General features: G+C 43.4%; 3 protein-coding genes across 4 annotated transcripts in view; 2 read left to right on the forward strand and 1 right to left on the reverse strand.

Moving 5' to 3' along the window:
• Positions 1-18,467: 18,467 nt before the first annotated feature.
• FAM114A2 (family with sequence similarity 114 member A2) lies at positions 18,468-78,504 on the reverse strand. Of its 2 annotated transcripts, none has more exons than XM_089682815.1 (14): positions 78,347-78,504; positions 68,087-68,304; positions 66,223-66,316; positions 62,080-62,178; positions 61,011-61,117; positions 56,780-56,914; positions 53,036-53,194; positions 48,809-48,929; positions 46,100-46,179; positions 43,084-43,197; positions 41,687-41,823; positions 27,827-27,899; positions 25,736-25,789; positions 18,468-24,817 (listed from the first exon to the last, which is right to left on the reverse strand). In XM_089682815.1, exons 2-14 carry the CDS (start codon positions 68,291-68,293, stop codon positions 24,731-24,733), a joined length of 1,467 nt encoding a protein of 488 aa, XP_089538941.1. In that variant the 5' UTR covers positions 68,294-68,304; positions 78,347-78,504; the 3' UTR covers positions 18,468-24,730. The 2 variants fall into 2 exon arrangements, with proteins under 2 accessions (XP_089538941.1, XP_089538942.1); XM_089682816.1 differs by having other exon boundaries at positions 78,357-78,502.
• MFAP3 (microfibril associated protein 3) lies at positions 78,412-109,542 on the forward strand. The gene is made up of 3 exons (XM_089682818.1): positions 78,412-78,589; positions 86,149-86,559; positions 100,274-109,542. The coding sequence occupies exons 2-3, from the start codon at positions 86,277-86,279 to the stop codon at positions 101,029-101,031; spliced, it is 1,041 nt and encodes a 346-aa protein (XP_089538944.1). The 5' UTR covers positions 78,412-78,589; positions 86,149-86,276; the 3' UTR covers positions 101,032-109,542.
• A 150,747-nt stretch (positions 109,543-260,289) lies between these two features.
• Positions 260,290-288,358, forward strand: part of GALNT10 (polypeptide N-acetylgalactosaminyltransferase 10) — a 298,618-nt gene continuing 270,549 nt past the window's right edge. The window contains exon 1 of the mRNA XM_089682819.1: positions 260,290-260,509. Coding sequence (XP_089538945.1) covers positions 260,372-260,509 — 138 coding nt within the window. The 5' untranslated portion in view covers positions 260,290-260,371. The remainder of the gene's footprint in view (positions 260,510-288,358) is intronic.

A 288,358-nucleotide genomic window follows, 5' to 3' on the forward strand; every position in this document is an offset into this window, starting at 1 on the left:
GAGGGGTCCGAGGACAGAGCCTTGGGTGACTCCAACAGAGAGGGGGAGAGAGGGGGAGGTGGCAGTGTTATAGGTGACGCTGAAGGAGCGTTGGGATAGGTAGGAGGAGAACCAGGAGAGAGCAGCATCCCTGATGCCTAGGGAGTGCAGTTTTGTAAGGAGAAGAGGGTGGTCGACTGTGTCGAAGGCTGCGGAGAGGTTGAGGAGCAGGAGGACTGAGTAATGGCCATTAGCTTTGGAGGTTAGCAGGTCGTTAGTGATTTTAAGTAGGGCGGTTTCGGTGTAGTGTAGGGGACGGAAGCCTGACTGTATTGGATCAAGGAGGTTGTTATCAGTGAGGTGGGCGCTTAGGCAATTGTAGGACAAGCGCTCAAGGAGCTTGGAAGTGAATGGCAGCAGGGAGATGGGTCTAAGGTTGTTTGGGTCAGTGGGGTCAAGGGAGGGTTTTTTGAGTATGGGGGTGATGTGTGCGTGCTTTAGGGGGGAGGGGAATGTGCCAGTGGAGAGGGAGAGATTGAAGATGTGGGTGAGGGAGCGAATGATGGAGGAGGGGGGTGAATGGACGAGCTGCGAGGGGATAGGGTCCAGGGGGCAAGTGGTGAGGCGGGCTTCACCACTTGTAGACAAGTGTACACAAGTGTAGACAAGCATTGGCCTACAGTTTGTCTGCCATCTTGGGAGGCAGGCATCTCCTATTAGATGCTGAAATTCCATAATATTTGGACAACCATTTTGCGACAGAAGTGGAACTTTATGGTAAAAATTAAATATGGGTGAAAAGGAAGGAATTTGAATGCAGAAGAGACATGCTGTGTCTGCCTGTTTGCCTGTCTGCCCTTGTACAGTGAGCTGTGCATATGCAGCTCATTGTACAAATCTGACAATGCGGAGCTGACTAAAATCCCATGCCAATCAAAGAAGCTAGCAATCATCACCCAGAAGCCAGCTGCCTGAAGATGTCAGTGGCTGGCAGGGAGCTCACCCTGAGACGTTTCTGGGAAGCGTTCCATACACCATCTGTGTACGGAACGCTTCTGAGTTGCCATATTGCATATTTTACAGAAAATCACAGCACCGCTGATTGAAAAGGAAAGGTAATTTTTTTATAACATTCAATTAGAATATGACTTTTATATATATATATATATATATATATATATTAATATTTTTTATTTGCAATTTTTCCCACAAAAGTACAGTTTCCCTTTAAGTACTAATGTGTTATGACTTTTCCCTCTTTTTGGTAGGCTGGTTAAGCCCTGCCCACACACTCACCATACTGTGCATTCTTTTCTCATCTATACCCTCACACTGACCATCATGTGCATTCTTTTCTCAAATCTCTATCCACACTTATCATACCTTGCCTTCTCTTTTCATACCTCACCTCACACTTATCATCCTATGCCATCTCTATCCATGCTGACAATCCCGTGCCTTCTCTTCTCATATCTCTCCTCACACTGAACATTCTGTGCCAATAAGGTAAGGTAAATTTATTTTTGTCTCATGATAGTGAATGAGCCTGAATTACTGTGGGTTCAGTGTGAGGTCAGGCTGGATGATTAAGCAGGTTGGGACTCTATTGCCTCCACCTGGTTCTGGAGGTCCATGGAAGCTTCCAAAAGCTAGTAGGTGGAAGGGTGGAGACCTCAATCTGCATATTCATGGAGGTCTGACCAATCCCAGCCTAAGAAGCCCTGGTAGTGTGGTAAACTAGCCCATAAATATGAGAGAGCCATATTGGATGGGAGGATCTCTATTGCCTCAACATGTCCTGGGGAGGAAAACTTGTTAGCAGGGAAGCCAGCCCAGCGTAAAGCCTGAAAGCAGCCACCAACCCACCATGTTAGCAGGTGAGGACAGTGTGAGTACTCCTACACCCCCTGGGCCAGATAAGGGAAGAGGGCAGTCAAGTGCATTACCCAACTAGTCTTCATCTGGGACTGCTTAGCTGCAAGCTCTTGGAATCCCCTTGCTCAGGGATGCCCTCAGTACAGTTTGCGTGAGGAGGAGGATTCATCCAGGGTCTGAGGAGGTACACCACCAAGAAAAAGGGTCAGTGCTGTATTTTTTTGTTCCTGCTAGTTCACTTTTTTTGTACATAGTTGCTAAGAAGTTCGCTCTCAAGTTCTACAGTTCCTTTGGCATCCCATATACCCCTAGATTCTATCCAAGTTTAGCCCATTAATAAAAACAACTAAACACCAGCTCAAGGACTGTTTACTGACGACAAATGTGAAAGTGTGGTAAATGCGTGTTGCCTGGCTGTGCAAAGCATAGGGGGACCCAAAACAAATCCAGCAGCCCTTAGGAGGGTAGTGCTACACATCTTTTCTCATCTATCTATCCATTCAGTCATATCCAATCCTTGGCGATTGCATGGACCATCACTCGTAAGCGACTTTTTCCATGAATTCTCTTAGCAATTGTTTTTACAGGGTAGGTTGCCAGGTCTTTCCCCAACCCCTACCATGCAGGAGATCACACATGGCCAGGCATGAAACTAGGACAATTTAAACAGGAGCCAATTAACCTACCAGCATGTCTTTGGAGTGTGGGAGGAAACCCACACGAACACAGGAAGAACATGCAAACTCCATGCAGGAGGCACCATGGTTAGGAATTGAACCCATGACCCAATTACTGCAAAGCAGAAGTGCTAACCACTAAGCCACTGTGCCACCCATTCTTTTCTCATATCTCCGGTTAAAGTAGAAACTATCTGTTGTATAAAAAAAAGAAATGCCATTATGTGTATACACAGGAGACTTTACCACCGGATGGCTGTAAGTAAGTTTCTCGTTTATTCCTCAGCTACCATAAGTTCTTGCTAAGAGTAAGGGTTAGATCAGGTTTCAATTGGCTGAGGCAAAACACAACTTACACTCACTGGGCACTTTATAATGTACACCTTGCTAGTCCCAAGAAGATAACCCTGACTCTAACCAGGACACCACCACCACCAGCCTAAACCATGGATACAAGAGATGGTATTCCGCATACATTGGTTGTAATGAGTGGTTATTTGAGTTACTGTTGCCTTTCTATCATCTCTAACAAGTCTGCCCATTCTCCTATGACCCTCTGACATCAACAAGGCTTTTTCGTCCACACAACTGCAGCTCACTGGATATTTTCTCTTTTTCAGACCATTCTTTGTAAACCCTACAGATGGTTGTGCGTGAAAATTCCAGTAGATCAGCAGTTTTTGAAATACTCAGACCAACCCGTCTGGCACCAACAACCAAGCCATTTTCAGAGTTACTAAAATCCTCTTTCTTCCCCATTCTGATGCTCGGTTTCAACTTCAGCAAGTTGTCACCACATATATATGCCTAAATGCATTGAGTTGCTGCCTTGTGATTGGCTGATTAGCAATTTGTGTTACCAAGTAATTGGACAGGTGTACCTAATAAAGTGGCCAGTGAGTGTACATGCCTAGCAAGCAAGGTCAGTGTTCGCTGGTTGTGAATACTAAATGTTATCTCTACGTACTTGTGAGAATGTGATTGAAGCAAAGTCAAGTTGTGTATATAAAATACAAACTGGAGTATCTATTCTAAAGCATAATTCTGAGCATGTCCCACTTGCTCACTCACCTCACACTGACCACCCTGTTCTTTCTCTTCACATATCTCCCCCCATACTGACCCCCTAGCCTTACCTTGCTGTGTCAGGACCTGAATCACCTCCTGGTGGCACTGTGGTTCCCAAACCTGAAGTGTGCAGTTCCAGTGGTCACCAGCGGGTGTCTCCCAGGAGATCCCAATAATTAGGCTCCATCTGATGTGAGATGCTGGAAAGGTATTTAACCCCTCCCTTGATTTACATCAGTGCTTCAGTGTTTTGCCTGTTAGCCATATACCTGCTCACTGATTGTCCTGATCCCTGCCTTATCTTGTACCTTGCATCTAGTACCCTGTATCCTGTTACCCCATCTCTGCTCCCCATGTTCCCAGTCCTGGTCATGTCCTGTTTGTGTCTGCTTCTCCCCCATTTGTATGTAATGTATTATAGTTATGTTGTTGGGTTGGCTTTGCTCCAGTGGCATGTTTATTTTTCACTTTTGCTTTGCTTCTGGTCTGTTGGTGTTGAATTGGTTTTGTGTGCATTAATAAACTTTATTTTAATCTTAGTCTGATTACAGTTTTCTAAGTAAAGCTACAATGAACTGGTCATCCCTGCTGTCACTGGATATCTGCACTTAGTATCCCTTACATCCTGTGTTTTCTCTTCTCATACAGTATCTCACTGAAAGTCACCATCCCTTGTCTTTTCTTCTCATAACTTCTCTTGCTGACCATTCTGTGCCTTCTCTTCACATACCTCCCCTTACACTGACCATCCTGTGCCTTCTCTTCTTCTACTACCCTTCACACTGACCCTACTGTGCCTTCTCTTCTCCAACTACCCTTCACATGGACTGTCCTGTAACTTCTCTTCTCATACCACTCTTCACACGGACCATCCTGTGACTTCTCTTCTCATATCTTCCCTCACACTGACCATCCTGTGCCTTCTCTTCCCCTGCTACCCTTCACACTGATCATTTTGTGCCTTCTCTTCTCATACCTCCCCTCACAGTGACCATCCTGTGCCTTCTCTTCCCCTACTACCCTTCACACTGATCATTTTGTGCCTTCTCTTCTTATACCTCCCCTCACACTGACCATCCTGTGCCTTGCCTTCTCCTACTACTCTTCTCACTGACCATCCTGTGCTGTCTCTTCTCTTACTACCCTTCACACAGAGCATCCTGTGACTTCTCTTCTCATACCTTTCCTCACACTAACCATTTGTGCCTTCTCTTTTCATATCTTTCCTCAAACTGATCATTTTGTGCCTTCTATTCTTACATGTCCCCTGATACTGACCAGTTTGTGCCTTCTCTTTTCATATCTCCATACACACTGACTATCCTTTGTCTTTTCTTCTTATATCTCCCCTCATTCTGACCATCCTGTGCCTTCTCTTCTCATATCTCCATACACACTGACCATCCCATGCCTTCTATTCTTTCCCCCCTTACCATCCTCTGTTAGAAACTGGCTCACCTGCTGATATCATTGTGTTTCCTGGACCTAAAGGGAGTAGTCCCAGTGTCCATCAGCGGCTGTCACCTAGTAGCCAGGAGGCTCCAGCAACTAGTCTTCACCTAATGGTGGTTGCTTGGAGGGAATTTAACCCCTCCTGTAAAGGGGGGTATGGTGAGCCATGGTTTTACTACTTCCTGGAAATTTTACCATTATAGCCTGACAGGGCTGTACATATGCTGTGGCCAAGATGCTTTGTAGCCGTGGCATTTCTTAACTTGAGCTGCAAAGTTTGACAGTCCACTGCACCTATCAAACTTGCCCACTGAGATCAAAATGGCCAATAAAATTAAAAAAATAGGCGTCAGGAGGGGGCAATAGCAGGACCCCCTTGTAAGCCCATGGTGAGGTCTGAGCCATGACACCCTGAGCTTACAACACACAAGATATGATTGGGCCCATAAAACGTTTGTTGGAGATTGGACATGCATTTTTACCACATCCTCTTTATATTCGTTGTATTTATTTACAGTTTGCCCTTTATTCACATACAAATGGTTCCTCCCTATAGAACAAGTCAAACCTGTAGGTCAAGGATTTTCCCAGCAATATACTTTAAAATTTTAGCTGTCAATTTTCATATTCTAGCTTTTTTCATTCATAAGTGAACCATGCAATAAATTTTTTTGTAAAAATCTGCTTTTTTTGCTAGAAAATTACTTAGAATTGACAATCATACATTTTCTGAAAGCAAAGGCCCTGAAGAATAAAGTAATGGCTTTTGCAATTTTTTATGCCACAAATGCAAATTTGTAGGAAAAAATACACTTTAATTAATTTTAATGTACACAAACACAATATAATACCCAATTTTTGCTAAATATACAATATGTTATTCAGAGTAAATAGATACCTAACATATTAAAAATTGTGCATGCCCGTAGAATGGTGACAGATTATGGTACATTAAATTACCTATAGGTGACACTTTAAAATCCTTCACAGGTTACCAGTATAGAGATACACATGAGGCTTGGTCCCAAAATGTATGCCTTCACTTCTAACGTTCTCAAGTGTGGCGCATTCGCCATTTAACTAGTTGCCCACCGCAGATAGCCGAATGACGGCTGCACTGTGGCCGGCCAGTTCTGGGTGGACGTCATATGACGTCCTCCCAGAACGCGCTCTCCTGCACGCCCCAGGGGGCGCAAACCCGGCGATCTCCGTGATCGCTGTGTCCTATGGACACAGCTGATCACGTGATGTGGTAAAAGGCCAATCACAGCGGCCTTTTACCACGTGATCAGCCGTGTCCAATGACACGCAGATCACCGGGAAATTCAATTGCCGGTTCTCGGCTGCACTTTCCTCACGCTGTCAGATCGTGAGGAAAGTACTGCCGAGAACCGGCAGTTGTCAGAGCGGGGATCGGCACCGATCATCAGGGCACTGATGATCAGTGCCCTGATGATCGGTACCCAGCAGTGCCACCCACAAGTTGTGCCCAGCAGTGCGCCTACTAGCTCCGCCCACCTGTGCCCAGCAGATCACCCACCTGTGCATAGCAGTGCACCCACCTGTGCCACTCTGCAGTGTCACACACCTGTGCCCACCAGTGCCACCTACCTGTGCCCACCAGTGCCGCCCACCAGTGCCACCCACCTGTGCCCACCCACCAGTGCTGCCTACCAGTGCCACCCACCAGTGCTGCCAGTCAGTGCCCAGCGGTTGTGCCAGTCAGTGCCACCAGTCAGTGCCCAGGAGTGATGCCAGTCAGTGCCGTCTATCAGTACCCATCATCAGTGTCGCCTATCAGCGCCACCTATCAGTGCTGCATATTAGTGCCGCCTATCCGTGACACCTCATTAGTGCTGCCTATCAGTGCCGCCTATCCGTGCCACCTCATTAGTACTGCCTATCAGTGCCCTTTAGTGCTGCCTATCAGTGCCCATCAGTGCCGCCTATCAGTGCCCATCAGTGCTGCCTCATCAACGCACATCAGTGAAGGAGAAAAATTACCTGTTTGAAAAATTTTATAATAGAAACAAAGAAACTTTTTTTTTTTTTCAAATTTTTTGCAATTTTTTTGTTTATAGCGCAAAAAGTAAAGCGCCCAGTGGCGATTAAATACCACCAAAAGAAAGCTCTATTTGTGAGAAAAAAATGATCAAAATTTCATATGGGTACAATGTTGCATGACCGCGCAATTGTCAATCAAATTGCGGCAGCGCTGAAAGCTGAAAATTGGCCTGGTAAATAAGGGGGTATAAGTGCCTGGTAGGCAAGTGGTTAAATTTACATGTGGGACCTACACATGTGTTCACATCTGTGTATGTGAAATGGTGATGCTTAAAAAATGTTTTAATTACTATTATTTTTATTAAACTTTACTTTTTAATCATTGTCTCTTTATTTTTTTTTATAGATCAATTTTCTTATTGCTATCACTAGGGAAGAACAACATCCCTTGTGATAGAATAGGTAGTGACACATACACTTTACCGAAAGATCTGTTTGATCAGACACTTTACAAGCCGGTAACCGAAACTGGAAGTACCAAAACCATCATCGTTTCCAGTTTCATTCATCAAAGAGGAGGGGTGGTTACCAGTGTACCTCCTTCTCCTCTGTGTTCACCAGACCCAATGGGGTTAAGTGGTACTGGGCTCCCTGATTGCACTGGAGAGTCAGGAAATGGCGGGGGGGGGGCCTTCTGCGTCCTGTAGAAATGATCCGGTAGCTGTAGAGCCACTTGGATCACTTCTACAGGAAAGCCCATCTCCGGTTGAGAAAAATAATACCAGGATCATAGTTGCAGCTGCGGCCATGATACTGGTATCACTGCTTCTCGCTCTTTATATATAAAGCAGTTAAATAGATGCACACCATAACTGTATGGCAATTTATTTTGCTAACAACCACCTTGTTTTGTTTTTTTATTCATGAAATACATTTTTTACCTTTTTCCATCTTTTTGTGTCTTGGTGCTGCTGAAGATTTTCACTTTCCACATTTTTCACACTTTCCTTAGAAAAATAAAAAATGAGCGGCTATAATATGTATGTTTTTTAGGGGTGTGGCCATAAAGGGGGTATGGTATGGGTTTTTATGTGTGCAATTGCATTTTGGTGCTGGATCCATGAGAGTTCAGTATGACTAAATACAGCCTTTTAGGTGTCAATAGAATTTTAGGCTCCATGCACACTAGTATTTTAAGCTCCTAGAAACTATTATCAGCATTTTTTCTGCTCCTAGAAGCTATTATCAGTATTTTTTCTGCTCCTAGAAGCTAAATATGTTATTCTATGTGTCCATGCACACTACTTTCACTAATTAAAGCGAAGTTCCACTCAAAAGACAGAAGGTCTGCTTATTTGCTTCCTCTCCCCCTCCACTGCCATATTTGGCACCTTTTGGGGGGGAGCGGATACCTGGTTTTGACAGGTACCGGCTCCCACTTTCGGCTCAGTTCGGCACGGCAAAGTGAGACTGAAGTTTGGCCCCCTCCTCCCTTCTGCAGTCTCCTGGGAACTTTCACAGGTCCCAGGACACTGCTGGACCAATCAGGATGCACAGCGTGACTCGAGCATGCCCAGTGGGCACCAGGCTTTGAAGCCTCAAGCTGTCACAGCCTGGTGCCCAGAGTTGAGATGCCGGCGCTGTGGAGGGGAGAAGGGATGGCGAGGGTGAGAACATCGCTGGACTCTGGAACACGTAAGTGTGTGTTTATTAAAAGTCAGCAGCTACAGTTTTTGTAGCTGCTGACTTTTAATAAATACAAAAACGGCTGGAACTCCACTTTAAGGCTGTTAGAATTTTTTGAGCTTCAGCATCTAGGAGCAGAAAAAAATTGTTTTTGTAGAGTTTTTTGGAGCGTTTTTCCAGCAAATAAAAACACTACTAAAACGCTCCTAACAGCTTTTTTTATTTCCTCTACATGTACTGTAAAAACACTAATAAAATGCAAACGCTCATAAATGCTACTAAAAAATGCTATTACCAGCGTTTTTTATCCAGTGTTTTTCCAACGATTTTTGAGCTTACGAAAATCGCTAGTGTGCATGGAGCCTTAGGGAATTGGTTAAGTGTTACATTATGGTTAGGCCAAGTTTCTGTAGATACTTTTTTAAAGCAGAATACAGTGAAAAAATAAAACCTTGGTAACAGCAGGCTCTTTATTGTAATAGAGATATGCTATGTCTCTTCTGCAATAAAACAAGCTCACTGTTTGCAATCCTCTTTACAATGTACACTGAGCTGTGCAGACCTTGTGTGTACTCTCAGGATACCTCGGTGCTGGAATAAACAAACACTTGTACACATGAAAGGGAGATATGTCATCCTGCTCTGGACAAGCAAGAAGGCCAAAGACCTTGCACCCATGGAGAGGATGATAGCATCAGTAAAACAGCTTGCAGATGTCGCACATCGCTGGAGTGGAGAGTATTTGTGTACATTAGTTCCACTTTAAGGTCAGGGAGATGGATAGATGTTGGGTCAGTGGCTCTTTATGGTATTAATGTTAAAGGGTTTGTGATATGGAGGGCCCAAGATTACCAGCAAGCTAATTATAAAATTAAATATTCTTTACTGGTCTCTTCAAACAGGCAAACACTAATAGCTTTTCTTCAGTAAAATAAAGGCAAATAGCTAGTCTATAGTCCTGGTATAATGAAGACCACACAAAATGGTTCACTGCCATTATCTCAGTTGCACACTGGGGTTTAGGGTGTGGTTGGCCTCCACGGAGGCTTGGAGCTGCACCTGCATGGGCTCTTGCTGATATGCCTGAGCTTCCTCGTGGCAATGGTTAGCTTCCATGGAGGCCTGCTGTTAGGCTGCTATAGCCTGAAACAGAGCTTTCAAAACCTCTTCCATGCTGCCTTCAGAGGTCTGCAATGTTCAGCTGCCCTGCCCCAGGACATGTAAAGAATGTGTGCTGGCCCTTTAAATGTCAGTATTACTTTGGCCCCCACATGCTTGTATGCATGCTTGACAATGCCAGGGAAGGCTCCTAATGAGATGATGGATGGTGTCCTGGGTATTTTCTCCCAGATTTGGACCAGGGCATCACTGAGCTCCTGGACAGTCTGAGGTGCAACCTGGCGGCGTCGGATGGACCAAAACATGATATCCCAGAGATGTTCCATTGGATTTAGGTCAGGTGAGTGTCGGGGCCATTGGTATCAATTCCTTCATCCTCCAGGAACTGCCTGCATACTCTCGCCACATGAGGCCGGGCATTGTCATGCATCAGGAAGAACCCAGGACCCACTGCACCAGCGCAGGGTCTAACAATGGGTCCAAGGATTTCATCCCGATACCTAATGATAGTCAGGGTGCCATTATCTAGCCTGTAGAGGTCTGTGCATCCCTCCATGGATATGCCTCCCCAGACCTTCACTGACCAACCACCAAAACGGTCATGCTGAACGATGACACAGGCAGCATAATGTTCTCCACGGCTTTTCCAGACCCTTTCACATCTGTCACATGTGCTCAGGGTGAACCTGCTCTAATCTGTGGACCTGCCAATTCTGGGGTTCAATGGCAAATGCCAGTCGAGCTGTAATTTGCTGCCCATGATTAAATAGCAGACGTGGTAATGCATGTGGTCAGAATAGCACCAATTGCACAGCTCCTGATGTACACAGCACAATGTCTTTTGGCACACTAACTTATGAAGGTTGGTGCTCCTTGTGACTCTGCGTGCAGCCTTGTACTGCCATCTGTTGGTGTGTTACCTCTATACAAGGCTTTCAAGACCTTGCATGCCATGATTAGAGAGGAGAGATATACGATGTGGGATAACAACTGCTTTGGCTCCAAGGCTGTAATGTAGAAGAGCCTGCACACAGGATGTACAATATCTGCTCTGGCTCCAAGGCTGTAATGTAGAAGAGCCTGCACACAGGATGTACAATATCTGCTCTGGCTCCTGATATTGTACATCCTGTGTGCAAGCTCTTCTACATTACAGCCTTGGTAGACCTTTCTTCCAGCCTTAGAGTAGGGGAAGGCTAAAACCCTGCCGATATTTTTTATCTGTGTCCTTGTTACAGATTCACCCTTTCTGTCTGGTGAATCCATTGTCAGCAGGAAGAGAAGTGAGGATAAATCATTCTCAGGAGATGAAGTAAGGATGAATATCTCTCAGTAGAAGAAGCTAGGGTAAATCTCTTTTTACAGAGCCCCAGAGAGCAGAAAAAACCTGTCAGGAGTTTTAATCCTTCCCCACTCTATCCAAAACTGGAAAAAAGTTTTTGACTTGACACACTTTAATACATTTCTTTAGTAGCATAAAGCCAGGAGATCTCCACCCTGACTTAGCCAATCCCTATTTGACAAGTTCAGAGAGAATGGAAAATAAAGAATAGAATTCTCGGGTTGTGGCTGCCTGAGATAAACAACCATTCTACACTGCTGATCCCAGGGGATTAATGTTATTGTGGTTCTGTCATGAGAGACGTGAAGGTGCCACCACAAGCTTTCCTCAGAAAATGTTAAATGTCTGGTTGTGTTTGATTTGAGTAATTTTGTGTTATACACCCACAACAATCATGCATTGTGATCAACAACATTTATCCTGCCATCCTAAGTGAGTGGTTGGTGATAACATGACTGCAGAGATTGTGGAATGCCGCAGTCATACAATGGTTAGATGGATTTTCTAAACATTAGAGGTCATCGTGTTGATTCCACCTGTTAGTTCTTTAGTGCAAATTAAAGGATACGTTCACCTTTGTAAAAAGTAATAATACATGCACATATTTTTTCAAGAAAAAAATATGTTTTTATTATTTTTTGCAACAGTATCCCAGCTGCAATGTCAGGCTTCCTTCAGACTCTTCCTATAGCTCAGAGGTTGTACCTCTGTATCATTTTCAGAGCTGCAGAAAGTGTGAATGGACTAGGACTGCGCTCATCAGCACCCTCGCAATCCATTCAAAATTACAAGCTGTCTGCCACAGTGGCAAATGGGACCTGTAACTCTCTCAATTATAGATTCTTGTGAATGAAGGACACAGCTGTGCAGGTGGAGCTTTACACAGCCATGCTGATTTTGAAACGTGACAGCGGGTTTGGGGAAAAAAAATTTATACACTCACCAGCCACTTTATTAGGTACACCTTGCTAGTATTGGGTTGAACCCCCTTTTGCCTTCTACCTTAATTCTTTGGGGCATAGATTCAACAAGGTGTTGGAAACATTCCTCAGAGATTTTGGCCCATATTGACATGATAGCATCACACAGTTGCTGCAGATTTGTTGGCTGCACATCCATGATGTGAAACTCCCATGCCACCACATCTCAAAGGTGCTCTATTAGATTGAGATCTGGTGACTGTGGAGGCCATTGGAGTACAGGAAATTCATTGTCATGTTCAAGAAACCAGTTTGAGATGATTTGAGCTTTGTGACATGGTGCATTATCCTGCTGGAAGCAGCCATCAGAAGATGGGTATGCTGTAGTCATAAAGGGATGAACATGGTCAGCAACAATACTCAGGTAGGCAGTGGCATTTAAATGATGCTCAATTGGTACTAGGGGGCCCAAAGTGTGCCAAGAAAATATCCCCCACACCATTACACCACCACCAGCCTAAACCATTTAAACAAGGCAGGATGGATCCATGCTTTCATGTGGTTTACACCAAATTCTGACCCTACCATCTGCATGTTGCAGCTGAAATCAAGACTCTTCAGACCAGGAAACATTTTCACAATCTTCTATTGTCTAATTTTGGTGAGTTTTGCAAATTGTTGCCTCCATTTCCTGTTCTTAGCTGACAGGAGTGGCCATCTGCTTCCAGGTTTGGCATATTGTGCTATCAGAAATGGTATTCTGCATACCTTGGTTGTAATGAGTGGTTATTTGAGTTGCTGTTGCCACCCATGCTATCATCTCGAACCAGTCTGGCTATTCTCCTCCTCTGACCTCTGCCATCAACAAGACATTTTCGTCCACACAACTGCCGCTCACTGGATATTTTCTCCTTTTTGGACCATTCTCTGTAAACCTTAGAGATGATTGTGCATTAAAATCCCTGCAGATCAACAGTTTTTGAAATACTCAAACCAGCCTGTCTGGCACCAGCAACCATGCCACGTTCAAAGTCATTTATCCACTTGACGTCAAGCGTACACAAATTAGCAGCCTCACAAAACTGGGCTGTTTTCCGTGGGGCTGCTAATTCGCGCACCTTTGTGCAGTGTGCTCCCAACACAAAGACTGGGGTGTCGGTTAGAGCCCTGGATCCTGTTCTATTGATCGGGACCTGGAACTCTCGATTCCGGATCACATGATCGCTGTAATAGCCTCTGATTGTCTATTACAGTGATCAGTCACTATGAAGCCTGTCCCCCTTGTTTTCTCTCTCTGAATGGAGGACAGAGATGCATTTTATCTCTCTTTATTCTTTCAGGGAGAGAAACAAGTGTGTGTTAAAAAAAAATAAATAATAATATATATATATATATATATATATATATATATATATATATTTAAAATAAAAATACCTTGATCAAGGTTTGATCAAGGTCAGTGCCAGGATTAGTGTTTGGGTCAAGGTCGAGGTCAAGGATCATGGTCAGGATTTTTTTTTTTAATGTTTAAATTAGTATCAGTGGCAGGAAAAAAAAAAGCAAAATGCGCACTATTGTTTCTGGGCTGTACTACGGGTACAAACAACAAGTAACATACACATATGTGGTATCGCTGTGATCATCAGGAGCAGGAGAGATTATTTTGGGTTGCTCTTTGGTGGTTGGTTATGGTAGTAGCAAGAACTATACAGCTAAATTTGAAAAAAAAAATTACTATTTTGGGTTTTCCTTTGATAATAAGAAAAAAAATCTGGAGATATCCATTACCATTTACCACCAAATGAAAGCCCAATTTGTCCTAAAAAAAACAAGGTAAAATCCATCTGCATGCACAAAGTAGTTGTGATGATATGTAGTTTTGCTAACCCATGTCAAAGTTGCAAAATTGCACTTAGGCTTTAAGATTTGTTTTACCTTTAGACGTGGAGGGGTTAAATCCCCTTTCTTCCCTATTCTGATGCTCGGTTTGAAATTCAGCAAGTTGTCTTCACTATGTCTAGATGACTAAATGCACTGAGTTCCTGCCATCTGATTGGCTGATTAGCAATTTGTGTTACCAAGCAATTAAACAGGCGTACCTAATAAAGAGGCCAGAGAGTGTAGATCTATGTTTGACCCAAGCATGTTTGAATCCACTTTCAGTTGACTGACTCACTACCTCTATTGGACGTCTTTTCAAAGCATCAACTACCCTTTCGGTAAAATAATACTTGCCAAGGTTAGTTTTGGACATTCCACCTGTAAGTTTAAGGTCATGTCTCTGTGTTCATGATCTTAGCTTCATATTGAAAATACTGTCCTCCTAAACCTTATTCACCCCCTTGATGTATTTAAAGGTTGCAGTCATTTCTGCCATTTTCCTTCTTTCCTCCAGACTTTACATATTAGGTTCCTGAAGTCTCTCCTGATATATTTTCATCTTTCCGACCTTTCATCATTGTTGTTGCCATCTCTGGACTTGTTGTATCTAATCAATATCTTTTGTAAATGAGGTCTCTAGAACTGGACACAGAATTCTAAATGAGGTCTCACTAAGATCTATATAGAAGAATCAGGACCTCCTTCCTCCTGCTGTTGACCCTTCTAGTGATGCATCCTGGAAATCTAAAAGGACTATATTCCCCAAATAGGACATTTAAGGGACTATTACCACAACTTATAAAAACTTTTTAACATTTTTATTGTAGTACAAAATCAAGTATCTTAAAACCATTAATAAGTTTGAACATGTTTATCATACTGATCCTTTGTGATTCAAGCCCACTTCCGAACCCAGGTGTTTGAAATTTGGTCTGATGTTCAAACGTATTTAAGACACATAGGGGAGTAGCCAATGTGTTTACTTGCCGTTTACAACCTTCCTGAATTGGGATCCTTGCTATTCGTTATTCTAGGTAAGATACAAGAATGCTTCTGGCTTTTGGGGCTTGGATGATGTGATTTCTTAACCAGTAATTAGCTGTTTCATGCAGTATATTTGATGTGCCTCATTTGATGGCTTGGGCTGATTTTGATCTTTTAAATTTTAGAGCCTTACCAAATCAGTGAGATTATTATAATAATTACTATACCATATTTAGATGTATCTTTTTCAGTATCCATATATATATTTATCCTGCAGGTATTTTTATATATCTTCTGAAGTTTCTTTGAGTACATCAAAGTCCCACAAATATATGTTTGAAGTCTTTTTTGTACTTATGTATATATGCTATATGTATTTAGGATTTAGAAAAGCCCTAACGGATATATTCTATTTACTTCCTAGGATTGGCATCTGTGGGCCCCAGTGGTCGTTATATACATACAAACATACTAGTTTGCGCAGTGCTTTACAGTATAAAGGTAGACAGTACAGCTACAATACAATCAAAACAAGAGGATTAAGAGGGCCCTACTCATAAGAGCTTACAATCTAATAGGGTGGGGCAAGTGGAACAAAAGGTTATGACTGTGGGGGAAGAAGTGATGGACGTGATAAATGTCTATTCGGAGGCGTGATAGGCTTCCCTGAAGAGATGAATTTTCAGTGATCATCTCAAAGCAGCCAGAGTAGGGGATAGCAGGACAGATGAGGTAGAGAGTTCCAGAGGATGGGAGAGGCTCTGGCAAAGTCCTGGAGACAAACATGGGTGGAGGAGACAAGGGAGCTTGAGAGCAGGAGATCATAAGAGAAACGGAGAGGAGAGGATGGTTTGGGTGGTACTTGGACACAAGATTGGTGATATAGCTCGGGTCAGAGTTGTGGATGGCTTTGTATGTTGTTGTTAGTATTTTGAATTTAATCAGCTGAGCAACTGGAAGCCAGTTGAGGGATTGGCAGAGAAGGGTGGCAGAGTGGTTGGTAAGGTAGATGATCCTGGCAGCAGCAATCATTATAGACCGAAGAGGGGATAGCCTACAGAGAAGTAGGCCTATGAGAAGGAAGTTGCAATAGTCAAGGCAAGAGATAACAAGGGAGTGAACAAGTAGCCTGGTGATTTCATTGGAGATGTTACAGAAGTGAAGTCTACAAGCTTTTAACAACGATTGGATTTGGGTCAAAAGGATAGGTCAGAGTTCAGGATTACACCTAGTACCCTGGCTTGAAGGGAGGGACTGATAGTTGTATTATTGATCTTGATGGAAAAGCCATTTAGGAGTGCTCGAGCGGTAGGTAATATTATCAGCTTGGTGTTAGAGAGATTTAGTTTAAGAAAGTGATGAGACATCCATTCTGATATGTCAGTTTGTAAGTTAGTAATGCAAGAGACTAAAGATGTGATGTGAGGAGTAAAGAGATAGATTTGGGTGTCATCGGCATAGAGGTGGTATTTGAAGCCATGGGAGGTTATCAGGTGACCAAGAGAGGAGGTGTAGATAGAGAAGGAGTCCAACAGAGTCTTGGGGGACCCCTACAGAAAGAGGTTGTTTAGAGGAGGAGACAGAGATACACATAACACTGAAGGAGCGCTGTGATAGGTAGGAGAACCAGCATAGAGCTGAATCTCGCAGACCAAGGCAGTGGAGTTTATTGAGAAGGAGCGGGTGGTCAACAGTATCAAAGGCCGCAGAGAGGTCTAGTAGTAAGAGTATGAAGTAGTGGCCATTGGTTTTAGAAGTTAGTAAACCGTGAGTTTTAGTAGAGCACTTTCTGTGGAGTGCTGTGAGCGAAAGCCAGCCTGTAAAAGGTCAGAAAAATTGTTTTCAGTGAGGTAGGAGCTAAGATGGTTGTAGACTAAGCATTCTAGGAGTACAGAGGTGGATAGGAGCAAGGAGATGGGTCTTAAGTTGTTCAGGTTGGTGGGGTCATGTGAAGGCTTTTTATGTATCATCTATTGACAGTTTTTGTATTTTGTGACATGTAAGCCATATTAATGGTTTTACGATACTTGATTTTGTACTGCAATAAAAATCTTAAAACGTTTTTTACAAAAAGTCATGGGAATAGTTCCTTGAAAATGCTATTGAGGGAATATTTATTTATTTTTATTTCAGGTACTTATATAGCGCCATCAATTTACGCAGCGCTTTACATACATATATATATATCATGCATTCACATCAGTCCCTAACCCTCAAGGGGCGTACAATCTAAGGTCCCTATCTTACATTCCTACATTCACATACTAGGGCCAAAATAGACCGGATCCAATTAACCTACCAGCATGTGTTTGGAGTGTGTGAGGAAACCGGAGTGCCTGGAGGAAACCCACGCAGACACAGGGAGAACATGCAAACTCCAGGCAGGTGGTGCTGTTGTTGGGATTTGAACCAACGACCCTAGTACTGCCAGGCGGAAGTGCTAACCCTTTAGCCACTGTGCTGCACCATAGTCCTTTTAGTTATGTATTAGGGACATGACACTCATCAGAGTACCCCCACCATAAACGATTCATCCTAGAATTCTATTCACTTTTCCTACTGCCTGGCCACACTGTTTTTTCATTTTGCAATCATCTGAAATAAGTACTCTCAAATCTTTTTCCTATGTTGTGCTGTCCACTATTATACCCCCAATGTTTGTTCTATGTCAAGGGATTTTTTTTCCCTAGGTGCAATATTTTACATTTAGAAATATGGAACTGTAGTTTCCACTGCTTTGAACAATCTTCCAGTAATGGAACATATTACAAGTTATATCACAAGTGTAATAAAAGCGCCACACCCTTAATACTTTAAAGCAGCAATTCCACCTCAAAGAAACCAAATAAATTTCTTAGTGCTATAACTTAAATAAAGGAATGCGCTTTCCTTTATTTAAGATATTACAAGTTATGCCCTAAATATGGGTGTAACATATTCCAAAGGTGAACTTTGCCTTTAAAGAAAAAGTTAAGCCTGCCATACACATCTCAGATTTCGGCTGATTCCTGTTGAATAGGCCAAAATTCAAGCTGTGGATGGCCCTTTCATCACCTCCTGCTGAATACAAAGTTAGTAGCCAAATGGAAAATTGATGGTCGAACAGTGACTGCGTCCATTAGATGCAGGCACTGTGCGGGTATTCTGACAGTTATGGTGGCTGTCTGAATGCAATAGCTGGCATGGGAGATTTCTCCAACTGCATTCATACTTACAGGAAGGCATCATATGCCACTGCACAATAGTGCAAGAGCTGAAATGTGCATCACATTGCCCCCTACTGCCGACTGACTGCAGCTGAAATGCAGAGCTGCCCGCACACTAAACCGTGGCTGTTTAGTGTGTGGGCAGTGTGAACTGGCACTTATAATCTGGTTCGTTATGGAAATTAAAATTCTAACCCAGCTTTATTAAAGATTTCCATCTTGTGTTACCATTTTTTCAAGACACTAAAAAGTTGAAGAGTCTTATACACAAAGATGACACGATAAACAAGTTTATTACGATTTTCTTTTATCAATACAAGTAACAAATATACATACAAAAAATACAGATTTTACTCCTGAGCTATTAGTAGAATTAACTGAGGTTGGATCACTACTGTGAGACAAAGGGACCCTGTGACACTAGTGGACTCTATTTTACCCTGATACAAGTAGTATGGATTGTTTGGCTATAGTATGCTTGTGTCATGTAAATTGCAAGTCTGGAGTCCTGTCTGCACAGGTCCACACTGTCAGTCTGCGTTGAGGGTCTTGTCCTGTCAGTGACCTTCCAACAGTTTTTGAGAAGCTACCGGTATATTTTTTTTCTCCAAGAATAATCATAGTTTTCTAACAGTGGCATGGTGATAAAACTCCTGGCTCCACCAAAAATAAAACAAAAAAAGAAAAAAGATTCTCTACCTAAAATTAACAAATAAAATACTGCTGCTATTTAGTATAACCCAATTTCAAATGTACAATATATTATCAGTATCAGTGGGATGCAAAACGTACTAAAATAAACTACACATAAAAATTGTGTGTATATATATCTATATATCAAATGCATTGTGGGTAAAAACAATGAAGAACTCACAATAAAGTCCTTTTCTAATAAGTCAGACTTTCATATAGCATTTTACCTAGTGGCTTCATGCTTAGCTAAAATGCAACTTACCAATATGCAAGCCACTAGTAGGTCACAAGTTGCTTGTGTTAAATATCTTGCAAATGTGCTGACCATCTCCCCAATATCAGGTATGTAAGGTATGTAACACTTCAGCCATAAATATACATACATATAAACATACTTAGAAACAATGCTTCCAATTGTGAAATATTGCTTCGCATTTATTACATACATTATATTAAAAGAGCTCACAATTAATAGTACCCACAGCACTATGTGCACCTCACCGCACATTAGACAACCGGACTTGTTTCAATCTAACTGATCTAAACGGCAAATCGCATTAGCACAATGACATAATTAGGCTAGGGCAGTGGTCGGCAAGCCACGGCTCGCGAGCCACATGCGGCTCTTTACACGCTTTAATGCGGCTCTTGTGTGCCGGGCGCCCGCTCCCCTCCCTCCTCTCGGGCGGCAGGGACTCTGCAGCGTGATCCAAAAAAAAAACAGCCAGGGCAGCGCGCTCAAATGCAATGATTGGCCAGTCTCGCTGCCACTCACATCCTGATAGCCAGTGATGGGGGATGAATTACTATGGGGGATGAATTACTATATGGGGGATGAATTACTATATGGGGGATGAATTACTATGGGGGATGAATTACTATAAAAACTTATTGAAACTAAAAACAGTGTACCATCCTATGTATTTTCAGTTTTAAAAATGTGGCTCTCAAAATAAATTTCAATCGTGGTTTTGGCGAGATTTGGCTCAGTTGAAAAAAAAGGTTGCCCACCACTGGCCTAAGGCGATGCTTTTTGTTGTTAGACCAGTCCAAGTCACTCTGATGAGAACATGTGTTGGGCAATGGGCACTATTAAAATGGTAGTGCTTTTGATATGACTTTGGAAGTCACTTCTTTCACACCGGGCAGGATCCAGTTCTGAGCAGCAGGGAATCAACTCACAGATCCCCTGCTGATCAGAGCACAGAAGGCGGATGACACAGTGGACAAAGACAGAGCTCACTCTGCTTTATGAGAAGCCAGGAGTAAAGGCACTCCGCTGTCCATTTACACCAAATTATCCTTCAATCTGATCAACATAAACGGAAGAGGACACATCCCCTTTGTTTTTTTAGCAGACTAGATTGGATTCGGAGGTAGACGGGTGTAAAAGGACACAAATTTCTTTACACCAGCCTGTCCATAGGAATGCATGGAACTCCTAATCAGGTCCGCCTGAAAAACACCCATCTTTGCTTTCCAATTAAGGGTGGAGGCACAAGGTGATTTATTATATGAAAGTCTGGGTTCAACATGTGTAGAGTTTAACTTATTGGAAATTGAATTGTTTTCAGACTTTATATTTACAGTGGTTTTTCACAGTGCATTCATTATATATTGTATACAGTTATATATATTTTTGGTGTTATTTTGCAAGCGCTGTTCGCCACACTGATATTGATAGTGTATTGACATGAAAGCAGCTTTCTATTTTTAACCCATATAAAAAAACTGCAACTTATACAGGAACCAGTAACTCCCCTAAGGCAGGGGTCTCCAAACTTTCTAAACAAAGGGCCAACTTATTGTCCTGCAGTCTTTAGGGGGACCAGGCTGTGGCCAACAGGAATGGAATATTTCCTGGCATCAGTGAAAGTAAACATCGCCATGTTTGGTATTAGGGGGAAGAATAGTGCCCCTTTGTTGGTGCCAGTGGTAGAAATGGTGTCCCATTGTTGTCAGTTGGCAGAATATTCTCGTACCAGTGGGAGGAGAAGTGCCCCAAAGGCCAGATAAAGGCAAGCAAATGTCCACAGTTTGGAGACCACTGCCTTAAGGAATTTATACCCTATTCAGGCAGCCATTCTTTAGCCTAAACCTATATTCATAAGAGTTCCTCCCAGAGAAGAGCTAAATAAGCCACTGCAGAATTTACACACAGTGGAGGAAGATAGTTTGTTGCCTTATCTCATATTCACGAGGCTATGACTTACTGAGGAATTATACCACTGCAGCAAATACACAGTGGAAATGGGAATTAAATCAGTGCATAAAGCAATGGCAGAAATATCTGAATGTCTAATCCAATAGAAATAGACATTAATAAAAGTTCAGTCTACTCAAACATATTTCATCTTAAATGCACTTCTTCCAGATTAGGGCCCAGACAAACCACAGGTGCACTTTAAAGAGAAAGTCTCTTACTAGTCATTCCCTGGACCCACCTTCCTGATGATACACCGCCATTTCTTTCAGCATCGGAACTTGCACAAGTACCTGGTTCTTCCAGTTATTGGGGAGCATATGACTTCCTCCCAGGATGCAGTGCTTGTGCAGCAAATTGGCAGACCCACCTGAACAGAACATCAATTGTGTCTATCCTTCATCATCAAGCTTACACAAGTTTTTACTCCTGGAGACAGGGTGGCAGGGAAGCATGGTAAAGGTAAGTACAAGTAGGTTTTAAGGTGGGCTAGTATGAGGCTTTGTCACTTTGCCCTGAATGGGCACTCTTTCTAATTTAAAACCTCTGAGGACAGAAATATGGAAGCTACCACTGCTAAAAACTTGGAACAAACATGCAAAAGAGTTTAGGCTTCTCAGCCTTCAGAGATTATATGCTTGACTTGTCTATTAGACATTCCAGTGTGAAGATTTACTGGCTACACCTCCTGGCTATATTCCCCACCCCTATTCATGATATACAAAGTAACAAAAAATTTCAAGAACAGTGATGCTTTCCTGTATGGTACGTGGCAGCTGAACACAACAAGGAGGTCATGCAAATATGTCTCACCAAAATGTAAGAAACTGTTGTCTGGTTTCATTCTCCAGTACCACTAACGGAAAGATACTTTTTAGGTGGATTGACCCTTTAAGAGATAGCAACAAATACTAAAAAACAATAAACTGCACTTTAATACAGGAAACAGATGATAGAAACGCTGCACTCCAGACCCAGTAACTATATAGAGAGGTAAAGATACAACTTCAGCCTGAACTCCTCCTGGTTATGCTCCTCTGACATGTTTCACCCCTTCTGTGGAGCTTAATCATAGAGAACATTAATACACAATGAATGCATTCAGAAAACAATGCAAATAAATATTTTCACTGGTTCCAGGAGATCAAGGTGCATTGCTATACTATAATGTAAAATATTTGCCTTTACTGCCTTTGTGTGTCTCAGATGTCAATAGCAGATTTCACGAAGGTGTGCAAAGCATACAAAAGGCAGCTTCACAGTATTTAGGTGATGGTGGTCTGAATTTCCCTGGAACTTTATATATATATATATATATATATATATATATATATATCCCTCAAGAATTTAGGTAAAGGCATCTCTACATCTTAGTTCTCTGCTCCATCCACTTGCCAGGACCAATCCAAGAAGTCACTGAATTTAGTTCTAGTCAAATAAAGGAAAATCAAGAAAACTTAGTGCCAACAGGGGCCTAGCTGGAATGTCTAATAGAGTTTTTTTACCTCCATCCATACTGCCCGTCCCTTACCAAAACAAAAAAACATGATTCAATCCAAGGGTATCTATTCAAATTGGAGCATTAGGTAAACCGTCCCTTATTTCTAAATGACAATTGAATCCTGTTTATTTGAATCTGCAGAATAAATTATGTTAGAAAATCTGAAGAAATAATGTAATTAAATCGAAAGTATACCTGAAGAACAATGTAGACGTCAAAGACCAAATATCAGAATAAAGGGCGAACAACTGAATGACATAACACAAACAAATCAGTACACACAAAGCAGAACTGAGAATATCTGTTAAGCTAAATGTCCTATATTCCACAATATTGCTGTAAATACGCTGTAATGTTGTTAATAGTTTATTTCGCTGAAAGAAAACTGCAGGCCTTATTTATTATTATATAAAATTATCTTTTCTAAAGCACCTGATTAGGTTCCTCCTTTCATGTTCATACCTTAATTGGAAAATGATATCTGCAACCTGACTGGTTGCTTTGGCAGCACATTATAATTTTAAATATTTTCTATAAGATCCAGCATTTTTTGGAAACCACTGCTGTATTTATTTGTAGCTGAAGTAAGTAGGTTTTTTACACAGGTTACTTGTTGGTGTGTTTCAAAGCTCAATAAAGTTAGAGATTTTATATTAAGCCTTTCATATAAAAAAATGTCCTTAACAGGGTATATTGTCTAAGCCAGGAGTCTCCAAACTTTCCTAAAAAAGGACCAGTTTAGTACCCTTCGAACTTTAGAAGGGCCGTGAGAGTAGAAATTGTCCTAGCGTCGATGTTAACGCCCCATTATTGGTGTCAGTGGGAGGAATAATGCCCCATTGTTGGGGTCAGTTTAAGGAATAGTGCCCGATCACTGGTGTCAGTGGGAGGAATAGAGCCCCATCATTAGTGTCAGTGGGAGGAATAGTGCCCCATTATTGGCATCATGTGAGGAATAATGCCCCATTGTTGGGGTCAGTGGAAGGAATAGTGCCCCATCACTGGTGTCAGTGGGAGGAATAGTGCCCCATCATTGTCAGTGGGAGGAATAGTGCCCCATTATTGGCATCAGTGGGAGGAATAATGCCCCATTGTTGGGGTCAGTGGAAGGAATAGTGCCCCACCACAGGTGTCAGTGGGAGGAATAAACCTCAATCATTGGTGTCCGGGGGGTGAATAGAGCCCCACTGTTGGTATCAGTGGCAGGAATTATGCCCCATTATTAATGTCAGTGGAGGAATAAAGACCTGAGGGCCGGATAAAGGCAAGCATAGGGCCGTATCCGGCCCCTGGGCTGCAGTTTGGAGACCACTGGTCTAAGCCATAGAGTTAGATAATATGCTTCAACATCGGCTCACTTTAAACGGACTGCAATTTGCATCCATGACAGAACTCCAGTATGGTGGCTGGCAAACATTCTGAAACTTGGCACACAAATAATGGCATAAAACTACTGAGATGGCTCTACACACTTTTTATTGTGGCATTTATGGAATATTTGGCCAAAGCAAACAGCTGGCCTCATTTACTAGTGAATGCTAAGTGATTCACTATAACACTCATAGCCAAAAATCAGATTCTCCTAACAGGAAAATCTTCACCCTGCTTGGCAACTGCTGGTAACTTAGTTATTTAGAGCATGATGCAAAAAAGAGGCAGATTCAGTAACAGTGTCTGAAGGAATATGCATTCTCCTTGCACACAGCAGTCAATGAGAATCTTATTCCAATCTTTCAGGGCAGTCTAGGAATTAAAAAAAAAAGATTTGATTAGTGGCTATGGGCTTTATTTAGTACCCCCAAGATTGCAATTTAGAATGGTAAATGCCTAACAACTAAACATATGGGCAAGAATAAAATCATTTATAGAGATTTGAAATTAAATAATTTTCAAACCCTAAATAATGTCTTTGCTTTACCCAAAAACCTTTACATACCTTTTCATATATTCACACCGTAAAAAGGGACAAAATTCCTATACTCGTGGTGGCAAAAGACAATGAAAAATTTGTGATGTGCATTTTTTTCTGTTTGCCTTTTCCAGTTTAGCAAAACATGTTCACCAAGTAAAGAGTTTCATCCTGGCGATCTGAGTTAAAGCATGGCACCATAACCTACAACGATGTATTGTGTAACAAAGATTAAGTCCTGCACTGGATAAGGGAGATTTCAAGTACTGGAAGCAGTAGCTGGAAAGCATCTTGGATATAGGAAGCGCTGTTGGAGGCCTGAAAATTAAGACAAATAGAATAAGTCAGTCAGGTAAAGAAACTAAACCATTTCAAAACAGGAATTTAACTGCTACAATAAAAAAGCAGATTAGGAAAGGAAATAATCGAGTGTTGATTTCATCTTGTAGTGCTATCCAAAACTTCTATACCATTGTAAAAATAAAGCCGACAGTACATGAATGGCTTGGCCTCCTAGTTCCAGTGAAGAGAACTCTTAAGGCGTCAGCATACCAAGACATTTTGGACAATTACATTCTCCCAACTTTGTGAGAACAGTTTGGGGATGGTACCTTCCTGTTTCAACATGACTGCACACCAGTGCACAAAGCAAGGTCCATAAAGACATGGATCAGCGAGTTTGGGGTGGAGGAACTTGACTGGCCTGCACAGAGTCCTGACCTCAACCCAAAAGAAAACCTTTGGGGTGAATTAGAGCAGAAACTGCAAGCCAGGTCACCTCATCCAACATCAGTGCCTGACCTCACAAATGCATTTCCGGAATAATGGTCCAACATTCTCATAGACACACTCCCAAACCTTGTGGACAGCCTTCTCAGAAGAGTTTAAGCTGTTATAGCTGCAAGGGTGGGCCAACTCAATATGGAACCCTACGGACTAAGACTGGGATACCATTAAAATTCATGTGCGTGTAAAGGAAGGCGTCCCAATACTTTTGACAATATAGTGTATATATATTTTTCCTCATAACCCCCCATTCTACAAATGGAAGTATGTAATTATTTAAACTTGGTTACATCAATACAACTTGCAATAATTGGATACATAATATTTGGTTTCAAACCAGAAAAGAGTACAAAAAATATCATCTAGATATACCCTTATTGGCAATGATAAATAATATGAGAGTCTGTGTATGCTGGAAAAGAATAATTTCCCAATCACAAATGGACTCACCTCTAAAAACACTCCTGTAATTAATGGATTCAGGATGTCTGACTTCTCGGATGTCTGGCAAGAAAAAAAGACAAAGGCTTAGAAATAATCCAACATTCTCCCTTTATATTTGCGAGTTATTGAATAGACAGTTAGAACTTCCTGACCTACTATTCTCATGTGCTGTATACAACAGAAAAATATGTACTAGAGGGCGGTAATTGGGCAGTGAGATATCAGAATGTACTGGTGTAGAAACAGCCAATCACATTCTTCCCAACTGCCTAAATAGCTTTGTTCAGAGACATGCTATCAGTAAGCTGACACTCTTGAATGTACTGGTTGCTATGTGTAACCAAAGCCACCATCAGGTGGGGACAGCCCATACAGATGTAGTGGTCCCGGTCGTCTCAAGGGGACCGGGCCCCAAATTGGCACTTCCCCTTTGTTTTGCACTAACAACTAGTCCCGACTCCTGCTGGTGCTGCCTGCTCCACTGGCTCCTGAATCCCAGTCTCTTGCTGGCCGCCGCTATCAAAATTATTAGTTGCTAGGACTGCTTGGCATCGTAGCAACCAATCACGTGCATTCACAGGCCCCGGCAGAAGGGAAGGAGGTAACTTCTTCCTCTCTGCTCCACTGCATGCTAGTGCTCCACCTCCAGGCTTCCGCCTTGCTGCCCAGAATGGAACTGGGACTCTGATGAGGGGGACCCTCAGAGCACTGACCTAGTGCAGGAGATCGGGGGGCCTCAGAGGAGCGATGCTCAGTGGAGAGGACAGGCAGGCACTGCTGAAGGGGGAACAGCTGTGAAGGGCTTGGAGGTATGCTGTGACTGTCTTTTTGCTGGATTGGGCTGTCTCTTTGATGAACATAAGGGGATGTCTCTGCTGAACTGGGCTGTCCCTTTGCCATATAGGGATGTCTCCTTGCTGGATTAGGATGTCTCTTTGCTGAATATATGGGGTTGTCTCTTTGCTAAATATATGGGGATGTCACTTTGCTGGAATGGGCTGTCTCTTTTCTGAATATATGGGGATGTCTCTTTGCTGAATTGGGCAGTGAGGATTTGAATGTCTGTTTTGACAGCGAATTACAAAGCCGTTCAGTAGTTCGGGGCTGGTTCAGGACAGGATTTGAAGAGAGAAAACTGTGCTGAAATCATTTTCAAAGACTGATGACATGTGCGATTTAGAAGCGGTTCCCATAGCAGTCAATGAGCCTGAATTCGCACCTGAACCAGACCGCAATGCTCAGAAAATTGACAGGACTCTTTTTTAATTTGCGCTAAATCCGCACTCACGATACACTGTACATATGTGAACAGACACAAGAGAAAGCAATGTTATTTCACATGTCATGTGAATTGCATGCGATTCAAAACCCACTCAATTTGCATATACGTGAACCAATTCTAAGAGTGTTAAAATAAAAGGGGGTGCACTGAAGGACTCGGTGGGATGGCTAGTGGGTAGACCCTTGGGAATGTTGGTTGTCAGGCCTGGGGGGAACCCAGGCCTAAAACTGTGTAAGGGGCCCCAAAATCTCTGATGGCTGCTCTGTGTGTAACACCTTCAGTTTGCATATACTGTAGCAGAAGACTACCAATGGCACACTGAGTCTTGCTAATTGGGTAAAAAGAACACTGAGTCTTAACTGGTAGGGTTTAAGCAAGCCATAGATGATTCGATTTTCTTTCCTGCAATGAAAACTGCTGGATTCCCCCATCAACACGGTCAGAGTTGAGGGAGCTATTGTGCTGTGACAGTGGGGAGCCTTCCCGGCCAGCAGAATACAACAAATATTGCTAGCATCTACAGCTGCTGGCCCTAATTGATTGTAAAAAATCGGACAGGCTAGCTGTACCCAATTCAATGGATGGATCAATTTTCGGGTACAACCAGCCTGCCCATAGATGGATCGAATCACAGCCGGTCCCTGCTGAATCAGCCAAGATTCGATCCATTTATGGCCGGCTTTAGAGTTGAGGTATTTTGTTTGGACACTTGGTGAATTATCTCTCCCACTGTGCATTATCCATGCCAGTTTTAACATAGTATTTGTACTACTTATATAGCATGTGCTAGCATGTCAAATTAGGACAACACTTACCCCAGCTGTTGTCAGTAGAGTGGTCATTTTCTTTGAAAGCTGTGAGATCTCCTTGCACAGCATAATTGTCATCCTAAAGAATAAACAGACCATTATAGGTCAACAGATAATGCATCAAACTCCTGAAAGGATAACCAACAATTTATAAAACTAAAGCTTCTCGCAGCTCGTTTTCCAAGAATCTTTTCATATACCTATTTATATTCAGAGAGGATTGCTCCTGAGAAAGCTTTCAAATGCAACTTGCAAGAATCTTTATTAATTAACACAGACTTCGATGAAATTCTAAAAATTGGAGGTCTGAAAGTTTTCTACGAATTGCTCATTTTATAGAACAACTTACTACAGTTGTGCTCAAATGTTTGCACACCCTAAACTGATGATATACAGTATGTACCATTTTTAAAGAAAACATGAGTGAACAGGGAAAACACATTTCTTTTATTTCTTATTCAACTGTCATAGCAGAATGGTACAATCATAAAACAAAATATGGCAACAAGTAAACAAATTAAATGATCCCTGTTCAAAAGTCTGCATACCCTTAGTTCTTAGAACTGTGTATTTGTCAGGGAGGGAGGAGCCAGACACACAAGGAGGTGCAATTAAAGGTAGGTTTATTTACACAGAAACAAGGCAAGAGTCTATGCAAGTCCGACAGCAACAGCGGATGACTTGGTAGGACAGAAGTTCTCCTGCCGAGGTCATCTTCCAGGATAATCAAGTCGAGAACCAGCGGGAATCGTAGCCAAAGCAGGGGTCAGAAGCCAGGAAGAATGGTCGCAAGAGCTGGGGTCAGAAGAGTTAACTGAACAGGAGCTTGCTGCTGTGCAACAGACAGGACACAAATGCAATGGACAGCTGCAAACAGCAGACTTAAATGTGATCAGCCGCCACCTCCTGGGAGGAGCCGCAGAGGGCTAAAAGCATAAAGGATCCCACAATGCTTTGCAGACCTAAGATGGATGCCAGCACATGCAGCAGCACAAGCCCTGAGGAAAGGTAGGACCTTGTTAGTACCTCCTCCTCAAGGGCCCCTCCCCCTCCGCGGCTCAACATAAGGCTTCTGGGGAAAGCGGGCGTGAAAAGCGCGGAGGAGGGCAGGAGCATGAACATCCATGGAAGGAACCCAGGAACGCTCCTCGGGACCATAACCACGCCAATGGACCAGGAAATGCACCCAACCGCGGACCAACCGAGAGTCCAGGATGTGGATCACCTCATACTCCTCATGACTGTCAACCCGGATAGGACGGGGCCGAGGCAGTAAGGCAGTAAAGCGATTGCAGACCAGAGGCTTCAACAGGGATACGTGGAAGACATTGGAGATACGCATCCCAGGAGGAAGAGCAAGGGCATAGGCAACTGGGTTCACCCTGCGGCGGATGCGGAAAGGACCAACAAAACGGGGAGCCAGTTTTGGTGCGGGCACCCAAAGATTGAGGTTACGAGTGGATACCAACACCCGATCTCCGACCTGGTATGAAGGAGCAGGCAACCATCTACGATCAGCCTGGAGCTTCTGGCGCTGTGCTGAGTCCTTCAAGGACCTCTGGATCTGCCCCCATGAAGAACGCAGGGCAGCAAGATGGTTCTCCACAGCCGGAATGTCCTGTGGCGAGAACAACTCAGGCAATACAGCGGGTTGGAACCCATAGTTGGCCATAAAGGGAGACATCCCGGAGGAGGAGTTGACACCTGATTTCCTCGCAAACTCTGCCCATGGCAGGAGATCGACCCAATTGTCTTGATGGTCTGAAATATAGCAGCGAAGGAATTGTTCGAGGGCCTGGTTGGAACGCTCCGCAGCCCCATTGGACTGCGGGTGGTAGGCCGAAGAGAAGGAGAGCTTGATACCCAACTGGGAGCAGAAGGTGCGCCAGAACCTGGACACAAACTGGCTCCCACGGTCCGAGACAATCACCTTAGGCAACCCCTGCAAGCGAAAGATCTCCCTGGCGAAAACCGTAGCCAGTTCTTGCGCAGTCGGCAATTTCTTGAATGGAACACAATGGCACATCTTGGAGAAACGATCAATGACCATAAGAATGACCGTATGGCCTTGAGACGCAGGGAGGTCCACAATGAAATCCATGCCCAGGTGTGACCAGGGACGCTCCCCATTGGGATTGGGTTGCAGAAGGCCAAACGGAAGATGCCGGGGAGATTTATTCTGGGCACAGACAGAACATGCCGCTACATATGAGGCGATGTCGAAACGGAGAGATGGCCACCAGAATAGATGAGAAATGACCCAGGACAACTGGTTCCTCCCCGGATGACCGGCAGTCTTGGAATTATGGTAGGTACGCAGTAGGCGGGTGCGCAATCCCTCAGGTACGAAACATCTACCAGCCGGTCTCTCAGAGGGAGCATCAGTTTGAGCCGCCAAAATCTGCTCCCCAAGGGGAGAAGTCAGGCTGGTACGAATGGCAGCCAGGATCTAATCCAGAGGTATGACTGAGGTCGGCTCAAAGTCCTCCCTGGACAGCTCAGAGTATTGCCGCGACAAGGCATCAGCCCTGACATTCTTGGAGCCAGGCAAATAGGAGACCACATAATTAAAACACGATAAGAACAGAGCCCATCTGGCCTGAAGGGGCGTCAACCTCTTAGCCTCTGAGAGATATGTCAGGTTCTTGTGGTCAGGCTGGTACGAATGGCAGCCAGGATCTAATCCAGAGGTATGACCGAGGTCGGCTCAAAGTCCTCCCTGGACAGCTCAGAGTATTGCCGCGACAAGGCATCAGCCCTGACATTCTTGGAGCCAGGCAAATAGAAGACCACATAGTTAAAACACGACAAGAACAGAGCCCATCTGGCCTGAAGGGGCGTCAACCTCTTAGCCTCTGAGAGATACGTCAGGTTCTTGTGGTCAGTGAGAATGAGAACCGGAACCGCAGAACCCTCAAACAGGTGCCTCCATTCCTTGAGAGCCTGAATAATGGCGAACAACTCCCTGTCTCCAATTTGGTAGTTGCATTCTGCGGAGGAAAGCTTCCTGGAGTAGAACCCACAGGGAAGTAGGGGTCTATCGGGCGACCGACGCTGAGACAGGAGGGCGCCTACTCCCGTCTCAGATGCATCAACCTCGAGGACAAAGGGCAAACCAGGATTGGGATGAGACAGTATCGGAGCCGAAGCAAAGGCGGATTTCAGAGCTTCGAAAGCTAAAATGGCCTCGGATGACCACTCGTGGGGATTACTGCCCTTCTTGGTCAGATCTGAGAGAGGCTTGGCCAGCGTGGAGACGTTCCTGATAAACTTCCGATAATAGTTGGCGAATCCCAAAAAGCGCTGAATGGACCAAAGACCACTGGGACGAGGCCACTGCAGAACCGCCAAAATCTTCTGAGGGTCCATGGAGAATCCCACAGCGGAAATGATGTAGCCCAAAAAAGCAACCTAGGATCGGTGAAATTCACACTTCTCGAGCTTATAGAAAAGCTCGTTCTCACGTAACCGTTGCAGCACCCGCTTGACATCCTGGATATGAGACTCCATAGACACAGAGTAAACCAGGATGTAGTCCAAGTAAACCACCATGCACTGCTGCAACAAGTCACGAAAGACATCATTAATGAACGCCTGAAAGACCGCAGGCGCGTTACACAACCCGAAGGGCATAACCAGGGATTCATAGTGGCCGGTTCTGGTGTTGAACACGGTCTTCCACTCTTTGCCCTCCTTGATCCGTACGAGCTTGTACACAGCCCTAAGGTCGAGTTTAGTAAAGACCGTTGCTCCCTTGAGGCGGCCGAACAACTCGGTAATCAACGGAATTGGGTAAGCATTCTTAATCGTGATTCGATTGAGACCCCTATAATCAATGCAAGGCCTCAATTCACCGCCCTTCTTTTTCACGAAGAAAAACCCAGCTCCTGCTGGGGAAGTAGACTTGCGAATGTGCCCCCGGGAAAGCGCATCCGCAACGTACTCCTCCATGGCCTGATTCTCCGCAACCGAAAGAGGATACACCCTGCCACGAGGAGGAGTGGCACCGGGTTGCAAGCCTATGGCACAATCGTATGGACGATGAGGAGGCAGAGCACCGGCGCGCACCTTGTCAAACACATCCAGGTACTCCCCATAGTCAATGGGCAACACAGAGTCCGAGGAGGCACACAACACCTTAACATGGATGCAACCAGCCCCACACTGTGAAGACCACGAGAGAATCTCAGCCGACCGCCAATTAAAGGTCGGATTGTGCTTCTGAAGCCAGGGATATCCCAAAACCACGGAGTAGTGCGGAGAAGAAATTACCTGGAAACAGGCCAACTCCCTGTGAACAGCCCCAATAGCTACTTCAACTGGCAGGGTCTCGTGGGTAACCTGCGGCGGTTGCAGGGGCCTGCCATCTATCACCTCAAGAACCAATGGAGTAACTCGAGCCTGCAGAGGAATGGAGTACTGAGCAGCAAACGAACTGTCCATAAACAACCCACCAGCACCAGAGTCTACCAACGCCTGGGCCGTCACCGAGCCTTCCGCCCAAGAGAGGACAACGGTGATTAGCGGTTTATCTTTGCGGGACACCGGGGATGAGGAAACTCCACCCAAGATCTGCCCCCGACAGGATCTCAGGTGCGAGCGTTTCCCGGACGAAAATGCCCACCGAGACCACAGTACAGGCAGCGACCCTCCCGACGCCGAGAGGCCCGCTCCCCCTCGGAAAGGCGAGCAAACCCCAGCTGCATGGGCTCACCACCAGACAAGCCATCCCCAGGAGGAGTGGGAGGAGAGGGAGGAACGGGTGGGACAGAAAACGTAGGCGCCAATCGGTTAGGAGGCCTCCGCAGACGCTCCTTAAGTGAAAGCCTCTCCCTGTGCCTGGTGTCAATCAGGATTAGGAAGGTAAAGAGTGCTTCGAGCTCCACAGGCAGTTCTTTGGCTGCAATCTCGTCCTTCAACGCATCCGAGAGACCATGAGAGAAAGCAGCCACCAGAGCCTCATTGTTCCAACCCACCTCTGCCGCCAGGGTATGAAATTCTATGGCGTACTCGGCAACGGTCCGTGAACCCTGATGCATGGACATGAGCAGCTTGGCAGCAGAGGCGGAGCGAGCAGGCACATTGAATACCCTACGGAAGGAGGCAACAAAACCGGCAAACTTGTGAATCACAGGGTTATCGTTCTCCCATAAGGGATTTGCCCAGGCCAAGGCCTTGTCCGAGAGCAGCGAGATTAGGAAGCCCACCTTTGACCTCTCAGTAGGAAAAGCGTGGGGTATCAACTCAAAATATATGCCCACTTGGCTAAGGAAACCCTGACACTGACTCGGCTCACCCCCAAAGCGCTGTGGAAGGGGGGCTGAACCAGTCATACCTCTGGGCACCGCAGGTGCAGCAGCAGATGCAGAGGTAGGCGCAACAACCGGAGCAGCAGCGGGAGCGACCACAGGAGTGACAACCAGCCTAAATGCACCAGGAGCAAGGTGCGCTGTGCGTGCAAGCAGCGTCTGCAACGCCTGAGCGAACTGATCCAACAAGAGATCCTGCTGATCAAGTCTGGCAACCAACATAGGGAGCGCGGGCGTACCTGCACCGTCAGGATTCATGGCATTCGTGTAGTGTCAGGGAGCGAGGAGCCAGACACACAAGGAGGGGCAATTAAAAGTAGGTTTATTCACACAGAAACAAGGCAAGAGTCTATGCAAGTCCGACAGCAACAGCGGATGACTTGGTAGGACAGAAGTTCTCCTGCTGAGGTCGTCTTCCAGGATAATCAAGTCGAGAACCAGCGGGAATCGTAGCCAAAGCCGGGGTCAGAAGCCAGATGGAGTCTTAGCCAAAGCTAAGGAGCGCAAAGAGTTAACTGAACAGGAGCTTGCTGCTGTGCAACAGACAGGACACGAATGCAATGGACAGCTGCAAACAGCAGACTTAAATGTGATAAGCCGCCACCTCCTGGGAGGAGCCGCAGAGGGCTGAAAGCATAAAGGATCCCACAATGCTTTGCAGACCTAAGATGGATGCCAGCACATGGAGCAGCACAAACCCTGAGGAAAGGTAGGACCTTGATAGTATTGCCCCCTTTAGCATCAGTGACAGCATGCAGTCTTTTGTAATATTTGTCTATGAGGCCCAGAATTCTTGCAGGTGGTATAGCTGCCCATTCATCTTGGCAAAATGCCTCCAGGTCATGCAAAGTCTTTGGTCGTGTTGCATGAACCGCACATTTGAAATCTCCCCAGAGTGACTCAATGATGTTACGGTCAGGTGACTGTGATGGCCACTCCATAACCTTCATCCTTTTCTGCTGTAACCACTGGAGAGTCAACTTGGCCTTGTGCTTAGGGTCAGTGTTGTGCTGGAAAGTTGAAGAGTGTCCCATGTGCAGCTTTCCTGCAGAAGAATGCAAATCGTCTGCCAGTATTTTCTGATAACATGTTGCATTAATCTTACCATCAATTTTCACAAGATACCCCATGCCTTTAGAGCACCCCCCCCCCCAAAACATCAGTGAGCCACCACCATGCTCTTCACAGTGGGGATGGTATTCTTGTCGCTATAGGCCTTGTTGACCCCTCTCCAAACATTGCGCTTATGGTTGTGACCTAAAAGCTCTGTTTTGGTCTCATCTCTGCAGATTAGAGTGTGTCAGAACCTGTAAGGCACGTCAAGGTGTTGTCGGGCTTATTGTAACTGGGTTTTTTTGTGGCATTGGTGCAGTAAAGGCTTCTTTCTGGCAACTCAGCCATGCAGCTAATTTTTGTTCAAATATTGTCGAATTGTGCTCTTGAATCGCCCACACCATCTTTTCCAGAGTAGACTGTATTTCTCCTGAGGTTACCTGTGGGTTTTTCTTTGTATCCCAAACAATTCTTCTGGCAGTTGTGGCTGCAATCTTTCTTGGTCTACTTGGCTGTACTGACTGGCATATTCAAGGCTTTGGGTATCTTTTTATATTCTTTTCCATCTTTATGAAGTTCCATTACCTTGTTACAAAGGTCTTTTGACAGTTCTTTTCTGCTCCCCATGGCCCATGGCGGTAAACATCCCTTGTGAAAACAATAAGCAGTGAGAGGTCTTCTTTATGGAGAGATCTGGGGTCTATTCATCCCAGATCTCTCCTCTGCCCTTCAAAGCTTCTGATTAGACTAAGACTGGTGTTATCAAATGCTGTTTACAAGTCAAAAATTACTTGTGTACATACTGGGGAAACGGTTTCTAATAATATAGAGATGATTGGGGAAGATCCGATCCCAGATCACCTCTATGGTAAGCCAGCAGAACCACCGGCTTCAGTGCCGGGCTCCCCACCGGGACAGCAGAGCCCAGACAGGCCCCCCTTCGCTGCTTGTAAAACGTATCCAGTGGCTAATTAGCTGGTAGGATTGCTTTTACAAGAAAGCCCACAGAAAAAAACAATACTGGGATGATGCCTGTAACTGCAGGCTTCATCCAGGTATACCTCTTGAAACCTACAACGTAAAAAGTTAGAGTTTGAGGCCATGCTCAGAAGGGCTGATGTAATCTCAGTGAAAAATGTGAGTTGCATCCAATAAAACCCTATTTGCCAGAAAGAGTCAGATTTATCTTTTAAGTGGTTTATAGTTAGATTTTCCATATATCTGATGTCATTTACCCTAGCAAAGAAGAGGGCAAAGGTAAGTGGAGAGATTTATTTCCAGGTATATGAAATGCAGAATTTAGCTCCATCAAGATGAATCAGTAAGGATTTCATGCACCTGGATTATGAAATCGGAGTAAAATGTAGTAGACACACAGCAGTGATAAAGACAGAGTCAATATCTGTAAGCGTATTTTGGTATTTTTTATGACCAGGACTTGGAATAGTCCCAAAATACAGTATGGGTACAAGAGTTACCCTGGCTTCGCCATATCTCCAACACTAGTCTGCAATGTCTGGGAAGATAGGGGAAAGAACTGAGGGAGTCCTGTAACACGTCATGAGTTTCTTGGTATCTGATGCTAATAGAGGTTTGGTGCAAAAATGAATAATGACGTCAATCCCATGGTATAGAGTTCAGGTCCCTTTCCAAGTTCTAGAAGAATGATTTAGAGGGTAAATTATAAGCTGCCAAAAGTGGTCGGTAAGAAATAGAGAGTATCATGTAAGGGGTCAATTTAAGAGCAAATTTCTTCAAAAGGGGTGAAAGACTGCACAAAGGCCATCAATTTCAGTTGAAAATGGGCGGGCCAACTATGTCTCTAGTTGGTTCAGGTACCTGTCAGCTGATGGAAGAAGTAAAGTGGAATGCCCTAAAATGATTGCATTTTACCTACAGGGAAACTGTGGGTGACTGATGATGGAGGACATTGGAGAGAGAAATGGTGAAGTGTTCCATTTGTAAAAGATAGTAACAAACATACAGAACATGGCACCAATCATTGGATGATTCAGAACAGCCAGAGAAGATTCTCTGACCCAGGCTGCAACAGACAGGGAGAACAATGTCAAGGTTAAGTGTTAAGGGCTCATATAAATGTGACAACAATCATCTTTTATGCACATGAAAAGTAGGTAAAGAATTTTTGTTTGCATAACTGAATAGGTAATTTTCAGGTAAAATTATGTTAACTGTAATACATGTTATATTGTACATCTGATAACATATGAGGAATGCAACATTCAGTAGGTAGGTTACACTACCAGGAGATTAGGAAACAGGTTAAAAGACCATATGGCTAACATATTGAGTGGTAAAAGAATCACTCTGTCAAAACATTTTATTGACATACACAATTCAGAAGTAACCTCTTTAAAGATATAGGGCAAGGGTACTGAATTAAAATTCATGGGGTTGCGGTCATTAAAGCTCCATTCCGGTTGAGGTCCGAGTGTCATGTTGATGCTATGACTTAGATCCTTCACTTCACAGCCTCACTTTAGGGCCCAAACATCCTGGCCCTTATGATAAAATTCAGGATTCTACTCTGTGGGCACCTGTTAGTGTGAGGTCCAGGAACTGGTGTGTCAGTGCGCATTTATGTGCATCACACTGTGTCCTTTTTTTTTCTTTCAACTTTATTGAAATGTTAAAATTACATTACATTAATACATTTCATTCATTTTTATGCACTGCAGCTCAGTCGTGGTGCATAGAATCAGACTGTACATGGAGCCTTCAGGTGAGCTCCAATCCTTTGCAGAACAATGCACACAGTATCCATTTTGCACCACACTGCTCAGCACCCAGGGGCACTGTTGCAGTGTGAACAGGACACATAGATAACAATTGTTTTCTATTGCCCTTGCAGAGACCTGTGTGAACAAGCCCTTACATCAGTATCCTCAGTCCCCTTCACACAACAGAATCGCCTTTCACATCAGTGTACTCAGTCTCCTCCACCTCACAGACTCCCCTTTCTACATCTGTGTCCTCAGTCCCCCCTGTACATCACATTCCCCCCTCCTTTTACATCACAGACCGCCTCATTACACATCACAGGACCCCCCCCGTCACATACCCCCCCATCACAGACCATCCACCCCCATCACAGACACACACCCCCGTCCCACTCCATCACAGACTGTCCTATCACAGAACCCCCTACCTATCACAGACCACCTCATCACAGACCATCCTATCACAGACCCTCCACCCCCATCACAGACAGTCCCCATCAATGACGATCCCATCATGGACCCCACCCCGCCCCATCACAGACTGTTCTATATCAACAGAACCCCCTACCCACCACAGACCGCCCCATTACGGACCATCTCATCACAGATGGTCCCATCAGAAAAATCCCCATCACAGACCACCCCATAACAGATCCCCCATAACTGACTCCTCATCACAGACCGCCCTATTGCAGACCCCTCATCACAGAACACCCATTCACAGACCCTCCCATCATAGACCCCCCCCAATCACTAACTTCCCTCATCACAGACCACTCCATCACAGACCCCCTCATCACAGATTCTGTTCATCACAGACCCCCCCATCGCAGATACGCTCATCACAAATCCCCTCATCACAGACCCTCCCATCACAGACCCCCCAATCACTAACTTCTCTCATCAAACCCCCGCAGTTATAGATCCCCCAATCACAGACGCCCCCCCTCCCCCATTACAGACCCCCCAATCAAGGATTTGCCCATCACACATGACCCCATCACAGTTCTCCCTCCATATTATAGACTCCTGTCTATTTCACAACATCTCAGCACTCCTCCCTTCCTCTCCCTCCCCACACTGTCCTACCTTATTCACACAAGACGGGAAGCACGGCAGGTCTGGACAAAGGGTGTGACTTTTCATGTTAAAGGTGGGTAAACAATTGCTTGGACCGCAACGCTGCCTAGTAACCAATCACCCGCTTCTTAATTTAAACATCCTGCCCTTTGTACAGACCTGCTGTGTTTTCCATCTTGTGTGAATAAGGTAGGGCAGTGTGGGGAGGGAGAGGAAGGGGGGAATGCTGCAATGTTATGAAAGGAACAGACCTGCCACTCCTCCCATGTTCTGCCCTTCTCTGAAGGTGATAGCGGCAGCGGCAGGCAGGCGGGGACAGGACACACCGGCAACTATTTGGTGAGGCTGCAATCTGGATAGAACTGCTACTGGGTCTGGAAACTGACCACAGTCTGACATTTACTGATACCTGATATAGGGTATAGAGAAGATTGTAAGGGAAGAAGGAGGTGGAAACACATTTTCTAAGCTGTGCAAGACAGAGTTTTTGGATTTTTACATTAAACTCCAGGATTCCATCTGCTATGAACATTGAATGTGATGCTACTCACTACTATGGGGAGGATTACTTCCCTTTCACAGCTGGGAATTCAGTAGGTATTAAGAAAGAAAAAATAATTTATTTTGCTATACTAAATTGGTGCTTTTCAGGACTTCATGTGAGGTTTTATAGGTCCTTCTGTATAATTTTAGGGGAGTATATCTCGTATTCATTGTGATTAGTAGGGGAAAAAGTTTTGTTTAATAATAAAAGCAGGCTGTATTTTAGCAGTTCTGCCATTAGATGGCGTGCTAAACAAATTGCATTGGTTACTTTTATTTTCCTTTCTTATATTGATACATTTTATTTCTGCTTTTTTGTGATGTAGAACAATATACATTCCATTGTAAATGCTGTGACAAATATGTACATTGTAATAATGTTTATATACACACACATATATATATATATATATATATATATATATATATATATATATATATATATCATAATGGATTTCAGTTTATTTAAATGATAAAGGGATGAAGGAGGAGTTAATGATCATGTGGGATTATTAATGTTTTTATTTAATGATGTATGTGTTGTGACTTTTCATTCTCTGAGAAAGAGCTGTGTCTAGTGGGAAACATGTCACAATAGAATTTGATTATTATTTTGCATCTCGGTGTGGCATTCCTTTTGCTGATACAATTGATTGTTTTAGTGGAAATTAGATGAGCCAGCACCTGAGATGTGACTGTGGAGTGCGGAGTGTGAAGACTGATCTCCCCTGGAGCAACATGTAAAATATTTGACGTTGGTGCCAAGCTATGCTCGAGGAAAAAACTGAGTTTGTTGTCCCAGTCAGTGATTTGAGTTAACTGAGTGGCTGCATGATAGAAAAGTTGGTTGGGAAAACCAATGCCTCTTTTTGGGGAGGAGTAAAAATCTTTTTTTAATACTTGGAGGGGGCTCCAGACCAAATACATCTGCTAAAAGCCATGCAAAGCAATTTCAGGAAGATCTGATTAAAGTGACCTGGGAGGGTTTGTAAAACATACAGCAACCAGGGTATCACATTCATTTTCAAGACTTTGCATTTACCAAACCACCTGAGAGTGTATTAGGCTAAGATTTGAAGTCTAATGCAGGCCATAGATGGGTCGAAAATCGGCCGATTTTTCTTTTAAAAAAACGAAAAATCGGTCGTTCAAGTGGCCGACGTTACCACCAATGGTAAAAAAAATCGGCCGATTTTCATCCCGTCTACAGCGGGCAAAAAGTGTCCCTGCAGAGAGCTCTGCTATTTCTTTGACAGTTCCTTGACATTTACAGAGGTTGCAACAATGTATCTATTTGTATCCATTTAGGATACAGATGTTTTTATTCGGAAACAAATAGATACAATGTTGCAACCTCTGTAAATGTCAAGGAACTGTCAAAAAAATAGCAGAGCTCTCTGCAGGGACACTTTTTGCCGGACTGGAATTCCTCTTATTTTCATCCTTCTTCTTCTCCTCCATCATCATCCTCTTCTTCTTCTTTCTCTTCTTCATCATCACCATCCTCTTCTTCTTCTACTTCTTCTTCATCATCATCATCCTCTTCTTCTACTACTTCTTCATCATCATCCTCTTCTTCATCATCATCATCCTCTTCTTCTTCTTCTTCCTCTTCTTTTTCTTCATCATCATCATCCTCTTCTTCTACTTCTTCATCATCCTCTTCTTCTTCTTCTACTTCTGCTTCATCATCATCCTCTTCTTCTACTTCTTCATCGTCATCCTCTTCTTCTACTTCATCATCCTCCTCCTCCTCCTCTTCTTTTTCTTCATCATCATCATCCTCTTCTTCTACTTCTTCATCATCATCCTCTTCTTCTACTTCTTCATCATCATCATCCTCTTCTTCATCTTCTTCTACTACTTCTTCATCATCATCCTCTTCTTCTTCTTCTTCTTCATCATCCTCTTCTTCATCATCATCCTCTTCTTCTACTTCTTCCTCATCATCATCCTCTTCTTCATCTTCTTCTACTTCTTCATCATCATCCTCTTCTTCTTCTACTACTTCTTCATCATCATCTTCTTCTTTTTCATCATCATCCTCTTCTTCTTCTTGTTCATCATCATCCTCTTCTTCTTCTTCATCCTCTTCTTCTTCCTCTTCTTTTTGTCTTCCTCTTGCAGGTCATTGCTCATGCGCAGATTTTTTTATCGGTAAAAAATCGGCCGATTAGCCCATTATTGCCGCGAAAATCGGCCGATCGGCAAAATTGGCCGATTTTTTTTTCCAACTTTCCCGATTAAAAAAAACGGTCAAAATACCGAAAAACGGCCGAACAAATAGCCCACTAACGATCCAAAAATCGGCCGATTTTATTTTCGGCTGAAAAATTGGCCGATTTTCGACCCATCTATGGCCTGCATTAGAGTGCATAGGAAAGAAATGAACTTCAATTTTATGAAGCAAAACAGGTTGGGTGGAGTCAATGTACCCAGATATGAAATAGCAGAATGCACCCATTTGAAGGAGAAATGGGATTTTCATAGATCAACCTGATCTAATTAAAGAGGGTGTGAAAAGTTTGGAGTTTCTATAAGAATGTGGGGAGCAAAACAAGAGGTTGGGTGATATAAAATATGACGCAATTGAAATATGCTGCAACTTTCTGTCAGTGATTACCTAGGATCAGACCTCTGACATTGGGGTTGGATCTAAAAGTAAGATCAAAGTTCTAAAGGTGAGAATAAAAATATGTAGATAAATGCGGATATTGTAAAGCAGTGAAAAAAATGAAACCGTGTATGTGGACTCAATAGTCAACTTATACTTGGATGCTATTGATATATGTTTGCATAGCAATCCATCAGCAGCCAGCTCAGTGCTTCACTTTTCCCAAGCCCTCATGAAGGGGGCAGTGGTACAGCCCCTGATACACTGAGATGTGTATTTGTATGTGGGGCTTCAATTTTATATTACTCATCCCTACCACAACCCAAGGTAATTCTGGATGCCCTACAGTGTGTACAAGTCCAGAATTTAGTTTCTCTATTGTTATACTCTTACTGTCTGTGATATTGGATGCCAACAACAACATAAGATAAACACTGAAAGATTCTTCAGGGTTTCAGCGCCTTTTATCCACTGCCCCAAGCATGTTTCAATGATGTAACTAACATAACTGATCCAAAACACTTACTGTGAGAGAGCCTTGCCTCGGCACACTGCTGCCACATTGGCATCTCCATGCAGGATTAAGGTGGCTGTTTTGTGGAACACTTCCATAGAACAGGCTGTCAGCTCTGCCAAGCTACGAATTGCTGATTCGTGGATATCCTGACACAAAGACAAAAATTTCAGTTAAAGCAATATATGCATTTTAAGTCTAACCACATTGTAGCAAGTGACAGCCTCTGTTCATTTTGTTAAAGATCAGGGAGGGTTTCCAAGATGGAAGTTGAATGACGGACAGGATAAAACATAAACATCTACACAATTTATTTAAATTGGGAATATTAAATCCACCTACTCTACACCAGTGTTTCTCAACCTTTTTTCAGTCAAGGCACCCTTTAAAATTATGGACAGTCTCAAGGCACCCTTTAAAAGTATGGACAGTCATGAGGCACCCCATTTTAACATGGGGTGCCTCTAGATTGTCCATAATTTTAAAAGGGCACCCCATTCTAAAATGTGAAAAACCATTCTAATATTTTTATATAACACAGCAACATCCACACATGTAGGACACCCAACATTAGAGGTGACTTATTCTTCCAAAGCAAATACGCTTTTGCACACTGTTTTCTCACAATGTTTCTCCTCTTCCTCAGTTTTTCTCCATCACTGAGCTAATGTTAACCTTAGCACTGATGGAGAGGGGCAGGGGAGGGTCAAACTAGGATGCTGTGCAGACAGTTGACATCCTCCTTATCAACTAATGATGTCAATGGTTGTCAGGATGCCAGAGGCTAGAAGGTCCGAATGGTGCACAATGAAGACCTGTGGCTTTGTGTAACTAAAAGGCAGGCTTGTCACACCCGCTGGCTTGTATACAAGTTTTGGGCAATTTTTTAGACATTTTGCCAAGGCACCCCTGAAGAGACCTCAAGGCACCCCAGGGTGCCTGGACACCCTGGTTGAGAAAGACTACTCTACACCAGTGGGGGACAACTTGCTTTACATAGGCAACTTCAATGCAGCCCCTGACATCAAAGAGCCACACATATTTAGTGTTTGTAATTCTACAGAAAATGTTCAGAGACTTGGCAAACTGCAGACGTGCTACAGGTATAAAAACAACTTAGCACAGTTATCAGCTAACAGGCAAAAAACCCACAAAAAAACAAAAAACGAATTACACTGTTGAACCATTTGTGTTAAAAAGGTTTATAAAGAAAACTTTATAAATTGATTGGAATGGTTGTCATTTTGTATTACATGCTACAGGTGTGGTTGGAGACTGTCAGAGACTGTTACACACATAACAAGAGACTTCTAGAAATCACTGCCATTACAGAAATTATTAAAAGAAAGACACCTGCCACATTTGAAAAATAAATCAACTTATCAACAAAAAATACACTATTTGGATACCTCCACGGTGTATTTTTGAGCCTCCTCCTGGGGGTCAGTATTTTCCTCCTTTGCTGCAATCTTCTTCTCCTCTTCCTCCACTTTACTCATCCACCTGTACGCAGCTTTCCGTGCCTGAAACATCAAGAGATGACAGCTCATGAAACTGATTCAAGGAAGCAGAAATCAATCAAAAGGTTAACTGAGGAAACTAGGCTGGAAGCCCAGAGGGTCCTTTTGGAAAGAGATTAACTACATCCAGAGAGCACAAAGCTTCTGTGATGGTTTTAATTGAGTCAGCACAAAATGATAAATGAAGTGGGCTCTCAGCAGCTGAAACATACAAACTCCTCTTTGAAGGAGGATACTACCACCAAGTGGACTCATAAGATACAGGCCAGCTATCCCACGTGGAATTAACTGCCACTTTCAGGGCCCTCTCTCACATTTGCAGTAATATGTGTTTTGACGTAGGTTCCTGCTGCACAATCACAAACTGATTATCAGCAATATGGGCATTTATTTTCCATTGTTTACACTGTGTAACAAAGGACAAGCAATAGGCATATTCAGTGATGCAGGTGTTCCCAAAGACTTGCATAAAGTAGATCTAAATTCAAGAACAAAACTGTAATATATTGCAGTTTACCAGTCCTTAAATGTGGTCGCTCATTAGTTTTCTTTTTCTCAGGCTTTTTTTCCCTTTTCACCTGGTGGTCCTGCCAGTAAAACACTTCTTGTCCTAGGGCGACAATGACGCTCACTGACTTTACTGTATCTGTGAAGGAGCAGTGTTGTCACCCTAGGCTGCTCGCTCCTGAATTGGACTACAGATGCAGCACGCTCGATTTTTCTTTCAAATGTAGCAAGCTACAGACAATGGATGTGAACTAGCTATATAAAATGATTAGGTTTGTATTTGAAACATATTTTTATGCAGTAAAATGCACTTTTTCTGCAGGAAAATAAATAAGTGTAAATAGAGTATTATGCTCACTGTGGCAATAGAAGCACTAAATAAAATATATAAATAAAGGCTTTGTGAGACCAACTATCAAGAACTTAGAGGTAGTGGCACACATCTGTGTTTCAGCAGCAGAGCACCCAGGAGCCCCAAACCCCAGGGTGTTTGATATGCAAATAATATTGTTTTAGCTTAGACAATCTGAGCTCTTCCTCCCACCACTGCAAAGACATATTGGTTAGAGATGGCAGTGTATTGCACTGAAACATGCTGGCGCTGCTCTGATTTGGCACTCTTACACTTCGGGTCCGACTTGGCATGCGATTTGCATGCCATGTGACTTGCAAATCATATGCCAAGTCACACCCTATTGTCTGCTATTAGAACGGTCATATCGGTGCGTTTCCGACTTGGTCGGCGTTGTACCAATTTCTAAAGTAGTGTATGCACTACTTTTGTTGCGATTTGCAAAGACGTCTGTGTCAGATGTCTTGCAAATCGCAATGAAATCGGCAGGTCACACGATTTTGAAATTGTGCGACTTCACTGTAAGTCGTATGATTTCAAAATTGGCTTTCACGTGACCGGGGACTTAAACACAGGCACATAAAGCCACCTCTACTTCTCACTATCAATGTCTAAGGCAGCCTCCGTCAACCAGGGTTCTGTGGAACCCTAGGGGTTCCTTGAGCAATAAAAAATTTCTATCTCTTAGGTAAGTAACCACTGACAACCGTGATCTTTTTAGGTGTCTATAATTTATTCCCAATAACCACAAACGTAAGGAGCATTCTTCTTAGTGAGCATCACAGTAATGTATAGTGAGCTGTAGATATGGTAAATGATTAACAAGGGTTACCTGAGACTGAAATATTATTTTGAGCGTTCCTCCGTGTTAGAAAGGTTGAGAAGGGCTGGTTTAAGTGCTTATTTGTACCAGATGCCTTGAGGCTACACTGGCAGTTATTTCCAGCAAATCCTCAATGCAAGAGACAAGGCAAAATGCCTTGTTTCCTCTATTGTCAGTACACACCACAGCATTACTATGGTGTGTGTGCTGAAAAAAGTACTGCATGCAACCACTGCATTGCAACCCAGCAGTGAAGAGAACTGTATTAAAGTGCTACTAAACCCATGACCCTGTATTCACTATATCTGGTCTCCCACAGTACACTCTACATGGAAATTTAAACATTTTAGTAAATATAAACTGCTAAACGCCTTTTCTCATCAGCAGTATATAGCAGCTTTGCGACTTCTATCAGGGTCCAGCTGAGCACTGGTTAAAGCTTGTAGAAGGAGTTTTCATTCTGCTCTGACTGTCCTATGAGGCTGCATTACCCCTGGCCCTCTTTCTGAACGGTACTGATTGGCCCTGTGCTGATCACATGCATCCTCCCAAAGATAAAAAAAACAATCTAGTAATACACACTAAACTGAGCATGTGCAGAGCTCTGTACAATCAGCAGGTGGATTGGGGACTGTGGAAGAAGGGGGGGATCAGAGAAGACAGGATCAAACAGCCTTCTTACACAATGTGGAGGATTAACCCCTTACATTCCACAGTGAGTATAACAAGCTTGCTTTACTGCATATACAACATGCTTTACTGCATATACAGACTGATTTTACTGTAGTGGGTTTAGTAACACTTTAAAATGTCACTCATGAAATTTCCATAAAATTCTGTGAAAAAAAGTAAACAATATAACGCACTGGGATTACTGCATCTACACTGTGTTTTCCCAACGTACACCAGCAGCCATGCAATCTGTACGTCTCTCTAGCACAAACCATAATATGTGTTAAATTGCATATCAGCTCCGTTAAAAGCTCTTTCCTTTTTTACTGTGAAAATCATTTCCCTTCATGTCCCAAAATCCCCTGAATCCTGGCCATGTCCTATGAGACCACACTTCTTTATTACAAAATAGCAGCAAATACATGTGTAACATCAAAATTCATAAATAAGATCAAATTCCGATCTAATTTGGGAAAACAATGCAACAATAAATAGTTTATGGCCAGTATTACACTTCACATATATACTGTATATCCAGGAAATGCATTTACATTTGTAAGTTTCTCTGGCCTCATGGAGATGTGCAAGCCTTGAAACAAAACTGCTAACTCTTGAATGAAATCGTCATCACCTGCGAGGAGAGAAAAGGTATACATGAAACCAAGTGTCAAGGTGCATGTGCATAATGGATCAAATAGTAAACAAAGAGAAATATAGTGGCAAGAAAAAAAATGTGAACCCCGGTACTAATGTGCCATAAAATGTGATCTGATCCTTATCTAAAATCTGAACACATGGGCCAAATATCGGCCAGTATCACAGCCTGTGTGTGCACCAGTCTGGCCGGCTTCTGTCAAACTGTCTGGAAAATCAGCATCCGAGTGCTGAACGGTGTGTCCTGGCGGGGGGGTGGTCCCCCTGTCAGGACATAATAGCTCAGCGAGGAGATCGCTGTACTTACATCAGATAGTTAGTACAACAAGCTCCTCTCAAGCCCTTAAGCTTTTCTTTTTGTTCAGCCCGCTGCAAAAAAAAACCTGATGTGTGTACCAGGCAATAATCACAACAATAGACAAACACAATGTGTTTAAGCTGATAACAGACAAACAATTCTAAGTTTTCGTGTTTTTATTGAACACAACCATTAAACATTCACAGTGCAGGAGGAAAACTTAATTGAACCCTTGGCATTATTAGCTGGTCGAATCTCCTTTGGCAGCAGTGACCTAAAGCAAATGCTTTTGGTAGCTCTGGATCAGACCTGCACAACGTTCATCAGGAATTTTTGGCCATTCTTCTTTACAAAATTGCTGCAGCTCACACACATTTGTAGGATGTCTGGTATAATCGGCTCTTTAGGTCGTTCCACAGCATTTCTATGGGGTTAAGGTCAGGGCTCTGACTGGGACACTCCAAGAGAAACATTTTCTTTTTCTGAAGCCAGTCTGTGGTTGAGTTACTTCGATATTTAGGGTCATTGTCCTGCTGAATCACCCAACTTCTACTAAGCTTCAGTTGGCAGACAACCAACCTGACATTATCCTGTAGCCTATTTTGGTAAACTTGAAAATTCATTTTACCCTTGATGATGGCAAATGGTCCAGGCCTTGAGGCAGTGAAGAAGCCCAAACCACGCTTTTACCTCCACCATTCTTCACCATTTGTTTTCATGTTGCTAAGCTGTGTCTTTTTTGTGCCATACATAGTGCTGACTATTATTCCCGAAGAATTCAACTTTTGGTTCATCGGTCCACAAAACATTTTCCCAGTAGCATTGTGGTTTGCCAAGGTGCTCTTTGGCAAACGTCACATATGCAGTGATGAGTTTGTTTTTAGAGCAGAGGCTTCCTCTCTGCCATGGTCATCCTGCCTATTCAAAGACTTATGTATGATAGACTCATAAACAGGGATGTTTGCCAGTTCCAGTAGTCTTCAAGCCTTTAGCTGTTACTCATGGGTTCTTCTTTAGCTTATTGAGAGTTCTGTGTTTTGCCGTGAGAGGCCTCTTGGCTGAGTGCCCACTTCTAGGGGGAGTAGCAACAGTACTAAACTATCTCCATTTATAGACAATTTGTCTAATTGTCCCGTATGTGTTCAGTGAGCACCTTTTTGGTTCAAATCAGTTGATGCTTTTTATGAACAGCAATCTTAAAATGTTTGAGTGTCTTTTATCACTCAAAATAGCTCTAAACCACACCTCCAGACCCACTGAATTAATTGGACTCCAGGTGTGCAAACTACTGATTCTAATTAGTTTTTGTTGAAGTAATTAGTCTGTGGGTTCACCTACTTTTTTACTCCAATACTGTGAATATTTAATAGATGAGTTCAATAAAGACACAAGAAGTCTGAATTGTTTTTGTGTTAGCTTAAGCACATTGTGTTTGTCTATTGTTGTGACTTTGATGAGGAAAAGATCACATTTTATGGAAAATTATTGCAGAAAACCAGTTAATTCCAAGTGGTCCACATACTTTTTCTTGCCACTGCACAGGCTATGTTCATACTTGGGGTGCAAGTTCTTGTGTCAGTTGTCAAGTCTATCCCCATGGAGACTTAGATTCTTGGCCCAGGCTATACATAAAGTTGCAGCTTCTTCCCGAGTCACGGATAAGGACACTGCAATATGGTAAACAGCCCATTCAAACATAATAGGCTGAATTAAATCATGTAATGCAAGGGACAGGCTGCATTCCATTGCATTGCATATGCATTTTGGAGGTGCACTGGGTGCTATTCACAATGAATGGCACCACAGAATGCCCACGCATGTAACATGCTCTGTGGTAACATGCACGTTGTTGCAACACAATGATGTGAATTGGCCTTAAGTCTCATTATTTTCTTGAACTAAACACAGTTTTTTATGCGAATGTCAAATGTCAGAACCTCTACCACTTACTGAAGTTCTTGAATATGACAACTGTATGACAGAAGCTGGAACTTTAGGAAGGGGTTCAATTTAATCTCGACTTGGGAAAATGTCAAATCTCCATGTAAAGTGTAGGTCTAGGATCCAAGTAAGCTCCATGGGGACTTATTTGAACTAACAAAGAAACTTGCAGGCGCCACAAGGTTGCTGCACATCAGAGCTGTTGTTTCTTACAAACATTTTAGAACAGATCAGGTTTATTTCAACACCTCAACTCTGGCTCCGCTTATGTAAATATACAATAACACCAGCATGTATCCACTGATCTGCTGTACACCACGTATATGTAATATGAGGGAACAAGAGACACGCAGTTCAGAAACATTACCCTTCTCCAGGTCATCTTCATCATCAAATTCTTCCAATGAGAAAACTTCCTTTAAGGATTCTAACTCCAGTTTAAGTTTTGCAAGCTCTTCCCCTGACAGAGAGCCAAGGATGGACTTTACCTGGGAATAATAAAGACTGAATATAAATGCTATTTAACTAATACAGAAAAGAAAAGAAACACATAGCAACTTCAGGCAACCAGTAAAATCCATAAAACTGCTAAGGCCAACAAGGATGGGATGTAATTGTTGAAAATCAGCAAGTCTACAAAGTTTAACTTTAACTTGACTCCTACATAATGCACTTCAAAACTGTATGTTGCACATTTACAGGTTCAAAAACTGATTGCACCAACTGTTGTCGACTTCTCACCAAGCTGCTTGGCGATAGTTTGGTAGCCCAGTCCAGCCTTGTGTAGGTCTACAATCTTGTCCCTGACATCCTTGGACAGCTCTTTGCCATGGTGGAGAGTTTGGAATCTGATTGTTTGATTGCTCCTGTGGACAGGTGTCTTTTATACAGGTAACAAAATGAGATTAGCAGCACTCCCTTTAAGAGACTGCTTCTAATCTCAGCTTGTTACCTGTATGAAAGACACCTGGTAGCCAGAAATCCTGCTGAATAATAGAAGATCAAATACTTATTTCCCTCATGAACATGCAAATCAGTGCATAATTTGTTAGACATGAATCTCTTTTGAATTTTTGTTGCTATTCTGTCTCTCAGTGTTACAATACACCTACCATTCGATTTTTAGACTGATCATTTCTTTGTGAGTGGGCAAACGTTCAAAATCAGCAGGGGATCAAATACTTATTTCCTTCACGGCATGCATGTTTCTCTATGCTGTTTCTTGTTAAAACACTGCAAGTATAGAAAAATACCATTTGATCCTGACAATACAGTCTCTGCTGCACTGAATTTGCACGCACTGTTTTCAGCCCTGTCTCAATTCTCCCATTCCGAGAATTATACAGCCCGTATATTGGTCATTTTTTCATTCAACCAGTGGGTTGAACAACAAAAATGCTTGATTTCCCCATCCACATATTTGAGGTGGATGGGGGAACCTTCCCTGCTGAGCTTTTGTACTCTGGCAGTGGGGATTCTTTTGCGCTGTTAGAACATACTAATCAGCGCTGCTCGCTATACCTGGCAGTCCTGATCAAGCAGCAAAAACCTGACAGGGCGGTTGAACAATTGGTAGATCGACTTCTGTACAACCACCCTGCCCATACATGGATCGAAATCCAGCCGTTCCATGCTGAACTGGCTGAATTTTGATCCATGTATAGCTGTCATTACTGAGAATGTAAATAACATGGGCTTAGAAAGATGAGGATAGTGAGGTAATGATGTCATTGCATGATTCTGTAGTCCAGCACAGAAAAACTGCTTGGGATTTCTGTGCAGCAGAGGCAGAGCTGTCAGGATCTAGTGGTATTTTTCTATGCTTGTGTTGTCAACTCAAACAGGAAGTTGGAAGCTCACTAAATTTATGGCAGGTTTGCCAGGTATTTTTTATGCACAGTGCCTTGAAACTGTATTCATACCCCTTTGAAATTTTCCACATTTTGTCATGTTACAATCAAAATCGTAAATGTATTTTATTGGGATTTTATGTGATAGACCAACACAAAGTGGCACAAATTGTGAAGTGGAAGGAAAATGATAAACAGTTTTAAAATTTTTTACAAATAAATATGTGAAAAGTGTGGTGTGCATTTGTATTCAGCCCCCCGGAATCAATACTTTGTAGAACCACCTTTTGCTGCAATTCCAGCTGCAAGTCTTTTTGGGTATGTCTCTACCAGCTTTGCACATCTAGAGAGTGAAATTTTTGCCCATTCTTCTTTGCAAAATAGCTCAAGCTCTGTCAGATTGGATGGAGAGCATCTGTGAACAGTTATTTTGAAGTCTTGCCACAGATTCTCAATTGGATTTAGGTTTGGACTTTGACTGGGCCATTCTAACACATGAATATGCTTTGATCTAGACAGTTCCATTGTAGCTCTGGCTGTATGTTGTTTAGGGTTGTTGTCCTGCTGGAAGGTGAACCTCCGCCCCGGTCTCAAGTCTTTTGCAGACTCTTAACAGGTTTTCTTCTACGATTGCCCAGTATTTGGCTCCATCCATCTTCCCATCAACTCTGACCAGCTTCCCTGTCCCTGCTGCATGATGCTGCCACCACATTTCACAATGGGGATGGTGTGTTCAGGGTGATGTGCAATGTTAGTTTTCCGCCTAGCGTTTTGCTTTTAGACCAAAAAGTTCAATTTTGGTCTCATCTGACCAAAGCGCCATCTTCCAAATTTGCTGTGTTCCCCACATGGCTTCTTGCAAACTGCAAACAGGACTTCTTATGGATTTCTTTCAACATTGGCTTGTTGCCACTCTTCCATAAAGGCCAGATTTGTGGAGTGCACGACTTATAGTTGTCCTGTCTACAGATTCTCCCACCTGAGCTGTGGATCTCTGCAGCTCCTCCAGAGTTACCATGGGCCTCTTGGCTGCTTCTCTGATTGATGCTCTCCTTGCCCAGCCTGTCAGTTTAGGTGGACGGCCATGTCCTGATAGGTTTGCAGTTGTGCCATACTCTTTCCATTTTCGGATGATGGATTGACCAGTGCTCCGTGATATGTTCAAAGCTTGGGATCATTTTTTTTTATAACCTAACCCTGCTTGAAACTTCTCCGCAACTTTATCCCTGACCTGTCTGGTGTGTTCCTTGGCCTTCATGATGCTGTTTGTTCACTAATGTTCTCTAACAACCCTCTGAGTGCTTCACAGAACAGCTGTATTTATACTGAGATTAAATTACACACATGTGGACTCTATTTACTAATTAGGTGACTTCTGAAGGCATTTGGTTCCACTAGATTTTAGTTAGGGGTATCAGAGTAAAGGGGACTGAATACAAATGCATGCCACACTTTTCAGATATTTATTTGTAAAAAAATTTGAAAACCATTTATCATTTTCCTTACACTTCACAATTATGTGCCACTTTGTGTTGGTCTATCACATAAAATCTCATTAAAATACATTTATATTTTTCATTGTAACATGACCAAGTGTGGAAAATTTCAACAGATATGAATACTTTTTCAAGGCACTGTATATAGCTAACACAATGCCAAAAACAGGACAGAAGAAGAGAAGTGTAACCTGAAAGTTCCTGATATTGAGCTTAGAATTCTTATCCGGTCACTCTGTGTTGGTCTACCACATAAAATCCCAATAAAATAGATATGTTTTTGTTGTAACATGACAAAATGTGGAAAATTTCAAGGGGTATGAATACTTTTTCAAGGCAATGTAATTGCAGCTTTTAAAAAAGACAAAATATGGACAAATGTGCACGTATTGCAAAGATGTTTCTAATATGGTTTTTGTCCAGATATACACTTTAAAACTACCTACCCTGTCCTAAGCGTATAAACGTATAAGGAGATACAAATATAAAAAGATATAGTGAATGTGTGAACAGATATCTATTCCACAAGCTAAATATTTAAAAGGAGAATATTTGTTTTATGATAAACTATACTGAATTATATGTGAACAAGCCACGATAAAATATTACTTTACACCTGGGACACCTTTTGTATCAATTATTTACCCTCCAAATTGTGAAGCTAAAGCAAAGCTGGGCAAAGATATTGTGTTGCAGGTCATGTATGCACAACCTGAACAACACAGCTGTCATCTTGCAATGTGTGCATAAAATGAACACGGTTTCTTCATAGTAGATAAAGATGATTTTAGTGCAATTGCCAAAATCCGACAAGATGAGTGTTAAGTGGGAGAATCTGATTTTACTGCCGTTAATCACACGATCAGTTCCAGAGGTGTGGTAAGAAAAATTACACCCCCAGTATCTGTTAGCGTTCTATAACTGTGCACAAGTATCTCACCAAATATACAATTTATAACAATCTCTATACACACTTCTAGGGGGAATGAACCAAGTAGAGGGGTCCTAGGATAAGAATCCTCTACAAACTCTGTTACTGTTGCAATAAAAATACATTTGAATATATTGGGCAGCTTTGGAGAAATATGGCTGGCTGCAGATAAAGTCATTTTCAATAACATATTACAAAAAGTCAGATTTAGAAAATATAAAAAGCATGCACATTTAAAAAAAATAGCTTCAAGAAATGTTTTTAAATAATTTCACGTACTGACTGGAGAGCCTGAAATAGCAACTTAGGGTATGTACCTTCCCCTCACTTTCCTTGGACAAAAGCTCCAAAGCCTCCAGGTGGGACAGGCCCTGGTATTCATCAAACAACAGGCCGTAGTGTGCTCGTCGCTCTGTCTCTGTCGTAACTTCACTGCTGACACGCTGCTCCTCTCTCTCCTTTGCTTCCCTTAAAACCTAAAAGGACATTCAAACAGATAAGGTAGTGTCACAATTCCTGCCCAGGCCATTTTTCAGATTTCAGAGCTGTCACACTTTGAATGATAATTACAGTCATGCAACACTGTATCCAAATGAATTTTATATTTTTTTTTTTACACAGAGCTTTCTGTTGGTGGTATTTAAAGCGGAGTCCCACCCAAACGTTTGCCACATTGAACTGAGCCAGAAGTTTTGGGCCCCCTGCAGCCCTCTGGAACATTTCACAGGTCCCAGAGGACTGCGACTCATTCACAAAGCGCAGCAAGCTGTGTGCATGTGCAGTAGAAAACCAGCTGTGAAGCAGCAAGGTTTCCCTTAGTCAAGATGGCAGTGCCAGCAACTGACAGCTGACTGAAGAATCAGCCTGGGGTGAGGACACCGCTGGATCCCTGGACAGGTAAGTGCCCTAATAACAAAAGTCAGCAGCTACAGTATTTGTAGCTGCTGACTTTGAAGTTTCTCGGCAGGGGGGCCAGGGGCCGTAACACAGCTTTAATAACCATTGGTTTTTTTGTTTTTAACTATTATTTTTTGCTATTTAAAGGAAAAAAGAGCAAAAATGTTGAAAAATAACAATTTTCCTTAGTTTTTGTCATAAAATTTTGCAAATAATCTTTTTTCATAAATTTAAACCAAAATTTATTCTGCTACATTTCTTTGGTAAAAATAACCCACATCAGTGTATATTATTTAGTCTGTGTGAAAGTTATAGAGTCTACAAACCTTGGTGTGTGTATGTATATATATATATATATATACATATCAATCCTGATGTACTGACTGCCTATCTAATATATTTATTTGGTAAGAGGCATGATGAATTTAAATTAAATCTTTTTTGTCGTTTAACAAGTTATTTCTCACACACAGCACAGACATACTTAGGCTGATGCTCCAAAACACATTCTGCTACTCCTCGGCGATACTAAGTGTGTGAGACTTTTTAATAGCCTAGCCACACAGATGGGCCCAAAATCCAAGGTACCTTAAGGCTTTCTAGGGGCATAAATTATGCATCTAATTTCCTGTCTACGTATCACATTTTTGGAGGCCTTGGAGCGCCAGGACAGTAGAAAAACCCATAAAATGACCACATTTTGGGGAGTAAACACTCCAATGTATTTTTAAGAGCCAGTGAGTCTTATCTCATTGTTTGCCACACATTTTGGAAAATGCAGGAAAAAAGGAAATTAATGTTTTACATAAAGTTGTCAGTTTTAAAGGCTATTTTGCACACACAGCATAGGCATATTTAGAATTTTACCCAATCTGCTATTCCACCCAAGTATGGGGATACCACACATGTGAGACGTTTTCAATGTCTGGGCTGGTTATGTATCAGGCTTTGCACGTTGTGTATCACAAAAATCAACCAACACTGCATAGAAAACAATTCACTGTACTGGTGTGGTCAGGGAATGTAGCTTAGCGTAGCTTCACATATAGCAGCCCTGTTCCTATCAGCCAAGCAAACCTTGTAGTACGTGGCTGCCCCCAAGAATGCCATGTTCATTTGAACTACAGGAGGCTGAAAAAAGGAAGAAGAAGAGAGTTCCTGTTGTTTCAAGAGTGCAGCTGTCCACAGGGGATGGTTTGGGACTGGTATCTCTCAGGAATGTAGTCAACAGGATGTGAAGATGCGTCAATAAAGGTGGCAAGCACAGACATGACCAGTAAACAGACAAATGATCAGTCCACATAGCAGGTAGAAATGTGGTCACTAGACAGGCCAACTGCTGGCTGCACTGGTCACTGTGACTAGTGTGATGATGATCAGGAACACTGTGACTGGCTGGTCACACTGTCTGTGCTTGGGGCACCCGTATGGATGTCAAATTGGGGGCAGCAGCTGTGTCCTGTAGCTATTGTGTCCCAATAGACTTTGATGGGACTGCCTGCCCGGGGATGCACAGAACAGCTGTGCATCCTTGTGTGGGTAAACACAGCCCTCACACACTGTACTCATTGATACACCCCAGTTAAACAAGGCCTTTTGGGGACACTGGGACTGGTGTGGCAGTGACTCGGGACACTGTGGCTGGCTGTACTATTAGGCCTTGTTCACATGTCTGCGTTCTGGCTTTGCACCCGCATGGATGTCAGACTGAGAACAGTGGCTGTCTTTGTGCAGCCAAAATACATGAAAGGAACTGCCTGCATGGGAATGCACAGACCACCTGTGCATCCCTGTGCAGGTAAACATGGCCAACGCATGGGGTATGCATTGATATGCTCCGTGTGAATGACACCTTGTGGTGAAGGGGGGGCTGGTCACTTTAAAACCCAGCGTCTGAGCTGCGTTTTTACCACTCCTCAACTGCTCAACTTTAGCTAAGAAGGTAGTGGCTGGGGATGTACACGTGCCACGGCAGGAATTAACACTCCCTGTGGTGCTCAGAGGGTACTGCCGTTCCCCGAGCGCAACCCATTCAAATAAATAGGGCTGTGCTGTAACTAGCCCGCAACTGTGGTAGTCCAGTATTTGGGGGGTTAAAACAGGCGTAGAGGAGGCAATACAGCACCTCCTCACTAGCTGTTAAATGCTTTCTAAATAGTGATCTGAACACGAATCACTCTTCAGAGAGCACAGCAATGAATTTATTTTAATTTTTTTACAATAAAAAAATCTATCACTTTCAATAGAGAAGTGCAGTGTCACTATGATGATCTGGCCAATGATCAGAGACACCTGTATGCTGCAATGGCATACCATGTCCCTAATCCCTAACCACAGCAGTACAATGTCACCATAGTGAATCTGCACTGCTCTAGTGTTTTTTTTCCTTTAACATTTTTCAGTGTATAGTATGACTGTATCACACATTCTCTCTCCATCTCACAGCTAATCATTATGACAGGAGAGACTTCACAGGCTGCAGCGTTTCAGCCTGTGTTTAGGTGTGATCTCTGTGACAGGCCAGGGCCCTGTACCCTGATCACAGATCCTGCCACTGTAAAGAGCGGCCAGAACAGGAGGATGCACCCATACGAAACAAGGAAGCTCCCGTCCGGCCACTATATATAAACATGCATAAACATATAAACTGGATTATTTAATTAATATTAACTCTGTTTATTTATATATTTTAATTGTAATTAAGGCAGTGAGCACATTATACAATGTTTAGTAACTCACAGCAACCTCATTTAAATTTGCTTTAGTAAGATTTTGAATCATGTGATTAGCTGAAATTAGATTAATTGTACTGCCCTTATGAATTGGCATGTACGTCTTGTCTCACCCGCTGTTAAGAAAAAAACACTATAACCAGCCCCTTTAGAACCCCCTCTAGTGACTATTCTCCAGCGCTCTATATTTAATAGAACAAAAAAAAAAAAAAGAAATAGCAAGCATGTAAAACATGTAAGCCTGTGTGCAGGCAGCTCCATTCATGTCTATTGGGACGCAGTGACTGCACACACACAGTCGCTGTTACCAATTTGACATCCGTGTGGAATGCGGGTGCATGTCCCCACTGCTACCAATAGACATTTGTTGAGACTGTCTGCATTTGGATGCACACCTGTGCATTCTTTGCGAGCAAACACATAAACACTTACATGTGACAGGGTAGTGTTCCTGCGCATAAGCCCTTTGGTCTTCTTAAATCCTGGATCTCCTTCTGCGATCACATCCATTGTCTTTTTCCCAATAAACTCCAAGGCATCCAATCCTCCTGTGATGACAGTCTTCCCCTAAACAAAAGCATAAAGATTACAAGGTTAAAGGTTAACTTCACTTTCAAATAAAAAAATAATATAGCATATACAATTGCTACACAAGCCATATTGTAATATTAAGGTGTTTTTTTTTTAAAATTACCATTCTATTTCAATAAGCAGCGCTGTAATTTTCTGAAACAAAATTCAATGCAATATGGCAACCTGGATGCGTTCTGTACACATTTGGCCTCCAAAATGTAATTTCCTGCTTGGCTGAAGAACTCTGCACTAAGATACAAGTCAGGTTTCTAGCATCCACTGCAACAAAAATATCACTTCGGCAAGATGCTCCCTAAGGTTTAATCACTTCTATAGGGATGCAAACACTGTACTTTCTAATCAGAATACTGATAGTGCATCAGCTGCTTGTAATAAATTAGTCGCTCTCTTTCAGAACCGCTCTGCACAAGAAATGATCCAAGAAAGAACTATTTCTTCAGGGCAGAAACAGGTAGGAATCTGTAACAAATTTGTTAAAATCTCTGCAATGTACATTGATCATCCACAGGGGATGTTTTTTCTCTCAACAAATGTGGATCAGCCTAGGCAACTGCTTAAAGTGTTACTAAACCCACAACAGTAAAATCAGTCTGTACATGCAGTAAAGCATGCTTTTTATACTCACTGTGGAACCTAAGGGGTTAATCCTCTGCATTGTGTAAAAAAGGCTGTTTGATTCTGTCTTCTCTGATCCTCTCCTTCTTCCAATGTCCCCCTCTTATCTCCTGATAAGACATATCATGTGGAGAAACTCTGCATATGCTCAGTTTGGTGTGTATTGCTAAAGAGGTTTTTTTTCCTGGGAGAGTGCATGTAATCAGCACAGGGCCAATCAGCACTGTTCAGACAGAGGTCAGGGGTCCTGCATCCTCCTAGAGCAGAAAGAAACCCCCCTCCCTACCAGCTTTAACCAGTGCTCGGCTGGACACTGATAGAAGTCACAATACTGTCCTAACTGCTGATGAGAAAAGGTATTTAGCAGTTTATATTTACTCAAATAATTGCATTTCCATGTTCTGTGTACTGTGGGAGACCAGATATAGTGAATGCAGGGTCCTGGGTTTAGTAACACTTTAATGTCTCAGTGTTGATAATAACATAAGCTGAGCCAGCTGCTACTATAAAAAAAAATCACCAGTAGATGTGACCTAAAAAAGTTGTATACTTACCAGCCAGGTCGAAACACATGTACCCTACTTTGTATTTAAAGTGGAACTAAACCCATCAATTTAACAATTTCAAAAAGCAGTTACATTCCCAGCACATGCCGGGATGTTACTGTCAAATATGCTTGTGCTGTCAACCAAACTGTCAAACCATCAGATGTCTGGTATCAAACCTGATCACATTTGCAGCATTATGGCAGCTGAAGAGCAAACAAAGGCTAAGATAGCAGCTTTCTTGGCTGAACGCGTTAGGAGGGTTTAGTTCCGCTTTAAGTCTAGTTACTGCTAAACTAACTGAAAAGCATAACTGTCAAATGTATCATATGCCAAAACATTTGTTCTTTAATTTGTGATTTACACAACTCTGCCACACTGCATTACCAGTCAGGGGACACAACTATCTGTAATTAACTCTAAAGATATGCTGGTAGGTTAATTGGCTCCTGTCTAGTATGTGTCCCTAGTATGTGTATGTATGAATGTGAGTTAGGGACCTTAGATTGTACGCCCCTTGAGGGTTAGGGACTGATGTGAATGTACAATACAGTATATATGTAAAGCACTGCGTAAATTGACAGCGCTATATAAGTACCTGAAAAAAATAAATAAAATAAAATAATAATTTTGCAGCTTCTTGTGTCACCTGTTTAATTGATAATTATAATCACATCCCTATTTCACTGCTCAATGACAGGAAGATGGCAAATCAAGCTGTGTGTTTGGAACAGGGGTGTGTGAATTGCAGGAAATACTGAATAGAATTACAAACAACTTGTATTTCAAAAGGTGTATGTTGCTGTTTCCTTGGAATTCCTGTTTAAAGTGTAGCTATAGTATATCGAAAACCAAAACTTTTTTTGGCTTTGACTTTAGAGTTCATTCACTGTGGTGGATTGCTTTTCAGAGGCACTTGACAGGCCTTGAGGAAGCAAAATGTTGCCTCTTTGCTGCTTGTTTTAACTCTGTAATTCTTTTTTCTTAATGTGAGGAAATATTTTTTTAATTGTCTGCAAATCTCCTCTTTGACAGTTGTCACAGGAATCAGTGTAATCATTGAAAGAATTCCGCTCTAATCCTCTTTAATTTAATTTTTGCATTATCCCCACTTTTATTATCATTGACATTGGTGATCAGTAATTAGAGAGAGTGAATCTCCCTGTCGGGGACATAGACAGCAATAAAAGCCTATGTCTGACTATTGAAACACTTTACTGCCCCAACCAGGTGGCGATCTCTGCACAATAAAGAATTGTACATTTTGGGATCTAAGGGCCTGTGCTCTGGTCTTGCCACATCTGAGCTGTATTCATAGTAAGAGTGTTTACATTTCATGGTCATCGGAAAAGCAGACTGATTGAAGTCATTCTCCGGGGGCCTTAAGCTTAGATAGTGTAGATAATGTAAATTCTGTTTGTGCACTAAAACTAACCTGTGTATATCTTTAAAGGATAAGCTCACCTTTGGAAACATGTCACATGTTCCACCTGTTTTTAGGGTGGAACATGTAACATGTTCCCAGTGCTGCAGCTGCTGCCCGCTATATCCTATACAGGCAAGCAGATATACTGACAGATCAGCAGTAGACCTGCATGGCACCAGCGATCTACTGCAACCAAAAATGATAAATGCACATTATTTTACCTGCAAAAAAAATTTAGATTCTTGGTCAAAAGGTGAACTTATCCTTTAAAGAGTGTCTTTCTTGCCTTAATCATTCTAAATCCATGTTTATTGAGTACCCACAAATATATGCTTTGTGTGCAACATCTGCTAGGATCAGGCGATCTTACAAAAGGGTATCATGAAGATGCTAGGCCTAAGGCCTATCAGGAAGAGCTATGTGTAAGTACCTCATCTAGGAAGATTGGAGCATGATCAGACAGGTAGATAGCACCTACAGAAGCATCCTGTACACCATTTTGCCTGACCAAAAAGAGTTGATAAAGGTCAGGAGTAGTTAGGGTGGGAAAAAGGTATAATGTTTGCACATAGGATACAAGAGATGCCAGATATCCACTAACTGAAAGCAGCATAGGCATTTCTTGATCCTCCTAAGGCACAGGTGTCAAACACAAGACCCGCATGCCAAATCTGGCCCTCCAGGCAATTTCTTGTGGCACTTGCACCTCTCCTGCAAGTACCCCTTTGTCTATGCCCCCACCTTGTCTCAGCAGTCGGCAGCAGAGAGGAGAATAGAACTCCTCTGACAAATGCTGCACCTCTCAGTGCAGCTTCAGCACCCCCTCATCTCGGCCTTCCCTGGTCTCAGCATTCAGCAGACTCTGGTAACTGACTCCACTCTTCCTCTGGTCCTCCTCTAGACCCTGCACTTTCTGCTTTCCAGCATTGTCTCATAAGGGGGTACATGGTGATGTTAGGGATGGTGTGGGATTCTTGACATCTATCTGATGAAATGAAGGGTGAGGTGCTCTGGACATCTAGTCTTACAGATACAACCGGCCCTTTGAGGGCAACCATAATGCTGATACAGCCCGCGATAAAATGGAGTTTGACACCCCTGTCCTAAAAGATGTGCAGGACAGGGGAGATGATGATTTGGAAGCGTCCAGTGCAGGGTCTACTACACGGTTGAAATCCTAATGCCAACATTATCAAATGCCTAATACAAATCCTAATGCAAACAACGTATGCAGTTGTTCAAGTCTGGTCTCCAAGAAGAAGAATTAAAAGTATGTAAATAAAAGACTAAATTTCCCCTTTACAAATAAGGCACTGCCTTCTGGGTGATGTCAGGTGTCTAGGAGCTATATTGAGAGGGCTTTTTGTTGTTTCCTGCTTATTCCGAAATGAAAATAAAAAAATCTTTGGCTATCAATACACCTTAAATGTAATTTGAATCTGCATTAGACCCATCCTGCAGTAGGAAATGTAAGGAAACTTACTGTACTTTGCACGGCAGTGGAGATGCTGGAGAGAAAGCCAAGAGCCCCTGAAATTGGTGATGAGGTCTCACCCTCTTTGGATTCAGAACCCTCTCCGGTATTGGCATCTATAAAAGGGAAATAGTGTGAACATATACTGGATTTAAACATCTATATGTTCTTCACATTTTGCCTTGGTCTTCTCTGCACTCTCCTATTTCCTTCAACAACCAAAAATATACTGGTAGAGTAATCGGTTTCCATTAAAACTTATGGCAGAGTGTGTATGTGTACATCGGTACAAATGACATTGGAATAACTGCCCTTTTTTAAGGCGTAAGGATGTGGATGGTCTTCTGTAGTACAACGGGACTTTCAGAACTATAGAAGTAAATAAAATAAATGTGAATATATGAGTCTATTCAGGCTTCAATACTTCACATAGCACACTAGTGCTAAATACATACATTATAATCAGAACCATCAAAAACTCAGGAGCAAAAATTAAAAATTTCAGGTCCCTATAGCCAAAGTATTCCTACTGTGTTTTGCATTCCAAAAGAAGAAACTCCAACAAGAGTCTACCATGGTATAAATCTCACCATGACCCAATCCCTATCATATATAGCTCAGCCAATCTCAACCCGAGGGTCCCTCCAGAGGTTGCTAGGGGTTACTTTAGCCTTGTCTGATTGACACCTCCCCCCCCCGAATGGTGCCTGTATTGTTCCAGGTCTAACACCATTTGGCAGAGGCAGCAGTATAACACCAATTAATTTTTTCCCTGTCTGGAACAGTGTAATTCTGCCCACCACAGTTAGGTGGGGGCACAATCTTTCCACTGACCACCAATGAAAGGGGCATTTTTCTCACGGACTAACAATGCATTGGTTTTAGAAAGGGGTTCTCCGAAAACTGAAAATTATTTCAAGGGTTCTTCTGGGGTAAAAAGGTTGAGAAAGGGCAATATAAATATTTTACAGTAGGGATCATTAAAACATGCAGTTTCCTCAGTTAATTCTGCATGGAAAAAGTAAAATACTATCCCGTCATTAATCCAATGCTGATTAAAACATGAGTGTCCACTTGCCTTCTGCTGCCTCAGCTCGGTCTCTAAATGACAGCTCTACAGGACTGGGAACTCCCAGAGTGCTCTCTGCCTTCTCAATTGCCGTACTGATACCATGACCTGTAGAAGGGAATGTGTTATTTTAAGAATCAAAAAAGCATCAAATAAAAAAATGTTTACTACACACTTCATTGAGTTTACATAACTGGTAAAAGGTTTTAGATCTGTTTACAAACCACTTACTTCGGGGAAGTTATTCAGTTTCATTATCTCTGAAGTTTATTAAAGTCAAATTCCAAGAAAACAGTACAGTACAGTTGAAATACACAAATAAATACCATGTTCTCTACCAAAGGATTTCTGTGTTCAGACAATCTTGGGATCGAAGTGTCTCTGCCATACAGCAAAGCCAAGCCAGTGATCTCACACTTCTCTGCTGCACTTGAGTAATACATCTTGACCACCTCCCTAATCCCAGACTGTGACTGGATAATCTAATCCCAGACTGCGACTGGATGATGGAGGAAGAAAGATACACACAGGGCAGGCCATTACTCCACACACTCATCCTGTAGACTGAAAGGGCTCAGCAAAGCCACACAGCTTTCACTGACTCTGAGTGTGCTCCCTCTTTTAGTCTGCGTTTTGCCGTGTAGTACATTACAGGAGGCTGATTATCAAGACAGATTTAGGAAATTAAGGTAGTTCTGTACAGTAACAACTGGATTTAAATGTGTGTGTTTTTATTTTTTAACATGCACCTTAAGCCCTAGTTCACACTGATGCTGGGCAGAATTTGCAATGATTCTGTGCGATTTCCGCACAACATCATAATTGTATCCTGTTCATGCGAACCGTTTCAGGTATGTAATTTAAGTTAACACCCCGAAATTGGTGCGCAAAACACAGTGCGATGTGCAAAATCGGATCGCATGGGTGTGAAAACCCATGCGATCCGATTTTGGTGCAGACAAAAAAAGGGTCCTGCACTATTTTGGCGTGGATGGGGTGCAATTTGAGCCATACAAAAAGTATGGCTCAAATTGCATTGCACAGAAATCGCATGTAATTTGCACAGGAATGCAATGCGGTTCTTGTGCGAATCACATGCGATGTGCTGCACCGCATCAGTGTGAACCAGTGGTGCAATTGCACTTATTTGTAGTACTGCCTTCTCTCCCAGTCTTATACTCACCTGTAGCCAGTCCAGCAAGATATCAGCTGTGCAACCTCAATAGTACTGCACAGCCGCTTGCCAAAATCTTCCTGGCCAGGCCCAAGTATGCCCTCTGCACTCTCATTCAGTCCTATAGAGAGCTCTTTCTCCAGACTAACTTTCTGTATTCGAGGTGATTATAGCCATATTAATGCACTTGCAACAGAAACTGCTTGGACCTTGAAGAAGAGAGCACTCCCCGAAAGCTTGTCCTGAAAAATTGGATGTTAGTGCAAATTAAAAAATTATCATGGGTAGTACTCAATTGTCTCTGAACTCCAAAGCTCTCCAAAGGATTTAATGAGAGTGAAGAGGCCATGCGAGACAGAAAAACAAGCAGCTGTAGGGTGCTAAAGATGGTAGACAGTCAATATCATGCTGGATCAGGAAAAAGTGAATTTAAGGCAGGGAAGGGGAAAAAAATGAGTGTAATTGTGTAAGCTTATATATATTACCTGTAGACAGCCATGAGGAGGTTAGTAACGTACACCAAGACGTACAATACACCAGAGTACCCTGTTGTTCTAGATTAGTTAAACTGGCCATACTCTTTCATTTCCAAATGATCACATCTTCGTTTGACCAATGGTTTACCCCAAATGCTCATCCACTATTCAGGGTATGTAGGGCAATCTCCCATAACAATGTAGGGTAGCATCAGAATGTCAACAAAGAACTTGGCCTTCTCAAACTTTCTCTAAACTCATGGAGCTCAGCTTTAAAGAGACCATCTCACCTACTGAAAAAATGCAAGTATTTTATATGCTTGTGTGACATAAAATGTACAGATTTGAGTAAATAAGATGTGATCAGTAGCAATATGTAATCATAAACGTAGTTGCATTATTAAAGAAATATTCAGTCATATATTCAGTCATAGGTACTCAGACAGATGGTCATCAATTAGCTCATCAATTAGCATCTGAAAAGCCTAGCTGCCTCTGGAAGTGACACCTTGGGGCTAATAAGGTTTTGTCACCTTCTGGGGAAACCAGTTTTAAGGAAATGGCTGGAGACATTTAGGCTTCATGACAGCAGGGGGTCTGCGATCTGGGGAGCTAAAAATATATCCATACATCAAAGGGTATCTTTCATCTCTCATAAAAGCTAAAATATTAGTTGCAGAGAGATGGAAATACTCCCTTCTGTTTGTGCACGCTGTGTGCCACACCGACGTATGAAAACCATATTCGTGGATCAGGTAGAAGGCCAGGCAAATGCAGGAAATGGTTAGGTGGTGCTGGAGTGCGACAGTTGAACAGTGTTTGGTACTGTTGCGATCGGACTGATGCGCTGGATTCGGAAATCCAATCCCTGACTTGGTGTTTCAAGCCAGTCTTGGTCCTATTGAACTTGACAGGTCAGCACCCAGAACATCCTGTGGGCAGGTACAGGGACACCCCCCCATGGTCAATTGGCCGAAGACTAATGTCCCGCCTACGTCCATATCCCCATAAATGGACTACCCAGGCACTGGGACATTGTAATTCGTATGGAGCTGGTTCAATCGACCAACAGACTGCTATTTCTCCCTGACTTGCTCCAGTCGCAGGATAGATCTTGGTAAAAGTTTTATCTCTGTTTTTTATTCCCTTTTATTTTATAGTGAATAGTCATTTGTGTGTCTTCTTGTCTTTTTTGTATTTCTGTAGCTTTTTATATTTTGTACATATTTTATGCACTGCCCACTTTCGGGAACTTAAAATCTCAAATTAATTAGTGACTTCTGTGTATTTAACCACGGGCTCATATCTTCAGAGAGATTAGATTGGAGAGATTAGATTGTATTGTATTTTAGTGCCTTTAAATGCTCGGTCAAGCTCATTGCCAATCTGTATGCAATTGCACTGCGTGTGGGCAGATTGCATGCGGATTGTAAAGGTAACAGATCTGCCAGACGGAGATCTGTGTGTGTGGGGTGTCCCAACAGACCGTTCTGCGGATAAACTGCTAGGTGGTGGCAGGCTACCTTTTGTGGTGTGTCTGGTGTGGGGGTGTGTGGACAGTGGAAGAGTGATTAACACCAGGGTTCAAGCTGTGGGATAGCTGGAGGGACCTTAGAAGGGTGTGTAATTACTAAGCTGTTCCTCAACTCTAATCTGTGCACCAAATTGTATATAAGATTTGTATCTGCCAGTGTGTGTGGTCGACCAGCTGGATTGGAGTGGAGTCTCCATTTGGTGGTGGCCAAAAGGTAGTGCGGGCTGTGGAAGTATATCACAGCTGATCTTATATACGGTTTTATATATTCAAAGTTAAGTCCCCTTTATTCCCTCTTACCCTAAGTCACGGCTGCACGTGAGAGCCTCGGTTAGTCGCTGTGGGCGTGGTGTGTGAGGGGAAACTGTGACAGCTTGCTTTAAGTGTTTTTCTTTTCCATAAATGATCCTATAAACACTTGCAATGTACCTTTAACACTTGCAAGAACAGCCAATTCCCTAGCACCACCCCTCTTTACGCTTGGACACCATAGCCCCTTCCTCTTCTGCAAGTGTCTAATTAGTGTCTGTGCTGAGCTAGTTTCTGCGCCCCTCCCTTCTCACCTACCAACATAACCTTTTTTGCAGCTGCCAGCGAGGTAGCAAAGGAGAATGTGATAAGGTGTATATGAGTCGCATCCAAAATGGCAGCTCTTAGGGCTTTGGGAAGATTACATAAGAAATGCTTTTAAAGGTAAATAACATGCATAAAATATGTTAAATGCACATATAATGTTAGGGAGGATAGTTGGTGAAATGAATGGTCTGGTGACAGGGTCTCTTAAAGTGTAATGTAAGTGCCCTATTCGCCATTGTGCTTCCAGCTTCAAAGAGTGTTGGGGGGTCAACATGCCCTGCTAGGGAAAGGGGTGTTATAGGGAACCTGTTGCTTTGCCCTGCATAAGCATAGGTACACACTGTGGGCTGAGGATCATGTGACTGGTTTCAGAGTTGGACAAAAATACTCACCTACAGTCGCCACAGTAGCTGAAGCAGTAGATATTAATGACTTTCCCCAGCTACCCCAGTATCCCCAGGATGAAGGGGATTTGGCAGCAGAATCCTGCAGGTGAAACAGATACAAGGATATAAAAATAACACTTGTAGATGATAATTAAAAGAAGTTCTATGGTCATAGGATACACTTTCATTTTATAACATCAGAATTGTAATAGCAATACAAACAATAGTTATATTTGACAATATAGAATCCCCTTTCATGTTGTGATTGCTGCCAGTCTGAGAACCATCTTTTTCCACAACTTCCTGGATTTTCTGTAGGCTTTGCAGTGTCTGCTCTGATGTTTACATTATATTTTCTAAGGACTACATATCCCATGGTACCTTGCTGTCTCCATTGATTCCTGTACTGACTCCCCCTCCTGAAACTCTTCTCAGCTTCTCTGTAGTCCAGAAAGCAGGCTCTGTGAAATGTGTGACATATGTGTCACAGAATTCAAGGAACTAAATGTATGGAATGCATCACAAAGTAAGTTTACAAACGTCAAGCTGGTTATAACCAAAAGGGTTTAGATTGATAGTCGTGGCCAAGAAATAACTGAAATAGAATGTGGGAATGCATAATAGGAGCAACCTAGATATACCTGAGATAAAGTGTTGGTCTCTTTTAAATTTTCATCATTGACACCCTTTAAACTAAAACTGGCCATACATTCAGATCAACAAATAATTTTCCACCTGGCTCTGTCAATTTTTAATTCAACTTTTGTCGAGGCGGGTGGTGCTTGCAGAGTGAATTTCAACCTTTGGGTCCCATTCACACTTGCAAATTGGGCATTTGTGATTAGATGCCGGAAGCCCAGCTGAAGTTCCCTGTAATTAGCTGCGGGGTGGAAGCCCCTCTGACAGCTATTCGCAGTCACTCACATGTAAATCGCTCCAGCATCAGTTACCTGATAAGCCCTGAATGCAGACAGTCTGTGTCCAGGGCCAATCATTCGCAGGTAATTGTTCCATGAGCAATTATATTTGAGCCACCATAAATAGCTGCAGGAGCTGTTAGCCTCCAAATGGAGCTACCCACTCATCTAATCGCAGGGAACCCCTCACTGGGTCTCCCATATCTGTTCAAAACAGCACCATTTGCAAGTGTGAATGAGGCTTAACTGATCAGCAAGATGTCACATGGGTTGAACTGGATGAATCTCTGTGAAAGAAATTTTAAACTGTTTATGTATTTCATTTTCCTTTGTCTACTACAATTAGCGTCCTTGGCATCATACTAACTCTTCTGCCACGTACTCACATTTCTAAGATCCTGATAAGACATTAGCCCATCTATGTATTGCATACAATTGTAATACTAATGTGATACTTATGTAAACATGGTTTTAAAAAATCCTCAAATGCACTCCTCATGTTCCCTACTGCAGTAGTCATTATTAATTTGTGCTTATCTATAACATATCTAAGACACTTATGTCCTAATTCAACTTTAATTCAATTATACACTATGTAACTATATATGTCTTTTAAATTGGTGATAATTAATAGTAACTAAATGTCTGGTACTGCTTACAACACACCAATGCTAGTAAACAAAAGTTTATCAGTATGGACATGGTCCTTTTGACCTTTCATCTCCATGCAGTCTATAATATCTTATCATAATAACTTTCGTGTAGCTAATTAAAATGCAATGCCATTAAGAGTAAGACTTTCTGTAAAAAAAAAGACCCACAAAATAAAAGGTCAAAATAAAATATTAAAGTGAACTGTAACCACAGAATATGAATATCTTTTGTCTTTTAATAATATACTATATATTTATTTGTGAACACTACAATAGCAGCGTCTGAGTTTTCTAGAATACCTGCTCAGTCTTGTCAGGAGTTTGACTCTCCTCCTCCTCAATGGACAGGCTGCTGGACTTAGACTCTGGGCGTTTCCGAGTTATGGCAACAGGTTCAGAGACTGTATGTTTATCCTCTCCAGAACTATCGTCTTTAGGGTCTGCATTGAGTTCCTCATGGGAGTGGCTGGGCTCCCCAGTGTTTTCAGTGCTGTCCTTTTCAGACATTTTTAAAACATCTGGGGTAAAAAAGACATGTGAACAAAGGAGATAATCTTCAATAAAGCCACGAATGAGAAGTAGACTTTAAAGTTACCTCTTGCATGGCAAAACAACAGCTTCACATTGTCTACCTGCTGCTTATGCTCAACTTTCATTTACTCCCAGAGCCAGTGGGAAACCTGATATTTCAGGGTATGGGATACCATCTGACTTTCTCTTCTCTTCCTCCCATGATGTAATGTTGTGTGGTTCACCAGCCAATCACCGGGTCACTCCCATGTCACTTTGGTGAAAGAGTCCTTAACTTTGTGTAAGCTCTGACCAGATCAGTTTGGAGATTACAAAGGGATTTTTCTTTTTTCCTGATGAATAGGGCAGTGTTGGAGCCAAGAGAGGTGAATATAAGCGGAGTGGAAAGCGGGATGGACAAGAAATAGTGAACCTGTTGGTTTTCCCTGCATGTGCCTCCCAGTCTGTAAACATACATCTTAATGCAGCTACAGCAGCCAGGAATGTGTGTTTACTTGTCAAACCAACTTTCAGCTTTCTGGTGGAAGTTATTCTGGTGGCTGTAATGCTGCCTGCTTACTTCCCCATCAAACAGAATGTACACTTCCACAGCCTCCAAAGTGACCCCCACGTTACTTTTCCCACCATGTATCCAGGGCTCTGCTCTCCCACCTTCGGGCCTTCTATGGGCATGGGAGGTCTCACTGGGTAGAACGTCGCCTATGGCCAATTTTGGGTACTAAAGTTCTTTGCTGTTTCACTAACGTGCACAATTTTAAGGCTTGTCATGTTGAGTATCTATTTACTTGGCACAAGCTCAACTTTTATATTTTACAAATTAAACTGGATAACATATTGTGTGCACGCCAAAATGAACTTTAGCGTATTGTTTCTGAAAATGTATGTTTGAAAAGCAGTTGCATTAATATTGTGTGACAAAGAGTTGCAACTACCATTTTGTCAGATTGGATGGAGAATGTCTGTGAACAGCAATTTTCAAGTCTTTCCACAGATTCTCAATTGGATTTTGGTCTGGACTTTGACTGGGCCATTCTAACACATGAATATGCTTTGATCTAAACCATTCCATTGTAGCTTTGGCTGTATGTTTAGGGTCGTTGTCCTTCTGGAAGGTGAACTTCTGCCCCAGTCTTAAGTCTTTTGCAGACTAACAGCTTTTCTTCTAAGATTGCCCTGTATTTGGCTCCATCCATCTTCCCATCAACTCTGACCAGCTTCCCTGTCCCTGCTGAAGAAAAGCATCCCCTCAACATGATGCTGCCCCTACCATGTTTCACAGTGGGGATGGTGTGTTCAGGGTGATGTGCAGAGTTAAGTTTTCCGCCACACATAGCGTTTTGCTTTTAGGCCAAAAAGTTAAATTTTGGTCTCACCTGACTAAAGCACCTTCTTCCACGTTTGCTGTGTGCAAACGTGACTTCTTATGGCTTTCTCTCAACAATGGCTTTCTTCTTGCCACTCTTCCATAAAGGCCAGGTTTCTGGAGTGCACAACTAATAGTTTTCCTGTGGAAAGATTCTCCCACCTGAGGTGTGGATCTCTGCAGCTCCTCCAGAGTTACCATGGGCCTCTTGGCTGCTTCTCTGATTAATGCTTTCTTTGCTCGGCCTGTCAGTTTAGGTGAATGGCCATGTTATGATAGGTCTGCAGTTGTGCCATACTCTTTCCATTTTTGGATAATGGATTGAACAGTGCTCTGTGAGATGTTCAAAGCTTGGGATATTTTTTATAACCTAACCCTGCTTTAAACCTATCCACAACTTTATCTTTGACCTGTCTGGTGTGTTCCTTGGCCTTCATGATGCTGTTTGTTCACTAATGTTCTCTAACCAACCTCTGAGGGCTTCAAAGAACAGCTGTATTTATACTGAGATTAAATTACACACAGCTGGACTCTATTTACTAATTAGGTGACTTCTGAAGGCAATTGGTTCCACTAGATTTTAGTTAGGGGTATCAGAGTAAAGGGGGCTGATTACAAATGCACGCCACACTTTTCAGATATTTATTTGTAAAACATTTTGAAAACCATTTATAATTTTCCTTCCACTTCACAATTATATTCCCCTTTGTGTTGGTCTATGAAATAAAATCCCCATAAAATAAATTTATATTTTTGGTTATAACATGACAAAATGTGGAAACTTTCACTGGGTAGGAATACTTTTTCAAGGCGCTGTAATTCTTTGTGGACATGATGATGTTAGCATAATATGTGTTGGACAAACATTTTTCAATTGCTGGTGCCATGTCTTATCTCTTGTTTTGCAGTAATGTGCAATATCAGTTTCTGTAGACTAAATCTATAGTAGTATCTGTGGCACACCTCATTCCCTCTTTGGATGTTCAATGCTATGTAAAATGTAAATGCCATGTCTTCAACAAAACATTTTGTCTTGATTAAAAAAAATAACATATGAAAAATGGAAAAATTGGTCAGGCAGCAAAAAGGTTAAAGTACACCTGTTATGAAAGCTATACAGTATATGACCTGCCATTGCGGGATCTGTACTTCTGGAACTCCTAGTTCTCTATTATTCTGATTCTGTGGCTTTGATATTTTTGGAATCACTGACCCAGAACATGTGACTGCCACAATTAAAAAAAAGATCACCAGGCCGATTACAAACAGCTTCTGCCTGCAAACTTTTCATATGTTATGGATCACAGAAAAAGAATAGAGACATTTTTTCATTTTTCCCACACATATTAAAATCTGGATTTTTGGCTATAAAATTACTTAACACTTAGAATATTATATATTTTCTGAAAGCAGCCTTGTAGAATAAAAATATAGAAGTTGCAATTCTTTATGTTTAATGACATTCGCACAACTATTCATCAAATCTATATTTTAAGGAAAAAAATACACTAATCTCAATTGTACAAAATATAAGATTAATGTACAGTAAAGAGACAGTAAAGATTAATATACAGTAAATGTGTCAAGCCTCAAAACTGCATGCACCCATTAAATGGCAAAAAAATACGGTACCCAAACTTATCAATAGGTTTTGCTTTATATGCTTTCACAGCTCATCATTTTAGAGCAGGGGATCTCCAAATGTGAGGCCCTTGGGCCACATCCAGCCCGCTAGCACATTTTTTCCAGCCCGCAGCTTGACTCCTCATACTCACTGCAGGGTCTGATCTCTTCAACTTTTGTCAGGTACAGGGATCATCACTGCATATTTCCTCCTCCCCCCCCCCCCCGCACTGTACAGAGCACGTCCTGCAATCTGACAAAGCCCTCCCCTCCCAGAGCCGTACTGTTGTATTGGTTGCTAGGACCGTCAAGAAGTACTTAATTGGAGTTCTGCTGTTAACACGTCTTTTACACAGGGTGCCTATGTACAGGACTGAAGCTGGGAGGTGCAGCAGATTTGCACCAAAAATTGGGGGCTCTGAGGGGGACATAAATGTATGTGAGGGGAGCTGTGATGGAAACATAAATGTGTGTGATGGAGACATAAATGTGCACGGGGGACATAAATGTGTGTGTGGCTGTAATGTGAACACAAATGTGTGTGAGGGGGTCTATGAAAGGGACACAAATAAGTGACCTCTTATGGTGACAACAGATGTGCAGGAAAACTCTGATGGGGACACCAATTTGCGGGAAGACTCTGATGGAGACACAGATGTATGGGTATACTCTGAAGGGAACAAAGATGTAAGACCCCAGGGCATGAGGGTTCAGCATTTAGGTGCAGGCAGAGGACACAGGAGCACCATCTAGCACCGCTGCCAGCTGCCTGTCAAAATATTTTCTATTCTACTTCTGCGGATTCATTTATAAGTAACTGATTTTTTTCAGTCCACGGATTTGTGTAAAATATACAATGTGGCCCTTGAAGTACAAATTTTGTAGACCTCTGGTTTAGAGTAAACCATAAACCACCACATCTGGCCCTTTGGCTGTCCCTCGATGCCTCCTCCATAAGGAAGCTGATAGACTTAGAGCAGCACGCTGACAGATGTCCATGTGGAGAGCTGAAAGAACTGTAAGGAAAGAGGCCGAGGAGTTAAAGGGTACAGGGGGGAGGCTTGGCTCTGAAGGGACAGAGTTACCTAGGAAGCATCCCGATGATCTCCTGTCACTCTGCTACCCGACCAACTTCTTCCTGTGTTATTTTATTTATTTATTACAGGTACTTATATAGTGCCGTCAATTTACACAGCGCTTTACATATATATTGTACATTCACATCAGTCCCTAACCCTCAAGGGGTGTACAATCTAAGGTCCCTAACTCACATTCATACATACATATACTAGGGCCAATTTAGACAGGAGCCAACTCACCTATCAGCATGTCTTTGGAGTGTGGGAAGAAACCGGAGTGGAGGAAACCCACACAGGCACAGGAAGAACATGCAAACTCCTGGCAGGTGGTGCCGTGGTTGGGATTCGAACCAATGACCCTAGTACTGCCAGGCGGAAGTGCTAACCACTTAGCCACTGTGCTGCCCAGTGTGTATTAGTGCCTGCACACTGCAGGAGCCATGTGCGTGTTCTCCACTCCAGGTCAGAATATCCAGAAATCCCTGCTGTACCGACCTCAGACTTTCTCCATCTTGCCACAGTGCTTTTCAGGAGGCAATGAGGAGATGTTATGTCGCCTCACCACCTGATTTAACCCTATAATGCCACACTACTGCTCCACAATCCAATACATTACATGCGGTTGTGGCGCAGCCTTACTGAACTGAGCCATTTGTCACACTCTGCACCTTGAGCTAAAAATGCCACATAAACAGCCCCGTCCGGCTGTTATTTTACAGCTCAGGTGAGCTGCCATCTGAAAGAGTCCTAATACACGAGCAGTTTTACCTATTATTACTAGCACCAGGTGTTTGTTTTCTATGTGTTTATGTACCTACGAACCTTCCCAGGTCCAAAATTAATATTAAGAAGAATTAAGTTCAATACTGCACACAGGGGTGGACTGACAACTCATGGGGCCCCCGGGGAATAGGGGATCATGGGGCCCCTGTGTCCTTGCCCAAACTCAAAAAAAACCTATGAAAAAGGTATCGGGGCATCTCATGGGACCCCCTACTGACCCCGGGCCCTCGGGCAGTGCCCGTGTTTCCAAATGCTCAGTCCGCCCCTGACTGCACAACATTCCCAGTTTCTCATGTGGCTCCTTGAGAAAATAAATTGCCCACCCCTGGCATAAATGATGGCAGTCACTCGCCAGTTATATAAAGTGCGGCTGATTTGAAAAAAAAAAAAAAAACGAAAAATCGTTCATTCGATCAGCCGACATTACCACCGTTAAAAAAAAAAAAAAAAAAAAAAAAATCGGCCAATTTTCGACCTGTCTATGGCTGGCATTAACCCCATAACTTCTGTCCCTTGCAGAGACTGGGGAGCACACCATACAATGTGACAGCAATAGAAATACATTATTTGGATTACAATGTTTTTATTTTGATACAGATGTATTTATTTGGATACATTTGTTGCAACTGCAAGACTTTTTCATATAAAATATAATAGCGGACTGGACTTCTTCTTATTCTACGTATTCTTCTTATTTTTAGTATTCTTCTTATTCTTCTTCTTCTTCGTATTCTTCTTATTCTTCTTTTTATTATTATTATTCGTATTGTTCTTTTTCTTTTTCTTGCAGGTCACGGCTCATGTGCATATTTTTTATCGGTACAACGATCGGCCAATTTGCCCATCATTGCCAGGAAAATTATCCGACTGTCAAAATCGGCCGCGAATTTTCCAACATGCCTGATAAAAAAAAAATGTGCAAAAAACCCCGAAAAACATCTGACCAATTAACCCACTAATGGTGCGAAAATCAGACGATTTTTTTTTGTCCGATTTTCGACCTGTCTATAGCCGGTATAAGCCTCATCTCTTTGGTGCTAGAAATTCTAGATATACCAGTCTGCAGAGGGTCCTTCAGAATTTCTAGAGTTAATGTGGTTACACCCCTTTAGCACCTGATGGATAAATGCATGCACTAGCTGTTGGGATTTGAGCACAGGGATCTCTTGTTTGTTGTATTGTTGGGTCAGTAGCCAGACCTGAACCTTGTAGCTCTCCCCATTGTGTCTTTTCCCCTATGTTAGCATTGTGTCCACAGTAGCACTTGCGTAGGCAGAGCAGAGTAGGACTGGCCATAGAGGGATTACTTTGACGCAGTTGGCCAGCTTAAGCATGTATTGCAATATGTGTGAACTAAATATCCCTATTTATTGCATAGTTTGCTTGAAAGGGTATATACCAGTGTGCAGAGGGTCCTTCAGAATTTCTACCTCTGTTTGTGTCCCGCACAGACAAAAATCAGATTAATCCTGTAAATGCAAGAGAGTTACTTGGAACTGCCTAAACCATGTTATAGGCTGAAAATAACAAAAAAAGAAATGGCCAGAACACTTGCATGCTGTGCTATGAGTAACACTGCCACTAACTGCTTCAGGTACTTTGACATGTGTTTTTCATTGGATATTCACTTATTCACTTATAATTACACTTTTTTTACAGTTTGAAGTAAAATTTGTCACACCTTAAAATAATATTTTCATGTTTTGATGAATTAACACAAATAAAAGTAGAGCTTGGAGCAAACAGATAAATACACAGGTTAAATATTTATAGAGAGAATTCATAAAGAGTGTTGTAGACTCCCCATAGATTTCTGTCAGGTAACAGATTTGTGTACCTGTCAGAAAAAGGTACATGAATCTTTTGGAGGATGGCAATGAGGTCAAAATGTCCTTCCTCAGTATGCTCTTTTTATGGCCACTGCACACAGATAGACTTAGTACTGGGGAGTTTGTAATAGAGTGGATGGAGCCTAATGGGGGACTAAGAGACTGCCTTGCCTTGCTTTTGATTGACAGCCTTAGCTATGGGATTTGTGCACTGCTGACATTAAAAAGGAATGTGGACCCAATGGGAAACTAGTCTTATAGTCCCCCAATGAGACTAACCCCACCCACCTAACAGGTGCTGCAGCCATGGACACTTCCCATCAGGTGTGCCTTTCCTGTGACTCATCACTTCCCATATATGGGCATGGTCATATTTGGGGGGGGTTCCATTTGTTTACATTCAGCCTCGGTCTGGGTTATCTCCTGTCTGATTACTGAATGGGGCAGCGGGTAGAGACCTGTGCACAATGTCGTTATATACATGATAGGTTCCCAGCACAAACATGGCCGACTCCAAGTATTGAAGTATCTCTATATGCCAGATCAGAGCTGGTCTTAATTACCATCAGTTACATAATCTGCAAACTGTCAGTAGTTCTTTAACCCCTTCACGCCAACCGTACGCATGTATGCGGCCTCACAGCTTTTTTTCTGTTGCGCTGCATATATGTGTATCTGTCTGTGTGCTGGGAGCATGCTGCACAGCGCGCTTCTAGCACAAAGATCGGGCTGTCACCGGGAGCCCCAGGTCCCGTACTAACAGTTGAGACCTGGAACCAGGGGCGGACTGACCATTTGGAAACTCGGGCAATGCCCGAGGGCCCAGGGTCAGTAGGGGGCCCCATGAGATGCCCCTGGTACCTTTTTCATAGGCTTTTTTGAGTTTGAGCAAGGACACAGGGGCCCCATGATCCCCTATTGCCCGGGGGCCCCATGAGTTGTCAGTCCGCCCCTGCCTGGAACTCCCCGTTCCACGTCACCTGATTGCTGTGATTGTCTATCACAGCGATCAGTCTCTGTGCAGCCTGCACCTGTGTTTTTTTTTTCCCCTCTGAATGCGAGAGAGATACATTGCATCTTTCTCCCAAGAAAGATAGACAGAAAGACCTAGATTAAGGTTAGATCTAGGTCAGTGCCAGAGTTAGGCTACGTTCACACTAGCCTTGCTAGCAAGCAGCAGAAAGGCATTTGGGAAGCGTTTTTACCGCTTCCCAAACGCCTCGGACAATTCTGCCCATTGCAGTACATGGTGCTGTTCTAACGGTAGAAGTAGCGTCGCGGCAAAATGGACACCTCTGGTCGAGTCAGGAGGCGTTGAAGCCTCCTATTCTAGTCTATGGTGCCGCCCTGCAAATGCCAGGCCGGCGTTCGCGACGCAGTTGCGGAGCGGTAACAACATTCAAACTTCATTATAGGCATTTGTGGGGCGTTTTTAACGCTCGGCAAACGCCTACAAACCACCGCTGAACCGCACATGCGGCATTTGCCGAGCGTTAAAAAATGCTCCGCAAACGCCGGACCAACGCTTGCCAAACGCTATAGGGGCGTTTGGCAAGAGTTGGTAAAACAATCAAGTGTGAACGAGCCCTTAGTGTTAGGGTCAAGTAAGGGTCAAAGGTCGATTTGGGGCAGGATTTTTTTTTATTTAAGCATTTTTAAAATTATTATCAGTGTCAATGTGTTTTAGGTCGGATAGAAAAAACAAAGTATGCACCATTGTTTCTGGGTCTTACTAGGGGTACAAACAACAACTACCATACAAATCTGTGGTAATGCTGTGATCATCAGGAGAATTTATTTTGGGTTGTCCTTTGGTGATACGTTATGGTGGCAGCAAGAAATATACAGCTAAATTAAAAACACATTTTTTTTTAAGATTTTGGTCCAGTTTCCCTTTTAATAATAGAAAGAAAAAAAAACACAGAAGTTATCTGTTACAATTCACCACCAAATAAAAGCCCAATTTGTCTTGAAAAAAAACAAGGTATGATCCAATCCCTTCCATGACCACAGGTGTATAAAATCAAGCACCTAGGCATGCAGACTGCTTCTACAAACATTTGTGAAAGAATGGGTCGTTCTCAGGAGCTCAGTGCATTCAAGTGTGGTACTGTGATAGGCTGCCACCTGTGCAATAAGTCTGTCTGTGACATTTCCTGGCTACTAAATATTCCACGGTCAACTGTTAGTGGTATTATAACAAAGTGGAAGCAACTGGGAACAACAGCAACTCAGCCACAAAGTGGTAGGCCACGTAAAATGACAGAGCGGGGTCAGCGCATGCTGAAGCACACAGTGCACAGAAGTCACCAACTGTCTGCAGAGTCAATAGCTAAAGACCTCCAAACTGCATGTGGCCTTCAGATTAGCACAACAACAGTGCATAGAGAGCTTCATGGAATGGGATTCCATGGCCGAGCAGCTGCATCCAAGCCTTACATCGCCAAGTGCAATGCAAAGTGTCGGATGCAGTGGTGTAAAGCACGCCACCACTGGACTCTAGAGCAGTGGAGACTTGTTCTCTGGAGTGACAAATCATGCTTCTCTCTCTGGCAATCCGATGGACGTGTCTGGGTTTGGCAGTTGCCAGGAGAACGGTACTTGCTTGACTGCATTGTGCCAAGTGTAAAGTTTGGTGGAGGGGGGATTAAGGTGTGGGGTTGTGTATCAGGGGTTGGGCTTGGCCCCCTAGTTCCAGTGAAGGGAACACTTAAAGCGTCAGCATACCAAGACATTTTGGACAATTTCATGCTCCCATGTTTGTGGGAACAGTTTGGGGATGGCTCCTTCCTGTTCCAACATGACTGCGCACCAGTGCACAAAGCAAGGTCCATAAAGCCATGGATGGGCCAGTTTGGGGTGGAGGAACTTGACTGGCCTGAACAGAGTCCTGACCTCAACCCAATAGAACACCTTTGGGATGAATTAGAGCGCAGACTGCACGCCAGGCCTCCTCCCCCGACATCAGTGCCTGACCTCACAAATGCGCTTCAGGAAGAATGGTCAAACCTTCCCATAGACACACTCCTAAACCTTGTGGACAGCCTTCCCAGAAGAGTTGAAGCTGTTATAGCTGCAAAGGGCGGGCCAACTCAATATTGAACCCTACAGACTAAGACTGGGATGTATTCTAGTTGCTGTCCGTGTACAGGCAGCCGCCCAATACTTTTGTCAATATAGTGTGTTATATAATACACGACCAACAACAGTGACACGATCTTCTCCATGCACAGCCAGCATACGTTACACATGACACATTCAGAGGGGAGAGAAGACAATGGAAGCAGGTCAGTGCGTGGCACAGGATGTTTGGACATGCTGGGACTCGTAGTTCTCTAGCAGGTGGACGTACCTGACGTTACCTGTGTGAGGCGCACCAGCTGTCCGGAGTTCTCCTCCGCGCTTACGTCACCTGATGGGGGAGCACACGTCGCCACGTCACTGACAGCTCCAGTCACCCAACACCACTGAGGTCAGCGAAGCGGCCAGCCTGCCCCGGAAGTGGTATGTCGGGCAAAGCTCCGCTTCCGGGAGGTGTCTCAGCTGGGCGGAGGAGGTGTATGGATGCGGCTGTGGGGACTTGTGTGCTCAGCAGGTGAGTCCCGGGGAGGTCTCTCCAGTATAGCGTACCAGTGTGGAGCAGTGCTGCCCCCCTACTATCCTGGCAGATAGAGTGTAGTCCAATACTGGAGCGGAGTGACGTAAGGAGAAGGAACGCCATGACTTTTGCCTTCGATTGCACTGTGACAAGATGAGGGTTGTGGCCCCTGTGATTACCACATAGGACGCCGGGCTGTGGCCCCTGTGATTACCACATAGGACGCCGGGCTGTAGCCCCTGTGATTACCACATAGGACGCCGGGCTGTGGCCCCTGTGATTACCACATAGGAGGACGCCAGGCTGTGGCCCCTGTGATTACCACATAGGAGGACGCCAGGCTGTGGCCCCTGTGATTACCACATAGGAGGACGCCAGGCTGTGGCCCCTGTGATTACCACATAGAAGGACGCCAGGCTGTGGCCCCTGTGATTACCACATAGAAGGACGCCAGGCTGTGGCCCCTGTGATTACCACATAGGACGCCGGGCTGTGGCCCCTGTGATTACCACATAGGACGCCGGGCTGTGGCCCCTGTGATTACCACATAGGACGCCGGGCTGTGGCCCCTGTGATTACCACATAGGACGCCGGGCTGTGGCCCCTGTGATTACCACATAGGACGCCGGGCTGTGGCCCCTGTGATTACCACATAGGACGCCGGGCTGTGGCCCCTGTGATTACCACATAGGACGCCGGGCTGTGGCCCCTGTGATTACCACATAGGACGCCGGGCTGTGGCCCCTGTGATTACCACATAGGACGCCGGGCTGTGGCCCCTGTGATTACCACATAGGACGCCGGGCTGTGGCCCCTGTGATTACCACATAGGACGCCGGGCTGTGGCCCCTGTGATTACCACATAGGACGCCGGGCTGTGGCCCCTGTGATTACCACATAGGACGCCGGGCTGTGGCCCCTGTGATTACCACATAGGATGCCGGGCTGTGGCCCCTGTGATTACCACATAGGACGCCGGGCTGTGATTACCACATAGGACGCCGGGCTGTGGGTGCAGAAGGCCTGTCATCACTGGCCTATAGTTACATAGTGCATCCATCCTCTGCATACCTTGTGTTACTATGGCTGAGGCCCTTAGGAAGAGTTTGGGGTTGGTTTTGTTTCTTTTACTTAGGTTATGTTAATAGGATAAAAAAACAGCTATCACCAAAAAATTCTAACTAAGTTCCCCCTGCTCCTGACGATCGTGGCAATACCACCTATGTGTGCGTTATTTGCACCCGTAGTACCGCCCAGAAGCAATGGTGCGCATTTTGCTTTTTTATCCTACCTAAAACACACTGATATTACCCACTTGACCCCCAGGCCAATGCTGACATTCCTCTCCTACATGTGAAAATCCATTTTTTTTTTCTAGAAAATTATTTAGAACCCCCAAACTTTATATTTTTAAGCAGAAATGCTAGAGAATAAAATGGCGGGTGTTACAATTTGTTTTCTCTTGCACACTATTTGCGTAGTGATTTTTTCCAACACAATTTTAATGCACAAAAATACAATATAATTAATGGTGCACCAAAATGAAAATTCTGAAACTGATCCCGAAAATTCATGTGGCTGAAAACCGAAACAAAATGTCTGCGTATGTGGGGGTTGGGAGGCTTCAATTTTTTATTTTTTTTTAATTTCTACCTTCATGTATATATATATTTTTTTTTTTTAACTTATGATTTTATTGCTATCACATAGGGGACCGATAGTCCCCTATGTGATAGCATATGAGTGACAGGTCCTCTTTGTAGGGGGGAGGGGGTGGGGGCAGGAGAGGAGCAGTGTATACAGTGAGGGAGCAGTATATACAGAGAGGCTCCCTCACTGGCTGTCACTATATGTCAGTGCCGATTTGGCTTTTTTTTCTTCACTAAAGCTCACAGAATTAGCTGTCACTTCCCCAGAGCTAAAGGAAACTTTAATCTGAGGAAAGAAACTAAAAGGAAACATTGTTTTTTAGCTGGGGGGAAAGTGACAGCTAATTCTCTGAGCTATAGTGAAGTGAAGAAAAAAAAAGCCGGTAACTACATTTAAATACCGGCACTGACATACAGTGACAGCCAGTCACTGTATACACTGCTCCTCTCCTGCCTTTCTACACCGCCCCCCCCCCAACATCTGCAGTACACACAGTCCCCTGTATTGGCTAAATTTTTCCTTTCAGCAAAATGCTATTTTGGTGGCTGAAATTTCAGTGCATCCCTGAATAGAATACCCAAATGTTTGGTAATATATAAAAGATTATGTTTCGCCAAGTAAATATATGCCTAACATTTCACATTTTAAAGTTGCTCATGGAATGGCGACAAAGTACGGCACTCATAAATATCCAGAGGTGACGCGTTAAAGCCTTTACTGGTTACATTTGAGGTCTGGTACTAGAATTATTGCTCTCCCTCTGACATTTGCGACAATACCTCACATGTGTGGTGTGAGAACTGTTTATGTGTGCGTGACCTACGTATGCCTTTGTGCGGAGAATGGGGGCACTTCTAAATTTTTTTTTTTAAACCTGTTTATTAAAGATATACGGCATTTTGTACATAAAGAACAAAAAACAACGAACAGTGGTTCACATATACCATACCTTCGCAGTGGCGGAGCAATGCAGGAATAAACATCAAGCAAATGACAGAGGGGAGGGTTACATGGATGGCCAATTAAAGAAGCCAAGGTGGCCATGACCACGACCTGAAGACTACACAGATCAGTAAGGAGTATCAAGACAGTACATAAAATTAGAGAGTCTGGGATGCCCTAAAGACCAAAAGAAACGCAGAGACACCCTAGAGATGAGAACTACTCAATTTGCAGCCATATCTGAAGCAGTAAAAGGCTTGGCCAGCCATTTGGACCACTCTGTCATATTTTTTGGGACAGCCATTATTTATGTAGGTTTCTTTATAGAGCTGTAAGTGATTGACTAACCATTTCCAGAATGTGAGAGATGGGGGCAGGCTTTTTCCAGTTCAATGCTACGGTCTTCGTTGCATAGAATAAAAGTAGTCTAACCAAGGTGAGTTCAGCTACCATAGGTAGAAAGTTGACAATCAAGCCCGATATACGGAGCGATATGGAGGGTTGTAGGGGAACCGAGATCAGTTTATTGCACAGAGACATCACCGCTTTCTAGAAGTCGACTATCTTCGGACAGTGCCAGAACACATGAGCGAAATCTCCCAGGACACTTCCACATCACCAGAGAGTGCAAGGGATCCATCCTATGAAGTCTAATACACCCGGTGGACAAATTTAAAATGGATTAAATGGTCTCTTCAAGTAACTAAGGTTTGGAAGGGGAAGTCCCAGTCATCCCAATCGTTGTTATCTAGCGCTGGCACGTCCCGCGACCATCGGTCCCTCAAGCTGTCTAGAGCAGGTAGGAAGGAGATGGGAAGCGGGTTTCTCAGCGCAATGAGATCTGAGGACTTCCTCCAGGGCTGATTGGATGATCAACGGGGTAGATTGAGAGAACTGAGCGCGGAAGGTATAGTAGAGTTGTAGGTATTGAGATACACTATATTTCCAAACGTATTGGGACGCCTTCCTTTACACGCACATGAACTTTAATGGCATCCCAGTTTTAGTCCATAGGGTTCAATATTGAGTTGGCCCCGCCCTTTGCAGCTATAACAGCTTCAAGTCTTCTGGGAAGGCTGTCCACAAGGGTTAGGAGTGTGTCTATGGGAATGTTTGACCATTCTTCCAGAAGTGCATTTGTGAGGTCAGGCACTGATGTTGGACGAGAAGGCCTGGTTCACAGTCTCCACTCTAATTCATCTCAAAGGTGTTCTATCAGGTTGAGGTCAGGACTCTGCGCAGGCCAGTCTAGTTCCTCCACCCCAAACTCGCTCATCCATGTCTTTATGGACCTTGCTTTGTGCACTGGTGCGCAGTCATGTTGGAACAGGAAGGGGCCATCCCCAAACTGTTCCCACAAAGTTGGGAGCATGAAATTGTCCACAATGTCTTGGTATGCTGACACCTTAAGAGTTCCCTTCACTGGAACTAGGGGGCCAAGCCGAACCCCTGAAAGACAACTCCACACCATAATCCCCCCTCCACCAAACTTTACACTTGGCTCAATGCAGTCAGGCAAGTACTGTTTTCCTGGCAACCACCAAACCCAGACATGTCCATTGGATTGCCAGACAGAAAAGCATGATTTGTTACTCCAGAGAACACGTCTCCACTGCTCTAGAGTCCAGTGGCGGCGTACTTTACACCAATGCATGTGACACTTTGCATTGCACTTGGTGATGTAAGGCTTGGATGCAGCTGCTCGGCCATGGAAACCCATTCCATGAAGTTCTCTATGCACTGTTGTTGTGCTAATCTGAAGGCCACATGAAGTTTGGAGGTCTTTAGCTATTGACTCTGCAGACAGTTGGCAACTTCTGCGTACTGTGTGCTTCAGCATGCACTGACCCCGCTCTTTCATTTTACATGGCCTACCACTTCATGGCTGATTTGCTGTTGTTCCCAGTTGCTTCCACTTTGTTATAATACTACTAACAGTTGACCGTGGAATATTTAGTAGCAAGGAAATGTCACAGATGGACTTATTGCAGAGGTGCAACCTATCACGGTACCACACTTGAATTCACTGAGCCCTGAGAACGACCCATTCTTTCACAAATGTTTGTAGAAGCAGTCTGCATGCCTAGGTGTTTGATTTTATACACCTGTGGCCATGGAAGAGATTGGATCATACCTTGTTTTTTTCAAGACAAATTGGGCTTTTATTTGGTGGTGAATTGTAACAGATAACTTCTGTGGTTTTTTTTCTTTCTATTATGTTTGTAGAAGCAGTCTGCGTGCCTATATGATTGATTATATACACCTGTGGCCGTGGAGGTGATTGGAACACCTGAATCCAATGATTTGTAAGGGTTTCCCAATACTTTTGGCAGTATTGTGTATATTCAGCCCCTTGGATAAAAATCCACTTCCACAAGGCTGCATAAATGTGCACAGTTAGTGGGAAGGGGTTAAAGTCTGTACATTTATGGTAGTAATATTCTATGTGCTCAAGTCTCTGTCTTTAAATAGTTTTTGATGTACATTTTCTTTGTAACTGTGTGCCATGATCATCTAGGTAACCCACACTTAGACACACCCCTAGTAGAATGCCTGTTGGTATTAGTATTCCTATGTTATATGTGAAATAAACTCAGACACTATATTACTAGGAGTAGGTGCTCTTCAAGAAACTCATTTAAGCATTTACTGTCCAGGGCAATTTTCTAATTTTTCACACTTGTTAAAGTCAACATTTTTTGCTAGAAAATGTCTTAGAACCCGAAATTATTATATATTTTCTGAAAAAAAGGCCCTGAATAAATTTTAGTGCACACAAACACATAATACCCAGTTGTTTGGTAAAATATAAAAGATGTGGTGGCATCAAGTAAATAGGTACCAAATGTGTCAAGATTTAAAATTGTGCATGCTCGTGGAATAGTGACAGACTGTGGTACCTAAACTTTTTCTAAGATGATGCTTTTACAGGTTATCAGTGTAGTGTTAATCATGAAAGATCGATCGAGAATTATTGTTCTCACTCTGTTGTCCACAACAATATCTGTGGTGTAATTGCTATTTACATATGCATGCAGGACCTGTATGCAAGTTTGCATATGCTGTTATGTGCAGGGGGATGGAGGTGCTTTTTACATATATATATATATATTTTTTTTATACTTTTATTTACTTGCTTTGTTTTTTTACACATTTTTAATTTTTTTTCCTTATAAGTTTATTGCAATCACAAGAGGCAGGTGATAGGTATGTTTTAACAAGACATCAGGGCTCTACTGGACCCTCAGGGCCTCTTTTGATGTCCAAAGCAGCTAAACAATCACAGGGACTAAAAGTAATGCAGGCCATAGATGGGTCGAAAATCGGCCGATTTTTCAGCCGAAAATAAATCGTCCGATTTTCGGATCGTTAGTGAATAGGTCGGCCATTTTTCGGTATTTTGGCAAATTTTTTTTATCGGTAAAGTTGTAAAAAGATCGTCCGAATCTGCCGATTGGCCGATTTTCGCGGCAATTATGGGCAAATCGGGCGATCTTTTTACCGATAAAAAATCTGCTCATGAGCAGTGACCTGCAAGAGGAGGATGAAGAAGAAGAGGAGGATGAAGAAGAGGAGGAGGATGAAGAAGAGGAATTCCAGTCCGGCAAAAAGTGTCCCTGCAGAGAGCTCTGCTATTTCTTTGACAGTGCTTTGACATTTATAGCGGTTGCAACAATGTATCTATTTGTTTCCGAATAAAAACATCTGTATCCGAAATGGATACAAATAGATACATTGTTGCAGCCGCTATAAATGTCAAAGCACTGTCAAAGAAATAGTGGAGCTCTCTGCAGGGACACTTTTTGCCGGCTGTAGACCGGATGAAAATCGGTGGGTTTTTTTTTTTTTTTTTTTACCATTCCTGGTAACGTCGGCCGCTTGAACGACCGATTTTTCGTTTTTTTAAAGAAAAATCGGCCGGTTTTCTCCCCATCTATGGCCTGCATAAGGGAGAAAAGCAAATTTAGAAACGCTGCTAGAACAGGAATAAGGAGGAAATCTTCCAATGGGACATATTATCCAGTGACAACTGACTTAGAGGGTACTTCCTGTTTCTACAGAACAGGAGGTGAAGGTAAATCTCCCCAGTGAGACACAGATGAAAACCCTGTGACTGGAGTTTGCTACTCCCTCTTCCATCCAAAATGGGGAAAAAAACATTTTACCTTTACTTATGTCCCTTTTTGTCCTGTGCAAGTTAGGTGTGATACCTTGGGGAAAAAAAACCCTTTTTGCCCCTGGTTCACACTAGCCCGCACGGTGCAGGCTGGTTGCAGGTGTGGAAATCTCTGTGATACCCGCAGCCGCATTTCATTTGTCTTGCGTATGGCATCCCTATGCATCTCATCCCGCAACACAATCATGGGTGCCTGAACCATGGGGAAATGATATCGTCAAAATGACCATGTGGTTTCCTTGCAGATGCATTTCGGAAAAGGTGCATGCAGCTTCTAGCATGAAACGCGGGCAGTGCCCGTGCAAATGCACACTAGTGTCAGCTGGGCTTAAAAACATTCATTTTTCTGCAGATTTTTCAGACATGCTTGATTTGTGTTTTTTTTGTTTGTTTTTTTTTTAATTAATATTCTGTCCATGAGTTTTCTGGACAGTGACAAGTGTGTTTATTAAATCTGGTTGTTTTAGCTTTCCAGCTGCAAAAATCAAGTGCAAGTGATTCATAACGAACAACCAGTAAAACTATGCTTCTCTTGAATGACACCAAAGCACCTGCATACATTTTCATATTTCAAGAGCTATTTCAGCCATTTGCAGACGGTCACTTGATGATCACAATAAAACTGCTGACGTGATCAAGTCTGGTCTCATCTGGTCTAACTAGCTTTTGTGTGACTTGTTTTTTCACTGCACCCATTTCCTGGTGCAAGTATGTGGTTTGACCAAGAATACTTTGTTGTAATGTAATTTACATGGTCTTTAAAACCCTTTTATTTTTTCTTTAACAGGGATGGAGCTGTACAAATATGTTGGAGAAACCCACAAGTCAACTGCTTAGCGTCGTATGAGAGATCTGCCAATGGATATTTGCCTTTGAAACATCTGCCCCTGGAATCGATGTCTTTAGTTTGACCAGATGGGAAGGTCTCTTTCCTGCCTTTGTTCAAGGACCCTTTTCTTCCTGCTGTGCACTGTCCTTTGCATTGCACAGAGCAGGGAAAATTTCACACAGGTCCTTAGTCTTCACAATGCCTCCTTGCACGCTCAGTTTCAGATCTCTGCAAGTTCTCCAGCCCATCGAGACCAGATAGCCAAAGAAGGAAGCAGCACAGTCATAGAGTGTAACCTTAATGCCAGCCAGAATGGGGACGTCATGTGGTTTAACTCTAAAGGACACCCGCTTGGAGAGGTGGAAGGAGGTAAGGTGAAATAAAACTCTGCTCTTCATCCTCATGATACATTTTCTGCTTTTGTTTTGTTTTCTTTTAAATTTAGATAAGATATTTGTCTCTTTGAAACACAACTCAAAATAGATTCCTTCACTATGGGTGTAGTCAGATACTAGTTTGAGCTGTACACTGCTGGAATATGGTACTCATGCTCATTGTCAGATTAAAGTTAGCCATACATGTTTAGATTTCTTTCATTCACCCGCACAGATTGAAGGAGACAAATCAATTGATTCCACCATCAGAGCTAAATCGCATGCATGGAGACATTTCCCCTGCTGACTATTGTATTTGGACAAATTGGACCTTTTTTGGTGCTAAATGATAATGGCTATCCCCTGTTTTTTTGTTTTTTTGTAGTCCAGTGATATTTCCTCTAGCCTAGTAACTGAAGGTCTGGACCTCAGTATGGACCTGAAGCTGGGAGAGTAGTCTGCAGGAACCTGAGCATTGCATCTGCAATCCACCGTTAATTAATGTGGTACTTTACTCATAACAACTTGATAACAAAATAATATTCTTTACCAAGGAGCATACATTCCACATTTATTATGCTACTAAAATTAGCGTGTGCTGTAAATTGCCTCCAGCATTGTTCCTGCTTCTTGCGTCAAGTTGTTTTTTCACTGCAGCCCAGGGCCCCTGAGCAGCAGTGAATCTTTAGGCTTAATTAGATTGGCCTCTACGTTTTCAGCACAGTGCCTAAAACTAGAGAGCAACTGAGCATGTGCAGAGCAGGGTCAGACCATGTATTACTGGAGTTTACATAGTATAGGCACTTATTTACAATGTTTTACATAGCTATACCTGCAAAAGGGGCCATCTTGAAGTATTCTAGCTAATTGACTGACTAAAGACCTACTTTAATAAATATGGGTCCATTTATTAATTTTTGTAAAAGGTAGAAAATGCCTTTAACAAGGCAGTGTTTAGTGAAGCAATTCTTAGATCTTTTCCAGTTTGGTAATCCCTGAGTAACCTCAGATGCATGCGCCACTCAATAATAGATATCCTGATGAATATGACTTTTAAGTGAACTTTTGTGCACGGAGGAAATAGTTACAGAACTATAGGCATCAAAGCTTTTGACCCACTACTAAGTCTTCAGAGCTTTTTTTTTTTTTTTTTTTTTGTGGAAGTACTTACTGAGAGAGTTCTCTGTATAGCCCTTTAGAGAATTCACTAGAGTATGGGGTATTGAATTAAAATTTCCCTTGCATATCACAACTTGCATATCACAATCCCCCCTTCATATCACAGTTTCCATTCCACAGTAGTGTTCTGAACCACCCTTCACAATGGTGTGCACTGACCCATTCGCAGCACCTCCCCATGGTGGTGGCCCCTTCACACCACAGCCCCCTGCACCTCTGGCCTCCCTTCATATTACACAACCCCCTGCAGCTTTGGCTCCCTTTACATCATAGCTCTCTGCAGCTCTGGCATCCCTTTACATCACAGTCCCCGGCAACTTTGGCCTCCACATCACAGCCCCCTGCAGCTTTGGCCCCCTTTACATCACAGCCCCCTGCAGCTTTGGCCCTTTTTACATCATGGCCCTCTGCAGCTTTGGCCATCTTCACATCACAGCCCCCTGGAGCTTTGGCCTTTTTTACATCATGGCCCTCTGCAGCTTCGGCCATCTTCACATCACAGCCCCCTGGAGCTTTGGCCCCCTTCACAAAACTGCCCGCTGCATCTTTGGCCCCCTTTACAATACAGCCTCCTGCAGCTTTGGCACAGCTTTACATCACAGCCCCCTGCAGCTTTGGCACAGCTTTACATCACAGCCCCCTGCAGCTTTGGCACAGCTTTACATCAGAGCCCCTGCAGCTTTGGCGCAGCTTTATATCACAGCCCCCTGCAGCTTTGGCACAGCTTTATATCACAGCCCCCTGCAGCTTTGGCACAGCTTTATATCACAGCCCCCTGCAGATTTGGCCTCCTTCACATCACAGCCCCCTGCAGCTTTGGCCTCCTTCACATCACAGCCCCCTGCAGTTTTGGCCCCCTTCACATCACAGCCCCCTGTAGCTTTGGCCCCCTTCACATCACAGCCCCCTGTAGCTTTGGCCCCGTTCACATCACAGCTCCGTACAGCTTTGTCCCCCTTTACATCACAGCCCCGTGCAGCTTCGGCCCCCTTTACATCACAGCCCCCGTGCAGCTTCGGCCCCCTTTACATCACAGCCCCCTTGCAACTTCGGCCCCCTTTACATCACAGCCCCCCTGCAACTTCGGCCCCCTTTACATCACAGCCCCCCTGCAGCTTTGGTCCCCTTCACATCCCAGCCCTTTGCAGCTCTGGCCCCCCTCACATCACAGCACCCTGCAGCTCTGGCCCCCTTCACATCACCTGTACTGCCTCTCACTCTCCGCTCTGCTGTGATAGCGACAGCAGCTGAGGCAGGGAAAAAGTACCGGCTCCTAAATGGCAGGACCACAGTCTTTTGGATGGGACAGTGACTTGGTCTGAATCCGGACCACGGTTCCCCATTAAGTGGTGACTGCACTAGAGGGCAGGTGACCGACCATTCTGGTTCCAACACTCTTTAGTGGATTCTCTATATTATAATGGAGAGCTTGTTTAGGCTGTTAAAGCAGACAATCCTACTAAAACCTTACGGTGACTAAGCACATATCTTTTCATTGTGACACTGTGGTGCTCACCAAGTGCAAACTGCAAAGTTCAGACTTCTTAAAGGATAAGTTCACCTTTTGGACAAAAATAATAAATGCACATTTTTTTGCAGGTAAAAAAAATGTGCATTTATTATTTTTGTCCAAAGTAGCCTGGAAAGCATTGCACCAGCGATCAGTAGATCACTTATGCCATGCAGGTCTTCTGCAGACCTGTCAGAATATCTGCTTGCCTTACAGGTCGTACGGCCAAACAGATATTCTGACAGGAAGCTTCAATGAACTACCACGGCGCTCCACAGCGCCCCACAGTGCCATTGTAGTTCATTGAAAACTACAAGTCCAGAGCCACTTAGGCTGTTGGAACTTGCAGTTCATTCATTCACAGTAGTCCATGAATGAATGACGCAGCCGTGTGAGCGGAGCCCTGTACGACCGCGCTGTTTTCAATTCTGACAGTACGGGGAGAAGTTTCCCCATACTATCTGTCAGAGGGAGGGGGGCATTGGGCGTGGCCGCAGCTATGGGCTAAAAACGGGTGGAACATGCAACATGTTCCAAAGGTGAACTTATCCTTTAAAAGAGTACTGCAAGAATAAACAAAAAAACATTTATACTCACCTACATGGCTGCATCATCAATGGCTTAGTAACACACATACCGAATCCTTTCTTACATATCATCTGGGATTGCTCTGCATTACAATCCTTCTGGCAACCAGTTCTGGAAATTATCCAGCAATTTACAGGTTTTCCCTTGTTTGATAAACCAGCAGTTATATTTTTTAACATTATTCTTATTAAAATACAGTATTTATATAGCGCCAAAAAGTTTGCTCAGCGCTGTACATTATAGTGGGGGACAGTACATGAGACAATACAGTGACAATACATGAGGGGTTCGAGGGCCCTGCTCTTTGGAGCTTACAATCTAGGAGGGAGGGGGTAGTGGTACAGGAGGAAGTGGCTGTGGGGGATGGAGTGGTAGGAGGAGTGGAGGAGATCGGCTGTTAGGTAAGGGTGGGGTAGGCTTCCCTGAAGAGATGGGTTTTCAGGGTGCTCCTGAAGGTGAGAAGGGTAGGTGACAGTCTGATGGATTGGGGTAGTGAGTTCCAGAAGATGGGGGAAGTCCTGGAGAAGTCCTGCATTCGGGCGTGGGAGGAGGAGACCAGGGAACTAGAGGGTAGGACGTCTTGTGAGGAGCGAAGAGTACGTGTTGGGTGGTATTTGGATATCAGGTCGGTGAGGTAGTTTGGGGCAGTATTATGAATAGCTTTGTACGTCAGTGTTAGTAGTTTGAAATTTATGCGTTGGGCAATCGGAAGCCAGTGGAGGGAATGACAGAGGGGGGTGGCAGATACGGAGAGGTTGGTAAGATGGATGAGTCTGGCCGCTGAGTTCAGGATAGACTGAAGTGGCGATAGTCTGTGATGAGGTAGGCCGGTGAGAAGGGAGTTGCAGTAGTCCAGGCGTGAGATAATAAGGGAGTGAATGAGTTGTTTAGTAGTGTCCGGGGTTAGGAACGAACGTGTTTTGGAGATGTTGCGGAGGTGGAGCCTGCATGAATTTGCCAGTGATTAGACATGGGGTTGGAAGGACAGATTGGAGTCTAGAGTGGCACCTAGGACTTTGGCTTGCGGGGTGGGACTGATGGTGGCGTTATTGATCGTGATGAAGAGGGTGGGGTGGAAAAGTAGGAGCTCAGTTTTGGAAAGGTTTAATTTGAGGAAGTGGAGTGACATCCAGTCTGATATGTCGTTCAGTAGGCAAGTGATTCGGGCGGAGACTGAAGGGGTGAGGCGAGGGGTAGAGAGGTAGATTTGCTTGTCATCGGCATAGAGGTGGTAGTTGAAGCCATGGGAGTGTATCAATTGGCCAAGGGAGGAGGTGTAGATGGAGAAGAGAAGGGGCCCGAGGACAGAGCCTTGGGGGACCCCAACAGAGAGGGGGAGGTGGCAGCGTTATAGGTAACACTGAAGGAGCGCTGGGATAGATAGGAGAGCCAGGAGAGAGCGGAGTCTCTGATGCAAAGGGAGTATAGTTTTTTAAGGAGAAGGGGGTAGTCAACTGTGTCTAAGGCAGAGAGGAGGAGAGGTCGAGGAGTAGGAGGACTGAGTAGTGGCCATTAGCTTTGGCGGTTAGCAGGTCGTTGGTGATTTTGAGTAGGGTGGATTCGGTGGAGTGTAGGGGACAGAAGCCAGACTGTAGGGGATCAAGGAGGTTGTTGTCGTTGAGGTGGGAGCTTAGGTGATATCCTGAAGGAGTTCCAAGAAATCCATGTTGATTCACCTACTAAATGTTGCCCGGGCTTGTTTGTACCCCTGGTTCCTGGAAAAGCCCAATCCCATCAACAGTAAGACCATGGTTTGCCAGCATAAATGACATCCAAGAGATGCAAACCATTCAGCAGCCTTCAGAGACCAGATTTCTGACCAAAACTAACAATGGTACTATTGGGAAGAATTTAAAAGCTCCTCCAAGTACAAGCAAATGCTATAAGAGTCTAGCCTTTTTTTTTTTTAGGCCAATCCTGATGTCTTATACTCTATGTAAGAGATACCTACAACAGGAGGCATTTGAATGTTTGAGTACATGATGAATCTGGGATAGTGGTATGGGGGTTTTTTTATTTCCTCTACCCCACTTTGCTAATTATCCCTACTCCTCAAATTCCCTTGGTCCCCCTTCAGGCGGGAACCAGTATTTCTTCTTTCTATTAGGTGGTCTTACCTATTTGCTGTTTGATCCGGGTATTCACCCCAGATATTTTTTAATTCCAAAAAACTTTATAAAAGTATGTGGGTCACACCGAACATTGTGTGTACCTTCAAATGTTCCTGTATTCTTCATCAAGACATGATTTGTTCTATATTATCTGAGCATTTGGCCCCTATTAGTATTTAATACAATTGCTGTACATTTTATGTTTGATACAGTAAAACGCTCACCTAAAAGAAGTTTTTGGGGTTTTTTTCCCCGAAATTATAATTACCTAGGTGGGTGCACCATCGGTCCGATGCTGCTTCTGTTCCCCACCAGCTCTAAGTGTGAGAACTCGGGGATCACATGACCACTGAATTCTCACCGCCACTGCTTCCCCCCCATTCCTCCGCACTCACTGGGGCGCTGGGCTGTAGAGTGGGAGAGGTGCTGGCTGAGGCTCTCAGCGGCATTCTGGAAGGCTGAGCCAGGTACTGCTCCAGACTCTGGGATGGACCCACACTTTAAAGTTGGGATCTTTCCCCAGCCTGGACCGGCTGAGTGACATCAGCCCACAGTGGGCTTCAGCCTGCTGTCAGCTGAACACTGGTAACAGGAGTGCAGAACGAACTGCCACTCCTGTGAGCCACAGGAGAAGTACATCCAAAAGAGCTTTGGCTGTACTTCTCCTTTTAAAGAATGTTAAAAAAAAACAAAAAAAAAAAACCACAAGATATTTGACAGCATTTAGCTGCATTTTAAGTCTAACCCATAATTACAGACAGTAATAAACTGTTCTTGAAAACAGACCTGTCTTGCTCTGTGTTCCTTTACTGTCTGCTGTGTGGACTGATTATGTCTGGAGAATCTAACAGTACAGAGATGCAGTTTTAGGTTGCTGCTTCATTGTTCTGTCATTATTTAGGCCTTTATCTGTACTTTGAGTTAAAACGCTTGTTAAAAACACTTGAGTTGTGTGTTAGGTGATCCTCTAATGGAAATCTGATGGAGGCTAGCGTTACACGGGTGATTTTTAGTAGCTTATCATACTGCTAAAATTGCTATCGATGAATCACTAAAAGTAAGAGCTAAACAGATGGAACAAATGGCTCCCAATGGCTTAAGCTACACAAGTAGCATATTGGAGTGATTAATCTTACATGCTGCTGTGTAGCTTGGGGAGCTGTATGTTTAATTTGTTATCAGTTGATCAGTACTATTGTACATATGGACTTCAGTATGTGATAGCGCAAAGTATACAGCAAGACTGTACAATGTATTTGCAAAGCTTGTAAGTAGCTTTGTTGAAGCATTAGACCTTTATTGAAGTTCTTGAGTGTTCTTAAAAAAAAAAAAAAGCTGCTAGCAAACTTCAGTAGACCTTTCAATTTTACTAAAGCCAAAATGGCAGCCTCATTTTAAGCTCATTTTTAAACCTCTGTGTTTAACCACCTCCAGTCCGGCTGTTGTATATAAACGGCCGGACGGTGGCAATGCAGGGTCGGGTGGCTGTTTATAAACGGCCTCCCCGCACCCTGCTTGTGTGCGCTCCCAGGGAGCGTGCAGCACTGCGATCCGGTGCCCGATTTGTCCTCCGGACATCGTGGAACACTGATCGTCGGTAGGGATCTCTCTGTGAGGTCCCGATCATGTGATCACTGATTGGCCAATCGGTGATCACATGCAGAGTAGTAAGCAAGATGTTACTTCTGACATCATTGCTTACTATGTGTGAAATCTGTGAATGATCACAGAGGTCACATGGTACACAGCTATTCACAACAGCCTTGTACCATGTGACAAGCTGTGATCAATCACAACTCACACAGTAGTTCTCAATGGCTGCAAGAATGCAGCCAGAGAGAAGGAGAAATGATTGCTTTTATAACCTTTTTGGGTGTAAAAGCAATCCGTGAAAAAAAAAAAAATCTGAATCACCCCCCACAAGTAGTACAGTGTCACCATGGTGACACTGTACTGATAGGGTGACAGTATGTAAAAAAAAATAATAATGTAAAAAAAAAGTTTAAAAATTATAATTTTTAGTTATATACTAATTTGGGTTATTTTTTTTAGTTTTTTACTAAAAAGATAACGGAATAAATTTTGGCCAAGATTTTTGATGAAATACTATTTATTTGCAAAATTTCATAAGAAAAACTTTTTTTTTCAAAATTTTTGGACATTTTCATTTACATAGCAAAAAAAATAAAAATCCCAGTGGTGAATAAAGCTTTATCTGTCTCAAAAAATGCTGAAAAATTCATATGGGTACAGTGTTGCATGACCGTGCAATTGTCATTCAAAGTGTAATGCTGAAAGCTGAAAATTGGCCTGGACAGGAAGGGGGTAAAAGTGTCCGGACTGGAAGTGGTTAAAGAAGTCTGAAAGCCTTACAAAAGCTTTGTAAAAGACTGCTGTATACCCTACTAATATACAAACTGAAAGTGATTGGAAAGCTTTTTTTTAAAGTTTTTTTTTTTTTTTTTAATTTATTAAAGTAGCATGTCATACTTACCTGCTAGTGGTTTTGCAGAGAGCACCCCTGATCCTCCTCCTCTCAGGTCCAAACCCCCCCCCCCCCCCCTCCCCAGTGCCCCAAAAGCAAGCCAATTGTCATGGAGGCCACTTGTGCGTGCTTGCTCTAGAACCCTGCTCTGTGTGTTCATAAGACACACACAGCAGGGCTCTGCCTCACTCCCTGCTCCTCATCACTGGCTCTGATTGACCGCTCCTGCTGCTGTATCTGAGCCAACGAGCGAGAGAGCCTCGGCTCACGTGCACATCAGTGGATTAAAATTGGGCTCAGGTATGTTTTTAGGGGGGCTGAGTGGGGAGCTGCATGCAGAAGGTTTCTTACCCTACTGCGTACAATGCAGTAAGGTAAAAAACCTTCTGCCTTTACAACTACTTGAAGCCCGTATGAATAAAGCTATGGTGACTACTCATTTGCAGTTTTATTAGTGAGACTGAGCTGCTAAAATCACCTACATGGCTCTAGCTTTAGAAGTGATATGGAGGATCCCAGGATGCTGTGCACACAGTGCAGAAATCAGTCTTGTGAGCTAGGCCTGTTTCCGTGTAGAACATCTGTAGTCCAAGAACATGTCCATTTTCCATGTGGTCCACTGTAAAATGCATTTAGGATGAAGCAGTCTATGGGTTTTCCTTCTGATGGTCCCATTGCAGTACTAGCAAAAAAAAAGCACACCACCAGAGACCATACGGGTTTATTGGAGTTACACCACACATCTAATACAGTTGATTCAGTTCATGAAGGTGATCCAGAGCTCTTCTGTAATTCCTGGATAATGCCTTTATGAGATGATATCAGTCAGTTCATAGTATTGCCGCAGTCCTAGTATTTTAATTTTACCACAGTGCTTTTTATCGGACTGGCTTCCTAGTTAGTGATGCGTGTACTGAAGAATCGTTATTGGGCTGAGCAAATGTATTTCCTGAGATTACCATCATTACCCTTAGGAAGCTTGATAGAGGGTTAGGTAGTGGTTTAATCCATAGCACTCAGCTGCCAATTTACTTTATCAGGATAACACAAATTAAAAACAAGGCTTATTTCTGGCATATAAGTATAGAACTTGATTTATATATACATCAGTTCATGTAAAATTAATCTCTGCCTTTCATGATCAGATAAGATGATTTGCAGTGGGGAAATTGAAGAGAAGAGCTTGGGCTCGGATAAATTATTTTGCAAAGTTGGTGTGTGTATAAAAAGTTTTAGGAGGCCTGCCTTTAATGGCATCCCATTCTTAGTCTTCGTAGGGTTCAGTATTGAGTTGGCCCACCCTTTGCAGCTATATAACAGCTTCCTCTCTTCTGGGAAGGCCGTCCACAAGGTTTAGGAGTGTGTCTATGGGAATGTTTGAATTTTCTTCCAGAAGCACATTTGTGAGGTCAGGCACTGATGTTGAACGAGAAGGCCTGGCTTGCATTCTCCACTCTACTTCATCCCAAAGGTGTTCTATTGGGTTTTCTGCAGGCCAGTCAAGTTCCTCCACCCCAAATTCACTCATCCATGTCTTTATGGGTCTTGCTTTTTGCCCTGGTGTGCAGCCATGTTGGAACAGGAAGGGTTCATCCCCAAACTGTTCCCAGGATCATGAAGTTGTCCAAAATGTCTTGGTATGCTGATGCCTTAAGAGTTCCCTTCAGTTGCTTCCACTTTGTTATAATACCACAAATAGTTGACTGTGGAATATTTAGTAGCAAGGAAATTTCATGGATGGACTTATTGCACAGGTGGCAACCTATCACAGTACCATGCTTGAATTCACTGAGCTCCTGAGAGCGACCCACTCTTTTACAAATGTTTGTAGAAGCAGTCTGCATGCCTAGGTGCCTGATATTATACACTTGTAGCCATGGAGGTGACTGGAATCCAATGATTTGGAGGGGTGTTCCAATACTTTTGGGTGTGTGTGTGTGCGCGCGCGCACTGTTCAAAATTTTAAGGAACATTTTTTAATCGGAGTGTAGCATCAAGTCATTTAAACTCCTGGGATATTGATCTGGTCAGTTAAGTAGCAGAGCGAGTTGTTAATCAGTTTCAGCTGCTTTGGTGTTAAAATTAACAACAAGTGCACTAGATGGGCAACAGTGAGATGACCTTCAAAACAGGAACGGTTTTAGAGGTGGAGGCCACTGACATTTTTTTCCCTACTTCCCTTTTCTGACTGTTTTTCACTAGTTTTGCATTTGGCTAGGGTAAGTGTCACTACTGGAAGCATGAGGTGATACCTGGACCCTACAGAGGTTGCACAGGCAGTCCTCCAGGATAGCACATCAATACGTGTTATTGCCAGAAGGTTTGCTGTGTCTCCCAGCATAGTCTCAAAAGCATGGAGGAGATTCCAAGAGACAGGCAGTTACTGTAGGAGAGCTGAACAGGGCCGTAGCAGGTCCTTAACCCATCAGCTGGACCGGTAACTGCTCCTTTGTGCAAGGAGGAACAGGATGGGAATTGCCTAAAAAATAACCTCCAGCAGACCACTGGTGTGAATTTTCTCTGACCGAACAATCAGAAACACACTTCATGATTGTGACCTGATTGCCCGCCGTCCTATAGTGGGCCCTGTGCTCACTGCCCAGCACCATAGAGCTCGTTTTGCATTTGCCATGAAACATGAGAATTGGCAGGTCCACTACTGGTGCCCTGTGCTTTTCACAGATGAGCTCAGGTTCACCCTGAGCACGTGACAGACTTGAAAGGGTCTGGAGAAGCCATAGAGAATGTTGTGCTGCTTGTAATATCGTTCAACATGACTGTTTTGGTATCAGGATGAAATCCTTGGACCCATTGTCAGACCCTACACTGGTGCAGTGGGTCCTGGGTTCCTCCTGGTGCACGACTATGCCCGACCTCATGTGGGGAGAGTATGCAGACAGTTCCTGGAGGATGAAGAAATTGATGCCATTGAATGGCCCCCACGCTCGCCTGACCTAAATCCAATAGAACACCTCTGGGATATCATGTTTCGGTCCATCCAATGCTGCTAGATTGCACCTCAGACTGTCCAGGAGCTCAGTGATGCCCTGGTCCAGATCTGAGAGGAAATGCCCCAGGACACCATACGTCGTCTCATTAGCAGCATGCCCTAACGTCAGGCATGCATACAAGCACGTGGGGGCCATACAAACTACCGAGGACCATTCTGAGTTGCTGTAATTACATTTCTGCAAAATGGACTAGCCTGCTGCATCATTTTTTTACTTTGATTTTTGGGGTGTCTTTGAATTCAGTCCTCTGTAGGTTGATAATTTTCAATTCCATCAAACAATGGGGCATCCTTACATTCCTAACACATTACCCAGTCCAGATCAGTATAGATATCCAGTATGATATTTTTCCTCATCAAGATCTGATGTGTTTTCAAAGTGTTCCTCGAGTTTATTTGAGCAGTGTACATAAACATATACGCGCACAAAAATTTTTTTTTTCTGTAAAATACTTGATGTGTTTTGAATTTTGGATTTTCTTTTTCATTGTAACTATTGTTTCAGAGAATGCATCGTTAAAGTATATCTGTGCCCAGGCTATAGACATTTAAGTATTTTACATGCTCTTAACAAGCAGTGAAGGAGCTTTAAATGGCAAGTTTACCTTTAATGAAGAAGATCCATATACTATATACTAGCAGCCCTGGAGCCTGTAGGCATCATAATGCTTGCAGTAGCAGGCGGTCATTGGTCAATGTGGCAATATGATCCCATTGACCAATGAGAATCTCTCATCTGAGCCGCCTTCTTCCTAAACGGTGTCCTGGAAGAAAGAAGGGATTCTGATTGTTCAGTGTGGCCACATAGCTGCGCAGAGCAATGACTTTAAATCAAGCCATCCCTCTATTACTGCTTGTACTTTGTTGTGATATTTGAAGATGGATTACTTCAAAGACTCTAAAATCAGTTTCTAATTGTTCACACAAGCACCTGCTATTTATTTCATATTAGAAGTCTGGTAGGCTGCTAAGATTCTGCTTCCATAGAAAATGAAGTGGGAAAATGTCAATGGTATTAGCAGGTTCAGTTGGTAGTTGGTCACATTCAGTTGGAGTTATTCTGTAATGCTGAAGGCATTTCATAGTTTCTCCAATCCACTTCTTCATCTCTGAGTGTCATGAAAATACCCCAGCATTTATATCCACACAGGTAGTACAGACATTTAATCCAGTCGCCATGGGCTGTGTGGATGTTGATTGTCCAAGAACAGGATGGGAGATGTAAAAGTTGTGGAACTACCTGCTCTAATTGCTTAGTCCCATCCTGGGTGTCAGGGGGTCTGCATATGTTTTAATCCTTCAGCTCACATGACTGAAAGTGTGAAATGTCAAATTGCCAGGTTAGAGATGTTAAAATGGCAGTATAAATGGTAGACAGATGGTGTAGAAGGCCTTCACCCTTTTTCAGGGATGGCTGGTACAGTTTGACATTTCTAGCTTTTGTGAACCAGTTGTCTGCTCTCTCCAAAAGGTGCACCTCACTGTCCTCAATAATCTGGTGTAGGAAAGCTGATTCTTAACCTGCAGAATTTGCCTTCTTTTATTGGGCAATTTGTTTAAGAGATTGTTTTGTCTCCCCAATGTACAGACCTTTACATTCCTCACTGCACTGCATATACCAAATTACTTTGCTTGGGCTAAGCAGTTTGGTCTCAGTATATTGCTGGGAGCATCTGCGTCCCTCACGCCCTGCAAACAATACTTGTTTTGATCTTTTTTTCAATACTTTGTTGTATCTCTCTGCTGCTGATCTAAAGCCTCATTGCAACCGTTTTTCTATCTACATGCACTGCAACAATAGCTGCATGGCATTTCTGAAAATACAAGGCGCATTCAAGTCAAACCGGGACTTTTGCGGTTTTTATATAATAAGAGAACATATTTCAAGGAGTGGAAACTGCTTTATTTTTCAACATACTCCCCTGCTACATTTATACACTTATCTCAGCATTTAACTAATGCCTGGGAAGCGTCGGCATAGAAACATTTGTCAGTACGCCTGAACCATCCTTAGACAGACTGCTTCACTTCATTATCGTGTTCACCGTTCCCACTGAAATATTTGTCTCTTGTGCAATTTCACAACAGGTTATAGGCCGATTATCCAGTATCAGGCGTTCCAAACACTGAATGGTCACAGGAATGACTGCTGTGGGCTGGGAAACAGCATGGCCGGGATTGTCACCGATAGACGTGCGGCTTTCTTTGAAACATTTACACCATTCAATTGGCTTACTGCGGCTGAGCTTCTCATCAACGTACTGTGCTTATAAATTGTCTGTAGATATCCGCGGGTTTTACACCTTCATTCACAAGAATCTCCATCAACACACACTGTTCCATACACGCACGAACACTGTTGTCTGCCATCTTGATTACTTGTCTCTGGACTGACCCATGACATGTGTGCCACCTGTCAGTAATAGGACTTACTTGCCACTTATTACTGCGTGTAGTACCGCTACAATCTCATCCCTTTTTTATACCTATGAAAAAAAAGTCTCGGAATTGACTTGAACAACTCCCGTAGATTTCCAGGTGGTGACAATGGTGGACCATGCCAGTGTAATGTGCATTAAAACAGCCATTTGTAGTCTTCATTGAAAGCCCATGTGACAGGGCTATAGAGTATTCTCACTAAAATAACTGGAAATACTTGAAAAGGCAACCTCATGGCAGAATTACCAAGTGTTATTTTAGGGAAAGCTGCAGATTTATAGAGATTGAAAATTATTATTAAAATTGCATAAGCATGTTAAATCTTAAACAATTTAGTGATTGGATTTACTTATACTTTAATTGTCTCTTCTGTTTCATTTGTTACAGGAGGGAAATGGCTGATCTCTTCCACTGGAGCCCTTAACATTACGAGTGTAACGTTTGCAGATCGAGGGCGTTATACTTGCATGTGTCCAGTTGGTAATGGCACCTCCTTCTACACAGTTACTCTTCGGGTGACTTTCACCTCTGGGGATATGGGGATATACTACATGATAGTCTGCTTGGTGACCTTTACCATCACTCTGATTCTGAACATCACTCGACTCTGCATGATGAGCAGTCATCTCCGGAAGACAGAGAAGGCTATTAATGAGTTCTTCCGCACAGAAGGGGCTGAGAAGCTCCAGAAGGCCTTTGAAATTGCCAAGCGTATTCCAATTATCACCTCTGCTAAGACTCTGGAGCTGGCCAAGGTGACTCAGTTCAAAACCATGGAGTTTGCTCGTTACATAGAAGAACTGGCCAGAAGTATTCCTCTGCCCCCTCTTATATTTAACTGCAGAGCTTTTATGGAAGAGATGTTTGAAGCCGTGAGGTTGGATGATCCAGACCAGGTGGAAAAGGAGCACGGTTTAGGGATTTACACGATCAGTCCTGATATGGCTCGGAGCGGATCTCCAGCTGGTGATTCGGAAGACAGCTCGGTCCAAGGCCAGGAGATAGCAGTTAATGTGTCTGTTCATCCTCAGTTTGAGACACAGAGCATCAACACCAACCATTCTCAGGAGTGTCCTCATGCTATGTTCCCTGAGGAAGTAATCTCTATAGCGGATCAGGACAGGGCACCAGAAGCCAGTGTGTGACCAACCTAGCTTTTTGGGCAACTTTAATCCTTTCACCCCAAGTTGATATTTCAGTTTTGGCTGTAGGTCATGGAGTTAAGAATATCTGACGTCAAAACCTTTTTTTTTTTTTCATTTTGCATAAAGTAGGGAATGGTTAAAGTAATTTTGAAGCTTTTTGTATATTTTGTTTATTAAAACAATTAACATACTTATCTGCTCTGTGCAGTGGTATTGCACAGAGCGGATCTGAACCTCTTTTCAGGTTCCTCCTGTTTTTGCACACCACCATAGGAAACCGCTTGCTATGGTGGCACACCAGGGACTCACTCCCAAGCTGGGCTGTATGCATCTATTGACACACATACACACTGTGTGGCTCAGCCTTGCGCCCCGCACCCTCCCCACAGGATTTGATTGACAGTAGCAGGAGCCATTAGCTCCTACGGCTCTCATGGAGAGGAAGAGAGAGCAGCGCTGGTGCATTCTGCCACAATACTGGCTAGAGATAGGGCTTATGTAAGATTAGGGAGGTGAGGGGATGGGATAACCAATGAGACATTTTACCTTAATGCAAGGAGTGCATTAAGGTGAAAATGTCCTGCCTTTAATATAAAAAATATATATATATATATATATATATATATATATATATATATATATATATATATTAGTATATATATATATATATTAGTATATATATATATATATTAGTATATATCAGTTTTTAGAACCACTTTAAACCTGCTGTATTTTTTTGCCATCTGTGTCCCACTGAGGACATTTCCCCATGCCTTTCTGTCCTCTTAAACAGTTGTCACCAGAAAAAATGTCCCACTGTAGATTTTCCATCTATTACTGTTCTGGTGATAACTCGAAATTCTGGATTTTTCCTCACTTTTAGTCTCTGTGACAGCCTAAGGGCAAATAAAGAGAATGAATCTAAAATGTGAGGACCAAGACAGCAATGAAACCCAAAAGAAGCTCTAACCCCTACCATTCAATGCAAAACTTAAAAAAAAAAAAAAAAAAAAAAAATTTTGGCTTCAGATACTGGCATTTGTAGGACCTGCTGCCATTTTGAAAGGGTCTCTCTCTTTCATGTAATCATTTTATTGCTGGAAAACACAACAAGAATCTGAAGGTTTCTTCAGTATTAGCTGAAGTTGTGAGACTCCACAACTGTGAAGAAAAAAGCTGCTCTAAGATGATCCTGAGAAGTATTAGGTGCCATTGGGCTCTTCTGCCTACCTGTGTCCACAAATAGCTGAAATGTCACTTTGGGTGAACTGACACTTTGAACTTGTTACAGATAGAAGTTTTTCATTCCTTCTTGATTCAGCAGTTTAAAAAATGTGCCATGCCACTTTGTTGCAAGTACATTTTATCACATTGGGACTTTACCAGTAACACTTCTTACAGTGGAAATATACTCAAATATTAAAAGTCTTATTGTGTCATGGGGCATGGATAAATGAAAGCATCTGGTCAGGTGATCTCCGCTGAAACGATCAGCCAGTTAAAACTCCTATCCTCCCATCTTCCAATTCAAAATTAATGCTTTTGTCCCATGAAGTGCCTAAAGCAGTGTTTTTTGTTTTTTTTTGTTTTTTGTTTTTTTAGCAAAATGATATGTGTTTCAACACTTCTGGTACACGTTATTTATCCATCCCAGACAGACTGTTAACATATAGTAGCTTCAAGTTAATATTTATATTTGGGTATAGGTCCACTTAAACCAGAAGGCAGGGTCATAAACTGTATATAGGCAAATGCCTCTTTCTGTTTGTCTGTTTGTAAGCATGGCTTATGGAATTATTGAAAGGTTTATCACATTGAGATGCAGCACATTTATATCAAAGCCTCAGTCTTTGCGGTACATCATTTTAAAATGTATTTCCACTTTTGTAGCCAAATTTGACAAAACCCTGCTGTATGTTTGTTATGTGTTCCTTTTTATACAGCATAAAAACATTTTTAAAATATTCTTGCCTTTTAGAAGTTTGTGGGGAGAAGGTGTCATAGCTGACTGCAAGCATTTCTCGGCTAGGCCTTCATGATCTGTCGAAGTAACTGGGGTGGGGGCTGGCCAAGTCCAGTTCTCATTAACCTGGAGAATCCCGGCTCCTAAACCTAAACCGCTTCCCCGCCGCCCTATAACAGAAACGCTGCTACAGGGCTGCGCAAAATCACGTGTATATATACGTGATTTTGCATTTCCAGGTAAGGGGCGCATGCTCTGCCCTACCCACGCCACCATTGGTGGCTACAGATGTCGATCACCGGGTCCCGGACAGAGAGTCCCCGCCGGCAACTGGTGATCGCCGAATAACACTGACAGGGGAGAGACCTGTGTGTAAACAACACAGGTCTCTCTCCTGCCAGCAATAACATGCTGCTGTGTATTTCTCTGCACTGCATCTTTTCCCTAGTAAAATACATACAGTAAAACAGCACACAGTTAACCCTTTGATCACCCCAGATGTTAACCCCTTCCTGCCTAGTGTCAGTACAGTGTCAGTGCTTTTTATTAGCACTGATCACTGTATTGGTGTCATTGGGATGTCAGTGGCAATTAGTCAGTGTCTCCCCCCCAGTGTCAGAATGGCCGCTGCAGTCTCGTTATAAGTCACTGATCGCCGCCATTACTAGTATTAAAAAAAAATAAAAATTCACATATATATATATATCGCCATTTGTAGACGCTATAACTTTCACATAAACCAATTGATTTACACGTATTGGGATTTTTTTTGCAAAGACGTAAAAGAATACCTTTTGGCCTAAATTAATGCCGAAATTTAATTTTTTTTATTGGGTATGTTTTATAGCAAAAAGTTAAATGTTTTTTTTTTTTCAAAATTTTCTGTATTTTTTAAGTTACAGCACAAAAAATAAAAACTGCAAAGGTGATCAAATACCACCAAGAGAAAGCTTTATTTGTGGGGAAAAAAAGGACATAAATTTAAATTTATGTACAGTGTTGCATGACTGTGCAATTGTCAGGTAAAATAACGCAGCGCCGTATCGCAAAAAAATATTCTGGTCAGAAAGGGGGGGGGGTAAATCCTCTGGAGGGTAAGTGGTTAAAGAGGATCTTCACTGGACCACCCACCCCCCTTCTTTTTTTTTTTTTTTTTTTTTTTTGCTTTTCCTGCTTACTGGGTAGTGTGTTAAGTATATTTGAGATACTCACCCACCCAGATAATCCAGTGTTGTCCCGCTGAGATCCTCCCAGCCTATATCGCCACTCGATCCCATGCCGCCATGTTTTTTATGACATCATTGACAGTCCCTTTGGCTTTTCTGGGTTCAGCATGTCTCCTGATGACGCAGCATTGGGTATGCTATCCTCCACTTTTGTCAATGACTATGTGACATGCTGTCTATCGCAGAAGACATAGGGAGCGCGATGAATGATGTGCATGGGGGGGGGCTGCACCTATTTATACAAAAAAAGGGATATCGCTAATCACGTAAAGGAGGGGAGGTGAAGTACATAAAAAGGCTGAAGATCCGCTTTTAAGCTTTTGTTACGACAGTGTTCAGATGCTTTGCAACAGGGTTAATTCTGGTAAACACAGCTCCCCTGCACCCACCCCCCCCCCTTCATTAACAAAGAGAACCAGGTAGAATTTTCTTTGATGGACATTCTAGAAAAGAGCATCTAAAAAGATATGCTGCATTTTTTTTCTTTCAAGGTTTGCTATGTGAATGGGGACATGTAACAAATATATAAAGTTTGTATCATCCCAATTTGACTACAAAAGTGGAAATACCCTTTAGAGGGTCTATTTTATAAATTTTTTGGGCAAATGTCATAGGCATTCATCAGAAAATATGCTGCTTTTTTGGCTACTGGAGTTGACGAGCTGGCGCTCATAGGAAACAATCACTTTAGAGAGAATAAAAGGAAAATTCACACAACCTGGATAAATGCTTTGACAGTTGTCCAACTATTTTATAAAATAAACGCCTAGGTCTGGCATTTCCCATACCACCTATGTGCTCAGAGTGCATCTCTTACTTGTCTTTCATTTGATTTTAAAAAGAAAAGCCACAGGACAATTTTGGTTTATTGTTTTTTGGTTTTTTTTTTTATAAAATACCGTTCTAGTTTTTTTTTCATTGATTTTTGTAGTTTTTGTACAAGGACCATGGAAGAAATGGTTAGAGGAGCTGCGAACATAAAGTCTAGGTTCACCTTTTTATAAAAATATTGATGCAGAAAAGGGACTCCAGTAGGTAAAGAAAAGAAACTGAGCAGCTTTTAAAATTCATGAGTAATTCTGAAAATATTAAGTGTCATAGCTTTAGACCATTTGTAGCACTCCTGAAGTCTGGCCAAAATACTTCCATCTAGTTATTCCCCCGCCTTGCCTTGTTGCTGAAACACTCTATAATTGGGCGCTTGCTTCCTTACAAACTGCTAATCCTAGCTGCTGTAAAACGACTATTACATTCTCTGCATGTATATGTTGTTCCAGTCAGTAGTAACCCCCTAGCTTTGGAGAGCTGGCCCTTTAAGAGTTCCTAACGCCAACAGCGGTACATGGGGTTTTTGGTCATGTGATCACTGAATGGTTGTCATTTATCAGGTGATTGGTATGCTGCCCCACCGGATCCTGATTGTAAACAATAACCCGGAGCTATCGGTGAAAGAGAAGTCACTGTGCTGGAGGATCTGAATGAGCATACTTTCCACACAAACAAGGAACGCCGCCTGCATGCATATATTTGACAGCTCAGTGTTAAAGCTCGCTGTCATATATCTAAGTCTGGCCGCGTTAAGGGGTTTAGGACTAGAATCTGCATTAATGAATGGTAAATGCTACTTTATGAGCTGTTTATTCACACTGTATGAATACCATTGATCAAACATCCTCAGAACTTTCCAATCTCTGAAATTGGGAATAGTCTGTATTCAGTTTATTCCAGATGAACTGAATTGGATGTAAACCTGAGCAGAAGCAGGTGTTCTATGGCTCCAGTAATTTGGCTGGTGACAATGCCTGAATTTCACTAGCAGTCTGTTCATGGTATGTTTCTGTGTACAGTGCATTTCAACTCTCAATGCCCAGTAGCTTTCATTTCCTTTCCTGCCAGCCTCCTGTTGGCAGGTTTGTGCTCAGATTGCTGAATTATGCAGGAAGGCAGCAGTTTGCCAGCTGATTAATATAAATATTTGAGTGGTGGTGCTGAATTCATATTTCTGCTGTTTATATGTAGTACTGATTAGTCTGTTTTTTTTTTTTTTTTTTTCTTCAATGTATTCCTCCTTCAGGACTCAAGGGGGGGATTTATCAAAACTGGAGCTGTCAGAATCCGGAGCAGTAGCCAATCAGCTTTTATCTTCAACTTGTTCAGTTAGGCTTTGAAAAGTAAGGATAGAAGCTGGTTGGTTGCCATATACCTCTGCTGCAGATTTTGGCAGTGCCAGTTTTGATAAATTCCCTTCAATGACTAAAATGTTGTTTTCAGAATTTAATAAGATAGTGAATGGGCAAATGACAGTCTCTTCATGTCTTTAAAGCAGAGTTCCACCCAAAAGGGAAAGTTCCTCTTTAAAGATTGGTCCCCCACTCCCCATTAAGGATTGGCACCTTCGGGGAGCGGGATTGAAACAAGGACCCGTATTTGACAGGTACCCGCTCCCACTTCCTCTGCAATCACCTAGGCGATCGGAAGTGGAAGTTGTCCTCCTACCCTCCCCGAAGTCTTGTAGGACACGTGACAGGTCCCAGAAGACGACAGGGCCATTCAGGAAGCGCAGCACTACTTGCACATGTGCAGTGGGTGCCTGGCTGTGAAGATGCCGGCGCCTGGAATACAGGACAGCCGGTCAAACGGGCTGCAGCAGGATCCTGGGACAGGTGAGTGGCTGTTTTTTAAAAGTCAGCAGCTACAGTTTTTGGAACTGCTGACTTTTCTTTTTCTACAGAGTGAGTGGAACTTCGCTTTAATGACCAAAGAGCATAGGTTTATTTCTGAAGTTGATGCAACTTTTGAATTTGATGGCCAATGTGCTTTTTGTACCTCAGTAACCAATACAGTCTTTTAAAACTTCAACTAGCTTTTTAGTGCTCAATAACCAGCTTAGGAATCAATTGAAAATGAGCTTAACCCTTTATCGTCAGCGCTCTCCGGCCTTTAATACTGGCAGATGGCTTCCCGATCATGTGATCACTGAAATCGGCTGTCATAGTGGTCATGTGCTGTGCTAAACAGTGAATGAGAGTTGTTAGTGACAGCTCAGTCACAGTGCTGGGAGCACCAAATGTGCGTGGCACAGAACAGTGGCATCGGGTGTACATGTATATATCAGGTTAGCATTAAAGCTCTCTACCATGGTCCAAGGTCACACAGGGCGAAGGGACCATGGATTGGGTTAACACATCTCCTTTGATTGCTGTTACTAAACACCCTAATTCTCTGTAGTAACCTTTGTGGAAAAAGTTATACACCTTGGTATAAGCTAAACATGCATGCTTCATCTCCCTTCCCACAGTGCATTGCTCCATTTCTGTGTAACTTATTGCTGGCTGGAGTACTGTCACATGGGGTCCAAAGGAAGAGGTGTCCCTACAGGACCACTTTGCTTTTTGGGGCTGTGTTACAGGTATAACTTGAGAGCTTAGTTGTAGCCCCATAGCTCTTAATTACAACTTTGCTCAAGGGTTTTGTAGATTAGTCGTGGTAAGTTCTCCGTACTACAACACAAAATTTGAACAGCCGGTGGGACCGCCGTTAAAGTGAACTGTTTCCTTGCTCTGCATGGGCAAAGCTCAGGTTTGCTTTAAATCTTGAAGTCAACAAGTAAATCATTGGTGCTCAGTGATCATTCCATTGCCATAAACACAACCTCCTCCAATATAAATGTTGATTGTTGCTACATTTGCTGTTGGTGAAAAGAGTTGGCAATTAAACATTTCTTCATCTAAAAGCTGATCTCCAGGCAAACCAATAAATATGCAGATGAAATATATATATATATATATATATATATATATATATATATATATATATATATATATATATATATATATATATATATATATATATATAGGAGTGGTTTTACCTAGCAAAGCATTAGTAGTTCTGTCCATCAGGTTGTAAGGTTTTGCACAGCTCTGCCCTGTCTGGCTCTTCAGAAGACCTCCTTTTCCTGTGCTGGAATTTAGCACCAATTGTGGGGCTCATCATTCCCTCAGCCTCTAAATCAGGGTCTCAAACTCAATTTTGTCTTGGCCTGCATCAGCTTTATGGTTGCCCTCAAAGGGCAAGTTGTAACTGTAAGACTAGATGTCCAGAGCACCCTTCCCATCCTTACATCAGATGTCAAGAGTCCAGGAAGAAGCTGGGGTGGAGCTGGGAAGCAGAAATGGCAGGTCCTGGAGGAGGACCAGTGCAGCGCTGACGTCAGCTGCTGGAGTCTGCTGAATGCTGAGACCAGGGGAGCCAGAGATGAGGGTGTACTGGGGCTGCACAGAGTGGTGCAGGATCTGTAGTAGGAGTTCCCTCCTCCTCTCTGCTGTAGATCGCTGAGACGGAGGGGGGAAAGACCAGCCTCTCTGCAGCTGCAAAGAATCTGGAGGAGGAGGTTGTCCTCTTCTCTGCTGCCAATTGCTGAGACAAGGTGGAGGAAATGAGGGGGGAGGGGGGGAGCTGCAGCTTCAGGAGAGGTGTGAGTCACATGAAATGGCCTGGGGGGCCACATTTGGCCCTCAGGCCTTGTGTTTGACACGTGCTCTAAGTGGACAGTATAAAGAGAAAAAAACAGACTGATCTCATCTCACTGTCACTGTGCTCCCTTGTATCATCATTTTCCCTTTTAGCACATGAGCACTGCAGCTGATTGGCTCCTTGTGCTGCTTGCCCTTCTTCCAATCTGAGCTCTGCTGCTCAGGGATTGATATTTGGGTACTTGCACTGCTTGCGTAAATGAATACAGTGCTGCATTAATCTGTGTCTTTCTGACTGGAGGTCAGCTTTTAAGTACAGTACCTCAATTCACTATTTTAGAATACATAATTGTGTTAAAATATCCTTCAGAAATCGCTTGTCAGACCTTCCTAATTCTGAGGCTTTATAGTAGCTTGTGGACCATCTATCTGGGCCTGCCGTATACATTCCTGTGTACAGTATACTGTTTTGTACATTAAATTATGAAATGAATGTGGCTCATCTGTCGCCACTTGTGATTTAACAGTAAAATATTGTATACTATACAATTTACGTGTAGCATGTATAGTTTCTTCTGTAATTACTATTCAAATACATTGGTGGTCTATTTTTCTAGAGATCATTTTATTCTGTATAATTCTAGCTGGTGATAGCTACACTCTGCAAGAAAATGAAGGATCCATTATCTCAGTATTATAATGTTATATATCTCTTCTCTTTTGTGGTATTTTCTGTTGTCAAAATCTGACAATCGTGTATTGTATTCATAAAGAATCACATTCATTATTCTGAAAAGATTTGTTCTTGTTTGGATTTTCATGAATTGATCTATTAAAACTGGAAATTACATTTTGTTGCGTATGGTCCTCGCTTATTAAGTTATTACACAGGGATTCATCTGATTTTTGAGTGCCTGTAAAATATAGAAAATGTAAATGAACACACCAAGACCAGCCACTATGGGTCAATCACACCACATCCCTATTATTACGAGAAAGTACATAACAAATAGGCTTTGGGAATTTTCAGTGTTAGGTCATTAGATTACACATATTTAACTATTAAAGATTATATAATTTGCACAAAAAGCCATAAAATCAACATGCTAAAAAAAAGTTTGCGGTTGTCATGGGAAGATAGTGGTGCACTAAACATTTCCACAGATATAGTACCCTAATATACCCCACCAGTCAGCCAATTCAAAATACAGTGTAGAAAACCAAACCTATTACATTATCTGATTGCTAATGTAAATTGATGGCAGGGTGAGACTCCACGCGTTTCACAGTTACAGTACACTGCTTCTTCAGGAGATGCAAAGATTTATCTGGAAAAGGTATACAGCACAAAATATTTATACAAAATCAACATTATTACCAAATCTTTAGGACAAATGTTTTCACTCGCATGCCTGTAGGATTAAGACATAGCACACAAGTCTGGCCCAAAAACTACTGGAGAATCAGGACTAGGAGGGAGGGAAACCCTCAGAACTAACCAAACAGGTGTCCAATAGCATGCAACAGCAGGATGTATAGTAGTAGTGTGGGCATTTTATAGAAAATGTCCTTTTTTAATGTTAAATGTTGGCATCACTAGAAGTCAGGCATGATTATACAATATATAACCAAAATAAAAAAGGTGTGCTGTTCACTGGTGATTTGCTAACAATAGATAAAACATGACCATAAATTCACGTGTCATGAACATACGAAAATCAACATAATAAATGCTATAAATCAATGTCCATGGCACAAATGTACAGAATAAGTCCCAAATCCAATGTGAAAAAAGGAACAGTGCTGCGTGCGGAATATAATTTCCAACAAGGTAATATGGTGTTCACAGGTGCTCTCCACAAAAAACAGATCAGCCTCTTACCAGACCAAATAGACCTCAAATCAAGAGATCAAATGAGCAGATAGTGTCCAGATTCCACACTGACACTCCTACTATCAATTTCAAAAGGGATGGATGGACAGCCGCAGGCTCACCCGGAACAGATTCCTCACACCAAACCACTCTCTATACGATGTAAAGAAGGGTTAAAACAAAAGAGACTTCATAGTGCAACCTGATAAAAGTAAAGGTTTTATTTCATAAAACATTTCACTTGCATAGATAGGGTGCATGAAGGCAATACACTAATTCAAAACAGCCGAGGTGTCATTCCGCCAGCTGCTACGTGGTGACGTCACAGAAGACTCCGCCCAATGTGTTTGCCCACAACTGGGATTGGAGATGATTTCCAATGCCAGATGTGGGGAAATGTGTACTTTTCAGCTGTGACATTTAGATGGTCGGGTCAGAATTTGGTGTAAACAACATGAAAGCATGGATCCATCCTGACTTGTATCAAGGGTTCAGGCTGGTGGTGGTGTAATGGTGTGGGGGAGATTTTCTTGGCACTAGCAAGGTGTACCTAATTAAGTAGCTGGTGAGTGTATTTCTGAACTGTTTATAAGCAGCACTTCAGAAAACACACACAGGCAGCCAGCGCATCTGTAAATGGGTGCAATCCAAGCCAATATTGGAGGGCCCAGATCACAGACAGTACAGAGCCAACAAGAGTGGGCTCTGTACCTTGTGATTGCTGTGATGACTAATCGTGCAATCTGCTTCCTGTCACAATGGAGGAAGGGAAGGGAGTTGTTTTCTTATGAATAAATAAGGGAATAATTGAATGAATCAGCAGCAGATTCATGTTGAGGCATTTTAACTAACGGGGATTGTTTTATTAATCCGTTCACTCTCCTCCTCTCCTGTACATTGAATCTCCATGCTGTCTCTACGTGACCTGTATATTAATTAATGTTTCACCTTCTTTATCCTGCACATTACCCACTCATCTCCATCCTCCCGCTGTATGTGACCTGTACATTAACCTCTTCACCTCCTCCCTCTCTGTATGACCTGTACGTTAATGATGAGTTGTATCTAGTGCATTAATATGAAGATCTATGTTTTAATCCCTTCAGTACCAGCATGTTTTTTTCATTTCCAGAAAATTAGATCACTTTGGGATATCTACTTTCCAAAAAAGAAATTTGGGGGGGGGGTTTATACTGTTCTGATATTTGATATGTTTTATAAAAGAAAACAAGGAAAACAGGTCTTTTTTGTATTTGATCTTTTTTCCTTTATACAGTGAAACATAATATACTGCAATGCAAATATATCAAATGCGTATGTGTCACCACAAATTAAAAAAAAAAAAAGGAATCCAAATGCGAGGCCATCTTGGATTGCTATACAAGTGCTGGTTGACCACTGTTTATTGGGGGTCATATTATTATTATACAGGATTTATATAGCGCCAACAGTTTGCTCAGCGCTTTACAATATAAAGGGAGACAATACAGCAACAATACAGTTCAATACAAGAGGGATTTGAGGGCCCTGCTCCTTGGAGCTTACAATCTAGGAGATGATACTGGTAAGCCTCCCTTTGTTGTACACCAAGGTGCTGTGTGGTTCATCATTAAGTCCTCATGCACACTTGACATCTTGATAACGCTGGTAAAGTTAGCTGTGTAAAGTCACATTAAAAATGTGAGTTTTTCAGCTTTTTTTAGCGTTTTTGCTTTAGCGGTCAGTGGTGGTTTTCCATGTTTGCGGTTTGTTTTTTTTGCGGTTTTGTTTACCAAAAAAAACAATTTTTTTTTTGGTCAAAAAAAGTCCAAAAATGCCAGTTTGCAAAGTTTTACCTCGTTTTACCACGTTTTGCTGGATTTTTTCAGCGTTAGAGCATTCTTACAGCTGAAAAACTCCTAGAAACCCACTAGTTTGGGGGTTTATTTTCCAGCCAAAAAACATCCCAGCCAAAAACCGTTGATTACAGTCTATGTGTGTGTGGACACAGTTTATTGACTGTAGAAAAAAACATAAAACGCCAAAAATGGCCCCTGTAAAAACGTCCAGTGTGCATGAGGGCTAAGACGTTTTGGTGGCGTTTAACATCCACAGCTGTCATTTCCCTCATAATCGAAGAACTACTGAATTCACCGTTTTTGGTCTCACATTTGGATTCCTTTATTTTTTCAATTTGTGGTGACATATAAGAGTTTGATATATTTGCACAGCACTATTGTATTGCACATACATTTTATTTATTTTAGCTCTGCACTATTGTTTTGTGATGTTTATTATACTATGTATTATGGGATTGTGCTAGCTGCTATGTTTTTTGACATCCAATGGAGTCCTACCGCGTTTTTTTTTTATTCTCAGTAAAACATAAAAGCCCAGTGATTTTCTTGTCACTGTAATCAAAAATGAATGCCAATTTCACCCTATTAATGAACATATTATAATCTACTAATTTATACTCAGCTTCAGACTGCTACAGTTCAACGTTGAGAAGATATACGCATAGAGCGGATATTTGTTTTATCTCCACATATATAACACTAGAGGGCAGTAAATATTAGTACAAAGCCAGACCGATCACTAGTAAAATGTCTGCAGGAACAGCTTGTTAAACAGCAAAACCTGTTCGTTTACATGCAGGCTGGGGACAGAAAATGAAATACATAACAAGCCAATTAATGTTTGGCTAGACATGTTTTATTAATGAAGAAAACGCAGACATTACGGATGCATGCCTATAGTTAAAGAGAGGAAGGGATATAATACACAAAGTGCCAACATCCCTAACGAATACAAAGGGGGGGGGAGGGAAAATTCCTCTTTTTCGGTGGGACTTTAACGGCACAATTTACTTGTATAATAAATTTCAACAATTCAAAAGAGATTTTTTATAAAAACAGTATGAAATTTTATTTTTACAATCTTCAAAAATATAAAGCTACAATACACATTGCGGCGGTGTCATCAAAGATGGGAATGCAAATCTAATCATGGATCATGCATGGTTCGCACTTGACGTGTTTCGAGATCAACTTCTGAAGAAGAGATCTTTGTTGATCTCCAAACGCATCAAGTGCGAACCATGCATGATCCATGATTAGATTTGCATTACCATCTCTGATGACACCACCGCAATATGTATTGTAGCTTTATATTTATTTTTGAAGATAGTAAAAATAAAATTTCATATTGTTTTTATAAAAAAATCTCTTGAATTGTTGAAATTTATCATACAAGTAAATTGTGCCATTAAAGTCCCACCGAAAAAGAGGACTTTTCCCCTCCTTGCCTACAGTTAAAGGACCAGGAAAACTAACAGAAAATGAATGATGATATTCAGGTATGGAAAGTTACTGTATATAGATCTGGGCAAAAACATGTTAACAAGCTAAATGGCCATGGTCATGTCACTGGTGCCATTTATTAGCAACCGGATCACTAGGTAAAACACTGACTGACTTCAATGGCGTGGCGTCATTGCTGGCCAAAATGCTGCAAACCGTCACATACCAGCGGAGAGCAGCACCAGAGTGATGTCATAGAGGGAAATGAATGGGTTCTGTAGTGTCCTAGCCATTCTATGGTTGGCAAACTTAGTCATCATACACGTTATCATCTGAACGAACAATCTCTGTACAAAAACTGTAAATGAGGATTTAACTAAACTATCCAATTCATTTATATTCAGTCAGGCAGTACTTTGCAATACATAGTTGTTGGTAGAAGTTGTGCAATGAAATTGTAACATGGTGAGCTCAAGACAACCAGACGCTACTGTGAATTTGAATATTCCAAGAAGGCGACGATATGGGCAGCACAAATGGAACCGGGAAGATACGGCCTGCTCTCAACGATGAAGAAATGAAGATGATGGTGCAGCAATGGAGCAGTGGATCACAGAAAAACAATGCTGGATTTGCTGTGCACAAGAGTGTGTTTATTCAGGGGAAGCCAGCAAAAAAAGTAGTAGAGAGAGAGTACTGAGAATTTTTTTTACATGGGTGGCGGTTTCTTTTTAAAGGCCACTTTGTATCTTCCTGCTAGTGAAATATAAGAAAGAGGTTTGAAAGTGGTTAATGACTTCAGGAAATGCCTTAGGTCTCGTGTACACTGAATGTTTTTTTAACTCCCCTGGATGGCTTTGCTCTAGGGTAAGACAATGTTGCTTAAAAAAACGTGCCTAAAGCCACATTGTGCATGCATGTTCACGTATTTGGCATTATTGCATTCTTTTAGCCAAAATGTTAATTTATTCTATTAGAATGCATTAGTGCCCACACGTGTGAAAACACCTAAATGCATCTAGTGTTAGGGTGGATTTAAGTGCCTTTCTGCAAATGATTTTTTTCCTGCCTATAAACACTCCTAAAGCCTGTAAATGCTATGTGTTTATGGACACACAGACTAACTGTCAGAACCTGTGGTAGTGAGCCCTTGTAGATAGTCAACTTGGGGTTCTCCAGGGCACAGAGTCTAAGCCCCAGCCTGCTTCTTCACCAGAGCCCCTGATGGTGGGGATGGACTTGCAGCAATCTGGGACCAGGTCGCAGCCCCCGGGTACGCCCAGCTGAGGATATGGAGACCAATCTCGGGAGTAGAGTACAAAGAGACTAGACAAACAGAAATCCGATAAACTAGCCGAGGTCTGGATGGGCAGAAAACAAGCATAGCCAGAGAACGAAGCCGGGGTTGGTACACAAGTAGTCAATGCAGGATACAGGCGATTGCAACACACAGGAGCTCAAACAATTAAGACGTTGCTCAGGCAAAGTGGCCTAGACTGAGCATGTCTTATATAGGCAGGCAAACAAGGAGGCGGGCCAGGAAGTGATGGAAGGGAAGGAAATAAAACCCAGAGAACAACAGACAACATCCATAGGTGAGCACAGACAAACACACATGTGAAAGGGATCAGGAACAGCACTGCAGCCAGGAGGTAAGAACACAAACAAGAAACTGCAGGCTAACTTGTGATACTAACATAGAGGTGCATTTAGAGGCAGAAAAAAAAGTCAAACACCTGTAAAAAGTTGCAGTGCATGCAATGTGCATGAGGCCTTAATAGAAATACCAGGATTCTGAAATGTAGAAGCAAGGAAACTCCTACTTTACTAACAGTTTAGCAAAAAGATTCAAACCAAGAAAAATTCCCAGCTTAACTTACCAACCAGCCTGCAACCAACCGAACTGTCCTGTCTAAGAGTTCACATTAAAAACAGGGGTTTAGTTTGCACACATTTGCAAAATAAATGCGGAAGCTGCAGAGGCCACATCACAGCACCCCAGTATTCTACAGTCCTAACTCTATACGTTTTGAGAGCCTTCATAGTAGCACATGTATAATAATAGATATAGTGAGGTCAGGTATGACGGGAGGGAGCCCATCCTTTCTTAAAGGCACAGGGGCTTACTGGACACCCAGCACAATGGCAGCTAAGGTATCCAATGCACCCACTTACCAATATACCAACTGTACAAACGGCAACTGCCCCAGTCTTTAAGTGGCCTTTGCAACAAGGAGCACATGGAAGGGTGATTCATTTCAAACCACAAATAAAAACTCCCAGCTCAACTTACCAACCAGCCTGCAACCAACCAAATTGTCCTGTGTAACAGTTCACATTAAAAACAGAGTCTTAGTTTGCAAATATATGTGTAAGCTGCAGAGTCTCTTCATGGCACCCCAATATTCTACAGTCCTAACTCTATAAAATTTGAGAGCCCCCATAGTAGAAGCACATGTATAATAATGGATAGACTGGGGGCAGGTAATCCTTGAAGTATCCCACCCCTCCTTGAAGGCACAGGGGCGCATTGGACACCCAGCATATAGAACAGTGGCAACAAAGGTGTCCAGTGAGCCCCCTCCCCAGTATATCAACAATACAAATAAATGGCAACTGCCCCAATCTATAAATGGCCTTTACAGCAAGGAGCATTTGTTTGTACTGCTAGCAAAAAGAGTTCCTGGGTCATCAGATTACCAACAAAGGGCAGTGGTGGGCCCTAATGGAAAACTAAAGCCCTAACCTAAAAGGAGTAGATTTTAATTCTTCTGATCCTTAACAGTGACAGCTGGCAGTTATTCACTGAATTAAATCCATTGCAACTAGTATAAGCACGTAAAGTCTGTCTTTATTTTGGCTTCCTATAATCCTCTGTATATTGGCATTAGGGAGAGTGTCAACAGTGTAAAACATGGAGTCTAACACTGGCAACATGATTACAGGAAGAGAGAATACAGGGGTTAGATCACCTACATCTGATCTCTTTATATTCCTTTGCCAAGAAGGGCAGCAGAACCTGCATTAACTTATACTTGGAAAGCACATTTCCCTTGAAAGTGTATGTAAACCCTAACAATTAGAAAATGTATATTATACAGGGTGCGCTTGTTGGAGCCCAACCTCTGTAGCTGTAAGATAAAGGTGCCAGATGGATATCAGGGATGGAGCGATGGGAGCAGTAACACTGAGGCAGCTCTTCTTAGAGTGGAAGCAAGGATCTAATGCAGTAACAAGAAAAAGAGAGGAAGGCGCCGATAAGTGCAGTATTGACAATTTATTCAGTAAACAACGGAAAATTTGCACTTAAATACTTTTTTGCAAGATAAAAAGACTCATCGGGTGGTAATTAGATCCAGGTGGGACATCCAGCCGTCCAGCAGCAAACTATGCCTATAGGATCAGGAAGTAGAGACCAGGATGTGCCTGTGCATCAAAAATGAAGCTTGGAGAGTAGAGTCAGATGTAGCAGGTGAAGGGGGCGGTGAAGGAGGCTATTGAGCATGCTCCGAAATGCATTACCGCCCCCTTCACCTGCTACACCTAACAATTAACTTTTTCCTTTTTGGTTTCATTTGGTCAGTTAAAGTGACATGAAATATGAACAAAGCATATCCCTCTATAGTGTGTATTTGTCTCTATTATGAGCACTTAGTATCATTTCTGTCTACTGCTTCATTCTTCTGCTATTAGCATGAATCATTTCTGACAAGTTTTCCTGACACCAAGAGAAAATGGTGACGGGGAGGGACCTGCAGCAGATTGACAGCCTCAGCTTTGTTCCTATGAGCTGTGTGGAGAGGTGTGTCTCTTCCATCCAATCAGCTCTCAGAACTCTCCTCACTGAGCTCTGCAGAATGTAGCTTAAGCTCTCCACCCCCTATTATTCTGAACTCTCAAGCAAGCTTTAAAATTCACCACTTTGAACAGATGTAGTTAGAAAATAATGCAGATAAACAGGTACAACGTATGTAGGACAATTTGTTTCCTCTGTGTGTATCACCTGAGGATAGTCATTTCACTATGTTTATGTAGGGGATTACAACCACTTTAAAAATACTGTACCATTAAAAGAGGTTTTTATATCTGTTCAAAAAGTGCAAAAACACCGTTGATCCTGCCAGACTTTCTGTGAATTGATAACTTCCTGTGCTCTGATTTGCTGCTTTCTTATAGTTAGTTGTTCCCAGCTATCTCTGAGGAATATAAAACATCCCTTTTATATTATGTAGAAGAGGAGGTGTTGTCTAGTCCTGCCCTAAATGTACAAATTTGCTTTACGCGTTGTGTGAGCAATGTCATCCTTGAGGGCAGAAAGGTTGCTAAATGCCACCTCTGGATGCAGCAGCACTCTGACAATTTGTATGCAGCCAGAAACACCGGCAAACTTTCTGCATCCAGGGCTGCTCAGAGTCCCTAATCGCAAGTGACCACTCCACTGAACAGCAGCAGAGCAAGCCATTGATTCTTGAACAAGGTACAAATCTAGCTGCGCCACTACCGTGTGCATGCAGCTACTTCCTCCGCCGGCAAGAATTGCTGATTGTTGCAGATGGCCAACCACGTAAATAAAGCATTAGACAGCAAATGTGTTACTGGCAGAATCACCTGGGGAAAATAAAGGGAAAAAAACTTGAAAAAAAAAATAGAAAATGAATGCAGTCACCACATCTAAGAACTGGCAAGTTGCCATAGAATACATTTTTGTTTTTGGGCTTAGATACGCTTTTAGCATGTTTTATTCAAAGTGGCCCATAGATGGCGCTCTGTGTGCAATTAAATCACACTGTTCCCAGCATGATAAATGTATCTGGGCCACTGTACAGAACTTCAATCTAAGGATTCCTGAACTGTGCCATCTCCCTGTAAAGCTAATACGTGTTTTAGCAGCTTACGCTGGCCCATGGTATTTTAAAAAAGGTTTGTTCTATGTGACCTGTGATTGTAACAAGCTTTTTTATGATGTCACCTGTTCTTCTCCATCTATTAATCATCTGCAGAGACCTTTGTAAGCTGGCAGTCTGCTCAATAAAATGGGACATCACTATTTTTTATGGCTAGCTTCATAACCTACATATTTGTCATCTCACCCGCGGAGGAGCTTACAGACTGCTCTGTTTTCCAATTTGGGCTTATTGAATCAGGCGGTGCAAAGGGCAGTAACCCCTGGGCAGCTAATAAGATTTCTGTTTTCTGACTTCAAATAATCCGGCACTCATAGGAATATGGGGTGACCTCTGCTAGTGAAAATGCTGGTGACTGGATTCAGTCATTCCTGAGTCACTGACCTGACACAAGTGTCTGGAACAGGAGTTTAAAGTGATTTTAAAGGATCGTTTTTTTTTTTAAATGACAAATAAGTTATACTTACCTGCTTTTGCACAAAGTAGCCCTGGTTCTCCTCTTCTGGGGTCCCCTGCCAGTGCTTCCTCCTACCTTCAATCAACCCCCCCCCCTAGCAAGCCGCTTAATAGGGGATGCTACTGGTGCAAGATTGATCCCAAGCCACACTGTGTGCGTCTATTGACACACACAGAGCAACTTGGCTCCGCCCCCTACTCACTCATCACTGGATTTAATTGACAGCAGCAGGAGTCAATGTCTCCCTTTGCTCTCACTGAATCCTGTGAGCAGGGAGAGAGAGAGAAAGCAGCCTGCTGCTCTCAAGCACAGCGCTGGATTGAAATCGGGTTCAGGTAAATATTATGGGGGGGGCGGGGGTAAGCTGCACCAAAAAAAGTTGTTTACGGTAATAAAGAGAATGCTTTTAGGTAAAAACCCTTTTTTTTACAACCACATTAAACGTTGCTTTCTACATACTAAACAGATAGAAGCCAATTTGTCTACCTGCCCCATAGAAGAACTGCACAAGCGTGAACAACAGAATACAGAAGCTAGCGGAGGGATATGAACAATGCCGAGAGCCTCGGACCGAGATCTGGGTACATATAACAATTTGGAGTGCTGCAGAGGGGGCAAACTGATAAGTATACTTTGCAGTGCAGTAATAACTCCAAATATGTGCCCAGTGAAAAGTCACTATGGGGTATACTTATAAAACATTCATTGGACGAATGTCACAAGTATTCCTCCTGGACTAAATATTTCAAAATGGACTGCGCTTAGGTCACAAATCAACTAAATCCAATGTGCAATTTAAAGTGATAACAATGAACACAATTCAAATACAATATTAGTATTCAGTCCCAACATGTGAATAATTAGTGCAATGGTGCTGTATCTTTAACAGTGAACCTCCATACTGGAATGACAAGTACTTCACTGTGTTCACACTGGTGCCCCACATAGATGTAAACTCACCGTCATCTCATGACCACCTATCTCTAGGTAAGTCACACTCGCTTTTGGGACTATCCCAGTTTGTAATCCGGTCCTGATGGCTGATATTCCTTCACCCTCTTAACCGTGGTTGCTGGTAGTAACCGATAACCCTCCACTAGGGCTGCATTATTATTATTAGAAAGCTCCTCTCCTCCACAGGTAGTAATTCATATTTTCAGCATAAATTAAAACAAAACCAAACATCCCATAGTGTAAAACCGTACAGAACTTTAATAATGGGGTCAAACAATAAAAATGCCACTCACAAAAAAGTACCTTTCCTAGCACTGGGCGTATTCAGCTTTGTATATTATGAATGGAAATTAAGATGGCCGCCGCATTCCAGCATGCGTTCCAAATACCGGAAGTGACGTCAGCGAAAGTTGCGTCATAAACCCTCGACACGTTTCGGCCAATAGATCGTCTTCAGGATCTATTGGTCGAAACACGTCGAAGGCTTATGACGCAACTTCCGTTGACGTCACGTCCGGTATTTTTGAGTAGTGTTTCTTTTTGACCGAGTGTGACTTACCTAGAGATAGGTGGTCATGAAATGACGGTGAGTTTACATCAATGTGGGGCACCAGTGTGAACGCAGTGAAGCACTTGTCATTCCAGTATGGCGGTTCACCGTTAAAGACACAGCACCATTGCACTAATTATTCACATGTTGGGACAGAATACTAAAATTGTATTTGAATTGTGTTCATTGTTATCACTTTAAATTGCACATTGGATTTAGTTGATTTGTGACCTTAGCCCGGTCCATTTTGAAATATTTAAGATTTTGTGTATAGGAATTCCCAATTAGGACTGCTGCTATATAGGTATCATATATATAGTATAATGTTCATACATTTAATTTTTTCCTGAGCGCAACAGCACCCCCTTTCTTTCAATTCCTCCTAGACTGCATGAGTTTCCCCTGTATTTTCTCTAATACTATAACTTCTTCTGATTGCCAGCTCCATCTAGTGGACAAAATGCAGTATATTTTTTTTAAATACTTCATTTAGAAAATATTCTGCATTTGGCCACTAGATGGAGCTGATGATCATAGGATGTCAAAGTATTATAGAAAACACAGGGGACATTCATGCAGTTGGATGAATACTTGTGACATTCAGGTAACAACTGTTTTATACTGCTATAATCTCCTTGTAATGACCACCAATAGACAGAGAGCAGGCAAGCTGCTATTCTGCTCCCCAGAAATGGTGCAGTCATTCTGATGAACAGAAACATCCTACTGTAGAAACTGACATTTCTGTTAGTGTCGATCCCCTGGGAGTGTCGATTCCTCCTAGAGTCCTGCTGCGCTCATTGGTTCCTTCTACCCAGGGGGCGTATCTACAAATCATGGGGATGTATAGAACCTTTTTCCCTGGCTAACTCCCTCTGTAGAAGCTAGCCATTTCAACAATGACTACTTGTGTCATCAGTCGTAAAATAAAGTTTGCCTAAAGGTGGCCATACATGAATTGAAATTCGGCTGGTTCAGTAGGGGCCGGACCAATTTTGATCCATGTTTGGGCAGGGTCGTTCTACCGATCAACTTCTGTACAACCAGCCTGTTGGGTTTTTCCCAAATGATTAGTGCCGCCGGTTATAGCCAACAACACTTATTCTGACAGCAGGAAAGGCTTCCCCACAGTCAGAACATGATAGCACTGTGAGAATGATTCCCCCATACGCAGCAAATGTGTAGATGGGGGAATCAGGTAATTTTTCAACCTGCTGGTTGAATGAAAAAAAAACAATATTTGTATGGCCAGCTTAAATTAAGGACTGGCAGAAGAATTGTAGGCTTAGTCAGTCCCCTATAGGGACAAATGCTTTGGCAAAATGTTACAGTTGTAGTAGCAGTAATAGTAACAAAGGCCATAATGGGCAGCACAGTGGCTAAATGGTTAGCACTTCCACCTGGCAGTACTAGGGTTGTCGGTTTGAATTCCAACCACGGCACCACCTGCCTGGATTTTGCATGTTCTCCCTGTGCCTGTGTGGGCTTCCTCTGGGTACTCCGGTTTCCTCCCACACTGCAAAGACATGCTGGTAGGTTAATTAGATCCTGTCTAAATTGGCCCCCGTATGTGTATGTAAGTTAGGGTCCTTAGATTGTACACCCCTTGAGGAATAGGGACTGATGTGAATGTACAATATATATATATACTCTGTATATGTAAAGCGCTGCATAAATTGATGGTACTATATAAGTACCTGAAATACATAAAATAAATGATCTGAGATTTAAGACTGCATTAGAAATATGGGGTTAAAGTGATAGTAAAGATTCAGATTTTGTTTTAACCACTAGCCTACAGGGCACTTATACTCCCTTCCTGCCCATGCCAATTTCCAGCTTTCAGCGCTGTTGCACTTTGAATGACAATTGCACGGTCATGCAACACTGTACCCATATGAAATTTTCTGCATTTTTTTTTGTGCCAGATAGAGCTTTATTTTGGTGGTATTTAATTACCTCTGGGTTTTTTATTTTTCGTAAGCAAACCAAAAACCACTGAAAATTTTGAAAAAACATTTTTCTTAGTTTTTGATATAAAATTTTGTAAATAAGTGATTTTTCTCCTTCACTGATGTGCGCTAATGAGGCTGCACTGATGGGCACTGATAGGCTGCACTGATGGACACTGATAGGTGGCACTGATGGGCACTGATGAGGAGGCATTGGTAGGTGGCACTGATGGGCATTGACAGGCATCACTGATAGGCACTGAAAGTCAGCACTCCTATATGGCACTGATAGGCGGCACTGACTGGCACTGTTTGGTGGCACTGACTGGCGCTGTTTGGTGGCACTGATAGGCAGCACTGACAAGCACTGATAGGCAGCACTGACGGGCACTGATAGGCGGCACTAATTGCCACTGATAGGTGGCACTGACTGGCACTGATAGGTGGTACTGACTGGCATTGATAGGTGACACTGACTGGCACTGATGGGTGACACTGAAAGGTAGCTCAGATGGGCACTGATATGTGGCATTGATGTGACACTGATGGGCACTGAAATGTGGCCCTGATGTGGCACTGGGCACTGGCAGGTGGCATGGATGAGCACTGACAGCTGGCACTGATGGACACTGACAGGTAGCGCTGCTGGGGCTACACAGATCATCAGGGCACACTGATCATCAGTGCTCTGATAATCAGTGTACATGTCCTCTCCGCGGAATGCCGATTACCGGCTCTCCTCTGCTCACGAGCTGTCAGTGTGACAGCTCGTGGCGAGAGAAATGCCGATAACCAGCATTTCCCTGTTTACATGTGATCAGCTGTGATTGGACACAGCTGATCACATGACCGAGCCGACATCTTTGGCTCTTTCCGTTGATTGGTGATCCGCTGTGTCCGAGGGACACAGCATACCGCCGATCGCAGCGCGCTCCCGGAGCCGCGCATGCGCATTTAGAATGGGAGGACATCATATGACATCATCCCAGAACGAGAGAACCGTCTTGCGTCCGTCATATTACTATATGGCAGACAGGAGGCGGTTAAGTCATGAGGGTATGCAGTGTAGTAAATATTTATTCTGTGTTCTTTTTTGGCTATTTTAGCCACTTAAGTGGCTACTTATCACGGCGATCCCTGTGTGAGAAATTCACTTTGGGGGCTGGTCTTCCTCCCCCCCTCCTGAGCCCTCTTCCCATCTAGCCCTGGTGCATCGAGGTGTGGATGGTGAGCACATCAAGAGAAGATCATTTTCTGTTCTTTTTTGCACAATTATGGTGAGTTAAATTACAAAAGAAAACTGAGTGGTATGTAGGACGTATACATGTGTGTTTTTTGACTGTATATCATTAGTGATGCTATTGCCAATTCTTATTCATGCCCACTATATTCTGTAGAATGTTTCTTGGTCATCCTTCCCCTTCAGCATACCCCTGAAGAAAGACTTTTGCTCTGAATGGCGTCGGGTCTTTTCAGCTGAAGTTTACTCGCCCTTCTCTTTCTTCTGATTCACAGGAGAGGGTGGATACCAATTTTCAGCCTATAGCAAGTTTCCAGGCATTTTCACCATTTTCTTCTATGTATGATTTTAACTTTTGTGTTATATGTCAAACTATGATGTTTCACAACAATTTTGTAATAACATTATTTACATGTTTATATCATTTGTTTGGAGTTGCCTTAAAAGTCCCAGTACAAACTGTCATATGACGTCCTCCCAGAACGAGAGAACCACCTTGCGTCCGTCATTTTACTATATGGCGGGCGGGAGGCGGTTAAATGGCAAACATTATTCTTACCTGCTCTGTGCAATGGTCTTGCTCAGAGCAGCCTCGATCCTCCTCTTCACAGGTCCCCTTCCGGCACTCCTGGCTCCTGCCCCCTGCTGACTGCCCCCAGAGCAAGCTGCTCACTCCTGAGCCGCCTCTGTGTGACTATAACACACACAGAATGGGACTTGGCCCCGGACCCCACTCCCTCCTCACTGGCTGTGATTGACAACAGTGGGAGCCAATGGATCTCTCGAGCACATCACTGGATCGAGATCAGGCTCAGGTAAGTCTTGGGGGGGGGGGGGGCTGAGGGGGAACTGCACAATGAAGGGGCGTTTTTTTCCACGTAACAAACATGCCACAGTCGTGCAAACACAATCGCAGGACACACAACACCCAAAAATAGTTCTGGAACCATTTTTGGGCGTTGCGCAATTTTTTTTGCGCTATTGCCACACATTTTTCACACAGAAAAATGTGCCACAATCATGGCAAAAACACCCCACGTTTTCAGGAGCCATTGAAATGAATGGCACCTAAACTTGCAAATGCGCATTTTCACATTTTCACAGCACGTTTTCAAATCGCGGCTAGAATTGTGGCGATTGCTAGTGTGAATGGAGCCTTGGCTTTAATTTCAGCGTGTAGCAGAAGTTCTGACAGCAATAAATGTACACTGCTAAAGCTGGTCACATTCTAGTAGCCTTTCATATGACCATCCATGCGAAAACTCTCAGTACATTCATTGACTTGATGAATGTCGTTTGAAAGTACTTTTGTTTGCTTTTAACATTTGATTTTTGAAGAATGGACTTTCCTGAACGAAAACCACATACAAGCAGTCCCCGATTTATGAACGACTCGTACTTACCAACAAAGGGAGAAACAAGAAGTGAGAGGAAATCTACCCCTAGAAAGGAAAATTCACTCCTGTAAGAGTTGTCATGGGAAATAGGTGTCACCACTGGAGGTTTATCATCAATCCTTGCTTCCACGACAACCCAAAGTTTTCAAAATCTAGTTGTCACAGAGACAGAAAGTGAGGTGAAATCTTCTGAACAAGGGCACGGACAGCAAAACAATCATTGCAGGGGTGTTAACCCTTCCCTATGCCATCCAAAAAACATGGATAGTTGGAGCTACACTTAGAAAATGTATCAGGGCCCGGGGTCAGTAGGAGGCCCCATGAGATGCCCTTGGTACCTTTTTCATAGGCTTTTTTGAGTTTGGGCAAGGACACAGGGTCCCCATGATCCCTTATTGCCTGGGGGCCCCATGAGTTGTCAGTCCGCCCCGGTTCCAATTTACATACAAATTCAACATAAGAACAAACCTACAGACCCTATCTTGTTTGTAACCCGGGAACTGCTGTACACTTCATTCAAGAAAAATGTTCAATCCTACGAATTTGGTCATCACTGCAGTCAAAAATGAAGATTGAGTCACAACCCTAACAATTATAAAAATGGACAAACATTCTCAACACAAAAAAATCTACTATAAGGCCAATTTAAGACAAAAAACAAAATTCTTCTTTTGTACCACCCTGTCCTAAAAAGGAACTACTACTTACATTTAGTTGTGCTGGGTGGTAGTCAGCCCAGACGGATTTGTAGTTGGTTTCATCACATCATCATTCTTTCGCTCTAAACTCAGTGGAGCTGTGATTTGTCACTGTTGTCACTGTTTCTCACTGTTTCACAGTCAATCTAAAGTATGAATATAGCCAACCTAGTAGGGGGTTCATGGTGCCTGGTGCATGCTGGGGGGGATATAAATATATGGGGCAGGCCTTTTGATCTGTTTTTTTCTTACAGATTTCTGGAGCGATCAGATCTATTAGGCGTATAGCCCGTATGGGGTCTGCCATGTGCTCTGGACTTTGGGATAGGTCTGAAGTGGTTTGAGAAGCTGTCCTGCCAGTCGATGGGGAAAGCTGTGGATGAAGGCTGATTTTCTCACAGGGGCCTGGTGACTCTCTTGGACAAGATGCATGGAAGCCTAGGAAATTGTGCAGAGGGCACTGGAACCAGCAAGAGAGAGGTCTGTGAACCAGAAGAAATGCTGCCTACAGTGTTGCCAGGTTGGCTTAAAGTTTCTGATACTGTGAATCTAGGCATTTGTCTGGAGAAGTGCGTAAGTGTACTGCTGGGTATTTGGAATCTCTATCAACCTCCTGCTTTCATGACGATCAATAAAACTTCTAAAAGAATGTGACTGGTGCCCAAGAATGTGACTGGTGCCCAATGTTTTTTCCAGTCCCCTCTTTTTTTAGCCATGAACTCAACTCTAGGGTGAAATTCTGGCTCACCCGTGTCTCTGGAGGTCCCACCCTGCGTCTGGAGTTCGGGAGGGTGCTACACTTCTTCAGGGAAGCCTACCCCACCTCTACCTAAGAACTGTACTTGAATCACCTCCGCCAGATCATCCCCCACAGCTATCACCTTTTGTATCACCTCCCCCTTCCACGAGCAGGGCCCTCCTATTCCTTCTGTACTGAAATGTATTGTAATTGTACTGTCTCCCTTACATTGTAAAGCGTTGCTCAAACTGTTGGCGCTATATAAATCCTGTATAATAATAATACACTTACTATGCAGAGGGTGGATCTTTAACTAATGCTGAACCTGAGATCTGACTAAAATTCTTTTATACTAGAAACTTTATAGTTGTTTTCCTGATGAGGCCCCTCTCTCTACCCCAGGCCCCATAGCAGCTATCTGGACTTCTATGGCTATTGTGACACCACCTTCTGACCTTCACATTACTGCAAGACACAGTAGTGGCGTAGGAGCCAGCAGTTCAAACCACAGAGTTCGGTGGAGAACCAGGAGATGGACAATCCTGGATATGTGGGTTTCTGAAGAGTCTTCAGCTGTCGAGGTCTCTTCATTACAGTGGTGTTTAGTGGCGTAAGACAGCGGGAGAGGTGCTCAAATGGATTTTAGTACCAGAGATGCTTTAAGAAGCAGCAAAAACAGCTTTATATATAAGTGGCTAACAGCACTCTAAATGTTGATTCACCTGTTGATATTCCTGTACTTACCATAAGGACTCATCTAGAAACAAATGTGTTTTCTTTATTTTGTATTAGAGCTGTGTTTACTCAATGCTCTTGTTGAGTTAAGTGGCTCTGTCACTGCTATAGGATCGGGAAATTGGCAAACAGCGTAACAAAGTGGAAATGTAGAAGTAATGGTGATAACAAAGTCTGCTGAAGAGGATCATTCACAGACTGACGGATATTTGATAGTCTCTTAATGTTATAGCCTTTCTATCTAACAAATGGGAAAATAATTCCACATCTGATCTTTCTGAAAGGAACAATCTGATATTCACTTAAATGGAACAAGTAACAATTTGTCTCTCCTTAAAGTGTTAATACCATACAAAGGGACACAGAATGGGAGCATTCAATATGGAGCTCTTGTTCTGGTGTCTGATTTCCCATATGTCCATCCTGTAGCTACTTAGAGAATGCTATTCAAGTTTAAAGCCCAAGTCCAGGTCCCCCCAGAGGCTCCCCATCACTGTGAGCGTAGGGACACCGTGATGACACCTCTTCAGATTAGGGATCTATGACACCTTGCACTCACAGTATGTAGTCAGTCTTTGGGATTAACAATGCTGGGACCCCTTCAACCTGATAGACTGAGATCATTTTGTGACAAAAAGGAAATACTGTGGGGGACAGAGCTGAAGAGGTGGTGAGCATTGTAGTGAGACCTGCTTTTTCTATAATGTAGCATGATGCTTCCAGCCTCCTAGGTTTTTGGTAAGGCAAATTTAGTTTTTTTGGGCTCACCTGTAATCAACAGAGCAGAAATGTTTGCTTCAGGTTGCTCTGGGTTCTACAGGTTTAAGGTTTGACTGCCTCCCCTGTTTTCTGGAGTTTTCTTAAGAATGTGAGTGGGAAAGTCATATAGGCAGCCTGAATATTTATGCAGCCCCAGCCAATCCCTGGAGAGGTGTGTCCAGATGGTGGATGGGGAATGTATAAATAGTCTAGAACCCCAAAGGCTAGTGTTCTTGTCCAAGAGGGTTCCTAGCCAGAGAGGGCTGCCTTCCTTCTTGGCTCTCCTGCTGAAGGTCCAGCCTGCTTATCAGGATCTCAGCCATGCTGAGAGGACCTGCTCAACCACAAAACCTTTCAGGAATAAAGAGGGGATCTGCCTTGGGAATTCACTGGGGGAAGCCTGTCTACTGGAATTTTAGCAGTTTCATGTTTTGTTGATTTAATATTTTCTGTTTTAATTTTTTTTTTTGGGGGGGGCGCAAGTAGCTGGTGTTGCCTAGGGCACAAAATTGTCTAGCACTAGCCCTGCCTGAGCTGAAGTGGTTAAAAAGGCAATCCTTATGGATTATGAGTTCTGAAGTCAAAGTGTGCAGTTGCTGTTTGCCTGGATGCTGCACTAGTGGGAACAGAACCTGGGACTTTAAATCAGCAGCTCTAGCAGAGGGTAGCGCTACATAAAGATGAACTCCAGGAATGAACTCACTATTTAAAATGTGCTGGCTTACAGTGGGTTCAATAATATCTATGGTCAAAATGTGTCCACACCAGGTCCTATACAGTTCTTTTTGGCGGAACTGCCCCTGCTGCTGAAAGCCTCCCACTGGGCGCTGCCGTGTCTGGGAAGGGGAGAATGTGAGACACTAATGAAGGAGAATTTAGCTAAATCAGAATAGGTAAAAAAATAATTTTTTAGCTCTGAAAATAGTAAAGAAAATGAACACAAAAACATTGCACATTCCCTTCAGAAACACACTCAGAGGCTACAGCCTGCTGAATGTCTTTCATTTTTCTTGGCTTTCTTCCTTTTTGAAGCTGTATTCTTTTTATGTTTGGCTGCAAAGGTGATTTTGAAAAATGTAAGCAAGTTTTCGTCAATTCTGATATCCATTTACTGAGATACAGCATTAAACCTTCAGCATTTTTGTGTGAAGAGTCCTCCTCCTCTGCATATCACTGCTGGAAAGTCATACAAAGTAGTCATACAAAAATATAAGAAACCCTGTATCCCGCTCCTCTCTTGTTTCCATAGAGACAATTGATGGCTTTCAATCAGCTGTTGTTATTAAAATGGATTGTATCAATGCAATGCAAGCAATTCTACTGTGATCCTCCTTAGTATCTCATGATCAGACATAGCCATTGATAGTTGGATGCAGCCAGCCTCCTGTACTGGGTCTTCATCCCATTAGCTCATTAAGGGGACCCTGGGGCCATAGGCACCCAAGGCATGTGATCTGCATCTACTGAGAGGTGCCCGTGTCCCCAACACTGCAACCATCTCTGCAAACAAACCTCAAATACTGCAGCAATAAGCAGTGCAGAGCCAATGGAACTCATAGGCTCCTCCTTGTCCTCCTATATGTCAGACAAGGGAGACCAGGGAGGGAAGACTTCCCCTGCCTTTCTGCCATGCTGTATTTGAGATCTGTTACATTGACAGGTTTGCAGCTTCTGATTGATGGAGGGGTCAAGAATCCCCCCCCTTCCTGGGGGAGTTTCTTGTGGGTGGGGAGCTCTTTGCTGGGGAGGGTTTTTGTGATTTGTTCTTAAGGACACAGGGAGGGTTTAATTGGGGACATTTAATGGGAGGGAGGGGAGGTTAGTGAAGGGATTTAGTTAAGGGTTTGTTTGAAGAAGAAGAGAGGGGGTCTCTTTAAGTTGGAATTTTTGCTGGGAGTAAGGGGAATCTTGAGGGAGGAGGAGATTTTTGCTTTTGGGGGAGGGGTTGTACTGGGGCCAGGGGCTTAATGGTGGTGGTGTTTGCTTGCTGTAGAAAGGGATTTTACAGGGGTGTTGCTTAGCAGTGAGAGGGGGGAATTTTTGCTGTGGTTAGATTTTTGCTTTGAATGTGGCTTGCTTTGTTGGAGATGTTTTGGTTGGTGGGAGGGTATTTTTGCTTGGAAGGAGAGATTTTTTATTTTGGGGGGGTTACTTGAGGGAGTTTTGGAAGGGATTTTTGCTTGGTGTATGAGGGGTTTTTAATTGCAGATGTTTTTGCCCTTAAGGGGAACAATATTCTTAGGGAAGATTTTGCTTGTGGTTTGGGGATGGGGAGTCCGGTGAAGGCATAGGGGAGATGTTTACCTGGATTCCAGAACTCTGTGTTTTGTAATAAAGTGCAAATGTAGTTCAATTTTTAAACATTGCTAGATGTGTTTACTTCTGCTAATGAAAACGTCCTAATTAGTGTATACTGCCTTCTGTGCCATCCAGTGTCGAACAGGTCAGGGGCGGACTGACAACTCATGGGGCCCCGGGCAATAGGGGATCATGGGGCCCCTGTGTCCTTGCCCAAACTCAAAAAAGCCTATGAAAAAGGTACCAGGGGCATCTCATGGGGCCCCCTCCTGACCCAGGGCCCTCGGGCAGTGCCCGAGTTTTCAAATGGTCAGCCCGCCCCTGGAAGAGGTGTGCCATGGAACCTGGAAGAAGTGGAAGAAAAGATGAAGGCACTGGAGGATGAAGCGACAGAGAACAAGACAAAGCTCAGGCCTGTCAGTGCTGGAGGAGAGCAAACAGGCAGGTTTGATTGCCATAAAGTGCCAGTATACAAAGCATACTTACACATTATGACGTGCCATAGAACTACAGTTTTTCTGGGCAATTCTGCAGAGATTTAGTCAGACAGTGCAGGGAAAGAAGTGTGTGCAGACCTGCTGCTGTGTGTACTTGCACTGGGAGAGGGCCTGGTGGGGAGCGTAGCTGTGTGCTGCCTCCAGAGAGACTGAGGACTGAGCCATGAGAGCTTCTGATGATGTGGACTGTGGAGCACATATCTGCTGCTCCTGCCTGTTTGTACCTGCCTTTACAGAGCCTGACCCTGAGAGAGCCAGTGAGAGTCTGAACTCTTAGATTGAGCCTTTTGAGAACTTGATCCAGAAGACCTGATTGTGAGGATATGACCGTGAGAACTGAGCCTTCAGAGACAACCAAACACCAAGCGTATGGGACTGGAGTGGAGAGCCGAACAACCCAGCCTAATCCATTACTGCCCACAGTTAACAGTCAATAGAGACAACCCCTTACATAACAGCCTATAAACCATTCCTTGTGTACAGTCTTAAAGGGACAGTATTAGGTGCACTGCCTTAAAGACGGGCCCCAACAGTAGCCAGCTTAGTACTGCTAAATAGATGCCAGGTACTTTACAGCCATTTCCAAGGGTACCTCTTGTCAGGAACATATACATTCACACACTATTAGGGCTGTATGCATAGAGTGCATTTTGAAACATTTTTTACTTTGAATAGTTATTGCCCAGAGTTATTGAGTTACAGTGAGGCTTTTCTTTGTGCCATTCATGCTTTCACGATTTATGCTTTTATTACCAATACTGTCTATACTAGTTTAATGGCATTCAGCCTTATTCCTTTGTGTGACTGACTGCCTGACACCCCGCCTGGGTGCCTCCATCAGAAAGCTGCTTCCTCACTGCACACCTCTTCAACACTGGATGGCAGTATACATTAATTAGGACGTTTTCATTAGCAGAAGCAAACACATCTAGCAATGTTTAAAAATGGAACTACATTTGCATTACAAAACACAGGAACAAGGTATTATAGCTTGCAATTGCACCCAAAAACTAGACAACATTAGCTTAGGTGAAAACAGGAACTGCTTTATTGAACAGAAATACAGGTTTTAATACACTTCAAAAATAGGGGCAGTCATCACATGAACAATAAAAACAAATATTACACATTGAAGTAACAAGACTGATTGTGTCAGGAAGATTAGCAAACAGAAAGAAACAATAGGTTACTTAAAGCGGAGTTCCACTCGACCTATACAAAAAGTCAGCAGCTACAAAAACTGTAGCTGCTGACTTTTAAAAAACAGCCACCCACCTGTCCCTCGGTCGCGTGGTGTGTCCCCTGCAGCTCATTTCACTGGCCGTCCTGTATTCCAGGAGGCTGGCATCTTCAGTGTGAGCACCCAGCTGTGACAGCTTGCAGCTTCACAGCAGGGTGCCCACTGCGCATGCGCGAGTAGCGCTGTGCTTCCTGAATGGCCTCGTAGTCTTCTGGGACCTGTCACGTGTCCCACAAGACTATGGGGAGGGAGGTTAGGAGGACAACTTCTGCTTCCGATCGCCTAGGTGATCGCAGCGGAAGTGGGATCAGGTACCTGTCAAATTTGAGTACCCGCCCCCCCCACACTCCTCAAAGGTGTCAATCCTTAATGGGGAGTGGTGGAGCAGTCCTTAAAGCGGAACTTCTCTTTTTAATTAGCTCAATTAACAATGGGAGAAAGAGACTTAACAGTAAACACATAACATCTTAATAAACAGATTACATGTAGCAAGAAGTAGACCTCAGCATCAGGTTGTTTTGAGCTGATTATATTATTATCTGCTCAGAGTCTGAGTCTAGGAGGGGGTTAAAGCAGTCAATGCTGGTTTGGGCACAGAGGCCCCAAATCTGTATCCAGGTCCTCCAGTTCCCAGAGTCTATGTGTTTCGGGGAGACATCAACTTAAATCCAAAGTAAAACCACCCCAAAAGGTCCCCCAGGCACAAACCACCCTCAAATTGGGCCCTTAGTCAGTAGCCAAGGGGCAAGCCTGCAGTCTCCTCCAAAAGACCCTGTCCTGGTTAGGTCTTTCACACTGTGAGTCAATGGCCTTAGAGAGGGCTTTTTTTCTCAGAGAATAGGTGCAGGAACTCCATCCTTCTGAGTCACCCTTGTCTCTGCCCCCTACCCACCTCCCAGTACTGTCCCTTTTAGAGAATACAAAATAAAGTATAATTTTATAGTGCCAAGTAATTTGTATGGAATTTGTTAATGATAACAAGAAAACCAGTGAAATAGATCCAAGCAAACAGCAAGAGACCCTTCCAGCAACAACAGATCTTCCCAGCAAAATAGCTCTGTCAGATTGGCCAAAACCAACTCCTGGAATAGACTCCCTCAAGAGTTGGTTCTGGCCAGTTTAGTGGATTGCTTTAAAAAAAGGCCTGAATTCTTTCTTAGAAACCCATAATATAACTGGATACTAACCGTTATAGGTAAAGTTGATCCAGGGAATACACGATTGCCTCTCGGGGGATCAGAAGGGAATTCTTTCTTCTGCAGGAGCAAATTGGATCATGCTTTGCTGGGTTTTTATGCCTCTCTATGGATCAACTGTGGGTATAGGATTATAACTTGTTTTTTTTATGGTTGAACTGGATAGACTTTTGTGTTTTTTCAGCCAGACTAATTATCTATGTATATTGGATGGAGAGCCACAGATTTTCAATTGTATTTGGGTCTAGATTTTGACTGGGCCATTTTAACACATGAATATGCTTTGATTGTAGCTTTGGCTGTATGATTAGGGTCATTGTCCTGCTGGAAGGTGAACCTCTGCCCCAGTCTCAAGTCTTTTGCAGACTCTAACAGGTTTTCTTCTAAGATTGCCCTGTATTTGGCTCCATCCATCTTCCCATCAACTCTGATCAGCTGCCCTGTCTCTGCTGAAGAAAAGCATCCCCACAACAAGATGCTGCCACCACCATGTTTCACGGTGGGGATGGTGTGTTCAGGGTGATGTGTAGTGTTAGTTTGCCGCTACACATAGTGTTGAGGTGAGTTCCTGCCTACTGGAAGCAGGGAAGCACTCAAGCAATGGATTTTGGAAGATTTATAAGCACAGCACAGTTGTTTTGGAAGCACAGTTCATGCTTTATGTGAAATTATATAGGACTCTTTACTTCAAGGGTATCTTCATACAAAAATCAGTGCGACTGCACAATTTCAAGCATAACCCTGCTCTTCAAGCTACAATTGTAATGTTAGACATCACTCTATATATCTAAACACAGGTTGTGGTTCTACAGATTCATCTCATCTGCAAACACTATAGCAGCACTATAGCATTACTCTCATAGTAGGAAATACATTTGTATAACGAAATAAAAATGAACATAAATAATTCTCCTACGTTACAGCATATTATAATCAACATACTGTGATACCAAACTATACAAAAACAAACTGAAAAATTAACCATCAATATACTTCCAAACAAAATTAGACATCATTTCACACCAGCCTTTGCATAGTTCTGAAAGAAATCATAGACAATCAATGTAAATATAATTATACTACATTACAAAAATAAATACAAAATCATAATCCCTATTCAAACCAAAAGGGTGCAAAGAATTGAGCTGATTAAACCATACCTCCCTTTCTTTTAATTTATAGATTCTGTCTCCACCCCTCCTATCTTTTTTTTATCTCTTCCAATATCATACAATTTAAATCAGTGTCTTTATGATCATATTGCATAAAATATTTGGGAATCCGCAAACCTGGCTTTAGCACAAATAGAGGAATGATGTTGCCATATGTGATGCTTGATTTTTTTGTGTTGTTTCCCCAACATAAACTAAATTACATGGGCAATAAGAGATGTATTGGTACATTCAAATTTCAGAAACAATAAGTGAGATAATAAGAACTTTTTGGGGCAGTAAGAGAAATGGGTGTTACCCTTGTCTCAACTGCATACAGTGTAATTTGATGAGAAAGGGGGAATTGTTTGTCCATCCTGGTAATGGTCATAAATATACACTGATTAAAAAGTGTTCCTTTAATTTTTTTGAGCAGAGTATAGCATCAAGTCAATTAAACTCCTGGGATATGGATCTGGTCAGTTAAGTAGCAAGAGGGGGTTGTTAATCAGTTTCAACTGCTTTGATGTTAATGAAATTAACTTCTGCTAGCATGAAGCGATACCTGGACCCTACAGAGGTTGCACAGGCAGTCCAACTCCTCCAGGATGGCACATCAACATGTGCCATTGCCAGAAGATTTTCTGTGTCTCCCAGCACAGTCTCGAGCATGGAGGAGATTCCAGGAGACAGCCAGTTACTCTAGGAGAGCTGGACAGGGCCATAGAAGGTCCTTAACTCATCAGCAGGACCGGTATCTGCTCCTTTGTGCAAGGAGGAAAAGGATCAGCACTACCAGTGCCTTACAAAATGACCTCCAGCAGTCCACTGGTTTGAATGTCTCTGACCAAACAATCAGAAACAGACTTCATGAGGGTGGCCTGAGGACCCGACACCCTCTAGTGGGCCCTGTGCTCACTGCTCGGCAACATAGAGCTCGATTGGCATTTGCCATTGAACACCAGAATTAGCAGGTCCACTACTGGCACCCTGTGCTTTTCACAGATGAGAGAAGGTTCACTCTGAGCACATGTGAGAGACGTGAAAGGGTCTGGAGAAGCCATGTAACATCATTCAGCATGACCGTTTTGGTGGTGGGTGAATGATGGTCTGGGGAGGCATATCCATGGATGAATTTGAAAACCTCTACAGGCTAGACAGTGGCACCCTGACTACCATTAGGTATCAGGATTAAATCCTTGGACCCACTGTCAGACCCTACGCTGGTACAGTGGGTCCTGGGTTCCTCCTGGTGCACGACAATGCCCGGGCTCATGGCGAGAATATGCAGGCAGTTCCTGGAGGATGATTCCACTGAATGGTACCCATGCTTGCCTGACCTAAATCCAATAAACCACCTCTGGAATATCATGTTTTGGTCCAACCGATGCCGCAAGGTTGCACCTCAGACTGTCTAGGAGCTCAAAGATGCCATGGTACAGATCTGGGAAAAAATACCCCAGGACACTATCCGTTGTCTCATTAGGAGTATCCCTCAACGTTGTTAGGCATGCATACAATCACAAGGGGGCCATACAAACTGAGTACCATTTTGAGTTGCTGCAATGAAATTTCAGCAAAATGGACTAGCCTGCTGAATAATTTTTTCACTTTGAATTTCGGGATGTCTTTGAATTCAGTCCTCTGTAGGTTGATAATTTTCATTTCCATCAAACGATGGGGCTTCCTTATGTTCCTAACACATTACCCAGTCCAGAAAGATTGCCCCTTATACTATAAAATATTGGCACCCCTGCATTTCTGTCAGATAATACATCATTTCGCCCAGAAAATTGTTGCAATTACAAATGTTTAGGCATTCTCGGGTTTATTTCTTTTGTTTGTATTGGTATGACACAAAAAAGTGGAAGAACAAAAAGCCAAATTCCACACAAGACCCCAAAATGGACTGGACAAAATTACTGGCACCTTCTCAAAATTGTAAGAAATAATTGCATTCCAAGTTTGTGATGCTTCTGTAATTTGTAATTAATCTCGGCTGTATCCATTAACAGGTGCTGACAACCAGTTAAAATGGTGAAAAACTAACAGAACCTTTCTGTTGTGTGTCTCTGTGTGCCACATGGACCATGGAGAAGGGAAAGAGCAACAGAGAATTGTCCAAGGATTTAAGAACAAACATTCTAGAAAAGCATGGACAATCCCAAGGTTACAGTACATGTCCATCTCCAGAGATCTTAATGTTCCATAAGTTTACAGCAAATGGCACTAGCTAATCTCCCTGGAAGTGGACAAAAGGGAAACAGATCAAAGATTGCAACAAAGGATTGTTTGAATGGTGGATAAAGAACCTCGGTCAACTTCCAGACAAATTCAAGCTGACTTTCAGGCACAGGGTTCAACTGTGTCAGCTTGCACTATACCTCGCCATCTGAATGAAAAGGGACACTATAGTAGGAGACCCAGAAGAACCCCACTACTGACACAGAAACATAAAAAATTCAGATTGGAGTTTGCTAAAACTTACTTGAGGAAGCCAAAATCCTTTTGGGACAATGTGTTGAAGACAGATGAAACAAAATTACAGCTTTTTTGGTAAAGCCCATCATTCTACTGTTTTCAGAAAAAGAAATGAGGCCTTTAAAGAAAAGAGTACAGTCTCTACAGTCAAACATGGTGGAGTTTCACTGATGTTTTGGGATTGATTTGCTGCTTTAGGCACTGGATGCCTTGACCGTGTGCATGACATTATGAAATCTGAAGACTACCAAAGAATTCTAGGGTGCAATAAAAAGCCCAGGATCAGAAAGTTGGGTCTCCGTCAGAGGTCATGGGTCTTACAGCAGGGCAATGACCCAAAGCAGATGTCAAAAAGCACCCAAAAATGGTTTTAGACAAAGCGCTGGAAAGTACGGAACTGGCCAGCAATAAGTCCACATCTCAACCTCATAGAGCACCTTTGGAGAGATCTCAAAACAGCAGTTAGGAAAAGGAACCCATCCAATCTGAGAGACCTGGAGCAGTTGGCAAAAGAAGAGTGGTCCAAAATTCCAGTAGAGAGGTGTAAAAAACTCATTGAAGCGGTTGATTTCAGTTATTTTTTCCAAGGGGTGTGCTACCAAATATTGAATTGAGAGTGCCAATAATTTTGTCCAGTCCTTTTTTGGGGTTTTGCATGGAATGTGTCAGATTTGGGTTTTTTTTCTACACTTTTTGGTGTCATAAACAAAATAAATAAACATGAGAATGCCTAAACATTTGTAATTTAAAAAATTTTCTAGAAGTGCAGAAATGTAGGGGTGCCAATATTTTTGGCCATGACTGCAAATGGGCAGTGGGAAGAAGCATCCTCCTTACAATGGCTATTAGTGGGAAGAAGAATGTCCCTTATACTCCAAAGACATGCTGGTAGGTTAATTAGATCCTGTCTAAATTGGCCCGAGTATGTGTACGTATTTATGAATGTAAGTTAGGAACCTTCAACTGTACACCCCTTGAGGGTTAGGGACTAATGTGAATGTACAATATATATGTAAAGCGCTGCATAAATTGACGGTGCTATATATGTACCTGTAATAAATAAAATTAAAATATTATATTGATGGTCAATTGGAGGAAGAATGCCCCTTATATTATATTGATAGTCAATAGCAGGAAGAATACCCCTTATATTATTGTGGAGTGACTTTGGGTGGGGGGCCCATGGAAAACAGCTCACTTTGGAGGGACGGGGAGACCCCTGTCTCAGCTCCTCATATCCCTCCTTATGTGTAAGTCACCCTGTGCCTGTTAGGGGAGCAGGGTGAAATGTCCTGATATTGTGTAGACATGTACAGAAGATAGGTGGGGGTTGTGGATTGTTTGGTGTTGTGTGATTGCATCCCATTGTTCTATTGTGTGTCTTGCTTGGGAGCAAACTATTATGGGATGTATGTGTTTGTGTATTGGCTTGGTGGGGGGGTGTCTGCTGATGTGTTTCTTGTTGCTAGATTTGGTTTGCCCCGCCCTGTGTCCTTATGCAGGGATGGGAGAATTGTTCCCTTGAATGTATATATCTTGTGTCTGTGTTAAAATAAAGGAGTCTATTTCCTGAGCTATTTCAAGACTAATCTTGTCTAGTCTTGTATGGTCAGCGGTGGGGTCCGTGGACGGTGTTCGGACAGGGAAGCTGGAGTCTAACGGAAACACCCTAGTGCAGTCAGGGTCCGGTTCCGTTACTATTATATTTATGGTCAATGGGAGGAAGAATGCAATTACAATGGGGCTCATTAGAAATGCCTTTTATTTTACATTAGTGGTCAGTGAGAGGAAGAATACCCCTTAGGACCTGTGTGGGCAGGTTTTTGTTGTCATCATTACTGTTTCTCTCCCCATGCAGGTCTATAGGAATACAAAAGCAGCTTGGAGCAGGTCAAATGTAACTCAGGAGTTCAGCTTCAGGTTTAATGTACATGTCCGTGAATTTTGAGTGATCTCAGAATTGTCTCAAGCTGATGTCAAAAGCAAATTGCATTTGTCCATTCAAACAAGAGCTAGAGAGTGAGAAGATCTCTGTACCAATGTAAGGGCAAAGCATTCTTTCACTGACCACCATTGTGAGGGACATTCAGAATTCCCCTTATAGTGGTCAGAGGGGAAAATGGCTCTTACATTGACTGCCTAAAGGGGCAAGCAACAATAAATGCGCACAAGATTATTGCGCTAGTTATTTCTTAAAATATCATTCGCTTCAGGGTGGCCATAATTATGAGTTTCAGTAAGATACTGATGAAAGCAGGAAAATGATTCATTCACGGTGAAAATAATGAATGATTCATGAGATTAAAAAAAAAAGATTCATTAGAAATAAAGAATTCTGTGGTTAAAGCAGAGCTTGCACCTCTGCCACCTATTGTAAAAATCCAACTCCAGTAAAAATCTTAGATTCTTGATTTGAATATAGCAGGGAAGGGTTGGAGCCTTTGTCAGATTTTTATTGGAATTTGTGTCCTACTGGAGAGATTTTACATTACTCCCTGAAAGGACAGGAAGTGATGGGAAGTCTCCCCAACAGTGTCACAGAAATAACACACTTTTATAGAGTGGAGAAGGGTTAGAACTTCTTGAATTCACTGTGGGCTGTGCCTTCCTGTCCTAGTGACAACCACACTCCCATGTCTTCTACAGGTGTCATAGGGATAGTAAGTGAGGGAAAATTTAAAATGGGATGCAGAAACCTGGAAGAGGCTCTAACCCTTCTTTGCTCTTATCTAAAACATAAAAATATGACTTTTGCTGAAGATGGGCCATGCATAGCAGTAATCATTACACACTGAAGTTATATTTAGGTTTGTGAACTGAGTATTTTTTAAAGTAACCCTGTCACTAGATTAAATAACTTCAAAGAGCATACCTCCTTAAAGTTGATCTTCATTCACTCATTCAACTTGACTATTTTTAATCCTTATGCTGCTAGCATTGGTAAATAGGTAGAAATGTATATCATATTTACTTGTTTTAAACTATTTTTCACATTTCTTCAGTCATGTCCTAGTTTCCATGCCTAGGCAAATTATGCCATACATCCAGGAGGGGCTTTCTCCGCTAAGGACACCCTCTTGTATGTATGCCTGAACTAAGGGCAGATGGATTGCAGGAAGTAAATGCTAGATAAATTATCTGCCCTTACTCAAGATGGCCATGGCCAGAAATGCTAGGCAGTGTTTTTGATTTCTCAGCAAAATAAAGCATGGAGACATGGATGGATTGGGGGAGTCTGCTTTTACTATTTAAAATGAATTAAATTACGCTTTTGGTTTGTGGTGCTCAGATGCAGCGTAGTTCCGCTCTAAAAGTTAATGGCTTAAACTTGCTCTTCTTTTGTTGAAAATTTGATCTGTTAAAGAGTGCCAGTTGTCACTGCAATCCGACACTTCCTGGAGTGTCAGATAGCTTGTGCCCTACTGGGCACTGTGCTTTTTCCCAACAACCCCACTGACACTACAGAACATAGCAGTGACATAGGAGGAACCATGGCACCCAGAGGGGACACACAATCCGACACACCCATAAGTGTCAGAAAGCAGCAGCTCCCAGAGGGTGAGGTTTCAGTACTCTACCTACAAGACAGGTAAGTACCAATCACCATCCTTTACTGTAAGCTGCACTTTGAAGTTCAACTAACTGGTTACAGGGTCACTTTAAGAGAACACAATTGAAATAAAACTCCAAACCAAAATAAAATATCTCCAGAATGAGGATTGTACACATAAAGCAACCAAACAGATGTCAGTGCACTGAAGCACATCACAGAAAGATGAAAATATTTTTAACTCCCTACCCCTACCCCCATGCCCATTGTTTTTACGCCATTACTGTGTTTAGGCGTCATGCTTTGTGAGCCCAATGCGCTCCATCAATACGTTTTAGTGCCGTGGTGTTTGAAATGTTTGTGTTTGAGTCTCTGCAGGCCTCTTATAGTGTTTGAACATATTTCATTAATCAAGACACCAAATGCCAATGTACGATGTTATCCTCGCCATCCAAGGGTATCCCCATCTGTCACTTGCTGGGCCCTGGCATCTGGGATCTACAAACCTGTCACTTTTCTGGAACGAAGTGCAACATCAAACCTTAATATGTCGACTTAATCTATGTATCCTGTTGAAATGTGATCCAGACTCCCTACGCTTCGAGCTTCTGTGTACAGAGCGATATAATAGGTGGCGGTTTCCGTCTGTTGATGCGTGCTGCCTTATGTCTCGGACACTCAGTGTTTTGATGGATTTACTTAGAAGAACAGCCACATAGACATCCTCGTTTTCTACCTTCCCAAGCAATAAAACCTACCATAAAATTAAAGTACTCCAGCAGAGATGTAAGCAATAGAGGATAGCAGATGGAACAAGGGCCACAATGTCACATCGTAGAAAGGCAAAAATAGAACTGCTTATTTATAAAGTGACAAAGGGTTGATTTGGAGATCATTACCACTTTTTATTCCTCAAAAGCACATTGCAGCATTTATAAAATGCTTTCTTGGGTCAGATTCATCTGTTGCTCACCCAACCAAGCCACTCTCATGCCCAACATCTTGATTTCTAATCCTTCAGCGGAATGCATGGATCACAACATTTGCTATATTTGTAACAGTTTCAATCTGTTGCATTTACAACCCTAGTGGTTTACACCATTCATGTTTACACATTTCAACCAACTGGTTTTTTTGACAGATAAATGGTTAATTTTTGGACCCCCCCCAAACTCATTCCTGCTCTATTGTCTACTTTTGTTTTATGTCTGATGTACTGAAAATTAGGGTTTTAGTCTGAAATCCTAATTTACAAAAAAAGGTCATTCACTGTAGAATTCAAGATACAGTAAGGAAAAATGGTGGGGCTTGTAAAGGATAAGTCCACCTTTGGGAACATGTTACATGTTCCACCTGTTTTTACAAGGGCCCTTATGGGATTATAACCACATACAGTATTATTGTAATAAAACCCGCAGCTATAAAAAGATTGAAAACAACATCTGAAATAACATTATTGTCATGTTAAAGCTGAACTCTATGTGAATATTAAAGACACATGTTAATAAAGCTCTGTCATTATTGATATATCATTCATTACATTTAATTTTTAATGCAAGTTGTGTTAATGTATGAATTTAATCTGGTATCAACCTCTAGCAATACACTGTACAACATAGCTCAGACTCGGGGAGAAGCAGCACGAGGTCCAAGTCAGTTGTGCAGTTGGAGATAAAAGGAGATAGATATAGAGAGCAGAGTGACAGAAGGATGAGCTTATCAGTAAGCTGCTTCTCCTTTCACTGTCCAGTCTCATGCTGGGGGAAGGACAAGACCTGTAAATGTTGCTTAACTGCTGCAGAAATACTTCTGGTCTCATGCCCTGCTAGACAGGGCTTTGCTGTATGGCAGAGCTGTGCAAATCTCAGGACCAGATGGATAGAAATACAAATCCTATAGCAGGTAGCAGAGGTCCTATTTACGTATATATATTCTATTTGATTCAGCTTTACATTTTATATGAGATTTTAGTGATTGGTTTTTACATATATACTTCAAAAATAAAAATCCTACCTACATTTTGAACACAGATTTCTTCCATTCAGCACGGCTTGTGAATGAAAACAATCCACGCATTTCACGTCCGGAGGCTTTTACCAGAGACACTCTGCAATGCCAGTTATTCATGCTGATTTATATACTAGAGTATGAAAACCGACAAGCACAGCCTGAGTGCGAAGAAGGTATCTGTGCCAGAGCTTGGTTTTGATCACAAGGTACAAAGCCTACGGGAGTTTCTCAAAATAATTTGTAAAAACAAGTGCACTAGCGAGGTAATAACGTGTGTCTCAACTTCATCAAAGGCCTTGTTGGGATTACAAACGCATGCTTTTCTAATTGTATGGTGTAAGGGGAATTTGTAGTGAATTTGCATTTTTATTTTTTTTCTACTGTAATAGTACATTTAATATTATTTTATATTTGTCAGTAGTCCTCAGCAGGCAGTAAGCCCCATCAGAAATAAATTAAAGCAACTAAAATAATAAAATAAATGCTGTTAGATATAAAGTGCAGGTACCTAGCCCTGCCTACTGCACTTCCCTACTGACCAGAGTAGCAGCCAGCAGGAATGTGAGAGAGGTAGAAGGGAACTGGCAACACTGGGCACTACTACAAAGTTCTGGAAGGCTGCTACTTTATACCTAAGAGCAATTGTTTAACAAGGTTGCTTTAGAGTGGTTCCAAAGACTGAAGGTTTTTTTTTTACCTTAATGCATTTTGTGCATTAAGGTAAAAACCTTTTGAGTGCAGCTTAACCACACCCCCCCCCAACCCCTACCCCCCCTTATAAGTACCTGAGCCCAATCTTGATCCAGTGATGTGCAAAAGAGCACAGGCTCTCACGGCTCTCTTCCTCCCCATAGGGCTAGAGACATTGGCTCCCGCTGCTGTCAATCACAGCAAGTGAGGAAGGAATGGGGGGGACCAAACTGGCTTTGTGTGCCTATATAGAGCACTACCCCATAAGGAGCTGCTGAATTTTGGGTCCTCCTCTGTCTGTACAGCAAGGCAGCACACGTTTTCAGCAGGCACACGTAGTTAGAAAACCGGTCCTTGGGCTTCTTTTTATGTTTTATTGGGGTGATATAAACTTGGATGGGGATAAGGGATTATGGGATGCCCAAGTGATTTCAACAACATTCTAGAGGAGAACTCTTCTATGTACAACTTGCAGCAAAAATGGATCCTAGACTGTACTCCCTCCAGAATAATGTCAGTCCTTAATGGATCAGTAGCAAATATCCCATCTGTTTTTAGGAGTTCTGTGTCCCCTTAGTAGAAATGTCAATGTCCCACATTATGCAGGAGCTCTATGTCCCCTTTAGTATAAAATGCCAGTACACCTGGCTTCCACTGTGAATTCCCCAAGCAAAGGTGAAGGATAACAGTATGCTGTCCCCTTGAAAGCTAGAAGAATATTGCAATTGGCTGCAATCTCCCTTTTAGGCCTTACTTTCAACAGACTGGCAAAGCACTTCCTGGCATATTAGCACAAGATTATTCCAAGCAGGGGTGAAGGTTGGCAGAAGCTGTCCCTTATGGATGGTTAGCTGGGTATTGTACCTGGCTGCCTCTCCCCCAAATGCTTTGGGTAGTGAAGGTAAAAGGTACTCACACTGTTCCTTTGAAATCCTGCTGCTCAGTAAAGACTGCCTTGCAATACTGTAAAGTCCTTTCCTTGCAATACAGGGTGTCTCCTGGATGGGACTGAAGGGCGGCAAAGATCTCCCTAATCAAACTGCTCCTTTCCTTGCTTCCTCAGTTCCTGCTTGGAGGCAGAGCCCCCAGCACCAGGGTCCCTTCCAGGCCTCACAAACCTTGACTGAGCACACCATACTCCAACCAGCACCAAACATACATTGGCAAGGCTCTTCAATATTTATGGGCAGATCTTACCACCATGCCAGGCCTCCTGCCCAGGGATTGGTCAAACTCCCATGAATATTCAGATCCCTGCCTCTGTACCCCCACCCACTAGCTTCTAGAAGTTTCTGGAAACTTCTAGAACCAGGGGGAGGTGACAGAGGCCTGACCTGCAGAGTCCTCCAGCCTGACCTGAGCTTGAACCCCAAAGTGTCAGCTAGTGATGCCTCTTACTTTATGTGAATAAAGGACAAGATTATCACTATACCAAGGTGTGCTGGTGAAGACTGTAAAATACCAAACATGCCTATATTACAGGGTGCAGAAGGCTGATGGGATACATTACATGTTCTAAAAGAGATACATAGGATCCATATCATAGTGTCTATCAAATCATAATTTCTGTTCAATATTATGTTGGTTATCTTGCCTTTTCATTTGGAAATATAGATACTGTTGTGGAAGAATCAGCATTAAATGAAGTGTCCGCTAGAAGAAAAAAAATATTTCAATACCCCTTAGGCACACCTTTTCAGAATCTCTTAGTTGTGTTAATTCTGTAAACGCCCACTACAGGGAACACAAAGGATGGCTGCATTTGTAGCTCTAGATTACTTTTAGAACTATGAAGGAATGCTAAGAATAATTTATGAGAGCTGGTGATTCTGATATATCGGACTGGACTACTCAGCAAGTGACTTGGTATCTACACAGAACCAGGTGAATTTTGCTAAGAATTTTTCACTTTTAATCCAATTTAATTTATTGTTCATTTTCTGTTTTGTAATATTATTTCTCTGTAAATATTTTCAACACAATTTTTTTCTTTTCTGTCAAAAAATGTTTAAAATAATTTAAAGTATATGTGTACCCTCACCTTGTAAAACAACCCATTCCATTTAAAATAGAAATGAAAGGCAAAATATGTGTGTTTATGTGATCACATAACCTCTGTTCTCAGCTGCATGAAGGTGGGGTGGACTCTACAGGTTGGAGTGTCAGCAGGAGGGAGAGACAGCAGAACACTTATCTTCCCAGTGAAGAGCTGTGCAGGGAGGCATGTCAGCCAAGTCTTGGCTTAGGCGAATGATGTACGGGGGTGGGGGACGACCATTTATTTTAAACAAAAAACAAACAAAAAGACAGCCATATTCTGGCAGAAGAAGAGAGAAGCAGAGGGGTGGAGAGGAGGAAAGTAATTCCTGAGAATGAAGATCTACTTTAATGCCTCCTTGAAGAAAGCTATTACATGGTATACTCTGTTACATTCCTGTCTGGCAGTCAATGATGCAGACATTTATTTTAAAGGTTGGAATTGCAACAGCAGATGCTATGAGCCATTCATACTTCCATTAAAATACATTGTGGTGGCTACTGTATGTGTATGTGTAAAGTGTTTACTGTAAAGTTAACCTGTCTCAGTGATGTTCACGTTCAGTCTGCTGGTGCTTAGATTATTGCCCGGCAAGCTGGAAAAATCTCTGCACAGGGTGAAGCTGAGAGTGTAAGCATCACACCATTTACTTGAAGGCTCTGACACATTGGATATAATTTTTGAAGCAGCTCTGTAATATCAAAAGCCCTAAAGAAGGGGGATTTTGTGAAACTTCAAAACAAGATGGCTATGAGTCCTTTAATAAACACAGGTGCTTGAACTCAAAATGCTCACTGATTTTCCTTTTTGGCACTCCACTTCCTTCTAAACCTAAAGGTTTTTTTTTTCTTTTTTCCCTACTGGGCACATTTAATCTCTTTATTCAGTAGACTAATGTCACTGGGGCAGAAAGTAATGTGAAATCCAATATACTGTATTACAGCTGTTACAGAAGGTTAACCTCCTCGGCTGTGTGAATATTTCCGATTTTTTTGTGCTGAAAGCGGTACCATTTTTTTGCATGGAAATATGTAGTTTTTTATTTTAGGCTGTAATTTTTAGGAATAACTCACTGAAATCTGTACGAACAAGAGTCTACTAAACATCCCGGGTAGGATAACATTTGAAACACGAAATCATAAATTATAATTTAATAAATAATCATAAAAAATAATAATATAATAATAAATTTAATTCAATAATATAATCAAACCAAAAACACTGAAATTTGAAATACAGAGGCAAATTCGCACATCGCTGAGCAAAGTCGCAGAATCGTTTTCAGTGTCTGATGATGAATTTCCCTACAAATCATTATCACTCAATTCTGCAAGTGGTTCTGATTTACTATCGCTGTTCTCTAGCCGGTCTAAAACCGCTTTTGACGTAAAGGGACGCTTTTTGGACGCCATGGACTTTTCTAAGTTTCCAGGCAGAAAGAACAGTCAAAATGCAGGCAGGGCACAGGACAAAGCATTAGGGACAAAATGTATGTGAAATGCATTGAAACAGCAATGTTTTACTATGTAATAATCATTTTTAAAAAAAATTACATTTTTTAAAAATTTAAAATTTGCCGCCGGTTCCGGCACCCGTACGTCCCGACGTCACAGGGACCGGAACACGGAAACCGGATGCCGGCATCGGCCGGAGGAGATGGCCGGGGACGCTGCAGGGGACACATCGTGGGAGCGAAGGACAAGGTAAGCGCTGCAGGGACTCCCTGAGCAACGCCGCATGGTAAGCCCGAGTGTAGCTCGGGGTTACCGCTCTTGGTACTCAAATTTTACCCCGAGCTACACTCGGGAATACCGCCAAGGAGGTTAAGGGATATTTTCTAATACACCTGTGACACCTAAGAAGGAATATCCCCTCACTTTGGACAGAGTTCCTCTCACTTCCTGTTTGAATAGGAAGTGAAGGGAAAACTCCTTAACAGGACACAGATGCACCATTTCTGACTTCCTTATAAAGGACATACTGTCTTATGTCTTTAAAGTGGTTGTAAAGGCTTAAGGGTTTTTACCTTCAAGCAATATTTGCATGAAGGTAAAAAAATCTTCAGTGTGCGGCTTCCCCCTCATTCTCCCAAAGCGTACCTGGGCCAGATCGCAATCCAGCGATGGGTCTCTTCCTCCTCATTGGCTGAGAATCAGCAGTGGGAGCCACTGGTGACCACTGCTGTCAATCACAGCCAGTGGAAAGGGGAAAGGGCCGAGCCGCACTCTGTGTGTCTCAAAGACTACAGAGATGGCTCAGGAGCAAGCAGGCATGTGTGCCCCCCAGAGCAAGCACCTGGTGGAATGAGCCAAGAGCACCAGTGGGGGACCCAAGAAGAGGAGGATCAGAGCTGTTCAGTGCAAAACCATTGCACCGTGCAGGTACGTATGACATGTTTAGGGTTTTTTTTAAAGCCAAACCTTTAGTAACACTGCAAGCCTAGGTTCACACATCTTCAAAATTTCTCCTTTTTGAACTGTGATACTGGTGCAAATCTCATGTGGTTCTCCTTCACATGTGGGTCCCGCTTAACTTTATGCAATGGATGACACTGCTAAAGCTCACACATGGCCTTTTCCAAAACTTTACTGCGAATGTACTGCATATATGTGAACATCCTCCATAGGAACACATGCTATTCTAAATGTCATCTAAATTGTGCTGCTGAAAACTCATTCCAAAACACATATATGTGAACCAGGGCTTCATCCTTGTGCAAAAAGAAGCAACCAGGAAGTCATAGTAAAGTCACAAATCCTGATTTGCATGTGTGTTCTTGGTCTGTGCCTCAGAAAGTATTGAGGATGACGGGTTAGCATGATAGCCAGGCATCTAGCATTTTCAAAAGGATAGGTTATTAATGGCAGCCCTTTATGATCCTTCAGTACAGATTTAAACTTTATTAGGTTTCAGGTAAAATAGCATTCTCTAATCTACACTTTAGAGCTTTCTTTGTTAGCAGTAGTATGCTTATAAATACCTTATGACAAATGTCATAAAACGTATCTGCTGTACATACTGATAATAATAACTTTAATACCAAAGATAAAAGAGATCTCTATTTTATGAAAATTAACTAAACTTTACCACCCTAGTTGACCTTGCTGCTAACTTCTTGCCAGACCCACACAACCTACTTTTCAGCTTATTTGCTCATAATTTCTTCTGACAATTTTCTGCTTTGTTTTTTGCCTAATAATCTACAGGTCTCCCCTAGGGCTCATTCAAATTGCAGTTTTTCTTGATGGTTTTTGGTCATCTGGAAGTCAGGTTTTATTCCTTCCAAGTGTCCTGGAAACACCAAATCTAAAAGTGCACACTGACCAGATAAGCAACAACAACTAAGGCAGCTGTCACCTGAACTGTGCAGAGAGTGTTTGGACTGGCACACCTCAATACCGTACCCCCCTGTAATTCCTATGAAATGTTTTGGCCTTTGACCCTTTGTTTCTTGGGGAATTTTTACAATAAAGCATCGTTGCCCATATGCCAGAAGCACGAGAAATTACACTGATGTCATTTCACTAGGCTAAAGGAACAGAGTCACAAGACATTTAGACTGCTTAAAGCAGATAAGAAGTGTGTGAGATTGAATGTGTTTGTGACATCTAGAAATGTTACATTAGACTGCTTAAATTAGATAAGAACGTGTTTGCGCATTTAAAAATGTTCACTTGTTTGAGAAGTTAGAAATCTTTAGGTTAAGCGCAGATAAGAAGCTGATTTGTGGCAAAAGTGTGATATTACGAGATAAAATGTTTGCTAGTAAAGTGGCTGGCTGTGACTAAAGGAACCTTTCTGCTAACTCCTCCTGGAGTGGGCGTGGTGCCCGCCCAGTTCAGGAAGGTTGCCAGAAACAGGGAATATAATGAGGGGCCTGAACGCGGTCAACTTGGGAGCCTTTCTATGCGAAAGGGGACACTCTGACACTGGGATTTTTGCCAAGGCCATATGGGCTCATCAAATTGGTCCTGTTTAAGGCTTCTTTGTGACCCACTGTGCATTATGGTTCTGATGGGGTCTGTTCCTTTGCATAGCTTTGGTAATGTATTGATTCTATGCTGTGACGCTGTCAAAAGATGTGTCTATTTCATGCTGTAATGCTCACATTCTTATTGGTGTGTGTTATTATGCAGATTGTGATGACTATAAGATATATCCTCCTGTGTGTTGTGTGATAATAAAAGTGGAGGTTTTGACAGTGCAAGAATACTGCAGTTGGATTCTATTATTTCTTGGGGTGTCAAGTGAATGCTATGATGTGCCAGGGCAGGTGTTCATTTGGTAGTGGGTCTTTCACATGCTTAGAATAATTAATGGTGTAAGTGCTGGCTAAACGTACCTGTATATTGTGTGTGTGACTTGTTTTTGGTTTTTGTGTCCAGCATTGAATTACACCCCCAGAACAGTAACATTGTAGTAGGATGATGCTTTGCCCACTTTGTTCAGAAACAGAAGTTGACCCCTTTAGCTCCTCACAATCCCCCAGGCTCATGCAATCCTCTGAGCCTCCCCATCACGTGGGCTCCTGCACCCACCCAAGGGATATACGTTCTCACCGTACATTTTATTATGTACACCTTGGTACCTGGTGTGGTCTTCTGCCAATGTAGTCCATCTTCTTCAAGATTTGATATGTTTTTAGAGATGGTATTCTGCGTACCTTGGTTGTAACAAGTGGTTATTTGACTTACTGTTGCCTTTCTATCATCTTGAACCAGTCTGCCCATTCTCCTCTGACATCAACAAGGCGTTTTCATTCACACAACTTTTTATACTAACAAGCTGATAATTGGTTGCTAGGGCTGACCTATCAACCAATAACCTTCGGGTTAATATGAAAAGTTCATTTGGCCAGCTCCTCCTCCCGCCCTCCATCCTGAGCCCTGCTGTCTTCCACTCTCTGCTTTGCATTAATAATGTCATCAGCAGTGGAGGAGGCTGGGGGAAGGGGAGAGAGGGACCTGTTCACGTTCTACCTATCACCTGCCCCCAGTCGACAGGTAGGCCGCGATCCACGGGTTGCTGACCCACGTTCTAGACTGTACTATGCTGCCACCTAATGCCCTTAACGAGAAACTACTCCTAGGCAACTCCTGTTATTGCAATTGTTTTGTTTTCTGTGATACATTGTTCTGTGCTTAATGCATATCTCTTTACTAGAGTTCTCCAAAGTCTCCATACAAAGGGCCAGGTTACTGTCCTTCAGTTTTTAGGGGGGGCCGAACTGTGGCCAAATGGAGTAGAAAATGCCCCGATGTCAGTGGTACTAAACAATGCCTCAGACTTGGCTGCCAATAGGAGTAAGAAAATTACATAGCACCTTTACTCAGTAGGAGAAGGAACAGTGCCCCATCATTGGTATTGGTGGGAGTAATAGTGCCAATTTTTGGTGTCAATGGGAAGAATATTGCCTCATCATTGGTGTCAGTGGAAGGAATAGTGCTACATCGTTGGTATCAGTGGGAAGCATAGTGTCCCATTGTTGGTAGCAGTGGGAGGAATAATGCTTCATTGTTGATGTCAGTGGAAGGAATAGCGCCCTATCACTGGTGCAAGTGGAAGGCATAGCGCCCCATTGTTGGTGTCAGTGGGAGGAATAGCACCTAGCATTCGTGGAAAAAACAGTGCCGCAAGAACTGGTTAAAGGCCCACATCTGGCCCACGGGCCGCAGTTTGGAGGCCACTTCTCTTTTCCATTCTATTCTGTTGATATTGTCCATTTATTCTGTACCTATTTAGTAAGCTTTAAGTTACAGTTATCCTTTGATTATTTGAGTGATTCCACACCATTATAATGTGAACTAAGAAATTGGGTTCAGTAAACTCTTTTAGATCTAACATTATGCCGATTTTTTATTCTTCTTTTTTCATTCTATGTACAGCTAGGCAAACTAGAAAAAAAGCAAATGGTGTAAATTCCTACAGTACATCCACATTTAGCCATTTACAAATGTTGCAAGTACGGAAAATACCAGTTGATACTTTCAGAAATCCAGCGTGCTCTCCTCTTCCTAATGGCTGATAACACTGCCTGTGCTGCAGAGAAATCCCAAGCAGTGTTGTCAGTGCTTACTAGGTTCATCTGTACAGAAGTCCACCTACTCCCCGCCCCTCTCCATTTGATTTTTTTCCCAGCTGCTGCTTGGACTCCCTACATAGTCAGGGGAACTTACTAGACTTCAGGAGACAGAAAATGGAGCAGCTATACATATCTTCTGTCAACAGCTTATTCAGTTAAGACTTGAAAATGAAAGCTAGAAGCTGATTGGTTGTCATGCACAGCTCCTTCAGTCTCAACAAATTCTCCAAATTGCATGTAAGAAAAGGGCTCTTGGGAGATGTAGTTCTGAGGGGCGTGCCTATGTCAGTTGGAACTGTTGTTGATCACTCTGTCCAGCAACTGTCCCTGAAGAAATTTACAAGCCTGGTAATGATGTCATCAATAGTAATCACAGCTTTTTCTCACAACAGAAACAAGGTTAAAGAAAATATAAATGCTGGGACATTTTCTAAAAAGGAGAGGGAGGTTTGGGGAAAAATTAGGGTCATGCTTGTGCAAATCCTTTAACCCGTCTGAGATATAGCCTACATTTCGGATTTATTCTTCTCTTTTCAAAGTTTGTTTACAGAATATTTGGAAATTATATTTTTATCTCCAGTGCTCTGTAGCTTTCTGTAAAAAGTTTTTTAGCAAAACGAAAAAAAGAACAGAGCGCAACTCATATAGATCAAACCACCTCATATTTGTTTGTTTGCCTAAACATATATTTTCAATTGTAAATTATCCTATTTTCTCCAGCAGCTAGGAAACTTCTACATCAAACTGGGCTCTGTATATCTAGAACTGTCAATACTTCCTGAAAGCAACCTATCACATGGGAAAAAAAACACTGGGAAAATTAACGTTTGAATCTGCTTGGTTGTTATTGTGGAATAGGGGCTATCCAGTTCAGAGCTGCATGGCAGGTCTGACTCACTGCCATTACTTACCTCCCATCCCTCCCCAACATTTTATTTGCTACTAGAGCCCTAAATAATGTAGCACCACCACCTTAGGAGTTGCTAAGGGTCCCCCTAAAGCTCTGCACAGCCAGGTAACATGCATTTTCTTCCACTTTTTGCACACTGGAGACAGTAAACAGTCCCTGAGCTTGGTGATTTTATTAAGGGGTTTAGAACTTGGATGGGGTTGGGGGGTGTATTGGATGCCCAAACCAACTGTAAACTTGAGGACAAACTCCTTAGCAACTATGTACAGATGTGAACAAAATAGTATCTCCTTTAAGAGCATTCCAGTTCTCTGGTGTACCTCCTCAGACCCCAGATAAATCCTCCTCTTCACCCAGCTGCACTGAGGGTATTCCCTGGGCAAGGGGGCCCAGAAACTGCCAATTTAGCACAGCATCCCCAGATGAGATGCTAGTTGGGTTTTCCACCTGAATGCCCTCTTCCCTTATTGGGCCCAAGGGGTGTAAGAGTATTCACACTGTCCTCTCCTGATAGCTTAATGGGTTGGTGGCTGCCTTCAGGCCTTTTGCAGGACTGGCTCTTTCCTTGCTGCTCAGCATGTCCTCCCTTGGAGATGGCGGTACAGTGGAAATCCTCTCCTCCATCACCTGGCTGTAGGTAGGCCCCATCCCTGGACCTCCTCCCAAGCTCCACATTCCAGCCTCTCACTCCATCTTGCACCTGACACTCACCCCTGCTGCGCAGGCTCTGCCACTTTTGAGGGTTGCCCTGGACACCATCCCCTGCCTCCTGCCAGGGGATTGGCCAGGGTCCCTCAAACATGCAGATCTGGGCTTCGTCCCTTGCTCCACCCCTCTTCTAGAGTTCTTTAAGTTTTTGGAAGAGTTGCAGGACTCCAGAAGCCTCCTATTAGAGCCTACCAGCATGTCTTGAGGCAGTTTCTCTACCTCAGTCCCAGGCTGACTCATGCTAGGCTGCTACTCATCCTCTGCCTAGAAAAATAGGACAACAAACTCTCTCTGACTAAGCTAGAGGGTGTTACATTAATTTCATGCATACATCACAGATTGGGTCTAGCTTACACTGGTTAAGAATATCCCCCTTACATGACATCAGTTAGGCCTGGCTGCTCAGACTTAGACTTCTACTGCATTGTGAGAGGGAGGGAGGAGAATCACATTTTCCTCTTACCTACCAGTAACATTTTTTTAAGGCTCCAGGAGTGGCAGGAGAGCATGTGGAAGGTATGTACCAGCAGTGCAGGCGGCCTACTGTGCAGTGAATCTGTTACTATGTCCTAAGTAAGCAAAGTGTGGGTTCATATTAATGAATTAGGCTTGGGGTGCACAACCTCTAGAGGGGGTTCAAGATAATTCAGGATTACCATGTACGACACATACCCATGATACATTAATCCTTTTGCTACCAGGCCCTGCTCTCCGCTTTTAAAGTTAAGTGGCCAAGGCATTGCAATGTTTACATTGTTTTTTATTTTTCCCCTACTGCCTTCAGAGTTTGTGAAAGACCCCCCCCCAAATCATACAATGTGTGAAAGCTTATAGCAGAAAGAGGAATGTCAGGTCGAACATACAAACTTGGCCAGCTGGAAGCAGTTCTGTAGATCCGTATGCTGTGCGGACCTGGCAGTGAAAGGGTTAATGATATGAACAAGGAGAGTCTTTCCCACCACCATGTATTACTATTAGATGGGCGCAGGAGAAAATAGAGAGCAGGGTGCAGATATGGTTGGGTCCAGTTAGGGTTTTGTCGGGCTAGAGAATAAAGCAAGGCGACTGATGTCTATGGCTTACTGTCATTCACTACATACTTTATCTGAAGCAATTTTTTTCATTGTCTTTAGAAAAAAAGGTTATTCCTTTTTGTTTGTGATGAAGACTGTAACATTGATTATAATTCTGATTGTAATTTGGATCAAACTGAACAAAACAACAAACGTGCATGGCATTTCTTTCAGAAAATCTGCACAGCCACTCTTATGTCATGTATATGTTTACTTTGAGCTGAGAAAGATTGCACAAATTCTGTACACAGAGACATGCGTGCTGATTCTATTCTGCTTCATGACCCACTTAAACAACTCCAGAGCACGGCGGGGGAGCTCTTAGAAAGGATTTCTCAGGACTTGTCTGGAATTTCAATTTTACTGAATAATAACGCACTTCAGTTGGCAGGATTACAGGTAGATAAAGGGCACATTTCATCCAGGTCCCACTGGTCTAAACAAACAAATTTCTTTACCAATGGTAGTAAAATGTTGGTCTCTGAATATATTCACCCATAAGTGATGACTTTTTATATGTCTTGGACACTCCAACAGCAGAATCACAGCACACAGACAAAATGCAAAGGACAACCACGCATTGTGCAAATTCCAGGAAATGAAATGTAACTAAGGTGATGGTATTGACATTTATTATTTAAATGTAATTACTCCCATATTTGAGCTTACAACGCAGAGTGCATAGATCTATTCACATTATCCCTTTCCACTGAGTAGCTTACAATGTCCCTACTTAGGGCTATATTCCAACATCAACAAAGACAGGGCACACCAACTTAGCGCATTACCAAAACACAATTTTATTAAAAGTATTACAAGTAATATACTTCAACGCATGGCATGCACTAGTGTATTAAGTATGCAAATGAGACCAACCCCAGGTCCACAGTGATCAACTGATGGGAAAATCTCATAGTGTCCAAATGACTACTGCGTTTAGGGTTGAACCCCCTTTCTCAGAACCCAAAAACGTTTGGCTCATTTGCATATTTAAATTTGCTAGTGAATGTGTTATGGTAATGCACTGGGTCAATGCAGACTCTCTTTGCTGTTGTTGTGTTCTAGTACATGAAAGGATACCCCCAGTCCTGAGGGGGCAGCAAAACAATATGAGCTATACCTGCAAGCTAGTCAAATAGAGAGTTCATCAAATCCGCAAGCACCACACCTAAGCACAGGAGGTTATTTTTTGGTCTATATTCCAACATAATGCTATCTTCAAATGGACATTAGATGGTGTTGGTCTGCCATTCAGGGTCACTCACATGGACAGGACAGCCCTCTGGAGCTTGTATGCTATATAGTTGGATTCAGCTGGTGAGCAGGGCAGTCAGGGACTACATTTCCTAAGAGAAATAGCTTGTGAGCAGAGTGTGTGGAGAGACTGAAAGAGAAGGAGGTGTGCTGATGGCTGAAGTGTTGAACTAGGCCACAGAGCCGGAGTTGGAGAGAGAGGAAGAGAGGAAGAGCGGAAAGAGCCTACTGACCACGCTGCCCAGCAGGCCAATCTGGCAGCAGCAGACCAGATGGGACACTGAGTCTGAGCTGGAGAGTCTGTGGACTGACCACCTTGGCAGAGAGAGACAGACCGCTACAATCTGCTGGACTACCTAATTGGGTGAGAGAAACTAATGAATCCACTAACCAAGTGAATACTGACAGTTTGCCACCTCAGCTATCTAACGACACATACTGTAGTTGTGAACATTACATATAGTTGCTTCAGTTTTCAGCCTAGTTCTCCCAGCGGCCATCGTTGAGATACATCTACATTGCAGTTTCTTGTACAAGCTGACCGCAGGACATCGTTCCAGGCCAGGATACAGCAGTGCCAAATGAAACAAGTTTCCCTTCCTCAACAAAGCAGGATTCCCATTACTGTTAACTTTTGCCTTTGATGTACAAAGGGAACTGTCTTTGCCTATAGACATTTATGTCAATTGTTGCTATTCCTTACTTCAAGCCTGCCCCATGTTTAGTGCTTTAAAGGGGACCCTACCATCCAGAGGAAAAGTGTTAATTTTCCTCTTGTTCCTTCACTGTTTCTGTGTCACCATCCCAAGGAACTATGTTACACACCTCAACTCAACTTCATACCAACTGGCCCCCAAAGAGCGTGCAGAAGACAAAGTAGTGTACTTAAAGGGACAGTGCTCAATTTCCAATGAGAATTCTCTTTCTATCACAATAAATCCTTGTCATCTAGTTCTGAGGACCCACAGTGAGCTTATTTGTTTTTTGATAGTTGTTTTCTGCTTACTGGGGATTCAGTGATCCTCTCAGATTGGAGGCAGTAGATTATTTCTGAAAGCAGGCCTGCTAACAGTTGTTCTTGCTTTATGATGAATGTCTTTGTTTGCTTACAATTACCAAGAGTTATTATGTTTGCTGCATATATTAATGTAATTTTGTTCTTTCTTACCAAGTTACCTTTAATCCCAACATAAACTTCGCATTGGTTTTATACTAACTTGTATGTGAGACCATTTTGCAGTCATGATTTATTTGGTCACAGGAGCACAGTGGTGTCAGCAGAGGTTGGGTTTGCCACAAGAGGTTCATATTGACAGGGAACCCAAAACAAATTACTAAGGAACCCTTAAGGGGGTAGTGCTACATTAGGATAACATAACTGATGATGCATGTTGATACAGACTCAAATCCATTTTTAAATGCATCAAATAAGAAGGGAGATGGCCCTGGAGTGCATGGCTACAGAGAATCTTGTAACATTCCAGGGCCCTGACTCAAATAGGCACTGCCTCTGCTCTGCATTTGTAAGGCTGATGTCACAAAAGTCATCTTGTTGCTGGTGAGGTTTTCTAATGTAGCACCCTTTAGTTCAGGTTGGATTTTTGTGTTTAGTTAGAGGCTTGCTAGAAGCCTGGGTATGAGTCATCCTGAGAGTAAGTCAGTGAGGTCACTTCAGGTTCGGCTAGGAGGCTACACAGGTCAGGGCTTCTGGAGTCCTCCCACCCCTCTAGAAACTGCTGGTACATTCTAGAAATGGGTGGAGGAGGGGAGGAGGCCTGGATTTGCATGTTTAAGAGAACCTGACCAATCCCCAGACAGCAGGTCTGGCATAGTGGCTAGGGCAACCCTTAAAGTGTTACTAAACCCAGAACCCTGTATTCACTATATCTGGTATCCCACAGTACACACTACACAGAAATACAATTGTTTTAGTAAATATAAATTGCTAAATACTTTTTCTCATCAGGAGTAGACTAGTCTTGTGACTTCTATCAGTGTACAGCAGAGCACATGTTAAAGCTTGTTGGAGGAGTTTTCTTTTTGGTCTAGAAGGATACAAAACCCTTGACCTCTGTCTGGGCACTGCTGATTGGCCCTGTGCTGATCACATGCCCTCTGCCAAGAAAACACCTCTATAGCAATAAACACCAAACTGAGCATGTGCAGAGTGACTCCACACAATATCTCTTATCATGAGATAAGAGGGGGACACTGGAAGAAGGGGAGGGGCAGAGAAGACAGGATCAAACAGCAATTTTACACAATGCAGAGGATTAGCCCCTTAGGTTCCACAGTGGGTATAACAAGCATGCTTTACTGCATATACTAATTTTACAATTGTGGGTTTAGTAACGCTTTAAATATGGGAGAGCCTGATCAGCTGGAGGAGTTGTAGTCTGGTGGAAGATGGAGTGAGAAAGGTCCTATTGGTGTGTAGGTTTGGGAGGGGGCCCCAGAGGAGGAGGTGGCCTGCCTACAGGTTGAAGTTGGACAGAAGGACCAACAGTGTCCCACAGGCTACGTAGGAAAGACAGCCCGTCAGCAGGGAAGGAGCCAGCCAAATGCAAGGCCTGAATGCAGCTGCACCCCATTAAGCTACAGGAACAGGACAATGTGAGTACTTCTACACCCCCCCAAGTGCTCCTCGCAAAGACTGTGTGCTGCTGATTTTTGTCCATTTTGGTAAGAAGTTTGTCCTCCAAAGTTGTACAGTTCCATTGGACATCCCACATACCCCTAGAACCCATCCAAGTTAAATCTCTTAATAAAACAATAAAAACCAAGCTCAAGGACTGTTTTACTGACTTTGTATGAAAGTGTGGAAAATGCGTGTTGCCTGGCTGTGCAGAGCTTAGGGGGACCCAAAAACTCTGTAGCCCTCGAGAGGGTAGCACTACACTAACAAACCATTGTTCTTATCCTAGTGAGCTCCTTCCTCGTTAGCTGAACCTGCAACATGTCACTCTATGGCTGGTCCCCCACTACCAAGTACAATTTTGCAAGATATCACAGCAGTGTGGGACTGATTTTACTAGGAATGATAGTTCCCTCACCTAGGTCATGACCAGGGTAGATCAGAGGTCACCCACGTACCAACTCACATCTGACCCTCCTTCCCAACTTCACCTTCCTATATCCCCCAAAATAATACACACAGCTCTAAAGTAGAGTTATATGATCACAGCAGCCTTTTAATATAAATAACACACAACATTTAAAACAACAAAACAAATCAAATCTGGTTGCAAGCCCTTGAAGGATCAATCTAACTAAACCTTGTGTCTGTGGCACCGGTTAGCTAAGTTACGCCCCTAGCCTCAGAGCATTGCCTCAGAGACTATCCCAGCTGACTTCGGCTATGTATCAGTCTACAACTACCTAGTCACTAGTTGACCAGACCAACTACAGGACACCATGCTGATGATGGGTCCACACCATTTTCCCAAAAACACCAGATCTAAACCACCTTCAAGGATCCCAAACCACCAACTTCTGCTACGACCTGAATCCAGACCATCAAGAACCAACAAATAGGGCGGAAGGGAAGGATGTTCACCTGATGACATCAGATCCCCGACTTGATCTTCCTCACTCGTCCTTACAGATTATCCTCTCATGTTCCTCCCCATCAGCCTGCTTCTTCTGACCAACCTGGTAAGTGCCACTACTTTCTTCATTTTTTTTGCCTGGTTCCAGTTTCACCCAGTCATGAATGCCCTTTGCTTAATTCACTTCCCTAATTCACTAACTTTCTGCCACTGTTGGTGCGTTACCAGGAGCAGAATGGCTCATCTGACATGGTCCTAATACTACAACTCTCTAAATCAGACCTACTTGTCAGCACAGTTTCCACTGTTCATTGCGGGAGGTGCCACCTAGCTGTGCAGTGCAACATGTGAACCCATCATCAAATGCTTTAGAGCAGCTGCTGTTTCCCTGGAGGAAACTGTGTGCTATTCATCCTTCACTGTCCCTTCACAAGCTAGGGCAAGTCCTGGACCAGGCATATTGCTCAGCAGTAGTATCATCTGCAGGGAGGCCTAAGACATGTCTATTCTGTTTGCAAGGTGAGCCTGAGTTACAAAACTTGCTGAACAGAACTGAACATCCTTGGGTAAGTATAACAGCTCACTTATGCATATTTCAAGAGTATTTACAGTACGCTTTGCGCTTGCAGTTCAGCTTTAAAATTTTAGGCACAGCAAAAATACAGCTATGAGAAAAATGCAGAGGTGGATTTAAACAAGTGAAATTTCTGGAATGGAATCCAAGTATACATTTTGAAACTAAATTGGCGATCTCCCCGGCTCTGTCATGGTAGTTCAAACTTTTCTCAAAGGCTTCGTTTGTTAGCGCATTGTGACATTTCACCATCTGTCTTCAGCACTCTCACTTAATTACGTCTGTCCCCATTTCTCTTCTCCTGCTATTTATTTGCAACATCTACAATGCAAATAACCCATTACTGTTATTTAATGATGCAGAGAATGGGACAAGCCACTAACCTCTAAGTATATACAAAGGATATGACTTGAAATTCTGACATCTAGTGTTATGGAAAGATGGTGGAGCTCATTCTTTAAAAAAAATAGTAAGATCCAGTAATCATCAAAACTCATTAACCTAAAGGAAATTAAAAAAAAAAAAAAAAAAAGAATTGAATTTCTGGTTCTATGCTTGCCTTGGCCCTGTAATAAAAACATTCTTGTATCCTCTTTCTAGTTAACAGCAGGACCCCCCATTCTGCTGCTATTTGCAGTGCCTGTAAAACTGAAATCTGACCGCAAAGAGCAACTCATCAGCACTAATTGCATTTAAAGTGCGCACATAACATCATTCTAGTGCAGTGCTAGAGATACAAGACATAAAACAAGCCATTCTGTAAATATCCCTTAGGCAGGTCATAGTATTCTGAGTACTTCCAATGCTGCCATGGAGTGAAAGAAAAATTAGTGCAATGCCCATCAAAGGATTTGTGCTTCTGTCCAGCCAGACCCGAGAGTCATAGTGTTCAGCCCCCCCTGCTGTACTAAAACAAGCTTGCATGCCTTTCAGCATTGAGGTTGGTTTTAGAGGGGCTACCCCAAAAAAAGCATGGATCCCTGTGCTCAAAACACCTGTGTTCAAGGCTGATGAGCATTGGGTGCTTCAACACTGGGGGCCTAAGAGGGCATGCTGGAAAGAGGACTTAGTATGTGTCATCCACCTAAGTAGATGGTCACCCCCTACCTTTTGATCTGGTTTGAGGGGTTAATCAGACCTCTAAACTGTTTAACATGCACACAGGTTAGATAAGTAAAGAAATAAATTCACTAATAAAGAAAAATACTTTACCAATATTTGCATGCTTGGTTCCAGGGATATCCAAAGATATCCTATGGAGTCTGATTCGGTGTCTCAGTGGAGGGAACTGCTTATTTCTGGGAGTTGGGGTTAAGGGGATGGGGCACATGTTGGGGGTTGTTTTGGTTTGCTTTTATTAAAGTAATAGTAAACTAATTTTTTATACTTTTACCTACAGGTAAGCTTGTAATTATAATAATTAACGTACACCATTTATGAGATATTCTAGTGAGCAGCAGTCAGCGATATCACCAGTACATGCGCTGTGAAGGAACGGCATACCTGTACTGTAGCTGTAGCTCCCACGCATACGGGACGTCATCGCGGCTTCAGCCATCCAAGTGGCCACAGCCCAGGAACCTGGAAGAAGGACCGGGTAAAGATGGAAACCTCTGTAGGGGTGACAGAGCACTGCTGGAGGCCTTCATTCTCAGGTATGTCTTTCATAATGTGCTAGTATGCATTGCATTCTAGCACATTATGACATACCTTGCAGAGGAAAAGCTTTTTTTTTTTTTTTTAGGTTTACTACTGATTTAAAAGAATGACTTTCACTCTCCTGGTGCTGAAGCTGTGCATTAACTCTGTTTCAGCACCATGGACAGTTTCTGGGAGGCGTTTCACCTGAAGGTTAAAAGCCTGTGTTACAGAGGTATTAAATCCAAAAGTAAACATTTATTATATTGCAGCTTACCTATTTTTAAAAGTGATGGCTGCATGCATTTTATTTTTAGGCTTTCTTCTATTACATCTAGTGATCCAGCCTGTAAGAACAAGCTTTTAAGCAGGATTTATCAGTTACAGAGATGAGACAAACCATTTAACACTAAAATGGGTACTTGCCATGATCAGCTTTTATTTATTTATGGAAAACCTTTATCCCAAAAAGTTAAAAAAAAAACAGTTTTCTATAACTGATTATAAAGTATTAGCTGGAGTTTGGCTTCAATATGTTAGTGTATTTAAATCTGCTAGTACATCTAACATTCCCCTACTCCAGACTGACAATGCTGGTGTCCAAAAGTGTCCCCTGTGCTCATTCATCCAGAGTGAGTGCACTCTAATACAAGGGGGGTGTTACTGACCAAATGAGCAGGTGAAAACAGAGGAAAAAAGCCTAAAAAGAAAAGAAATGCAGCCACCACATTTAATGATTGGTAAGCTGCAATATATAAAATTTTTGGTTTTGGGTTTAAAGCACCTTTTGTAAATTGACTGATACTTTTGAGGCTCTGCCTTTGCTATTTCCACCTAATCAGTTCTTGTGTCGTAACAAGAAAAGCTGCATCGCTTTATACATGCAAGAACACCAAAGATGAAACTCATGTTGTAAGGGATGTCTTTAAATAGGTTTCAGACTCTTGGGAAAGGCAGCCAATCAGATGGAAATCTCCTTTTTACAGTTGTCAGTGGAATATTTCCAATTAGAAAATTTTCCCTTACACCCCCACTCGCCGTTTTGAAAATCCCATCGCCATATGTCGCCTTATGTCCCAGGGACAGCAGCCACCAGGACATGCGGAGAGTGTGAATCTTCACAGGGGACTCACAGACAGCAAAACCCTTCCACACATTGTTCAAAATCTATTTTTGTGTGCCTTCAGCCATTTAAAGAAGAACTCCAGGAATTTATCTTTCCCTTGCAGTGGGGCTGTGCCTGACCTGCATGGATTAGCTGCTCATTTATGTCTAGAGGTGAGGAGAGCAGAGATATACTTACCCAATATGCCAGTCCTCCAAGCACAGGACTGGTCCCTATCCATCTTGTCACTAACGTCTTGTGCATGGACTGTTCCTGAGGTCATCACACCCACAGACCGGCTCTGGACATGAGGAGGCCAGGAACAGTCCACAGCTGGACGTGGGAGTGCTCTGTTTTCTAGAGGATCAAAGGATCGGGTAAGTTTAGCCTTTCTGTGCACTCCTAGACAAAATGAGCCGTTTCCCCAATGCAGTGTGGGTACTGCATTAAAGTAGAACAAAAGGCAAAACTTTTTTTTAATTTTGGATAGAGCAAAGAAGGTTTATAACCCCTGTCAGATTTTTTTCGCCATGTGTGTCCCATTGAGATTTCCCTTCACTTCATGTCCCATATCCAAACAGGAAGTGATAGTTAATCCTTGCAAATTAAGGGAATTCCTTGGGGACCCCCAGTTTAACAGTACTAATGTCCCCATTGGAAGATGTCTCCTATATTACTTTTTGGCAGACAACCCAAAACCTGGGATTTTCTTTTACTTTCACTTTCAATGATAGTGGTAAACAGGACACATAGTGAGGGGGAATCTGGACCAGTCTCCACCAATCCAGCAATGTCACCTCTCTCCCAGTGACTAATCCAGTCTTGTTACTGAATGCAGGAAACGCTCTCTCTCCATTCTCTATCTTTGCTCTCTTCTCCCAGGGACCCCTCTACATCTCTGTCTCCCATGACTCCAGCCTGGATCACTAGGCACTCTCTGCCATGGTTCCGGTCCCAGAAAGTGGGGTACAAGCCACTAGTGAAGGTGCCAAGTACTTAACCCCCTTCACCACTATCACCTTTGCCATGTCACTCATCTCCTGGCTGACTGGTTGCTTTTGCATGTGATGCAGAAACTGAAGTCATTGACAATGACACATTAGCTTCCTCTGGACCTGTACTTCGCTGGTCTTTTGTTAACACAGGGGGGCGCTGCTTGGGAGTGCAACCCTACCCCCTTATGTCTGCTGTGCCCACCGGACACAGCAAAATGAAAATCCCGGTAATCGGGATCTGTTTTTTTTAACTACTTGGCGCCTTCCTGCCAACAATGTGTGGGTGAGCAGCGGCTCTGGGCAAAGTGGCATAATCTTACTTTGCTTTCTATTTCCGGGTGTGTGTGTGCATGTGTGGGCCCCCTGCTGCCCCTTATGCCATCCTGGGAGAGAAGAACAAACACCGAGGCAAAGCACTACATTCTACACGCACATGTTAGATTAGCACAACTCTTTGATCGCCCCCATTAACCCTTTGATCAACCTGTTACCCCACCAGTGCCACACTGATCAGTGTAATACTGCCACTATCAACATCAGATAGCGTCAGGGTCAATTAGTACCCCTCCCAGCAAGGGTCAGCTGGTGTTAGATTACCCGCACACTATCGCACTCACACTATAGGTCGCGGTTACCGTCATTACTAGTATAGTGTACAGATCAATATATTGATCACAAACAGAACTATACTGGTGCCTGCTTAGTATAGTGTCCCAAAAAACGCAGTGTTAGCAGGATCGGCCCCGTTCGCTGTCAGCACTAGCGTTTAGCCCCTCTGCTATTTGTATGAATTGATTGTGGGCCAAAGCAATTTACACACACAACAATACATTTCTGCTCACCCAAATTCAGCTCTTGCCAAACAATTCACATGGAAACCTATCACAGTTTCTGAATTTAAAGCTTTTATGGGCCTAAGCCTCAACATGGGCATTACAAAATAGAACGAATTGTAGACATATTGGTCCATAGACCTGATTCATCATATGCCCATATTCTCTGCTGTTACATATATGCCTAACATGGACCAGCAACATACTGGTACATCGCTGGACTTGAGTGATGATGCAGGCATCAGCCTGATATCATTTTTTGAGCTGGTGGTCGTCTTTCATGTAAAAACAATCATAGCCTCTAATTAGCTACTGGATCGCTTTTATAAACAGCAGGAAGAGACTCCCCCACCACTCCTACCACCTTCCAAGGTTTTCTTGTGCTCTCCCGTCCCACCAGGGAACCCAAAAATGCAGCCAGTAGTTCCACTGGCTGATGATAGAGCTGATCAGAGACTGGAATGCCTCCAATCATCTCTATGGTCTAAGAGACCGGAAGCTATGAGCATTTCATCATTTCCAATTCGCCGGATATAAACAGCACCATTTTAAACTTGGGAAAGCTTCTGATCACACCGATCTTGGTGTGATCAGATGATTTAAGGGCAGAGAATAGATCTAGCATCTAATAGACCTCAGATTTCTCAGAAAATGCTATCACAGGTAAAAATAATTTTAAAAAGCAAAATAAATAATTAAAAAAATCTCCCCCACCCCCATGCTCATGCACAAAGGCAAATGCAAGCAGCGGTCCCATGGCCATATGTAAACAGAGATTGCATCAGATTGAGGGATCAATAATTCTAGCGCTAGACCTCCTGTGTAAATCGAAACTGGTGATCTGTAAAGGCTTTAAAGCGTCGTCTATGGATATTACAAATTTATGTATTTTGTCGCCGTTGCACAGGCGTTCGCAATTTTAAAGCATGTCATGTTTAGCATCCATTTACTAGGTGTAACATCATCTTTTAAGTGGTTAGAAAAGTTGTTGATGTCTGGTATAAGTTTCTAATGTTGGCCCTGAAATGCCAGGATAGTATAAGCACCCCCCAAATAACCCCTTTATGGAAAGTAGACACTCCGAGGTATTTGCTAAGAGGCATGGTGAGTATTTTGCAGATCTCACTTGTTGGCATTTTAGGGCCTCCAAAACTATGCTCTTTGAAAGCCTGGAGGTGGTCAATAGATTTTGGGGGTGTGTATGTGGCTAGGCTTCCAAAAAGTCTCTCACATGTGGTATCCCCATACTCTGGAGAAGTAGTAGAATGTGTTTTGGGGTGTTATTCCACATATACCCATGGCATGCGTGAGCAATGTATCATTTAACTGACAACTTTAAAAAAAAAAAGAAAATTGTAATTTTCCAAAACATTGTGGTAAAAAATAAAATGTTCCAAGGACTCAACATACCTCTCAGCAAATTCCTTGGTGTGTCTACTTTCCAAAAAAGGGTAATTTTGGGGGGTTTGTACTGCGTAAATTCCAATATATACCATAGTTTGTAGATTATGACTTTTACACAAACCAATTAACATAGATTTATTTTTTTTACCAATGATGTAGCAGAATACATTTTGGCCTAAATTTATGACTAATTTTGAGTTTACTATATATTTTTTATAACCAAAAGTAAAAAATTTTTTTATTCAAAATTTTCGGACTTTTTTCATTTATATCACACAAAAAAAAAAACCTATTGATGATCAAATACCACCAAAAGAAAGCTCTATTTGTGTGAAATAAGGACATACATTTTGTTTGGGTACAGCACTGCATGACTGCGCAATTACCAGTTAAAATAGTGCAGTGCTGAATAGCCAGGTCATTCAGGGGGGTAAATCTTCAGGAGGGCAAGTGATTAAGAGACTAACATCGGATAGTTAGTACTTCAAGCTCTTCCTGAGCTTTTCATTTTTTTTCCATTCAGCCCACTGGGTTAAACAAAAAAAACTAATAGTGTGTACCCAACATAAGATGTGATTAGACCTTCTGTCAGTGCTGGGACAAGGTCATCCAGCGCCCAGGACAAAGATGCCAAGCTGCACTCTCCCCTCCTCTAGTTCATGATGTGCAATCTTAGGGGATCCTGCTCCCAGCAATCACTGCCACTGTCACTACTCCTGTCCCTTGTAGGAGAAGGAAGGTGCCCCCATCCCTACAGCAAACCATTGAGCCCAGAGCAATGGCCCCCTTCCACCCACCCCTTGTGCCGGCCCTGCCTTCTAATCATAGAGGTCTACATTTCTGGTGAGTCTTTATTCTGTTAGGTAAAGGTGTGGAACATTTGCTTACTATCAGACACTGATATCTTCACCACTTGCATTTTGGACAGGTGGAAGATCATGTTTTTTTCCTATTGGACATTATTAGTAGTTGTACTTGGGAACTCCCTGAGTTTTGCTTGGAGATTCTGGCTAATTAGTTTGCTTACCAGGCTTCCAGGTCACTAGGAGTTACCTCCTGCTCCAACGCTATTAAGCTGACAGGAGTAGCGGGAGCAAAGTTTTGCCTCCTGTCGGCTAAGGCCTCATGCACACTAGGCTCTTCTGAACACCTTTCTCCTAAGAGGAGAAAAGCAGCATTAAAAACGCGCCTAAAGCTTTAGGTGAGTTTATACACATTCAGGCGCATCAAGAGTTTTGGAGTTCATTCATTTCTTTAGCCAGAATATTAATTTATTATGGTTATTAAAAGGAATGAATGCTCAAGTGCTACACGCACCTAGTATTCAGCTGCATTTAGATGCGTTACGGTGTGCTAGGCATTTTCTCTGCCCAAACGATCCTCTTCTGAATGCAATTTTAGTATTTCTGCCCCTAAATGCCCTTCTTCTAAACACCTATGTGTGCATGAACACATAGGATAACATAGAGGGGATTTAGGGGCAGAGAAAAAAAAGTTAAACTGTAAAACAAGGGTTTGACAGCCACAGTGTGCATGAGGCCTAATAATAGTGAGCCAACCCTGAAGAAAAGGAGAGAGCCTGAAAGAAGCAAGGGTTTTGCTATGTCTTCCTCCGGCTTCTCCTTCTGGCCACATGTGGTCTGTATGTCAATCTCAGACTCCAGGTACTATATCAGCATGCGGCCGTTTACACTTTCCTGACAAGAACACACAATCTTCACCTCCCTGCTGCACTCCAGAGTGAGATGGAGATTCTTGTATGCTGTAATTGAGGTGTTGGGGGGCTGAGCTATTATTCTCAAAGCTACTAATCCCATATTGTCACTATTATTGGCATTGTTGCAGGTTGCAACAATTGCCCATTTGTTGCCAACTTATTACCAGGATTGTCTGTTTGCTGCCATGTATTCTACCAATTGCTCATTTGTAGTCATTGTCAGGAATGCCCTTTTTTGCCTCTGTATTGTCAAATCAATGCTGTTTGTATTTACTATAATCAAATCCCCTGCCCCTGTCACTATTAAACCACCGTACTGTCAGTCCCATATCTGGTGCACAATGAGCACCGGCATTAAACAATTGCTTCTATTTTGGCATGGCACACTTTGCACGTTGCATAAATCATTGCTTGATCGCTAAGTTATCCCTTTAAGGATAAAATAGTAAATGCGCATTTTTATGCAGGAAAAAAATGTGTATTTATTATTTTCCCCCAGAGCAGCCTGCAAAGCATTGCATTCACAATCAGTGAATCACTGGTGCAATGCCAGGCTTCTGCAGACATGTCCTTCAGAATGTGTGAATGGACTACGACCATGCTGATCAGTATTGTAGTCAGGGCTTTTTTCTCAGAGAATAGGTGCAGGAATTCCCTCCTCCTGAATCACTTCTCTGCCCCCCTACCCACCTCTGAGCAAAGTTCCTCAGATCCACCCCCTACCCACCTCCCAGTACCGCTCCTTATAGAGAATACAGAACTAAGTATAACTTTGTGGTGCTAAGTAATTTGTATGGAATTTGTTAATGATAACAAGAAAATATGGCAGCTGTGTGGATGTATTTAAATGTGATAGAGGTGGGGTGCATGCGTGGCGCTTTCCAAGATGACCCATAGAGGGCCCTCTACTTCACGCTGTTGTATCGAGGCAAATGCCCCAAACTGAGCGGTTTCGATTTCTCCAAATCTCGCACTTTTTGCGGTCCCTCAAGCTCAATCAGTCAGAACAGTATAGGGTCTCTCCTTATGAAAAATGGTGCACTCAGGACATTGGCCAGAGAGGTGGTATCTCTCTTATATATGGACTGCTATATGCCCCTCCTTCCAAATTTTCTTATCTGGTTTCCTGGGAACAGGATCTTGGGAACGAGGTTGAGATTGAGGTTTGGCACAAACGATTTGTAAGATCATTCTCTGGTATTATGAATGTCTCTTTGATAGAAGCTAATTACCGGTGGTAATTAGCTTAACATTAGGTGCCACCCATCTGTGCCCAGCAGTGCCACCCAGTAGTGCTGCCCAGCAGTGCCACCCAGTAGTGCTGCCCAGCAGTGCCGCCAGTCAGTGCTCAGCAGTGCCGCCAGTCAGTGCAGCCTCATCAATGCACATCAATGAAGGAGAAAAATTACCTGTTTCCAAAATTTTATAATAGAAACAGAAAAACTTATTTTTTTCAAATTTTTTGCTCTTTTTTTGTTTATAGCACAAAAAATAAAACACCCAGCGGCGATTAAATACCACCAAAAGCTCTATTTGTTTGAAAAAAATGATAAAAATTTCATATGGCTTCAGTGTTGCATGACCGTGCAATTGTCATTCAAAGCGCTGAAAGCTGAAAATTGACCTGGGCAGGAAAGCAGTATAAGTGCCCAGTAGGCAAATGGTTAATGCAGGAGTAAAGTGTTGCATCTGCAGCACTTGGTCTTTTTTGTCCTACTGGGAGTAAAAATGACTATTGCTCGGGTCTGGAAGCAATCCACTGTCTCGGTACCCCAAGTGAAGAAGATCACTTGGATTATGGTTCAGGAGAACACTGTTAGTATGCTTCATGATACCATTGCTAGACTTGAAAGTATATGGGAACCCTGGGCTGATTTTTTGCATGTTGCTTTATAACTGGTTAGTGCAGTCGGGGATTATCTGTTATTTTATTGTCTCATTCCGGACACTCCTCTCTGTCTATCTGACTTTTTCTTCCTCTTCTCTTCCCCCCCCCCCCTTTTTTTTGTTCGTTTTTTTTCTCTCTCTTTTCTGATGGTCTGGTTCTGGGTGCGTGGAGTGCATGTTGTAGACATGCATGGTGTCTGGTATTGTAGATTTCCTTTGAGGAGATTGCTGCAGGCTACCTTGGGGATGTTTCCCATGTTTTTTTTCCTGCTTTTTCTTCTGTACATGGCTCTAACTAAACATTTGTGGAATATATGCACTCCTCTGCATCCATCCTTGCTCCTTGTTCTATGTTACCTTATGTTTCTCAATACTGAGATTGTTGATGGCTATTCATTGTACTCTGTTAAAATCTTAATAATAAAAATCTATTGAAAGTAAATGTGAAAGTGGCTGCGGGGGAGAGGAACCCCTGTCCACTGTTACAGAAAGTAGGACATTCAAGGGGTGAGGTGGGGTCAAAACATGTTATACCCTAAATACAGTGTAACCTATTCCAAAGGCAAAATTAGCCTTTAAATTTAGGCTATTTGCTCCTCCCCTTGCCCCATCCCAACCTCAGATTCACATGCTTTGGAAAGTTTTCAGTTATGTACATGAGGGATTTTCTTTTTATGAGCATTGTATCTCTTTACTATACAGTGGCAAGAAAAAGTATGTGAACCCCTTGGGATTACGTGGAGTTTTGCATGAATTGGGTATAAAATGTGCTCTGAACGTCATCTAAGTCACAACAATAGAAGAACACAGTCTGCTGAACATAATACTACACAAACATTAGATGTTGCCATGGTTTAATTGCACATAACATGTAAACATTCACAGTGCAGGGAGGAAAAAGTATGTGAGGCCCTAGCTTAATGACTTCTCCCAGAGCTAATTGGAGCCAGGAGTGAGCCAACCTTGACTCCAATCAGTGTGATGATATTGGATGTGTTGCTGACAGCTGTCCTGCCCTTAAAAAACACACACCTGTTTTGGGTTTACTGGTTTCAAGAAGCACTGTCTGATGTGAACCATGCCTCGCAGAAAAGAGCTCTCAGAAGACCTACGATCAAGAATTGTTGACTTGCATGAAGCTGGAAAGGGTTACAAAAGTATCTCCAAAAGCCTTGATGTTCATGTGTCCACAGTAAGACAGACTGTCTACAAATGGAGAAAGTTTAGCACTGTTGCTACTCTCCTTAGGCATGGTCGTCCTGTAAAAATGACTGCAAGAGCACAGCGCAGAATGCTGCATGAGGTAAAGAAGAATCCCAGAGTGTCAGCTAAAGATCTACAGAAATCTCTGGCACATGCTAACATTTTTGTTGACACATCTACAATAAGGAAAACATTAAACAAGAATGGAGTGCATGGGAGGACACCACGGAGGAAGCCATTGCTGTCCAAAAAGAATATTGCAGCACGTTTGAAGTTTGCAAAAGAGCACCTGGATGTTCCACAGCACTACTGGCAAAATATACTGTGGACAGATGAAACCAAGATTGAGTTGTTTGGGAAGAACACACAACACTATGTGTGGAGAAAAAAAGGCACAGCACACCAACATCAAAACCTCATCCCCACTGTAAAACATGGCGAAGGGAGCATCATGGTTTGGGGCTGCTTTGCTGCCTCAGGGCCTGGAGGGATTGTTGTCATTGATGGAAAAATGAATTCCAGAGTTTATCAAGACATTTTGCAGGAAAACGTATGACCATCTGTCCACCAACTGAAGCTCCGCAGAGGATGGGTGATGCAACAGGACAATGACCCAAAGCATACAAGTAATTCAACAAAACAATGGCTGCAACAGCACAGAATACGCCTTCTGGAGTGGCCCAGTCAGAGTCCTGACCTCAACCCGATTGAAATGCTGTGGCATGACCTTAAGAGAGCGATTCACACCAGACATCCCAAGAATATTGCTACACTGAAACAGTTTTGTGAAGAGGAGTGGTCCAAAATTACTCCAGATTGTTGTGCAGGTCTGATCTGCAACTACAGGAAACGTTTGGTTGAGGTTATTGCTGCCAAAGGAGGGTCAACCAGTTATTAAGTCCAAAGGTTCACATACTTTTTCCTCCCTGTACTGTGAATGTTTACATGTTATGTGCAATTAAACCATGGCAACATCTAATGTTTGTGTAGTATTATGTTCATCAGACTGTGTTCTTCTGTTGTTGTGACTTAGATGACGTTCAGAGCACATTTTATGCCCAATTCATGCAAAACTCCACGTAATCCCAAGGGGTTCACATACTTTTTCTTGCAACTGTAAATCTTGCTTCATATATATTGATATTGGTATAGTGCCTTAAAGCTGAACTCTGGATGAAATCTCTTTCATTCAAATACAGTCAGGTCCATAAATATTGGGACATCGACACAATTCTAACATTTTTGGCTCTATACACCACCACAATGGATTTGAAATGAAACGAACAAGATGTGCTTTAACTGCAGACTGTCAGCTTTAATTTGAGGGTATTTACATCCAAATCAGATGAACGGTGTAGGAATTACAACAGTTTGCATATGTGCCTCCCACTTGTTAAGGGGCCAAAAGTAATGGGACAGAATAATAATCATAAATCAAACTTTCACTTTTTAATACTTGGTTGCAAATCCTTTGCAGTCAATTACAGCCTGAAGTCTGGAACGCATAGACATCACCAGACGCTGGGTTTCATCCCTGGTGATGCTCTGCCAGGCTCTACTGCAACTGTCTTCAGTTCCTGCTTGTTCTTGGGGCATTTTCCCTTCAGTTTTGTCTTCAGCAAGTGAAATGCATGCTCAATCGGATTCAGGTCAGGTGATTGACTTGGCCATTGCACAACATTCCACTTCTTTCCCTTAAAAAACTCTGGTTGCTTTTGCAGTATGCTTTGGGTCATTGTCCATCTGCACTGTGAAACGTCCAATGAGTTGTGAAGCATTTGGCTGAATATGAGCAGATAATATTCCCGAAACACTTCAGAATTCATCCGGTTGCTTTTGTCAGCAGTCATATCATCAATAAATACAAGAGAACCAGTTCCATTGGCAGCCATACATGCCCACGCCATGACACTACCACCACCATGCTTCACTGATGAGGTGGTATGCTTAGGATCATGAGCAGTTCCTTTCCTTCTCCATCTGTCCATAGGATGTTGTTCCAGAACTGTGAAGGCTTTTTAGATGTCGTTTGGCAAACTCTAATCTGGCCTTCCTGTTTTTGAGGCTCACCAATGGTTTACATCTTGTGGTAAACCCTCTGTATTCACTCTGGTGAAGTCTTCTCTTGACTGTTGACTTTGACACACATACACCTACCTCCTGGAGAGTGTTCTTGATCTGGCCAACTGTTGTGAAGGGTTTTTTCTTCACCAGGTAAAGAATTCTTCGGTCATCCACCACAGTTGTTTTCCGTGGTCTTCCTGGTCATTTGGTGTTGCTGAGCTCGCCGGTGCATTCCTTCTTTTTAAGAATGTTACAAACAGTTGTTTTGGCCACGCCTAATGTTTTTGCTGTCTTTCTGATGGGTTTGTTTTGTTTTTTCAGCCTAATGGTGGCTTGCTTCACTGACAGTGGCAGCTCTTTGGATCTCATCTTGAGAGTTGACAGCAACAGATTCCAAATGCAAATAGCAGACTTGACATTAACTCTGGACCTTTTATCTGTTCATTGTAATTGGGATAATGAGGAAATAACACACACCTGGCCATGGAACAGCTGAGAAGCCAATTGTCCCATTACTTTTGGTCTCTTAACAAGTGTGAGGCACATATGCAAACCGTTGTAATTCCTACACCATTCATCTGATTTGGATGTAAATACCCTCAAATTAAAGCTGACAGTCTGCAGTTAAAGCACATCTTGTTCGTTTTGTTTCAAATCCATTGTGGTGGTGTATAGAGCCAAAAATGTTAGAATTGTGTCGATGTCCCAATATTTCTGGACCTGACTGTATGTTCTTCAACAGCCTCAAAGGATATAAATATACTTTGAGTGAAACAAAATGTCTTTGCAAACCCAGTTATTACCTTGTAATAGTAGCAGTGACATCATCACTGTGCTGTACATAGCCTGTGCAAAGAGCAGAGCTGTGGGAGGGGCCCAGTAGCTCCACCCAGTACAGACCGCCTGCAGAAAACTACAGGAGGAGGCGGATACAAGACCAGTCACCTGCACAAGGAGGAAGAGCAGCAGTGACCGGTCTTTATCACAGGGAATTCCTGCACAGAGGTACAGTTTCATGAAGGATTACCACACAGATCTGGAAGAAATACAAACAGCACCCCAAGTAAGAATAAACATGAAATATGAAGAAAAAATCCCTGCTCTACTCTACAAATAATCTTATCACAGTTGAACCACCAGGAGCTGTTGGCACTAATTAGCGCCAACACCAAAATTACATATAAAACCAAATAATAGTAAACTGCTCCTTATTTCAAATATATTATTTTCCAAAGTGCAAAAATCTGCAGAATAAAATATGTGAATGCCTAACGCATCTCATAAAATAAAATGGATGTTAAAAAGAAAACCCACACTGCAAGTGTAAGCCGTGTACCGGGGTGGACTCCCCAGGATACAGTGAAGTCACGAAGAAGAAAAGCAACCCCAACACCAGCTTTTCCACAACAGAATTTTACTTAGATGTGGCAAATAAACACAACCACAAATGCTGGAAACATACAATAAATTTACATACACCTAGCCCAAAGGCTGAGACCCTTGTGCTGCCCAGCACAGCGCCTTCTGATGGATGAAGGTAGAAAGTCAAGTAATTTACCTACTGGCGGGCACAACTAAGCTGCCACACCTTACCTGTTATTACCCTAAAAGAGCAGGAATCAGTGTATGGGTGTATGGTATGGGCTAGCCTGCGGTGCAGCACAACAGCTTACAATCTTACACAAATCTATAGTATTCCCTCTCCCATAACTGGTCCTGTAGCATGTGCCTGAGTATTCCTTCTGAGCAAACCGCTAGTCTGGCTTGAGTTCGTAGAATTTTATCAGCTCTCCAATGTGAAATGTCACTTTAAGTTGTGGAGTCCTTCCAATGATCAGTAACAACACTTGTGGCCTGGCACAAACAGAGACCCTAACTAACTATAGGTCTGGACTCAGTCTCAAGGCGCCAACACTGAAATGAGGTGCATGCACGATCTTACCGACCCGGGTCTGCTTTGTATCCGCTGGTGACTCTGAACAGAACAAATGTCTCTCCAACAAGCATGCGGTCTCGCTGTATATGTTGCTTAGTTCCTCTGCTCTCATCAGCATTCCTGGCAGCAATCTCATCAGCTTAATTTAGCTGCAGCTCTGGTTACTGAGGGATGCTTTCACACCTGGATGTCATCAGATTCTCAGCTCACAGGGCCCCTTATTCACCATGCTCCAAAAACATGGCTGCTCTCTCTCTCTCTCACTGTATGAAAAACTCCACCTCTTCATGAATATAGAAATATCTATGCAGTCTGAGGCTGTATTAGAAAAACAGTGACATCTTGTGGCTAAACTACAGAATGTCAGTCAAAACATTTAATTTACTCCACACAAGCAGTATTCAAACAATGAGAGCTGTTTTCCCATCTCACACAAGTGCCAAAGCAATAAATAATAAAAATCCGCCACAAAAAATGGTTTTATAAGAATAAACATACCTCTTAAACTTAGATAACATTTACTCATCTTGTTGCTCAACTTAAAATAAAAATATTGTTGGCTTATATTACAAAGAAAAACAGAAGTTTGTTTTAAGATTCATCCAGACGTATTTCTTAATAATTTTCTACATATTTGGGACACCTTTTTCTAAAATTAATTCAGAGTCTGTCAATAGCCTATCATGTTGCCGCCACTAATTAGTGCTTATCACCAACACCAAATTTACATATAAAACCAAATAATAGTAAAATGCTCCTTATTTCAAATATATTATTTGCCAAAGTGCAAAAATCTGCAGAATAAAATATGTGAATGCCTAACGCATGTCATAAAATAAAATGGATGTTAAAAAGAAAACCCACACTGCAAGTGCCAAGGCAATAAATAATAAAAATCTGGCACAAAAATGGTTTTATAAGAATAAACATGCCTCTTAAATTTAGACAACATTTACTCATCTTGTTACTCAACTTAAAATAAAAATATTGTTGGCTTATATTACAAAGAAAAATAGATGTTTGTTTTAAGATTCATCCAGACGTATTTCTTAATAATTTTCTACATATTTGGGACACCTTTTTCTAAAATTAATTCAGAGTCTGTCAATAGCCTATCATGTTGCCGCCACTAATTAGTGCTTATCACCAACACCAAATTTACATATAAAACCAAATAATAGTAAAATGCTCCTTATTTCAAATATATTATTTGCCAAAGTGCAAAAATCTGCAGAATAAAATATGTGAATGCCTAACGCATGTCATAAAATAAAATGGATGTTAAAAAGAAAACCCACACTGCAAGTGCCAAGGCAATAAATAATAAAAATCTGGCACAAAAATGGTTTTATAAGAATAAACATGCCTCTTAAATTTAGACAACATTTACTCATCTTGTTACTCAACTTAAAATAAAAATATTGTTGGCTTATATTACAAAGAAAAATAGATGTTTGTTTTAAGATTCATCCAGACGTATTTGTTAATAATTTTTTGACATATTTGGGACACCTTATTCTAAAATTAATTCAGAGTCTGTCAATAGCTATCATGTTGTTGTAATGCATAAAGTTTTTACCATTTTTGAATACCATAATTGCCCATTGAGCATAGACACAAATGCAACAATCAGACTGTATTGTGCGCTTAGCGAAAGGATGTGCGGCTTGTCAGCAAATAGCTGTTACATCTATTTTTTTACAGTGAGATTGCCTTGTGATGCTTTTCCTAAAGATTGCAGGTGCTGCTCATTCCTCAAGAGAAGCATAGATGACAGCGGTGGATGAATAAGTATTTAGACCTGGTCTAGTCTCCAGGAAAATGGTGGATAAAACCCCATGCATACATTGATCTTTACAAGCTGGCGCAGGGCAGAGATCCAGCTACGCCAGGAAGATCAGTTCAATTCTGCTTGAACGGCTGTCGAAGCATTCCTGCCAAAAACCATCTAATTGTTGTGCAGCCTTTCTTATCATAAAAGTTCCACTTTGAAATATGTTATGCTTCCAGATGATATTGCCTGAAATAGGATTGAAAATCCTGGCTCAGCCACATGGGAACAAATGGATCCAAAGTTAAGCCCCTGACCTTTTCAGCACCGTCTCATCCATTTTGCAAATATTTAAATCAGCAAAAAAATAAATAATAATAATAACATTCTCAAAGACCGTATTTGAACATTTCATTTTCCACCTTTAATTAACAGTAAAAGGCTTCCCAGGAAAAAAAAATAGATAATTTGGGACAATGTAGCTTTGCAGCATTATAATCATGGTAACACTGCTCACCAGGGACATTAACTGCATAAAGTATTAATATCTTCCCCATGTTCCTTTAGGTCTCCTCCAAAAACATACTGGGGGGTAGAATCATGAGAAAGGTATACCAAGGCATCAAATCCAGGACAGGACACTAGCTGCATTGAGTTTGCATGTTCTCACTGTGCTTGTGTGGGTTTCCTCCCATACTCCAGTGAAGTGCTGGTAAGCTAACTGCCGGCTGTTTAAATTGCCCCAAGTGTATGTATGCATGTGATATAGAGACCTTAAAGTGGTACTAAAGCGGAACCAAACTCCTAAAAGGGAGTTAGTTCTGCTTTAACACTCCTCCCTCTGTAGAACTGTGGGATTTTTTCTCTTTTATATCTATTTTTTAAATTGTTAAAAAAAATATAGCCCTGCCAGAACTACCCTTCCAGACTAGGCATTTGCATTACATCTCCCAGAAGGCTGCAGGATCACCACGCAGAGCATCCAGGGGCAGTCTGGAGGGCAAGCTGGAGCAGGTCCAGCACATCATTGGAACTGGCTACCTGAAGGCGGGTTGCAATTTAGCTAGCTAGGTGGTGCCCCAGATGGAAGGAATAAGGTTAACCTTAATCCTCAGATTTTCCTCTTGGCGAGTTTTTTTGGGTCCAGCCTGCTAATCCTGGTAGCATATGAGGGTTTGGGAGAGAGGGGGATCTTTTGTTCTGCTTCTGCCTGATACCTTGTTGCCGTGGTGTATGAACCAAAAGACACCAGCTGCTGGACATTGCCGATAACCATAGACTTTATCATTGATGGACTACACTATTGCAAGTATGCCAGGGCAGCATACAAGTTAGGGTCTACAGACGTAGGGAAGAAATGTTTTCATGCATGTGGACTTTGTCATGTTTTGCACTTTCTCACCAAGGCTAACGGAAGCTAACAGTCAGTCAAGCAGCCTGTTGTTGGCATGTACTTGTTGCAGGTGGGATGGCCTCTAGCAGCGAGAGAGATGTTGTCGGCACACCTTCTTCTTGTGGGCCCCGTTCTGCTACTGGGAGAGGTAGTGGAAAATGCTGGACAGGTGGAGTTCAACAAGCTACGCATGTCCCTTCTAATTGCAATTGTGAACATTGTCACGGGGACTCGAGAGTTAATTGGTGGACAGTTATTGTACAAGTGTACATGGTGTATATTCATCTCTAAGGGTAGAGGCCAGCCTTAAGGTTGAGCATTCCCCCACAATGGTCTCAGCCTTGTCTCTGGGCATTGATGAAAATGGCACCCCATGTGTAAAGTGGCGTGACACTGTTTAAGGTGCCTAGTGTAGCCCAGAAGAACCCTCCCCAGGGTAGGCCTCTAGAGCAGTGTTTCTCAACCTTTTTTCAGTTAAGGCACGCTTAAAATTATGGACAATCTCAAGGCACCCTTTAAAATTCTGCACAGTCTTGAGGCACCCCATTAGAACATGTAAAAAACTATACTACTTGTTTTACATATTGTAGCAACATCCACACATGTAGTATACCCAATGTTAGAGGTGATTTATTCTTCCAAAGCAAATCAAATATACCTTTGCACACTAGTACTGACTAGCATTCCAATATTTCTCCCTCAATTTTTCTCCCTAACTCAGCTTATGTGATCCCAGTGCTGACGGAAAGGGCCAAGGGAGGGGCAAACAAGGATGCTGTGCAGGCACCCAAAATCCTCCTTATCAACTGATGACATCTATGGGTGTTAGGATGCTCGCAGCTAGAAGGTCATAAGAGTGCACATCGAAAGCCTGTAGCTTTGTATACTAAAAGGCAGGCTTGATCCACCTGCTGGCTTTTATACAATTTTTGGGCAATTATTAGCCATATTGTCATGGCACCCCTGAAGAAGCCTGAAGGCACCCCAGTTGAAAAAGGCTGTTCTAGAGTTACCCAGACTTGGCACCCAACAAGTTATTTGGCAACATGGAGGAAGTACCACCCACCTACCTACTCCCCTTACATGCCTACACCCAGAAGAGGCAGCCAGCTGAAGAGGACCAAGACAATGACACTGGACCCATTGTGCTGCACCTGAACAACAGATCACAGTAGGACAACACTGGGGTCACTGTGTGGGTGAGTCTGTGCTTTGAAGAGCACTATAGGTAAGTGGGGAAAACAAGGAAGGGGGGTGGGGGGAGTTAAGTACTGCTATAAGCTTGCCATAGACTGCTCCATGATTTTACCAGGAATGCAGTGTCTTCCCCATTTCCTGTGACCTGGACAGATAGTAAAACTTTTTTTATTTTTCTTCTGTAAGAAATAATTTAAGTCCAGTATAGGTGACAACCAAGGCTGCCTTCATAGAGAAAATATAGGGGAAAATGCCTGTAAAAAAAAAGCAGGCATCCTTTTCAAGGACTCCTACAGAGCTATTTTATTTTCTGCAATGACAGTGTTAGCTAGCATGAGATAGTATAAGATGTTTAATATGAATATATCAGGGGGAATTTACTAAAACTGGAGCATGCAAAATCTAGTGCAGCTCTGCATAGAAACCAGTCAGCTTCCAGGTTTTATTGTCAAAGCTTAACTGAACAAGCTGAAGTTAGAAGCTGATTTTCCCTGATTTTGTGGACTAGCAATGGAAGCCAAGATGGCATTTCCTTTTAAATAAATTTATGCATTCTAGGTGAATTTATTCAAACTGTATAGAACTTCTCTTTTTCTTTTGTTTTTCCAAACTGGTTAAAAAATGTCTAAAAATTACAATTGACATATAAACAACTCATCTATTTTCTCTTCTTATTTGCTGCTCACAGCAGGTTTGGAGCCAGCAAGTGTTTTATGGTTTGGAAGAATAATTTCGGATCGCAGTATGTCCCTCCTTTCTTCAGGGAATCCAACAGATTTTCCTTGTGTGAAACATACAGAGTAATAATTGGATGTCAGATCCATTTTGCTGTAGTTGGTAGTGAAAAAAGTAGAGTTGCCTGAAGGTTTAAATGAAGAGATATCAGCTGACAGATACATGAAAACACTCCACAATATCCGTATACACAGCTTAGAATTAATCTTCAGCTTCAGCAGTCACTGAGCCCCCACCCTTTTATCCCTGTCTTTACAGCTTATTTCCTACCTGCAAAATATAAAAACATATTGTATTTAAAGCCCATCTTTGGGCAAAACTTGGTGCCTGCTCTTACATCTCACGCCTCCCAATCTACTGTCAGAATATAAACCTGGTATATTACCATTTTATTCAATAGTGTTGCATGGTCATAAGTAGAAATGGAGGGATGGACTATGGGGGGGATCCAAAAGATTGCCACTCCGCTAAAATGTTGGCTTTCTAGCAGACTCCAGTGAACCATTTCTATTGATCATGGCAGCATTCGGCATCATAGGCAGCAGGAAAGGTAAGTATTTATTGCCTCTTTTTTTTTATATAGTCTTTATAGACATATTTTCCATACAATACCATATATAAAAAAAGCACCAAAAGGTACAAAAATAAAGTGCTTCAAATCTTGCCCAGCTGTCATTGGTCAAAGGCATACAAAATACAGCAAGAGATTAGAAGAGGCATGGGGCCAACACTGAGCCGAACCCCAACAGTGATAAGCTTGGATAGCAAAAGCCCATCTGGTGAATATAAGAAAGGATATTTGTACGTCATGTAAAAGCAAGCTAGGTGCCACAAATATGAGCTATTCTGCAAAACAGATCAGAGTGTCCCATACGGCCAACACTCATCGGGACATACTGGGGGAACCCCCACCACACTGTAGGACTACAATAGGCAATACAATGGGGCTGTCATCTGCTTGTTGAGTTCAGTAATAAGGTAATTAGGATATACAAACAGAAACAAAAACTAAGACAAATAGGAGGCAGGTCGAATACTGTAAACAGCGAGCTATGTTGCAGAGGTCATCTCTTCCCAAAGTGAAGGTCTCTCACAGTAAGGCCTACATAAAGCTATTGGGCAGATACTGCATGGTGAGCTCCTGGTAAAGGGAATGGAGGTGACATGCAAAGGGGGTTCTTAGACCCTAACGAGCCTGAGCTATAATGGATCCACGTAGCCCAGATAGTGTAGAACCTGTTATATCTGTCCTTGCATGTAGCCATCCATTCCTCCACTTTCATTATATCCGTCACTAGCTGAAGCCAATTCATGCTACTAGGAACCTGTGCTTTCTTCCAATAAATCAAAATCAAATGATTTACTCTCTCTTTTGCATGGAAATTATGACTGATTGGAATTATGCAGGGAAATTATGATTGATTGGAAATTTTGTTTTACATTTTTTTATTATTTAAAATTTTGTAACTATTTAATTTTTTTTTACTATACAAAGAAAACATTTATTTTACAAAGAAACATTTAATGCAAGATGCATACAAGTCACAGAGCATTATGGCATAGAACAAAGAAAATGTTTTTCAATGTGACTGTATAGAGCCATGGAGGGAAAACATGTCACATTTTTATACTCATTCAACTAAGTGTATAATCTGAGCTTGAGCTAGTGAGCATGGTAAATAGTCAGTTTTTTTGTTCCAACAAAGTGGTTACAATTAGAACAGTAAAAGGGATGAGGTCCCAGAATAGAACCAACATGTTGTCAGCAGAGATGCCTGTTAAATAAAAAGGTGCTTCCAAATGAATTCATCAGAAATGTAGGTATTCATTGGTCATAAGAACAGATGAAAACACATTGTCAATGCATTTTTTTGGCTCTTTAGTAGGCACTTCGTCAGACCCTCTAATTATAATGATTATAAATAAAGTTCATAAAGTTTAAAAACTGTAGAATTGTATGTACTGTATATTGTCTGTTGCAGTAAACTATGTTTTGTTTCTTCTAATTTTAATCTTAGTTTTAATGTTATATATTACATGTTTATAGTATAAGAAGTGGTAGAGTCTGTGTATTTTGTGATTGAATTTAAACATAATTGTGTTCTGTAAGCAGAGTGCACTCACCGGCCATTCTATTAGGTACACCTGTTCGGTTGTTTGGTAACACGAATTGCTAATCAGCTTATTACATGGCAGCAACTCAATGCATTTAGGCATTTAGATGTGGTGAAGACAACTTGCCGAAGTTCAAACTGAGCATCAGAATGGGGAAGAAAGGGGATTTAAGTGACTTTGAACATGGCATGGTTGTTGGTGCCAGACTGGCTGGTCTGAGTATTTCAAAAACTGCTGATCTACTGGGATTTTCACAGACAACCATCTCTAGGGTTTACCGAGAATGGTTTGAAAAAGAGAAAATATCCAATGAACAGCAGTTGTATGGGCAAAAATGCCTTGTTGATGTCAGAGGAGAATGGGCAGACTGGTTGCTGCGACACTCAGATGGTCGGGTCAGAACTTGGTGTAAACAACATGAAAGCATGGATCCATCCTGCCTTGTATTAATGATTCAGGCTGGTGGTGGTGTAATGTTGTGGGGGACATTTTCTTGGCATTAGCAAGGTGTACCTAATAAAGTGGCCCGTGAGTGTATATAGTATGTGATCCAATTAAAACATAATTGTGTTTTGTAAGCAGAGTACATACTGTGTGTGTATATGTGTGTATGTGTATATATACAGTCAGGTCCATAAATATTGGGACATCGACATAATTCTAACATTTTTGGCTCTATACACCACCACAATGAATTTGAAATGAAATGAACAAGATGTGCTTTAACTGCAGACTGTCAGCTTTAATTTGAGGGTATTTACATCCAAATCAGGTGAACATTGTAGGAATTACAACAGTTTGCATATGTGCCTCCCACTTGTTAAGGGACCAAAAGTAATGGGACAATTGGCTTCTCAGCTGTTCCATGGCCAGGTGTGTGTTATGCCCTCATTATCCTAATTACAATGAGCAGATAAAAGGTCCAGAGTTCATTTCAAGTGTGCTATTTGCATTTGGAATCTGTTGCTGTCAACTCTCAAGATAAGATCCAAAGAGCTGTCACTATCAGTGAAGCAAGCCATCATTAGGCTGAAAAAACAAAACAAACCCATCAGAGAGATAGCAAAAACATTAGGCGTGGCCAAAACAACTGTTTGGAACATTCTTAAAAAGAAGGAACGCACCGGTGAGCTCAGCAACACCAAAAGACCCGGAAGACCGCGGAAAACAACTGTGGTGGATGACCGAAGAATTCTTTCCCTGGTGAAGAAAACACCCTTCACAACAGTTGGCCCGATCAAGAACACTCTCCAGGAGGTAGGTGTATGTGTGTCAAAGTCACCAATCAAGAGAAGACTTCACCAGAGTGAATACAGAGGGTTCACCACAAGATGTAAACCATTGGTGAGCCTCAAAAACAGAAAGGCCAGATTAGAGTTTGCCAAACGACATCTAAAAAAGCCTTCACAGTTCTGGAACAACATCCTATGGACAGATGAGACCAATATCAACTTGTACCAGAGTGATGGGAAGAGAAGAGTATGGAGAAGGAAAGGAACTGCTCATGATCCTAAGCATACCACCTCATCAGTGAAGCATGGTGGTGGTAGTGTCATGGCGTGGGCATGGATGGCTGCCAATGGAACTGGTTCTCTTGTATTTATTGATGATGTGACTGCTGACAAAAGCAGCCGGATGAATTCTGAAGTGTTTCGGGAATATTATCTGCTCATATTCAGCCAAATGCTTCACAACTCATTGGACGCTTCACAGTGCAGATGGACAATGACCCAAAGCATACTGCAAAAGCAACCAAAGAGTTTTTTAAGGGAAAGAAGTGGAATGTTATGCAATGGCCAAGTCAATCACATGACCTGAATCCGATTGAGCATTTCACTTGCTGAAGACAAAACTGAAGGGAAAATGCCCCAAGAACAAGCAGGAACTGAAGACAGTTGCAGTAGAGGCCTGGCAGAGCATCACCAGGGATGAAACCCAGCGTCTGGTGATGTCTATGCGTTCCAGACTTCAGGCTGTAATTGACTGCAAAGGATTTGCAACCAAGTATTAAAAAGTGAAAGTTTGATTTATGATTATTATTCTGTCCCATTACTTTTGGTCCTTTAACAAGTGGGAGGCACATATGCAAACTGTTGTAATTCCTACACTGTTCACCTGATTTGGATGTAAATACCCTCAAATTAAAGCTGACAGTCTGCAGTTAAAGCACATCTTGTTTGTTTCATTTCAAATCCATCGTGGTGGTGTATAGAGCCAAAAATGTTAGAATTGTGTCGATGTCCCAATATTTATGGACCTGACTGTATATATATATATATATATATTTACAGTATGTATTCTGATTACTTACAGAACGCAAATATGTTTTAATTGGATGACAACATACACAGACACTACCTATACTATAAAAATTATTATTATTATACAGGATATATATAGCGCCAACAGTTTGCTCAGCGCTTTACAATATAACGGGAGACAATACAGCAACAATACAGTTCAATACAAGAGGGTTAGGAGGGCCTGATCCTGGAAGCTTACAATCTAAGAAAAATAATTTAAAACACAAAGAAACACACATAGTGTACCTCAACACACAAATATACGTACAGTACGTCCTTTACACTTTTTTAAATGTTGCGAATTTTATTTCTAATCGCTAAAATTAAATGACCTTTTTACTGCAGTTTTAATTATATTTTCCTATATCTTTCCACTATGGGATCCACCCTGAAAATGATTTTATTCATATTTTTATTTTAATCATCTAGCATAATCTACACCATTTCTTAACGGTGTAGACACTAAAGAGTCCCCAAACACATTGATGGTGTGTTTTAACTTAACACTATGACCTATAAATATATCATTTCTGAGGAATCTATTTGGAAGCACATTTTTTTTTAACAGGCACCTCTACTGACTACACATGGGTTCCATTTTCAGCCTCTTCCCTTTCTACCATTGTACATTGGAATTTGATGGCTGCCAATATTCTGCATGAAGACAATGATATCCCCCCATGTGCTGAATTAGGTTGCTTATACCAGCAGCCTTATGTATATGAATATGAGAATCTGCTTACCACACTTTTTTTTCTATACTTTCAATACATGTAACACTGAACACTACTTTTAGAAGGATTGCTTTTGTGGCTTTTTATCCCTCTTTTTCTGTTTTTTTATTTCTGAGAATAATGAAGGTAATATATACAAAAAAGCCACACGTTTCATAAACCATATTATGGTAAGATCATACATGCAGATTGCACTTCTTCATTGTCTACAGTCAACTTAGGAAAAAAATGAGCTCCTTATGTCCTTGGGAATGCTTCAGTAAATCCTATAACACACCAAAAATAATTAGTTTATAAGTCATCCATCAAAAATGGCAAGGACAACATTTTGATTCCAGTCCATCTGTCTTTCTGTAAACATCATTTATAGGAAAACCATCAAAGTTCTGATATTAGCAGGTGTGTTCAGGAATCCTGCCAAAGGACATTAATGTAATTAGGATTCATAGGAGTATGTTCCTTGTTCACTTTTTATCTGGCTGAAACGTACAAATTGTGCCAACTCTAAAGTTACACTCTATTGTATTGTGTTTATGAAACGTGTAATGAGGAAACTGTATTTTGTAAAATCAGATAAGTTATCTGCCTTGCTGATCAGATGCTGCAACTGTAATTGTAGAAGTTTGTTATCTCATTCTCTTTTATTCCTATTTCTTGCTCACCTTTTATCATTTTTATCATGTTTAACCTCCCTTTTTCCTTTGCGGCCAGCCTTGAAATTGAAAAGGGCCAACTTTAGAAAGGAATCAATTGGCTGTGCTACATTACTGCCTTGGAACATATTCAAAGAAATAGACAGCACTCCTTTTGTATTAAGAGCAGAGGTTTTAGTTGCATAAATGTGCAAATCTATGTGGAAGCCATACTTTTCCTCCAATGTCCCTTGGTATAGTGTGGCTAATAGGGGCTCATTTACACTGTATGGAAAATACTGTGTGAGGTGCGGCAAGAAGCAGCGTGATGCATGTTCAGCAAAGGTTAAATGCTCATTTGTTCTGGGGTAGAGGAAGAGGCTGTAATACTCAGAAAATTCCTTTCTGCAGGCTTTCTCTGAGCTGTACCCCAGATCACCCATCACAGGCATCCGCCAAGGGTCTGCCCACATCCTGAAGCATCGGAGATATTGTTCGGGGAGTAATGAGTAAGGTAAGTATTTAACCCCTGCAGTGCAAGCAAGCAAGCATTTAACCCTGGTAGTGTAGGGTGGGGGATGGACAAACTTTTTTTTTACTATTCCAGAGATCAGCTTTAATATTTTTTTTATCTTTTGTTGTTGTATTTACTGGGGCAGATATACTAAAACGGATGCACTCAGATTTGGGTGCAGCTGTGCATGTTAGCCAATCAGCTTCTAACTTAAGTTTTTTTTTTATTTTGAAAGTAAACTAGTAGAACAGGGTTTAGAAAGGAGTCACAGTGAGCACCAGGATGGACAGTGGTTGGTTAAAAATTGATAGGTGGAAATAGAAAGTGGGGAGGTCTAAACTACCAGATTTTAATGGATATTTCCAATGAAGTGGAGGATACAGAATCAATTGGAGGGTCATTAATTAATCTAGTTTGATACCACTGGGTATATTGGAAACACTTCATTATAGACTGTTGTGTACCAACAGGTAGGGTTTGGACAAAGAATTCCCAAACATCAAAAAAAAATTTGAGCCGTGCTTAACCGCTTCCCGTCTACCCTATAGAAGAAGTACTGCTACAGGGCGGCATGGGTGCGCAAAATCACGTATATATATATATATACACGTGATTTTGCATTTCCGGGTAGGGGGCGCACCCTACCCAAGCCGCCATTCACGGCCGGGTCCCAGTGATTGCCGAGCATCTCCAACGGGGGGAGAACTATTTGTAAACAAAAGAGTTTTCTCCCCTGTCAGCTCCGACACACTGCTTTGCATGGCTGTTCACAGCACAGCCATGCAAAGCAACGTGCTTGCAGTGAAGCACACACACAGGACACAATGTAAAACAGCACACAGTTAACCCTTTGAGTGCCCCACATGTTAACCCCTTCGTGCCCAGTGACATTAGTACAGTGTCAATGCTTTTTATTAGCACTGATCACTGTATTGGTGTCACTGGGGATGTCAGTGACACCAAGTCAGTTCCCCCCAGTGTCAGAATGCCCACCGCAGTCCTGCTATAAGTCACTGATCGCCACCATTACGAGTAAAAATAAATAAATAATCCCATTATATTTACTGTCATTTGTAAATGCTATAACTTTAACGTAAATCAGTTAATTTACACGTTCTGGGATTTTTTTTTAGCAAAGACATGTAGCAAAATGCATTTTGGTGTAAATTTATGATGAAATTTGATTTTTTTAATTTTTTTACTGGACATGTTTAATTGCAAAAAGTCAAAAATATTGTTTTTTTCTCAAAAGTGTCGGTCTTTTTTTTTGGATAGTGCATAAAATAAAAAACACAGAGCCGATCAAATACCACAGAAAGAAATCTCTTTTCGTGGAAAAAAAAGACATAAATCTCATTTGGGTGCAGCATTGCATGACCGCGCAATTGTCAGTTAAAGTAACGCAGTGCCATAACGCAATAAATGGCCTGGTCAGGAAGGGGGGTAAATCCTCTGGAGGGCAAGTGGTTAGGGAGGCCTCCACACAGTCCATGCAAAAAACATAAGATAGTTTAGCTATAAGCAACAAAATAGTGGGGGATTCTGAATAGATCCACTTATGGAGGATGGTTTTCCAAGCTGGAAGGGATATAATAGTGTGGAGTTGTTTGCAGCTTCGTGATAACTTCAGCTTGTTTAATTAAGCTTTGACAATAAAACCTGGAAGCTGATTGGTTTTTATGCAGAGCTGCAGCAGATATTGCACCATGCAGTTTTAATTAAATAAACCCCAACTGTCTTTGTGTGTGTTGGGGGGGCTATAGGGCATGTATGACCTTACGTTGTTGCCAAACACTGTCTTTTACATTCCAACACATCGCTGCTCATATGCATGCATTCGACTGCAAATTGCAGAAAAAGGCTCCATTTGACCTGCTTTGCCTACATATTTTGATAGAACCTGCATCATTGAGGAAAATGCAAACAAAGTCAAATGTGGTCTTTAGAAATATCATCCGCACTGCACAGTGGGACTAAATGGGAATTTGTTTCCCTCGCCTTAAACAACACTCATGAAAACTTCTCCAAGGTATGGTCTCTGTGGGTCACTTGCTGTCAAGGTCCTACCTTTTCCCAGAGGTTATGCTGCTCCATGTGCTGGCATCCATCTTGGGTTTCTGCAAAGCATGATGGGAGCCTTTTATGCTTTCAGGCCTCTGCGGTCCATCCCCCAGAGGGGTGTGGTTGAGCACATTTAAGCCTGTTGTCTGCACTTGTTCTTTGCATTCATGTCCTGTTTGTTAGTGTTGTTGCAAGCTCTTATTCTACTCTCATGGCTCTCCTGGAAACTGACTCGGCATTGTCTAAGACTATTCTCAGCATTTATCTGACCTCCCGTTGCTGAACCCGGCTCGTGACCCGTGTATTCTTGTCTACCGTCCTGTACTGTCTGTCCCGCTGTTATCGACCCGGCCTGTCCGACTACGCTATCGTTCTTATCTGGTTCCTACCCGCTATACGCCATTGGCGGCGGCCATTACCGCAGCTGGGGTTTCTCGGGGGCCGCGTCCTCGTTCCTGGCTGCGTCAAGTCCATCCCCACCATCAGGGGCCCTGGTGAAGGGCAGCCTGGGGCTTAGACTCTGCGCCCTGAGGGACTCCGGTCTGTGGGAGGTGGCTGTCGTCAGTCGGTGCATGACCCTACCATTAGGCCTGCCTGTCCATTCCACAGCTCCTGCCCTGACACTTGCAAGCTCACCTCCATTGAATGCACTTTGCTCATTGCACTGCAGCCATCATCTCTAGTACAATGTAGATAAACCTATGGTCCACCACAGGGGCGGACTGACCATTTGAGTACTCGGGCACTGCCCCAGGGCCCGGGATCAGTTGGGGGCCCCATGAGATGCCCCTAGTACCTTTCATAGGCTTTTTTGGGAGTGGTTTGAGTGTGGGTGAGGACACAGGAGCTCCATGATCTCCTATTGCCCGGCGGCCCCATGAGTTGTCAGTCCGTCCCTGATCCACCACCCTCCTTTCTCCACCCCCCTTCTAAATGTTCTTTCCATTTCTTCCCCAGTTTGTGACCACTCTTTCCCTTAGGCTGGCCATACATTATACAACTTTCCTTTAGATTTACCAAAATCATATAATCTCATGTCAAACCTTAACACTTTCAATTTGTATGCAATCAGGTAGGTCCTTGCACTATATAGTTGAAGATAAATCTAAAGGAAACTGAGGAAGAAAATTGTATAATGTATGGGCACCTTTACCTTTTTCTCACTTCCCATTCTTGCTTTTACTATCTGTCACTTCAGGTTACACTAGTTTACAGTCAGCCTTAACTGCTCCATTTTGGTTCTGGAGCGAATGGCTGTTAATGTTTATCTATATTTCTCAGCATGAGACATGATTTATCCAACAGGCCCAGGAGCCCTCAAAACAAACAACCAGACCTGAGGAGAGATTTATTCTTTTGTTACCTTGAGATTCATCTTTCTTTTTCATTATCATCATCATATCTCTGCACTGTGACTTTTATTTATTGATAAAACCTTGTGCCTATTGTGCATGTTCATGTATCTTTAGACAATGCCATGCTACCTCCTTTGACTGTATTTACTTTAATAACCAATAAAGCTTTTCAAATAGAAATAAACAGGAATTTGCTCACCTGTGTTTGATATGTGCTTCAGAAAAACAATGACAGTCTCTCAGATCAATCAAAAGAGAAATATGGGATTCTTTTTTTTAAATCATACTTGCCTAGGTGGATGCAGCATCGATCTGATGCTGCATCTGTCCCCCACTGGCTCTAAGGGTGAGAATTAAGTGATCAGACACCGCTGATCACTCAGTTCTCTCCTCCGCTCTGAGCAGAGAGCCGTGACTGTCAGTTACCATTGTCTGCTCTGCCCCCTCCAGCTCTGAACTGTGGAGGAGACAGGAGTTGCTGGCTCAGGCTCTCAGTGACTCTAAAATGAAGTGTTTCCAATATACCCAGTGGTATCAATATAATCACAATTTTTCCTCAGCCTGGACTGGCCCTGTGAAGTCAGCCAACAGCAGGCTTTAGAATATGGTCGGCTGATGACGGGTCACAGGAGTACAGAACGATCTGCATGCCTGTGATCCACAGGAGAAGTACAGCCAAACCAGTTTTGCCTGTATTTCTCCTTTAAAAACTTGCAAAACGGGAAAGGGACACATGGGTAAGGCAACATACAGAACAATACAAAAATTCTCCAGCACCCTTTCTATCTAGTCAGCACAAAAAAAGACAAACAAAACAATTTCAACATTTCAACTCAGTCTTTAGTTGCATATATTTGCAAATACACATGAAGCCCATGCCCACGTGTCCCCTTTCTGCTAGGTTTAATTCAATCTAAAAGGCCACCATTAATGCTTTGCTAGATTTGCAGCAACACACTAGGGATCTTCACCTGCCTTGAGATGTTGGGGCTTCTGATGTTTTGTTGTATTTTTTAGGCAAATGGTACACCTGCTCCTAATGTATGCATTACTATACTGTATATGTCTACAGTGGAACATTTATATTGTTCTGAATTATTGAACCCACTTTATAGAGGTGCCTTGAATTTACATGGATTTACAAATGCATGCAGCCTAATTTCTGTGTCTGCCACATTAGAAATATAAAAAATACAGAACAATACTACCATTCAGTAAAGTACAGCAACATTTGTATTAAAGCTTTATGCTAAAACATTTTTTAACGTTGAAGAATTAACTCAACTACAAGTAGGGCCACTTTAGCCTTAGGGCTCATGTACACGGGGCGTTTGGAAAACTCTTCTGAACAATGGAAACTGACTGCTGGAAAACGTAGGTTATAAAACGTCAGTTTAGCCACGTTTGCATACCGGATTTATGCGTGTTTAGCCAATTTTATGCACATTTGCGTTCAGAAGCGTTTTTAAAAGATAACCTCAGGAGACCCTCCCAAATGCCCAGAATGCACTGAAAAATAGTAAATAATAAACTATTTCAGACATTTTGAGAGAAATAGAGAGAGCAGAAGCAGAGAGAGCAGTATGTGTTGAGATGACCTGTCTTTTCTGGTTGTATTCACTATGGATCCCATCATGAGCATATTGTGGCACGCTCTACCATTTTTTCCTTCACTCGAAACCTGGAACTGACTGCGCTGGTGTACTGGGTCCATTTGAATACATGGTAAACGCATTGCATGCTTTTCTGATGTTGAACAGCATCTGGATATGGAACAATTAAAAACGCGTTTACAACCGTTTACACGTGTTTGGCGTTTGAAACTCCAGTTTCTATTCCTAAACGCAAGTTTGGTGTATTCAAAAAAACGACTGTAAACTCAAATGCCTGTAAACAACTGTAAACAACGATGTGTACATGGACACATAGGAAAACATTAGGGAGAGTTCAGGGGCAGCTGAAAAAAACGCAGAAAAGCTCCTGAACGTCAGTTTAGCAGCTGCAGTGTACATGAGCCCTTAAAAATATCATTGCCTAAGAAAGCAGGTTAGAAGGGATAGCTACTACATTTTAAATTTGTGTTGTCTCTCCAATCCAGGCTGTTGGATTAATCTGTATCGCCATGACACGGGGGACATCACAGAGGTTACATCTGTTGACATCGGGGCTATTTAAATGTGGCATTTGCCTTGGGATCCTAAATTTCTAGAAGGCCTCTATGCTGCAGGAATTTGAGGCCCAACCTACCTTTCACAGATCATCTTTAATGTTTCTTCAAGTAAGAACACCATAAAGCCCACAGCTTCTGGTTGATAGTTTGCAAAGGCCAATCAAATGCCGGAGATTGGTATAAACCTAAATGGCCTTTACTTGTTGACTGTTCCAACATAAAATGTCATCTGCATGTTTAGAGAAGATATACTAAATGTTCTTTAAAAAGTTTCAAAAGACAACTGATTAATTCGTTTTTTTGTCCTCAAATAAACCGTACCTGTGGAACCCCGCAATCAAACATCATCCTTTTTTTGTGTTTGCTTTTGTTCTGACTTTAATCAAAGGGACTAATGTTTTCTAATGTGCCAAAACTTGAAAAGTCACATTTTTCCCTTTTTGACCTTGAGGACAATCTCTAAGCAAAAACAATCTAATAAAGCTTCCTCCGCCTGCCCCAGAAGGGAGGGCTGTAAATCCTGTAACGTTTGGTGTAGGTGCCTGGTCACAGGTTACAGGATGCATTTAATTTAATTTAAAATGCTACAGATAGTCTTGGACTGTCTAATTGCTGTACATAATTCCCCTGCAATTTGAACAATGTAAATAGAATAATGACAGCCCTTGACAAAGTGGTCTTCAAATGTTGGATCTGTCCCTGTGGTACCTTTCATGTGTTTTCTACCCTCTGCATTTTGGAACGTTGTTGCAATGTAGCATTAATTGTAAGTCACAGCAGGCAGTCTCAGCTCCAGCTGTTATTGTGCTTTTAGCTTTGTGAAAATTACTCACTAAACTGTATTATGTAAAGTGTCAGCGAGAAATTAATGTCAGGTAGGTCTAATTTAGCAAAACATTAAGGAAACAACAGTGCATTTTCTATAACCTTTAGAAAGTATGGTTCTGGTATGCTACATATTGTTAAATCCATGGAACACTTAATTATGAAATTTACATTGCTTAAAAGTAAATACCATTCAAGCACACATTTCAGTAATTTAGGGCCTTTTCACAGCAATGTGCTACAGAAACGTGTAATACCTCAATACACGAGTTATTTGCATTCATTTCCAATGGCACCCCAACACACAAAGGTAAAACAGCTACATTGCAGTGCATCTCAGCACACTACCAAGGGGCTAACATTGCCACACTCTGTGCTGCACACAGAAATGGAGGCAATGAGTGCATTCTAGCCAAACATGGGGCTAACAGTGCTGTGATATGATAGTGACAGATCTATGGAGATTATTTTACATAGTAATTTGGTCCTCAAAACAAATGGGGCGTACTTAAAGCGGAGTTCCACTCGACCTATCAAAAAATAAAAGTCAGCAGCTATAAAAACTAGCTGCTGACTTTTAAAAAACAGCCACTTACCTGTCCCTCGGTCCTGTGGTGTGTCCCCCGCAGCTCGTTTCTCCGGCCATCCTGTATTCCAGGAGGCTGGCATCTTCAGTGTGGGCACCCGGCTGTGATAGCTTCACAGCTCGGTACCCACTGCGCATGCGTGAGTAGTGCTACTCTTCATGAATGGTCCTGTAGTCTTCTGGGACCGTCACGTGTCACAAAAGACTACAGGGAGGGAGGAAGGGAGGACACCTTCCATTTCCGATCGCCTAGGCGATAGGACCAGAAGTGGGAGTGGGTACCTGTCAAATTCGAGTACCCCTTCCCCCCCACTCCCCAAAGGTGCCAATCCTTAATGGGGAGCGGGGGAGCAGTCCTTAAAGCGGAACTTCCCCTTTTGGGTGGAGCTCCGCTTTAACACTACAGAGGCAAAAAAAGGGCATTACTAACAATGCATCTGCTACAAAGAGGCAATTGAGTATGTGGGCAACAAATCAGCAATAATGACAATATGAGGGCAAAAATGGCAATTATGACAATAGGAGGTCTACGTAAACAAAAATGCTATATGAATGTGACAAACATTTGCAAAGCCCCAACAAAACACCATATAAAGGCCATAGCAACACCTTCAGAACAGAAGTGTCACAGCTCTGTATCACATATGACATAAAAGAAGCAGGCAGACTTAATCCCTAGTGTCATGGTGAGCTGGAGATAGAAAGGGGTAGAACCTTGGAGTGTGTGGTCATAGGGAGGAGCTGGAGGAGGATGCTCGCTATTCTTGTCCGCCTATAGCATCAGAGACAGATTGAACTCTTGGCCACCCAAAGACCCAACAGGCAAATTGATTCCCAGCTATGCCAGTATCCAAATCCTTTATGCCTGTATCCAAATATGTAATCCAAGTCTTTTAAGGTTCCTTCTCACCTTTACCTTCCAGTACCTACAATTACTCTAAGTGCTTTTCTCCCACTGCTACAACTTCCACCATTGCCCAGTTACAGTCCTAGTACTTCCTGTAATAATGGAACTCCTAACCCACCCTCTGCCTTCCCACATTGAAACATTTGGTTTCCTTTTTTGGTTTTTAGTCAGGTTTGCTTTTATTTAAACTTAGTTGACTTTTTTTTACAACTATGCTGTGGTGAGTGAATTAGTTAACTTTTTTCAGGTGTTGCACCAGCTGGGCACCTTTAAACTCTTCCCAGCAGCTCTGAGAAAAATGTTCTTGAATTTGGACAGCACTATCCACCACCTGTACAGGACAGTCTGCTGGGCTGGGACCCATGTGGCATGTGCTGGGTGCTCAGAGAAGTGTGGGGAAGTGTCCCCTTTGAATTTATTTAGTCTGGACCCGCAAGTAAATTGACGGGAGGCTGCAGAGGACAGTGTGGGTGCTTTGAAAAACTGCAATGAGCCAGGGACAAATCTCAGGACTGCCTGGTCTGTGAGAGTTTGCTGTGAGACCAGAGCCACATGCTGCTGGTTGAGAGACTGCTGCAGGGCTCAGTATTGAGGGTTGCTTGCACCAAGACTTTCCTATTGAGAGCCCAGGCAAAGAGAAACTGAGCAGCTGGAAGTGAGGTAACAGGACCATGAGGCTGCTGTTCGTGCTACTGCTGCAAGTTCTGTGCCAACCAGGGGCGGAGTGACCATTTGGAAACTCGGGCACTGCCCGAGGGCCCGGAGTCAGTAGGGGGCCCCATGAGATGCCCCTGGTACCTTTTTCATAGTCTTTTTTGAGTTTGGGCAAGGACATAGGGGCCCCATGATCCCTTATTGCCCTGGGGCCCCATGAGTTGTCAGTCCGCCCCTGGTGCCAAAGTTGCTGCTGGTGTACCAGGAACTGCATAGACCATGTGCTGAGTTGGAGTTTCCAGTATTCCAGAGGGTTCAGTGTTCCAGCTGTCCTGCTATCCAGTGTAGCACTGACCCAGAGAGAACATCCAGAGCAAGAAAAAAATGGGTACCACCTATAACAATTAGAGTGCTTGTTGAAGGTTGAGAACCCTTTTGCTAGCCCCCAAAGGACTGCTAGGGACAAAGACCAGTGACATTAGCATTGAAAGGCCACTTAGCCACCATCTTGTTTTCTCAACTGAGCACTCCAATGCAAAGGCCCCATCACCAGCAGAACTGCAATTAGTGTAACCCTGGCCAGAGGCTTAGACTAGGCACGTAATCAGGTCTTGCTCTGTCCACTTTATTCTATGACTTCTTGTATTGCTTGTTTGTGCTTTTGTCACTATGTAACCTACCCATCTCCACTGGCGTTGATTTTGCTTTCTTTAATAAAAAACATTATTATTATTATTATTATACAGTATTTATAAAGCGCCAATAGTTCGCTCAGCGCTGTACATTACAAAGGGGGACAGAACATGTGACAGAACAACAACAATACAATGTAAAACATGAGGGGATTGAGGGCCCTGCTCTTTCGAGCTTACAATCTAGGAGGGAGGGGATGGTAGCACAGGAGGAGATAGCTGTGGGGGATGGGGTGGTAGGAAGAGTGGAGGAGGTTGGCAAGTTAGCAGGGGGTGGGGTAGGCTTCCCTGAAGAGATGGGTTTTCAGGGTGCGCCTAAAGGAGAGGAGAGTAGGTGATAATCTGATGGGTTGGGGCAGGGAGTTCCAGAGGATGGGTGACACCCTGGAGAAGTCCTGGAGGCGGGCATGGGAGGAGGAGACCAGGGAACTAGAGAGAAGGAGTTCTTGTGTGGAGCGGAGTGTGCGTGCTGGGTGGTACTTGGATATTAGGTCAGTGATGTAGTTCGGGGCAGTGTGGTGGACGGCTTTGTACGTCAGTGTTAGGATTTTGAATTTGATCCATTGTGCAATCGGAAGCCAGTGGAGGGATTGGCAGAGGGGGGGTGGCGGAGATGGAGCGGTTGGAAAGGTGAATGAGTCTGGCTGCCATATTCAGGATCGACTGAAGCGGGGATAGCCAGCGGCGAGGCAGGCCAGTAAGGAGGGAGTTGCAGTAGTCGAGTCATGATATGATGAGGGAGTGGATGAGCTGTTTAGTGGTTTCTGGGGTTAGGAACGTGCATATTTTGGCGATGTTGCGGAGGTGGAGTCTGCACAAGCTTGTTAAAGATGGGACTTGGGGCTGGAAGGATAGGTTGGAGTCCAGAATGACACCAAGTACTCTGGCCTGCAGGGCGGGTTTGATAGTGGCGTTGTTGGATGGGATGGAGAAGTCAATGGGGGGTGGTGTCCGGGCTGGGGGGAAGACAAGAAACTCAGTTTTGGAGATGTTCAGTTTAAGGAAGTGGAGCAACATCCAGTCTGATATGTCGCTCAGTAGGTGTGTGATTCGGGCGGAGACTGAGGTGGTGAGGTGGGGGGTTGAGAGATAGATTTGTGTCATCGGCATGTAGGTGGTAGTTGAAGCCATGAGAGTGTATGAGTTGGCCAAGGGAGGAGGTGTAGATGGAGAAGAGAAGGGGCCCAAGGACGGAGCCTTGAGGGACCCCAACAGAGAGGGGGAGTGAGGGGGAGGGGGTAGCATTATAGGTAACTCTGAAAGAGCGTTGTGACAGGTAGGATTAGAGCCAGGAGAGAGCAGAATCTCTGAGGTCAAGGGAGTGTAGTTTTTGAGGAGGAGGGGGTGGTCGACTGTGTCGAAGGCCGCAGAGAGGTCAAGGAGTAGGAGCACTGAATAGTGGCCATTAGCTTTGGCGGTTAGCAGGTCATTGGAGAGTTTAAGTAAAAAACATTTATAATGCCTACAGGTGTGTTGGTGTCCCTGGGTCCAGGTAAGGGCAGGTCGTCACAGGTTCAGGGCAGAGAGACTCAGTACAATCTAGTGACACCTTGGTAGGTGGCACTATGCAGTCTTAGCACTTTTTCTGCAAATACAGAAAAACACCAGTTGATCCTGCTAGAAATCCAGTGTCCTTGTAAATTTCTGTGCAATTAACTGGAATTTCTAACAGCATTATCAGCCTTCCCAGCTATCTTCTGTGAATTTCATAACACAACTATGTGACAGACATGGAGTAAGGAGAGCAACCTAGGGTGACAACACCAAAAATACAGTGCAGTGAATGAGCGTTGTCACCCTAAGTCTCCGGTCACACCGAATCTGACTGAAATTATGCGACTTCACTTTGCACGATTTCAAAGTCGGATGTCAGTGAAGCTTCAGGTGCAACTTGGAAGACATCTGTGTGACTTCATGCACAGATGTGTATGCAAGTCGCACCTGAACTTGCAAAAAGTAGTGCATGAAGTACTTTCAAAATCGGTGCAAATTCTAAAGAGTTGGAATTGCGCTGATATGACCGCTTCCATTGCGGATAATAGGGTGCGACTTGTCATGCGATTTGAAATCGCATTAGAAGTTGCACTGGTGTGACTGCGGACTAAGAAAGGAAGTATGTTACTGGCAGGATCACCAGGTGAAAATAAAATAAAAAATATTGAAAAAAGAAAATAACCCAACCGCCACTTATAAGCAGCAATATATTATTTTTGTTTGTGCAATTACGTTTATATTGTTTTCCTAACTGCAAATCTTATTCTAACTTGTCCCTGATGTAACAAGAAACTGCTGAATAGATCACCTTACTGCTTGTCAAAATGTTACTGCCTGGGCCAGCCAATGCATTCTCTGTTCATTCCTATGGAGCTTCTGAGAACAAACCTGTACTCGGAAGCTCCAAAAAAATAAATAGCTGTGTTGGAATAAATTGGAGTGTTAAGCATATGCCAGGTCCTTGCAAGAATTATTTTTGACAAGTAGCTGTGCTGTCTAGTCAGTGATATCTTGTTGGATTGGGGAGAGGTCTGTAGAAGACTAGGATGGGGTGCTGAAGGCACAGGTGACTACAAAATAAAGGTACAGATATACTTTGACAGCTTTGAGTTTTCTACTCTGATGAAAGAAGCCTGATGCTTACACAGCACAATAACTCATCCCTTATTTTCACAGTTTACTCCAAGGATTCAGTCAGACATAGTGAGCATCAAAACGGTCATCTCTGCTGTGCTGTCTATAACTCATAGCATTCTGGGAACTCTTTTTCATGTACAGAACTGAACTCAAATGTAAAGATTTCAGGCCTCATGCATACTTGAGCTTAAAAATGCTTGTTTTACACACAATTTACATTTTTTTTCTGCCTCTAAACATCCCTAGCCTGTGTACATGCATACAGTTGCAAGAAAAAGTATGTGAACCCCTTGGGATTATGTGGAGTTTTGCATGAATTGGGCATAAAATGTGCTCTGAACGTCATCTAAGTCACAACAATAGAAGAACACAGTCTGCTGAACATAATAATACACAAACATTAGATGTTGCCATGGTTTAATTGAATATAACATGTAAACATTCACAGTGCAGGGAGGAAAAAGTATGTGAACCTTTGGACTTAATAACTGGTTGACCCTCCTTTGGCAGCAATAACCTCAACCAAACGTTTCCTGTAGTTGCAGATCAGACCTGCACAACGATCTGGAGTCATTTTGGACCACTCCTCTTCACAAAACTGTTTCAGTGTAGCAATATTCTTGGGATGTCTGGTGTAAATCGCTCTCTTAAGGTCATGCCACAGCATTTCAATCGGGTTGAGGTCAGGACTCTGACTGGGCCACTCCAGAAGGCATATTCTGTGCTGTTGCAGCCATTGTTTTGTTGAATTACTTGTATGCTTTGGGTCATTGTCCTGTTGCATCACCCATCCTCTGCGGAGCTTCAGTTGGAGGACAGATGGTTGTACGTTTTCTTGCAAAATGTCTTGATAAACTCTGGAATTCATTTTCCCATCAATGACAACAATCTGTTCAGGCCCTGAGGCAGCAAAGCAGCCCCAAACCATGATGTTCCCTCCGCCATGTTTTACAGTGGGGATGAGGTTTTGATGTTGGGGTGCTGTGCCTTTTTTTCTCCACACATAGTGTTGTGTGTTCTTCCCAAACAACTCAATCTTGGTTTCATCTGTCCACAGTATATTTTGCCAGTAGTGCTGTGGAACATCCAGGTGCTCTTTTGCAAACTTCAAACGTGCTGCAATATTCTTTTTGGACAGCAATGGCTTCCTCCATGGTGTCCTCCCATGTACTCCATTCTTGTTTAATGTTTTCCTTATTGTAGATGTGTCAACAAAAATGTTAGCATGTGCCAGAGATTTCTGTAGGTCTTTAGCTGACACTCTGGGATTCTTCTTTACCTCATGCAGCATTCTGCGCTGTGCTCTTGCAGTCATTTTTACAGGACGACCACGCCTAGGGAGAGTAGCAACAGTGCTAAACTTTCTCCATTTGTAGACTTCATGCAAGTCAACAATTCTTGATCGTAGGTCTTCTGAGAGCTCTTTTCTGCGAGGCATGGTTCACATCAGACAGTGCTTCTTGAAACCAGTAAACCCAAAACAGGTGTGTGTTTTTTAAGGGTACGACAGCTGTCAGCAACACATCCAATATCATCACACTGATTGGAGTCAAGGTTGGCTCACTCCTGGCTCCAATTAGCTCTGGGAGAAGTCATTAAGCTAGGGCCTGACATACTTTTTCCTCCCTGCACTGTGAATGTTTACATGTTATGTGCAATTAAACCATGGCAACATCTAATGTTTGTGTAGTATTATGTTCATGTTGATGTCCTTGGAAGCAATGGGAGGAATATTGCCCCAAGGACCGGAAAAAGGTAAGCAAAGGGCCGCATTTGGCCCATGGGCCGCAGTTTGGAGACCCCTGCACTAAGGTATTCAAGTAAAGTGAACCTGAGTATCCATAATGTAAACCAGTGTAGAGACAATGGCACACCTGCAGTCAACTGCACAGACAGTTAGCTTTGTCACAAATGGGTGTAATGCATATGACTCCATGAAACATTAGGCATACACATAAAAAAGAGAGGAATAAGGAAAGAAGAGAGAGGAGAGAGAAGAAAACAGTGACCCATCCTGGTATCCACCTCTGCTGCCACAAAATCAACTATCAAGAAGGAGATTGGATATAGCGTATCCAGGAATTCTAAACTTTCCCAGATTTCGAGAAAGTATCCTTTAATACAGTGACCATTTTTTTATTAGTCATTATCTATGTCATTAGTTGCATTACCAAGAGATTCATTACAAAGCCCTTCCAAGCCATAGCAATCTCAATTTTGGTTGCTAAAAACATAAAGTATATTACCATTTCAGTGTTTCTGGAGATATCTACAACTTGTTTGTTAAGAAGGGCAGCCCTAGGATTTTTAGCAATATTCACCATAGAAACGGAATAGATCAGAAAGTGAACTCTCATCTAAAAGAGTCTAATTTGGAGCACATCCACCACATGTGATACATTGTTCCCACCTCACCACATCCCAGAAAGCAAGAAGAAGTTGAACTGGACATTTTTGAAAGACATTCATATACTAAGTATTAGCGAGATAGTACTTTATAACTGGCCTCACTAAGTACCACATTCATAATGCCTTTATAAATACTAGAAGACCAGGTCCTCTAGTCTTCTTCATCAATTTCCATACTGAAATCTTTTTCCCATGTGATCATATAGGCTAGCTTACACATTGTAGTGACAAATTTCTTATACAGTATTGAGATGCCATCCCTCTGTGTAATGTCTTTCGTTGTCTTCTGTAGTGAGTACAAGAAATGTAAAATTTGTTGCATTCAGAATAGTTCAGTGTGCAGCATCTGAAGTTTTTGGGTGAAGTAGAAAGGCAAACAGATACACCCAAGAAAGCGACCTCTGCGGTAAAATCATTTGTTCAGCCACCATTGAAAAGGTGATGAGGGTGTAGGGCAGGTGGGAACACAGGGTTATTGAATACTGGTGCCACAGCCATTTGAGGAGATTGAAGCAGAATCAATGCCCCCCCCCCCCCATGACTCTCTTGGTTCAACGCTCTACTCAGCTACCTAAAGTAAATTTAATTAACCAAGCCTGAAATCCGTGAAGCTCATTACCTGGGAGGGAATAGGCATGGTTCTAAAACAGTATAAAATTGTTGGTAGTAACTCCATTTTAACAGACCCAATCCTCCCCAACCAGAATAGTGAATTGAATGACCGCATTTCCACCTCTCTCATCAAATGTTAAAAGAAATGTGAGTAATTTTTCTTGTAAAGTGTTGCTATGTTGGAGGCCAGTTAAATCCTTAGACATTGACACTGGTTGCCACTCAAAACATGGTCCACCTGAGGTGCTTCTCAGCCTTAGTGGTGAGACAGATGTTAAGCTCCAGTCTTGGTGATTGTATTTTGCTCCACAGATATAGGTGGAGGTGTTGTTTATCATCTTTAAGCAGAGTCGTTGTTTCAATTCTAAGGGCTTAAATTTTTTTCTAATATCTGGAAGCTAATTAAATGGGGATGCCCCTGGTGGAAGTATTATGAGCAACCCAGACAATCAGAGTGGAAGTCTGTTTTGGATCATTGATAGTGAAGAATGTTTTCAGGTGCATCTCAATATCAAAACAGACAGCCAAATTGCTAAGAAAGGATTTGTTCACTCACCATGAGAAAGATGTATCAGCCTTGCAAATTGTAGAAACAGTTGTAACAACAGGGGAATGGCCTGACCAAGTAACCCAAAGAATTTTAGCTGACAAGGTGCGTCAGTAGATGGATTAACGATGTGGTCAATCCTAGAATACGTGGAATGGACGTTGGAGTAGAACAGTAAATCACGTTTAGAGACTTTAAATTCCCTCCAGATGTCTACCATGCCATAGCGATGCAATAGTTAAGCAAATTTGGTCCCCTCCTATTTCCTCCACTAGAAGGAGGTACCTGCCCTCAGGGTCTTTAGTTAGATCTAGCAGGAAGAAGGATAGTCGTTTCAAGAAACAAATTGCCCTTTACTGTGTTTTATCTAGAGTGGTGGCTAAATAGAAGAGTGGATACTGATTATGAAGGAAAGTGGGTTTACATGTAAAGGGAAAATTGATCTCCTGCTAAAACATCACGACTTTATAGAAAGACATTTAGTTTGTGAAAGGTAACTATGGTGGGAATGTAAGAAAAAAGATGCTTACCCCAACAATCGGGTTGCCTTGGGAGATTTTAAACTCAATCATCAGTGATAGCAGGGTGGTAGGTAGGAAAGAAACAAAATAGACAGGAAGAGGAGCCGACCCCATATGAGGGTAGGTGAGTAAAAGCCTCCTGTAAGCAAAATAGGAACAACAGTAAAATAAATAAGCAACAGCTAACAGTATTAAAACACAAAGCGATACTCAATTCTTTAAACCAAAACCCAAAAATATGAGTATGAAGCAAAGGTGAAGTAAAGCTATCACTTTACAGAGGGATAAACCCAACCATATCCAAGATGAAATATCAAGATGCAAATGACTGGGGATTGTGAACATGTTAGAAAAGAGGATAAGAAGCATGGCATTCCCCTAACAGCTTATGTCCAGATGGTCAGAATTGTTGTCTAGCACGACCTCTGCCACAGTGGAGAAAGAGGAGCAGCTGTACCAAGGTGATCCTTATCTCTGGAATGAGAAGGTTGTTGTCTTGGTGGCATAAAAGAGGTGGTAGAAATCAGTCCTGCTTTAGTAGGAATTCCTGTTCTGAGACGGTGGAAACAAGTGCATGCATGAATAACAAACAAGCCAAAACCACCATTTTTCTTGTAAGAATTGAAGCAGAGCTTTTAATGTCCTCCTTTTCTGAACCGTAGCTGGAGAAATGTCTGCAACAATTTGGAGGCTGTGGCCTCAAATTTGGATATTGGGATCCTCTCTGGCTTTCTGCACAACTTGTTCTTTGACACATAGTAATGGGGCTTGACAATAGTGTCCATGGGAGGGCCATTCGTGCATGAGCCAGTCACTGTGCTATGGGCTCGAACAAGCTCCATTTTATGTTTGGTTAAGTCGGGTAACATAATCTCCAAAATTTTCATCACAGCTAATGGTGTGTTAGTAAAAGATTCAGGGACCTTCCTGATTCTAAATTTATATTTCCATGATCAATTCTCTCAGTCATTAAATTTTTGCCAGGGCTTCATCCAGTTAAATATGAAGTTGGCTGATTTGGTCTGTATTTTGTATTTTGTTTTTTTCTACTTACTGTAGCATCAGGCTTAATCTCAATGGCTTGTATACGGTTGCCTAACTCTTTAAATTCCTGCTTAAGTTTCATAGTACTTTGCCTGCTAGCTTTTTCCAAGCCTTAATCTAAAAATGTAGAGAATCTTGCCAATATAATCTGATCTCTAATATAATATAATGCCAATATAATGGGATCTCCAGAGTATTCCGGATGTGGAAGCTATTAGTGCGTGATGCTTTGGGCTTGCTATGAGGCTGCTCTGATTCATGACTATTTCCTCTATTGCTCTATCTATCTCTGGTGTGCTGGTGGTTGCACAGGGAGGGAAGTATGCTCACCCTTATCAGTAGCAGAGTCCCCTGAGAATACATTAGCATGCACCTCATCATGTGGCTGAGCTGAAACACTGAGCAGTGCTGCGTCTGCCATATTGTCCTCAACTGTGTCCGGAGCTTGGTCCTCGCAGAGCCTGGTAGAGGTAATCTTTTGCTTCCCCTTTGCCATGGAGGTGGCAAAGTCAAGCACTGATAGTTTTTGAGTGAGGGTCACAGGGCCCCCTAGTGCAGCTGGGATCAGCAGAGCAGGGAGATCAGGCTTTCACCATTCACCACCTTATTTATTTATTTCAGGTACTTATATAGCACTGTCAATTTTACGCAGCGCTTTACATATTGTACATTCACATCAGTCCCTAACCCTCAAGAGGTGTACAATCTAAGGTCCCTAACTCACATTCATACATACACATACTAAGGACAATTTAGACAGGAGCCAATTAACTTACCAGCATGTCTTTGGAGTGTGGGAGGAAACCGGAGTACCCGGAGGAAACCCACGCAGGCACAGGGAGAACATGCGAACTCCAGGCAGGAGGGAATCCAACTAACGACCCTAGTACTGCCAGGCGGAAGTGCTAACCATTTAACCTTGTGCATGCACTCTCACTTTGCTCTTTTTCAAATGCTAATTTATGCATTAGCATACTTTCTCAGATCCAGTCTGCCCAGACAGTAAGGTCACCTGCTGAGATAGCACCATTTCCTGCTAGCTTAACTCTTCAATTAAACAAAGATGTTGAATCCAATTCAATTTTACTTCAAGCAACTGCAATAAACAGAATGTTTTCCAATCTTCAGAAATGTAAGAAAATAATGACTTTCATAAGTCCTGTCTGCAAAAAACTAACATTGATTATGGAAAAATGTAAGAAACAAGGTGGGTCTAGTTAGGACTGAACTAAGAAGCATTTAAAAAGGTGAGAAGGACCAAGGGACTACCAAATCACATAAATAAACAAGTGTACTGCCCTAAACCACCACTAGGATGTCAGCATGCACCAGAACAATAGTAGCCTAACACATATATATAAAACATATGGTATATGAGGATGACTTGACATCCTGTTCTTACAGCCTCATGGCTAAGGTACATTTGCCTCTGTTAGTCTCATGAAATTTAGATTGAGATTTGGTGTACATTAAAAATTAAAATAAATGAAATAGCTGTGCCCGAAGTTGGGCAAATAACCCATGAAAAGGAATAAATTCAAAGACATGAAAAATGAACCCTGTCAGAGAGTGCCCCCTAGACTGCACATCTCAGAAACGGATGCCCTTTTGAAGATGTGATCCGATCAATCTCTGATGTTTTCACTTTCACAAAGAAAAGTCAGGATTAAGCTGTCCTTCGCCATCATCATTCCAAGTATAATCTAATTCAGGGGTAAGCAACATTTTCGACATCAAGTGCCATTTTTACAATGACTGGACAACTGGCGTGCCTATGAACAATAGTACACTATAGTCATAGGTAGATTTCCAGTACATTTGCACTCATAGTTGTAATGGCAAGGTAAGCTCATTAGAACCATTTACATCATATTGTTGCATGTTCCAATCCTTGTACTTCAGACATCAAATCATCCCCATTGCACCAAAATTGGATAATAGAAGACTGGAAAAAAGTTGCCTGGTCTGATGAGTCTCAATTTCCCTAGAGATGGCTGTGTGTGAAAATCCCAGTAGATCAGCAGTTTTCGAAATCTTCAGACCAAGCCGTCTGACACCAACAATTGTGCCATGTTCAAAGTCACTTAAATCCCTTTTCTTCCCCATTATGATACTCAGTTTAATTTCAGCAAGTCACCTTTACCACATCTAGATGCCTAAATGCATTAGGTTGTTGCCATGTGATTGGTTGATTAGCAATTTGTGATACCAAGCAATTGAGCAGGTGTACCTAATAATATGGCCAGTGAGTGTACATGTGAATAATGATTACCAAGGTCTTGCTTATACCTTCCTTGTTTTCTCTTTGTCTTGAAGAATATTATCTCCATGGTCCTGTCTGCCATCGGTTGGCCTTGCCTTGCTCACTATCAATATCGAGGATTTGTTTAGGCTCCTTCTTTAGAGCATCTAGTTTTTCCTCTTCATTCTTTGTGTAGCGCTACTCCCTTGAGAGCTGCTGGCTTTGGGTCCCCCTTATTTCCTGCACAGCCAGGCAACACACATTTTCGAGACAGCTGTAACAATCCATCGGCTTGGACTTTAGGATTTATTAGGGAATTCAACTTGGATAGGGTAAAGGGGTTATGAGATGCCTGATTTGATTGAAGAATAACAAAATGAGAACAGTTTCCTTCTCTAGCACACTGCAAGATGAAAGATATTTGTCTGTGTTACAGCCGAAGCCACAACAGTGTTTAGGAAAGTAATCCCCTCATAGAAATTTGGTGTCCCCTGAGTGGATTTTTAGCAAAGTGACAACTTGTAGGAGTTCTTGGTCCCCTTAATGGAGAAAATACCAGCCCACCTGGCTATGGTATCTGTTCCCAGGACAAGGGATTGGGTAAACATTATACTGTTTCCTGAAGACTTGCCAAGAACTTGCATCTAGCAGACTTCTCCCTTATAAGACCTCGGGGTATAAAGGTACTCACACTGTCCTTGTCCTGCAGCTATAGATAGAACTGCTTTCAAGCCTTCCACTGGGCTGGTTATTTTCCAGGCTATGCAGGCTGTCCTCCCTGGTGGAATGCAGGGCAGTGGAGCTCTCTCTTTCAGCTTTCCTCTTCCAACCGCCAGCCTGGAGGCAGAACCCCGCTTCTCCAGGGCCCCTATCCCAGGCTACACAGCAGTACCTCAGCCACCCATCTTCCACCCAACTCTCCTGCTGGCCAGGCTCTTTCATATTTATGGGCCAGCCTGCCACACTGCCAGGCCTCCTGCCTGGGATTAGTCAGACTCCCATACATATGCAGATCATCTCCTCCTCACCTGCACTTACTGACTTATAGAAACTTCTCCAAGCTTCTAGAGCAGGGGGAGATACCAGAGGGCTAACCTGCAGAGCCCATCCAGCCTGATCTGAAGTAACCTCTTACATCCAGGCTTCTAGCAAGGCTCTAGCTACACTTAACAAACACACAAGAGGGTGCTACATCTGATAGCAGTTTTGTGTTGGACAGAGGATTTATTTTTATGTTATGCACCATTCTGAAAAAGTTGCCCATTAGTGATTTATGTGGTAAGTGGGATTCAATATGTGGAGAGTATGTGCTTCTATGTAGGGTCTTTTATAACATCATGACCTGATTGAGGCTTTTTTTCCTTGTTTATTTTGGTTAGAGGGTTTTGAAATTGTATAGGAGAGGATTGCTTGTTGTGCTGGCCTGGGCTCGCCCTGGGGCACATTGGTTGTCCCTATGAGGGCTCCTGTATCTGCTCCCAGTACCTATTTTTTTAACCATCCACTTTCCATACTACTGCATCCTGGTCAGACAAGCATTTTATGTATACTATATGTATTTGTTAATGATAGTTATAAGTGTATGATATGTGAAGCTTATTATGTTTTCTACTTTATATATTAGAACAACACTCACCCAACCAGCACTGAGGAAGTGAGATTCTTTGTGAAATGTGTGGACTTTTGAGTATGAAGAATCTATGAACACTGATATAGATGACTGAAACTTATGTGATGCTCTGAGGCTATGGACATGTTCTTTGTATAATATATAGATGAATGATACTTGCGGTACATTACAGTGTCCTCTTTAGCTCCATCTTAGGGTTGGGTGTTATTGAGTATCAGACATTTGGTGATCTGGTATTGTTGCTTGTTTTTTATAATGATTTTAATATTGATTTATAAATAAAGTATATGATTTTATGTAAATTGCCTCTTGTGCCGAAAAAGTCCGCCCTTTTTTTTGGTAACAATTTTTTGTTTCAAATAATTTTGTATATATACTGAGGATGTGGCACACTGAGGGTCTCTTTTGTGATCTTATGATTGTGGTCTCACTCCTCTACCTTGTTAACCTAACAGAGTGGAAGCTGAACAAATAGCACCTGCTTACACTCCAGGCAAGTGAGCCAGGGGTTGCCGATGGGTAATCTAAATAAGCAGATTGCATCTTGCTTTTAAGGAGTTAATTGCAAATTCTTTCACTGACATTTATCTTAATCACAGGTAGACAGAATTATTAGCTCTAGTAAATGAGCTAAATTATTTCTAAGTGACAAATTTGCTTTAACTTGCTTTACGATATTGTTTACGGGTCTGATATTGATTGGTGGTCTTTTGTTTTCCACAAGTTCTGTGTGACATTTAATTATAGTGATATCATTAATCAAACACATAAGTAGATGATTGCAGTATTCTTGGCTTAAGCAAACGAGAGTCACTTTGCTAAGGCTGCATTGAAACAAAAGTTCATAATGAAAAGTATTTTCCAGTGATGACTCCAACAAGAAGCATTTAGGATATACAAATCAAGAGTACATGTCATAAAAGGACTCTGCAATAGATGGGATCCTAAATAATGAAGGGTATCATACAGTATGCAGAATGTGGCTGAAAGCAACATAACTATATGGAAAGGCAACACATGCTAAAGTCTGGCAGGGGCTGCTTCTTGTTGCAGTATAATAAAGGAAATCTGCACTGAAAGAAATGTGGAGGGTCTAATTTCTGATCTTCTGAAAACACTCGTTGTCTGTGTATGGTTTCATTATTTTCTGTGTCAAGACCTAGAAAAACAAGCATGCAGTTTCTGAAGTCTGATCAAGTCAAAACGTCTCATTTGTAATCTTAGTCTGGGTCACTGAATCATCAGGTAGTGAAGACATTGGATCATCATGGCAGCCAGACAGCTACCATTTTTAGAGAGATAAGTCAGCTGTGTAGCAGTCAGAATTAGGAGTAGTTTTCTACATAGGCCATGACTAGCACAACACATCTGCTACCCACACATCATATAGCTAACTAGGCCTTTCCACCTGAAACCAAACTGCTAGCAGAATAGGGTTTGCCCTATTCTTAATACAGAACTCCAACCAAAAAAATAAAAATGAATAGCTCAATAAAAGATATAATAACAAAACCAGCTTGTAAAGGGGTGTTGGTACCATTTCCTGTTTGGCCACAAGGTGAAATCCTCCTCATGGATAAATAGTGGGTTGCGTAAGGTAGTTTGGGCAGGGAGTCGATATAATCCAGAGCTGACCCCATGGAACCATATTGGTGAAAAGCTGTGTGCCCTGAAGTTGTATGTTCTATAGTTATCTACTGTGAAATTATGCAAGGAAAGCTTTAAAAATGTACTGGACCTCTCTTCTTACTACTAATGGCCTATCCTAGGAACTTGTACATGGTTCTACTGGGAAGAATGTGGGGTGAAGTGATGGGCATGGTAATGTACATGTGCTGGTAAAGGTACACCGCTTGGCTTCCTCTGAGAGTGGGAACTCACACTGACGAAGAATAAGGGCAAAAGGCCTGTTAGTGTTATCAAGAAATGAAACAAATACCCATGTTTGTTTGGCCCTGCTTACATTGTGCTGTAGTCATTGGGATAGGCCACAGGGATTAGAGTCCTTGAACCTTCAGGAAGTTCCAATAAAATTCTGAGTACTCCTGAAAGATGGGTGAACTGTGGGTGGAACAGCAGCCCAGAGTAATATTTATTATGGTGAAAAGTGGGTGGGTGGTGTTTGACCTGTGCAGAGGAGGTAATTGTTCCTAATCGTGATGACGTTGTTAATTAACATGGTGGGCGAGGAAGATTGCTGGTAGACATCAGAGTGCATTTCAAGCTCCAAGGAGATCTTGTGTTTTGCTAGGAAGGATGCCTGGAGGTTGCCTGCAGGCTACACCATGGGTTCAATGTCCCTGTTGTCATTGCTTCTAGTACCAGATGTGGCTAGAGCAGGGCAAGCCACAGGTCCTTACTAATATACCACCTACCTCTAAACTGGAGCCACCTGTTTGTCCTGAGGGTCTGGATTCTCTGGGATGATATGGAAAGTTAAAGTCAGAGATCTTTCCCCCGCGTATGCCATGCTACTCGAACCCTACTTGGTTGCGGGAATGGGGAATTACAGCCTCGCTATTTGGAGAGGGCCCTGCTTGGCTGACAGTATTGGATGCTGAGACTGCTTATCAACCCTTTGAGATATTTCCCCACAGAGAAAGCTGGGCTCATACACTGGAAGTCTGGCTGCGCCTGCTGCTGAGCCTGCTACTGAGCCCCTGAAGCCTGTTGAGCCTGTGTTGAAGAAATCACTTGCAGATCAGACTGTTCCAGCTTCTTTGGAGCTGAGAACTGTGTGTATCCAGAAGGATGATCTCATTATTCCATGGCTCCGTTTCAGGCAGTTCCTGCTGATGTCTGGCCTAAGGTTCCTGGGCTTCACCTGCTGTTTTCCCACAGCAGGGCAGGGCTAGGGCTGGTGGGTGCTCCAAATTCATACCTCTCCACAAGAGAAGGATACAATTCTCAGCTGACTCAGTCATCATGTTTGCAGCAGTACTTCGTACACTACATTGATCAGAGTTTGGATGGGAGTCTCCTTATATGCTCAAGGACATTTTTTACATGAGGAGCAATGTCAGCAAGCGTATGAGGGTGCTGTATGGGACCATTTTGGAATTCTCTTGTTACTAAGGAATGAGACCAAGGAGTTTAAATTCTGCCCACAGAAATACACTATATTGCCAAAAGTATTATGAAACCCCCTCTAAATAATTGGATTCACCTCCATGGCCACAGGTGTATAAAATCAAGTGATTAGGCATGCAGACTGCTTCTACAAACATTTGTGAAAGAATGGGCTGCTCTCAGGAACTCAGTGAATTCAAGCGTGGTACCGTGATAGGTTGTCACCTGTGTAATAAGTCCATCCATGAAATTTCCTTGCTGCTAAATATTCCACGGTCAACTGTTAGTGGTATTATAACAAAGTGGAAGCAACTGGGAACAACAGCAACTCAGCCTCAAAGTGGTAGGCCAACTGTGGTAGTTGCCAACTGTCTGCACAGTCAATAGATAAAGACCTCCAAACTTTATGTGGCCTTCAGATTAGCACAACAGTGCATAGAGAGCTTCATCCAAACCTTATATCACCAGGTTCAATGCAAAGCATCAGATGCAGTGGTGTAAAGCACGCCGCCACTGGACTCTAGAGAAGTGGGGATGTGTTCTATGGAGTGACAAATCACACTTCTCTGTCTTGCAATCCGATTGACGTGTCTGGGTTTGGCAGTTGCCTGGAGAATGGTACTTGCTTGACTGCATTGTGCCAAATGTAAGTTTGGTGGAGGGGGGGTTATGGTATTGGGCTGTTTTTCAGGGGTTGGGCTTAGTTCCAGTGAAGTATGTGTATCCAAGACAGGGTTCATTCTCTAGTTGGCAACATCCCAAAGGCTATATACCCAAAGATATGTTCCCCGACAGTTTGTACTGGGACTTTTAAGGCAACTCAAAACAAATGATATAAACATGTAAATAATTGTATTACAAAATTGTTGTGAAACATCATAGTTTGACATATAACACAAATGTTAAAATCATACATAGAAGAAAATGGTGAAAATGCCTGTAAACTTGCTATAGGCTGAAAATTGGTATTCACCCTCCTGTGAATCAGAAGAAAGAGAAGGGCGAGTAAACTTCAGCTGAAAAGACCCGACGCCATTCAGAGCAAAAGTCTTTCTTCCAGGGGTATGCTGAAGGGGAAGGATGACCAAGAAACATTCTACAGAATATAGTGGGCATGAATAAGAATTGGCAATAGCATCACTAATGATATACAGTCAAAAAACACACATGTATACGTCCTACATACCACTCAGTTTTCTTTTGTAATTTAACTCACCATATTTGTGCAAAAAGAACAGAAAATTATCTTCTCTTGATGTGCTCACCATCCACACCTCGATGCACCAGGGCTAGATGGGAAGAGGGCTCAGGAGGGGGGGGGGAGGGAGACCAGCCCCCAAAGTGAATTTCTCACACAAGGATCACCGTGATAGGGACAGCGGAACCACTTAAGTGGCTAAAATAGCCAAAAAAGAACACAGTATAAATATTTACTACACTGCATACCCTCATGACTTAAAGAACAAATTATCAGACAAATCAATGTCATATGATAAAACAGAGAACTAAAAAATAGCAAAGTTTGTTATATATAGGGTGGATTTACTACAATGAAATAGCATATCAACATAAAAGACTTTTAAGGGTGAAGGCATATACATACAGTAGATATATATAGGAATTCATTGGATATGGATAAGAGCCCAATGCATGATTTGATGTCACCGTATAGGGACAGCAAGTCAAATACAGCAGGGGGCGTTTTAACTATCCCATCAGATCCTCCCAAAAAGATTAGTTGCTCAAGATGTATAACCAAGAAAAAGTGTGAAAGTAGCCCTTTCTTACCTGGATCCCTATATACAGTGGGGCAAAAAAGCATTTAGTCAGCCACCAATTGTGCAAGTTCTCCCACTTAAAAAGATGAGAGAGGCCTGTAATTGGCATCATAGGTAGACCTCAACTATGAGAGACAAAATGAGAAAAAAAATCCAGACAATCACATTGGCTGATTTGGAATGAATTTATTTGCAAATTATGGTGGAAAATAAGTATTTGGTCTATATCAAAAGTTCATCTCAATACTTTGTTATATATCCTTTGTTGGCAATGACAGAGGTCAAACGTTTCCTGTAAGTCTTCACAAGGTTGGCGCACACTGTTGCTGGTATGTTGGCCCATTCCTCCATGCAGATCTCCTCTAGAGCAGTGATGTTTTGGGGCTGTCACTGTGTCAGGGCCTGGACTTGAACCTGGGACTTCTACTGTGTCAGGCAGTAACTCTACTCACTGAGCTACCTAGGATGCTGGACAACACTTTGCCTCATCTATTGGATAATCCTGCCTTGTGCCTTGTTTGCTCTTGAACCTTGAACTCCTTGCTCCTCCCATGAACTTCCTATATAAGCCATGTCCTTGGACTTCCTCCTTGCCAGATTATTGTGCCTTTCCAGCCAATATCCTGCTACTGTTCCTGCTGCTGTCTACACCTCCGCTACTGACCTTTGGCTTGTTCCTGACCACGATTGATCTGCTACCATTTGTGACCGACCCTTGGCTTGTGACCGACTCTGCTTTCGTCTGATCCCTAACCTGTTGATCCGCTATTGGTTCCCAGTCTGCTCATTCCCTGGTGGGGTGATCCTGAGATCTGCGACCTGGTATTAACACGCAGCCCAATCCATCTCCACCATTAGGAGCTCTGGTGAATACCGGTTAATACTTAGACCCCGCACCTCAGGTGAGCCTGCGTCATTCCCAGGGGGATCCGCTGGTGTACCTATCCTGCTGGTTCCAGGTAAGCCTTTTACTGCTATAGCAACTGGTCTCTGAACCTGACCTTACACCGTGACACACTGGGCAACACGGACTTTCAACTCCCTCCAAAGGTTTTCTATGGGGTTAAAATCTGGAGACTGGCTAGGCCACTCCAGGACCTTGAAATGCTTCTTATGAAGCCACTCCTTCATTGCCCGGGCAGTATGTTTGGGATCATTGTCATGTTGGAAGACCCAGCCACGTTTCAACTTCAATGCCCTTGCTGATGGAAGGAGGTTTGCACTCAAAATCTCACGATACATGGCCCCATTCATTCTGTCCTGTAGATTGATCAGTCATCCTGGTCCCTTTGCGGAGAAACAGCCCCAAAGCATGATGTTGCCACCCCCATGATTCACAGTAGGTATGGTGTTCTTTTGATGCAACTCAGCATTCTCTCTCCTCCAAACACGACGAGTTGTGTTTCTACCAAACAGTTCTACTTTGGTTTCATCTGACCATATGACATTCTCCCAATCCTCTTCTGGATCATCCAAATGCTCTCTAGAAAACTTCAGACGGGCCCAGACATGTACTGGCTTAAGCAAGGGGACACGTCTGGCATTGCAGGATCTGAGTCCCTGGCAGCGTAGTGTATTACTGATGGTAGCCTTTGTTATGTTGGTCCCAGCTCTCTGCAGGTCATTCACTAGGTCCCCCCCGTGTGGTCCTGGGATTTTTGCTCTCCGTTCTTGTGATCATTTTGACCCCACGGGGTGAGATCTTGCGTGGAGCCCCAGATCGAGGGAGATTATCAGTGGTCTTGTATGTCTTCCATTTTCTAATTATTGCTCCCACAGTTGATTTGTTCACACCAAGCTGCTTGCCTATTGCAGATTCAGTCTTCCCAGCCTGGTGCAGGTCTACAATTTTGTTTCTGGTGTCCTTCGACAGCTCTTTGGTCTTCACCATAGTGGAGTTTGGAGTGTGGCTGTTTGAGGTTGTGGACAGGTGTCTTTTATACTGATAACAAGTTCAAACAGGTGGCATTGATACAGGTAATGAGTGCAGGACAGAGGAGCCTCTTAAAGAAGAAGGTACAGGACTGTGAGAGCCAGAAATCTTGCTTGTTTGTAGGTGAACAAACACTTATTTTCCACCATAATTTGCAAATAAATTCATTCCAAATCAGCCAATGTGATTGTCTGGATTTTTTTTCTCATTTTGTCTCTCATAGTTGAGGTCTACCTATGATGCCAATTACAGGCCTCTCTCATCTTTTTAAGTGGGAGAACTTGCACAATTGGTGGCTGACTAAATACTTTTTTGCCCCACTGTAAGTCTCATGAGGTGAGCTCGTCGTGATGTGGCAACTCATACATCAGAACGTCTGCTGTATACTGCATGGATCAAGATATAAATATGGTGTCAGAATGCCAGCGCATGCATAGTGTACACCATGAACTGCGCATGCGCAGTTCTGCTGTCATGGCAACCCCCCGAGGCGTCCCATGGGGGCGGGATGATGTCACGTGTAGGCGCCCCACCGACGTACAATTCCAGCAGACTGGCAGACACCAGTAACAGAGTGAGATGGATTCACCCAGGAGGAGGGAAGTGGGTGGCGCAACCATCCCTGGTGCGCTGGGTGGAGAAATAACACAGAAAAACAGGGGAGGTACCTCCCCCAAACAGGGACTCCTCAATGTGTAGGCCCTGGATCACACCATGGTGACATCTAGTGGTGGCAAAGAGAAATATACATACAAGCTGATCATTGAAATAGACAATACAGCGCAATATAAACAGGCTAACTATAAACATAATAAATGTATAATGCATAAAACTGGCAAGCATGAAACCCAGTGTCTCAAGTCTGAGAGATGATATAGTATATACAGTAGATTATACTTCAAGGTCCTAGAATATGGGAAGGGAGACCCCATAAATGTGTAAAATGACATACAAGGATGGGCATATGCCTCAATTTATCTTTCCCACCCACCCGAGACAAAACCATCCAGAAAAGGCTTAAACCTGAGTGTCATTCAGCCCCAGAGGGGTGGTGGCATTAAGCGACGCAATCCACCTGGTCTCATTTTGAAGTAAGATTTGTTCCAATCTCCCACTTGCCGCCATGAATATCTCTAACATGGCGACCCAGAGGCAGATCAGGATTCACTGATTTTATACTAGAAATGTGGCGATATGCTCGTTTCCAGAATTCAAGTTTTTTTTTTCCAATATAGAATCTTCCACAGTCACAACCTAAAAGGTAGACTACTCCTACAGTCTTACAATTGGCAAAGTGTCGAGGCCTATATCTATCCCTGTTTGGTAGAATGGTATTGCTGTCAGTATTCATGTATTGACAATAAGAACAGCCCCCGCATCTAAAGGTGCCCAATTTTTTACAAGGGTCTTTTTTGGAGCAAACTACTAAATCACTTTGTACCAGATAGTCTTTCTAAAATTTCACTTTACGGTAGGTTATTGTAGGATTCTCCAAAATATGGGCACTAAGAGATGGATCTAGTTGCAAGAGATGCCAGTATTTCTGAAAGATTTTTCTAATCTGTTGGTGCTGTTTAGTATATCTGGTAATAATGCTCTTGTTTTTTTGGGGGGAAGATTTTTTGGAGAACAGGAGATTCTGTCTGGATTTCGCTCTGGCTTTTCTAAAAGCTTTTTTGAGACATGTCAGGGTATAACCTCTTTGGAGTATTCTCTTTCAATTTGGCTGCTTGCACTAAGAAAGCACTATCGTTGGAACAATTGAGTCTAAGGTGCAAATACAGACTGTATGGAGATGATGAGATAAGGGACTGAGGGTGTGAACACTGAACGTGGAGAATTGTGGTACCTGATGTGGCTTTCTTATAAAGGTTGCTTGTAAGATTTCCATTTGAATATTTATTAATTGTGATGTCTAAAACAGTAATCATAGCAAGATCATAAGTCATTGTAAATTAGAGATTGAAGGTATTATTGTTCATGGCTTCGACACAACGCAGGAGTGGATTAAGGGGTCCCTCCCAGATAAGGAAGATATCATCTATGTAGCGGTACCACATAGTGATATGGTTAGTCAAAGACCCCCACTCTTCGTTCGCCAAAAATGTGTGTTCCCACTCCCCCAGGTACAGATTGGCATAGGATTGGGCGCAACATGTCCCTATGGCCACACCCTGCACCTGGAAAAAGTGGTCAGGGGTAGGAAGGAGGCAGTGGTTGGCCTAGGAACAAGTATAAATTTCAGCCCTGGTGAAACTCTGTAACTAACTATACTGATATTGTTTTTTCAGAACTGAAAAATTAAAATAAATATGTACAGGCTGTATTAATATTTATGTATTTATATTAATGTAAAGGTGTAAGAAGCGAGCGCTGACCTGTCAGCAGCTATGCACTCAAGGTAACCAACAAAAACCTTAATGAAATAAATAAATAATAGTGCAGCGCTAAAATGATACTTCAAAATATGACCACAGGTGGGATAAAAAGCAATAAAATATGAGCGTATAATTAAAATATATAAATGAAGATAAGTATGATATATAACAATCCTATACAATATGAAATTACATAGGGCAAAGTGATCCATAGTGAAGACTAAATAGTGCTCTTCATGACCCAAAGATTAAATCGGTGCTTGTGATAGCAGAAGAAATGCGCACTCACCGGACGCGCAATAGTAATGCGCATTTAAATAAATTATCCTGATGTCATCTGGGCCAGTAGATGGAAAAGGCTCCCTCTCAAGGTAAATGGGTCCTGGAACTTTAGATGTTGATGATCCAGGAATATCCAGAGTTCCCCTTAAGGGATTTGGTGGGTGCAGCTCACAGGAGTTAGTAGGAGGCTCCCTCTCTGGAGGCAATGGGCTGATGCTGGGCGTCTAAAGGATTTAATGCTCCCCACAGGGGTCAAAACGGAAGAATGCCCATAGTGTAGTAGGTTAAATAAAGCTGTCAGGGATCTCCTCGATCCCTGCCGCGGTGGTCCCGGCGCAGGCGCAGTGCACCGCCCTGTGCAGGGACACGGGCACTAGGTCCGGGCCGGCCGCGGCGTTCGAGTTCGCGCATGCGCAGTAGAAGCCGCGGCCGCCCGCTGGGCACCAATGGCAGCGCAGGGCGGGATATTTAAATGGCCCTGAGCTGTCATTCAGTGCCTTCTGGTCTTCCCTACATCCTGTGAACCTGTGATCCTGTGCCCCTTGTAAGTTTTGACCCGGATTGTACCTGACCTTGCTGCTTTCTCCTGCTCTGACCCTTGCTTTACCTGACCTCTCTCCTGAATGCCCCCTATTGGATTTGACCTGCTGTTGCTGACCTGGCGTGTGACCCGACCATTCTATGCCCGCTGCCTTGTACCTTGCCGTCCTCTCTGTTACCGACCCGGCCCGTCTGACCCTGCTCATCCATCCATCCCTTGCAGCGGGGTCTTCTGACCTCCTCACATCAGACTCTTCCCCGTGGGAGCCCCTTGCGCATACTACTACCACTGACGGGCGCACCCAGTAGTCACGACCTGGTCTCAGGGTGCTCCAAGTCCATCCCCACCATCAGGGGCCCTGGTGAACAAGCACCCTGGGACTTAGACTCCGTGCGCTGGGGACGCCTATTCAGTGGAGTGCTAGTAGTACCGCCGGGCGGTCCCTTACAGTACCAGAAGGTCATGACTGAGTCTAGAGGAGGTCCCTCGCCGCTGGAGGAGATCTGCAGGCACCTGTCCAATTTGACACAGGCCGTATCGGCCCTGCAGGATAGATGTCAGCAGATTGAAACTCAATTCCAGACCTGCACTATATCCATTCCCGCCCCACAGGCCACGGTCCCCGCACCTCCAGCCATAGCAGCCCCTGTGCTGGTGTCTGGGGCATCCGCACCACTCCCGGCGGCCGACCCCCGAGTACCCTTACCGGAACGTTTCCACGGGGACCGCACACGCTTCAGATCATTCCGCGAGTCCTGCCTCCTCTATTTTGAGCTACAACCCAGAACCTTCGTGACTGAATCCGTGAAGGTAGGGTTCGTCATCTCCCTCCTGCAGGGTGAACCCCAAGACTGGGCCCATCGATTACGGGGAAAAAATGACCCTCAGTTCGGTTGACAGTTTTTTTGATGCTATGGCCATCCTTTATGATGACCCGCAGCGGGCAGCTTCTGCTGAAGCTACTCTGTACACGCTCCGGCAAGGCCGCCGAGCGGCGGAGGAGTACGCATCTGAATTTAGGCGGTGGATGGGGGATACTCGCTGGAACGAGTTCGCACTCCTGCATCAGTTCCGTATTGGCCTATCAGATGGCCTGAAAGACGAGCTCGCCCGGGTGGAGGTACCTGAGACTTTAGAGGACTTAATAGCACTGACCATTAAAATTGACCGTAGACTGCGGGAACGCAGGTTTGAGAGGTCCGGCCAGGGTCATGGAAATCCCTGGGGATCATTTCAAGGTCCCAGTCAAACACCTAGGCCAATCATCCAAAACCGGCCACCTGGAGACAACCCCGAACCCATGCAGCTCGGCCTGGCACGGCCTAAACTATCCCCAGAGGAACATCTGCGCAGACGATCCCAGAACCTGTGCCTCTATTGTGGCGAAGCTGGTCATATGGCACGTTCCTGCCCGCAGAAACTGAGTAAGTGCACCTCTTCTTCCTTATCCATTGGCAATGTTGGTCCATCCCAATACTTAGTGGTACCCCTTTCCTTTCAGCTTCCAGAAAGGACCGTGGAAGTATCGGCCATAATTGACTCTGGGGCATGCAGCTGCTTCTTGGATATTAATTTTGCTCACCAGCAGGGTATTCCCCTTCAATTGAAACAGAAGGGGTTCAATATTTATTTGGCCGACGGTTCCCGTATAAAATCGGGGGTAGTGAACCAGGAAACCCCCTCCATCACCACTGTCATTGCCGGCCAGCACCAGGAACTCCTCCGCCTGGATGCTATAGCTTCACCCCTCTTCCCAGTCATTCTGGGGCTCCCATGGTTACGGGCCCATAACCCCCAGATTGACTGGGAGACCGGAGTAATCACGTTCCCTTCCCCATACTGTCGGATATACTGCCGCACTTCGGGCCCGGGGGCCCCCCAAATCCTCCTGTGCTCTGAGGGGGAAGCTGAATTAAAACAAGTAATCCCTGCAGTCTACCATGGGTTTCTAGATGTGTTCAGCAAACGGGGAGCCGATACCCTACCCCCCCCACTGCCCTTATGACTGCCCCATTGACCTGTTACCCGGCTCAGAAATTCCTTTTGGGCGAATCTTCCCCCTTTCAGAGCCCGAATTGGGGGCTCTAAAGGAATATATCGAGGACAGCCTCCAGAAGGGGTTCATCCGCCACTCCACTTCACCGGCGGGGGCGGGAATCTTCTTTGTTGAAAAGAAAGACAAAACCCTAAGGCCGTGCATCGATTACAGGGAATTGAACAGGGTCACGATAAAAAACCGTTACCCACTACCGTTAGTACCAGAGCTGTTCCAAAGTCTAAAGTCAGCAGTGGTTTTTACCAAGCTGGATCTGAGGGGGGCGTACAACTTGATTCGCATAAGGGAGGGGGACGAGTGGAAGACGGCCTTCCGCACCCGCTTCGGTCATTTTGAATATCTGGTCATGCCGTTCGGGTTGTGCAATGCTCCGGCCACTTTTCAACACTTTGTAAATGATATTTTTAGGGACTTTCTGGATGTCTTTGTGATCGTTTATTTAGACGACATTCTGATTTTCTCCCCGTCTTTGGGGGAACACAGAATACATGTAGCAAAAGTATTGGGGCGGTTGCGGCAGCATGGGTTGTATGCCAAGGCAGAAAAATGTTGTTTTGAACAATCCAGCATTGCCTTCTTGGGCCTGATTATCTCCACCGCGGGGGTCGCGATGGATCCCCAGAAGGTCGCTGCAATACTGGATTGGCCTGAACCCACAGACAGGAAAGGCGTCCAACGATTCATCGGCTTTGCAAATTTTTACCGGAAGTTCATCAAGAACTTCTCGGGTCTGGTCTCCCCCATTACTCAGCTAACCAAGCTGGGAACCCGATTCAGATGGACACCAGAAGCGCAGGGAGCTTTCGAAGTCTTGAAGAAGCTGTTCACTTCGGCACCCATTTTGGGTCACCCAGACGCCGCTCTGCCCTATATCTTGGAGGTAGATGCGTCGGAGAATGCGGTAGGCTCCATCCTCTCCCAACGAAAAGGCACCAAGGAACTGCTCCACCCTGTAGCGTTCTTCTCACGGAAGCTTACCCCAGCAGAGAGGAACTATGATATCGGTGATCGAGAGCTACTAGCGATCAAAACGGCGTTAGAGGAATGGAGGTACCTGCTGGAAGGTGCGGTGCACCCCATCTTAATATTTACTGACCACAAGAACTTAGAGTATCTGAGAACCGCCAAGCGTCTACGCCCGCGACAGGCGAGATGGGCACTATTCTTTTCAAGATTCAACTTCCACATTACGTACCGGCCGGGATCGAAGAACACTAAGCCGGATGCGTTATCACGGATGTACGAAGACGCCAAGGAGACCCCAGTACCCGACACCATCCTGTCCTCGGGTAACTTCTTGGTCCTTCAGTCGGACCTTCGTTCCAGGCTAATGGAAGCATCCACAAACTTCTCTACCCCAGGCGGAGGGCTGCTCCAGAACAAGGGGGGACTCCTATGGAGGGAAGATCGAATTGTGGTGTCGGACGAAGCCCGAACCCTGGTCTTGGGGCATTGCCACGACCACCCGATGGCGGGGCACTTTGGCCCAGAAAAGACCCTGGAACTTCTCCGACGCTCATTCTGGTGGCCAGACATGGCTAAGGATTGTAAGGGCTATGTAAGGTCCTGTGTCACCTGCCAGAAGAACAAGCCATCAAGAAACAAGGTTTGGGGTCTGCTGCGACCCTTACCTATTCCTGAACGGCCTTGGCAAAAGATCTCATTAGACTTTATAGTCGAGCTTCCGCCATCCCGAGACCACACGGCAATCCTGGTAGTCGTTGACCGCTTGTCCAAGATGGCCCACTTCATCCCGTTGAAGAAAACCCCCTCGGCGGCCGAGACCGCGCGAGTCTTCATTCGTGAGGTAGTCAGGTTGCATGGGGTCCCCGAAGACATTGTCTCGGACCGAGGGGTCCAGTTCACGTCCAGATTCTGGAGAGCACTGTGCAAGGCCCTGGACATCAAATTATCTCTCTCCTCTGCGTTCCACCCTCAAACTAACGGTCAAACCGAAAGGACCAATCAGACCTTGGAGCAATACTTGAGATGCTATACCTCGTTTACTCAAGATGACTGGCTGCCACTTCTACCTCTAGCGGAATTTGCGTATAACAACGCCCGCCACTCAGCAACAGGGCAGTCCCCGTTCTTTGCCAACTATGGCTTTCACCCAGTCTTCCTCCCGGATTTGGTGTCGGAATGCCCAGTACCAGCAACACAAGATGTGGTAACGTTCTTCGCTGCGAAAAATAAGAAGCTTCAAGTGGCCATCAGTCGGGCCCAGGAAGACTACAGGAAAGCATTCAACAGGAAACGGAGGGGAGATCTGGTATTGCGGCCTGGAGAGAAGGTTTGGCTGGCGACGTCCAATTTAAAGATGCTTTGCCCGTCAAAGAAATTGGGACCCAAATTTATAGGCCCCTTCTGCATTAAACGGATGGTTAACGAAGTAGCCTACGAACTCGCCCTCCCTGACACGCTCAAGATCCACCCGGTCTTCCATGTGTCCCTGCTGAAGCCAGTGGTCCCAGATGCCTTCCCTGACCGGGAATCTAGACCCCCGGAAGCGGTAACGGTCGAAGGAGAAGAAGAGTTTGAGGTTGAAACGATCCTGAAGTGTCGAAGGAGGGGAGGCCAGACCCAATTCCTTATCAAATGGAAGGGCTATGGCCCTGAGGACAATTCTTGGGAACCAGCCCATAATGTCCATGCACCCAGACTTGTCCGGAGGTTCTTTCGCGATCACCCGTGGTGGAGAGATCGGGTGGGCATCTGGAGGCTGCCCGTAGGGGGGGGGCAATGTCAGGGATCTCCTCGATCCCTGCCGCGGTGGTCCCGGCGCAGGCGCAGTGCACCGCCCTGTGCAGGGACACGGGCACTAGGTCCGGGCCGGCCGCGGCGTTCGAGTTCGCGCATGCGCAGTAGAAGCCGCGGCCGCCCGCTGGGCACCAATGGCAGCGCAGGGCGGGATATTTAAATGGCCCTGAGCTGTCATTCAGTGTCTTCTGGTCTTCCCTGCATCCTGTGAACCTGTGATCCTGTGCCCCTTGTAAGTTTTGACCCGGATTGTACCTGACCTTGCTGCTTTCTCCTGCTCTGACCCTTGCTTTACCTGACCTCTCTCCTGAATGCCCCCTATTGGATTTGACCTGCTGTTGCTGACCTGGCGTGTGACCCGACCATTCTATGCCCGCTGCCTTGTACCTTGCCGTCCTCTCTGTTACCGACCCGGCCCGTCTGACCCTGCTCATCCATCCATCCATCCCTTGCAGCGGGGTCTTCTGACCTCCTCACATCAGACTCTTCCCCGTGGGAGCCCCTTGCGCATACTACTACCACTGACGGGCGCACCCAGTAGTCACGACCTGGTCTCAGGGAGCTCCAAGTCCATCCCCACCATCAGGGGCCCTGGTGAACAAGCACCCTGGGACTTAGACTCCGTGCGCTGGGGACGCCTATTCAGTGGAGTGCTAGTAGTACCGCCGGGCGGTCCCTTACAGTAGCATTTATTGGTCAATAAATAGGATGCTGTCAGGGCAGGGGCCGAGGAACGGACAGGCAGGCCTAACAATGTAACGCACTGGCTGACGACAACCACTACCCACAGACCGAAGTCCCTCAGGGCGCGGAGTCTAAGTCCCAGGCTGCCCTTCACCAGGGCCCCTGATGGTGGGGATGGACTTGACGCAGCCAGGAACCAGGTCACGGCCCCCGAGACACCTCAGCTGCGGTAATGGCCGCCGCCAATGGCGTGTAGCTGGTGGAAGAGACAAAAGAGTAGTCAGACAAGCCGGGTCAACAACAACAGGACAAAACAGTACAGGACAGCAGACGAGAATCACAGGTCACGAGCCGGGTTCAGCAACAGAGGGTCAGATCAAGGGAGAATACAAAGAATAGTCAAGTCACAAGCCGAATCAGATACCAGGAGAGTCACGAGAGTCAGAACAGAGTAATAGCAACACAAAGACAAAAGACACAAGTGCAAAGAGCATGTGCGGGCCACAGGCTTATATGTCATCAGCCACACCCCTCTGGGGGATGGACCACAGAGACCTGAAGGCATAAAAGGATTCCCATCATGCACAGCAGAATCCAAGATGGACGCCAGCACATGGAGTAACATAACCTCAGGGAAAAGGTAGGACCTTGACAGAACCTCCTCCTCAAGGACCCCTCCCCCTCCGCGGCTCAACAAAAGGTTTCTGAGGAAAGCGGGTATGAAAAGCGCGGAGGAGGGCAGGAGCATGGACATCCGTGGAAGGAACCCAGGAACGCTCCTCGGGATCATAACCGCGCCAATGACCCAGGAACTGTAATCGACCTCGCACCAATCGAGAGTCCAGGATCCGGCTCACCTCATACTCCTCATGACCGTCAACCCGGACAGGACGGGGCTGAGGCAGAGAGGTAGTGAAGCGATTGCAGATCAGAGGTTTCAACAGGGAAACATGAAAGATATTGGAGATCCGCATCCCAGACGGAAGGGCAAGGGCATAGGCCACCGGATTCACTTTGCGGAGAATGCGGAAAGGACCGACAAAACGGGGAGCTAGTGTGGGTGTGGGCACCCGAAGATTGAGGTTGCGAGTAGACAACCACACACGATCGCCGACCTGGTATGAAGGAGCGTGCAACCGTCTGCGATCAGCCTGGAACTTCTGGCGCTGAGCTGAGTCCCTCAAGGCCCTCTGGATCTGCCCCCATGAAGAATGCAGGGCAGCAAGATGGTTCTCCACAGCCGGAATGTCCTGTGGTGAGAACCTCTCAGGTAATACCGCGGGTTGGAACCCATAGTTGGCCATGAAAGGAGACATCCCGGAGGAGGAGTTGACCGCCGAGTTCCTGGCAAACTCCGCCCAAGGCAGGAGATCGGCCCAATCGTCCTTATGGTCTGAAATTTAAGACAGAAGGAATTGTTCTAAGGCCTGATTGGAACGCTCCGCAGCCCCATTGGACTGCGGGTGGTAGGCTGAAGAAAAGGAGAGACTAATACCCAACTGGGAGCAGAAGGCGCGCCAGAATCTGGACACGAACTGACTCCCGCGGTCCGAGACAATCACCTTAGGCAACCCATGCAGGCGAAAAATCTCCCTGGAAAAGACCGTGGCCAGTTCTTGCGCTGTGGGTAATTTCCTGAGTGGAATGCAATGGCACATCTTGGAAAACCGATCGACGATCATGAGGATGACCGTATGACCCCGAGACACCGGGAGGTCTACAATAAAGTCCATACCTAGATGTGACCAAGGACGCTCCCCATTGGGAATGGGTTGTAGAAGACCCAAAGGGAGAATTCCGTGGAGACTTATTCTGGGCACAGATCGAACATGCCGCTACATAAGAGGCAATGTCGGCACGGAGGGTTGGCCACCAGAATAAGCGAGAGACGACCCAACACAGCTGGTTCTTCCCCGGATGCCCGGCAGTTTTGGCGTTATGGTAGGTACGCAGCAGGCGGGTGCGCAATCCCTCGGGTACGAAACATCTACCCTCCGGCTTCCCGGGAGGAGCATCAGTTTGAGCCGCCAAAATCTGCTCCCCAAGAGGAGAGGTCAGACTGGTGCGAATGGCAGCCAGGATCTGATCTGGAGGTATAAGTGAGATTGGCTCAGAGTCTTCCCTGGACAACTCAGAGTATTGCCGTGATAACGCATCAGCCCTGACATTCTTGGAACCAGGCAAATATGAAACCACATAGTTGAAGCGTGACAAGAACAGAGCCCATCTGGCCTGGCGGGGTGTCAATCTCTTGGCCTCCGAAAGATAAGTCAGGTTCTTGTGATCGGTAAGAATGAGGACCGGAACCGCGGAACCCTCGAGCAGGTGCCTCCACTCCTTGAGAGCCAGGATGATGACCAACAACTCCCGATCTCCAATCTGGTAGTTGCACTCTGCAGAGGAAAGCTTCCTGGAGTAGAACCCGCAGGGAAGTAGGGGTCCATCGGGCGACCGACGCTGAGACAGGAGAGCCCCTACTCCCGTCTCGGAAGCATCAACCTCGAGGACGAAGGGCAACCCAGGATTGGGATGTGAAAGAATTGGAGCCGAAGCAAAGGCGGCTTTCAGAGCCTCGAAAGCTATGATGGCCTCGGATGGCCACTCGTGAGGGTTACTCCCCTTCCTGGTTAGGTCAGAGAGAGGCTTTGCCAATGTGGAGAAGTTCCTGATGAACTTCCGATAGTAGTTGGCAAAACCCAGAGAGCGCTGAATGGGCCGAAGACCATTGGGACGAGGCCACTGCAGAACCGCAGCAACCTTCTGAGGGTCCATGGAAAATCCCTCCGCGGAAATTATGTAGCCCAAAAAGGCAACTTGGGATCGATGGAACTCGCACTTCTCGAGTTTACAAAAGAGTCCGTTCTCACGCAATCGTTGCAGCACCTGCTTGACATCCTGGACATGAGACTCCATGGAGGTAGAGTAAACCAAGATGTTATCCAGGTAAACCACTACGCACTGCTGCAACAAATCACGAAGGACATCGTTTAGGAATTCCTGAAAAACCGCGGGCGCATTACACAATCCGAAGGGCATCACCAGGTATTCGTAGTGCCCGGTTCTGGTGTTAAACGCGGTCTTCCACTCATCCCCCTGTCTGATCCGTACGAGGTTGTACGCCGCCCTAAGGTCGAGTTTGGTAAAGACTGTTGCTCCCTTAAGGCGGTCGAACAACTCAGAAATCAAAGGAATCGGATATGCATTTTTAATGGTAATCCGATTGAGACCCCTATAATCGATGCAGGGCCTCAATTCCCCACCTTTCTTCTTTACGAAAAAAAAACCTGCTCCTGCTGGAGAAGTAGACTTACGAATGTGCCCCCGGGAAAGCGCATCCACAACGTACCCCTCCATGGCCTTATTCTCCGCAACCGAGAGAGGGTACACCCTGCCACGCGGAGGAGTGGCCCCGGGTTGCAAGGATATGGCGCAGTCGTAAGGACGATGCGGCGGTAAGGTACCAGCGCGTACCTTATCAAACACGTCCCGGTACTCCCCATAGTCGGTGGGCAACGCAGTGTCCGAGGAGGCACACAATACCTTAACCGGCCCCCGGATGCACCCGGCCCCACACTGTGGAGACCATGAGAGAATCTCGGCTGTTTGCCAATTGAAGGTTGGATTGTGCCTCTGGAGCCAGGGATACCCCAAAACCACCGAATAGTGTGGGGAAGAAATCACCTGAAAACAGGCCAACTCCCTGTGAACAGCCCCAATGGCTACCTCTATTGGCAGAGTTTCGTGGGTAACCTGCGGCGGCTGCAGGGGCCTGCCATCTATGGCTTCGAGAACCGATGGGGTAGCGCGAGCTTGCAGGGGAATGGAGTGCTGTGCAGCAAACGAGCTGTCCAAGAACAACCCACCGGCCCCAGAGTCTACCAACGCCTGGGCCGTCACCGAGCCCTCCGTCCAAGAAAGGACCACGGTGATCAGTGGCTTATCCTTGCGGAACGCCGGGGACGAGGAAACTCCACCCAAGATCTGTCCCCGACATGATCTCAGGTGCGAGCGTTTCCCGGACGGACCGGACAAGACTGCCGAAAGTGCCCACCGAGGCCACAGTACAGGCAGCGACCCTCCCGAGGCCGAGCGGCCCGCTCCCCCTCGGAAAGGCGAGCAAACCCCAGCTGCATGGGTTCCCCACCAGACAAGCTATCCCCAGGAGGCATGGGAGGAGAGGGAGGAACGGGTGGGACAGAAAACGCAGGTGCCAGTCGATTGGAAGGCCTCCGCAGGCGTTCCCTGAGTGAAGGCCTCTCCCTGAGCCTGGTGTCAATCAGGATCAGGAAAGAGATGAGCTCCTCCAACACCACAGGCAGTTCCTTAGCTGCAATCTCGTCCTTCAATGTGTCAGAAAGACCATGGGAAAACGCAGCCACCAGAGCCTCATTGTTCCAACCGACCTCTGCCGCCAGGGTACGAAACTCTATAGCGTACTCGGCCACGGTCCGTGAACCCTGATGCATGGTCATGAGCAGTTTGGCCGCCGAGGCGGAACGAGCCGGTACGTCGAATACCCTGCGGAAGGCATCGACAAAACCGGAAAAATCTTGAATCACCGGGTCGCTCCTCTCCCATAAGGGATTTGCCCAGGCCAAGGCCTTGTCTGAGAGTAGGGAAATTAGGAACCCCACCTTTGACCTCTCAGACGGAAAGGCGTGGGGTATTAATTCAAAATAAATACCCACCTGGTTGAGGAACCCACGACACTGACTAGGCTCACCCCCAAAGCGCTGTGGAAGAGGGGCTGAACCAGTCATACCTCTGGGCGCCTCTGATGCAGCCGTCGAGGTGGTGGACGCAATAGGCGGAGAAGCTGCGGGAGAGACCACCGGAGTAACTACCGGCCTAATAGCACCAGGATCAAGGTGTGCAGTGCGTGCAAGCAGAGTTTGCAACGCCTGAGCGAATTGATCCAACAGGTGATCCTGTTGATCGAGTCTGGCGACTAGCATTGGGAGCGAAGGCGTGCCTGTACCGTCAAGGTTCATGGCACTTGTGTAATGTCAGGGCAGGGGCCGAGGAACGGACAGGCAGGCCTAACAATGTAACGCACTGGCTGACGACAACCACTACCCACAGACCGAAGTCCCTCAGGGCGCGGAGTCTAAGTCCCAGGCTGCCCTTCACCAGGGCCCCTGATGGTGGGGATGGACTTGACGCAGCCAGGAACCAGGTCGCGGCCCCCGAGACACCTCAGCTGCGGTAATGGCCGCCGTCAATGGCGTGTAGCTGGTGGAAGAGACAAAAGAGTAGTCAGACAAGCCGGGTCAACAACAACAGGACAAAACGGTACAGGACAGCAGACGAGAATCACAGGTCACGAGCCGGGTTCAGCAACAGAGGGTCAGATCAAGGGAGAATACAAAGAATAGTCAAGTCACAAGCCGAATCAGATACCAGGAGAGTCACGAGAGTCAGAACAGAGTAGTAGCAACACAAAGACACAAGACACAAGTGCAAAGAGCATGTGCTGGCCACAGGCTTATATGTCATCAGCCACACCCCTCTGGGGGATGGACCACAGAGACCTGAAGGCATAAAAGGATTCCCATCATGCACAGCAGAATCCAAGATGGACGCCAGCACATGGAGTAACATAACCTCAGGGAAAAGGTAGGACCTTGACAGTTGCATCCAAAGATAAACATTAAAAAACAATGAGGACTGAATAGGGATGGCCACCGGAGCTCCACAATGCTCTGACGGCATGACGTCACGGCGTAAGTAAGCTCCTCCTAGGGATCACTATGCCCTATGTAATTTCATATTGTATAGTATTGTTATATCTCATACTTATCTTCATTTATATGTTTTAATTATACGCTCATATTTTATTGCTTTTTTATCCCACCCGTAATCATATTTTGAAGTGTCATTTTAGCGCTGCACTATTAATTATGTATTTATGTTGAATAAAAGCCTAACCAAGCTCCACTTGGAAGATCATGCGATGCTGTTCAATGCATCAGCTCCATAAATGGTAGAATTACCAGTTTTAGATGGTCCCAGGTACTTCTCATGGGCTATAGGCATTGTTCCATATTAGGGTCACTACCAGGGGCGGACTGACAACTCATGGGCCCCCGGGCAATAGGGGATCATGGGGCCCCTGTGTCCTTGCCCAAACTCAAAAAGCCTATGAAAAAGGTACCAGGGGCATCTCATGGGGCCCCCTACTGACCCTGGGCACTCTGGCAGTGCCCGAGTTTCCAAATGGTCAGTCCGCCCCTGGTCACTACCAAGTTCCCCCTAACATTACTTCACTGTTTTCCTCCTCAGCCTGCCAAAATCATTGGTTCCCTTCTTCTGTGTTCCTTCAACACAAAAGTCATATTGCCAAAAAAGTAAATAAAAATGGACTCACATGTCAATGGGATGGAATGCCTTTAACAAACAGGATAGGTGTCAGATGTTACATGGGTACCACTAGGAATCAGCTATTGTGCCCAATGCAGCAAGATGTCTTGGTTGAAGCCAGGCTTCCACCAACCTGCAGGATAGGTATACAAGCAGGTCACCCTGGTAGAAGATGTGGGCTCATCTGAGGTGTGGGATCTAAACACTAGCTGATATTCTCCAGAGCTCCATTCAGAGTATCTCTCTAAATACAGTCTTTAGCTAGTAGTTTTCTATCAACTTACAAACCAAATTTTCTAAGGCCGTAGACTTTACCTTTTGCCGTCTGTGGGGAACTGTGTCAGATGCCCAGTCTACGTTTTTGCTTACTACTTCAAAAAATGAAAGCAGATTTGTTGAGCAAACTTGGTCTTTTGTTATACCATTATGACTAACGATAAAAATATTGCCTTCTAGCAAAAACTTACCTATGTTTTTTTTTAAATCAAACTCTCAAGTAACTTCCCCAGTATACAATGGATGTGTCTTGTTGTCAGGGTCTAGATCTAAACCAAGAACCTCTGCTGTGTCTGGCAGTAGCTCTTCTTGCTGAGACACCTGAGATTCTGGACAGCTGCTTGTCTGATCTGTTAGACAATCTTGCCTTGTACCTTGTTTTTTGTGGACCTTGAACTCTTTGCTTCGCCAATGAACTTCCTATTTAAAGTGTTACTAAACCCACAACACAGTTTGGTGTCTATTGCTAGAGAGTTTTTTTTCTTTCTTGGGAGAGTGCATGTGATCAGCACAGGGTCAATCAGCACTATCCAGACAGAAGGTCAGGGATCCTGCATTCTCCTAGAGCAACATTGCTCGGCTGGACACTGATAGAAGTCACAAGACTGGTCTAACTCTGGATGAGAAAAGGTATTTAGCAGTTTGCATTTACTAACATAATTGAATTTCCATGTTGTGTGTACTGTGGGAGCCCAGATATAGTGAATGCAGGGTCCTGGGTTTAGTAATACTTTAAGCCATGTTTTTGCACTTCCTGTATGTTAGATCTCTCCAGCCAGTATCTTGCTCTTGTCACTCTTGCTGCTGTCCATAACTTTGCTACCACTCTGGCTTACTTGCCTCCCAGGGGAGCAATCCTGAGAACTGCAACCTGGTACTAACATGCAACCAAACCCATCCCCATCATAGGGAGCTCTGGTGAATACCAGTCAGTGCTTAGATCCCGCACCTCAGGTGAGCCCACGTCTTCCACCAGGGTGAGCTGCTTGTATACCTGTTGTGCTGGTTGGTGGAAGCCTCTTTACTGCTATAGCTACTGGCCTCCAAGTCTGGCTTCAGACCATGACATTTGCCTGCATTGGACACAATAGTTAATTCCTAGTGGTACCCATGTAACATCTGTCACCTATCCTGTTCTGATAAAGACACTCCATCCCATTGACATCTCCTGATAAGACATATCATGTGGCGTCACTCTGCACATGTTCAGTTTTGTGTGTATTGCCAGAGAGGTTTTTTCTTTCTTGGGAGAGTGCATGTGATGAGCACAGGTCCAATCAGCACTGTCCAGACAGAGGCCAGGGGTTCTGCATCCTGCTAGAGCAAAATAAAGACTCCTCCTACATACTTTAACATGAGCTCTGCTGGACACTGATAGAAGTCACAAAACTGCTCTATACTGCTGATGAGAAAAGGTATTTAGCAGTTTATATTTAATAAAATAATTGCACTTCCATGTTCTGTGTATTGTGGGAGACCAGATATAGTGAATGCAGGGTCCTAGGATTAGTAACACTTTGAAAAGCCATTATTGGACTGCACCAGCCTGAACAACTTAAGACCCATCTCTTCGCTTGCTGGGCTACTCCTTTCCTGCCATACAGGTGGTCCTCTATCAGAGGGCCAATTGGTCTCGAGTTCACCTCCTCTCTGACTCCAGGCTCGCAGGCAGACCACATCCCACTAGGCCTCCTGGCAGCCTTCCTTCTCCAGCCTCACTTCTTCCTGCCACTCTCTTGTGCTCCTATCACACACTCCCTGCTACTGAGCAGGCTCTAACACTTTTAAGGGAGTCACAGCCACTTGCCAAGCCTTCCGTTGAGGATTGGCTGAGGTCCCTCAAGAGTTCAACCAACCACTCCTCAGATCCACCCACTGCCTCCAAGGCCCTCCTTCGAAAGCCTCAGAGCAGGAGGAAATTCCAGAGGGGCTGGCCTGCAGAGTCTCACAGCCCTGACCAGAATTTGACCCCTCTGGCTATCACACCTGAGCTGCTAACCAGCTCCTAACTAACCATTAGGGTATAGCTCCCCCTAGCTGCACTAGGGGGGTGCTACACTAACTTACTAACTGACATATCAACATGGATGTCACACCACTTCCTCAAACTCATTCTTGCTAAAACTGAGCTCACAATATTTCCTTCTACCCGTGCCCCCTCCCCTGACTTCTCCATCAAGATCAATAATACAACCATCAGTCCCTTCCCTCATGCCAGGGTGCTAGGTGTAGCTACTTGTGCTTTCAGCCCCAAATCCAATCACTGTTAAACTCTTGTAGACTTCACCTCCATAACATCTCCAAAATATGTCTCCTTTTAGCTGTTGGAGAGTACTGAACTGGCCAGCAATTAGTCCAGATCTCAATTCCATAGAACACCTGTGGAGAGATCTCAAAACAGCAGTTGGGAAAAGAAACCCTTTCAATCTGAGAGACCTGGAGCAGTTGGCGAAAGAAGAGTGGTCCAAAATTCCAGAAGATAGGTGTAAGAAAGTCATTGATGGTTACAGGAAGCCATTCATTTCAATTATTTTTTTCAAGGGGTATGCTACCAAATATTAAATTGAGGGTGACAAAAATTTTGTCCAGTCCATTTTTGGGGTTTTGCGTGGAATGTGTCAGATTTGGTTTTCTGTTTCTCCACTTTTTTCTGTCATACCAATACAAACAAAAGAAATAAACATGAGCATGTCGAAACAATTGTAATTTTCTGGGTGAAGTGGTGCATTATCTGACAGAAATGCAGGGGTGCCAATATTTTGGCCATGACTGTATTTCAAGCCATGTGTGGGGTACAGCACATGCACCTGGCTTAATTTCTAAGCAAAACATGCCCACTGCTGCACAGGACAGAGCAGTAAAACAGCAGAGAATCTGTATCTATGCTCTGTATACCAATTTACTTTTCTGAAGTGAAGAGGGGAGGCAAATCCTGAATTTTAAATCAAAAATACTCTTACACTTTACATTCCACCTACACATGATTGCACGTTTGAAGTAAAGGCAGGATCACTTCACACTTCAATTGACTTTACTAAATCACCCCCTGAGACTTTTCTAAGACTAAAGTATTTCTATAAAGAGTCTTGAAGTTGAGCTTGAGAGACAGAAAAACACTACCATTTAATTTAGTTATGCATTCATTTAAAAAAAAATAAATCCCCGCATGTATTTTTAACTAGAGATAGTATAAGTACCCAAACTTGTCTTTATATTATCTTTCTGTAAACCATTGCACAGAGAGCAGTTTATTTCCATTACAATATTTAATGCTATCAGTTTAAATCAAAGGTTGATAGGGGAACACAGTAGGCAGAGTAGTGACTTTATCTGTGTGGTGAGGCTTCATCTTTATCCTAATGCAGGCCATAGATGGGTCGTTTATCGGCCGAATTTTCGTCCGCATGAAAAATCAGCCAATAATCACGCCATTAGTGGGGCCAGCCCCTTGGCCATTTTTTGCTGATCTCCTCATTTTTTTTTATCGGTCATACTGGAAAATCTGTGAAAAACGGCTGTTTTTCGTGGACATGGGTGGCAGCAAAACGACCGATTTTTCGTTTAGCGGCCAACAATTCGGCCGATAAACGGTCCGTCTATGGCCTGCCTTAGTAAGCCAGGAAGGGGATTGGGATCAAGTTGTATTACTTTACTGCACTGAAGGAGTTAAGATCATCCTCCTTGATAGGGGTCTGGCAGGGAGAGGAAGCCTAAAGCCGGCCATAGATGGTTCGAATCTTGGCCGGTTCTGCAGGGACTGGGCGGGTTTCGAACCATGTGTGAACAAGCTCAATGTACCCAAGTTGATTGATCGACTTGAGTACAACCAGCCTGTCGAATTTTAAATGCGATTATTGTTAGCGGCTATTATAAACGCTAGTAGTAATCACTGTGTTCTCCTGGCGGGAACGTCTTCTCCACACATTAGCTCCTTGGGAGGGATTCCTCCATCCGCACTGATTGTGTTGATGGGGGAATCAAGCAATTTTCTTTCTATAGTTCGGTTAAAGGTCTAAGTCGCACTGATGTTTTTCTTGCAATTACATGACTCAAGAATTCACTGTCCTGAGATTCCATGGCAGGTGATCAAATGGCCAAAGTCCTTGGTCATGTGATCTCTGATGAAAGGAATGATCATTTGTCAGAATTCTCGCCTTCTTCATGACCAAGGATCCTGAAGCAGCAGTTTCCCCAGCCAAGATAAGTTTTTTTTGCTTTCTGCTACCATTTATGAGTTTATGAGCTCGTACACACTATGGGCAGTTACCTGGGTTTTTCCTCATGCATAAACACAGGTAACTGCAATGACGCACAGAAAACAATAGTTTTTTTTGTATCATGTTCACACCAGAACACAGGTGCTTCACTTCCTTCCAGAGCTGTGTGATATTATGGAACATGTTTGCATAATATCACACCTCTCTGGATGGCCCTGCATGTCTCTGCACGGAAATCGCAGTGCATGGTGTTGCTGTGCAGTGACATAATTGAAGTGTCATTTTGGGCACTTCTTATAAAAATGGAATAAAAAAAAGTGAGCTGTGTGATGCATTAAAACGCATTTCACATTTCCCCCCTGCTGGAAAACTCTGCAGCCCAAAACGGCTGCTGCCTGCAATCTAAACCACTGCGATTTAGTGTGAGCGAACAGGACCTAAGGATGCTGCCATTGCTAACCTTGCGTTAATGGTGCATGCTCCAGGGCTTAAAGCAGTAGTATTATTATTATTATACAGTATTTATATAGCGCCAAAGGGTATGCTCAGCGCTGTACAGTTGCAAGGGGGACATAACATGAGACAAGACAGTAACAATACAATACACGAGGGGTTCGAGGGCCCTGCTCTTTCGAGCTTACAATCTAGGAGGGAGGGGAAGGTGGTACAGGAGGAGATGGCTGTGGGGGATGGAGTGGTGGGAGGAGTGGAGGAGGTTAGTTGTTAGGTGAGGTCGGGTGTTAGGTGAGTTTGGGGAAGGCTTCCCTGAAGAGGAGGGTTTTCAGGGTGCGCCTGAAGGTGGGGAGGGTAGGTGACAGTCTGATGGATTGGGGTAGGCAGTTCCAGAGGATGGGGGAAGTCCTGGAGAAGTCCTGCAATCGGGCGTGGGAGGAGGAGACCAGGGAGCTAGAGAGTAGGAGGTCCTGTGAGGAGCGGAGGGCATGGGTAGGGTAGTATTTGGGTATCAGGTCAGTTATGTAGTTCGGGGCGACATTGTGAATGGCTTTGTAGGTCAGAGTTAGCAGTTTGACTTTGATGCGTTGGGCAATCGGGAGCCAATGAAGGGATTGGCAGAGGGGGGAGGCAGATGTGGAGCGGTTGGTGAGGTGGATGAGTCTAGCCGCTGAGTTTAGGATCGACTGGAGTGGGGATAGCGTTCGTTTGGGTAGGCCAGTGAGTAGTAAACACCGCCTTGTGACTTGTACCTACAGGTAAGCTTTTAGTATATATTATATTCACTATTTCTGCTGCCAGTGAGATAACCACCGCATGCGTCTCAGAGCATTGTGATGTGATCCTGGCTCCCGTGTGCAAGTGTACAATCCAAACACACACGTTCCTGTGTTAAAAATGGCTGTGTGTATAGGTGGGTGCTGCAGTGACCATCGGCTGGAACCGAACAGAATCAGCAAGGGAGTATGTCACCAGCACACCGAGGATCACCAACACAGGTCCAAAAGGTTTAATAAACGATCACATAGTTACAGCAAGGCAACGTTTCGGAGTCTCCCAGGACCCCCTTCATCAGGCATGTGATCAGGAGTGATGCTATCGGTGCTCGACCATTCAAATGGCTGGAGCCAGTGAACCTGGAAGGAAGACCTGGTGTAGATGAAATTTGTCAGTGGTGACAGGGTGCCACTTCATTTTAAGGCAAGTCTGCCATAATGTGATATGAGAAAAAAGTTAGCAGCTGACTAGAGCAAACTGCAAAAAAGACGGTATATTATAAATCCAATGCAGAGTAAACCATTAACATCAATAGTAGATGCAAATAATTTCTTTATTATGATCATAAAGATCATTGGAAAGGTTAGGCATTATAGACACTGTAAACACACAGTCAATCACAAAAATAAAATCAGTGAATATAAAAACAAAAAAAGTCCTGTGCATTCACTTAGCTGCATCAATTAAATGGCTGGAAAAACTGTTGTTTGTATGAGGAAGACTCATAAGTTTAATTTGGTTTAGAATCCACACCCCACATTAGGGTGAGTCGGAGAGATCTTTATCGATGGGTGGTCACACCCTTAATGATAATTTTTTCCTTTTGTATATGCCATAATGTGCTAGTATGCGATGCAGGGGAACAATGTTTTCTTTTTAAATTTACAACCTTTACTACTGCTTTAATGCATCCTTCACTACTTGCATAAGAATGTGCATAACATCTTCTCTAACACACTTTAAGTGACTCACAAAGTAGCAAAACAAGAAAAAGGGAGATAGCACTGGAGTTGCCACCTTCAATTTTCTATCCAGACAAGTTTCCTACTAATACAGTATGTAGGCAACATTCTAAGAAACCCACATAAATACTGAGTAAATATAATGTGTTTTTCTGGGAGTATTCTGTAGGACCAAGCTGTGTAAGGCAGAAGCGTTAACTATTATACTACATGGCCAAAAGTTTGTGGACAACTGACCATCACCCTTACTTAAAAGGCCAAAATATGTGGACACCTCTTCAAGTATTTGAGTTTGGGTGTTTCCAGTGAAACTTCTACAGCATACAAAGACGTTTTAGACAATTTTGCACATTCAACCTTCTGGCAACAGTTTGGGGAAATCCCTCTTCTTTTCCAGTAAGACTGTGGTCCTGTGCACAAAACCATCTCCATAAAGACATGGTCTGATGAGCTTTGCATGGAGGAACTCTAATGGCCTGCACAGAGAACCAGCTCTTTAAAAGTAAAGTAAAAACAAAAGATCCTGATCTTTTGACTGAATCAGCAACGATTACCACGAAAAACACTCCAAAATTATGTGGAAAAGATTCCCAAAAGCATAGAAGATGTTATAGTCACAAAGGAGACCACTTTTTATGAATGTACTTGGTTTTAGAATTGGGTGTTCAGCAAGGTTTTATTGGTGTGTTAGTCAGGTTTCAACAAACTTTTGGCCAAATATATATATATATATGTCACCTAACTGCATGTTTCACAGGCTCAGCCAAACAAATGTAATTATAGTGAACAGGATAAAGGTCTGCACAGGACATTGCACCCTGATAATATAGTTCCACCTATATACACTTTTATGATACTGTCATCTCCACTGTCCTGCATACACTGCAGATGATAAATGAGCATCAGACAGAGCAGCTGACATTTAGGATCGGAGACACAGGAGAAGGGTGGATTTTATTGAAGCTAAGAGTCAAACAATTGCTTGGATTGGCTGTATGAGATGACAGGCACAGAGATACATTAATTCTGTTGACAAAAAGCATTTGTCAAAGTCATTTCTGTGTTACGATGCCAAAATGCATTAAATCACAGTCTGGCACCAAAAGTTGTTGCTCACAGCACATAATGCCGTATGCGAACACAAAATGCACAAATGTCTATGGCACTCATAAAGAAGATAATATGGCATTTTTTACAACAGCCAAGATCCTAAATTGCAGCTAAGGCTAAAACATGAAATATGCTATGGCTCTGTTCCATCCAAAACAGCTATTTCAGTTTTTGGTAAATGCTGGAGTTAAAGCTGAGCTTCAGCAAAAAACTAAATACATAGGTAAAAATGTATACATTTGTTATTTTACCTGAGGAAGGATTTGTGCAGCTAATCTTATGATCCAGGCACCTCTGCTAGACAGAGGTCCTTCGCTGCCTGAGAACTCTTTGCATAGCATGCTGCAATTGAGCAATGCAGCCTCTTCTAGGTCCTACCCCCAGCCTGATTGGACATGGAGGGAGCAGAAGTAAACTAATTAGGTCAGAGCTCGGCCTGGAGGGGAGGACTGCAGCAATTAATGAAAAATGTAGGTGCTTAGCAGTCAGACTGTGCTTCCTGTATAGACCTCAAGATTGTATCATTTTTTATAGGAGTGGACCATAAAGAAAATGAACATCAGGGGATGACTGAGCTGGGGGATTGGGGGCCAGTACTAGTAAGATATGCTGGGCTGGGGTCCATGAGTGGAGATACTTCGCCTCACAACCATCTGCCAGAATGTGACCCACAGTCAATGACACCTGCTAGAGAGGATATAACCATAGATCACAGTCTTCCAACACCTTATTCCTTAGCATGTCTGAAAGCAATCTGATGCTGTAAGGTGCTACAAGCTGTGTAACAATAAACCATATCCTTTAGAAACATCCATCTTTCATCATGCCAATCACTGTGCCACCATGGCACACAATGCTTTCTTTGTCCTTACCATGAAAAGGCTAACTAGTTGCATTTGCCCCCCAGGGCAAAAGTTCCCAGTCCTTCCCTGACAAACAACAGTTAGTATTCAAGCCTGAACCTGAAGTGACAAGATCACTATAATTACCTACTATTTGAAATAACACTTTGTAAGGACATTAAACAGATACACTGTGATGTACCGCCGGGCACCCCGACTGGGTGCCTCCACCAAACAGTGCCTCCTGCCCTATAAACCCTTCTAGCAGACCGATAGCTAATACCAGCCCTTTACTCCAAGCATCATATGCAGACAAGATGTTGGGGTAAAACCAAAAGCATAAGTGTTTATGGAAACCCAGACACATACTTTATACCCCCAGAAGGGCATTCCCCTCTTGGGAATATTAGCATAGATAAGATAAGACGTGCAACCAGTAAAAACATGACAATGCAAGCTTTTAACATTAATCTAATTAACAGCTAGGCACCTAGATAAGTCTTAGCAGTATGGGTTTTAATCCAAGGAATTCCCTACCCTGTCTTCTGTATCTATGCGCTGGAAAACATGTCCACAATAAGTCTTGATTAGCCAGGGTGTGCCCACCAGGATGACCAGAAACAATTCCACAGTCCCGGAAACCTAAAGTACTTTATACAACTTATTTGTAAATGTCCCACCCCAGATCCAGCTCGGATCTAGGTTACCACGTGGGACATCTTTGGTGGAAATAATATAAAAAGGTAATAATATAAAGCTGAATGTAGCTGAGGCAAAATGGGCAAATGCTGCATTATGCAGCTCTCAAGGACCAGCTGGGGCAAGATAAGAAGGTGCGATTGCACAATCTGTCCTTTGGATACCCCCGGCCAGTCAAAGGGTTCATTACCCCACTCTCCACCATGCTCTGACCAGGGGAAGCAGACAAAATCCCTGGTCTCCTCCATGGGCCATAATCAGTGGGTAGAAGGCTAGCCCATGGTCCCCTCCAAAATTCCCTGTTCCGGTTGGGCCTGTCACAACACCTAATTAGACTAGATTTTATTTTTACAGACTGTCCGTACACTTTAGGACAGCTGGCAACACTGCTTACCTTGCTTTATAGATTAGCACATGCAGTGAAAAATACAGTTCTATCTGATTTGCTGAAAAAGGTACAGTCCTTCAGCTGAAGGAGATTTTAATTGCTTTGAAACATGCATCAAGTTGGAGATTTTGGCTCATATTTTCGATTTGGGTAAATAAAAAAATTAAAGGAATGCCAGGTGCTCTAGGTCTCTAGCAATGATATCTGCCCTAGCCCTATTTGCCTGTCCACCCAAAGCTGACACAATAGTTATATGTGGCAGAAATCCCTGGGCCCCTACTACTGCTACATTTATTGTACTATGGCAAATAAATCATAGCGCTTTTTTATTCTTACATTTTAAGAAGCACAGAAATGAGAAACTTCGAATTGAACAAGTTTGCTGTATTTACAAGCATGTTCCTATCAAGCAGAAAATTGTACTTTAGTTTAAAGACTCCTGGCAATGAAGAGTTAAGCTTGGTCAGGTTAAATAATTACTAGAATCTATTTCTGTTGACCTCGAGGTCAGATTTACAATGGTTAGGGGTCGTTCCGCTCCAATGTAAAGTGATGTAAACATGCCTTCCCTGTATGGCAGGTGAATTCTGGATGCCTGACTCAACACAACAAATTTATCTTCAGGTCCAGATTTATGCTTAGGGCAGTAAATGGCTTTACTGCCCTGATGGTGACCCTATGGGTGGACATTTTCTGGCTATACGTGTGTTAGATCCACCAGCTCACCTAATAAAAGTTAGCGCATATGAAGAGTTTAGAAAGAAAGGAGACAGGTTGGTATTTACAGTAAATGTAACCTTTTGTTGTTGGTATAGAGATTTCACCATGACATGGAAAGAATACTGGCCCCATTGAGGAGGGTTAGCGAGCTCAGGCATGGTTTGCTATTGGCAGCAGGTGAAATAATTATATTACTATGTTGATAAAAACAAACAGAACTCCGTGCAAAAACTCCTTTACATGTCCTTTTTGCTGATTTCCTGCCTTCACTGAATATATCACCCATCTTCTGATTCACTCAGTAGTTGCTCTGAAATAGCCTATTAATTTTCAAATCAAACTGTTAACTCTCTGTGGTTTCCTGTTTGTAAGACCAGAGGCTGATATGCCTCCTATTCCCCCATCCACTGATTTTGGCACATCCTTTCTGTAGTTCTTTTTCCAGGAAGCAGTGTTGTTTTACAGCCCCACTTGCAATGGTGGGTGGACCGAGACTCTCGGACACATTCATCATGTACAAGCTTAGTGTACCCGCCCCCAATCACTACAAATCCCTGTGGTTGATGGGAACTGTAGTTTCCTTTTACTGAAGAGAGAGAGGAGAGGATATGATGTAATATCTGCTGTTACACCTCCTCTTTGGCAGAGCAGGTGCTATTATCTCTTGAATTACATAGGTGAGGTCATGAAAATTCAATTAGACTTTTCTCCTAAATGGTAAGGATTTTCAAAATTATATTAACTGTTAGTTGTTTGTGTAAGGAAGGGGGGTATACTAATGGACTAATGGGTGATTATTTTTCTTATCCAGAAGTTCTTCTTTAACAATATGCAAGCAAAAAGCTGTCAACCTTGACCATCCAGAGATACAAAAACACAGTCGGTACTATACAGAGGCAACAAATTGGCAACCATTACAAAACAATATGCAGGCAACAAATGGGAATTATTACACACTGCAGGCAATGTAAATACCAGTGACAGTAAAAGTATCTCTTATCTTTATTAAAGGGCTTAGCAGCAGGTTGCAGTTTCTACTCATGTTTTAAGTAGCTAGAGACAGGAGCTGGAGGAGGAAATAGCACAACGCATGCCTTTATCCAGGCTCTTTACTCCTTCCCAGTACTGACTCATCATTCTTCTTAATGGCTAACTGGAGTAGTGACACTGAGCTGAAGAGATCTACTTGCTGTCCAGAGACCTAGTAATTAAACCAATTACCTGGAGTCTCCAGGCCGAAGCCATAGATCTCAGCTAAGTTAATAGTTCTGCAGTTGTCTCTACATAGTGGTAACATTACTGCTGGCAGACAAAACCCAGCCCTTCTGATCCAAAGGTGTTTTGGTCACTAATTAAGAGAAGCATGTAGGAGGAGAAGAGCTCCACAGGGAAGTTTAGGAGTCCAACACTTTTCCAAAGTTTGAAAGATTCCCTATATCAGGACTCAAAAATAGGAGTGTAGTTAAAGTGTTACTAAACCCAGGAGTCTGCATTCACTATATCTGGTCTTCCACAGTACACAGAACATGGAAATGCAATTACTGTAGTAAATATAAACTGCTAAATACCTTTACTCATCAGCAGTTAGAGCAGTCTTGTGAATTCTATCAGTGTCCAGCTGAGCACTGGTAAAGCTTGTAGGAGGGGATTTAATTCTCATCTCACTGCCCCATGAAATTGCATGACCCCTGAGTACTGATTGGCCCTGTACTGATCAGATGCACCCATCCTAGAAAAAGTAAATACTCTCTAGCAGTACATACCAAACTGAGCATGTGCAGAGTGTCCCCGAGGCTGTGTTCTATTAGGACAGTGGTTCTCAACCTGTGGGTCGCGACCCCTTTGGGGGTCGAACGACCCTTTCACAGGGGTCCCCTAAGACCATCAGAAAACACATATTTCCAATGTGTAAAGAGCAGCTACTGTGTAGAAAGCAGCTGCTGTGTTGAAAGCAGCTACTCTGTTAAAAGCAGCTACTGTGTTGAAAGCAGCAGTATTGGAGGTAAAACGACACTCATGAATTATAATTACTGGGTAAATAATTTTATGGTTGGGGGTCACCACAACATGAGGAACTGTATTAAAGGGTCACGGCATTAGGAAGGTTGAGAACCACTGTATTAGGAGATTAAATGGAGAACGAGGAAGAAGGGGAGGATCAGAGAAGACAGGATCAAAAATCCTGTTTACACAATGCAGAGGATTAACTCGCTAATTTCCACAGTGAACATAACAAGCATGCTTTCCTGCAGATACAGACTGATTTTACTGTTGTGTGTTTAGAAACAATTTAAAGTACTGGACTTCAAAAAGGAAGTTTAGAGTATAACATTTCCAGGTGTAAAGACTTCAGGCTTCCGATGTTGAAATACATTTTTCAAGGTCTTACATTTTCTTGGCACCAGAAAAATCCATCTTTTTTTCTCTTTCCCTATTATTTGATAAGCAGCTGAATGTATTTCTTTTGGATCCTTATGATTTTATTAGACATACCTGGACTCTCAAAACTTTAATTTAGTGCTTTTCATTTGAGTTGCCAAATGGGTGTCAACGGTCTACAAGTTTTCTAAAACTTGGAGAATGAAGAATCCACTAGACAGCTTCTCTATGCCTTGCTCCCTTTAGTGGACTGTTCATAGGATTACATGGGAAGGAAATTACAGACCAATGACACAAATAGCTTGACTGAGAAGTTCTCAAGCTCTTACAGGAGAAGATTTTCCAGTATTTCGCCTAAACCAGGGAGCCCCCTTATCATAGCCCCCCTTTATACCACAGTACTACCTTTAAAATTACTGAACCCCCTCTTTACATCACAGCACCCCCCTTTACAATACAGTCTTTTCTTTTACATTACAGTGCCTACTTTACATCACAGCCCCCCTTTGCATTCAAATCCCCCCATACTACATCACAGTGCCTCCTTTACTTATTTGTCCTTTATCTCCCCTTCACATCACAACTCCCCCACCTTTACACCAGTGTCCTCAGCCCCCACCTCACATCACAGTCCCCCTCCCCTTCACATCAGTGTCCTCTGTCACCCCTTTACATCACAGCCCCCTTACCAAAATCCCAGTCCCTATCACAGCTCCCCTTCCTTGCACCCCGGTCCCCTTTACAGCCCCTCCTTACTTACATCTCAGTCCCCTTCACAGCCCCCTCTTCCTTGCACCCCAGTCCTCTTTACAGCCTTACTTGCATCTCAGTCCCCTTCACAGCTCCCTCCCTTACTTGCACCCAAGTCCCTTTCACAGCTCCCCTTTCTTGCACCCTAGTCTCCTTTACAGTCACCTTAATTACATCACAGCCCCCCTTCCTTGCACCCCTGTCCTCACAACCCCCCTTCCTTGCTTCCCAGTCCACTTCACAGCCCCTCTTCTTTGCACTCCAATCACCTTTACAGCCCCTCCTTACTTACATATCAGTCCCCTTCACAGTCCCCCTTCCTTGCACCCCAGTCCCCTTTACAGCCCCCTTCCTTGTACTTCAGTCCACTTTGCAGCCCCCCCTTCCTTGCACCCTGTCCCCTTTACAGACCCCCTTACTTGCATCTTAGTCCCCTCTTGCACCCCCAGTCTCTTTTAAAACCTCCCTTTTTTGTATACTATTCCTCCTTCATAGCCCCCCCCCCTTCCTTCTTTGCAGCCAAGTCCCCTTTATATGAATTATCCCTCCCTTATATTTCCCCCCTGCCATTCACAATCCTTCTTTTCGATCCTACCTTACACAGCAGGTAGAAGGCAGAAGGCACAGCATGCCTGGACAGAGGGCGGGACATGTGGGACATGCTTTTCATGTTAACAGGCAGGTGCTTTCTAGGAACGCCTAACAACCACTCACCGGCTTGTTAACTTGAAAAGTTGGATAGCTCCCGCCCGCTGGGTGGACATGCCTTGCCTTCTGCCTTCTACAAAGATGAATGCTCAGGCGGCAGAGGCAGCGGCAGCTCGGTGGCGGGGGGTTTGGGGAGAGGATATCAGCTGCAGAGGGAGGACATCCAAGAGTCGGATCCGTGGTGCATATAGGGTTGTCATTTGGTCCGTTTGCGGACCATGGTCCGCCATTTAGTGATGCCTGGCCTAAACAGTAATGACTACCCTCCGGGAGATTAAACCCTTCAATACACCCAAAAATGCTAACTTAATTGTGGGTGTAGTTGTTGCTCTTTAATATTATTATTATACAGGATTTATATAGCGCCAACAGTTTGCTCAGCACTTTACAATATAACGGGAGACAATACAGCAACAATACAGTTCAATACAAGAGGGATAGGAGGGCCCTGCTCCTTGGAGCTTACAATCTAGGAGATAGGTCATGTTTATCTTCTAAACTACTTTTCTTTTTAGAAATCAACAAAGTTTTACAAATCTTTCTCTTTGTTATTCTCAATCTTTTCATTTCTTGATTGTTTATTTTTAGAAGATTTGAGTGCCGTCATAAAATTATAGTTAATCAACAGCAATTGAGACACCTGGAGTGAAAAAGCTTTAAAAAAAGATTTAGTGATTTACAATTTTATCACACCACAACAGACTTAAATAGTGTATTTGCGTTCATAATTGGCTTTAGTTAGTCTCTCTCATTACCAGACAGGCTGAAAGAATGTTCTGTGATAGTATTACAAAATACACAATATATCTACCACATACTGTACAAAGAAAACAGTATTATGTATGCAACACTTCACTGTTGAAAAAGTCTAGCCTTAGGTTTTATTTTAAAGATAATTACATAAAACTGTATTGCAAAAAGAAAATATGCACCTCTAGAAGTAGAAATATACTATACTTTCACTAAGTGTACATTATGAGTTATTCTTACAATAACTGCACTTTTATTTACTTGTCTGCAGTATGGCACATTGAGTCTTTCTTATCGGGTGCTTAACCACTTGCCCTCCACAGGATTTACCCCCATTCCTGACCAGGCCATTTTTTTTGCGATACGGCGCTGCGTTACTTTTACTGACAATTGCATGGTCATGCAACACTGCACCCAAATTAAATTTATGTCCTATTTTCCCACAAATGAAGCTTTATTTCACATGGCCTGGTCATAAAGGGGGGTAAATCTTCCAGAGGGCAAGTGATTAACAAAACCTTTATCAGCATTGACATAGTGATTACATGGCTTTGTTTACAAACAAAGTCATGTGACCATCATGTCAGCATTTACATGGAAATTGCATGACTTAATGTTAAGGTCCATCTCTGTTCCTCAGTGTGTATTGTCACATTCTCAGTTAATGATTAATATCTGAATTAAACTCATTGGATCATTTCTAGATGACTCCAATGCATTTCACTGAATGGGGCAACTTCACCTAAATGCTCCAGATTTTTTAAGTGAAAACTTCCAGTGTCATTCATCACTAATTGGGTACTGTTAAGATTAAAAAAAAACATTTAGAGAATACATTGTTTCAGTTAGACAACCCCTGTTTGGTAGGCTGGCACATAGAAAGAGGAACAGTATAGTACAACCACGGCATAGAGGGCAGGGTAACTGTAATATGACTGTAGTTAGAGACAGTAACTGGTTGGATGATCAAGTTCATGGCCATGCCCGAAGATTTACGTATGCGCATGATGCAGCTCATCTAGTACATAGAATCAAGGCTGTTTATACATCTGCGCATGTTTGCTAATGTGCATGCATTATGTTCAGCACTAGTTAGCTCTATTGGTTAATTTACAAATCTCTATATTGAATACAATGACAAAAATGTGAGTCACAGAAAAAATACTTTTAATGTAAACAATGCAAAAATAACTAAAAATATGTGTGTGACGGGAGTCACTTTGGGTGGGGGGCCCATGGAACCCAGCTCACTTTGGAAAGGTGGGGAGACCCCTGTCTCAGCTCCCCATATCCCTCTTATGTGTAAGCCACCCTGTGGCTGTTAGGGGTACAGGGTGATCTGTTCTAATATTGTGTGGGGGTTATTGATTGTTTAATGTCATGTGGTTGCATCCCATTGTTCTATTGTATGTCTTGCTTGGGAGCAAACTATTATGGGATGTATGTGTTTATGTGTATTAGCTTAGTGGGGGGGTGTATCCAGCAGCCCTCCCTCCTGATGGGACTGTCTGCTGGTGTGAAGTTTGAATACCTGTGTGTCTCTTGTTACTAAATATAGATTGCCCCGCCCTGTGACATTATGCATGGAGGTGGGATTTGTCCCCTGAGTGTATATATCTTGTATCTGTGTTCAAATAAACTAGTCTACCTCTGGCTTACTTCAAATCTGGTGTTGTCTGGATCTTGGGGTAACAATAGCCAAAGTCACTGATCTCGTGCTCCAGAGCCTGAGAAGCAGCTTCTTGATGGAGATACCCAGTCGTGGGTGTCTGGGGTCCGTTACAATGTGACCACTAGAATCACTACCATATGTTTCCTTTAAACAATATTTTTGGATAGCTGGCAACTTTGGCTTAGGGGACAATCAGAATTGAGCCCATTGGAAGAGTGACACTGGCTCAACGCTTTCAATTCAATGTAGAATAAAATGAATAGATCCAGTAATGGCCGTGATAGTGGACAGTTACAATACCTGCAAAGGAATAAGCAAGTCATAGCAAGTCATTCAACGGCTTGCACTGTGGCTGCATTATGATCAATGGAAGTGGCAAGAACATTTTTCAGATATGTCATTTTAGTTATTTGTGAGGTTGTGTTTCGGGTGCAGACATTTTTTTTGCCTGTGTCCTTTATTTGTGCATGGTACATTTGGAATTTCTAATCTTCCCTCCTTTTGTTGTTTAATATACAACGCTGCATAATATGCTGCATCATTGAAAATAAAGGATAAAGATCTTCATCAATGATTTTGATAAAGTTAATCAAATGTCTTTATTTACTGTATTTGCCATGCACATTTCTTTTTCTTTTCCATAGTAACAATTGGCCTTGTTCTTAGCTAACAGTCTGGCCTCTCTATGTAAATGACAGACTGCAACTGCAGCTGGCAATGTAGTAAATTACAGCTTTTGACATAACATCAGAAAGAGGAATGAATAGCTAATCTCCTTCTTTTTACTCTTAAAACACTTTATTGTTGGCTTGACAGGTCCACTTTATCATGTCATCAATAACATTTCTGAGGACCAATTTGCGGGAGTCACACGATTATGTCCAGGAGAAAGCGTAGTCAATACATCAATATTCTCTGTAGTACAGATTACAAGATAAGGATTTTTTTATTTCAGGTGCTGGAAGCAGCAAGACAACAGGACCACTTAGACAAAAAAGGCAAGTTATTAACTGGCATGGAGTCACCTTGTTATAGAGAAAGCTACAGTGGCTTTGCAGCATGTCTTTATATTGGGACTATTTTGTGTTGACCTTTTGTCTTGCAGCTTGTACATTCAAGTGGTGGCTGCCAAAGGGCAAAGGATTCTTGTGTTTTAAATTTCTTGCTCTATTGCTGATGCGTCAGACCCCCTCAGGGGAATAACTTAGAACTGGACTCTGGGTACAGAGCTAAATACACAACTGAAAAACATATTAACAACTTTATCTGCCATAATCTTTGTGACGTTCTTCAGCCACATGTGTAACTCACACATGCCAGCCCTATTGCACAGTCTAGAGAGTGACACCTCTTACAGTTAAGAGATACAATGGTGTCGCCTTCCTGGCCCCAGTCTGCTGATTGGATGGTGAAAGAGCAGCATACCTCGATAAGGTTGTCTGTGTGTTTTACGGTAGGCTTCACTCACTCAGCATACTGATCCCGATCACCTTCATTTGGCGCAGCATTCCAACGTCTGTCTGATCCATGTGTAGCACTACCTCCTTAGGAGTTGCTAGAGATTTGGGTCCCCCTATACTCCTGCACAACCAGGCAACACATATTTTCACATTCATTTATGTCCAGGAGACAGTAACCAGTCCTCGAGTTGAAGTTTTATTAGGGATTTGAACTGGAATAAGTTAAGGGTTGCTTGGGGTATCCAATGGAACTGTGAAACCAAGGACAACTTCCAGGAACTGTAAACAAGTTTTTTTACAGCAAAATCCTCTTCTTGGAGTGCTAGCCAGCGTCTCTGATTGTACCACCTCAGAGCCTAGATGCTCCTAATCTAGACAATCTGGGTGAGTTCCTGAGCAGGGGATCCAGTTCCTGCCACTCCCAGGTAGTTGCTAATCTGATTTCCCATCAGAGTGCTTCTTCCCATATCTGGCCCAGGGGGTGCAGGTTCACTCACTTAGTTCTTCTCCTGTGTTGCTGGTGGGGTGGTGGCTGCTACCAGGCCTTCTAGTTGGCCTGCTCCTTCCCTGCCACACAGGAGGTCCTCTCTCAGGGGGCCGGTGAAGTCCCAAGCTTTCCTCCTTCCAAGGTCCTCCTGCCTGGAGGTGAGCCTTGTCCCATCTTGTCCCCTTCCCAGGCTTCTGCTCTCCAGCTTCACTTCCTCGTCTTCCAACTGAACTCTCCTCCAACTCTCCTGCTGCTGAGTAGGCTCAGTTACTCTTAAAGGCTGTCCTGGCCCCTTGCCAAGCCTGCTGTTGGGAATTGGCCAGGATCCCCTTAGATACAGGTGTCAAACACAAGGCCCTCGGGCCGAATCTGGCCCTCCAGGCCATTTCATGTGGCCCTTGCACCTCTCCTGCAGGTACCACCTTGTCTCTGCCCCCACCTTGTCTCAGCAGTCGGCAGCAGAGAGGAGAATAAACCTCCTCTGCCAAATCATTCACCTCTCAGTGCAGCTGCCTCCCCTGGTCTCAGCATTCAGCAGACTCTGGTAACGGTCTTCACTCCTCCTCTGTTCCTCTTCCAGACCATGCACTTTCTGCTTTCCAGCTCTGCCCCAAAAGGGGGTGCACGGTGATGTTAGGGAGGGTGTTGGATTCTTGACATCTGATGTAATGGGGGGTGGGGTGCTCTGGACATCTAGCCCTACAGATAGAGCTGGCCCTTTGAGAGCAATCATAATGCTGATATGTCCTGTGATGAAATGGAGTTTTACACCCCTGCTCTAAGAGTATGTACCATCCGCTTTTCACATTCGCCCACTACTTTTTGATCTTTCTCCAAAGTTCTAGAGCAGGGAGAAGTCCCAGAGAGCTGATCTGCAGAGCCTCTCAGCTCTGACCACAATTTGACCCTGCTAGCTATCACACCCAGGCTGCTACTCAGCCTTCCTAGCTGACAATTAGAGTCTAGCTCCCCATAGCTGACAAGAAGGGTGCTACACATGTATTGGACCCGCACACAAGTACACTGTGGGATGTGTTTGAAGACCCGTGCAGGTCTGTGCAGCATTTCAGCTGGCATTGATTTGAACAGGCTGCCTGCACGGGACAGTACACTCCACATGGATTAAGACAGCCCTTTATATGGGTGTATGGATCGGCACGTCTATATGAATGAGGCCATAAACCAATTCAGCAGCTGCACTGAACATTACCATAAATGGGATAGGATTTAAGATGATACTGAAAAGAAATACTGAGAAGAAATATGTAAATGCACTTGATTAGACATGCCTTTCCTGTACTCTTGATAACATTCCATGTCCTCTGCACTGGTTCTTAGCTATATTATTATGTAACTGACTTAAAAGAGCAGTTTTTGCACATCTCATGTGCCTCCAGATGCATTGCAGTAGATCTTGTGTTAGAGGACAAGGTGTCAAAGGCCAGCCTCTCACCCTGGATATGCAGGACAATGCTACAGAGTACAGTAGGATCTGCCTACCATATACCAAAGAAAGCATCTCACTGGACCAAAAGATATCTGAAAAACAAAGGTATATATGAAGGTGGAGCAGTGCTTTAGTAAGGGGGCAAATAGAGGGTCCCATGCCCAGTGTTGGACTTTATTGTATCCATGTAGTTATCAATTTTATTGTTTTATTCTGCATTGTTTTTAATGTTTCAGCAGAATCCATGAAAAATCACAGCGTCTTTTGAGGTTTTTTTCACTCACTTTGAATCAAATCTAAAATATGACCTGACAGACTGGATTTCCGTTTTTGACATTTTAGATGACATTTTTCAGGACATGTTGCCTTTTCACAAAGTCCTCTTTTCTTTTACCAAAATGTTTTCTCCTGTTCTGCATAGTGCAGCAAAATCATAAATCTTCCCTATACTATCACTTTATGTGCAGGCAGCACTGGATTTACTGTCAGGCATGGAAGGCCCATATCTTTAAATTTGGAAAAAGCTGCAGTCCATGCAAGCAAATAACTCTTCTTGAATTATGTAACAAAAAAGACAACAAATAACCAGATGCCAAATTCAAGATTTTGCCTTTATATCAATTTTCAAAAAAAAGCAGCTGTATGTCATGCAAGATGGACTGTATGCCACTAATTAAGAGTAGAGGATATGTATAGGGTGCATCAAAGGAGGAGGCTGTGGATCGAGAGATGTTAGCCGGGGATGGAGGAGACACTGGACAACAGGCACCGGGCAACACTTCTAGGAGTTGAAGCAAACTCTGTATGTAGAATAGGATAGAACAGGAAGGCGCTTCTAAGTACAGTATATCCAGAAGAATCTTTATTAATGACGGCTATAAACACAAACTCGTAGTTAAAACAGGCTCAATAAAATCGTCAGAGTGCTGAGGCTCTATCCACCATGTGAGAACCCGTTGTGCCGGCCAGCAGCTGCAAGGGGAGCTGAGGAACAGATGTCCAAGATGACCACCACAAGTTCCGGGAACGCACGCTGGAGCACACTCTGTCCAGAAGACTGCAACCGGAAGTGACGTGGGTTAGGAACGGAATTGGAACAGTGACGCGCTTCGGAGCATGCACAGAGCTCCTTCTCCATCTTGAAGCAGGAGCTCTGTGCATTGGGTTCTCGCATGGTGGATTGAGCCTCTGCTTCTGCACTCACTGTTCCAATCCCATTCCTAGCCTACGTCACTTCTGGTTAGAGCTAGACTCTAAGTCTTCTGGACAGCGTGCGCTCCAGCGTGCGTTCTAGCAATCTTGGAACTTGTGGTGGCCATCTTGGACATCTGATCCTCAGCTCCCCTTGCAGCTGCTGGCCGGCACAGCGGGTTCTCTCATGGTGGATTGAGCCTCTGCACTCTGACAATTTTATTGAGCCTGTTTTAACTACAAGTTTGTAAGTGTTTTTAACCATCATTATTAAAGATTTCTATGACACTAATTAAACTAATTAAACTTTATGTATAGCCAAACAATTTTTTTTTGGATACCTGTCAATTTATTTATTTATTTTTCCCTGTCTATATCCTTTACTTTCTGTAATGAAGATACAGAAGGAAGTGAGAGAAAATCTTTACAAACTATGGAGAATTCCCATCTTCGTTATCAAAAGAATAGTTGTAGACATTAGAAGATTTCCCCTCAGCTTTTGTTCTGGTGCCAACTTTAAAATGTTGGATTTCCTTTTTCGTGGCTGTGGGGTTGACAGTGACATGCTCCACATCTGGTGGTCTTTGCCAGTGGCGCCTATGGATTAGAGTGTATAATATGTTTCTGTTGCTTACAAAAATCATTGTCAAGAAAAATCCATGGGAGGCTCTACTCCACAGACCAATAAAAGATGTGCCATGATGGTCTCATACCTTGATCTATTTAATTTTTATGGCTATGAAGCAAACCTTAGCCCATGCATGGAAATACCCGACCCTTAGTTTTAAAGAGGTTAAATCCAGAATACAAGACATTTTTATTGATGAAAAACTCACGGCGATCCTGGAGCACAAAAATGATAAATTTCTTTCCATCTGCCAGCCTTGGTTTGATTACCAACCAGTCTCTCATTTTACCATGCAATTGTGATTCAGGAGCTTAAGATAGGAGTCCTCCTACTCCGTCCTAGATTTTTGGAACAAAAACTGCTGTTCCTGGTGGCAAAGTCCCTTTTCCCACTCCCCTGCCCATTTTCCCCCTGTCTTTTTTCGCCTGGCTTTCAGGGGCCCTTCCAAGCTGATGTATTTTTTTGTTGATGGGGTCCCCCCTTTTGCTTTATATTCCTTTTAAGTTGCATATGCACAATTGTTTCCATATATTCTTATCAACCCGTGTGGGTGAGTTCTAACAGTCTTTTGGCCATCCTATGGTTTAACAGGTATGGCATGTGGCTGATCCTATCCATGCATGTGCCGCATTGTTTTCTCTTCAACAAAATCTTTGGTAAAGAAAATAAAATGTTGGATTTCCCTAAATTTTCTGCCTGATGACAATGATGGTCAACAGTACAAATAAGTTGAATCCACCCAATTGGACTCAGATAGAAATAAAAAGCCTGTCAGGGGTTCTAATCCTTCCCCCCAAAATCCAAAGCGAAAAGGTTTGGCTATACATATACTTTAAGGTCATAATTACTTGTTTGCATTGTGTTGCATAATAACATGCGCTGTGTTAAGGCAGCCCGATAAAATAGAGGTGCTGCCAACACACCCTAATGAGACTAAAGTCAGACCTGACCACTTTTTATGTAACATATTAGTCAGCAACGCTCATCCATGTGTTGACTTGCATTTTGTCACTCTGCAATGCATGTACATAGCCTTAGTGCATTGGTGTACCATTCAAAATGAACGGCACCACGATTCAGTAATGTACATTACATGCATATACTAACCTATTCTGAAGCCACTCTGGTCACATGGTCAGGTCCCAGTGCCACGCTGAGATCGCTACAATATCAAGCTTGGTTGAACCTGTGCCGTGGCGATCTCAGTGTGGGAAACTTCTAGCCCATATATGGATCTAGAAGATCAAGCTTGGCTGAACCTGTGCCATGGCAATCTCAGTGTCGGAAACTTCTGGCCCATATAGGGGTCTAGAAGATCGAGCTTGGCTGAACCTGTGCCGTGGCGATCTCAGTGTCATACACTTCTGGCCCATATAGGGATCTAGAAGATCAAGTTTGGCTGAACCTGTGCCGTGGCGATCTCAGTGTGGGAAACCTCTGGCCCATATAGGGATCTAGAAGATCAAGCTTGGATGAACCTGTGCCATGGCGATCTCAGTGTGGGAAACCTCTGGCCCATATAGGGGTCTAGAAGATCAAGCTTGGATGAACCTGTGCCGTGGCGATCTCAGTGTGGGAAACCTCTGGTCCATATAGGGGTCTAGAAGATCAAGCTTGGATGAACCTGTGCCGTGGCGATCTCAGTGTGGGAAACCTCTGGCCCATATAGGGGTTTACTGCCCAATGCTTCACCAGTGGTGTCAATGGATGATGACAGACTGCTTTTGAATTAGTGACGGCTGTTATTTGGTGTATTAGTATTGGTTTGGATGGTATGTATATAATGGAACCTAATATTTCTGTACGTATATACTAATTGTGTTACAAAATCTTACTGTAATTTACTATATTGTAGAATCAATGTTTACCATCCTTCTCTGTAATCTACATCTGATGAAAGAAATTACAAAAATGCGGGAGCTGCTGATTTTGTAACATGTTACACCTTGAATACAGGTGTAATGTAACATAAGTTTACCTTTCATAACATGCTATTAATATTATTATTATATTATTATACAGGATTTATTTAGTGCCAACAGTTTGCGCAGCTCTTTACAACATGAAGGTAGACATAACAGTTACAATACAGTTTGGTGCAAGAGGAAACAGAGGACCCTGCTCCTTAGAACTTACAATCTAAGAGAGAGCAGGGCCCTTTGTTTCCTCTTGTACCAAACTGTATTGTAACTGTTATGTCTACCTTCATGTTGTAAAGAGTTGCGCAAACTGTTGGCACTAAATAAATCCTGTATAATAATATAATAATAATATTAATAACATGTTATGAAAGGTAGACTTATCCTTTAAGTATGCACTTTTTTCCTTGTATACTGTATTTCATTTTAATTCTAGAGACAGAGTTGCTTTAACCCTAGGTTCACACCTAAGCATTTTCCGCAGTGTTTTGCATTTTGCAGAAACGCAGTACAGCCCATTTAACATGATTTCCTATGGGACACGTTCACATCTCCGTGTTTCCACCCAGTGCATTTTTTGGGAAGGGTGAGGGACTTTTTTGAACGCAAAAATTTGCATTTTTGGTTCTATAGACTTCAATGGAAATGCTGCAGAAAAGCATGTAGTGCATTTTTACGGCGATTTTGATGCACTTTTGCACTTTTTATGCATATTACATTTTAAATCTGCCTAGCAACAAGAAAAATAAAACAAAAATTTTAAAAACGCAAAGCACAATGCAGAAATGGTTCAAACGCAAATTGTATAGGTATGGACCTAGCCTAAGTGAAACTTTTCCAACCTCCAGAATATGCTAGGTGCCTGGTTGCTATTCTGATCCTTCAGAACTTTCTGATTTGCCAACCTAGGAACAAGCTTACAGATCAGGAGAGTCTGAGAAAAGACTTTACCAAGCAGGGAGAGGAGATTATAGAGTGATACGGAAGTGATATTAGCCTTAGCAAAGCCTGGGTGTGACAAATGGTTTATAACACGTTCTGTAACAGACATAGGAAGTTGCCCAGTTGACTTACATACTGAATGTAATCAGCTGCCAAGAATCACTTCCAGGCTGCAAGAGACGTGCTAACATGCTGTGTCCATGGAGAGATAATAACAATATGCTGAGAATGACGCCTGACATATACTGAGAATTACAACGAATGTTACTGTGCAGCGTCCATACATATCCTGAGAATCATATCCAACATACAAAACAACAGAAGTGGTACTGCTCAGTGTCTGTACATGCAGAATAAGGACAGATACTGAGAAATATATATTCAGCATACAGGACAAGAGAAGTGGTACTATTCGGTGTCTGTACATACAGAATAAGGACAGATACTGAGAAATATCCCTATCATACAGGACAAGAGAAGTGGTACTGTTCGGTGTCTGTACATACAGAATAAGGACAGGTACTGAGAAATATACCCATCATACAGGACAAGAGAAGTGGTACTGTTCTGTGTGTGTACATACAGAATAAGGGGAGATACTTAGAAAAATACTCAACATACAGGACAACAGAAGTGGTACTGTTCGGTGTCTGTACATGCAGAATAAGGACAGATACTGAGAAATATACCCATCATACAGGACAAGAGAAGTGGTACTGTTCGGTGTCTGTACATACAGAATAAGGACAGGTACTGAGAAATATATCCAGCATACAGGACAAGAGAAGTGGTAGTGTTCGGTGTCTGTACATACAGAATGAGGACAGATACTGAGAAATATGCCCAGCATACAGGACAAGAGAAGTGGTACTGTTCATTGTCTGTACATACCAGGGGCGGACTGACCATTTGGAAACTCGGGCACTGCCCGAGGGCCCGGGGTCAGTAGGGGGCCCCATGAGATGCCCCTGGTACCTTTTTCATAGGCTTTTTTGAGTTTGGGCAAGGAAACAGGGGCCCCATGATCCTCTGTTGCCCGGGGGGTCCATGAGTTGTCAGTCTGCCCCTGGTACATACAGAATAAGGGCAGATACTGAGAAATATACCCATCATACAGGACAAGAGAAGTGGTACTGCTCGGTGTCTGTACATGCAGAATAAGGACAGATACTGAGAAATATACCCATCATACCGGACAAGAGAAGAGTTACTGTTCTGTGTCTGTACATACAGAATAAGGGCAGATACTGAAAAATATACCCAACATACAGGACATGAGAAGTGTTACTGTTCTGTGTGTGTACATACAGAATAAGGGGAGATACTTAGAAATATATCCAGCATACAGGACAAGAGAAGTGGTACTGCTCGGTGTCTGTACATACAGAATAAGGGCAGATACTGAGAAATATATCCATCATACAGGACAAGAGAAGTGTTACTGTTCGGTGTCTGTACATACAGAATAAGGGCAGATACTGAGAAATATACCCATCATACAGGACAAGAGAAGAGTTACTGTTCTGTGTCTGTACATACAGAATAAGGGGAGATACTTAGAAATATATCCAGCATACAGGACAAGAGAAGTGGTACTGTTCGGTGTGTGTACATACAGAATAAGGGGAGATACTTAGAAATATATCCAGCATACAGGACAAGAGAAGTGATACTGTTCGGTGTCTGTACATACAGACTAAGGGGAGATACTTAGAAATATATCCAGCATACAGGACAAGAGAAGTGATACTATTCGGTGTCTGTACATACAGAATAGGGACAAATAATGAGAAATATGCCCATCATCTCGTACACCCCCTAACCCTATCCCAGTTCAAATTCCCTAAATAAGACAACAAAACCAAAGCTCAAGGATTGATTTCTGACCCTGGATGTAAGCCTGTGTGAAGATGTGTGATGCCTGGCTCTGCAGGACTATAGGGGACCCAAATCTATTAGCGACTCCTAAGGGGGTAGTGCTACACATATACTGTATAGCAGGAGAAGTGCTACTCTGCAGTATTTGTACATACAGGATAAGAATAAATACTGGAAATTACAATCGGCATCATACGGTGCAGTACCTGTATATACAGATAAAGTACAGATAAAGAGTATTATGCCCAGTATACAAAACAAGAAGTGCTACTGTGCAGTGTCTGTATATACAGAATAAGAAAAGATACTGAGAATTATACCCATCATACAGAATAAAGTAAGTGCTACCATACAGCACCCATAAGAACAGATACGGAGAATTCCACCCAGAAAACAAAACAAGAGAAGTGGTACTGTGCAGAGTCCAAACATACAGAATAAAGCTGGCCATACACAGAAAAGTCGTACGAACATTCTTTGCACATTTGATGAATGAACAAATGTTGTTTGAAAATTGTTTTCCGCTTTTAACATTCGATTTTAAAATGAATGCAATTTCTGAATGATAACCACATACACTGGTTGAAAATTCGTTTGATTGAGAAAAGTTTTACTTCCTGCCCCTTCGAATTTTCCAGTCTCTGTTGTTGAAAACGAAGATCGATCTGACCCCACTAACGATTAGAAAATCAAAGGAATATTCGTGAAATGAAAATTCTCCAACGAATATCTATATGTGTATGGCCAGCTTTAGAATAGATATTGAGAAATCCACCCAGCATACAGGACAAGAGAAGTGGTACTGTGCAGAGTCCAAACATACAGAATAAGGACAGATAATGAGAATTCCACCCAACATACAGAACAAGAGAAGTGGTACTGTGCGGAGTCCATATATACAGAATAAGAACAGATAATGAGAATTACACCCAATATACAGGACAATAGAAGTGGTACTGTCCAGAGTCCAAACATACAGAATAAGAACAGATAATGAGAATTACACCCGACATACAGGACAAGAGAAGTGGTACTGTGCAGAGTCCAAACATGCAGAATAAGAACAGATAATGAGAATTACACCCGACATACAGGACAAGAGATTTGGTACTGTGCAGAGTCCAAACATACAGAATAAGGACAGATAATGAGAATTACACCCGACATACAGGACAAGAGAAGTGGTACTGTGCAGAGTCCAAACATACAGAATAAGAACAGATAATGAGAATTCCACCCATAAATCAAAACAAGAGAAGTGGTACTGTGCAGAGTCCATACATACAGAATAAGAACAGATAATTAGAATTACACCCAATCTACAGGACAAGAGAAGTGGTACTGTGCAGAGTCCATACATAGAGAATAAGAACAGATACTGAGATTTACACCCGGCATACAGGACAAGAGAAGTGGTACGTGCAGAGTCCAAAAATACAGGATAAGAAGAGATAATGAGAATTCCACCCAGAAATCAAAAATAGAGAAGTGGTACTGTGGGGTTGCCATACATACAGAATCAGGACAGATACTGAGATTTACACCCGGCATACAGGACAAGAGAAGTGGGACTATGCAGAGTCCAAACATACAGAATAAGAACAGATAATGAGAATTACACATACAGGACAAGAGAAGTGGTACTGTGCAGAGTCCATATATACAGAATATGAACAGATAATGAGAAATACACCCAATATACAGGACAAGAGAAGTGGTACTGTGCAGAGTCCATACATACTGAATAAGAACAGATACTGAGATTTACACCCGGCATACAGGACAAGAGAAGTGGTACTGTGCAGTTGGCATACATACAGGATAAGAACTAATACTGAGATTTAGGCCTCATTCACACCATACGTGCAGGAAAAACTGATGGGAACTGATGTGCAGATTTCACATGCAGAGACATCAGTTTACATGCACGTTTCATACATTACAGATTTCTGTGCAGTAAAAATCTACATATGATACCAGTGTTGTGGTGTGAACAGGGCACTTAGAGAACAATTGATTTTGTTGTGCCTTGCAGGATGCATGTAGAAAAACTGACATCTCTGCATCATGGTGTGAACAAGCCCTTACACAAAGCATATGGAGATGTTCTGCTGTATACAGAGAGAGAATAGATACAGGCAGCATACAGAAGCTGGGGAGGGTTTCCACTGTGTCCCATTGGCACCATTCAATGAACAGGCACACTATAGCTAATATACAATGAAGAATGAAGCAGAGTGATGTCCCGCATACTGTATATACCATGCAGTAGTACTATGCCATGTTCATGTGGAAATGCTGGAACTATTACATAGAAATACAGGCATAGTGACTTAGTATGACACATCTGAAAATACTGGGAGCACAATGCCAAAAACCAGAGCTGTGGAAATCATGCAGGGACGAGGCCTGGTCCTTGGGGAATGAGAGGAATCCTAATCAGGAATCAAATTTATACTCCATGCCCAGAGAATGGATATGAGGACTAGGAAGCCAAGTGACCCCCCCCATCAGATATACTCCCACTGCTCTCCTTCCTGTATAAAGCCTGGCTCTCCTTCTTGGGGTACGGGGGTGCCGCAGCAATGGCTGGTTGATTAACCCTTGATCAGTGTACAAGGATGTATATGTCACCAGCACACCATGGATACATGGAAAAGTCCACCATTTTTTTAGGCTCCTAATGCCGGTCATAGACGGGTCCGAAATCGGCCGATTTTTCGGCTGAAAAAAATTGGCCGATTTTCGCACCGTTAGTGGGTTAATTGGTCGGCCATTTTTTGGAGTTTTTGCACATTTTTTTTATCGGGCATGTTGGAAAATTTGTGGCCAATTTTGAAGATCGAACGATTTTCTCGGCAGTGATGGGCAAATCGGACGATCATTTTACCGATAAAAAATGAGCCGTGACCTGCAAGAAGAAGAAGCAGAAGAAAAACAGAAGAAGAAAAAGAAGAAGAAGAAAAAGAAGAAGAAAAAGAAGAAGAAGCAGAAGAAGCAGAAGAAGAAAAAGAAGAAGAAGCAGAAGCAGAAAAAGAAGAAGAAAAAGAAGAAGAAGAAGAAGAAGAAGAAGAATAAGAAGTCCAGTCTGCTGTTATATTTTATATGAAAAAGTCTTGTGATTGCAACAATGTATCCATTTGTATCCAAATAAAAACATCTGTATCCGAAATGGATACAAATAGATACATTTGTTGCAACCGCTATACTTTTTCATATAAAATATAACAGCAGACTGGAATTCTTATTCTTTTTCTTCTTTTCTTCTTCTTATTCTTCGTATGTATTGCTCCCCTGTGTGCTCCCGTCTCTGCAAGGGACAGAAGTAATTATGGGGTTAAATGCCAACCATAGACGGAGGAAAATCGTCCAATTTTCTTACCGTTGATGGTAACGTTGGCCGATCAAACGACCGATTTGCTTTTTTTTTAAATGGACGATTTTCAACCCGTCTATGGCCTGCTTTAGTGTTTACCACCTCCCTGAAAAGCGATCTATGAATACAAACTAAACATTTGGCTGGCAGTTGTGGAATGGCCTGATTCACTGACATGGGAGATTTTGACAGGCGGTGCCGCCTATAAAAGGTGACATGTAGCATTAAAATAGCCGCACCGTGATGCAAAGCATCATGACAAGGGGGTGAGATTTACTAAAACTGGAGCACTCGGAATCTGGTGCAGCTGTGCATGGTAGCCAATCAGCTTCTAACTTCAGCTTCTTCAATTACCCTAGGTTCACATCTGTGCGGGTGCTGCCACTGTGGATCTGCATGAAAATCCATGCAGCCGCACCACCCGCACAAAGAAATGCGGACACGCATGCCCGCACTGAAAAACGCAACTGTACTGGGAACCGAGGTTCCCATGCGGGCTGTGTTTTCGGAAGAAGTGCAGGGACATTCAAATGAATGGGCTCTCGTGCCCATGCAAAATGCAGCCCGCACGGCCGCATAGATGTGAACCGGGGGGTTAGGCTTTGGCAATACAACCTGGAAGCTGATTGGTTTTTATTAAGCCCGGGTTCACACTGATGCGGTGCAGAATTTGAAGCGTTTTCTGTGTGAATTCCATACCACATCACAATCGCACACCGTTCATGCGATCCTCTGCAGCTGTGTATGTTGAGTTAACAACACCCCAAAAGCGGTCCGCAAAACGCGGTGTGATGTGCAGAATCAGATCGCATAGGTGAGAATACCCATGCGATTCTATTCTACTGCAGACCCAAAAAAGGGTCCTGCACCTTTTTGGTGAGGTGCAAATAGAGCCATAACAAATGTATGGCTCCAATCGCATCGCGTAAAAATCACATGGGATATGCATAGGAATGTGGTGCGATTCCTGTGCGAATCACATGCGATATGCCGCACCGCATATATATGTGAACCCGGGCTAAGAGCTGCACCAAAACAAAACAAAAACAATCCCAGTGTATACACCGCCATAGGTAAACGCTATAACTTTCACGTAAACCAATTAATTTACACGTATTGGGATTTTTTTTAGTAAAGACATGTAGCAGAATACATTTTGGCCTAAATTTATGACGAAATTTGATTTTTTTACATATTTATACTGGATGTTTGATAGCAAAAAGTAAAAAAAAACATTTTTTTATTAAATTGTTGGTCTTTTTTTTGTTTACAGCGCAAAAAGGCGATCAAATACCACTGAAAGAAAGCTCAATTTGTGGGAAAGAAAAGGACATAAATTCCATTTGAGTTCAGAGTTGCATGACCGCGCAATTGTCGGTTAAAATAACACAGTGGCGTAACGCAAAAAATGGCCTGGTCAGGAAGGGAGGTAAATTATCTGGCGGGCAATTGGTTAAACTACTGAAGCCAAAGGATCAGCATGACAGCCAGGCAAACAACATTTCCAGACGCAGGAGCCTGCTCTATGGGTTCCATTCATTTAAACGATCAAATCCTGAAAGATGAGACGGAAGGATTGGTAAATGTAACAGATATAATAGCTGTGTGTGGCTTGTATCCCTGTGTCCTTGCTGGGACTTGTAGTTCCACATCAGGGCAGCCATAGCTTGGGATCAGCTCAGTTTGGGACTCCCCGTCAGCGCCCTCTGGCGGACACGCGCACTACCGCCCGGACATGTCAGTGAAGCCGAGAGTATAGCGGTGACGCGCTGGAAGTTAGCGGGAGCGCGCCTGGTGTGCCCGCCTCCTCTCCCGGCGGTTCGCTCGGTGGATGGCTGGCTCGGTCCCCCGGGCTGTTAGTGCTGTGTGTCGGTGAAGAGGGGAGGCAGGCGGTGCTGGGCTTCCCATGCGGCGGAAGGAGAAGCGGCTGCTGCAGGCGTTGGGGCTGGGGCTGGCCGCCCTGCTCTTCCTGCCCAACGTGGGGCTCTGGGCTCTGTACAGGGAGAGGACCCCGGAGAACACAGGGGCGCCGGGAGACGGACAGGTGAGGGAGCCGCCGGCACCATGGCAACTGTCTGCGCCGCAGAGCTGACACTCTACGCTGACTGTCCCATAGAAGTGTGCGGGAAAGTGTGCAGTGTCAGTGTCCCACACTGATGTAGGGGATCTACTAGGAGTGTCAGTGTCCCACACTGATGTAGGGGATCTACTAGGAGTGCCAGTGTCCCACACTGATGTAGGGGATCTACTAGGAGTGTCAGTGTCCCACACTGATGTAGGGTATCTACTAGGAGTGTCAGTGTCCCACACTGATCTAGGGGATCTACTAGGAGTGTCAGTGTCCCACACTGATCTAGGGGATCTACTAGGAGTGTCAGTGTCCCACACTGATCTAGGGGATCTACTAGGAGTGTCAGTGTCCCACAGTGATCTAGGTGATCTACTAGGAGTGTCAGTGTCCCACACTGATCTAGGGGATCTACTAGGAGTGTCAGTGTCCCACACTGATCTAGGGGATCTACTAGGAGTGTCAGTGTCCCACAGTGATCTAGGTGATCTACTAGGAGTGTCAGTGTCCCACACTGATGTAGGGGATCTACTAGGAGTGTCAGTGTCCCACACTGATGTAGGGGATCTACTAGGAGTGTCAGTGTCCCACAGTGATCTAGGGGATCTACTAGGAGTGTCAGTGTCCCACAGTGATCTAGGGGATCTACTAGGAGTGTCAGTGTCCTGTAGTGATCTAGGTGATCTACTGGGAGTGTCAGTGCCCCACACTGAACTAGGGGATCTACTAGGAGTGTCAGTGTACCATAGTGAGTGTCAGTGTCCCACACTGATCTAGGGGATCTACTGGGAGTGTCAGTGTCCCATAGTGATCTACTGGGAGTGTCAGTGTCCCACACTGATCTAGGTGATCTACTGGGAGTGTCAGTGCTCCGCACTGAACTAGGTGATCTACTGGGAGTGTCAGTGCCCCACACTGAACTAGGGGATCTACTAGGAGTGCCAGTGTCCCACACTGATCTAGGGGATCTACTAGGAGTGCCAGTGTCCCACACTGATCTAGGGGATCTACTAGGAGTGTCAGTGTCCCACACTGATCTAGGGGATCTACTGGGAGTGCCAGTGTCCCACACTGAACTAGGGGATCTACTAGGAGTGCCAGTGTCCCACACTGAACTAGGGGATCTACTAGGAGTGCCAGTGTCCCACACTGATCTAGGGGATCTACTAGGAGTGTCAGTGTCCCATAGTGAGTGTCAGTGTCCCACACTGATCTAGGGGATCTACTGGGAGTGTCAGTGTCCCACACTGATCTAGGGGATCTACTGGGAGTGTCAGTGTCCCACACTGATCTAGGGGATCTACTAGTAGTGTCAGTGTCCCACACTGATCTAGGTGATCTACTGGGAGTGCCAGTGTCCCACACTGATCTAGGGGATCTACTAGGAGTGCCAGTGTCCCACACTGATCTAGGGGATCTACTAGGAGTGCCAGTGTCCCACACTGATCTAGGGGATCTACTAGGAGTGCCAGTGTCCCACACTGATCTAGGGTATCTACTAGGAGTGCCAGTGTCCCACACTGATCTAGGGTATCTACTAGGAGTGCCAGTGTCCCACACTGATCTAGGGTATCTACTAGGAGTGCCAGTGTCCCACACTGATCTAGGGGATCTACTAGGAGTGCCAGTGTCCCACACTGATCTAGGGTATCTACTAGGAGTGCCAGTGTCCCACACTGATCTAGGGGATCTACTAGGAGTGCCAGTGTCCCACACTGATCTAGGGTATCTACTAGGAGTGCCAGTGTCCCACACTGATCTAAGGGATCTACTAGGAGTGCCAGTGTCCCACACTGATCTAGGGGATCTACTAGGAGTGCCAGTGTCCCACACTGATCTAGGGGATCTACTAGGAGTGCCAGTGTCCCACACTGATCTAGGGGATCTACTAGGAGTGCCAGTGTCCCACACTGATCTAGGGGATCTACTAGGAGTGCCAGTGTCCCACACTGATATAGGGGATCTACTAGGAGTGTCAGTGTCCCATAGTGATCTACTGGGAGTGCCAGTGTCCCACACTGATCTAGATGATCTACTGGGGGTGTCAGTGCCCCACACTGATCTAGGGGATCTACTAGTAGTGTCAGTGTCCCACACTGATCTAGGTGATCTACTGGGAGTGTCAGTGTCCCACGCTGATCTAGGGGATCTACTTTGAGTGTCAGTGTCCCACGCTGATCTAGGGGATCTACTGGGAGTGTCAGTGTCCCACACTGATCTAGGGGATCTACTAGGAGTGTCAGTGTCCCACACTGATCTAGGGGATCTACTAGGAGTGTCAGTGTCCCACACTGATGTAGGGGATCTGTCAGTGTCCAAACTGAGTGTCGTTGTCTAAATGGAGCATCAGTGTCCCAAAGTGAAATACTAGAAGTGTCCGTGTCTAAATGGAGTGTCAGTGCCCTACACTGGTCTGCTAGTAGTGTCAGTGTCCTAATCACATCTGCTAGGAGCACCAGTGTCCCAAACTGGTATGCTTAAAGTGTCAGTGTCCCAAACTCATCTGCTAGTAGTGTCAGTGTCCCACACTGATCTACTAGGAATGTCAGTGTCCAAACTGATGTGCTAAAAGTATGTAGTGTCCCAAATGGCTGTGCTAGAAGTGTCAGTCTCCAAACTGATGAACTATGAGTGTCAGTGTCTGTCTCATCTGCTAGTAGTGTCAGTGTCTCACACTGGTCTAGTAGGAGTGTCAGTGTATAAAATACCATACTGGTCTGCTAGGAGTGTCAGTGTATAAAATACCAAACTGATTTCCTAGGAGTGTCAGTGTTCTGAACTGCTTTACCAGGAGGGGTAATGTCCTAAACTGCTGCGCTAGTGGTGTCATTGTCCCAAATGCTGTACAAAGAGTGTCAGTGTTTGAACATGCTGCCTCAGGTCAGGGTTTCTGTCTCCCCAAACTGCTGTGCTTTGAGTGTTGGTATCAGTGTCGGTGCCCCATGCACTGTGCTAGAAGGGTCAGTGTCCTAGACAAGTTCAGCAGTATTGTTCAGTGTTTCAGACTACTGTAGCAGGTGTGTGTTCTCCAACAAATGTGCTATGAGTAGCAGTGTACTGGCCAGGGTACACACAGGAGAACACGATTGAGTGTGTGCTCAGAGGAGTCACCGACTGTCTCCCTAGGGGTGATCATGCTGGACTCTCGTTATCCCCGGGAACTGCATGGAAATGTGTCCTTCAGAGCTGTAGAGAGTGAGCTGGCCGTATGAGGGTGGAAATTTGCCGGTTCAACAGGGACCAGCTGAATTTCGATCTACTAATCAACATCTGTTGAAACACCCTGTCAGTATTTTTCGGTTTGATCAGCACCGCAGGCAATAGTCTGCAGCGCTGATCAGTGAATTCTGACATTGCGAAAGTCTTCCTTCTGTTAGAATACAATGACAGCGCAAGGAGGATTCCCCCATCCACATCTAATATGTGGATGGGGGAAATGGGGTCATTTTCTTTAATTCAACCTACTGGTTGAATGAAAAAAAAAATGGACTCCTCTATGGCCAGGCTTAAGTTTGCCATACACATATAAATGGACTCCCCTATGGCCAGGCTTAAGTTTGCCATACACATATAAATGGACTCCCCTATGGCCAGGCTTAAGTTTGCCATACACATATAGATTTTCCTTTGAAAACTTTCATTTTACTAACATGTTTGATCATTTAGTGAGGTCAAATCAATATTAGTTTACGACCGCAGTGACGGGAACATTCAAATTCCTTCAGGCAGGAAGGAACTGTTTTCTAGATCTAACACATTTTTGGACAGTGTATGTGGTTATCATTCAGAAATTACATTTTTAAAATTGAATGTTAAAAGCAAAAGACAATTTTCTAATGACATTCGTCCATTCCTCAAATGTACGAGTACCTAAAGGATGGAAGATGATTATCCTACAGAGGTGACTAGCAGAACTGTGTGTGACTGTCTCTCTGAGCTGACACTCTACAGTGTGCATGTCCCACTGATCGGATATGTTGGAGTGTTCAGCAGAGCTATTATTCTGACATGTCCCATATATCAGTGTATGTGTCCCATAGAGCTGGAAGTCTAGTGTCAGAGTCCTCTCTCTGTGTACTTCCCTAAGGCTACTGTCACACTGTTCCCTTGTACAATTGCCTATGCATGTTTGCAGCTCTTTTGCATCTGTGAAAAAAGGACTCATGATTCAAAAACTGCACCAATAGTGCAACCGGGGGTGCATTTTTGATGCGGTTTCCATTCATTCAATGGGGAGGTGCGTTTTTGGTGTGTTTTTTGTTTTGTTTTGTTTTACTGCACCAAAAATGCAGCAAGCAGGATTTTACAAAATGCAGCGGATACACAATTGACCAGTATGAAGTGTTCCAAAGGATTTCAGGATCATGTGTTTTTCTTTTGCTTTTTTTTTTTTTACTGCAAAAGTGGAAGAAAAGGGATCAGTGTGAAAGCAGCCTAACCCCTGGTTCACATCTGTGCTGTTGTGCGGGCCGCGATTTGCACGGGCATGAGAACCCATTCATTTGAATGGACTCCTGTGCCCTGGGACGCCCAGAGAAGAAGTCCCTGCACTACTTGGGAAATCGCAGCCCGCACGGGAACCTAAGTTTCCAGCACAATTGTGATTTCCAGTGCAGGTGGCGTGCCATTAGAACTAGGGTGCCTGCCGGTCCTGCATTCCTCTGTTTGGATGGTGCGGCTTCAGGTATTTGTGCTGGTCCTGCAGCGGCACCACCTGCACACATGTGAATCAGGGCTAACTCCTGCTTCACATCTGTGCGGGCCGTGATTTGCGCAGGCACGAGAGCCCAGTCATTTGAATGGACTCCGTACCCCGGGACACGCAGGGAAGAAGTTTCTGCACTACTTGGGAAATTGCAGCCTGCAAGGGAACCTCAGTTCCCAGTATGGTTGCGATTTCCAGTGCGGGCGGCGTGCCATTAGGAATAATGTGTGGGTGGTGCGGCTGAAGGTGTTTGTACAGGTCCCGCAGCGGCACCACCCACACAGATGTGAACCAGGGGTAAAGCTGACTGTTGGACCTTAGTCTAGCACAGATCTGAAGGTACCACAGTGAGCTGCCAGTGTAGAACAGGCTTTCTGAACCATGGTCCTGTGGAATCCTAGGGTTCCTTCTGTTGTTGTTAGGGGTTTCATGAGCAGGTGCTGACTCTCACATAAGTAACTGCTGTCACCAGTCATCTTTTTGGCCTTCCGTAAGGGGGGGGGGGGGGGCGCCTTCTTCCCACTGACCACCTATGTAAGGGGCATTCTTCTTACTGACCTCCAGTGTGATGGGTCCTTCTATCACTGATTACCAGTGTTATGGGGGTCCTTCTAGCACTGATTACTAGTGTGTGAGGTTTCCTTCTACCACTGATTACCAGTGTGTGGGGGTCCTTCCAGCACTGATTACCAGTGTGTAAGGGTCCTTCCAGCACTGATTACCAGTGTGTGGGAGTCCTTCCAGCACTGATTACCAGTGTGTGAGGGTCCTTCCAGCACTGATTACCAGTGTGTGGGGGTCCTTCCAGCACTGATTACCAGTGTGTGGGGGTCCTTCCAGCACTGATTACAAGTGTGTGAGGGTCCTTCCAGCACTGATTGCCAGTGTGTGGGGGTCCTTCCAGCACTGATTGCCAGTGTGTGGGGGTCCTTCTAGCCCTGATTGCCAGTGTGTGGGGGTCCTTCTAGCCCTGATTGCCAGTGTGTGGGGGTCCTTCTAGCACTGATTGCCAGTGTATGGGGGGGTCCTTCTAGCACTGATTATTATTATACAGGATTTATATAGCGCCAACAGTTTGCTCAGCGCTGTACATTATAATGGGAGACAGTACACGAGACAGTACAGTAACAATACAATACACGAGGGGTTCAAGGACCCTGCTCCTTGGAGTTTACAATCTAGGAATGCCAGTGTATGGGGGGTCCTTTGAGCACCGATTCTCCCAATGACCACCATGGTAATGTAGTTTGTGACGTGAACTTTATTAAAGCCATAAGTGAATGTTTGACTAATTTTTGGCCTCTGATTTATGTCTTCATAAATATATAGCATGTTTTATGTACTTTTACTTTCATCACTGTTTCTATTCTGCTTGTTATATATGTGCTTGAATCTATGTGCGGTGCAAAGCTGAATAAATGAGCTGTATTTATCTGGTGGTACTTTGTGAGGATGAGTAGTTTATTGCAATGTTGTGCCAGTACCTATGACGGCATGCGGTTGGAGGATTTCTGTTTTTCGCTGATTATTCATTGTTAGTCACCAGTCCCATATTAATCTCCTCCCTGACATACAGCAATGTTTCATTTGCCAGCTGATGCATCTTGACATTTTTGTACACCAAGTAGGATGTTTTGGCAGCCAAGTATTCTCCAACTGGCACAGGGAACTCATACAAAGTCCGGGCAGTGTTCTGCCTTCCTCCAGAACTAATCCAGCAACCTCTACCATCACTCCTGGCCAGGGCTGTGTCAGCCACAGCTTTCTCTCCTCATTGGCTTATGCAGGCCATAGACGGGTCAAAAATCGGCCGATTTTTCAGCCAAAAAAAAAATCGGCCGATTTTCGTACCGTTAGTGGGTTAATTGGTCGGCCGATTTTGCCGGCAATGATGGGCAGATCGGCCGATCATTTTACTGATAAAAACTCTGTGCATGAGCTGTGACATGCAAGAAAAAGAAGAAGAAAAAGATATCCAGTCCGCTATTATATTTTATATGAAAAGTCTTGCAGTTCCTACAATGTATCTATTTGTATCCAAATAAAAACATCTGTATCCGAAATGGATACAAATGGATACATTGTTGCAACCACAATACTTTTTCATGTCAAATATAATAGCAGAGCTCTCTGCAAGGGACAGAAGTAATTAAATTCCGGCCGTAGACAGGACGAAAATCGGCCAATTTTTTTTACCGTCGGTGGTAATGTCGGCCTATTGAACGACCAATTTTTCGTTTTTTTTTTTTTTTTTTTTAAACGGTCGGTTTTCGACTCGTCTATGGCCTGCAATACTGGCTATGAGTGGCCTCAATTTGAGACCATACGGAGAAGCTGCCCAATTTGCATTGTCTGTTTGGGTATGACTTCATGACACCAGCTGTTTACAAGTGCATTCTCCCTTTTGAAGGGACAAGCAGGCTCCCAGCATTGCCCATCCTCTGGCTTACTGTTGAAGCATTTGGGTTGTAGCTTTCTCCTCCAACCTCCGGTGGGTCTGGGGCTCACAATTGACTTTCGGTTTCCTGCTTCGGGTCTTCCTGTGCTTCCAGTCAAAATATAATGTGGATGGTGGTGGAGGACTGGTCCATTTGGGAAATTCTGTAAATCTCCTATTTTCTAGGCATTGAATGAAATGTGGCCTTAAGTGCTTTTTGATGTACTGACACACTGGATTCCCTCCAGGGGTCAAAAGCTCATACATATTGGCGGCCGAATACATCACGCAGGCCTGTTCCCTGACTCCCTGCTGCTGTACCTTCAGGAATTGAGTATGGCATATAGGGTCCTTCAGAAGCCTTTTATAGCTGTCATGGATTTGCTCGAAGCGAAGTGATCCATAATCGATAACAAGCTCACTGTCTGCCATCACCACCACCTCTTTACCGTCGCATGCGGTCACAAAAGCGTGTCCTTCCTCATAGTCAATGTGCAGTTGAACTGTTGGCTTGTACACCGGTAGGACTGGATTTTCTACCATTCTTATGCAGGGCAGACCACTTGTTTCCTGAAACTGTTTTCTCAGTATGGTCACTGCAGCCTGTGCAACAGGAAAGGCGACGGGCTTCCCATTTTCTATATCCGCTTTATCCTGCTTGATGAGTCCCAGTTCTGGGATCCAGGGTTCTGTTGGGTCAGCATATTTAACTTTTTTCTGTGGGGTGAGTGGCTGGCTGTTGTCACAGTATGCCCTGTTCCGTGGATTCCTATGGGACTGTTGGTTTGGCAGTACAGATGATGTCTTGGTAAAACGACTTGTCCACGCTAAAAGAATAAACAATAACAGAAAATAGTATAGCAGAAAAAAAGGAAAATGTTTAAAGTATAACTAAAGGCGAGACTTTTTTTTTTCTTGTTTTGGATAGAGTGGATAGGAATTTGAATGTCTAGAACAACAAGTTGACAGCCACAAAGGCTGATGGAACTTGTAGTGTTCCCATTCACAGAATATTGTGTTTTTTGTTTTCTTTTTCTTACTTTGACAGCTACAGGGGAGGGAGAGAAGATCCCCTGCTAGCTGTCAAAAGGGGGAGCAAGGGCTGGTCCATTTGTAACATGTTTCATGTTATACCCTGAATGTAGGTGGAACATGTTACGAAAGGTGAACTTATCCTTTAAAGTGGTTCGAAAGGTTGAAGGTTTTTTACCTTTGTAGCAATTGTATGTACAAATATGAACGCGAACATCCATTTTGCTAAAGTTCCTCCATCCTGTCATTCTCACTCCAAATCAGCCCCCCTCCCTTTCTGTTGAGTGGCATGTGGTCTGGTGTGGCTGAGTTCAGGAGTGCACAGGGCACAGCGGGATACACTTCATGGTTGTAAACCCAATTAGCTGATTCCAGTGTGTCTGGCAGACTCTTGCTTTGAGCTGATCGTAAAGCTATAAACCCATCAGTCACTGGACTTGAAAGCATTCCGAAATAGCAGTAAAACCTGCACCCCATGTGAAACCACTTTTAAATACATTTTCATAACTTCTCATAGGAAATACATACAATAACACAAAACATATATTCAGATTGGTCAGTTTACTGCGAGACACCTGATACCTTACACCCCTAGATTACGTCTACCCGAGAGCAGAAAGCAATATCTCCTTAACCGTCCCAAGCAGATGTGTCATATCTGGTATCTGGACGTTCAGAATATCATTCTGCATATTATCCCACCAGTGGATAGGATGCTACATGTACCTATGGAAGGTTATTGACCATGATATAAACTGAGGGATTTGGTCATAGCATGAGATCCCCGCCTAGACACCCCTCCCCAAATGAGGCAATTGGTTCTCTGCTTTAAGGAGACACCCTGCTGGGTTCCTAGAAAAAGGCTGTTATGCCTGGGGAAGGAAGATGAAGAGATCTCCCTTTTAACATCAGGAACCAACTTTGGGAGTAAAGGCACCCTTTTGTCCGGACACTTGAACGCTGCTTAAACCAGGATTTCTGCAAGTATTCTACCTTCTTTATGTTATCTCTCTGCTGTGTTATTGCTCTCTCTATTTATATATATATATATATATATATATATATATATATATATATATATATATATATATATATATATATATATATATATTGGCTACATCTTTTTCTGTAAATATTTTTATTGTACCAGTTTGACCTTTTTAGTAATAAATCCTATTTTCTGAAAAGTGTTGAACTTTTTCTAAAGCTCTTTAATGCAAACTAAGAATCCCTGTCTCTGAAGAGCGCTACTGTGTGTTTTAAACTTCTGCATACATCTGCCTGCAGTGACAGTGTGTATACAGACGCTTATTCAAACATCATAGTGTTACTGCTAAGATTGGTGAGTTTTCTCTTTCTCTGTACAAAAAGGCGGTGGTGGCAGTGTGAAGGGTTAATTGCGTAATTAACCTGACCCAGTAACAATCGCTCTCAGGCTGCGGCACATAGATGGTGGTCCAGTGAGCTGGAAAATCTTTGTGCAGGGTGCAGCTGAGCATGGCATTGTTACACACGTGACGGTGTGGTTTTAGATTGGCTAGTCCTTCGGTCACAACCTACATGCATGAAACCGCTGGGTAGCCATCTTGCTGCTCACCGCATGCTGCCACCTACTGTCCAGCAGACCTGTAAGCAAACGCACATCACTTCATGGCCACGTAACCATTCCCTATGCTATACAAAACTATATTAAATGCGTTTTTGGCTAGAGGTATGCTTAAAAAATGTACCTGATCCAGCTTACATACAAATTCAAATTAATTCAGTTGCTAAATGGTCAGCACTTTCGCCTGGCAGTACTAGGTTCGTTGGTTTGAATCCCAACCTCGGCACCATCTGCCTGGAGTTTGCATGTTCTCCCTGTGCCTGCGTGGGTTTCCTCTGGGTACTCTGGTTTTCTCCCACACTCTAAAGACATGCTGGTAGGTTAATTGGATCCTGTCTAACTTGTCCCTAGTATGTGTATGTATGACTGTAAGTTAGGGACCTTAGATTGTACACTCCTTGAGGGTTAGGGACTGATGTGAATGTACAATATATATGTAAAGCGCTGTGTAAATTGATGGCGCTATATAAGTACCTGTAATAAATAAAATACAAACAAACCTACAGAACCTATCTTGTTTGTAACCGGGGGGACAGCCTGTGTTTATATAGCGCCGAAAATTTACAAGGCGCTTTATTTTGAACATTCACATCAGTTCCTGGCCTCAAGGAGCTTACAAATGAAGGTCCCTGTTTCACATACTATGGCCAAATTTAGTCAGGGACCATTAACCCTCGGTTCACACCTAAGCATTTTCCGCAGCGTTTTGCAGAAATGCAGTACAGTCGATTTAACATGATTTCCTATGGGATATGTTCACATCTTTGCATTTTCACTCGGTGCATTTTTTGGAAAGGGTCAGGGACTTTTTTTAAATGCAAAAAGTTGCGTTTTTGGTTCTATAGACTTCAATGGAAATGCTGCAGAAACACATGTAATGCGTTTTGATGTGTTTTAATCTGCCCAGCAACAAGTTACAAAAAGCATCAAATATGCGGCAAAAATGCACCGCAGAAACGGACCAAACGCAAACTGCATAGGTGTGAACCTAGCCTTACATAACAGTATTTCTTTAGGGTTTGGGGGAAACCTACACAAGTACAGGTAGAACATGCAAACTCCATGCACAGAGCAGTGTCCTGACTTTGAACTGAGGACCCTAGGGCTGCACAGCAAATGTGCTAACCTCCAAGCCACAGCGTTGGACAGTGGTCATCAGGACATATAGATGGGATGTATCACCTCAGTGTCGCACAAACAAAATAAAAAAAAGTAACAGGTGTTCACATCCATGTGCATTCCATCCAAAAAGATTAAAAAAACCCAAAAAACCCTATTTTGGTTAAAGTTACCTAATAATAGATTTAACGCCAATTCGTACCTCTTGTCTGCGGTCTTTGAATGTCCATCATGTATTACAAGTGTGAAGATTGAGAATAAAAACTCTGATGATTAGAAATCTGAAAATTTCTAATGAATTTTGACTATAGAAATGTATAGTCAGAAAATACGCTCTAAATACAAATACATTCCTCTGGGAACAATGTACAATGAATAGCAAGCATCACTAGAAGCAGCAGGAAATATTTCACACTTCCCGCTCCTGACTCTGAAAGCAGAATGAGCCCTTCTGGGCAAGCTACTTGGTTACCTAGCAACTGTGGTCACATGAACACTTGTGATCAGTGGTGTATTTTGGTTTTGTGCTGCCCTAAGCAAGACTAAAATCGGGCCCCCCCCAACATCTAAATTTGTCCCACCTTTTCATCTGCAGGCTCCACCTCTTCCTATTAGAGCTCCGCCCACAGACAACGATGGGGTGCCATCATTGGTGTCAGTGGGAGGAATAGTGCCCCATCATTAGTGTCAGTGGCAAGAATCGTGCCCCATCATTGGTGTCAGTGGGGGGAGAAATAGTGCCCCATCATTAGTGTCAGTGGGGGGAGGAATAGTGCCCCATCATTAGTGTCAGTGGGGGGAGGAATAGTGCCCCATCATTGGTGTCAGTGGGAGGAATAGTGCCCCATCATTGCTGTCAGTGGGAGGAATAGTGCCCCATCATTGCTGTCAGTGGGAGGAATAGTGCCTTATCATTGGTGTCAGTGGTAGGAATAGTGCCTTATCATTGGTATCAGTGGGAGGAATAGTGCCTTATCATTGGTGTCAGTGGTAGGAATAGTGCCCCATCATTGGTGTGAGTGGGAGGAATAGTGCCCCATCATTGGTGTGAGTGGGAGGAATAGTGCCCCATCATTGGTGTGAGTGGGAGGAATAGTGCCCCATCATTGGTGTCAGTGGGAGGAATAGTGCCCCATCATTGGTGTCAGTGGGAGGAATAGTGCCCCATCATTGGTGTCAGTGGGAGGAATAGTGCCCCATCATTGGTGTCAGTGGGAGGAAAAGTGCCCCATCATTGGTATCAGTGGGAGGAATAGTGCCCCATCATTGGTGTCAGTGGGAGGAATAGTGCCTCATCATTGGTGTCAGTGGGAGGAATAGTGCCCCATCATTGGTGTCAGTGGGAGGAATAGTGCCCCATCATTGGTGTCAGTGGGAGGAATAGTGCCCCATCATTGGTGTCAGGGGGGAGGAATAGTGCCCCATCATTAGTGTCAGTGGGAGGAATAGTGCCTCATCATTGGTGTCAGTGGGAGGAATAGTGCCCCATCATTGGTGTCAGTGGGAGGAATAGTGCCCCCTTATTGGTGTCGGGGAGGAATAGTGCCCCATCTTTGGTGTCAGTGGGAGGAATAGTGCCCCATCATTGGTGTCAGGGGGAGGAATAGTGCCCCCTTATTGGTGTCGGGGAGGAATAGTGCCCCATCTTTGGTGTCAGTGGGAGGAAGTGCCCCATCATTGGGGTCAGTATGAGGAATAGTGCCCCATCATTGGGGTCAGTGGGAGGCATAATGCCCCATCATTGGTGTCAGGCGGAGGAATAGTGCCCCGTCATTGGTGTCAGTGGGAGGAATAGTGTACCATTTATTGGTGTCAGTGGGAGGAATTGTGCCCCATCATTGGTGTCAGTGGGAGGAAAAGTGCCCCATCATTGGTGTTTTTTTGTTTTGTTTTTTATTTGGTGTCTGTTTGTTTTGTTTTTTATTTTTGTTTGTTTTTTTTCTACTGCTATCTGCTATCTTTAGGGCTTGTTCACACCATGTCCAGTGACCTGCATTTTTCTGTATTGAATAAACAGTGACAGGTCACTGCTAGAGACATAGAAAACAATGGTTTTCTGTGTGCCTCATTTACATACCAATATTAGATAGATGTGTAGTGCACTGCAGTAAAATGCAACATATATTCATTTTAACAGAATCCCATGCATTTTAACTCAACCGAAGTGGGGAAAAAAAGCTGGTTTAGACAAGGTTCACATCTATGCACTTTGCGTTTGATCCGTTTCTGCCGTGCATTTTGCGTTTTGCTGCTTTTGCTTTTTTTTTTTTACTTGTTGCTGGGCAGATTAAAACGCATCAAAAACGCACTACAAATTTTTCTGCACCGTCTCTATTGCAGTCTATAGAACCAGAAACGCAACATTTTGCATTTAAAAAAAGTCCCTGACCTTTCCAAAACAACGCTCCGGGTGAAAATGTGGAGATGGGCACTTGTCCCATAGGAAATCATGTCAAATGGACTGTTGTGGGTTTCCGCAAACCTTGTGCAATGTGCATAAATGGCCATTACTGCCCATGCGTTTTCATTGTGTTATACATTTTTATGCACAGTATAGCATGAAATGACCATTAATAATGTGGAGGTCAGCAGGAAAAATGAGTGTGAATGGCGGAGGGACTAGGCCACGGGTGTCAAACTGGCGGCCCTCCAGTCTGTATGGGTGTATACAGACTGGGTAATTAGCTGCTTACACTTTATATGGGTGTACACAGTCCGGGTCATTGGCTGCTTGCACTTTATATGGATGTATACAGACCTGGTGATGAGCTGCTTACACTTTATATGGGTGTATACAGACCTGGTGATGAGCTGCTTGCACTTTATATGGATGTATACAGACCTGGTGATGAGCTGCTTGCACTTTATATGGGTGTATACAGACCTGGTGATGAGCTGCTTGCACTTTATATGGGTGTATACAGACCTGGTGATGAGCTGCTTACACTTTATATGGATGTATACAGACCGGGTGATTAGCTGCTTGCACTTTATATGGGTGTATACAGACTGGGTGATTAGCTGCTTGCACTTTATATGGATGTATACAGACCTGGTGATGAGCTGCTTGCACTTTATATGGATGTATACAGACCGGGTGATTAGCTGCTTGCACTTTATATGGATGTATACAGACCTGGTGATGAGCTGCTTACACTTTATATGGGTGTATACAGACCTGGTGATGAGCTGCTTGCACTTTATATGGGTGTATACAGACCGGGTGATTAGCTGCTTGCACTTTATATGGGTGTATACAGACTGGGTGATTAACTGCTTACACTTTATATGGGTGTATACAGACTGGGTGATTAGCTGCTTACACTTTATATGGGTGTATACAGACCTGGTGATTAACTGCTTGCACTTTATATGGGTGTATACAGACTGGGTGATTAACTGCTTACACTTTATATGGGTGTATACAGACCGGGTGATTAGCTGCTTGCACTTTATATGGGTGTATACAGACCGGGTGATTAGCTGCTTGCACTTTATATGGGTGTATACAGACTGGGTGATTAACTGCTTTCACTTTATATGGGTGTATACAGACCTGGTGATTAGCTGCTTGCACTTTATATGGGTGCATACAGACTGGGTGATTAACTGCTTGCACTTTGCGTGACCAGAAATGTCCCAGATAGGGGGCTGAGAGGGTAAGGGTTAAGTCGGTCATAGACGAAGCAATTTTTCACTGGTTGCAGTAAAGAAAATCACTCTTTCCCCTATCAACGCAGTCAGTGTTAATGGGGTAATCCCTCCCGCAGAGGCATTGTGTTCTCTTGGCAGGAGGAGCTGTCCCTGGAAAAACACCATTACTGCTAGTGAATATAATAGCCGCTAGCAATAATCATGTGCAAAATCCAACAGGACGGTTGAACCCTAGTTGATTGATCAATTAACTTTGGTACATTCAGCCTGCCCATACATAGTTCGAATCTTGTACGGTCCCTGCTGAACTGGCTGAGATTCGAACCATCTATGGCTGGCTTTATAGGGAGAAAGAATGATGTAGGGAATGAGGGTCCAAATGATGACTCCCCTTGGCCTGCTGTAGAGAATGCAAGGCTTCAAGTAGTGCATAGTCAATATAGTCGGTAATGTTGATGGGGTGAGTGGACCTCCATGAACGTTGGGAGAGGTGGGGACCACCAAGTTGTGGATCCTTGTAAATAACCTGGGCTGTCCGCATACAGTATTTTGTCATCAGTGTCTCTTCCTATACCAACAAGACATTCCATGTGCATTATCTCATTCAGAAGGTTGAATGCAATAAGAAGTTAATTATTAGGCTTTACGTAAACGTTTAATCCTGCATAATGGGAAACCTTTGCTTTTTACCTCTTAAAGTCAGGGAGGAGTTGCATATCCTGGATGTAAAGTGGAGCGTGTTGTACTGAGTGGTGGAGAGGGTGTGTAGTCCAGATAGCAGTGGAATCTTTGGAACCTTGTTACGTGTTGTTCAGGTGTATGTAGATAAATGCCTGCACTGCTGACGTGTGGCCGAGGCTGTCATTTCTACTTCCGTGTGGTTACACAGCTGGTCCTGCGTCCTGCCTGTATGTGCTCTGAATATGAAGTAGTTCGCTCTGAACATGACTATTGTATTAGTATGTAGAGGAAGAGTGCTGTGATCTACCTGGAAAAATCTGAGCATTTGCTGCATCTTCAGTTGCCTAAGGCTAGGTTCACACCTATGCAGTTTGCGTTTGATCCGTTTCTGCGGTGCGTTTTGATGCGTTTTTTTATTTAACTTGTTGCTGGGCAGATTAAAACACATCAAAACACACTACATGCTTTTCTGCAGCGTCTCCATTGAAGTCTATAAAACCAAAAATGCAACGTTTTGTGTTTTAAAATAATCGTCCCTGACCTTTTCCAAAAAACGCACCAGGTAAAAGCACAGAGATGTGAACCTGTCCCATAGGAAATCATGTTAAAGGGACTGCTGTGCGTTTCCGGAAAACGCATAGGTGTGAACCTAGACTTAGGCTAGGTTCACATCTGTGCGGGTGGTGCTGCTACGGATCCGCACGATAATCCGTGCAGCGGCACCACCCGCACAGAGGAATGCAGACCTGCGGGTTAGTTTTAATGGCACACCGGCCGCATTGGAAAACGCAATTGTACTGGAAACCGAGGTTCCCGTGCGAGCTACATTTTCAGAAGTGCAGGGACTTCTCTGCGTGGCACAGGAGTCCATACAAATGAATGGGCTGTCATGCCCGCGCAAAACACGGCCGCATATATGTTAACCAGGGCTTAGCCTGTTGTCAATGTGTGCTTGTTGCCTTGATAAAGGGAATTTTCTAAACTGAGCAGTTAGTGAAGCAGGTGAGGAAAATGCAAATGCTGTGTTTCTGACCCTCTTTATACTGTTTATACAGGGGCAAGGTGCGCATTGGTGCAAAACGTGCCAAAACAGTGCCATTCATTATTAATACCCCAAAGAATCAATGTGAGTTACAGCACACCAGAACACAATAATGCTTTAGCCCCGGTTCACATATATGCAGCCATGCGGGCTGTAATTTGTGTGGGCACGGGAGCACATTCATTTGACACGCGGGACACGCAGGGAAGTAGTCCCTGCACTTCTTCTGAAAATGCAGCCCGCACGGGAACCTCGGTTCCCAGTACAGTTGCGTTTTCCAGTGCGGGTGGTGTGACATTAGAACTAATGGCACCCACCCGCGGGTCCGCATTTCTCTGTGCGGGTGGTGCGGCTGCATGGATTAGCTGCACCACCCACACAGATGTGAACCAAGCCTTACTGTGTATTTGCCTCTTTTTTGGTGCATTAGGCGGCCTATTGAAATTAATAGGCTGCTATGGTGTGAAGCACCTTAATGCAAAACTGACCCGTTACCACTCTGCAGATACTGGAACCTAGCCTAAAGGAATTTTCCAGCTAAAGCTGTTGTTGCTGACCTCCTAAAATGAGTAGCTTGGCAGTTGTATCCTATTCATTCAATTGTATAGCTTTAGTCCCAGTAGGCCAGAGCGAGTATGCTCATCTAGGAGTACTAACCTCACTGCTTTGCTGCTTTGTTTCTGATTTGGTGACTCAGAACGCATTGAAGGCAGAGACATTCCGGCAACGAGGGGCCCATTCATATCTGTCCTGTCTGATGTATTGCATTGTCAGCCTATTCAGATGCATGGACTGCTAACACCATAACGAACAAGTAATCAGACATGCAGCATTTTTTTTTTCTGACACAACTTACTGTGCTTAAGTCCTCATGCACACTGGACGTTTTTACAGCGGTTATTTTTGGCTTCTGGCATTTTTTTTTTCTACAGCCAGTAAACTCCCCAGCATGTTATCCTGTGTATCTATGCACACACGGACTGTAATCAGCGTTTTTTGTCAGGTGTGTTATTTTGGCTGGAAAAAAACCCAGAACTAGTGGGTTTCTAGAGGAGTTTTTTTAGCTGTAAAAACGCTCGAATGCTGAAAAACACAGTAAAACGCAGCAAACCAGTGTTTTTTGGGCAAAAATAAAACTAAAAAATGTAAATGCTAATACAAAAATGCTAAAAAAAAAAAAAAGCTGAAAACTCACTATTTTAACGTGACTTTACACAGCTAATGCTACCAGCGTTATTAAAACGCCCCGTGTGCATGGAGCCTAATGGTGTGCTGCAACAAACGTGTGTCGGAGGTGAGCTGCCTTAATGCATTGGGTGTAATTGAAAATGAATGTCTCCGCAGTGCACTCACACTGGAATGCTTTGTTGATGCATTACTGCGACACAGGAATGGACAGGTGTAAGTGGGCCACTCCAGAAGGAAGTGAACAATAGGAGCCCCATTTTCTGTGGGTACAGGTTCCCTTTAGAGCCCATTCACTGCTCTTCAGTAATGATATGTGCTTTAGATGTGCAGTGAATGCTGTTCATTGTGAATGGCACTCCATGCATCTTCCTAGTACTAGTGTGGTGGCTTGCCGCTGAAAATGTTGCCTGAACAATTTTATTTTAGGATAGGCAGAGCCATAAAGTAGATTTAATCCCTAACTGAGTGAGCCCTTCGTTTGGTAAGGCAGTGTGTTTTTTGTTTTTTTTCATTTATATAAAGTGTTACTAAACCCACAACAGTAAAATCATTCTTTATATACAGTAAAGTATGCTTGTTATACTCACTGTGTACCCTAAGGGCTTAATCCTTTGCATTGTATAAAAAGGCTGTTTGATCCTGTCTTTTCTGCCCCCCCCCCCTCTTCTTCCACTGTCCCCAATCAATCTGCTGAGTACAGAGCTTTAGGAGTCACTCTACACATGCTCAGTTTAGTATGTATGGCTAGATGTTTTTTTTTTACCTTTTGACTGGGTGCATGTGATCTGCACAAGGCCAATCAGCACTGTCCAGACAGATGTCAGGGGTTATGCAGCCTCATAGGACACTCAGAGCAGAATGAAAACTCCTCTAACAAGCTTTAACCAGTGCACTGCTGGACACTAATAGAAGTCACAAGACTGCTCTATACTGCTGATGAGAAAAGGTATTTAGCAGTTTATATTTACTAAAATAATTGCATTTCCTTGTTGTGTGTACTGTGGGAGACCGGATATAGTGAATGTAGGGTCCTGGGTTTGGTAAAACTTTAAATAATATACTTGGTTACACCTTTTTGATCCTTTGTTGCTTTTCAGTGCTGGTGATCTTGTGCACTTCCTGTCTACATGCACTCCAGCGATGGTTGCATGGCATTTCTCATGATAGGTTACCTGAACGTGACACCAGTGGACCAATGTCTGCATAATTTTGTGTTGAAATGTCCATTTGCAGTCTGTATTGGAAGCCTGGGTGAAAGGGTGAGAATGCAGGAGCACAGCTGGCGCATTTAGGAAGGGCTCTCTGTCTCCCAACTGGTGGGACAAGCTGGGAAAAATGGCAGAGTTTACACCTTCAGGGATCAGAGCTCTTGGTATTTCAGTTCCAGCTGTGACCTTTCAGGTAACATAGACAAACCGTACCATTCAGTTCTTCACTAAAATGTGAATGTAATTGAAAAACTATTGAATATAAAAATACTACAAATAATATACGCAAATATATTTTTAAAGTACTTCACGCCTATACAGACATCTGGACAGTTGATGGTGAGTTTCTGTTTGTGTTATGGTTTATTGCACAATGTTATCAGTATTTGCAGCTAAAGAAGTGACAGTTGGCCTATTGGCTGGGTTTCTGGACAGGAAGTCAGCTATATGTGGGAAGATCTTTCTTACTCCTGACAATACAGTATTTATCTCAGATATACTTTGTTCCAATAACCTTGTCCAACCTTTTATATATGTATCTGCAAATGCTGTGAGGAGCTATTTAACAAAAAGCTAATTGTAATTTCAGATTATTTAACCTTCAGCTAAATTCACCTTTCTAATATGCAGTATGTGGTCTGAGGGCCCCAGTAGTTTATTATTTGGAATCTAATTTAAGGACCATACCTGTAGCCCTATCACGGCTTACCCACAGCCTGGCTGATAAACTACTAATAGGAGAGATCTGTGCCTTCCTGCCTGTGATCTGGGACGCCCGGCATCACTGGAACAATACATTGGATGCACTCCCGGCATCTCTGGAACAATACATTGGATGCACTCCCGGCATCACTGGAACAATACATTGGATGCACTCCCGGCATCACTGGAACAATACATTGGATGCTCTCCCGGCATCACTGGAACAATACATTGGATGCTCTCCCGGCATCACTGGAACAATACATTGGATGCACTCCCGGCATCACTGGAACAATACATTGGATGCTCTCCCGGCATCACTGGAACAATACATTGGATGCACTCCCCGCATCACTGGAACAATACATTGGATGCACTCCCGGCATCACTGGAACAATACATTGGATGCTCTCCCGGCATCACTGGAACAATACATTGGATGCACTCCCCGCATCACTGGAACAATACATTGGATACACTCCCGGCATCACTGGAACAATACATTGGATACACTCCCGGCATCACTGGAACAATACATTGGATGCACTCCCGGCATCACTGGAACAATACATTGCATGCACTCCTGGCATCACTGGAACAATACATTGCATGCAGTCCTGGCATCACTGGAACAATACATTGGATGCACTCCCGGCATCACTGGAACAATACATTGCATGCACTCCCGGCATCACTGGAACAATACATTGGATGCACTCCCGGCATCACTGGAACAATACATTGGATGCACTCCCGGCATCACTGGAACAATACATCGGATGCACTCCCGGCATCACTGGAACAATACAGTGGATGCACTACCGGCATCACTGGAACAATACATTGGATGCACTCCCGCATCACTGGAACAAGCACTCTACTTCTTTCAAGATCCACGCATGTGCAGTTTGTTTTCCCTCTCCGGGCTTAGCTGTTGTGGTGACAGGAGGAGTGCTGCACATGTGTGTTCATAATGTATGAGGCATCCCAGATCACAGGCAGGATGGTGCTGATCTTTCCTATTTTTAGTAGGAAAGGTTTCTTTACAGTAAGAGCAGCTGTGAAAATGTGGAATAGACTCCCTCAAGTGTTGGTTCTGGCCAGCTCAGTGGATTGCTTTAAAAAAAGGCCTGGATTCTTTCTTAGATACACAGAATATAACTAGTTTTTGAGCCACGCTGTGGGTTAATTATAATAGGCCAACAAGTATGGCACTTAACCGCTTGCCCGCCACCCTATAGCAGAAATACTGCTACAGGGTGGCAGAGCTGTGCAAAATCACATGTGTATATACACATGATTTTGCACTTCCAGGTAGGGGGCGCACGCGTGCTGTGTGCGCGCCCTACTCGCACTGCCATTGGCTTCAGTTGGCAACCACCGTGCCCCGGTTGGTGATTCCCCGCTGGCACCCGGAGATTGCCGAGTATCACTGACGGAGTTGAGGTCTGTATGTAAACCATACAGATCTGCCCTGTCCGCTCCAGCATTCTGCTTCGTATTGCTCTGCATAGCATAGCCATACAAAACAGCGTGCTTACACCATAAAACACACACAGCACACAGTTAACCCTTTGATCACCCCTGTTATTAACCCCTTTCTGCCCAGTGTCAGAACAGTGTCAGTGCTTTCTTTTTATTAGCACTGATCACTGTGTTAGTGTCACTGGGGATGTCAGTGATCGTTTTCACCCCCCCCCCCCAGTGTCAGAATGCACGCTGCAGTCGCGCTATAAGTTGCTGATTGCCGCCGTTACTAGTATTAAAAGAAAAAAAAAAAAAGCAGTATATATACCGCCAATTGTAGATGCTATAACTTTCACGTAAACCAATTAATTTACACGTATCGAGATTTTGTTTTAGCAAAGACATGTAGCAGAATGTATTTTGACCTAAATTTATGCCAAAATGTGATTTTTTTTTTTTTTAAAAAAAAAAACATTTTTTACTGGACATGTTTAATAGCAGAAAGTGAAAACGTTGGGTTTTTTTGCTCAAAATTGTTGGTCTGTTTTTGTTTATAGAGCAAAAAAATCAAAAACGCAGAGGTGATCAAATACCACTAACAGAAAGCTCCATTTGTGGAGAAAAAAGGACATCAATTTAATTTGGGTGCAGTGTTGCATGACAGCGCAATTGTCAGTTAAAGGAATGCAGCGCTGTATCGCAAAAAAATGGCCTGGTCAGGAAGGGGGGTAAATCCTCTGGGGGGCAAATGGTTTAACTAAACTCCAAATTTTAAAGTGACAGTGTTTTTACAAGTACTGATGTCAATTGACTGCATTATACATTTTATTACAAAGGTAAACTTAGCCTTTAAGAAACCAATGTGACCACCAAAATCAACAAATCAGTCAAAAAGTATTTTTATACTGTAAAAAAACCAAAACAAAACATGTTTTTATGCATCCTTGCCTAGGGTAGGATAATATAGTACATAGTGGGTGTTTCATTTCATTAGAGACTGCAGGAAGTCTGTCCAATCAATTTGCCATGAGATGAGAAATCTGAAAATCATCAAAGCACAAGCATTATGTTGTAACTGCCCCTGACACATAATTAAAGCTGAAATCCAACTTTACTTAAAGCGGAGTTCCACCTGAGGAAATAAAAAAAGTCAGCAGCTTCAAAAACTGTAGCTGCTGACTTTTAAAATACAGCCACTTACCTGTCCCTTGGTCCAGCGGTGTCTTCACCACCGCTGGTTTCACCAGCTGTCTTCTCTCCCTGGCGCCGGCATCTTCAGTGTGGGTACCCGGCTGTAAAGCCGCAAGCTGTGCCCACTGCACATGCACCAGAAGCGCTGTGCTTTGTGAATGGCCCCGTAGTCTTCTGGGACCTGTCAGATGTCCCAGAAGACTACATGGAGGGAGGAGGGGAGGGGATTAGAACTTCTGCTTCCAATCGTCTAGGCGATCGGAGTGGGAGCGTCCCACCAATCTGTGACGAACGCGGCGTCAGACCTCAGCCCTTCTCACCAAACTCGTGACCGAAGGACTAGCCAATCTAAAACCGCGATGTCACGTGCGTAACAATTCCACACCCAGCTGCACCCTCCACAACGATTTTCCAGCTAATTGGACCACAATCGATGTACCGGCAGCCTGAGCGATTGTTACTGGGTCAGGTTAATTACGCAATTAACCCTTCACACTGCCACCACCTCCTTTTTGTGCAGAGAAAGAGGAAATGCGGCGATATCCACAATAACACTATAATGGTTGAGGTAATCGTCTGTATAACACGGTTATACAGAGGGTTAAACAAACACAGTTGCGTTCTCTTTAGAGGCAGGAATTCGTAAATTGCAATACAGAGCTATACAAACAGTTCAACACTTTCAGAAGGAAAGATTTATTACTAAAAGGTCAAACGGGTGCAATAAAAATATTTACAGAAAAAGATGTAACTAAGATATACAGTCAGGTCCATAAATATTGGAACATCGACACAATTCTAACATTTTTGGCTCTATACACCACCACAATGGATTTGAAATGAAACAAGCAAGATGTTCTTTAACTGCAGACTGTCAGCTTTAATTTGAGGGTATTTACATCCAAATCAGGTGAACGGTGTAGGAATTACAACAGTTTGCATATGTGCCTCCCACTTGTTAAGGGACCAAAAGTAATGGGACAATTGGCTTCTCAGCTGTTCCATGGCCAGGTGTGTGTTATTCCCTCGTTATCCCAATTACAATGAGCAGATAAAAGGTCCAGAGTTCATTTCAAGTGTGCTATTTGCATTTGGAATCTGTTGCTGTCAACTCTTAAGATGAGATCCAAAGAGCTGTCACTATCAGTGAAGCAAGCCATCATTAGGCTGAAAAAAACAAGCAAACCCATCATAGAGATAGCAAAAACATTAGGTGTGGCCAAAACAACTGTTTGGAACATTCTTAAAAAGAAGGAACGCACCGGTGAGCTCAGCGACACCAAAAGACCCAGAAGACCACGGAAAACAACTGTGGTGGATGACCGAAGAATTCTTTCCCTGGTGAAGAAAACGCCCTTCACAACAGTTGGCCAGATCAAGAACACTCTCCAGGAGGTAGGTGTATGTGTGTCAAAGTCAACAATCAAGAGAAGACTTCACCAGAGTGAATACAGAGGGTTCACCGCAAGATGTAAACCATTGGTGAGCCTCAAAAACAGGAAGGCCAGATTAGAGTTTGCCAAACGACATCTAAAAATCCTTCACAGTTCTGGAACAACATCCTATGGACAGATGAGACCAAGATCAACTTGTACCAGAGTGATGGGAAGAGAAGAGTATGGAGAAGGAAAGGAACTGCTCATGATCCTAAGCATACCACCTCATCAGTGAAGCATGGTGGTGCTAGTGTCATGGTGTGGGCATGTATGGCTGCCAACGGAACTGGTTCTCTTGTATTTATTGATGATGTGACTGCTGACAAAAGCAGCAGGATGAATTCTGAAGTGTTTCGGGCAATATTATCTGCTCATATTCAGCCAAATGCTTCAGAACTCATTGGACGCCGCTTCACAGAGCAGATGGACAATGACCCAAAGCATACTGCAAAAGCAACCAAAGAGTTTTTTAAGGGAAAGAAGTGGAATGTTATGCAATGGCCAAGTCAATCACCTGACCTGAATCCTATTGAGCATGCATTTCACTTGCTGAAGACAAAACTGAAGGGAAAATGCCCCAAGAACAAGCAGGAACTGAAGACAGTTGCAGTAGAGGCCTGGCAGAGCATCACCAGGGATGAAACCCAGCGTCTGGTGATGTCTATGCGTTCCAGACTTCAGGCTGTAATTGACTGCAAAGGATTTGCAACCAAATATTAAAAAGTGGAAGTTTGATTTATGATTATTATTCTGTCCCATTACTTTTGGTCTCTTAACAAGTGGGAGGCACATATGCAAACTGTTCTAATTCCTACACCGTTCACCTGATTTGGATGTAAATACCTTCAAATTAAAGCTGACAGTCTGCAGTTAAAGCACATCTTGTTCATTTCATTTCAAATCCATTGTGGTGGTGTATAGAGCCAAAAATGTTAGAATTGTGTCGATGTCCCAATATTTATGGACCTGACTGTGTATATATATATATATATATATATATATATATATATATATAAATAAATATACAGAGACCAACAGCACAGCAAAGAGATATCAGAGAGAGGTGAAAGGGTTAAGGCACTTGCCAAAGTCCTGGGTTAGCAGATCCAAGTTTCAGAGCGAAAGGGCACGGGTCACCCAGGTGGTACTGATGTTAAAATGGGAGATGTACCTGTCCCTCCTCCCCAAAGGTGCCAATCTTTCAAATGTTTAATGGGGAGCAGGGGACAAAGGCTTAAAGCAGAACTTCCCCTTTTGGGTGAAGCTCCGCTTTAAGCTGGCCATACATTACACAATTTTCTAATTCAATTTCCTTCAGATTTACATTCAACTGTGTAGTGCAAGGACCTACCTGATTGCATACAAATTGAAAGTGTTTAGGTTTGATTTCATATTATATGGTTTTGGTAAATGTAAAAATTGTATAATGTATGGCCAGCCTTACACTTTAGTTTTGTTTGGGCCAAACAAACTATTTTGTAGACTTGTACTGCTAGTACATTTAGCCCACCCCTCCCTTCAGACTGACAGTGCTGCTGTCCAAAGGTGTCTCTGTTGCCCCTTCATCCAAAGTGGGGCACTGTAATATAGGAGGTGTGTTACTGGCCAGATCACCAGGTGAAAACTGAGGGGGGAAAAAAGAGCCTAAAAAAAGAAAGCTAATGCAGCCACCACATCTGATTGGTAAGCTGCAACATATTAAAGTTTTGGGTTTAATACCGCTCTAAGCCAGATATACATATGCAGATTATTTTCATTCAGTCTTTGGGCCGAAGAAACTTTTAACAGGTTTCCCCATCCACACTATATGGCATGGATAAAGGAATCTCCACTATGGCTATTTGTATGCTGAGAGCCACAGCCTGCGCCTGTTAAGCTGCCAATAGAGCGATTTTCTTTCCTGCAACCATGGGTTAATGTTGATGGGGGAATCCCTCCCACAGAGCCACTGTGTACTGACGCGGGGCGGGGGGGAGCCATTCCTGCCAGGAGAACACAGTGATTACTGCTGGCAACTATAACAGCTGCTGGCAATAATTGCATGTAAAATCCGACAGGCTGGTTTTACCCAAGTCGATCGATCAATTGGGGTACATTCAGCCTGCCCCTACGTGGTGCGAATCTCCGCCGGTCTCTGCTGAATTCTCCGAGATTCAAGCCATCTATGCCCGTTTCACTGACTGACAATTTTGAGTCAAAGGATGTTGCCAGCAGGGCCACCCACGTGGCGAATGTCTGTCAATTCCTCTGAAATTTGTGTATTGTATACGTAGCCATGTCCTACAAGGTCTCTGTGACTTGGCCCCACGTGTTTGCATAAGGTTTACATTATACACACAGGCATCCTTGGTGCTTTGTTGGGTGCAGTGTACTGCCTTGTTGATCTTGTGACATGGAACTCGCATTCCCTTTTGAGAACAGAAGAATAAATATCTTTCAGATGACACAATAAATATGTTGCCTCTTTATCTTCAATATCTATTGCTGCTACTGCTTGTATTGTGTTGTACACAAAGTGAAAATTAGCACAATGAAAAACTACCAGTCTGACTGTTCATTTTTTTTTTTTTTGCTTTCCTTTGTATGTCTCAGAAGAAACAAGTGTTCTAATACATGAGTAGGCCCGAAGTCAAGCCTGCTTTTTGCCTCTGAGTTCCGGAGCAGTGTAATAACCTCACCTGCAAGGGGTTAGGCCACATTCACACTTGCGAATGGGCCCAGCAGTATTTACCTGCGAGAATCCCTGCAGACTGTCTGCGTCCAGGGCTGATCACTGCATGAGCCGCTGTGATTAGCTGAGGTATCAGGCAGCGTCCTGCAGCTAATCACAAGGAACCCCTGCTGGTGTTCTCACATGTAAATGCTGTCTGGCACATTCACAAGTGTGAATGTAGCCTAAATCTGGCAATTGTAACCTGCCATTAAAAATTCTAAATCGGGAACTAAATTTACATAACCCAAAATTGTCAGTTACTGGGATGTTTTACCCCAAATGTAATTGAGCTTTAGACCTCATTCACATGACTATATGTGTTTACTGTGTGTGTTTACGCAGGATCTTGCTGACATGGTACAATGTGGTCACTATCAGGAAATCTACCCCTGAAAAATGCCATGCAGCTAAGTTGTAGACAGGAAAGGGCTGCAAAAAGGCAAATGGAAATCAGCAGCACTTGGATGCAACAGGATTGAAAGGAAGGTAAAAAATTAGTATTTTGTTTAGAAAAATGCTCAAAAAGGCCTCTTCCATACAAGGTGGACCCTATTGGCTCACCAATGTGGAAGGTGCCTAACACGCGTGCAGTGCTGGGAATCCTGCTTTGATTTGGCCCTATGGCCTCATGCACACAGGATCCTTTGCCAACTCTCCTACAAGTCTTTCCTCCTGGCAGCAGCTTTTTGGTGGAAAAGATCCCTAACGCCTGAAAAAGTGTGTAGTGCGTTTAGGCACGTCAAGTGCTTAGGCATTAGTTCATTTCATTGGCCAGAATAATAATTTATTCTGGGCAATGAAATGAATTAACGTGGTTGTAAAGGCTCACATTTTGTTTACCTTTGTGCACTCTATGCATGAAGGTAAAAAACTTTCTCTGTGCAGCATCTTCCCCCCAGCCCCCCTAATACTCACCTAAGCCCCCTCTCGATCCAGTGATGTGCACTGGAGTCTCGGCTATCCCTGTACTCCCTCTCCTCACTGGCGGAGACAGCAACGGGAGCCATTGGCTGTCAGTCACAGCCAGTGAGCCAATGAGAAGTGAAGAAAGAGGGGCGGAGCTGTGGCTCCGTGTGTGAATGGACACACAGAGCAGTGGCTGGCGAGTGCACACGCTTGGGTGCCCCCATAGCAAGCGGCTTGCTGTGGGGGCACCCGGCAGGAGGGAGGGGCCAGGAGCGCTGGCGGGGGACCTGAGAAGAAGCGGATCAAGGCTCCTCTGTGCAAAACCACTGCACACAGCAGGCAAGTATAGCCATGTTTGCATTTTTTTTTTTTTAAACGTACCGTATTTTTCGCCGTATAAGACGCACTTTTTCTTCCCCAAAACTGGGGGGGAAATGTCAGTGCGTCTTATAAGGCAAATATGGAGCGGCCGGTCCGGTATTTCCACCGCGGCCGTGTCAGAATACCGGGCCGGCCGCTCAGCTCTGCAGCGGGACCTTACCTGTTCCTCTATCCAGCGGCGTGCTGTCTTCCCAGCTTCTATAGTGTGGGCACTGGGCATGACAGCCGGGTGCCCAGTGCGCATGTGCGAGAAGCGGTGCGCTTTGTGAATGGTAAGGCGGTACCTGGGACACATGAGAGATCCCAGAAGCCGCTGGACCAATCACAAAGCGCAAGTGCTTCCCGCTCATGCGCACT

Source organism: Staurois parvus, unplaced genomic scaffold (genome assembly GCF_062004578.1).
Source record: "Staurois parvus isolate SC_StPar_1 unplaced genomic scaffold, SC_StPar_1.0 ptg000298l, whole genome shotgun sequence".
NCBI lineage: Eukaryota > Metazoa > Chordata > Amphibia > Anura > Ranidae > Staurois > Staurois parvus.

What these genes read in the sequence shown, in the direction of transcription:
- FAM114A2 (XM_089682815.1), bottom strand. Translation starts at nt 68,293, where the DNA reads ATGTCTGAAAAGGACAGCACTGAAAACACTGGGGAGCCCAGCCACTCC. An exon ending in CGAGGCAAGGCTCTCTCACA is followed by an intron (nt 27,900 to 41,686) that starts GTAAGTGTTTTG and finishes TTTATTCTTTAG; the next exon opens with GATGACAATTATGCTGTGCA. An exon ending in CTCTACTGACAACAGCTGGG is followed by an intron (nt 25,790 to 27,826) that starts GTAAGTGTTGTC and finishes TTTTCTTGCCAG; the next exon opens with ACATCCGAGAAGTCAGACAT.
- MFAP3 (XM_089682818.1), top strand. Translation starts at nt 86,277, where the DNA reads ATGGGAAGGTCTCTTTCCTGCCTTTGTTCAAGGACCCTTTTCTTCCTG. An exon ending in GCTTGGAGAGGTGGAAGGAG is followed by an intron (nt 86,560 to 100,273) that starts GTAAGGTGAAAT and finishes CATTTGTTACAG; the next exon opens with GAGGGAAATGGCTGATCTCT.